Below are 288,358 nucleotides of genomic sequence, written 5' to 3'. Positions count from 1 at the left end.
CAGGTATGTAGGTTAATTGGCTGGGTAAATGTAAAAATTGTCCCTAGTGGGTGTAGGATAGTGTTAATGTACGGGGATCGCTGGGCGGCACGGACTTGGAGGGCCGAAAAGGCCTGTTTCCGGCTGTATATATATGATATGATATGATGATGATATGATGATATGATATGATATGACACATTACCTGGCACAGGTGCTTCGACTCGAGTCTCAAGCTATAATTAGCTGCCATCTCATGAGTTCAAGAATTTCCATGCCCCCAACTGCTGGTGCCTCCAAAGACTACTCAACAAATCAAGCTTCACAGCACCATTTCAATATCAAAGATTAACAACTTATCCAGTTTCTAATTTTCTCAATTATTTACTTAAATCGTAGGCATTTCATGGAAGTACCCTGAACTTCCATGAAATGGGCAGGAAGGAACTGCAGATGTTGGTTTAAACCGAAGACAGGCACAAAATGCTGGAGTAACTCAGCGGGTCAGGCAGCATCTCTGGAGAGAAGGAATGGGTGTTGTTTCGGGTTGAGACCCTTCTTCAGACTGAGAGTCAGGGGAAAGGGAAACGAGAGATATATGCTGCCTGAGTTACTCCAGCTTTGTGTATCTGTCTTCCATGAAATGAAGTTAATTCATGAACCATTCTATCAACAACTAGAGAGCCTCTATCTACCACATTGGAGAACCTTGGACTATCTTTAATCGGACTTTACTGGATTTTATCTTGCACTAAACATTATTCCCTTTATCCTGTATCTGTACACTGTTGATGGCTCAAATGTAATCACGTACAGTCTTTCCGCTGACTGGTTTGCACGCAACAAAAGCTTTTCACTGTGCCTCGGTACATGTGACAATAAATTAAACTGAACTAATTAAATTACATTGAAGTTTGTCCCATACGTTCGTTTAAACACCTAAAGTTTCATTATCTTAGCATGTCAATGGTTTAATACAGATCTGCTCTATCAGACTTTTATTCACAAAATGCTGGAGTAACTCAGCAGGTCAGGCAGCATCTCAGGACTGAAGAAGACTGAAGAAGGGTCTCGACCCGAAACGTCACCCATTCCTTCTCTCCTGAGATGCTGCCTGACCTGCTGAGTTACTCCAGCATTTTGTGAATAAATACCTTCGATTTGTACCAGCATCAGCAGTTATTGTCTTATGCTCTATCAGACTGAATCCTATTGTGATACCTGGCCCATGAGAAGTTTCGTATCTGGAAGAAAAAAGGCCTTGTCTCTAGGAAAGTAGATTGTCCTTGTATATGTCCATTATTGTCTCACTTGGATGCATCTCATAGTTTTTTTAATATCACAAGTTACATTGAAATATTATGGATGTTAATCAGGTTCAATCCTTACTTTTAACCCAAAAAGAACAGAGGAGGCAGTACAAGTGCGTTGACCTCCTACTGATCAGCTAGCACAGTGCTGCAGTTAGGAGAGTCGATGCTTCACAAACACCCAGATTCAATCCGTACCTCAGCTGCTGTCTGTGTGGAGTTTGCATGTTCTCCCTGTGACCGCGTGGGTTTCCTCCAGGTGCTCCAGCTTCTTCCCACATCCCAAAGATGTACAAGATGGTGGTTTAATTGGCCTCTGTAATGTGCCCCAAGTGTGAGTTATATAACCTGCAGGGGATCTGATGAGGATATGGAGAGAATATAAAATAGGCTTGGGTAGAGTGGATGTGGAGAGGATGTTTCCACTGGTGGGAGAGTCTAGGACTAGAGGTCATAGCCTCAGAATTAAAGGACGTTCCTTTAGGAAGGAGTTGAGGAGGAACTTATTTAGTCTGGGTGGTGAATCTGGAATTCATTGCCACAGAAGACTGTGGAGGCCAAAGAAATTAATATTTTTATGGCAGGGAAATTTATTTGGTCTGAGGGTGGTGAATCTGTGGAATTCTTTGCCACAGAAGGCTGTGGAGGCCAAGTCAGTGGATATTTTAAAGGCTGAGATATATAGATTCCTGATTAGTACGAGTGTCGGAGGTTATGGGGAGAAGGCAGGAGAATGGGGTTAGGAGGGAGAGATAGATCAGCCATGATTGAATGGCGGAATAGACTTGATGGGCCGAATGGCCTAATTCAACTCCTATCACTTACGACCTTAATGTAGGACGAATTGCCAATGAGACATGAAATTGCATCACCTTTTTCTGGTGTAGTGTTTTAGTGCAAAACCACAGTCGTGCATCCCCACCAAAATATAATTTGAAAGAAAAGAACTAAATTCTGGTTGCCAAGCTACACTGAATCAACTGGCGCCGTTGTTCCAGTGGGCAGCTGGTAGAGCCGCTGCCACACCGCGCCAGAGACCCAGCTTCGACCCTGAGCTCAGGTGCTGTCTACGTGAAGTTTGCATGTTCTCCGTGTGTGTGACCACGCGGGGTTCCCCCGTGTACTCCAGTTTCCTGCCACATCCCAAAGGTGTGCAAATTCGCAGCTTGATTGGCCTCATTAAAATTGTCCCTCGTGTGTAGGGAGTGGATGCGAAGGTGGGATAACAGAACTTCCCAACGACCATCAGGCCCTTAAACACCACAAATACCAGCAGAAATACCAGCAAAACTCCAAACTATGAACTGTCTTGGTTGCACCAGGAATTTTGGTGTTATGTTTTGCACTAATATTGCGTTTTAAAATCTATTGAACTACTTTTTTGTTGTTTGATTATATCTATAGAGTGCCACATTTACAGACCTGTTAAGTTGCTGCAAGTGTGCATTTCATTATTCCATTTTGGTACATATGACAATTAAATACTTTCGATTCTTGACTTGAACGGGAGATCATGGGCTTGATGGGCCGAAGAGGCAATGTCCCTGCTGTAACTTATTCCTTGTGAGAGGATTAGATCAGGTAAACGCTTGCCCAGTCTCTCGCCCAGAGTAGGGGAATCGAGAATCAGAGGACATTTCAATCCCTCCAGTGCGTGCCACTAACTGGGCTGTTATTATTATGGGGAAGGGAGAGCTGGAACTTCAATGGATAATGATGTGGATTCATGTCTGATGTTCTTCACCACTCCTTTGCGAGTTCTGTCAGATAAAGACAGTATATGTCAAAGTGTAGAGGTCTCAATTTCACATATTTAATCAGGTCATGACGTATGGCGGCACGGTAGCGCAGCGGTAGAATTGCTGCTTTACAGCAAATGCAGCGCCGGAGACTCAGGTTCGATCCTGACTACGGGTGCTGCACTGTAAGGAGTTTGTACGTTCTCCCCGTGACCTGCGTGGGTTTTCTCCGAGATCTTCGGTTTCCTCCCACACTCCAAAGACGTACAGGTATGTAGGTTAATTGGCTGGTAAATGTAAAAATTGTCCCTAGTGGGTGTAGGATAGTGTTAATGTACGGGGATCACTGGGCGGCACGGACTTGGAGGGCCGAAAAGGCCTGTTTCCGGCTGTATATATATGATGTGATATGATATGTTAAACTGCTCCATGCTTCTTTGGGTGTTATTGCTGAAAGAGCTTCGTTGTCGGCATCTGCGTCTCTCTTGCGTGAATATACTCAGTCTGAAGAAGGGTCCCGACCTGATATTTGTCACGTTTACCCGTCAATTTCCCTCCACAGATGCTGCCTGATGCACTGTTTCTCCAGCAGTTTGTTGTTCTGGATGTTGATTGGCTCCCTTGGCTTGGAGAACCCCTTGTCTCCTGTGTTGTCTTAGAACATAGAACGGTACAGCACAAGAACAGGCCCTTCAACCTACAATGTTTGTGCCGAACATGATGCCCAGTTAAATTGTTCTCATCTGCTTGTATATGATCCATATCCTTCTATTCCCGGCACTTGTGCCTATCTAAAAGCCACTGTTGTATCTGCCTCCACCACCACCCCAGGTGATGCGTTCCAGGCACCTACAGCGCCCTCCATAATGTTTGGGACATAGATTTAAGGTGAGGGGGTGAAAGATTTAATAGGAACCTGAGGGGTGACGATTTTACACAAAGGGTGGTGGGTGTATGGACCGAGCACCTGGAGTTGAGGCAGGTACTATCACAACATTTAAGAAACATTTAGACGGGTACATGGATAGGAAAGGTTTAGGGGGATATGGGCCAAATGCAGGTAGGTGGGGCTCGTGAAGATGGAACATGTTGGTTAGTGTGGGCAAGTTGGGCCAAATGGCCTGTTTCCACTCTGTATGGCTCTAAAACTAAACTCCTCAGACCGCGCAGTTGAATCATTAGATTTGCCTTCAGCAGGCAGCCGAAGAGGAAGAGTGAACTGTTGTTTCATGATTCCTGCTTCATGATGTGGATCTGTGCAGCGAAGTAAGGATTACATCAGTTACACCTCTCTGCAGCTGACTGGCCTGCTGACGCATGCTGTCTGGGACTGCTGGTGGAACAACACCACAAGAAGGTCATGTCAGGAGAGGGTTGCAGCCAAGGGGAAAACTGTTCCATGGTTAATGCTCATTAACTAACCCGGTTAAATATCCCTTTCTATTGTGTAATTAATCCAGATGTTCAACAAGCTGGCAGATAAACATACTACGTGGGTTTAAGCATAATTTACACTGCTCTCTTTACACAATTAGTTTGTCTAAAATCATTCATGTCAAGCATCACTTGTATGTTCTGCATGTAGAACGCTGTTTAACCAACTATTCACTGGTTCTGCACTAATCCTGATCAGCATTCTCTTGTCATTATCTGCTATGTGGCAGCTTTAATTTTAGAGAAGATACCGCTAGGAAACAGGCTCTTCGGCCAACCGAGTCCACGCTGACCAACGATCACCCCGTACACTAGCACTATCCAACACACGCACTGGGGAGAATTTACACAGGGCCAATTAACCTGCAAACCTGTACGTCTTTGGAGTGTGGGAGGAAACCAGAGCACCCGGAGAAAAACCACGCGGTCACAAGGAGAACGTACAAACTCTGTACAGACAAGCACCCTTAATCAGGATCTAACCCGGGTCTTTGGCGCTGTAAGGCAGCAGCTCTACTGCCTCATCACAGTGCTGCCCCTCGGTGTCGACCCAAGATGCTGCCTATGTCTATCTTACTTGCACATTCAAATGCTTTGGAATGGCATGATTGAGTCATAGAATGGTACGTCACAAGAATGGCCCCTTGCGGCACCCTTCACCCATGACGGCCACAATGCCTATCTACCTGTTCCCATTTGCTTGCTTTAGAGAAATTAGTATCCCTCCTAGCTTATCCTATCCAAATGCCTTATAAAGGTAATTTCCTCTGTCTTCACCACCACCTCTGGTAACCTGTTTCAGACAACCACCACCTTCTGTGTGAAAAATGTATCCTTCAGATCTCCTTCGAATTTCTCACACTCACCTTAAACTTGCACCTTCTTGCACGAGACTCCCCTGCCTTGGGTAAAAGACCCAGAGCATCTATTCTATCCATGCCTCTCATGCATTTATAGACCTCTATAAAGTCACTCTTCGGCTTTCTACCTTTCAGTGAGGATAAATCCAGGCCTATGCAATATTTACTTTGAACTACACCCCTCCATTCGAGGCAACATCTTGTTGAAGCTTTTTTGTACTCTAAATTGCTGGTATATCGTTCCCATAGTGTGGTGACCACGATCGCTCTGTGTGAATATCAACCAACCCCACACGCAGAGAGCTGTCACGTAGAGATAGTCTTTTCAGCCATGGCAAGGATTAGCCACTGCCATTCACCACCAGACTCAGGAACAGCTTCTTCCCCTCTGCTATCAGGCTTCTGAACGGTCCTTCCATGAGCTAGGGTACCGTCCAATTCACCTCTACCCCATTGCGGACATTGGACTTTGTCTCTGGGACTGGTGCGTTACAATGCTGAGAACCATATCCTGCACTCTATGTCTTCCCCTTTGCTGTACCTATTGTACTTGATTTGATTTGAATGTATTTATGTATGGCTTGTTTGGATAGCATGCAACACAAGGTTTTTCACTGCACCTCAGCGCAGGTGATAATGGTTCAATGGTTCCTTTCTGTGTACCAAGTGTACCAAGATACAGTGAGATTGATGTAAGATTACCAAATTACATTGAGTCTGTGATGGTTTTGGCGCCGTTTCACAGACCCAACTGCAGCTGGCCATTGAGGCTGGTTCCAACCATCCGGTCGTCCCGCGAACCATTGTCCCTCTCCCTGCACGACCATCTTCAACCTTCCTACCCCGGGGATGCCTCCCGCAGCCAACCTCGAGGCCATGGAAGGCATGACGCCCCCCCACCATCAGCCGCGTCACCAGCTCCCTCCACCCTCATCTCATAAGGTCATGAGGGATAGGAGCAGAATTAGGCCATTCGGCCCACCTAGTCAACTCCGCCATTCAACCATGGCTGATCTATCTCTCCCTCCTAACCCCACTCTCCTGCCCTCTCCCCATAACCTATGACACCTGTACTACGCCAGTTCGCGGTCTTCAGGGACGAGCAGGGGACAGGCTCGGAGGCCTCCCTCTCCCGGTTCCATGGCGGGTGAGCCAGGCCTGCTGGCGGGGCGTGGCCGTGGCTCGCTGGGACCTGCGTGCGGCGTGAGGCTCGCCGAGACTCTCTTGCTGCCTCGGCAACTTTATGTTTCAGGACCCTTCTTCAGACCGATTGTAGTAGAGTGGGGGGGGGGGGGGGGGGGGGGGAGCTGGAAAAGAAGTAGGGGCAGGATAAAGCTTGACAAGTCCTCCAAAGACGTTCAGGTTTGTCCCATAATTGACTTCAGTAATAATTGAAAATTGTTTCTCGTGTGTAGGATAGTGTTAGTGTACATCTTTGGTCACTGGTCGGTGCGGACTCGGTGGGCTGTAGGGCTCTCTAAACTAAACTAAATTAAAAGTGATAGATTGATACAGGTGAAGAATGGTGGGGAGGGGGGGGACAAAGTCGAATGAAAAGGAGGCAAGAGGGTGTTGATAAGGAGATGGTTGGGCAAAGGGGTGGGATAGTGGAGGAATGAGTGCACACTGGGGTTGGGCGAAGGGGTGGGAGTAAGAGAGAAACTAAATGGGGCGGGATGTTCACTGAAATTGGAGAATTCAATATTCGCTACATGTAGTCAGCTGGAGTCATACAGCTTGGAAACGGGCCCTTTGGCCCAACTTGCCCACAATGACCAACATGTCCCATCCACACTAGTCCCATCCACACTGGTCCCATCCACACTAGTCCCATCCATACTAGTCCCATCCACACTAGTCCCATCCATACTAGTCCCATCCACACCAGTCCCATCCACACTAGTCCCATCCACACTAGTCCCATCCACACCAGTCCCATCCACACCAGTCCCATCCACACCGGTCCCATCCACACTAGTCCCATCCACACTGATCTATCCACACTGGTCCCATCCACATTGGTCCCATCCACACTGGTCCCATCCACACTAGTCCCATCCACACTAGTCCCATCCACACTAGTCCCATCCACACTGGTCCCATCCACATTGGTCCCATCCACACTAGTCCCATCCACACTGGTCCCATCCACATTGGTCCCATCCACACTGGTCCCATCCACACTGGTCCCATCCACACTGGTCCCATCCACACTGGTCCCATCCACACTAGTCCCATCCACACTAGTCCCATCCACACTAGTCCCATCCACACTGGTCCCATCCACATTGGTCCCATCCACACTGGTCCCATCCACACTGGTCCCATCCACACTGGTCCCATCCACACTGGTCCCATCCACACCGGTCCCATCCACACCGGTCCCATCCACACCGGTCCCATCCACACCGGTCCCATCCACACCGGTCCCATCCACATTGGTCCCATCCACACTGGTCCCATCCACACTAGTCCCATCCACACTGGTCCCATCCACATTGGTCCCATCCACACTGGTCCCATCCACACTGGTCCCATCCACATTGGTCCCATCCACACTGGTCCCATCCACACTGGTCCCATCCACACTAGTCCCATCCACACTAGTCCCATCCACACTAGTCCCATCCACACTGGTCCCATCCACATTGGTCCCATCCACACTGGTCCCATCCACACTGGTCCCATCCACACTAGTCCCATCCATACCAGTCCCATCCACACTGGTCCCATCCACACTAGTCCCACCTGCCTGCATTTGACCCATATCCCTCTAAACCTGTCCTATCCATGTATCTGTCTAAATGTTTCTTAAACCTGGCGATAGTCCCTGCAAAGCTAAGTGAAAAGGTCTGAGTTGCAGAATGTTTTACAGCAGCAGTGTTTCGTCCTTGCTTGCTAATTGTTCCTCCACTGCTCACTGTCTACTGTACAATAATTGATTCACAGTGTCTATCACAAGCATTCTCTCTCTTTATTGTCCCAGTCTCCTCCATCCAAGAAAAGGAAACTGGAGAAGCCACGAAAACCCATAACCTTCACGCTGTTGGAATGTACAGTTAAGGAAATGAGGAAGAAGGTTGCAAGTTCAGAACCGGTGCCTTCTGAAGCCATTGAGGTGGTAGCGGCAGTGGTGGAAAAAATCCTTACTGACCTGAAGGTAAATCTTAGATTCTCTCTTCACAGAACAAGAACGGGAGCTTAGAAAGTCGAGAGGGGATCTCACTGAAACCTAATGAAAGGCTGAGATAGAGTGGGCGTGGAAAGGTGTAGGAAAAAACCCCAGCAGATGCTGGTTTAAATCAAAGGTAGACACAAAATGCTGGAGTAACTCAACGGGTCAGGCAGCATCTCTGGAGAGAAGGAATGGGTGACGTTTCGGGTCGAGACCCTTCTTCAGGTTGATGTCAGGGGAGGGGGCGGGACAAAGATTGTTGACGTGGAAAGGATGTTTCCACTAGGGCCTCTCACTAGGGCCTCTTCTATATCCCGCAGCTCCGCTCTTGCTCCGCCTCCCCCATTCATAACAAGGACAGCATCCCCCTCGTTCTCACCTTCCACCCCATCAGCCAGCGTAGCCAACAAATCATCCGCCGACATTTCCGTCACCTCCAACGGGACCCCACTACTGGCCACATCTTCCCACCCCCGCCCCCCCCCCTTTCTGCGCTCCGCAGAGACCGTTCTCTCCGTAACTCCCTGGTCCACTCGTCCCTTCCTACCCAAACCACCCCAACCCCGGGCACTTACCCCTGCAACCGCAGGAGATGCAACACCTGTCCCTTTACCTCCCCCCTCAACTCCATCCAAGGACCCAAACAGTCTTTCCAGGTGAGACAGAGGTTCACCTGCACCTCCTCCAACCTCATCTATTGTATCCGCTGCTCTAGATGTCAACTTCTTTACATCGGCGAAACCAAACGCAGGCTCGGCGATCGTTTCGCTCAACACATTCGCTCAGTCCGCCTTAACCAGTAGAGGGAGAGACTAGAACCAGAGGGCACAGCCTCGGAATAAAGGGACGCACCTTCAAAATGGAGATGAGGAGGAATTTCTTTAGCCAGAGGGTGGTGAATCTGTGGGATTTGTTGCCATAAGCGGCTGTGGAGGCCAAGTCATTGGGTATTTTTAAAGCAGAGATTGGTAGATTAGTAAAGCTGTCAAAGATTAGGGGGGGGGAGGGAAAGAAACAGGTGAATGGGGTTGAGAGGGAATAATAAATCAGCCATGATCGAATGGCGGAGTAGGCTCGATGGGTCTACTTTTCACACATCCCTTGATTCCACTAGCCCCTAGAGCTCTAACTAACTCTCTTTTAAATCCATCCTGTGAATTGGCCTCCACTGCCTTCTGTGGCAGAGAATTCCACAAATTCGCAACTCTCCAGGTGAAAAAGTTTTTTTCTCATCTCAGTTTTAAATAGTCTCCCCATTATTCTTAGACTGTGGCCCCTGGTTCTGGACACCCCCAACATTGGGAACATTTTTCCTGCATCTAGCTTGTCCAGTCCTTTTATAATTTCATACGTTTCTATAAGATCCCGTCTCATCCTTCTAAATTCCAGTGAATACAAGCCCAGTCTTTCCAATCTTTCCTCCTACGACAGTCCCGCCATCCTGGGGATTAATCTCGTGAACCTACGCTGCACTGCCTCAATAGCAAGGACGTCCTTCCTCAAATTAGGAGACCAAAACTGCACACAATACTCCAGGTGTGGTCTCACCAGGGCCCTGTACAACTGCAGAAGGACCTATACTCCTATACTCAAATCCTCGTTGCTTGGTGCTAAAAAAAACCCTCAAAGTGCTGGAGTAACTCAGCGGATCAGGTAGCATGTCTGGGGAACATGTTTAGGTGAAGTGTCGGATGCTGAGGTGGAAATTGAGTGAATGCACATCTACTGCATAAGAAGGGAATTGGCTAATCATTAAATGACTCAGCTGCTTTACATGGCATTGGCGAAGCAGCCAGAACCACATTTGTATTGATCACATAATTTTTTTATTTTTCGCTATTATGAACCTATGCAATTTATTGACCCGCACATAAAGCTACCTTAATCTCAGTGATTTAAAAATTATGTTTAAGATTCCACCCATTTTTCTCTGTAAGCTAAAATCCAATATCCTTTGTCATAACACAGCGTATCAAATGGAAACCTTAGAAGCTATAAGCTTCTTTGTTCAATTATCTATTATGTTTGACCTACACCGAGACCCCAGGAATTGGCCTCCCACATTCACAGTGGATGTAGAGCCATGAACTGCCGATCCCTATTTATCAATCATTCATCATCGACAAGGCACAAGAAACTGCAGTTGCTGGAATCTTGCACAAAACACAAAACGCTGGAGTAACGCAGTTGGGTCAGGCAGCATCTCTGGAGAACATGGATGGGTGAAATTTCGGGTCCGGACTCTTCTTCAGACTTATATGGATAGGTAAAGTTTTGGGTCAAGACCCATCACTTGGTATATGTGGCAAGCATTCAACTCACTCCGAGATTAATTGTAGGTTAACTGGTAAGAGTGGAACCAATTAAAGAGGGAACCTTTCAATTCAATCTGGACCTGCAAATTTCTAAGAACCTGACAGTCTGCAGACTTGGTTCTGAAGTGACGATATCCTTGAGACCAAATTTCAGCCACTTCATCTGAGTACGTTAATCATGATCTTTAATGCAGGCTTGGCGATCGTTTCGCTCAACACCATCGCTCAGTCCGCCTTAACCAACCTGATCTCCCAGTGGCTGAGCACTTCAACTCCCCCTCCCACTCCCAGTCTGACCTTTCTGTCATGGGCCTCCTCCAGTGCCATAGTGAGGCCCACCGGAAATTGGAGGAACAGCACCTCATATTTCGCTTGGGCAGCTTGCAGCCCAGCGGTATGAACATGGACTTCTCCAACTTTAGATAGCTCCTCTGTCCCTCTCTTCCCCCCCCCCCTTCCCAGTTCTCCCTCAGTCTTCCTGTCTCCACCTATATCCTTTCTTTGTCCCGCCCCCCTGACATCTGTCTGAAGAAGGGTCTCGACCCGAAACATCACCCACTCCCTCTCTCCTAGATGCTGCCTGACCTGCTGAGTTACTCCAGCATTTTGTGATACCTTCAAGAAGATGATGATCTTCAAGAAGCTGAGATTTAGAAGCTCACCAGTTTGAAACTATAATTGTCAGTATCATGGAAGTAAACTAGTTTACAGTTAATTCTTAATTCGAGCTCTTTTAACTCTAATTATCTTAATTCATAGTTCCTTTCTACACATTATCTTAACTCACGTTAGTCTCTTGCACCAACTTCACCGTTTACCCTTAATTTTATGCTGTATCAAACTTGTTGAAAACGCGGGCTGTTTAAAATCAAACGGGAGGAAGAAAGGGGTTCTACTTTTCAGCAGAATGTTGTCGAATTGTTGAGAGGTGAATAATTGCCTCCTTGCACAATAAACGATTCGTTTGTCCGTGCCAGATCTTGATAGGGCTTGGATTCCACACGGGTTCAGTGGAGCCTTCTTTCAGAAACAAGGAGCGACATACAGACAGCTGCAACATATCCTTTTATTATTATCAAAAAATGTATTAAAAATAATATTTACAATACAATAAAACACAACAGGAACCACCACCATAATACAAGACAAACAAATATACTAAATGAACTACTATAGAACTATATTACACTCCTTGTCCAGGATACATTCCACCCCCCGCGGTGCCCAGCGGTCCCGGAAATCCCCCAGGGTGCCCGCGGGCAGCGCGTGGTCCCTCTCTAACGCCACACAGGCGCGGACGTGACCCCGGAAAAGGGGCAGGCAGCCGGCTCGGGCAGAGCCGCCTTCCGCCTGGCGCCGTGAGTCGCGGATAGCCAGCTTGGCCAGGCCCAGGAGCAACCCAACAAGGCCATCTTCAGCCCTGCCCTCTCCCCTACGCACAGGGTGTCCACAGATGAGGGTGGTGGGTGTGTGAAGTGCAGCCAGATGGCAAGGAGCAGCCCCTTTAGATACTGGAACAGAGGCTGCAACCTCACACACTCCATATACACGTGGTACACAGACTCATGCACTCCATGTCAAGTCAAGTCAAGTCAAATTTATTTGTCACATACACATACACGATGTGCAGTGAAATGAAAGTGGCAATGCCTGCGGGTTGTGCACAAAAAGTCACAGTTACAGCATATAAATAAAGTTAATAAGTTACTATTAGTGTCGACAAAAATTTAGTCTCTGGGGTTATAAAAGTTGACAGTCCTGATGGCCTGTGGGAAGAAGCTCCGTCTCATCCTCTCCGTTTTCACAGCGTGACAGCGGAGGCGTTTGCCTGATCGTAGCATCTGGAACAGTCCGTTACTGGGGTGGCAGGGGTCCCTCATGATCTTACTTGCTCTGGATCTGCACCTCCTGATGTATAGGTCCTGCAGGGGGATGAGTGTAGTTCCCATGGTGCGTTCTGCCGAACGCGCTACTCTCTGCAGGGCCATCCTGTCCTGGGCAGAGCTGTTCCCAAACCAGACTGTAATGTTGCCGGACAGGATGCTCTCTACAGCCCCAGAGTAGAAGCAATGAAGGATCTTCAGAGACACTCTGAATTTCCTCAGTTGTCTAAGGTGGTAAAGGCGCTGCTTAGCCTTACCCACCAGTGCGGCAATGTGCGTTGCCCACGTCAGATCCTCTGCGATGCGGACTCCCAAGTATTTAAAACTGCTCACCCTATCCACAATCGACCCATTTATCTCCAGTGGCGTGTACGTCCTTGGATGTTTAGCCCTTCTGAAGTCCACAATCAGCTCCTTTGTTTTAGTGACATTCAAGAGGAGGCTATTGTCCTGACACCAGAGTGCCAGATCAGCCACCTCCTCCCGGTAGGCCTTCTCATCGTTGTTGGAGATCCGGCCCACCACCACAGTGTCATCAGCAAACTTGATGATGGAGTTTGAGCTGAACCTGGCCCCACAGTCATGTGTGTACAGGGAGTACAGTAGGGGGCTAAGGACGCAGCCCTGGGGGGATCCTATGTTCAGGGTGAGGGAGCTAGATGTGTGTTCCCCCATCCTGACCACTTGGGGCCTGGCAGTGAGAAAGTCCAGGACCCAGGCACACAGAGGGGTGCTAAGCCCCAGTTCCAGCAGCTTCTCAACCAGTTTGCTGGGGACTATTGTGTTGAATGCTGAACTAAAGTCAATGAACAGCATCCTCACATAGCCCCCCTGGCTGTCCAGATGAGAGAGAGCGGTGTGTAGAACCTGGGAGACCGCATCATCCGTGGACCTGTTCGGACGGTATGCGAACTGTAGTGGGTCCATGTTGCGAGGAAGGAGTACACATGGTACATAGACTCACACACTCCATGTACATGTGGTACACAGACTCACACACTCCATGTACACGTGGTACACAGACTCACACACTCCATGTACACGTGGTACACACACTCACACACTCCATGTACACGTGGTACACAGACTCACACACTCCATGTACACGTGGTACACACACTCTTCCAGCCTGCAACAGTGGCAGGCGGCTGGCGAGTCTGTGAGCCGCAAGTGCAAGATATCCTTGGCCCGTCGACATCAAGTTGTCTATTGACCGTGCAGCAATGTTCCTTTGTCTCCGCAGGTCCTCTTTAAACGCGTGCCCTGCGGTAAAGATGAAGTGAGTTTATTCTTGACAGCCATACAGAACTCATGGGTGCACATTCGCCGAAAGAAACGAGACAGAGTGAGACAGCTTCGGGAACTGCCCAGAGCCACCTCCGCCCCCTTGCGGTCCACACGAGCGGACAGTACTTCCCACAGTAATTCCAGTCCCAGTGCCGGTCCAGACGGAGCGGAGACAAGCAGCGCTGGGGCTTGTGAAATGGCGGGTGAAAACGAAGAGGAGCTCCCGGCTAACGGAGGTAACGGTCTCCTGAGCGAAACGCCACTCGACCAAGAAAGCAACATGGAAACCGAAGAGAAGTTCAGTTCCTCTGACAGCAGTCCGACCGACATGGGAACTGACGGCGCGGTCGAGAAGGAGAAAGGTAGTTCTGCCCTAGCAAACCCGGAGGCCGAAGACACTCCAGAAGGGAGCGGGAGCTGCTTTCTGTTCAAGTGCCTGATGAACGTGAAGAAGGATGGAAGGAACGCCCAGGTGGAGATGCACTGGGTCGAGGGTAGGAACAGGGACCTGATGAACCAGCTCTCTACCTACCTGCGGAATCAGATTTTCAAACTTGTGGTTAGTTAAAGCACTCATTTTTTTATCTTGCCAAGCTATGTGCTGAATCTTTGTTTTGGCTCAGTATCGCACACAGATAAATTCACCAATTTCACTGGTGTCGTTTGTGACTGGCTTTCGGTTTGCCAGACTTTTGCGGACTTTTTTTGGCATCTTCTAACCAAGTGCGTGTGCAGTCAACCATGCCCAGTGCTCTCCGGATACACCATTTTAATAAAAGACAAAAAGAATTGCTGTACTCTGATGACTTAAACAGACAAATTTGAGTTTGGTTTAGTTTGGAGAAAGAGACCCTTCGGCCCACAAAGTCCACGCCGACCATTGGTCACCTGTTCACACTAGTTCCATGCTATCCTACTTTCTCATCAATTCCCTGCATTTTAAGGGCAATTTACAGCAGCCAATTAACCTACAAACCTGCACGTCTTTGGGTTGTGGGAGGAAACCAGAGCACCCGGAGAAAACCCCACGTGGTCACAGGGAGAACGTACGCACTACACAAACTGCACCCAAGGTTAAGATTGGACCCAGAACTCTGATGCTGTGAGGCAGTGGCTCGACCACTGTGCTGTCAATATTCCTCATGCCTTGATACTAATTTTTCAGGAGATTAATTTGTAAAGATTCAACAAGGAGATACCAGCATTTGCAGTTCCTTGCTACACAAAGAGATACAGAAACCCCCTTTCGTGATAAGACGATTACAGCAATTTCTTGATGACAACTACTGCTTGCATAAGAGTCCAGCAGTCACATAATAATTGCAAATATTTTACATCGTCCATTCAGAATGAATTTGGAGGACTTTACTTTGCAGCACCGAAGCTTGTTCTTCAATGATTGCAGAGCATTTTGCCTCTGCTATTGGTAGTCTCAATATCTTTAACCCTTTTTGCATGCAGCATTTCTTCTCCTGCTGCCGCTAATGTTCTTTCCCTTGTTCATGCTACCAGATTCCGTGTTCCAGATTTGGCGTTTTTGTTGTGAAGATCGCCATCTCTCATGTCTCCCCAATAAAGTTACATCTAGGAGGATCCTTATGTTCTTGTGGACGATAGAATTCTCGAAGGCACTTTAAGGAAAGAAACTTGAATGAGGGGGAGAGAAAGGAAATCTGGGCAAGACGTGGCACAGTGGGTAGAGCCGCTCACAGCGCCAGAGAGCTGGGTTCGATCCTGACCTCGGGTGCTGTCAGTGTGGAGTCTGCACGTTCTCCCTGTGACTGCGTGGGTTTGCTTCGGTTTCCTCACCCATCCTAAAGATGTGCGGGTTTGTCAATTATTTGGCGACTGTAAATTGTGTTTAAAATAGGGATAACACAAAACTAGTGTGAGTTGTTGATCAGTGGGCCGTGTGGACTCGGTGGGCCGAAGGGCCTGTTTCCACGCCGTTTCTCTGAAATGGATTCAAAAGCAAGGGCAAAGAAAATGAATTTTATAAACTGTTAAAATAGATTTTGGTTCCTTTCTCGTCAAGAGCAAATCAGAGAAAATTCTATTTGAACTCAAGAAAGCTCAGGTACCTGGTTCCAGTAAGAAGCAAACATCCTTTGGGGGAAACTAGTTTCTTTATATTAAGAAGTTTTAAGTATTAATTTCTGATTTTATTCAAAAATAAATATTGAAGTGTCTTTGTAATTTCTTGGTTTTTTTTACACCCAGTGAATGCAATAATCATCCCACAATTTTGTATATTAAGTTTAAAAAGAACTATTCCTGCAATTTTTTTTTTGGTACGGAAAATCCAATGGACAATCGATATGCATGCTGTGTAAAATAAAATGTTATCTTCATTCTATTAAATGAGATTTAATCTACAGCTGTAAAATGTAGCCTTTGTACGATCGTTACGAAATTATGGTGAAGCTTGAAAGAGGAAAGAAGGTTCAGATGGGGATGGACTCAGAACTGATCTGGCGCTTCACGTCATCCATGTGGTTCCGTGCCTCATCAGAAGCGGCAGCAATTTACATTGCAATCTGTAACGTCATGGGCCCAGCTTATCTCTCACTGTGCCATGACTATCACCTGTTATGTCTAAAAAATGTTACGACATGCTTTGTAGGCTGGCACAAGTTTTATTATGTAAGAGGTTGTGTATGGACATGGTTGCTGTAGATCCATCAAGAGTTGCACGAAGACCTAAAAATATCAAGAAGACCATTGATGAAGCAACTGGAAAGGGTTGGACAGAATGCAGGGTCCCGATAATCTCCAGCAGTGTGTGCCTGAGTCTGGCTTCTAACTAACGCATGCATAAATCTTGTGTCAGGTGTGATTCAAGACACTGAATAGTTTTTCCGAAGGTATCACAAAATGCTGGAGTAACTCAGCGGGTCAGGCAGCATCTCGGGAGAGAAGGAATGGGTGACGTTTCGGGTCAAGACCCTTCTTCAGACTGAAGAAGGGTCTCGAGCCGAAATGTCACCCATTCCTTTTCTTCTACGATGCTGCCTGACCCACTGAGTTACTCCAACATTTTGTGTCGACCTTCAATTTAAACCAGCATCTGCAGGTTTTTTCCCCTTCAATTATCCTTAGTTGATGAAAAAGTAACTCAGCGGCTCAGGCAGCATCTCTGGAGAACATGAATGGGCAATGCTTCAGGGCGGGACCCTTCGTCAGACTGATTGTAGTGGGAGGGGAGAAAGCAAGAAGGGAGGTTGGGATGGAACAAAGCCATTGAGTGATGGGTGGATACAGGTGTGGGATGTTTTGATTTGCAGCTGGTTGAACAAAGGCCAAAGATGAAAAGACGAGGTCATGAGATACGGGGATAAGAGGCATGAAATGTGAAGCCAGAGGAAGGAATAACGGTGAAAGTGATGGGCAGAAATGGGTGCACATGCAGGTGGGGCACAGGTAAGAGAGGTGGGGAAAGCAGGAGGGGGAGGATGTATTTGTAGGTTAGTTACCTAAAATTGGAGAATTCAAAGATCATACCGTTAGGTTTTGACTTTTAGACTTTACAGATACTGCGCGGAAATAGGCCCTTCAGCCCACTGAGTCCGTGCCAACCCAGTGATCACCCCGTACACTAGCCCAATCCTACCCACTAGGGATAATTTACAATTTTACTGAAGCCAGTTAACCTACAAACCCTGGTCGTCTTTGGAGTGTGGAAGGAAACTGGAGCGCCCAGAGAAAACCCACGCAGTCACGGGGAGAACGTACAAACTCCATTCAAACAGCATCCGTAGTCGGGATCGAACCCGCAGCAACTCTACCGCTGCGTCATTGTGCTAACCCAAGCGAAATATGAGGTGCCGTTCCCCTAGTTTGCGTTTGGGTCTCTGTGGCAATAAAGGACAGGAGTTAAAATGTTTAGCAACCGGGAGATCCAGCAGGCCTCGGCAAACCGAGCACAAGAGTTCGGCGAAACGGTCGCCGGGTCTACGCTTGGACTCAGCGGTGTAACGGCGACCGGTTAAAGTCTGACAGCTTCCTTCACCCTCCCTCATTGGTTTGATTTGATTTAAACCCAGTTCATTCAAAACACTTTAATAATTTGAGAACATTTTAATCGAGGATACATTATATTTTGGACGAGTATCGGGAGGCCGAAACTATTGATCAGAGGAACACACTTATGTCCACTTAAGTGACTAGGGACATTAAATTTGAGGGGTTATATAAATCTGGAATACAATTATTAGTGATGGTGAAACTACCGGATGTCATTAAAGATCCATTAATGTCCACCCTTGCCTGATCCGGTTTAGAGGTCAATCCAAATCTACCAAAGGGTTGAACCTTAAACAAGCTATAAAATGGCCGAGCAAACTCTTTAGTTCAAGGATTCAATAAGAATGAGGAATAATTGGTGCCTCTTCCCAGTCAGTGAGAATCACATTTCAAATGCATTTATTTATTTTTTAAAACATATCTAAGGAAGGATGTGCTGGCTCTGGAGAGGGTCCAGAGGAGGCTTACAAGAATGATCCCAGGAATGAGTGGGTTAACCTATGATGAGCGTTTGACAGCACTGGGCCTGTACTCGCTGGAGTTTAGAAGGATGAGGGGGGACCTCATTGAAACTTACAGAAAAATTAAAGGTACAGATAGAGTGGATGTGGAGAGGATGTTTCCACTGATGGGGGAGTCTAGGACCAGAGGTCATAGCCTCAGAATTAAAGGATGTTCCTTTAAGAAGGAGATGAGGATTTTTTTTAGTCAGAGGGTGGTGAATCTGTGGAATTTATTGCCTTAGAAGGCTGTGGATATTTTTAAGGCAGAGGTAGATAGATTCTTGATTAGTACGGGTGTTAGAGGTTATGGGGAGAAGGCAGGAGAATGGGGTTAGGTGGGAGAGATAGATCAGCCATGATCGAATGGCAGAGTAGACTTGATGGGCTGAATGGCCTAATTCTGCTCTTTTCACTTATGACCTTATAAGAGAATTGAGATTGCCTAAATCAAGAAGGATGTTTTCCTTCTAGATTAGATTGCAGGGAACAAAAGTCACTAATAATTTTATTCCAGATTTATTTCATCACTCAAATGTAAATTCCCCAGTCACTTAAGTGGATTTAAATGTGTTCCTCTGATCAATACTTACGGCCTCCCAATACTTATCCAAAAATCTTGACCTGAAACGTCACCCATTCCTTCTCTCCAGAGATACTGCCTGTTCCGCTGAGTTACTCCAGCATTTTGTGTCCATCCCCAAATTATTAAAATGTTTTGAATGAACTGGGTTTAAATCAAATCAAACTGATGGGGAAGAGTGATTGGAAGAGTCAACTTCAGACTTGAACTGGTCTCCTTTAGACCGGTGTGACCAAGCGTTTCACCGAACATCTATATGAGTATCATTACCATGCCTTTATTTGCAGTAATTCAGGTAATCTTAGTTTAGTTTTTCTTTAGAGATACTGCGCAGAAACAGACCTTTCGGCCCACCGAGTCCGTGCTGACCATTAACTCACCGAGTCCCCACACATTAACACCAATCTACACACAGTAGGGACAACTTATGCAAACCTGTATACCTGTAGAAACGGAAGATCTCAGAGAAAACCCACGCAGGTCACGGGGAGAACGTACAAACACCCGTACAGACAGCACCCGTAGTCGGGATCGAACCCGGGTCTCTGGCGCTGTAAGGCTGCAACTCTACCGCTGCACCACCGTGCCACCCTCTCAGAGATCCTGGCTTACCAAAAACCCCCCACAAAATGCTGGAGTAACTCAGCAGGGCAGGGAGCATCTCTGGAGAACATGGATAGATGACCCTTCCGACCTGTCCATGGTCTCCAGAGACCCTACCTGACCTGATAACGACAAGATAGCCACAAAGTGCTGGAGTAACTCAGTGGTCAGGCAGCATCTGTGGAGAAAAAGAATAGGTGACGTTTCGGGTCGGAACCCTTCTTCAGGCACGAAGTCTGTGTCTAAAGAAGGCTTCTGACCCAAAACATCACCTATCCATGTTCTCCAGAGATGCTGCCTGACCCGCTGAGTTACCCCAGCATTTATGTGTCTATCTTCGGTATAAAACAGCATCTGCAGTTCCTTCCTACGAGTTATAACGAGTTACATAACATGCCAAGTTTTATTCTGGTGCTCAGAAGGAGGACAATGATTTATCAAGCTGAAGATGTAATGTTAGCTGGAGATAACGTGACATGGGGGTGTCGGATGTTTTAAGATCAAAGGAGGTTTGAATATCCACCTTCAATCCAGAAGAAAGTTTAGGTTAGAGATGCAGCGTGGAAACAGGCCCTTCGGCCCACTGAGTCCGCACCGACCAGCGATCCCTGTACACTAGCGCTATCCTACACACAATTTTACAGAAACCAATTAGTCTTTGGACTGCGGACGAAAACCGGAGCGCCCGGAGAAAACCCACGCAGGTCACGAAGAGAACGTACAAACTCCGTACAGACATCCCCCGTGGTCGGGATCAACCCGGGTCTCTGGTGGTGCAAGGCAGCAACTCTACCGCTGCACCACCGTGCCAGACCAAGTTTGTGTCAGTTGTGTAACATGTCTGTCATTGTTGGCTCCAGCAGTGTTGGCTTAGCCTGTGAGACTAAGTTCATAAAGACCATTTAAACTTTTGGCTAAAATGCAAGTTTAATGGTAAGAAAGAACAGGAAACATATAACTGGTCGTTGCTGTAATGCAGCTCCTGTTACACCACTGGCAGGAGTTAATTATTCCCGCAGATAAATGTCCTGCAGGATCTTTTTCAGAGATGCCCAGATGGGGGAGCCCTAACTTCAAGTTTCAAGCCTGAAGGTTGCAGGAGTTTATGGAGAAATCTCTTCCACCAGCACAGTGAGATTATGCAGAGCGACAAAATACAGTAGCAGGAAAAGGGGAAGTGAGTAAAATCAGTCAGAAGAAGGGTCTCAACCCGAAACGTCACCCATTCCTTCTCTCCTGAGATGCTGCCTGACCTGCTGAGTTACTCCAGCATTTTGTGAAATAAATACCTTCCATTTGTACCAGCATCTGCAGTTATTTTGTTACAAAACCAGACAGCGATGTTCATACACACATGAGTTGTTTCCAAATGCCACATCAAAAGTGCTTCCAGGGAAGGCGATATTTACAATTCAAACCACTTTGAAGAGCCTCGTACAAGAAAGACATTTTATTTTGGGTCTAGAATACCAGGTACAGACTTAGGCAATGAACGACTTACGTAAACTCGAACTTACATAAACAGTTCGGTACTCAGGCCCCAGCAAAAATAATAGAGCAGAGCAAGGTAGACCACTCCGTCGAAACTGTTGTGATATTGCAAGGAATAAACATTGCCGTGGAATAAACAGCCTGGATTTAAGCTCCAGCTTACAAACCTTTTAAACACGTGTACTTGTGGTCCTTCCAGAGTCATAACAAAAGGTATAACAGACCACGAAGTACAACAGAAATCACCTATACTGAAGTGTAGTACACAAAAGAGCCATGTTAGTAGGCAGAACATGCCGTTCGCTCTGCCTCTCGCAGTGTAATCGGTGTTGTGGGGAACAGTATGTGTGATGATACCATTAAAATGCAGAATATATCTCATCTATCAATTCACAGATTTTTGTTATTTTTCTTTTAAAATGTTTCTGCAAGGTTCTGCCTACTAAAATGGCGCCCTGACATACTAGGGTTTTTAGGGTCGAGTGGTCTATCTTGCTCTGCTCTGTTATCTTTGGTCCCCAGCGCATTCAAGGCAGGTTGGAACTTCCACAGCGCTGGAGACTCAGGTTCGATCCTGACTACGGGTGCTGCACTGTAAGGAGTTTGTACGTTCTCCCCGTGACCTGCGTGGGTTTTCTCCGAGATCTTCGGTTTCCTCCCACACTCCAAAGACGTACAGGTATGTAGGTTAATTGGCCGGGTAAATATTTAAAAAAATTGTCCCTAGTGGGTATAGGATAGTGTTAATGTACGGGGATCGCTGGGCGGCACGGACTTGGAGGGCCGAAAAGGCCTGTTTCCGGCTGTATATATATGATATGATATGATATGATGATATGATACTGGACGATCATTCGACGGAAACAAGCCACCAATGATGGTGGTGCTTACCCAGAAGGCCACGCACTGCAGCAAGTGCCCCAGACACAGTCAGTTAATACTGAGACAACCCAAGATAGTTGATGCTCTCAGAGAGTTATTTCAGGCAAGGGATGGGAAGGATGGTTCCGACTTACATACACTCTGACTTAGAAACATGGAAAATAGGTGCAGGAGGAGGCCATTCGGCCCTACGAGCCAACACCGCCATTCAATATGATCATGGCTGATCATCCATATCGACCAAGATGCCCCATCTAAGCTAGTCCAATTTACCCAGGTTTGGCCCATATCCATCAAAACCTTTCCTATCCATGTACCTGTCCAAGAGTAAGTCAGCGGGACAGGCAGCATCTCTGGAGAAAAGGAATAGGTGGCGTTTCAGGTCGAGACCTTTCTTCAGACTGAGGATCAGGGGAGAGGGAAACAAGAGATATAGAAGGTGCATAGAACAAATGAATGAAAGATCTGTAAAAGGCAACGATGATCAAGGAAAGGTGGAGCCCACAATGGTCCATTGTTGGCTGTGGGGCACGGTGATAAAGAGTTGGACAAACAGCGAATCTCAACATGACGACAGTGAAACTGGTACGACAACTAGGGTGGGGGAGGGACGGAGGGAGAGAGGATGCAAGGGTTACTTGAAGTTAGAGAAATTAATATTCATATTGCTGTGGTGTAAGCTGCCCAAGCGAAATATGAGGTGCTGTTCCTCCAATTTGCGTCCAGCCTTGCTCTGACAATGGAGGAGTCCCAGGACATAAAGGTCAGTGTGGGAATGGGAACATCCTCTTCTCCAAAGCTCAATCACAGCAAGAGTAAATGTTCAAGGATGTTTCTCAAAGTTTCGCTGGGAAGTGTAACATCCTCAAAAGTAGAGCTGCTGTCTCACAGCGCCAGAGAACCGGGTTCATTCCTGACCTCAGGTACTGTCTGTGTGGAGCTTGCATGTTCCCCCAGTGACCACGTGCGTTTCTACCGGGTGCTCCAGTTTCCTCCCACATCACAAAGACGAGTGGATTTGTAGGTTAATTGGCCCTCTGTAAAATTGCCCTCCTAGTGTGCAGGGAGCGGATGTGAAAGTGGGATAAACATAGAACTGGTCTAAACAGGTGATCGATGGTCGGCGTGGACTCGGTGGGTCGATGGACCAGTTTCCATGCAGTATCTTTCAATCAATTGTTGGTATCTTGGCACACGATTCTTCAAAATGATGAAGGGGCGTATGGGGCCTGGATAGAGCTAAGGGGATTGTCCACTAGTGGACAATCTGGAACCAGAGGTTGTAGCCTCAGAATTAAAGGACGTTTCTTTATGGAGGAGGTGAGGAGGAATTTCTTTAGTCAGAGGGTGGTGAATCTGTGGAATTCTTTGCCACAGAAGGCTGTGGGGGCCAAGTCAGTGGATATTTTTACGGCAGAGATAGATAGATTCTTGATTAGTAAGGGGGTTTGGGGTTAATGGGAGAAGGCAGGAGAATGGGGTTGAGAGGGAAAGATAGATCAGCCATGATTGAATGGCGGTGTAGACGTGATGGGCCGAATGGCCTAATTCTGCCTCTGTCACTTCTGAACATGAACATTGAGGACTTGAGTCCATTTGTTTAGTGCAGAAACCCAATGTAAATGGCAGAGAAGGCACACCAAGTACACCCGGCACATCAACATTTCCCCTCAGGTAAATCTCACTCCAAATGCAGTAGTGTGCAGCTCAAAACATGCAGGACAGGAGTCTGCCTCATACCCCAGGCGTAGGAGGAAGAGGCAAAGAATTATAAACTTCTAAAGTGTAATTCAGACATGGAGTAAGACGTAGAGGGTGGCACGGTGGCGCAGCGGTAGAGTTGCTGCCTCACAGCACCAGAGACCCGGGTTCCATCCCGACTACGGGTGCCGTCTGTACGTTCTCCCCGTGACCTGCGTGGGATTTCTCCGAGATCTTCGGTGTCCGCCCACGCTCCAAAGACGTACAGGTTTGTAGGTTAATTGGCTTAGTATAAATGTTAAATTGTCCCTGGTGTGTGTAGGATAGTGTTAGTGTGCGGGGATCGCTGGTCGGCGTGGACTCGGTGGGCCGAAGGGCCTGTTTGCACGCTGTATCTCTAAACTAAACTAAACTAAAATTGTCTGTCAGTTGTATAATCCTCTGGTTTCCTTTTCATTAAAGTTAGCCCATTATTATCACTGTGTAAGAATCAGGACAGGAATAGAGTCATGTGCTAGGTTCCCCTTTCCTTGCATTATGCATTTAAAGAGTTATCATACTTGTAAAGCATGGAATAAGGAGGCTGAACAAACGCCTGCTCTTTCTCACGGTGACAGTTTTCTGAAATGATTCACTGGCAATGTTGGATTGCCATAACGCCACAGATTCCGTCGTCACTTCTGAGTGCGCTGTTAATGAGCGGGGGAGGGCTTTGCCACATTAATAAAAGACATTGCAGCTGACTGCTGTGTGTAAAATTCCAGAGTATTTTCCCATCGTCCCTGACAGCTCCTTGTGCGGGCTGAGGGAATGAAAGGGTAAAACCTTTACGATTTGGATCCATTTGCTCAGTTTTACAACAAATTCCCAACAGGAAATATCACTAATGTGTTAAAAGCACAAACCCCAGCAACAAATATCCAGGCCCTTCTGTCCACCGAGTCCAAGCCGACCATCGATCACTCGTTCACGTGAGTTCTATGTTATCCCACTTTTAGCATCCACTCACTACACACCAGGGGCAATATGCAGAAGCCAATTAACCTACAAACCCGCACATCATCGGAGTGTGGGAGGAACCCGGAGCACCCGGAGAAAACCCACAGGGTCACAGGGAGAAGGAGCAAACTCCACTCAGGCAGCATCCGAGGTCAGGATCGAACCCGGGTCTCTGACGCTGTGATTTAGATTTAGAGATTCAGCGCGGAAACAGGCCCTTCGGCCCACCGACTCCGCGCCGCCCAGCGATCCCCGCACATTAACACTATCCTACACACACTAGGGACAATTTTTACATATTACCCAGTCAATTAACCTACATACCTGTACGTCTTTGGAGTGTGGGATGAAACCGGAGATCTCGGAGAAAACCCACGCAGGTTATGGGGAGAACGTACAAACTCCGTACAGACGGCGCCCGTAGTCAGGATCGAACCTGAGTCTCCGGCGTTGCATTCGCTCTAAGGCAGCAACTCTACCGCTGCGCCACCGTACTGCCCTTATTTATTTCTGGGATACAGCCAATCTCATTGATGAAACACAAAATCACGGAACGTACATTAGACTCAAAGTTCTGTCCTTTATGCTCCATTTGATCCTCTTACTCCCTTTCCTTTTCTTAGTCTGACACGAAACTTCTCGCCTTATCTCAGTGGGCCAGGCAGCATTTCTGCAGAACATAGATAGGTGACATTTTGGGTCAGGGAACATCACCTATCCAGAGACGTTGTCTCCAGAGATGCTGTCTGACCCCCTGAGTTACTCCAGCTTTTTGTGTAGGAAAATAACTGCAGATGCTGGTACAAATCGAAGGTATCACAAAATACTGGAGTAACTCAGCAGGTCATGGCAGCATCTCAGGAGAGAAGGAATGGGTGACGTTTCGGGTCGAGACCCTTCTTCAGCATTTTGTGATACCAGCTTTTTGTGTCTCTTCGGTTGAAACCAGCATCTGCACTTCCTTCCTACACTTGTTGCCTGACCTGCTGAGTTAAGTCGGCACTTGCTGTCTGAGTAAACCCACATTTGCAGCTCCCTGTGTCTCCTCTCCTCATCTCCTTAGCACACGTTGGCTTTTCACCTTTGACCTTTGTCCAACCATTTGATAATCAAAATCACCTCATCTGTATCCACCTATCACTTGCCAGCCTTTGCTCCGACCACTTCCCTCTTCCAGCTTTCCCCCCCCCCCCTTCTACAATCGGTCTGAAGAAGGGTCCCGACCCGAAATGTCACCTATCCATGTTCTCCAGAAATGCTGCCTGACCCGCTGAATTGCTCCAACACTTTGTGTTGATTTTTGCAAACCAGCATCTGCATTTCCTGTATCTACCAAATTCCTCTGTTCCTTTCTCCCGCATATTCTTACCTAACCTTCAGCACAACATGACAAAACTTTCCTTCTCAACCAGTCCCTGTGGCAGCTTGACTATGTACTCACCAGTCCCAGAACACAACACGTTCTTCTAAACTCCTGTACAATTTCCTGGTGATTGTTGGACTTTAATGTTCTCTGAAGGCGGACACAAAATGCTGGAGTAACTTAGTGGGATGGGCAGCATCCCCGGAGAGAAGGAATGGGTGACGTTTTGGGTCGAGACCCTTCGTCTAACTGATGTCAGGGGAGAGGGAGATACATAGACATGGAAGTGCAAGGTGTGAAAACAGGACAAAGGAGATTGAGAACAAGGCAAATGCAGAATAGATCATTGTTAGCTAGGAAAAAGTAACAACAATGCAAACAGAGACAAAATGTAGTCAGTGACAGTCAGACTGGTCAGAGAACTGGGAAGGGGGAGGGGATGGAGAGAGAGGGTTGCTTGAAGTTAGAGAGGTTCATACCGCTGGGGTGTAAGCTGCCCAAGCGAAATATGAGGTGCTGTTCCTCCAATTTATGCTGGGCCTCACTCTGACAACGGAGGAGGCCCAGGACAGAAAGGTCAGTGTGGGAATGAGAGGGAAGTGAAAGTGTTTAGCAACTGGGAGATCAGATAGGTTTAGGTAGAAGATAGACGCAAAAAGCCGGAGTAACTCAGCGGGTCAGACAGCATCTCTGGAGAGAAACATCTCTGGGTGACGTTTCTGGTTGAGACCCTTCTTCAGTCTGACTCGGTGAATAATAATAATAATAATTGTAATTAATTTGTAATTAACTTATTAGCCAAGTATGTAAATATACAAGGGATTTGATTTACCATACAGTCACACAAAAAAGCAACAAGATACATAACTACACAAAGGTGAAACACAGACTTAAACAGCCACCAGAGCGGCGTGTGAGAACCCCCAGGGCACACAGCATCAGCAGAGACCCACAGCCATCAGCTCAATGTCTGGGCCACACACACACACACACACACACACGCTCCTTCACCGTGATGTGACCAGAGTTGTACCGATCGCTGTCACTCTCTCTGCCGCCCCTGTCCGCCCGAACAGTCAGAAAGCCGTCCCCACTCGCACCAGACTCCGGCATGTCCTCATGGAGCCACGTTCCCGCAAACACCGAGACCACCGCACTCATGCCACTCCCTCCCTCCGAGTCCCCACCAGTGCAGGCAGCATGGCCATCTTGCTTATCGGCGACCTCACATTCGCCACAGTGATGGAAGGCCAATAACGTAGACCTTCTTTCCTCCTTTTCTCCCGCGGTCAGGCCAATCGAAACTTCCGCAGTCGGTGATCGAAGCTCCTGCATCGGGGCGGTCGAAGCTCCCGCGGTCAATAGACAATAGACAATAGGTGCAGGAGGAGGCCATTCGGCCCTTCGAGCCAGCACCGCCATTCAATGTGATCATGGCTGATCATTCTCAATCAGTACCCCGTTCCTGCCTTCTCCCCATACCCCCTGACTCCGCTATCCTTAAGAGCTCTATCTAACTCTCTCTTGAATGCATTCAGAGAATTGGCCTCCACTGCCTTCTGAGGCAGAGAATTCCACAGATTTACAACTCTCTGACCAAAAAGGTTTTTCCTCGTCTCCGTTCTAAATGGCCTACCCCTTATTCTTAAACTGTGGCCCCTGGTTCTGGACTCCCCCAACATTGGGAACAAGTTTCCTGCCTCTAACGTGTCCAACCCCTTAATAATCTTATATGTTTCGATAAGATCCCCTTTCATCCTTCTAAATTCCAGATTATACAAACCTAGTCGCTCCAGTCTTTCAACATACGACAGCCCCGCCATTCTGGGAATTAACCTGGTAAACCTACGCTGCACGCCCTCAGAGGCAGAGAGAGTGACAGCGGTCGGGGCAATCGAAGCTCCCGCGGTCGGGGTGGTCGAAGCTCCCGCGGTCAAAGGGACCGCCAGCTCCATGATGTTAAAGCCGCAGTGCGGACGGAGATACGATGAAAAAGTCGCATCTCCGTCGAGGAAAGAGATAAAAAAGGTTTCCCCCAATCCCCCCCCCACCCCCACATAACACAAGAACTAAAGATACACTAAAAACATACAAGTAACACAGTAACAAAAGAAGTAAAAGACGAGGCAGGCTGTCGGCACGGCAGCCATATACAGCGCCTGCACACCTCATAATAGTAATAATAGTAATAATAATAGTAATAATAGTAATACTAGTAAAAATAATAGTAATACTAGTAATAATAATAGTAATAATAGTAATATTAACAATAATAATAATAATAATAATAATAATAATAATAATAATAATAATAATAATAATAATAATAATAATAATAATAATAATAATAATAATAATAATAATAATAATAATAATAATAATAATAATAATAATAATAATAATAATAATAATAGTAATAATAATAATAATAATAGTAATAATAGTAATAATTTAGGTTTTGGTTTATTATTGAAGGGCCTGTTTCCGTGCTGTATCTCTAAACTAAACTAAACTAAACTAAACTAAACTAAACTAAACTAGATGCCAAGGTGTGTTGCAATTCTTCAGAGGTTGAACTTTGACCTGACTGAATGGCCTTCACTCTCGGATTAGTCTAAATTTCCTTTGAGTGACTTCAGGTAGTTTGTCAAAGGACTGCCTGAAGAAGGGTCTCGACCCAAAACGTCAACCCATTCCTCTTCTCCAGAGATGCTGCCCGTCCCGCTGAGTTACTCCAGCATTTTGTGTCTATCTTCTTGTCAAAGGGCAAGCTTGGCAGAGGCTTTGTGGCAGCCGAACCACAGTTTCAGTCATTGGAAGAAATGTGTGAGTAGTTTAGCTTTTATTTGTGGCAGGATATTTCTGAATGACTCCACTGGTTGTGTAGGTCCAGCGGGAGGAACAGCGGCTCGTTAACAGCATTCCACATGATAGGCAAATCCTCCAGCACTGACTATAAATCAATAACGTGTGGCGAAGAAACGATTCCTGTCAGATTATCCTTCCCACATGGTTTGCATCAGTGACACCCTTAGATAAAACTCTGGAAGGTTTGACAAAGTCCAGTCAAAGCATGAAGTCCAGAGCTAACTGCAAAGCATCAGATACCATGGGACTGCTGTTCCCACAATGGTGACCTGACCCTTCAATCCATGCAACCTAAACTCCAACCATGACTTGATTCTGGTGCTAAAGACACTGTTGTGCAAAGATATTTGTTCATGCTCTAAGTCTAGGTTTAGGTCTCGGTTTATTATTGTCATGTTTACTGGGGTACAGTAAAAAGCCTTGTTTAGCATGCTATCCAAACAGATCAGATTAGTTTAGTTTAGAGATACAGCGCAGAATCAGGGCCCACAGCCCGACCAGCGATCCCCGTGACCTGCGTGGGTTTTCTCCGGGTTCTCCGGTTTCCTCCCACACTCCAAAGACGTACAGGTTTCTAGGTTAATTGGCTTTGGTAAATTTGCAAATTGTTGCCAATGTGTGTAGGATACTGCTAGTGCTGGAGTAACTCAGCTGGTCAGGCAGCATCTCTGGAGAATGTGGACAGGTGACTTTTCATGTCGGGACCCTTCTTCAGACGGTTTGTGGTGGGGCCGGGAAGGGGGGCAGGGCAAAGCCCACATTATGGGTGGGTGCAGATGGGAAGGGTGGGGGGGGGGGGGTTCATTGGCAGATGGTTAAGCAAAGGCCATAGATGAGAAGACAGAAATCAGCTTCTACCCAACAACCATCAGGATCTTGAACTCAACAAAACACTGACTAAACTATGAACTATGGACTGTCTTGGTTGTACTAAAGAGATACAGCTTGGAAACAGGCCCTTCAGCCCACTGAGTCCATGTTGACCAGCACTGTCTTGGTTGTGCTACAGAGATACTGCCTGGAAACAGGCCCTTCAGCCCTTCAGTCCATACCGATCACCGATCACCCATTCACTAGTTCTATCCTACACACTAGGGACAATGTACAGGAGCTAATTAACCTACGAACCTGCACATCTTTGGGATATGAGAGGAAACCGGAGCACCCGGAGAAAACCTATGCGGTCATGGAGGGACCATACAGACAGCACCTGTGGTCAGGATCGAATCTGGGTCTTTGGGCTTATTTTGCACTAGCATTGAGGTTATTAATATTATTATTTTTTTGCTTATTATATGTTATCTGTGAGTATTGTTACAGGCCTGTTATGCTGCTGTAAGTATGAATTTCATTGTTCCATTGTCGGAACATGACAATTAAACGCTCCTGGCTTGACTTTTGCTGCCTTGCCCCCGGGTGGGAGTCCATGAAATGCTCCACTTGTGAAATGTGACGATCTCCCATTAACGTGCATCAAAGCCTAAAGTACCATCTGCCCAACATCCTTGCTGCGGCTCTATAAGGCGCTGGTCAGGCCGCATTTGGACGACTGTGAGCACATCTGGGCCCCATACCTGAGGAAGGATGTGCTGGCTCTGGAGAGGGTCCAGAGGAGGTTTACAAGAATGATCCCAGGAATGAGTGGGTTAACATATGATGAGCGTTTGACAGCACTGGGCCTGTACTCGCTGGAGTTTAGAAGGTTGAGGGGGGACCTCATTGAAACTTACAGAATAATGAAAGGCATAGACAGAGTGGATGTCGAGAGGATGTTTCCACTGGTGGGGGAGTCTAGGACCAGAGGTCACAGCCTCAGAATTAAAGGGCGCTCTTTTAGAAAGGAGGTGAGGAGGAACTTCTTTAGTCAGAGGGTAGTTAATCTGTGGAACTCATTGCCACAGAGGGCTGTGGAGGCCAAGTCAGTGGATATTTTTAAGGCAGAGATAGACAAATTCTAGATTAGAACGGGTGTCAAGGGTTATGGGGAGAAGGCAGGAGAATGGGATTAGGAGGCAGAGATCAGCCATGGTTGAATGGCGGAGTGGACTCGATGGGCCGAATGGCCTAATTCTACTACTATAGCTTGTGAAGTTGTGAATTGCATGAAGACTGAGTTGATTCATTCTAATCTCAAGAGCATTGGAAGCATGACATACATTTACCTGCATCTTCCTCGCTCAATGACATGACACTTTATGTGGCTACTGATAATCAGTTAAGTCACTCTAACCCAGGTCCTGTTATACTTTCAAAAATCTAATTTAATGTTATTGCTAGGTGTTGCTGAGCTAATATCTACCTCATTGGAAACCCTCAGACTATCTTTAATCGGACGACTGGACTTTATCTTGCACTAAACGTTATTCCCTTTATCATGTATCTCCACACCGTGGACAGCCTGATTGTAATCATGTGTTGTCTGTCCACTGACTGATTAGCATGCAGCAAAAGCTCGGTACCTCGGTGCACAAGCCAATAAACTAAATCTATCGTACAATCTTCAGTGATAGTAGTCTTATTGAAGACCTGTGTGTCATAGAAGCTGCAAGCATAACTGTGTTTACCTGCGCACATATAGTGAGCATAATGTTTTTCTTTAAATGTATGTTACTAATATTTCAGTGTCAAACCATAAGCTGCTTAGAATTTTCATGCCATTCTTTTGATGTGAAGGCAAATCAGGAAAATTTGTATAACAGATTTATATCCAGAATGCATATTTCATGGGGAGATTTTTTCAGAACAATATTATTCCTTTTTCTGCAATGTTCTCCTCATTTGTGTTTTGTTCACCTCAACTCAGTTCTACGGTTTAAAGAGTGAACATGAAGGAATACAGATTCCAAGTCCTTCAAACCAAGGACTCTTCAAACTCTTTAGCCATCTAGTCCACCCTGATGAACAACGTAGTTCAGAATGCCAATCCTGTCGAGATCCTGTTCACAACAACAGCACTCTGGAAATGGTCATGGGCACGTTTAATTTAGTTTATTATTGTCACGTGTACCGAGACACAGTGGAAAGTTTTTCTGTTGCCTGCTATCCAGTCAGTGGAATGACTATATATGATCACAATCGATCCATCCACAGTGTACAGATACGGGACAAAGGGAACAATGTTTAGCGCAAGATAAAGTCCAGCAAAGTCTGATTAGAAATAGTCCCAAGAGTTTCCAATGTGGCAGATGGGAAGTCAGGGCCGCTCTCCAGTTGGTGTTCAGATGGTTCAGTTACCTGACAGCAGCTGGGAAGAGACTGTCCTGAGGTGTGCTTCTTCTCACCTGATAGGAGAGGGGAGAAGGGGGAGTGACCGGGGTGAGACTCTTCCTTGATTATGCTGGTGGACTTGCCGAGGCAGCGTGAAATATAGATGAATGCACATTTGCAACTCCAAGCCAGTCAAGAGGAGATCTATTTGTACTGCAATCGTTTGGAATCGAGGTCAACTGTGCCACGTTCCCCTCTCAAATCTGTTGGTTGTGTGCAGGCGGAAATCCAAGCTGCCTTTGCCCCATTTCTTCCCATCTTCTTGGTTGAGATCAATTTTCCAACTAGGGGATTGTACCCTAGCCTCAGAAGATAGTTTGAATCCCACTCCAGAGATGGGAACTCCAGCAGACATTAAACATGACCCTACAGTATAGTTCAGAGATAGTAACACACCGCCTTTTGGACGGGCTGGTACAGACCTGAAGAGGTGTTTTGACCCGAAACATCACGATTTAGATTTTTTATAGAGATACAGCGCGGAAACAGGCCCTTCGGCCCACTGAGTCCGCGCCGCCCAGCGATCCCCGCACACTAACACTATCCTACACACACTACGGACAATTTTTTTTACATTTACCCAGTCAATTAACCTACAAACCTGTAGTGTGGAGTGTGGGAGGAAACCGAAGATCTCGGAGAAAACCCACGCAGGTCATGGGGAGAACGCACAAACTCCGTACAGACGGCGCCTGTAGTCAGGATCGAACCTGAGTCTCCGGCGCTGCATTCGCTGTAAGGCAGCAACTCTACCGCTGCGCCACCGTGCCAAAGATGTTGCCTGTTACTCCAGTACTTTGTGTCTTTCTGGTTCAGCATAAGGTCATAAGGTGATAAATTCTAGGAGCAGAATTAGGCCATTCAGCCCATAACGTCTACTCCACCACTCGGGAGGGTATCAGGTATTGACGTGGATAGAGAACTGGTTGGCGGACAGGAAGCAAAGAGTAGGAATTAACGGGTCCTTTTCAGAATGGCAGGCAGTAACTAGTGGGGTGCCGCAAGGCTCAGTGCTGGGATCCCAGTTATTTACAATATAGATTAACGATTTAGACGAAGGAATTAAATGTAACATCTCCAAGTTTGCGGATGACACAAAGCTGGGTGGCAGTGTGAGTTGCGATGAGGATGCTATGAGGTTGCAGGGTGACTTGGACAGGTTGTGTGAGTGGGCAGATGCATGGCAGATGCAGTTTAATGTGGATAAGTGTGAGGTTATCCACTTTGGTGGCAAGAACAGGAAGGCAGATTATTATCTGAATGGTGTCAAGTTAGGAAAAGGGGACGTACAACGAGACCTGGGTGTGCTTGTACATCAGTCACTGAAAGTAAGCATGCAGGTACAGCAGGCAGTGAAGAAAGCAAATGGCATGTTGGCCTTCATAGCGAGAGGATTTGAGTATAGGAGCAAGGAGGTCCTACTGCAGTTGTACAGGGCCCTGGTGAGACCGTACCTGGAGTATTGTGTGCAGTTTTAATCTCATAATTTGAGGAAGGACATTATTGTTATTGAGGGAGTGCAGCGTAGGTTCGCCTGGTTAATACCCAGGATGGCGTGTCTGATATATGATGAAAGAATGGGTCGACTGGGCTTGTATTCACTGGAATTTAGAAGGATGAAAGGGGATCTTATAGAAACATATAAAATTCTTAAGGGATTGGACAGGCTAGATGCAGGAAAAATGTTCCCGATGTTGGGGGAGTCTAGAACCAGGGGTCACAGTTTAAGAATAAGTGGTAGGCCATTTAGGACTGAGATGAGGAAAAACCTTTTCATCCAGAGTTAGGATTGAGATGAGGGAAAACTTCTACACCCAGAGAGTTGTGAATCTGTGGAATTCTCTGCCACAGAAGGCAGTGGAGGCCAATTCACTGGATGTTTCAAGAGAGAGTTACATATAGCTCCTAGGGCTAACGGAATCAAGGGATATGGGGAAAAAGCAGGAACGGGGTACTGATTTTGGATGATCAGCCATGATCATATTGAATGGCGGTGCTGGCTTGAAGGGCCGAATGGCCTGCTCCTGCAACTATTTTCTGTTTCTATTCAATCATGGCTGATCTATCTCTCCCTCCTAACCCCCTCTCCTCCCTCCCTCTCCTGCCTTCTCCCCATAACCCCTGACACCCGTACTAATCAAGAATCTATCTATCTCTGCTTTAAAAATATCTATTAATGCCCATTTCTTTTCTCAAGAGCTTGTAAAGCACTGGGAAATCCGATATTGGTGAACGATTTTTAATAAAGGCAAGTACCGCTCATCCTAGAGACCCAAGATCCCTGAGATTGAGGGGAGACCTGGTCTACCCTGGGCCTCATCTCCCTAAAGCCCGTTCCTCTCATCCCTCAACTAACTGATCTCTCAAAACGGATTTGCTTTAAGTATTCTCAATGATGCAGCCTCCACTACCCTATAGAGTGGAGAAATGAGGGGGCTCACCAATCTCCATGAGATAAAGTTCCAAAGCACCTTGGTTTTAACAGGTCTTATTCCCCCCTCTCTTCACTAGAGTCCAGAGTCAAGAGTGTTTTATTGTCGTGTGTCCCAGACAGAACAATGAAATCCTTACTTGCAGCAGCACAACAGAATGTGTAAACACAGTACACCGCAAACAATATATAATAAACGGGGAAAAAAAAGTTCAGTGTGTGTATAAATACATGTACTCACATATACACGTATATACAGATCATATATATATTATACACAAAATGCTGGAGTAACTCACCAGGTCAGGCAGCATCCCAGGAGAGAAGGAATGGGTGACATTTCGGGTCGAGACCCTTCTTCAGTCTGAAATGTCTCAACCCGAAACGTCACCCATTCCTTTTCTCCTGGGATGCTACCTGACCCGCTGAGTTACTCCAGCATTTTGTGAATAAATACCTTCGATTTGTACCAGCATCTGCAGATATTTTCTTATATATATATATATATATATATATATAATATATATACACACACACACGCATACGCACACATAAAAAACAAACATTAATAGTGCAATAATAATAACAATAATAGACTATGTAGTTCAGAGCATATTTGAGGTTGTGGTGTTTAATAGCCTGATGTTACAGTTTTCAGGCTCATGGCCCTTCTTCCCGCTGGCAGGGGTGAAATGAGAGTGTGGCTAGGGTGATGTGGGTCTCTGATGATGATGGCTGCCTTTTTGAGACAGAGACTTTGGTAAATCCCTTCGATGGCGGGGCAGGTCTGTACCCGAAATGGGCCGGGCAGTGTTCACCACGTTTTGCAGTCTTCTTCTCTCCTGAGCATTTGAGTTGCCGAACCAGGACGTGATACAACCAGTCAATGTGCTCTCTACTGTACACCTGTAGAAGTTCAGGAGGAGCCTCTCTGACGTACCAAACCTCCGCCATCTTCTCAGGAAGTAGAGGCGTTGAATGCACTTTCCTTATAATTGCATCAGTGCGCTGGGTCCAGGCAAGATCTTTGCAAATATGTATGCCCAGGAATTTGACGCTTTTGACTCTCTGCACCATCGTCCCATTGATATGAACACATGGCCCCTTTATCCCCTTCTCCGTGGGCCCCATCTAGATGTGCACCCTCTTCCACCACTATCCCCAGCTTCCTCCTTGCCCCTTGCTCTAGTTTCACATTTTACGCATCTCCCCTTCTTATCTCACGGCCTTTTGTCTTTTCCCACCCATCTGCCCATCAAAAAACCCCCCTCACGTTTTAGACTTTAGAGATACAGCGTGGAAACAGGCCCTTCAGCCACCGAGTCCGCGCCGACCAGCGATCCCCGCACACTAGCACCATCCTACACACCTGGGACAGTTTTTCAACTTACCTAAATCAATTAATCTACAAACCTGTACGTCTTTGGAGTGTGCGAGGAAACTGGAGCACCCTGGAGAAAACCCACGCAGTCACGGGGAGAATGTACAAACTCCGTACAGACAGCACCCGTAGTCGGGATCGAACCCGGGTCTCTGGCGCTGTGAGGCAGCAACTCTACCGCTGCGCCACCTAAGTATCACCAGCTGCCCAAACCTGTATCCCCCATCACTTTCCCACACCTCACACTTCCCCACATTGAACTGCAAAGTGTGACCTATGTTCTCTGCTTCAAAGGAAGGAGCTTGACTTTGTTTGAGAAAGTAACTTTGCTTATTAATGTGGACGCTCTGAGATCCAGCTCCAGAGCTTTGGCACAAACTGACACGATCTGATTCTGCGGACAAGTCCCTCATTAGTTTGGGTTAGAGATACAGCGCGGAAACAGGCCCTTCGGCCCACCGAGTCCGTGCCGACCAGCGATCACCCCGAACACTGGCACTATCCTCCGCACTAGGGACAATTTATAACTTTACTGAAGCCAATTAACCTGCAAGTCTTTGGAGTGTGTGAGGAAACCAGAGCACCCGGAGAAAACCCACACAGTCACAGGGAAAGCGTGCAAACACCTTACAGGCAGCACCCGTAGTAAGGATGGAACCCGGGTCTCAGGCGCTGTAAGGCAGCAACTCTACCGCTGCGCCACCATGAAGCCCTATTTCTGGGTAGAAATTATACCTCAGCACAGTGATTGAATGGTTGCTTTATTATCACGTGTACAAGCGTGCAGTGAAATTCCTTCTTTGCATACAGATCGGTACGAATATTTCCGTACATAAGTACAATCCCTGATTAAATACAGAATGCATGTGTGTGTTTATGTATGTGTAGGATGGAACTACAGATGCTGGTTTAAACCGAAGATAGGCCAAATGGCCTCCTCCTGCACCTATTTTCTATGTTTTCTATGTTAAAAAGCTGGAGTAACTCAGCGGGACAGGCAGCATCTCTGGACAAAAGGAATAGGTGACATTTCGGGTCAAGACCCTTCTTCAGACCCTTCTCGTTTATCATCTTGTTTATGGTGTACGACCTTTACATATTCTGTTGTGCTGCTGCAAGTAAGGATTTCATTGATCTATCTGGGACATACGACAATCAAACACTCTTGACTCTTGGAAAGCTTCTGAAAGCAAAATTGAAAAGAAAATCAAATATTTTCTCCATTGATAAAACTCTGGGCACAAAAATAATTGTCATCTGTCGGGTAAGCACTCACAGGGGGTAGCCAAAACCAGAGGCAGACTTTTGGGTCGACACTCAATACCTAGAATTACCAGATGGAAACACCAGTACTTCCCATCAGTGTTTTTTTTTTAATGTGGTAATCAGATATCGAGCCTAACGATTTCACATGAGTGCTCTCTCCACCCTGTGCAGGAACAGGTTTTGATGGAACATGGCCAAACTGTTACATTATTTTTCCGAAGATAGACACAAAATGCTGGAGTAACGCAGTGGGACAGGCAGCATCTCTGGATAGGAGGAATGGGTGATGTTTCGGGTCAAAACGTTTTCAGTCAGAGAGTTGTAAATCTGTGGAATTCTCTGCCTCAGAAGGCAGTGGAGGCCAATTCTCTGAATGCATTCAAGAGAGAGCTAGGTAGAGCTCTTAAGGATAGCAGAGTCAAGGGGTATGGGGAGAAGGCAGGAATGGGGTACTGATTGAGAATGATCAGCCATGATCACATTGAATGGTGGTGCTGACTCGAAGGGCCGAATGGCCTACTCCTGCACCTATTGTCTATTGTCTATTGAAATGTCACCCATTCCTTTTCTCCAAAGATGCTGACTGCTTAGTTTAATTTAGTTTAGAGATACAGCGCGGAAACATGCCCTTCGGCCAACCGAGTCCGCGCCGACCAGCGATCCCCGCACATTAACACTATCCTACACACACACTAGGGACAATTTACATTTTTATACAAAGCCAATTAACCTACAAACCTGTACGTCTTTGGAGTGTGGCAGAAAACCGAAGATCTCAGGGAAAACCCACGCAGGTCACGGGGAGAACGTACAAACTCCGTACTGACAGCACCCGTAGTTGGGATGGAACCCGGGTCTCTGGCACTGCAAGTGCTGTAAGGCAGCAACTCTACCGCTGCGCCACCGTGCCGCTGAGTTACTCCAGCATCCTGTGTCTCTCTTCAATGTAGTTCTGATGGTCCGTCTTTGTTCTCGCCCCCCCCCCCCATGCCGGGCCCATCCTTGACCCTTCCTCTCAGCGGTCACTTCGGCGGCCGGGTTTGTCCTTGATCGGCTCGGCACCGGTGCACCATTCTGCCCCAGCACGGCTGCACGGCGCTCACCGGGAGGCCCCCATCCCTGTGGTGTAGGCGGTCTCACCGTGTGTAAAGACGGTAGCGTTCCCGTGACCATCGGCCTACTTGGAAGGCAAGAAGTGTGAGATAAGGAGCAAAGAGAAGAGGCGTGAAATGTGAAACCAGAGGATGGAATACAGATGGAAGAAGTTGGGGGGGGGGGGGGGGGGGGGGAGTGGGGGGAAGAGGGATGGGGAAAGGGAGAAATAAGTGCACATCGAGGTCCAGTCTAAAAGTGTTTTGATATTATCTGTGACATTCCGGGTCGAGACCATACTTCAGACAGAGAGGGAAACTAAAGATATGGACGGGTAAGGTGTGAAGACGAGAGATCAAAGGGGACAAAGTGCAAGGGAATGTAGAACGTTTCAGTGTTGGATGAGGGGAAGTTGGCAAGGAAGCATACAAACAGTAACATTAATCAGGAGGGCAGAGAACTAGGAGGGGGTTGGGATGGAGAGAGAGGCAAAACAAGGCTTATTTGAAGTTAGAGTAATCAATATTCATACCACTGGGTGGGTTGTAAGCTGCCCAAACTGTAGTTTTCCCTTTCTGCAGATGCTGCCTGACCTGCTGAGTATTTCCAACCATACCCTTAGATTCAGAGCTGTGTTTTATGTCGTCTCGAGTCATAGAGCATAGGAACGGGCCCGATGGAACCCAACATGCTGGCATCTTATGTCGGAAGGAACTGCAGATGATGGTTTATACGGACGGAAAAAGGGCTCCAACCCAAAACGTTACCTATCCATGTTCTCCAGTGATGCTGCCTGGCCCGCTGAGTTACTCCAGCACTTGTTGTCTATGCTGGCATCTCTGTTCCACGTGTGGCCTCACTCACATATCCATCTCCTTTCTCCCTCATCTCATCATCTAGATTTCCCTCCAATGGCCAAGGTGATAGTCAGCTGGTGAATATTTGTCCATTGCGTTTTTGGGTGAAGTTGGGTGACTTTTGCATTGCCCGAGTCCATTGTGTTCGACAGCGGTCCTGACCTCCCATCTACTTCCTTGGAGTCCTTCAAACTGTCTTCAACCGGACTTGCACTAAACATTATACGCCTCATTTCCTGTATCTGTACACTGCGGATGGCTTTATTGTCATCATGTATGGTCCTATCACCGACGGTTCACTGACGGTACAACTAACTAAACAATAATCTGAACTAACCTAAACTAAAACCAACTGAGGAGGTGTAGGTAGGATATAAATTAGTTCAAAATGAGAGAGAGAAGTGAGTTTATAATAGACAATAGGTGCAGGAGTAGGCCATTCGGCCCTTCGAGCCAGCAATGTGATCATGGCTGATCATTCTTAATCAGTACCCCTTCCCTGCCTTCTCCCCATACCCCCTATCCTTAAGAGCTCTATCTAACTCTCCCTTGAACGTGCTGCCACATGCTGAAGAAGGGCCCTGACCCAAAATGTCACCGATCCATGTTCTCCAGAGATGCCGCCTGACCCGTTGAGTTTAGTTTAGAGATACACTCAGAAACAGGCCTTTCGGCCCACCGAGTCCGCACCGACCAGTGATCCCCGCACATTAACACTATCCCACACACACTAGGGACAATTTGCACTTATAACAAGTATACAAACCCAAGCCAATTAACCTACAAACCTGTATGTCTTGGAAGCCAAAGATCCCAGAGAAAACCCACGTGGCCACGGGGAGAACATACAAACTCCCGACAGACAGCTCCTGTGGTCGGGATCGAACTTGGGTCTCCGGCGCTGTAAGGCAGCAACTCTACCGCTGCGCCACCGTGCTGTCTAGTTACTCCAGCACTTTGTGTCTTCATTCTTCAAGCTGTCCAAGGAGGTAGTTGAGGCAGGTTCAGGAGCAGCATTTAAAAGAGTCTTGGACAGATACATGGATAGGAAAGGTTTAGGGTGGCATGGGCCAAATGCAGGGAAATGGGACTAGCTTAGATGGGGCATCTTGGTTGACATGGATGCGTCATGTCAAAGGGCCTGTTTCTGCACTGTAGCCGGGCAACTCTGTTTTCTGGTCCCAGAAGTGGATCTGCTATCATTCATTACAATCACTCCACTCTTTTAAATCTTTATTTATACCCTTGACCCTGTATCTGTACACTGCAGACAGCTCTTGTAATCAATCCTGTGCAGTATAGACTTTTTGCTGTGTAGAAAGGAACTGCAGATGCTGGTTTATTCCGAAGATAGACACAAATCATATCATATCATATCATATCATATATATACAGCCGGAAACAGGCCTTTTCGGCCCTCCAAGTCCGTGCCGCCCAGTGATCCCCGCACATTAACACTATCCTACACCCACTAGGGACAATTTTTACATTTACCCAGCCAATTAACCTACATACCTGTACGTCTTTGGAGTGTGGGAGGAAACCGAAGATCTCGGAGAAAACCCACGCAGGTCACGGGGAGAACGTACAAACTCCTTACAGTGCAGCACCCGTAGTCAGGATCGAACCTGAGTCTCCGGTGCTGCATTCGCTGTAAAGCAGCAACTCTACCGCTGCGAAAGTGCTGGAGTAACTCAGTGGGTCAGGCAGCATCTCTGGAGACAAAGGATGGGTGACGTTTCGGGTCGAGACCCTTCTTCAGATGAAGGGTCCTGACCCGAAACATCACCCATCCTTTTCCCCCAGAGATGCTGCCTGACCCACTGCATTACTCCAGCACTTTGTGTCTGTCTACAGTCTATTCACTGACTAAATGGCACATAACAAATAGCACCTATCTTGCAATAAATGTTATTCCCTTTATCATGCATCTGTACACCTTGGACGGCCTGATTGCAATCATGTATGGTCTTTCCACTGACTGATTAGCATGCAACAACAGCTTTTCACTGTACCCTCAGTACACATGACAATAATAATCTAAATTATAAAACACAGCAGATGCTGCAAATCTGATCTAAGCAAATGTAGGAAATACTCAGCAGGTGAGCCAGGATTGCAGAAGGGGAAAAATAATGTAACTTTGACTATCTTGTATCAAAATTTGTTCCCACGAGTGGAGAGAGCGCTCGTGTGAAATCGTTAAGGTCAATGTTTCGTTATCATATGAAATCACTGACGAGGCATTTGATTCCTCGATGACTTTCCACTGAGGTAATTCTGAAATGTCCAAAAAGCAGCGCAGTGGAAGAGTTGCTGCCTTACAGCACCAGAGACCCAGGTTCGATCCTGACCACCGGTGCTATCTGTACCTTCTCCCAGTGACTGCGTGGGTTTTCTCCTGGTTCTCTGGCCCCCCCACCACCATGGACCTACAGGTTTGTAGGTTAATTGGCTTGGGTAAAATTGTAAATTGTCCCTGGTGTGTGTAGGATAGTGTTAGTGTACGAGATGTTCGCTGGCTGGCACGGACTCGGTGGGCCGAAGGGCCTGTTTCAGCACTGCATCTCCAAAGTCTAAAGCTGAACTAATCCTCACCATTTATCCCGGTCTTCCAGAAGCGAAAAACATTTGAATGCAAAAATAATTCCCCCCCCCCCCCCCCAAAATCTGTAATTTAATTCACTTTCAACGTGCTAGACATAGAAACATAGAAAATAGGTGCAGGAGTAGGCCATTCGGCCCTTCAAGCCTGCACCGCCATTCAATATGATCATGGCTGATCATCCAGCTCAGTAGCCTGTACCTGCCTTCTCTCCATACCCCCTGATCCCTTTAGCAAAAATGGCCACATCTAACTCCCTCTTAAATATAGCCAATGAACTGGCCTCAACTACCTTCTGTGGCAGAGAATTCCACAGACTCACCACTCTCTGTGTGAAGAAATGTTTTCTCATCTCGGTCCTAAAAGACTTCCCCCTTATCCTTAAGCTGTGACCCCTGGTTCTGGACTCCCCCAACATCAGGAACAATCTTCCCGCATCTAGCCTCTCCAACCCCTTAAGAATTTTATATGTTTCTATAAGATCTCCCCTCAGTCTTCTAAATTCCAGCGAGTACAAGCCCAGTCTATCCAGTCTTTCCTCATATGAAAGTCCCGCCATCCCAGGGATCAATCTGGTGAACCTTCTCTGTACTCCCTCTAAGGCAAGAACGTCTTTCCTCAGGTTAGGAGACCAAAACTGCACACAATACTCCAGGTGCGGTCTCACCAATGCCCTGTACAACTGCAGCAGAACTTCCCTGCTCCTAAACTCAAATCCTCTTGCTATGAATGCCAACATACCATTCGCTTTCTTCACTGCCTGCTGCACCTGCATGCTTGCTTTCAATGACTGGTGCACCATGACACCCAGGTCACGTTGCTTCTCCCCTTCTCCCAATCGGTCACCATTCAGGTAATACTCTGCTTTCCTGTTCTTGCCGCCAAAGTGGATAACCTCACATTTATCCACATTATATTGCTTCTGCCATGCATTTGCCCACTCGCCTAATCTATCCAAGTCACTCTGCAGCCTCCTAGCATCCTCCTCGCAGCTAACACTGCCACCCAGCTTCGTGTCACCCGCAAACTTAGAGATGTTGCATTTAATTCCCTCGTCCAAATCATTAATATACACTGTAAATAACTGGGGTCCCAGCACTGAGCCTTGCGGTACCCCACTAGTCACTGCCTGCCATTCCGAAAAGGACCCGTTTATTCCTACTCTTTGCTTCCTGTCCGCCAACCAATTTTCTATCCACCTCAACACTGAACCCTCAATACCGTGTGCTTTAAGTTTGTACACCAATCTCCTATGTGGGACCTTGTCGAAGGCCTTCTGAAAGTCCAGATATAACACATCGACTGGTTCTCCCTTATCCACTCTACTAGTTACATCCTCGAAAAATTCTATAAGATTCGTCAGACATGATTTGCCTTTGGTAAATCCATGCTGACTTTGTCCGATGATTTCACCACTTTCCAAATGTGATGCTATCACATCTTTAATAACTGACTCTAGCATTTTCCCCACTACCGATGTTAGGCTAACTGGTCTATAATTCCCCGTTTTCTCTCTCCCTCCCTTTTTAAAAAGTGGGGTTACATTAGCTACCCTCCAGTCCTCAGGAACTACTCCAGAATCTAAAGAGTTTTGAAAAATTATCACTAATGCATCCACTATTTCTGAGGCTACTTCCACGATGCCACAGACATTTACTTTTAATAACAACTCGTCCCTGGCCTAGTTCCACATCAAGATAGTGGAGAGTATTTATTCACAAAATGCTGGAGTAACTCAGCAGGTCAGGCAGCATCTCAGGAGAGAAGGAAGAAGGGTCTCGACCCGAAACGTCACCCATTCCTTCTCTCCTGAGATGCTGCCTGACCTGCTGAGTTACTCCAGCATTTTGTGAAATAAATACCTTCGATTTGTACCAGCATCTGCAGTTATTGTCTTGAGATAATAATAATAATGATACATTTAATTTATATAGCGCTTTTCAGGAAACTCAAAGACGCTTTACAGAGCAAACAAGACAAACAAACAAAAGATTTGTCCAGACAGTGGAGATGTGTGTTTCGATTGAAAAGGGGGATGGATATGATGCTGTGTAAAATAGTTTTTCTATTCCTAGACATACTACACGACAGCAAACAACGGGTTAAAGACGAGGTGGAGCGGGTATCTCTCGTTCCCCTCTCCCCAGACTAGACTGGGGAAGGGTCTCGACCCGAAACGTCACCCCAGAGATGCTGCCTGTCCCGCTGAGTTACTCCAGCGTTTTGTGTCTGTCTTTGGAGTTGGAGACGTGTGATTGCCGAGGTTCAAAACCCCCAGCCTGCCGCCCTGCGCTGTCTCCGTTTGCAATCATGTATTCACTAACCCCCCCTCTACCAGCATCTGCAGTTATACTTTCACTAACCCCCCCCCCCCTGTACCAACATCTGCAGTTATCTTCTTATACTTTCACTACCCCCCCCCTGTACCAGCATCTGCAGTTATACTTTCACTAACCCCCCCCCTGTACCAACATCTGCAGTTATCTTCTTATACTTTCACTACCCCCCCCCCTGTACCAGCATCTGCAGTTATACTTTCACTAACCCCCCCCTGTACCAGCATCTGCAGTTACCTTCTTTTACTTTCACTAACCTCCCCCCCTGTACCAGCATCTGCAGTTATACTTTCACTAACCCCCCCCTGTACCAGCATCTGCAGTTACCTTCTTATACTTTCACTACCCCCCCCCCCTGTACCAGCATCTGCAGTTATACTTTCACTAACCCCCCCCTGTACCAGCATCTGCAGTTACCTTCTTTTACTTTCACTAACCTCCCCCCCCCCCCCCCCCTGGCCCTGGACACACAAAGCTCCCCCATCCCACCGGCTGGTTGCCAGCCAGGCCACAGTGAAACTTGTAGTGGACCTGTGCTTTGCCCGTGGCCCCATGCCCAGCCCAGCCCAGCCCAGCCCAGCCCAGCACAGCCAAGCCAAGCCAAGCCAAGCCAAGCCCAGCCCAGCCAAGCCAAGCCCAGCCCATGAGATCCTCCCCCTCTCCACATCACGCGTCTGCACGAATACACGCTCCGCCCTCACCACGTTGTTCCGTCTCTGTTTTGTCAAACACACAATATTACTCTCTTCCGCAACCTCTGTCTCCCGACACCACACCCTCCCAACAGCCTGAGCCGCCACCATTTTGTACGTTTCTGGCTAAAAAAAAACAACCCCAACCGCGTTACAAAAAACAACAACCCCCCCCCCCCCCCCCCCGTTATAATCCAGCGTCCAACACCGGTCCTGGAAAGACATTCGCGGCCCGCACTCAACCCGGTGTCTGGGAGCGACCTCCCTCCCTCACTCCCCCCTCCCTGGGTAACGTGTCTGTCTGCACAACACGTACTGGAAATATCACTTAACCCCCCCCTCCCACCCCCATCACCCCCACCAGCCCCAGCAACAACAGCAGCAACAGCAACCATGAGACTCCCACGACAAACACCGTGGCTTTTGACTGGAATTTAATGTCTACAAGCCGGGATCGCAGGCGGCATTTCCATTCAGCGGGTCAGCTTCGTTTTAGTGAAACCCTCCCCTCCAGATCAAGGCGAATGGGCGTCCATGTGAAAATACTACTGTGAGGCTCTTCTCCAGCGCGATTGGTGTGCGGCCGGGGCGTTTCGAGTGGGAATGTAAATGACCCGCACGGTCGGCGCCGCGCTGGTTGTTTGCAAAGACTGGTGAATTTCCACAGCACGCCGAGACACAACACTTGGATACATCTACACTGAACGCTGATACACTCTTGGATACATCTCCACCCAACGACGAGACACAACACTTGGATACATCTCCACACTTGGATACATCTCCACCCAAAGCCGATACACTCTTGGATACATCTACACCCAAAGCCGATACACACTTGGATACATCTCCACTGAACGCCGAGACACACTTGGATACATCTCCACCCAACGCCCGATACACACTTGGATACATCACCGAACGCCGAGACACACTTGGATACATCTCCACACTTGGATACATCTGCACCGAACGCCGAGACACACTTGGATACATCTGCACCGAACGCCGATACACACTTGGATACATTTGGGAAGCTCGGGGGTTGTTACACGGCGTCCAGTTGTGGGTTTCGCCCACGGATTGTATCCATGTGGATTCCCAGCCGAACAGCAGCGAGCGCCCCGCAACCCAGGACCTTTTGTCTGCCTCTGGATCACATTAAAACATCACCCGTCTCGCTTCTAGACCTGGGACGCGGTTTGCGTCGCCCTGCCGGTGGGCTGTATCACCGCTTGTTGTGATTGCTGGATTTTGGGGCTGTCTACTGCGCCATCTTTGAGACTCCCCCCTCCCCTCTTTCCCAACCCCCCCCCCCTCTTTTCCCTCCCCCTTTCCCTCCCTCTCCCTCCCCCCTTCCCTCCCTCCCTCACCGGGAAGGTTCCGGGGGGCTTACAGGAGATTTCATTCTCCTTTTGATCTGGTCCAGTGGGCCTGTTTTCAGGCAACCAAATTAAAACTTAATACAACCCCCCCCCCCCCTCCCCATTTCTACCGTGGTGCAGGAACAGAAAAAAAATCTTCCCCCCCCCCCCTCCCCACACTCATCGTGAGTGCTTCCTTTTAAAGTGAGAGATAGGATCGAGCATGAGTATCGAAACATTGTTGGAAGCTGCGAGGTTTTTGGAAATACAGGCGCAACAACAGAAAACACGTGGTAAGAGAACGCGTGGATGTAACATTTTCTCTCTCCTCTGACCAATGCGGATGCTTGTCTCTTGCACTGACTCGACTCCCAGTCAGAGAATCCATGTAACCTTTCATTTATCGCACGCGACTCTCTCTCTCTCTCTCCCTCTCTGTCTCTCTCCCTCCCTCTCTCTGTCTCTCTCCCTCCCTCTCTCTGTCTCTCTCCCTCCCTCTCTCTCTGTCTCTCTCTCTCCCTCCCTCTCTCTGTCTCTCTCCCACCCTCTCTCTCTCTGTCTCTCTCTCTGTCTCTCTCTCTCTGTGTCTCTCTTTCAAATGTCGCCGCTCGGATCTCGCATGTTTATTGTTACAAATGCCGACAACGTTACAAATTGAAATCATGTATAGGAGACAGGAGACGTGACGATTTTTCTGCACGTTTAAAAAAAAAGTCGTCCTGTTGCGATATTTGTATCTTTTCGCATTTTTGAATTAGTTGGGGGATTAATTGCATATTTCAAAAGTAGTCATGTTACAATATTGTGCAATATAATGTCTTCCCAACTGGTTGGGGGGATAAATTGCAATCTCATTTCAGGAACTGACAGGCAATTAAATAAATAAAAAAATACGTGTGTAAGAGCGCATAAATTAAAATTGACACGTGGAAATGTTCGGATGTTGGGTAATGCCGACAGATTGAAGCCCTTACTGTATCACACGAAGGGGAGAGAAGAAGGCAATTAATTTCCAGTATGTGTATTTGAGGAGGGGTTTTTCCCCCCCCTCTCTCTCACAAGCAGGGCGGACACAGCCGTGCACAAATACTGTAGTCTGTTTGCATAATGACGCGCCGTGGCGTGGAGAATGAGGATGTCATTCGGTAGTTCTTTATTTTGGACGCTGCCCTGTGTGTGTGTGTGTGTGTGTGTGTGTGAGTGAGGGTGAGGAGGGATTGTTAAACTCGCCGATGGGCGCAGAGTTGGGAGATAGATACAGTGTGGTGGAGGCTGGGCTGTGGTGACCTGATGGCATTTTCCCCGGATCCACGAGCTTTTGTTAATAATAGTACCAGCGGTGACGTGCCCGGCTCCTCCCCGCTGCCATGTGCGTCGGGCAAGCCTTGCCTGCCTCCTGTACAAGCCCTGCCTGCCTGTCTGATGTACATTTCACAGCAGTTTCCCCTTCGCAAGCCTGTCTGCTGCTTACATATTTACGTGCGCCGGCGCGATTTGCTCCAACTGAGCATTGCTCCAGTTTAAAGAACCTCTCTCCCTCCCTCTCCAGAATTCAAAAACCTCAAGTATTTTATTTATATATATATAAATATAAAATTAAAATAAATAAATATATAAATATAATAAAAATGTATTTGTTCAAGTATTTATACTTCAAGTATTTTATATATATGTGTGTGTGTGTGTAATACTTGAGGTATTTGAATATATACGTGTGTATATTATATATATATATATCTGTAATACTTGAAGTATTTGTTTTTATTAAAAACAAGTATTTTATTTTTATATATGTCTATAATACTTGGAATATTTGAATTCTGGAGAGGAAGGGAGAGAGATTCAGTTTAGTTTACCTAGGTACAGTGAAAAGCTTTATTTATACATACACACACACACACACACATATATATATAAACGTGTGTGTGTGTGTTATAGGTGACGTCACCTATTCCTTTTCTCCAGAGATGCTGTCTGATCTGCTGAGTTACACCAGCTTTTTGTTTCCATCTTTGGTTTATGCTGGTATCTGCAGTTCCTTCCTGCACATTATATTGTTTTATACATATAGTGTTATATATATATATATATATATATATTGTTTATATATTGTTATATAATTATATATTGTTATATATATATGTGTGTGTGTGTATATATATATATATATATATATATTTCACAAAATGCTGGAGTAACTCAGCAGATCAGGCAGCATCTCAGGAGAGAAGGAATGGGTGACGTTTCGGCCCGAAATGTCGCCCATTCCTTCTCTCCTGAGATGCTGCCTGACCAGCTGAGTTACTCCAGCATTTTGTGAAATAAATACCTTCGATTTGTACCAGCATCTGCAGTTATTTCCTTGCACTATTTTATATATATATAAATCTCTGGAGAGAAGGAATGGGTGACGTTTCGAATCAAGCCCTTTCTTCAGACAAAGTCAGGGAAAAAGGGATAAGTGTGTGAGTATATATTACATGTACACATATATTGTGGGTATATACATGTATAATATATATATATATACATGTGTGTATATATAGTGATTATATATATACATGTGCGAACATATGTGTATGTGTATATATATGGGTGTATTTGTGTATATATGCGTGTGTGTATATACGTATGTATACACACACACATATATATATATATATATACATGTGTACATATATGTGTGTATATGTGCATGTATATAGGCACACACACATATATATATATATATATATGTGGAAGGTATTTATTCACAAAATGCTGGAGTAACTCAGCAGGTCAGGCAGCATCTCAGGAGAGAAGGAATGGGTGAAGTTTCGGGTTGAGACCCTTCTTCAGACCCTTCTTCAGTCTGAAGAAGGGTCTCGACCCGAAACATCACCCATACCTTCTCTCCTGAGATGCTGCCTGACCTGCTGAGTTACTCCAGCATTTTGTGAATAAATACTTTCGATTTGTACCAGCATCTGCAGTTATTTCCTTGTATATATGTGTGTGTATGTATATATGTGTGTGCCTATATATGCATGTGTATATATGTGTGTGTCTATAAATGTGTGTATATATGTGTGTATATTATAAATATATATATGTGTGTGTGTATATATATAAATACATTATATGTGTGTGTCTATAAATGTGTGTGTCTATAAATGTGTGTGTATATAAGTATATTATATATATATGTGTGTGTATATGACTATATATGTGTGTGTGGGTTGGAATTTTACATTATACATATATTTATATAACATTCCAGCCCCATCCGCTGTAAATATAAATTCCTCCTGTTAGCTGGGCGGTGATTAAATTGGTCCAATCCCATCCTATCTGGGATATGCAAAATGTAGCTGGACTTTGGAAAGGCCACGTAACAACCCTAAAATGAAAATCGGTTAAATCTGATTGGGGGAAAAAATGCTGTGATGCCTGAGTGCTTTAAACTTGTTGATGGTTCTTCTCAGAAGAGATGATTTAAAAAAAATTAAAGGGAGTAAAGGCTTCCTTATTGTCTGGGACTTGGGCTGTTCTTGTCTTTGAAGTGATCATGGTATATTTTTTCCAAGTAAGTTTATAAATATCCATCTTCTGAATGCACGGAGGATTTCTCCTTCACTACAACACAACATTTGGAAATAATTTTTTTACCATGTTTTAAAAAAAACCAATTCTAAATAATCTTTCCATTGTGGATAGTTGTTTATATCGGAAAAGAAAATTTCAGAGCTGGAAAATCAAAAAAGAAATAGACAATAGACAAAAGGTGCAAGAGTAGGCCATTCGGCCCTTCGAGCCAGCACCACCATTCAATGTGATCATGGCTGATCATTCTCAATCAGTACCCCGTTCCTGCCTTTTCCCCATACCCCCTGACTCTGCTATCCTTAAGAGCTCTATCTAGCTCTCTCTTGAATGCATTCAGAGAATTGGCCTCCACTGCCTTCTGAGGCAGAGAATTCCACAGATTTACAACTCTCTGACTGAAAAAGTTTTTCCTCATCTCCGTTCTAAATGGCCTACCCCTTATTCTTAAACTGTGGCCCCTGGTTCTGGATTCCCCCAACATCGGGAACATGTTTCCTGCCTCTAACGTGTCCAACCCTTTAATAATCTTATATGTTTCGATAAGACCCCCTCTCATCCTTCTAAATTCCAGTGTATCTAGTCACTTCCAGCCTAGTCACTCCAGTCTTTCAACATACGACAGTCCTGCCAATCCGGGAATTAACCTAGTAAACCTACGCTGCATTGAGCAAGAAGTGAAGGGACAGTATTACTTTCGGTAGAGTTGCTGGCAATAACAGCACGAAACAGAAACAGGTTTGCAACTGTTTCCCCTGTTCTTCTCCACCTCTCCCACAGCTACTCCTTCCCCAATCTGCTGTCTCATGAGCGACAAGAGCAGAATTAGGCCATTCGGCCCATCAAGTCCACTCTGCCATTCAATCAAGGCTGATCTATCTCTCCTTCCTAACCCCATTCTCCTGCCTTCTCCCCATAACCCCTGACAACCATGCTAATCAAGAATCGATCTATCTCTGCCTTTGAAAATATCCATTGACTTGGAATTCATTGCCTCTTTCCCCCGCGGCCTTCTGCGGCAATGAATCCCTCGGATTCACCACCCTCTGACTAAAGAAATTCCACCTCGTCTCCATCATAAAGGAACGTCCTTTAATTCTGAGCCTGTGACCTCTGGTCCTCGACTCTTGCACTAGTAGAAACATCCTCTGTGGTGGTCACAAGCTGAGGTCAGAGTGTGAACAACGTTAACCCTTGCAACCCCATGCTTGGTTTTGTAGGCCATGGCTACAGCCGAAATAAACACAAAGCTTTTCATTGTACCTCGCTCGGTACATGTGACAGTAACAAACCTAAACCACAAGGACCCGCGGATTACTAGTATATGTAGGCGAGTGGCGGAATCTTGTGGGAAGGAGTCGATGAGAACGTGGGGAGAATTAAATAATTGGGAATAACATAGAATGATGGCAGTAGGTAGTTAATGGTCAGCATAGACACGATGGGCCGAAGGGCCTACTTCCTTGCTGTAATTCTCTAGCACTCGAATGCTCTCCGATAATTAGACCATTGAAAATGGGGAGGAAATAGAGTCTAAAATAATTATTTTACTGAAAAATAGTGAAGCATGTCATTAAAGTTAGACAAAGGAATAATAATCATATTCAGAGCATGATTTAAAATAATCCTGCACTGCAGTGTTGGAATACTATTTCCCACTGCAGTTCTGGAACTCACTTAGAACATTAGCGCATGGTGCAGGAACAGGCCATTCGGCCCACAATATCTGTGCTGGACATGATGCCAGGATCAACTCTTATCTGCCTGCACATAATCCATATCCCTCTATTCCCTGCATATCATAGAAACATAGACAATAGGTGCAGGAGCAGGCCATTCGGCCCTTCGAGCCAGCACCACCATTCAATATGATCATGGCTGATCATTCAAAATCAGTGCCCCATTCCTGCTTTTTCTCCATATCCCTTGATTCACTCAGCCCTAAGACCTAAATCTAATTCTCTCTTGGATCCATGTGCCTATCCAAGTCTCGTAAATGACACTCTCATATCTCCCTCCACCACCACACCTGGCAGTGCGTTCCAGTCACCCATCACCCTCTGTGTAAAAAAAAAGTTGCCCGTCACATCTATTAATCTTTGTCTCTCTCACCTTAAAGTTACGCCCTCTAGTATGTGATATTCCCATCCTGGCAAAAAGGTTGTGACTGGGCCACAGTTTAAGAATAAGGGGTAGGCCATTTAGAACGGAGATGAGGAAAAACTTTTTCAGTCAGAGAGTTGTGAATCTGTGGAATTCTCTGCCTCAGAAGGCAGTGGAGGCCAATTCTCTGAATGCATTCAAGGGAGAGCTAGATAGAGCTATTAAGGATAGCAGAGTCAGGGGGTATGGGGAGAAGGCAGGAACGGGGTACTGATTGAGAATGATCAGCCATGATCCCATTGAATGGCGGTGCTGGCTTGAAGGGCTGAATGGCCTCCTCCTGCACCTATTGTCTATTGTCCACTCTATCTATGTTTTTCATAATTTTAGATACTTCGATCAGGTTCCCCGCAACCTTCGGCGTTCCAGAGAAATACAATCCAAGTTTGTCCCTGTAGCTAATACCCCTAATCCAGGCATCATCCCGGGAAACACTCCTCTGGGCTCTTTCTGAAGCCTCTACATCCTTCCTTTAATGGGGCGAACGGAACTTAATGCAATACTCCAGGTGCAGCCGAACCAAAGTCCTACAAAGCTGCATCTAGACTTTTATACGCTTACACTCAATGACAGAACCAATGAAGGCAAGCATACCATTTGACAATAGACAATAGACTACAGGTGCAGGAATAGGCCATTCGGCTTTATCACTCCCATCTACTTGTATTGCCTTTTTGAGATCCCTCTGTACATCCATGCTGTTAAGGCTCAGGCCACTAAATCTGTATTTCCCCCTTACATTCCACCTCCCAGAGTGCCAACACCTCACACATGCTCGGAATCAACTGCATTTGCCATTTCACTGCCCATATCTGTAGCTGATCTCTACCGAGTTAGTTAGTTTTTTAAAATAATAATTTTATTTGTCATATGTAGGTTGGCACAGGACCAACTGTACAATGAAATGTATTTGACAAGACAACGGGTCACCTCAGCAGTAATATTCCAATGATAAATAAGATTAAAATGACATTAGTAAGGTAAAAAGACAATATTAAAAATAATCAACATATATGACGTGAAATATGTTTATGAGTTCAGAAGCCTGATAGTAGAAACAGTTCTTAAGTCTGGTGGTACGCGCAGCCTGTATCGTCTGCCTGACGGTAACAAGGAGAACAGCCTGCGTGCTGGGTGACTGTGGTCCCAATGCTTTTTTATACACCTATTCAAATTTAATATGTTCATAAATGATAGGAGCATAATTAGGCCATTTGGCCCATCAAGTCCACAAGGCACTACAATGGCTGATCCATCTTTCCATCCCAACCCCATTCTCCTGCCTTTCCCCCATAGCCCCTGACACCCGTACTAATCAAGTACCTGTCAATATCCCCAAAGTTTAGTATAGTTCACTTCAGTTTAGTTACATGTACCGAGCTACAGTGAAAAGCTTTTGTTGCGTGCTAACCAGTTAGTGGAAAGACTATACATAATTACAATCAAGCCATCCACAGTGTTCAGACACAGGATGAAGGGAATAACATTCAGTGCAAAATAAAGTTCAGTAAAGTTCCATTAAAGATAGTCCGAGGGTCTCCAATGAGGTAGATAGTAGCTAAGGACCAATCTCTAGTTGTTGATGGAATGGTTCAGATGCCTGATAACAGCACCCAATGTCTTGGCCTCCACCGCCATCTGCGGCAATGAATTCCACACATTTACTACCAATTGAGCTTTGCGTAGTGGAGGAGATAGAAATGTATGCGCTGATCAAACAAGACTCTGGAAGAGGTCAACTATTCCTTCTCTCCAGCAATGCTGCCTGACCCACCGAGCATTTTTCCAGTGTCTATCTTCGGTGTAAACCAGCATCTATCGGTGCTGTGCAGTTGGTTTGTTTGCTAAGCAGTGAGATGCATTAAAGTGCGTCGTACAGCTTTGGGTGACCTTTAGCCAAGGTCTGCTCAAGTGCTGACATTTAGGTGATAACCAACATCTCTCGTCCCCTGTGCTCGTGTGATAAACAGAAGCCTTGGTTTGCAGCTAAATTGGGGATGTTTTGCGGCGCTGTGCTTGGTCGGTGACGGAACCAAGAGCAGAAGGCAACTGCGTGGCCTTGCCACAGTCAACAAGGCCGACAGACGCCTTATCCTCTCGACCAGCGCGCCGCAGTTGGGAAATGTGATGTAGGAGTTGGCACCTGGCTGTCCCCATACGGAGCGCTGCAAAATGTAGAAACAAAGAACCGCAGATGCTGGCTTACAAACGAAAAGACACAAAGTGCTGGAGTAACAACGGGGCCATTAACATGCGTAGGAAGGAACGGCAGGTGCAGGTTTATACGGAAGGTAGACACAAACACTGGTGTTTTTCAACGGGTCAGGCAGCATCTCTGGAGAAAAACAATCCCAGTCTGAAGAAGGGCCTCGACCCGAAGCTTCGCCTATTCCTTTTCTCCTGAGATGCTGCCCGTCCCGCTGAGTTACTCCGGCATTTTGTGCCTATCTTTGGTGTAAACCAGCTTCTGCAGCCCCTTCCGACACAAAAAGAGCAGGTGACGTTTCAGGTCGGAACGGACCAGTCTGAAGAAGGTTTCTCACTCGAAACATCACCTCTTCTTTTTCTCCAGAGATGCTGCTTGACCCGCTGAGTTGCTCCAGCATTTTGGGTCAGGTGGGAAATATCTGGAGAACATGGAGAGGTGACATTTGGGGATGGAACCCTTCAGCGGACCCGACCCAGAAACGTCACCCATCCATGTTCTCCAGAGATGCTGCCCGACCCACTGAGTTACTCCAGCACGCTGTGTCTATCTTAAATGAACAGGATCTTTGATATCTGAAGAAGGGTCTCGACCCGAAACGTCACCCATTCCTTCTCTCCCGAGATGCTGCCTGACCTGCTGAGTTACTCCAGCATTTTGTGAATATATCTTTGATATCTTTACTTGGGGGGGAAAAAACACATGTGGAAATATCCTCTCTGTTTTTAAGATAGCTTCCCAGGGATATTTGCCAGACAGGTGCACTGATGTTAAGATGGTCATTCTGTTGATGTTTGCGTCCACTGCCTGCCGATGTGCAACCACTGCAGAGGTCAATGCACAGTAAAATAGCGGCACACGTTAAAGACTGCACTACACTGAGCGACACAAGCGTGGCTGTCAACAGCGTTGGATTCAAGAGCTAATGATGAACAAACAGTCACACTGCCCGGCATCTCAGAGTCAAGGGCAGACTTGGTATCAAGATTCTGAAGAGCAGACGGATCTTAGGGTCCAGTTAGTTAAGGCTCCCCTCGGTCATGGCTGACCATGGGTGATGCATCCTGGGTGTTGGCTGCTTGCTCCAAACCTCGGCGAGAGCAGTGTGGATGTGTGGGTCGGATGCAAGCCTGGGCGATGTCATACGGAGGACTGCAGCACGTCCCAGCCGTTGTGACGCTCCACTAAAGTCAGCCATCATCCTCCGCCTGTTCCATCGTTGTGGTCTTGGTTGGATTGCTCTTTGTCGCCAACCAACCAAGACTTAGGGTCCACGATAGGCACAAAATGCTGGAGTAACTCAGCGGGTCAGGCAGCATCTCTGGAGAAGAGGAATGGGTGACGTTTCACGTCGAGACCCTTCTTCAGACTCTGGGTTAAAATGTGGTCATAGAGTCTGAGAGCAGGAGGAATCAGAGAGGGGGAGCAGGGAGAGAGGGTGGGCAGGGGAGGGGGGGCAGGGAGAGAGGGGGGAGCAGGGAGAGAGGGGGGCAGGGAGAGAGGGGGGCAGGGAGAGAGGGGGAGCAGGGAGAGAGGGTGGGCAGGGAGAGAGGGTGGTCAGGGAGAGAGGTGGGGGCAGGGAGAGAGGGGGAGCAGGGAGAGGGGGGGGGCAGGGAGAGAGGGGGAGCAGTGGGAGAGGGGGGGCAAGGAGAGAGGGGAGCAGGGAGAGAGGGGGAGCAGTGGGAGAGGGGGGGGCAGGGAGAGAGGGGGGGGCAAGGAGAGAGGGGAGCAGGGAGAGAGGGGAGCAGCAGGAGAGGGGGGTCAGGGAGAGAGGGGGGAGCAGGGAGGGAGGGGGGGAGGGAGAAATGGGGGGCAGGGAGAGAGGGGGTTGCAGATCTCTGGTGGACCAGAGGAGGAGAACCTCTTTGAGGCAGACAAACCTTGAGGAGATTTCGTAGTAGGGCAGACCGAATGTGTGGGAAGGAACTGCAGGTGCTGGTTTGCATGGAAGATAGACACAAAATGCTGGAGTGACTCAGGGACGGGCAGCATCTCTGGAGAGAAGGAGTGTGGTCCGAGTGGACAACTCCCTGAGAGTGGCGACACAAGTAGACAGAGTGGTGAATAAAGCCTGATTGTTTGCTTGCCTTTATTGGTGACCTCTTTTTTGTAAATCAGCATCTGCAGTTCCTTGTGCAGGAAGGAAGATTGACACTAAAACCTGGAGGGACTCAGCGGGCCGAGCTGACCCACTGAGTTACTCCAGCTTTTGGTGTTTATCTGCAGTTATTTGTTTCTCCTCGTGTTAAGGCGTTGCTCACAGGAGGAGTGGAATTGATGAGTGGGTGGTGATTGTTGATGCAAATGGACTTAATTTAATCTTAGGCCGGCACGGTGGTGCAGCGGGTAGAGCTGCTGCCTCACAGCGACAGAGACCCGGCTTCGATCCAGACCTCAGGTGCTGCCCGTGTGGAGTTTGCTCGTTCTTCCTGTGACCGTGTGGGTTTTCTCCGGGTGCTCCGGTTCCCTCCCACATACTAAAGACGTGCGGCTTCGTAGGTTAAATGGCCCTTTGTATGTTGCCCCTAGAGTATAGGGCGTGGATGAGACAGTGGAATAACATAGAACCAGTGTGTATGGGGTGATCGATGGGCGGCATGGATGTGGTGGGCCGAAGGGCCTGTTTTCATGCTGTATCTCCAATATAAAAATTCACTGGTCTAAGAAAAGGATTGATCCTTACTCCTGGCCAGTGGTCCTGCTAGTTTTGACAAAGTATTGTTGCAGCTGTATAAGACGTTGGTGAGACCGCATTTAGAATATTGTGTTCAGTTTTGGGCACCATGTTATAGGAGAGATATTGTCAAGCTTGAAAGGGGTCAGAAAAGATTTACGAGGATGTTGCCAGGACTAGAGGGTGTGAGCTAAAGGGAGAGGTTGAGTAGGCTGGGTCTCTATTCCATGGAGCACAGGAGGATGAGGGGAGATCTTATAGAGGTGTATAAAATCATGAGAGGAATAGATCGGGCAGATGCACAGAGTCTCTTGTCCAGAGTAGGGGAATCGAGGACCAGAGGGCATAGGTTCAAGGTGAAGGGGAAAAGATTTAATAGGAATCTGAGGGGTAACTTTTTCACACAGAGGGTGGTGGGTGTATGGAACAATCTGCCAGAGGAGGTAGTTGAGGCTGGGACCATCCCAACGTCTAAGAAACAATTAGACAGGTACATGGATAGGACAGGTTTGGAGGGTTATGGACCAAGCGCAGGCAGGTGGGACTAGTGTAGCCGGGACATTGCTGGCCGGTGTGGGCAAGTTGGGCCGTAGGGCCTGTTTCCACTGTATGACTCCAGGTCTCTATTTTCGACCTGAAATTTTAGTTCTGCTTTCCTTCTCACTGGTGCAGCCTGACCTTCCGAGTGTTTCCTGCATATTCCGCATTTGTTTTTGACTTCCAGCATCCGCACTGTTGGTTTTCAGCCCTGCCTGGAAGCCAGGCGGCCCGGCCCGTGAGTGAACTGGACTGGCTCCACCTGTGGGATGAACTGACCTGTCGGTCATCAATGCTGCTGAGGTGGCAATCTGATCAGTGGGCAGTTTGAGAGTTTTGTTTAGTTTGGCAGTAGCAGACAGCACGCAAACCGATCCTTCAGCCCGCTGAGTCTAGGCCGGCCATCGCCCACCCGTTCACGCCAGATCCGTGATATCCCACTTTCACATCCACTCCCTACCCACGAGGACAGTTTTACAGAGGGGCCAATTAACCTCCAAACCCGCGCGTCTTTTGTGGGATGTGGGAGGGAAACCCACGCGGTCAGTCACAGGGGGGAACCAGTAAACTGCACAAAGTATGGATCGAACCGGGGTCTCTGTTGCTGTGAGAGGCAGCGGCTCGTCTCGCTGCGCCAGCGGGCCACCTGAGTGCTCTGAATCAGCGGGGAGACAATAAGAAACTTTACTTGAGAGACACAGAGCAGAAACAGACCTTTCGGCCCACTGAGTCCACGTTGTCCAGCAATCTCCCCGCACACGAACACTATCCGACACACGGGGGACAATTTTACTGCGCCACTCCATGTCAACGATACGATTGTTCTATTGATATTTAGGTGTGCGTCAGGTGCCTCAAAAGAGGAAATACTTCTAGCGCTCCCATGATGCAGTATTTCTGTCAGTATCATCCTCTTCGTCGGCTAAATGACAAACGTTGCTCCCTCTCCCTCCCCATTCCCAAGAGGTTTGGGTTGGGGTTTATTGGGTAGAGTAGCGCAGCGGTAGAGTTGCTGCCTCACAGCGCCAGAGCCCCGGGTTCCATCCTGACCACGGGCGCCGTCTGTACGTAGTTTATACTTTCTCCCCGTGACCTGCGTGGGTTTTCTCCGGGATCTCCGGCTTTCTTCCAGGCTCCAAAGATGCAGAGGTTAGTAGGCTAATTGTCTTCGGTGAGATTGTAAATTGTTCCCAGTGTGTGTAGGATAGTGTTAGTGTGGCATGGCCGCTGGTCGGAGCGGACTCGGTGGGTCGAAGGGCCTGCTCCCGCACTGCGTCTCTAAACTAAACTGAACTAAACCAAACTAAACTAACATGAACAGATACTATGAGGTGATTTCTCTTGTTTCTGCTGTCTGAGTCGACGTGAAGTGTGAACATTTTGAAGCATGTAACTTGTGTAAGAAGTTTCAGTGATTTTGCTTTTCGTTCTTCCAAGTATTTCACTCTCTTAGAGGTCTGTCGCTAATTGTTCTGCTTGTATGATGGATGTTCTGTGGATAGTTATAAGTATTCTGCTTGGTTTTGGCCAACCTTGATTTCTCTAACTTCAGGTAGTCCCTCGTTCCCTCTCTCTCTATCCCTCCCCCACCCAAGTCACACCAGCTTCTCGTTTTCACCCCTCAAACAGTTGGCAAGGACCTGTTTCCTTTATCATTGCTACCTTTTGACATATCTTTCATTCATTGTTCTTTATCTCTCCACATCACCGTCTGTATCTCCCGTTTCCGTTTCCCGTGACTTTCAGACTGAAGAAGGGTCTCGACCTGAAATGTCACCCGTTCCTTCTCTCCAGAGAGGCTGCCTGTCCCACTGAGTTACTCCAGCATTTTGTGTCGAACTTCGGTTGAAACCAGCATCTGCAGTTCCTTCCTACACATTTCGTCTGAACCACGTTTAGTTTAGACAATAAACAATAGACAATAGACAATAGGTGCAGGAGTAGGCCATTCAGCCCTTCGAGCCAGTACCACCATTCAATGCGATCATGGCTGATCACCCTCAATCAGTACCCCGTTCCTGCCTTCTCCCCATACCCCCTCACTCCGCTATCCTTAAGAGCTCTATCCAGCTCTCTCTTGAAAGCATCCAACGAACTGGCCTCCACTGCCTTCTGAGGCAGAGAATTCCACACCTTCACCACTCTCTGACTGAAAAAGTTCTTCCTCATCTCCGTTCTAAAGGGCCTACCCCTTATTCTTAAACTGTGGCCCCTTGTTCTGGACTCCCCCAACATTGGGAACATGTTTCCTGCCTCTAATGTGTCCAATCCCCTAATTATCTTATATGTTTCAATAAGATCCCCCCTCATCCTTCTAAATTCCAGTGAATACAAGCCTAATTGCTCCAGCCTTTCAACATACGACAGTCCCGCCATTCCGGGAATTAACCTAGTGAACCTACGCTGCACGCCCTCAATAGCAAGAATATCCTTCCTCAAATTTGGAGACCAAAACTGCACACAGTACTCCAGGTGCGGTCTCACCAGGGCCCGGTACAACTGTAGAAGGACCTCTTTGCTCCTATACTCAACTCCTCTTGTTATGAAGGCCAACATTCCATTGGCTTTCTTCACTGCCTGCTGTACCTGCATGCTTCCTTTCAGTGACTGATGCACCAGGACACCCAGATCTCGTTGAACATCCCCTCTTCCTAACTTGACACCATTCAGATAATAATCTGCCTTTCTATTCTTACTTCCAAAGTGAATAACCTCACACTTATCTACATTAAACTGCATCTGCCATGTATCCGCCCACTCACACAACCTGTCCAAGTCACCCTGCAGCCTTATTGCATCTTCCTCACAATTCACACTACCCCCCAGCTTAGTATCATCTGCAAATTTGCTAATGGTACTTTTAATCCCTTCATCTAAGTCATTAATGTATATCGTAAATAGCTGGGGTCCCAGCACCGAACCTTGCGGTACCCCACTGGTCACTGCCTGCCATTCCGAAAGGGACCCATTTATCCCCACTCTTTGCTTTCTGTCTGTCAACCAATTTTCTATCCATGTCAGTACCCTACCCCCAATACCATGTGCTCTAATTTTGCCCACTAATCTCCTATGTGGGACCTTGTCGAAGGCTTTCTGAAAGTCGATGTACACCACATCCACTGACTCTCCCCTGTCAATTTTCCTAGTTACATCCTCAAAAAATTCCAGTAGATTTGTCAAGCATGATTTCCCCTTCGTAAATCCATGCTGATTCGGAATGATCCTGTTACTGCTATCCAAATGCTCAGCAATTTCGTCTTTTATAATTGACTCCAGCATCTTCCCCACCACTGATGTCAGACTAACTGGTCTATAATTACCCGTTTTCTCTCTCCCTCCTTTCTTAAAAAGTGGGATAACATTTGCTATCCTCCAATCCACAGGAACTGATCCTGAATCTATAGAACATTGAAAAATGATCTCCAATGCTTCCACTATTTCTATAGCCACCTCCTTAAGTACCCTGGGATGCAGACCATCAGGCCCTAGGGATTTATCAGCCTTCAGTCCCATCAGTCTACCCAAAACAATTTCCTGCCTAATGTGGATTTCCTTCAGTTCCTCCATCACCCTAGGTTCTCCGGCCCCTAGAACATTTGGGAGATTGTGTGTATCTTCCTCAGTGAAGACAGATCCAAAGTAACGGTTTAACTCGTCTGCCATTTCTTTGTTCCCCATAATAAATTCCCCTGCTTCTGTCTTCAGGGGACCCACATTTGCCTTGACTATTTTTTTCCTCTTCACGTGCCTAAAAAAACTTTTGCTATCCTCCTTTATATTATTGGCTAGTTTACCCTCGTACCTCATCTTTTCTCCCCGTATTGCCTTTTTAGTTAACTTTTGTTGCTCTTTAAAAGAGTCCCAATCCTCTTCTTCCCACTCTTCTTTGCTATGTTATACTTCCTCTCCTTAATTTTTATGCTGTCCTTGACTTCCCTCGTCAGCCACAGGTGTCTCTTACTCCCCTTAGAGTCTTTCCGCCTCTTTGGGATAAATTGATCCTTAGAGATACTAAGTGCGGAAACAGGCCCTTTGGCCCACCGTGTCCGCACCGACCAGCGATCCCCGCACACTAACACTATCCTACACACACATACACACACAAGTGATAATTTACAATCTTTACCGAAACCAATTAACCTACAAACCCGTACGTTTTTGGAGTGTGGGGGAAAAAAACAAAGAAAACCCACACGGTCACAGAGAGAACGTGCAAACTCCGTACAGACAGCACCTGAGGTCAGGATCAAACCTGGGTCTCTACCGCTGCACCACTGTGACACATCCATATTTACACTTGTACTGGACGCAAGACTTGCATAACCAACCCAGTTCAGCTGCTGTTATAATCGTTAGATCTTTATATTTTAAAAAATAGGGCTTGCTGCTTTCTTCAGACACAAGTCTGTCAATTCACAAACACTGCAAACATATGCAAAATGACAAACTTGACCCACTGACAGCAGTTAATCTCGAAAACAACATTCCAATGAGCTGATGTTCAATATTTAAACTGTTATGGTAGTAAAGGTGCAGACTGCCTTTAGAGCAAAGGGCATGGAGTGACTCAAGGGGCAGGCAGCATCTCTGGAGGACGTGGGTAGGCGACGTTTTGGGTCGGAACCCTTCTTCAAGGCTGGTTGCGGTGGGGGTGGGGGGGAGAAAGCTAGAAGAGAGATGGGGTGGGGGTCAAAGCCTGGCAAGTAGGGAGAGTTGATCTGTTTACGCTTGTAATGTTTACGTCAATGTCCGCAGACGGTGGTGGAGGTCAAGTCAATGGGGATGTTTAAAGTGGAGATTGATGGGTTTTTTATTAGTAAGGGTGTCATAGGTTGCCGGGAGAAGGCAGGAGAATAGGTTGAGAGGGACAAGGGAGCAGCCATGATTGAATGGTGGATCAGACTGGATGGGCCGAATGGCCTAATTATTGCCTATGTCTTATGAGCTTATTATTCTGTTAGTTACGTTCCGAGTTGCCTGGTACTTTTTGAACTGGCATCTTTAGAACGGTAGGGTGGCACAGCTGGCACACACAGTGCCAGAGACCCAGGTTCGAACCCGACCTCGGGTGCTGTCTGTGTGGAGTTTGCACGTTCTCCCTGCAACCGTATGTGTTTTCTCCGGGCGCTTCGGTTTTCTCCCACATTCCAAAGACGTGCAGGTTCTTAGGGAAATTGGCTTTGTTAATTCTCCCAAGTGTGTGCGGAATAGAACACGTGCAAGTGTGGTCATTGGTTGCCGCAGACTCAGTGGGCCAAAATGCCTGCTTCCTCACCGTATCTCTAACATTGAAACTAAGATCCCGCTTCCATCCTGACTACGGGTGCCGTCTGTACGGAGTTTGCACCTTCTCCCTGTGACCACGCGGGTTTTCTCCGGGTGATCTGGTTTCCTCCCACACTCAAAGACGTACAGGTTTGTAGGTGAATTGGCGTCTGTAAAATTGTGAGTTGTCTGCTGTGTTGTCGGACGTTGTTAGTGTGCTGGGTGGTCGATGGTCGTGGACTCGGTGGGCCGAAGGGTCTGTTCCAATGCTGTATCTCTAAAGTCTAAAGTATAGTAAATTCTTCTGTGAAGTCATTTGAGAAAACCTAGAGTGGTGCTGAGACCCAGCCTTGGCGTATCTCACAAGTTGACAAGCAGAAGAGATCTTTAGAGACACAGCGTGGAAACAGGCCCTTCGGCCCACCGAGTCCATGCCGACCAGCGATCACCACGTACACTAGGGACAATCCTACACACCAGGAACAATTAAAAATTTTACCAAAGCCAATTAAGCTACAAACCCGTACGTCTTTGGAGTTTGGGAGGAAACGAAAGCACCCGGAGAAAACCCACGCGTACACAGGGAGAACGTACAAACTCCGTACAGACAGCACCCGTAGTCAGGATTGAACCCGGGTCTCTGGCGCTGTTAGGCAGCAACTCTTCCGCTGTGCCACCCCAAGATCATGAAGCCCATACTAATCTTAACCCCCTGTGAAGCAAAGGTAGATTGAGAGAGCAGTAAGCAAAACAAAAGTGGAAAATGAAAGTTATCGTGCAATGTTAATCGTTCTAAGTACTCGATGGGCCAGGGACTGCTTTGGGTATCTGAAGATCACGTTGGTTCTTTCGTAGTTGCGGACTCCATATTGTTGAGAGACTGAGCTTGTAGTTTGCTACGTATGGACTTAATGGGCCGAATGGCTTAATTCTACTCCTATTCCTTCTGACCTTATGACCTTCAGTCAAGGCACAAATAGACTAGAGCAGTCAGAACCTTCCCCCCAGGGTGGAAATGTCAAATACTAAAGGGCATAGCTTGAAGGTGAAAGGAGCAATGTTTCAAGGAGATGTGTGGGGTAATTTTTACGAACAGAGAGTGGTGGGCGCCTGGAACAGGTAGTGGAGGCAGATACGCTAGTGGCGTTGAAGAGATGTTTGGATGGGCACACGGATTTGCAGGGAATGGAGGGATATGGATCGCGTGCAGTTGGTCTCGGCGTCATGTGCGGCACGGACATTGTGGGCCGAAGGGCCTGTTCCCACGCTGTGCTGTTTTGGTGTTGCATGTTTTGTGCTTCAGTCTGAATGTCAGAATAACAGTGGCGTCAACATCGCAACCGTCAGAATGCAACCACATTGCCTTTCGGTTTCAGTCACGTAACCACCTCCGTCCGTGAGAGCAACTCTCGAGCTGGCCGCGGGTTTTGATCATGTATCCTGAGCCCACTCGGTTGAGTCCGAAACTGACCAGCTAATCTTTCAAAAGCCGACGGTCTATTTTCATCGTCAATTAGGCAAATGAAAATCGAAAAGCCCTGGTTTAGTTAGTAACAAATTCTTTAGCCCTGGCTTCTGTGTTTGTTCGTTGCTCAGTGTTTTAGCAAGTTCAGAAACTTGGGAGGGTGCCAACCTTATTATGCAGCACACAATTAAAGTTTCAGAGAGAATCGCATTTCGGAGCTCCCACAATGAGTGGCTCCAGACATGGACTCTAAGATCCTCAAATTGAGTAATATTGATTTACTTCTGTAACTTGATGTAATAAAATAACTGCAGATGCTGGTACAAATCGAAGGTATTTATTCACAAAATGCTGGAGTAACTCAGCAGGTCAGGCAGCATCTCAGGAGAGAAGGAATGGGTGACGTTTCGGGTCGAGACGTTTCAGTCTGAAGAAGGGTCTCGACCCGAAACGTCACCCATTCCTTCTCTCCTGAGATGCTGCCTGACCTGCTGAGTTACTCCAGCATTTTGTGAATAAATACTTCTGTAACTTGGCACATCCTCTGAATTTGTGGTGAATCTGTGGAATTTGTTGCCGCAGTCGGCTGTGGAGGTCGTCATTGGATATTTTTAAAGCGGAGATTGGTAAGTTCTTGATTAGTAAGGGTGTCAAAGGTGAAGAGTGGAAGGCAGGAGAATGGGGTTGAGAGGGCAACATAGATCGGCCATGTTGAATGGCGGAGCAGACTCAATGGGCCGAATGGCCTAATTCTGCTCCTATGTCTTATGAACTTATGAATTTGGGACAGGCTTTGAATCGTGTTGAGTTGCTTTTACGTACAATGGGCATGTAGTCAGTCGTTAACCTCGACATTGAGTGAAAGGTTCACATTGAACGAGTGGACTTCAGGAAAGGTTCGCTCATTATTCTTGGAAACACTGCCCAGGATCCTTCACAACTACCTGAGGGAGAAGGTGGGGCCTCAGTTCAATGGAGACCCTAGGAACTGCAGACGCTGGTTTACAAAAGAAAGAGGCAAAGTGCTGGAGTAACTCGGCGTACCAGGCAGCATCTCTGGAGGACATGGATAGGCGACGTTTCGGGTCGGAACCCTTTATCAGACTGAGAAGGATCCTTGTCCTCCAGAGATGCTGCCTGAGCCGCTGAGTTACTCCGGCACATTGTGTCCTACACAAGATTGCAGCATCTGCAGTTCCAGGTATAAATGGGTTAGAGTGGAACAGGAGATAATCCAGAGACTTGATATCCTGGCATTTGTTAGGCTGGTGAGCTCAATCTATGTTATTAAATGTTTAATCTTTTTAAATCTCAATGCAGGACATAACTTCTGATGTGGTCTGAGGTCAGGTGAAGCTACATGGTGGCCATAGTATTTGTCTAATACCCAGGTCAATCTTCTTATGCCAAATTAAAGCAAATATGATTTGTATTCCAATTTTAGATTTAGATTTAGAGATACAGCGCGGAAACAGGCCCTTCGGCCCACCGAGTCCGCGCCGCCCAGCGATCCCCGCATCCTACACACACTAGGGACAATTTTTTAAAACATTTTACCCAGTCAATTAACCTACATACCTGTACGTCTTTGGAGTGAGTGAGGAAACCGAAGATCTCGGAGAAAACCCACGCCGGTCACGGGGAGAACGTACAAACTCCGTACAGACGGCGCCCGTAGTCAGGATTGAACCTGAGTCTCGGGCGCTGCATTCGCTGTAAGGCAGCAACTCTACCGCTGCGCCACTGTGCCACCAATTTCTCAATTATTTTGAGCAGAATACGTATCGCTAACACTCTGCCAGTCAATGAGTTGGCGGTTGATTTTGAGGGTTTAGTTTAGAGATACAGCGCGGAAACAGGCCCATCGAGTCCTCACCGACCAGCGATCCCCGCACACTAACACTATCCGACACACGTAGAGGGCAATTTACATTTACACCAAGCTAATTACCCTACAAACCTGTACGTCTTTGGAGTGTGGGAGGAAACCGAAGATCTCGGTGAAAACCCAGGTGGTCACGGGGAGAACTTGTCGTCAGAATCTAACCGGGGTCTCCGGCGCTGTGAGGCAGCAACTCTACCGTGCTGCCCCTGTAGAACACAAGACTCAATAGCAGTCGATGGAAACCATGTCAATCCAGCCAGTAAATAATTTATTCATAGCGACTTCTCCCTGCAGCAGCAGGATATTTTATTAAGAAGGAGCGATGATTAAAAGACTGTGATATGTTCTGTGCGTAAAATCAAGTTTAGTTTATTGTCAAATTGTTTTATTGCTGGTCTAAACCGAAGGTAGACACAAAATGCTGGAGTAACTCAGCGGGTCAGGCAGCATCTCTGGTGAGAAGGAATGGGTGCAATGAAAGGTTTGCTTGCCACAGCATCACAGGCACAGAGACGCAGGCAACACACAGAAAGCATTGAGACTGAGCAAAAACAAGACAAATTAAAAAAATAACCAACAATGGAAAGTACCAATTCGGCACGGTGGCACAGTGGTGGAGTCTCAGCCTCACAGCGCCAGAGACCCGGGTTCGGTCCGGACTGCGGGCGCTGTCTGTATGGAGTTTGTACGTTCTCCTTGTGACTGCGTGGGTTTTCTCCGGGTGCTCCGGTTTCCTCCCACACTCCAAAGACTCCCAGGTTTGTAGGTTAATTGGCTTCGGTAAAATTGTAAATTGTCCTTGGTGTGTGTAGGATAGTGCTAGTGTACGGGGTGGGTCGCTGTTTGGCGCGGACTTGGTGGCCCAAAGGGCCCGTTTCCGCGCTGTGTCTCTAAATTAAACCAAACTAAACTAAGCTAAACAAATACAGAATTAGAAAGCAAGTCCATGGCAGTGCAAGAGGTGTCTGTAGTGTTCCTCTGTGAAGGTAGGATTAGGGTAGTGCAGGTCGGCTCAAGAACCTGATGGTTGTAGGAGAGTAGCTGTTCCTGAACCTGGTGGTGTGGGACTTCAGGCCCCTGCACCTCCTGCCCGGCAGTGGCAGCGAGACGAGGGCCCGGCCTGGGTGGTGGGCGACCTTGACGGTAGATGCCGCCTCCTTGGGGTAGCGCCTGGCGCCGATGCTGTCGATGGTGGGTTGGGCAGTGCCCGTGATGGACCGGGCTGAGACCACCCCTCCCTGCGGCCTCGTGTCTTCCTGTGGTATTGCCGTACCAGGCCGTGATGCAACCAGTCAGGATATGTTCTACAGTGCATGTGTGGGCATTAGTGAGAGCATTCAGTGCCAAACCTCTACAAACCTCAAAGTAAAGATGCTGGTGCATCTTATTCATGATGGTATCCATGTGCTAGGCTTGGAGCTAGGGTTGCCAACTGTCCCGTATTAGCCGAGACATCCCGTATTTTGGGCTAAATTGGTTTGTCCCGTACGGGTCCACCCTTGTCCCATATTAGGCCCGAACGGCACTGTATGCCTGGACACTGTAGGCCCAGACGCTGTAGGACCCGGCACTGTAGGACCCGACACTGTAGGCCCCGAACAATGTAGCCCGGGGCCCACTGTAGTCCTGGACAGTATAGGGCCTGGCTCCGCCTAACGGAGGTTGCTTAGCAACCCGCCTCCCGGCCCGGGCGGCCGCCATTGGTGGAGCGGGAGCACATGGCCGCTGGCTGGGTGAGGTCACGTGGGGGCGCGGGATGATGACATCACCCTTTGTCCCTTGTTTGGGAGTGAGGATGTTGGCAACCCTACATGGAGCGGATCATCTGAGATGTTAAAGCCCACGTATTTGAAGCTGGCAACTCTCCCACCCATTGACTCACCAACTGGCTCAAGGTCTCGTGACTTCCCTTTTCTGAAGTCCATGGTTAATTTCTTGCTTTAGGTTTAGGTTTATTACCATCCCCTGCAGTGAAATACTTTTGCATTGTTTTGCATGTTATCCAATCTAATCGGATAATACTTTCTACATAATCAAAATCAAATCACGCTCAAGTACAATAGGTTGAGCAACATGGAAGATACAGAGTGCAGAATATAGTTCATAAGGTCATCAGTAATGGGAGCAGGATTAGGCCATTCGGCCCATCTAGTCTACTCCACCATTCAATCATGTCTGATCTATCCCTCTCTCCGAACCCCATTCTCCTGCCTTCTCCCCATAATCAAGAATCTGTCTGTCTCTGCCATAAAAATATTAATTTCTTAGGCCTCCACAGCCTTTTCTTGCGTGGGTTTTCTCCGAGATCTTCGGTTTCCTCCCACAGTCTAAAAATATATAGGTCTGTGGGTTATTGGCTTGGTATAAGTGTAAGCTGTCGCTAGTGTGTATGGGATAGTGTTAGTGTGCGGGGATCGCTGGTCGGCGCGGACTCGGTGGGCCGAAGGGCCTGTTTCCGCGCTGTATCTCTAAAGTAAACTAAAGGATCAGTTGGTCATTTTAATCTCTCTTTCTTTTGATTTGCAGAAGAGCATGAGAGACGGGAGGAGCTGCAGTTTGAGAGAGGGGCGGAGTGCAGGAAAGCGGACTTGGAGCGGGTCAACAATGTGCTGCGGGGAGAAGGGGTTAAGCCTGAGGTGCAGGCCGCTCCAGCCTTGCTGGTGCAGAAAGCCTTGCCCCCTCCCGCTATCGCCGCCGCTGCCACCGCCACCGCCACAGTGGTGGTGTCTCACGTGGTCATCCCCGCGCCGACCCGCTCCCCGCTCCCCCACCAGCACCAGCCGGCGGCGGCAGCGGCGGCGGCGGCGCTCAGCCCTGGCAACACCGGCTCCCCGCCCCTGCTCCACCCCTCCCCCACGCCCGCCTTCAGCGACCCCCATCCCGGTCCCACCGCGGTGGGCAGCCCGTCCGCGCACCTCCAGAGCTCCGTGCTCACCATCCCGCACCATCACTTCATCCAGCAATCGCCCCTGCCCCAGCAGCCAGCCTCGCTCAAGCCCGGCCCCTTGGACGATGGCAAGCCCCAAGATCAACGGCGGAGGCCCGGAGGGTGAGTACCACCGCACCATCGACCCTCCTCCTCACTGAGGATGACGGGCCATCTGGTAGACGTGGAGAAGATCACGAGGGGAATTGATCGGGTGAAGAGGGCACCCACAGTTGGAGAATCAAGAACCAGAGGACACGGGTTTAAGGGGAGGGCGAGAATGGAGCGGGTAATTGCACAGTGTGTGGGGAAGGAACTGCAGATGATGGTTTACACCGAAGATAGACAGAAAGTGCTGGAGTAACGCAGCGGGACAGGCGGCATCTTTGGAGAGAAGGAATAGGTGACGCTTCGGGTCGAGGCCCTTCTTCAGTCCCGACCCGAAACTTCACCTATTCCTTTTCCTGGCATTCATAGCGAGGGGATTTGAATATAGGAGCAGGGAGGTTCTGTTGCAGTTGTACAGGGCATTGGTGAGACCACACCTGGAGTATTGCATACAGTTTTGGTCTCCTAATCTGAGGAAAGACATTCTTGCCATAGAGGGAGTACAGAGAAGGTTCACCAGATTGATTCCTGGGATGGCAGGACTTTCATATGAAGAAAGACTGGATAAACTCGGCTTGTACTCGCTGGAATTTAGAAGATTGAGGGGGGATCTTATAGAAACTTACAAAATTCTTAAGGGGTTGGACAGGCTAGATGCAGGAAGATTGTTCCCGATGTTGGGGAAGTCCAGAACAAGGGGTCACAGTTTAAGGATAAGGGGGAAGTCTTTTAGGACAGAGATGAGAATGGTTTTTTTCACACAGAGAGTGGTGAATCTGTGGAATTCTCTGCCACAGAGGGTAGTTGAGGCCAGTTCATTGGCTATATTTAAGAGGGAGTTAGATGTGGCTAAAGGGGTCAGGGGGTATGGAGAGAAGGCAGGTACGGGATACTGAGTTGGATGATCAGCCATGATCATATTGAATGGCGGTACAGGCTCGAAGGGCCGAATGGCCTACTCCTGCACCTATTTTCTATGTTTCTATGTTTCTTCAGAAATGCTGTCGGGCCCGTTGTGTTGCTCCAGCTTTTTGTGTCGATCTTCGGTTTAAACCACCATCTGCAGTTCCTTCCTGCACCTGGGTAAGGCTGGGCAAAAGAAGGACTGTGTCCCTGTGACAAATGACCAGAGTAATACCACAATGTGGATGATTGAATTTCTATGCAGGAGTTCGATCGTGCCGACCAACATGCCCCATCTTCACCAGTCCTACCTGCCTGCATTTGGCCGATAACCCTTCTAAACCTAAGATAGACACAAAATGCTGGAGTAACCCAGCGGGACAGGCAGCATCTCTGGAGAGAAGGAATGGGTGACGTTTCGGATCGAGACCCTTCTTGAGACTGAGAGTCAGGGGGAGAGGGAAACTGGAGATATGGAAGGGCACAAGGAGCATGTATGGTGTGAAAAGGACAGATCAAAGCAGATGAGGATCAAGGAATTGTACAATGGTTTATTGTTGGCTGTGGGAAAGGTGACAACAATGCAGTAAAATTAATCAGGAGGACAGTGAAACTAGTAGGAGAGCTAAGATGGAGGAGGGATGGAGAGAGAGGGAAAGCAAGGATTACTTGAAGTTAGAGATGTCAATATTCATGCTGTAAGCTGCCCAAGCAAAATATGAGGTGGTGTTCCTGCAATTTGCGTTTGGCCTCACTGACAGTAGAGGAGGCCCAGGACAGAAAGGTCAGTGTGGGAATGGGAGGAGTTAAAGTGTTTGACAACCGGGAGATTGTGTGATTGTGCTAATCTATGGTCAGACTTGTACTGAACTATATACAAAAACAAATCTCACTGTGCCTATGTACACGTGATGATAAAGTATCATTGAGTTTAGTTTAGTTTAGACATACAGCGCGGAAACAGGCCCTTCGGCCCACCGAGTCCGTGCCGACCGACGATCACCCCATACACGAGCACTATCTGACACACCAGGGACAATTTGCAATTTTTACCAAAGTCGATTAAACTGCGTCTTTGTGGGAGTGTGGGAGAAATCTCGCGCGATCACAGGGAGAACGTACAAACTTGGTCTACATAGCACCCAAGGTCAGGATCGAACCCGAGTCTGATCGATGCATAAATTGTTCAGCATTTGCAGAACTTTGAATTGAATTGTCCCTCCCTGTGTAGTAACAACCACCAGAATCACTGGAGCCAGAGTTTTAATTACCTAGACCAAACGTCCTGTGTCAGAAACCACTCCCACATACAGGTGACCTGTGCATTATGGCAATCCGCATAATGTAAATCTAGACCGACCCAATTCACAGATCACTACCGAAAACTGTAATTTGGAATAAAAATGTGCTCTTTTGAAAATTTTCGTGAAAAAGGGAAGTTGAGATGACCCTGTGTATGAAGCCACTGCAGATGCTGGTTTACACCGAAGATAGACACAAAATGCTGGAGTATCTCAGCGGGACGGGCAGCGTCTCTGGGGAGAAGGAACGGGTGACGCTTCGGGTCGAGACCCTTCCTCAGACTGGTGTCGAGGGAGAGGGAGACACATAGACAAGGAAGTGTAAGGTGTTAATACGGGCAGAGAGGTTGAGATCAAGGAAAATGTAGAATAGATCAAGCGAAATATGAAATAGCCCTTTTTGTTCCCCCAAGAACAAAAATTCTGAAGAAGGGTCCCGACCCGAAACGTTGCCACGCCATGTTCTCCAGAGATGCTGCCTGAGCCACTGAGTTACTTTATTCTATAAGAAAATAACAGCAGGTTCTGGTACAAATCGAAGGTATTTATTCACAAAATGCTGGAGTAACTCAGCAGGTCATATCATATCATATCATATCATATATATACAGCCGGAAACAGGCCTTTTCGGCCCACCAAGTCCGTGCCGCCCAGCGATCCCCGTACATTAACACTATCCTACACCCACTAGGGACAATTTTTACATTTACCCAGCCAATTAACCTACATACCTGTACGTCTTTGGAGTGTGAGAGGAAACCGAAGATCTCGGAGAAAACCCACGCAGGTCACGGGGAGAACGTACAAACTCCTTACAGTGCAGCACCCGTAGTCAGGATCGAACCTGAGTCTCCGGCGCTGCATTCGCTGTAAAGCAGCAACTCTACCGCTGCGCTACCGTGCCGGTCAGGCAGCATCTCGGGAGAGAAGAAATGGGTGACGTTTTGGGTCGAGACCCTTCCCAAGACTGAAGACCCTACCCCAGTCTGAGGAAGGGTCTCGACCCGAAACGTCACCCATCCCTTCTCTCCTGAGATGCTGCCTGACCTGCTGAGTTACTCCAGCGTTTTGTGAATAAATACCATCGAGTTACTTTATTCTATTCAATGATACTTTATTGTTACATGTACCTATATACAGTGAGATGCATTGCATTGCATACAAGCTGGTAAGATCGCACAGCAGACCTCTCCTCGTCTGCCAAAAGTTCACCTAAAGTCCCATCTACTGCCTTCTAACTCCAGCTCTTTGTGCCTTTTTTGGTAAATCGGCATCTGCAGTTCCTTGTGCTCCGATTTTTCTTTTTCAACTCAAGCTTGTTATTTCGTTTGTTATTGTCACGCGCACCGAGGTACAGTGAAAAGCTTTGTGTCGCATGCTGTCACGCCAGAGAAAGGACTATGCATGATTACAATCAAGCCGTCCACAGTGTACACATCTGTTGAGTGAAAGATTTTGATAGAGTGGACCGCTTGATCAAGCTGGAAAGTGTACAGGGAACATTTACGAGGATATTGCCAGGACTAGAGGGTCTGAGCTGTCGGGAGAAGTTAAGAAGGAGGATGAGGGGTGATCATATAGAGGTGTATAAAATCGTGAGAGGAATAGATCGAGTTGACGCACAGAGTCTCTTGCCCAGAGTAGGGGAATCGAGAGTCAGAGGACATAAGTTTAAGGTGAAGGTGGACTCGGTGGGCTGAAGGGCCTGTTTCCACGTTGTACCATCCGAGCATTTAAATGTAGTTCAGGAAATAAATCTTAAAGACAAAGTCATGATTATGGTTAATGGAGGGAGATTAGTTTACTTTAGAGATACAGCACAGAAACAGGCCCTTCGGCCCACCGAGTCCGCGCCGACCAGCGATCCCCGCTCACTAACACTAACACACTAGGGACAATTTACAATTTTACCAAGGCCAATGAACCAACAAACCTGTACGTCTTTGTAGTGTTGGAGGAAACCCGCGTGGTCACGGGAAAACCCACGTGGTCACAAACTCCGTGCAGGCAGCACCCGTAGTCAGGATCGAACCCGTGTCTCTGGCGCTGCAAGGCAGCAACTCTACCGCTGCGCCACCGTGCTGACCTAAATCAGTAGCTGTTTTGATCTATGAGCCCCCAGATACGCCAGTGGGTTGACTCGACCTTGTGAAATGGGCTGGCAGGTCACTATGATCGAGGAAAACAACAGTGAGGCTATTAAAGTTAACTTTGCCAGCAACGCACTCGGCCCTGTGAATGGAAAGTTAAATCTCCTGCAGAAAGCAGTGAATCTGGAAGATGTTTATCTCACTGCTCCTATTCTAGGTTAACAGTACTGTAATGAAATATCGTGCATTCATTCAATGAGTCAATCCCAGTATTAACCCCATAGTTTTCTTTCATTCAGAAAGAAAGGCCAAAATAACCTTTTATATTAAAGTCGGTCAGTTACGTAACGATGCTGAGGATTATAGAGCCGCTTTGTGGTCTCGGTCACAATTAAATCTTTGACAGCTTTGATTATAAATAGTTGCAGGCTGCTTTAATGCTGCTTCTTAATAAATTAAAATGAGAAATGTAAGCGCCCATTTAAAGATGAGCCAGTGTTCTCTTGGTTGCCTCACATGTCTGCAACAGTCAGATAAATGTCCCAACTCCCCAGATATCTCAGTCCGTGTCTAATACCGTCTTCAGTATCTTCAGGGAAAGGTTTTAAACCATGGGCTGTAAAAGGTACTATCGCAACGTTTAATAAACATTTACCTAGGTACATGGATAGGATGGGTTTAGAGGGGTATGGGCCAAACGCAGGCAGGTGGGACTAGTGTAAATGGGGCATGTTGGTCGGGGTGGGCAAGTTGGGCCGCAGGGCATGTTTCCACGCTTTGACTCTAAATGTAGGGAAGTTTTGTGGGCGGCACGGTGGCGCAGCGGTAGAATTGCTGCCTCACAGCGCCAGAGACCCGGTTTCGATCCCGACCAAGGGTGCTGTCTGTGCGGAGTTTGTACGTTCTCCCTGTGACCGCGTGGGGTTTATCCGAGATCTTCGGTTTCCTCCCACACTCCAAAGACGTACAGGTTTGCAGGTTAATTGGCTTGGTGTATGTGTAAAATTGTCCCTAGTGTGTGTAGGATAGTGCTAATGTGCGGGGATCGCTGGTCGGTGCGGACTCGGTGGGCCGAAGGGCCTGTTTCTGCGCTGTACCTCTAAACAAAACTAAAAACTAAATGGGCAGAGAAATGGCAAATGGAGTTTAATCCGAGCAAGCCTGGGGGGTTGCGCTTTGGGAGGTTGGGTTTTAGGGGGCAATGTACAATGTTTGGCATTTAACAGCATTGATGTACAGTGAGGTATTGAGGTCCAAGTGCATAACTCCTTGAAAATGGCAACACAAGTAGATACAGAGGTAAAGAAGGCGTACAGCATGCTTGTCGTCATTGGTCTTGTATACACTATGTATATAGTGTGGGGGTACTGATTGAGAATGATCAGCCATGATCACATCGAATGGTGGTGCTGGCTCCAAGGGCCGAATGGCCTCCTCCTGCACCTATTGTCTATTGGTCGGAGTATTGTGTACAACTGTCGGGAAGTCATGGTGCAACAACTTTGGTGAGGCCACGTTTAGAATATTGCGTGCAGATCTTCCTGGTTATAGGAAGGATGTGGCTTTGGAAAGGGCCCAGAGGAAGTGTACCAGAATGATGCCTGGATTAGGGGGCATTAGCTAGGACACTGGAAGTTGAGAGGAAACCTGATAGAAGTCTGTAAAATTACAACAGGAAGTCAAGTCAAGTCAATTTTATTTGTATAGCACATTTAAAAACAACCCACAATAGACAATAGACAATAGCCAATAGGTGCAGGAGGAGGCCGTTCGGCCCTTCGAGCCAGCACCACCATTCAATGTGATCATAGCTGATCATTCTCAATCAGTACCCCGCTCCTGCCTTCTCTCCATACCCCCTGACTCCGCTATCCTTAAGAGCTCTATCTAGCTCTCTCTTGAATGCATTCAGAGAATTGGCCTCCACTGCCTTCTGAGGCAGAGAATTCCACAGATTCCACTCTCTGACTGAAAAAGTTTTTCCTCATCTCCGTTCTAAATGGCCTACCCCTTATTCTTAAACTGTGGCCCCTGGTTCTGGACTCCCCCTTAATGGGAACATGTTTCCTGCCTCTAACGTGTCCAACCCCTTAATAATCATATACGTTTCGATCCTCTCATCCTTCTGAATTCCAGTGTATACAAGCTTAGTCGCTCCAGTCTTTCAACATATGATAGTCCCGCCACTCCGGGAATTACCCTAGTAAACCTACGCTGCACGCCCTCAATAGCAAGAATATCCTTCCTCAAATTTGGAGACCAAAACTGCACACAGTATTCCAGGTGCGGTCTCACTACGGCCCTGTACAACTGCAGAAGGACCTCTCAACTCCTCTTGTTATGAAGGCCAACATTCCATTGGCTTTCTTCACTGCCTGCTGTACCTGCATGCTTCCTTTCAGTGACTGAAGCACTAGGACACCCAGATCTCGTTGTACGTCCCCTGTTCCTAACTTGACACCATTCAGATAATACTCTGCCTTCCTATTCTTACCACCAAAGTGGATAACCTCACACATATCCACATTAAACTGCATCTGCCATGCATCCGCCCACTCACACAACCTGTCCAAGTCACCCTGCAACCTCGTAGCATCTTCCTCACAGTTCACACTACCACCCAGCTTTGTATCATCTGCAAATTTGCTAATGGTACTTTTAATCCCTTCATCCAAGTCATTAATGTATATTGTAAATAGCTGCGGTCCCAGCACCGAGCCTTGCGGTACCCCACTCGGACCCACGTTGACCAAAGTGCTGTACATCAGTTCAGGTACTAAGAGACGAACATAGAATGGCACACAAACATAACAGCACATACATAAACAGTTCACAGCGCCCCCTCAGAGGGCCTCAAACGCTAGGGAGTAGAAATAGGTTTCTAGGAAGAAATAGGAAGACATAGAGTAGACAGTCGGAACCTTTTTCCCCAGGGTGGCAAAAAATCAAAAACTAGAGGGTAAAGGTTTAAGGTCTGTGGGGCAAAGTTCAAAGGAGATGTGTGGGGCAAGTCTTTGTGACAGAGTATGTGAAGGGTGCCTGGAACGCACTGCCAGGGGTGGTGGTGGGGGCAGATAGTTTATTTTGGGTCTCTCTTCTTTAAGAGACTTTTGGATAGGCACATGGATATGGAGGGGAATGGATTATGTCCAGGCAGGTGAGAGTTGGTTTTGGCACAAACGTTGTGGGCTGAAGGGCCTGTTCCGGAACTATTCTATGTTCTAAGAGAAATTGATGATGGGAAAGTGGAATAACATAGAACTTGTGTGCATGGATGTTCGACGGTCAGTGTGGACTCGGTGGGGCAAAAAGACTGTTTCCATGGTGTGTCTTCAGTTTAATTTAGAGGCCCAGTGTGGAATCAGGCCCTTCGGCCCGACCAGCGATCCCCGCACACTAGCTCCATCCTGGGACAATTTACAATTTACAACTTTACCGAAGCCAATTAACCTACAAACCTGTACTTCTTTGGCGTGTGGGAAGAAACCGGAGCGCCCGGCGAAAACCCACGCAGATCACAGGGAGAACGTACAAACTCCGTACAGACAGCACCCGTAATCGGGATCGAACCCGGGTCTCTGATGCTGTAAAGTAGCAACTCTATCACTGTGCCAACGTGCCGCCCTTGGTATCACTAAACTAAACTAAACTAAACTAAACTGATGTGTAGGAAGGAAATGCAGATGCTGGTTTAAACTGAAGAAATTCAGAAAAAAAGCTGGAGTAACTCAGCGGGGGCAGGCAGCATCTCTGGAGAGAAGGAATGGGCGGCCTTTCGGGTCGAGGCCCCTCTTCAGACTTGGATTAGATTGAAAGATCTCACTGTGGTGAGGGGAGATGAAGAGAGGAGCTAGAGGAATTTGTGGAGTGACACCGCGAGACAACTCGTTACGTTCAGGAGGGATGATTAAGATGCTGGGGAGAGACGCTGAGAGCATTCAGTGTTGAAACCAGAAGAGGCGTAATCTGCCTCAGAACAGTGCACAGTGTGGAGGCCAGGGTCTTCAGAATGAAATGGCTTTTGCTGGAAAGATGGAGGGATGCCAATCGACTTCACAGTTCACAGCAGGCCATGCGGGAATGAATGGGAAAAGTGCAGGGCAACTGAGATCGACTGATTCGTGGAACTGCTGTAAATGAACGCAAAAATGACAAGGAACTGCAGACGCCGACTTCCCAAAAAAGACACAAAGTGGTACGGGATCTCGCAAGTTCATACATTCTAGGAGCAGAATTTGACCATTCGGCCCATCTGCAGTTAAGGGGTGGCACGGTGGCGCAGCGGTAGAGTTGCTGCCTTACAGCGAATGCAGCGCCGGAGACTCAGGTTCGATCCTGGCTATGGGCGCCGTCTGTACGGAGTTTGTACGTTCTCCCCGTGACCTGCGTGGGTTTTCTCCGAGATCTTCGGTTTCCTCCCACACTCCAAAGACGTACAGGTACGTAGGTTAATTGACTGGGTAAATGTAAAAATTGTCCCTAGTGTGTGTAGGATAGTGTTAATGTGCGGGGATCGCTGGGCGGCGCGGACTCGGTGGGCCGAAGGTTCTGTTTCCGCGCTGTATCTCTAAATCTAAAAAAAAAATCAAGTCCACTCTGCCATTCAATCATGTAGGAAAGTAACTGCACATGCTGGTACAAATCGAAGTTATCTCAAAATGCTGGAGTAAACTCAGCGGGTCAGGCAGCATCTCTCGAGAGAAAGAATGGATGACGTTTCAGGTCTCGACCCGAAACATCACCCATTCCTTCTCTCCAGAGATACTGCCTGACCCGCTGAGTTACTCCAGCATTTTGTGATAACCGCCATTCAACGATGGCTGATCTATCTTTCCCTCTCAACCCCATTCTCCTGCCTTCTCCCCATAACACCTGACACCCGTACTAATCAGGAATCTGTCAAAATCTCTGCCTTAAAAATATCCATTGACTTGGTCTCCACAGCCACCTGTGGCAATGAATTCCACAGATTCACCACCCTCTGACTAAAGAAATTCCTCCTCATCTCCTTCCTAAAAGAAACGTCCTTTAATTCTGAGGCTGTGCTCTCTGGTCCTAGACTTTCCCACTGGTGGAAACTCTGCATCCTCTATCCAGACCTTTCATTTTTCGGTAAGTTTCAATGAGAACCCCCCTGACAGGGGGAGCTGAGAAAGGTCCCGACCTGAAGCAGCATCTATCCATGTTCTCCAGATGTTTCTGACCTGCTGAGTCACCTCAGAAAATCACACTGCTGCCTCCACCTCCATCCCTTCCACGGGCTACACAACTCACAACCTTTCTACCCGAGAGCTTCACAATTCTCAGCTCTTTAGCCTTTCTGGGCACACACCTGTCTTTTCATTTCTGGCCTTTGTCCAATGACCTGAGTTTAGTTTAGTTTAGAGATACAGCGAGGAAACAAGCCCTTCGGTCCACTGAGTCCACGCCGACCAGCGATCCCTGCACATTAACACAATTCTAGTGAGGCAGCAACTACCACTGTGCACTATCTGCCTCTCAAACAACCCCCTGCATTTACCTATTACCGCCTTAATCTGTCCTGCCACTCCTCTCTTCCAGCCTTCTAAACCTCTTTCCCTGCAATCAGCCTGAAGAAGGGTCTCGACCCGAAACGTCACCCATCCACGTTCTCCAGAGATGCTGCCTGACCCGCTGTGTTACTCCAGTGCTTTGTGTCTTTCGTTGGTATAAACCAGCATCCGCAGTTCCTTGTTACTCCACTGTTTCCTTTATGGGAACCCCCTGACCCGCTGAGTTATTCTAGCACTTTGTGTGTCTTCTTTTGAGAAAATGAAATTGTTACCCTTATGAAGGTTTAGCCCCGCAAATTATTCAAGCACTCTGTGTCTTTTTTGTTGTTTAAACCAGCATCTACAGTTCCTTGTACCTCCTTGCTACCTTTATATTTTCTCTCGTTTATATTAGAAACATAGAAACATAGAAAATAGGTGCAGGAGGAGGCTATTTGGCCCTTCATTAGCCATTCATTGTGATCGTGGCTAATCATCCACGTAGTGTCAGAAAATAACTACAGATGCTGGTACAAATCGAAGGTATTTATTCACAAAATGCTGGAGTAACTCAGCGGGTCAGGCAGCATCTCAGGAGAGAAGGAATGGGTGACGTTTCGGGTCGAGACCTGTCAAGGGTCTCGACCCGAAACGTCACCCATTCCTTCTCTCCTGAGATGCTGCCTGACCCGCTGAGTTACACCAGCATTTTGCTAATCATCCACAATCAGTAACCTGTGCCTGCCTTCTCCCATGATTCCATTAGCCCCTAGAGCTCTATCTAACTTTGGTTTTGTGAAGTTTGGTTGGGTGTCCGGAATAATGTGTAAACAAGTCGTTCTTTTTTGATTTCAGGGCAGGGACGAGGGAGGTGCACAATAAACTGGAGAAGAATAGGTATGTACCGGCTTATATCAGTATTCTGTGTGGTTGGAAGATGGAGGAAATGAGTCCTTTTTGAAACCAGCAGAGTTTCATGGTCTCCATTTGCATTTGTTGGTTGACAGGAGGGCACACTTAAAGGAATGTTTTGAGACATTGAAAAAGAACATTCCCAATCTGGATGAGAAGAAAACTTCAAACCTCAGTGTTTTACGGAGTGCCTTGCGATATATCCAGGTATGAACAACGTGGAGAGTTTCTGGTAACTTCGACCGAACTGTCGTGGAAAGTGAATGATCAGACGCAAAAAGCCGGAGTAACTCAGCGGGTCAGGCAGCGTCTCTGGCGAAAAGGAATCGGTGACGTTTCGGGCCGAGGCCCTTCTTCAGACTGAGAGCCGGGGGAGAGGGGAACGAGAGATACCTCAACAAGAGATATCTCAACAAGGGATGGAGATAACGCCACCCATTCCTTTTCCCCAGAGATGCTGCCTGTCCCGCTGAGTTACTCCAGCTCTTTGTGCCTGTCTTCGGTTTAAACCAGCATCAGCAGTTCCAGCACTGCACACAGTGATCAGACTGCCGTGTCTCTTTTCTGTTTTGCAACGGTCAGATTTGTGGCTGTGATGATTTTCTTTGGGAAAGTTTGTTGAAAAGGTCTTCAATTTCTATAATTCGACTGTTCTGTTGAGGGCTGGTGTTAAGGTTTTTGTCGCTATTCTAGAATGGGACTTCTGTTTGCTGGAAAGTACGTAATCAAATGAAACTCTCGGCTTTTGTGATCGAGCTTCTGTGATGTTGGCATTTTCCAGGAAGAAATTTGGCGCGTCTATGCGGAATTTAATTAAAAATCAAAAACAGTTTCAACGTGAGCAAGTAAAAAGTTTGATAATTTATGTAAACATCGTATTATGAAGGGTTTTGGAGGAGTAAGTGTGCTCTTAATAATGTTGTAATTATGTTACAAACTAATTTTAGCAAGTCCAGCAGGATTCTCAGAGAGATGGACAGGGGCAGCATGAATGTAGTGGGCCGAAGGGCCTGTTTCTGTATTGAAATGACAATACGGTCTGTGTTAAAGGCAATCTTCTTGTTTCACGACTTGGTGTTTGCATCAGTCCTGGGATTTCTTGTGGTGATTTCTTTTGGTACACATTCTTATCTCAAATCAAAGGGCGACACAGTGTCAAGTCAAGTCAAGTCAATTTTATTTGTATAGCACATTCAAACGCTAACCCTAATGCACGCACACCCAAATGCTGTACATCAGTGCAGGTACTAAAAAAGCACATACAATACCATACAAACCTAACAACACATACATAAACAGTTTACAGCTCAGAGGGCCTCAAACGCTAGGGAATAGAAGTCGTTTTTGAGCCTGGACTTAAAGGAGTTGATGGAGGGGGCAGTTCTGATGGGGAGAGGGATGCTGTTCCACAGTCTAGGAGCTGCAACCGCAAAAGCGCGGTCACCCCTGAGCTTAAGCCTAGACCGCGGGATAGTCAGTAGCCCCAAGTCGGCCGACCTGAGGGACCTGGAGTTTGAGTGGTGGGTTAGAAGATTTTTAATATGGGGGGGGGGGGGGCAGAGGTAGAGTTTCTGCCTTACAGTGACGGAGACCAGGGTTCGATGCTGACTAGGGGTGCTGTCTGTGTGGAGTTTGTACGTTCTCCCTGTGACCGTGTGGGTTTTCCCTGGGTGCTCCGGTTACCTCCCACACTCCAAAGTTGTACAGGTTTGTAGGTTGAATGGTTTTGGTAAAGATTGTAAATTGTCCCTAGTGTGTGTAGGATAGTGCTAGTGTACGGGGATCGCTGGTCGGTGCGGACTCGGTGGGCCAAAGGGCCTGTATCTTCAAACTAAACTGAACTAAAAATCCTCAGAATATTTTTGAATGGTTTCTGATTTTGTTTGTTGTGTCAGTGGGCTACCATCAAGATGCATATCGAATACATCCTTTGTTGAAGGCATCAACCAAAAACTCAGTACCAATGGTAGGGTACAACAATGTACTGGAATTATATTGGTTGATACGTTACGGCTGTTATAGCCAACCCATACATATGTTCACTAAAGGACACAAGGTGCTGGAGTAACTCCGAGGGTCAGGCAGAATCTCTGGAGAACATGGACAGGTGATGTTTCGAGTCGAGACCCTCCTTCAGTCAGTCCATTTGTTTACCACCCAGCAGCTATGGTTCTTTGTTTCTGCATATTTACTACCTGCCCATCAAACAGTATGGCACGATGGCGCAGTGGTAGATTTACTGCCTCACAGCGCCAGAGACCTGGGTTTGATCCTGACTTCAGGTGTTGCCTGTGCAGAGTTCGTATGTTCTCCCTTCAGTAAAATTATCCCTAGTGTGTTAGGATAGTGTTAACGCGTGGGGATAGCTGGTCGGTCCGGACTTGGTGGGCCGAAGGGCCTGTTTCCTTGCCTTATCTTTAAACTAAACTAAACTAAACTTAAATGCTGTAATTTTTCAAATATCCGGACGTGAAGTTTCCTTTTCAATCGTTGCAGGCATTGTTTAATCAAAATTTTCAAAGGCAAAGAGTCCACTTATTTTTCGTGAACTACAATAATTCCCAAACCTGCACAGAAATCAATGAAGGGAATACTTTTTCAACCCCGAAATAAAACGACAGCGATCATAATGAATCTGCGGTGTTTCCTTAGATTTTCATGTTCATAAGTGAGAATTAGGCCATTCGGCCCATCAAGTCTATTCCACCTTTCAATCATAACTGATCTATCTTTCCCTCTCAACCCCGTCCTCCTGCCTTCTCCCCATAACCCCTGACACCCGTACTAATCAAGAATCTGTCTATCTCTGCCTTAAAAATATCTATTGACTTGGCCTCCACAGTCTTCTGTGGCCATGAATTCCACAGATTCACCACCCTCTTGACTAAAGAGATTCCTACTCATCTCCTTTCTGACGGAACGTCCTTTAATTCTGAGGATTTGACCTCTAGTCCTAGACTCTCCCACTAGTGGAAGCATCCTCTCCACTTCCACTCTTTCCAGGCCTCTCACTATTTGTTTTTTCGCTTTGTAATTTTTACTTCCTGAAATTCTGCATTTCTGCAACTCTGCATTGCAAAATTCTGCATTTCATTTTGTGACCATATCGGACAGGAATTGTAGCTCAGCTCTCCGGGAACACTGTTGCCTCAGTCTCAACCTTGTGGCTTCCTCTTACGCTTTGCAGCTTTTGTGTGTAACTAAGTTTTAGTTTCAGTTTTAGAGCTACACCATGGGACTAGGCCCTTCAGTCCATTGAGTCCGCGCTAGGGTTGCCAACTACCTCACTCCCAAATAAGGGACAAAGGGTGACGTCACCGCCCTTTGACCTCACCCAGCCATTAGGCCGTTCGGTCCATCAAGTCCACTCCCACCATTCAATGATGGCTGATCTATCTTTCTCTCTCAATCCCATTCTCCTGCCTTCTCCCCATAACCCCTGACACACGTACTAATCAAGAATCTATCTATCTCTGCCTTAAAAATATCCACTGACTTGGCCTCCACGTCCTTCTGTGGCAAAGGATTCCACAGATTCACCACATAGTGCATCGGGAGTTTTGTTTGGGGAGTTTTGAAACGTGTCATCACCTCCTTGAACCACGACAAATGCAATCACAGAGTGATACAGTGTGGAAACAGGCCCTTCGGCCCAACTTGTCCGCACCGACCAACATGTCCCAGCTACACTAGTCCCATCTGCCTGCGTTTGGATATCCCTCCAACCCTGTCCTATCCATGTACCTGTCTAACTGTTTCTTAAATGTTGGGATAGTCCCTGCCTCAACTACCTCCTCTAGCAGCTTGTTCCATACACCCACCACCCTTTGTGCGAAAACCACCACGCTTTGTTTGAAAATGAGCCAGATTCGAGTTTATTTACCTGTGGATGCGTGGCACGGCCATTTATTGTGCAATCCCCTTCCTGCTCTGGTGGAAAATAGCACAGTGCAGCACAGGGACAGGCCCTTCAGCCCACAATGTCTTGTTGAGATTGGTTTGGTTTATCGTCAGTTCAGTGTGCGGAGGTACAGTGCTTTTCACAAAGCTTTTCACTGTACCTCGGTACACGTGGCACTAAACTAAACTGAACAATGTCTGTGCTGAACATGATGCCAAGATCCATCTCCCTCCCTTCCCTGCATATCCATGTGCCCATCCAAAAGTCTTTAAAACGCCGCTACCATTGTATCTACCTGCATCACCACCCCAATGGGTGTGTTCCAGGAACCCATTTCTAAAACAAACTTTAGAAATACTGCACGAAAACAGGCCCTTCGGCCCACTGAGTCTGTGCTGACCTGCGATCATCCCGTACACCAACACTATCCTGCACACTAGTGACAATTTACAACTTACAGAAGGCCACTAACCTACAAGCTTGTAGACCTTTGGAGTGTGGGAGGAAGCCAGAGCATCTGGAGAAGACCTGGTCAGGATCGAACCTGGGCCTCCGGCGCTGTGAGGCAGCAACTCTACCGCTGCACCACCGTGCTGCCTGAACTTGCCCCGAACGTCTCCTTTAAACTTTGCCCCTCTTACCTTACGGCCTCACCCTTCAGTATTTGACATTTCCATCCTGAGAAAAATGTTCTGACTGTCTACCCTATCCATGTCTCTCATAATTATATACACTTCTATCAGGTTCTTCCCTCAACTTCCAGCATTCCAGAGAAAACAATCCAAGTCTGTCCAACCTCTCTCCCTGTAGCTAAAACCTCCTAATCCAGGCATCATTCTGGTCAACCTCCTCTGCGCCATTTCAAGAACCTCCACATCCTTCCTGTAATGAGGTGACCAGAACTGCACGCTGCACTCCAAATGCTGCCTCATCAAAGTTCTCTTGAGCTAGGGTTGCCAACTGTCCCGTATTAGCCGGGACATCCCATATTTTGGGCTAAATTGGTTTGTCCCATATGGGACCGCCCTTGTCCCGTATTAGGCCCGGGGGGTGCTGTAGGCCCGGACGCTGTGGGCACCGACGCTGTAGGCCCGGACGCTGTAGGCCCCGACAGTTTAGGTCCCGACACTCTAGGTTTCCAACATTTTAGCTCCGGACAAGGCCGTCATTGGTGGAGTGGAAGGGCGTGGCCGCTGGCTGGGTGAGGTCACGTGGGGCGCGGGGCGGTGACGTCACCTTGTCCCGTATTTGGGAGTGAGATAGTTGGCACCTCTATCTTGAACTGAGGAGTTGTCTAGTCATCTGCATTCGTCTCGAAACGTCACCCATTCCTTCTCTCCAGAGATGCTGCCTGTCCTGCTGAGTTACTCCAGCATTTTGGGTCTATCTCCGGTGAAAACTAAACGACACTGCCATAGGGTCTTAGGATGTTAATCTTGTTTCCCTCTTCACGAATATGGCCTGACTTGTTGAGTATTTGTGGCATATTCTACTTTTATTTCTTGCTCTCCACGAATTATTTAGAAACATCAAAGCATGTGGAATAAGAACAAATTCATGTTTTAACTTATTGTGCAGTTATTGTAATACTATAGGGTATTATTATTCTTTATCTGCTCTGCAGCCTGCCAAGTGCCTGATGTGTTTTCAGTGTCATGCTACTGATCCTACATTAGGGCACGAATGAATGACATGGGTTTAGTTTGGTTTAGACATACAGCGCAGAAACAGGCCCTTCTACCCACCGGGTCCGCGCCGACCAGCGATCCCTGCACATTAACACTATCCTACACACACTAGGACAATTTACACATATAGCAAGCCAATTAACCTACATACCTGTACATCTTTGGAGAGTGGGAGAAAACCAAAGATCTCGGAGATCTTAATAAAAATCGTACCTTGTACAGGGGCACCTTTGCTTATATTAGCTTTTCAATCGCAAAGTTGCTTTAATGAATTGAATTTAGATTTCCCCAGCTACTGTAGGATATGAACTCGATTCACCCAATCATTAGTGTAGACCTCTGGTAGGTTTGGAAGCATAATGCTCCTAACATCCCCTATAGACGGTAGACACAAAATGCTGGAGTAACTCACCGGGTCAGGCAGCATCTCGGGAGAGAAGGGGTGGGTGACGTTTCGGTTTGAGACCCTTCGATTTAAACCAGCATCTGTAGTTTTTTTTCCTATCCCCTACAGACAGCCTGGTTACGTGGTTTTATATTCTCAGGTATTTATTCACAAAATGCTGGAGTAACTCAGCAGGTCAGGCAGCATCTCAGGAGAGAAGGAATGGGAGACATTTTGGGTCGAGACCCTTCTTCAGACCCGAAACGTCACCCATTCCTTCTCTCCTAGATGCTGCCTGACCTGCTGAGTTACTCCAGCATTTTGTGAATAAATACCTCCGATTTGTACCAGCATCTGCAGTTATTTTCTTATACTTTATATTCTCAGGGGTCGATCGACAGGACAGAGATTTGATGGTTTAATTTTAGTTTTGTTTAGAAATACAACGTGGCAACAGGCCCTTCAGCCCACTGAGTCCACGCCGATCAGCGATCACCCCGTACACCAGCACTATCCTACACACTAAGGACAAGTTGTGTTTTTTTTTGTTGCTGAAGCCAATTAGCCTACAAACCTGCACATCTTTAGAGTGCGGGAGGAAACCGGAGCACCCGGAGAAAACCCACGCAGTCACAGGGAGAACATGCAAACCCTTTACAGACAGCACCCGTAGTCAGGATGAAACCCGGGCTCTCTGGCGCTGTGAGGCAGCTACTCTACCGCTGCGCCACTGTGCCGCCCCATTATCACGTGCACCAAGGTACAGTGAGATTCCTTTTTTTCATACAGATCGGTAAGATTATTGCCGTACAAACGTACAATTGCCGATTAAGTGCACAATGTATAGAAGCAGCCGACTAAATTCATCAGCAAGAGTTGCCAGACTTTGGAGCCATTTGCAAAGGCCCAGCTGCAGCTGGCCATAAAGGCCAACTAAACATAATACACAACATTGATTTCTCTAACTTCAAGTAGCCCTTGCATTCCCTATCCTACACTATCCTACACACACTAGGGACAATTTTTACAATTACCCAGTCAATTAAGCTACATACCTGTATGTCTTTGGAGTGTGGGAGGAAACCGAAGATCTTGGAGAAAACCCACGCAGGTTACGGGGAGAATGTACAAATTCTGTACAAATGGCGCCCGTAGTCAGGATCGAACTTGAGTCTCCGGCGCTGCATTCGTTGTAAGGCAGCAACTCTACCACTGCGCCACCGTGCCGCGGTGTTTTGTGTTCATCAGGTGGTCAGTAGAGGTAGGATTAGGATTGTGTGCAGGTCAGTTCAAGAGCCTGATGCTTGTAAGAATGTAGCTGTTCCTGAGCCTGGTGGTGTGGGACTTCCGGCTTCTGTACCTCCTGCCCGATGGTAGAAGTGAGAAGAGGGCCGGCCCAAATGGTACCATGCTCTCTTAGTTTAGTTTAGTTTAGAGATACTGCACGGAAACAGGCCCTTCGGCCCACCAGGTCCGTGCCGACCAGCGATCCCCGCGCATTAACACTATCCTACACCCATTGGCGGCAATTTTTACATTTACCAAGCCAATTAACCTACAAACCTCTACGTCTTTGAAGTGTGGGAGGAAACCGAAGATCTCGGAGAATAATATATTCCTTTATTCGTCCCACACCGGGGAAATTTACAGAAAACCCACGCAGGTCACAGGGAGAGCGTACAAACTTCATACAGACGGCACCCGCAGTCGGGATCAAAGCCGGGTCTCCGGCGCTGCATTTGCTGTAAGGCAGCAACTCTACCGCTGCGCAACCGTGACCGCCCGAAACAGCTACATTCTTCCCTCTGCTAATTTACACAACTCTCATCTTGTATACGTTGGAACCACCATCAGTTCCTCCATTTACCATCCGACATTTTAGCTGCTGTAGGCGGGGCTGATCGCGGGAGGAGTCAGATACACGAGAGACTGGAATCTGGAGCAAGAACAGTGGTGCACAGTGGCAGCACAGTGGTGCAGCAGTAGAGCTCCTGCTTCACAGCGCCAGAGATCCAGGTTCAATCCTGACTACGGGTGCTGTCTGCGTGGAGTTTGAACGTTCTCCCTGTGACCATGTGTGTGTCCTCCCACATTCCAAAGCAATTTGTCCCCAGTGTTTACGATAGTGATATTGTACGGGTCAATCGCTGGTCGGCGCGGACTCGGTGGGCCGAAGGGTCAGTTTCCACACTGTATCTCCAAATGAAATTAAACTAAAGTAAAGTAAAGAGAGAGGAAGATGCTGGAACCTTGAGCAAGAGACAAAGTGCTGGAGTAACTCAGTGGGTCAGGCAGCATCTGTGGAGAACATGGATAGGTGATGTATTCACAAAATGCTGGAGTAACTCAGCAGGTCAGGCAGCATCTCGGGAGAGAAGGAATGGGTGACGTCTCTGACATCTCCCTCCCGTTTCTGGACCTCACCATCTCCATCACAGGAGAAAAACTAGTGACGGACATTTATTACAAGCCCACCGACTCGCACAGCTATCTGGACTACACTTCTTCCCACCCGGTCCCCTGCAAAAAGTCTATCCCCTACTCCCAATTCCTCCGTCTACGCCGCATCTGCGCCCGGGATGAGGTGTTTCACACTAGGTCTTCCGAGATGTCCTCGTTTTTCAGAAAACGGGGCTTCCCCTCCTCCATTATAGATGAGGCTCTCACTAGGGTCTCTTCTACATCCCGCAGCTCCGCTCTTGCTCCCCATCCCCACACTCGCAGCAAGGACAGGATCCCCCTCGTTCTCACCTTCCACCCCACCAGCCAGCGGATCCAACATATTATCCACCAACATTTCCGTCACCTACAACAGGACCTCACCACTGGCCATATCTTCCCATCCCCTCCCCTCTCTGCGTTCCGCAGAGACCGTTCCCTCCGCAACTCCCTGGTCCACTCGTCCCTTCCTACCCAAACCACCCTAACCCCGGGCACTTTCCCTTGCAACCGCACGAGATGCAACACCTGTCCCTTTACCTCCCCCCTCAACTCCATCAAAGGACCCAAACATTCTTTCCAGGTGAGACAGAGGTTCACCTGCACCTCCTCCAACCTCATCTATTGCATCCGCTGCTCTAGATGTCAACTTATCTATATCGGCGAAACCAAGCGCAGGCTCGGCGATCGCTTCGCTGAACACCTGCGCTCGGTCCGCATTAACGCAACTGATCTCCCGGTGGCCCAGCACTTTAACTCCCCCTCCCATTCCCAGTCTGACCTCTCTGTCATGGGCCTCCTCCAGTGCCATAGTGAGGCCCGCCGGAAATTGGAGGAGCAGCACCTCATATTTCGCCTGGGCAGTTTGCGGCCCGGTGGTATGAACGTCGACTTCTCCAACTTCAGATAGCTCCTCTGTCCCTCCCTTCCCCTCCTCCTTCCCAGATCTCCCTCTATCTTCCTGTCTCCACCTATATCCTTCCTTTGTCCCACCCCCGACATCAGTCTCAAGAAGGGTCTCGACCCGAAACGTCACCCATTCCTTCTCTCCCGAGATGCTGCCTGACCTGCTGAGTTACTCCAGCATTTTGTGAATAAATCGATTTGTACCAGCATCTGCAGTTATTTTCTTATACTAATGGATAGGTGATGTTTCAGGTCGGGACCCTTCAGATTGATTGTAGTTGGGTGGGGGGAGAAAGCTGGAAGAAACATGTGGGGGAGGGGGGGGTTGACAAAGCCTGGTGAGTGATAGGTGGTTACAGGTGAGGGGGATTGAATTGCAGGACCTTTGTCATCCCAGTGTTTTGTTTTTTATTTTGTGTAGCAAATCATATCATATCATATCATATATATACAGCCAGAAACAGGCCTTTTCGGCCCACCAAGTCCGTGCCGCCCAGCGATCCCCGTACATTAACACTATCCTACACCCACTAGGGACAATTTTTACATTTACCCAGCCAATTAACCTACATACCTGTACGTCTTTGGAGTGTGGGAGGAAACCGAAGATCTCGGAGAAAACCCACGCAGGTCACGGGGAGAACGTACAAACTCCTTACAGTGCAGCACCCGTAGTCAGGATCGAACCTGAGTCTCCGGCGCTGCATTCGCTGTAAAGCAGCAACTCTACCGCTGCGCTACCGTTATTCATTTAGCGGAGCTGAATTGTTTCTCAGGGCAGCAGTGGTGCTGCTGGTGGAGCTCGGGTGCTGTCTGTGTGGAGTTTGCATGTTCTCCCTGTGACTGTATGGTTCTCCCCCCGTTTCCTCCCACAACCCAAAGATGTGCGGGTTTGTAGGCTGATTGGTCTCTGTAAATTGCCCCGGGTGTGTAGGCAGTGGGTGCGAAAGTGTCAGTGTGGAGTTTGCACGTTATCCCTGTGACCGCATCTGTGAACTGCACTGAACTGAACTGCACTGAACTGAACTACACTGAACTGAACTACACTGAACTACACTACACTGAGCTGAACTACACTGAACTGAACTGAACTACACTGAGCTGAACTACACTGAGCGACATGGAACTGAACTGCACTGAACTGAGTTACACTGAACTGAACTGAGCTACACTGAACTGAACGACACTGAACTGAGCTACACTGAACTGAGCTACACTGAACTGAGCTACACTGAACTGAGCTACACTGAACTGAGCTACACTGAACTGAACTACACTGAACTGAACTACACTGAACTACATGGAACTAAACTGCACTGAACTGAACTGAACTACACTGAACTGAACTACACTGAACTGAACTACACTACACTGAACTGAGCTACACTGAACTGAGCTACACTGAGCTACATGGAACTGAACTGAACTACACTACACTGAACTGAACTGAACTACTAATGAAAGGGAAATGCACTTATTATCTACTCTGGCGATCATGTCTTAGCACACAGCTCCACACCCACACAGCCTGGTGGAAGCAATCTGGAAACAAAATAATGCTGGTCACTGCTGCAAAATGCACTAACATCCTGGCCAGAAGCAGCACTTTTAACAAGTACCAACTTCTTTCCATAACGTAACTCTCTGAATGACTGCGGGTTTATGCAGCAGCTGTGAGACGAGGACGGTCTCAGATTCGAGCCGGAGTCTGTGCTGAATTAGCACCTTTGCCCTCGGCTGACAGTCGCTTTCTGCGCAGCTGGTTTCAGTGAGCCTGTGTGGGGTTGGCCATAGGTCTTGCTTCAGGAAGCCGACCCGCCATTAAAAAGGTGAACAAACAGACACAAGGTGCTGGAGTAACTCAGTGAGGTCAGGCAGCATATCTGGGGAACATGGTTGGGTGACGTTTCGGGTTGGGGCCCTTCTTCAGACACATTCAGACCCAGTCTGAAGAAGGGTCCCGACCCAAAACGCCACCTATCCACGTTCTCCACAAACGCTGCCTGACCCGCTGAGTTACTCCAGCACGTTGTGTCTTTTTTTGTTTGTTGTAAACCAGCGCCTGCGGTTCTTTGTTTCGGAATATAAACGGTGGATTTGTTGATAAGGACCTTATTGTGGGATAGTTTGGAAACATAGAAACATAGAAAATAGGTGCAGGAGGAGGCCATTCGGCCCTTCGAGCCTGCACCGCCATTCAATATGATCATGGCTGATCATCCAACTCAGTATCCCGTACCTGCCTTCTCTCCATACCCCCTGATCCCTTTAGCCACAAGGGCCACATCTAACTCCCTCTTAAATATAGCCAATGAACTGGCCTCAACTACCTTCTGTGGCAGAGAATTCCACAGATTCACCACTCTCTGTGTGAAAACAAACTTTCTCATCTCGGTCCTAAAAGACTTCCCCCTTATCCTTAAACTGTGACCCCTTGTTCTGGACTTCCCCAACATCAGGAACAATCTTCCTGCATCTAGCCTGTCCAACCCCTTAAGAATTTTATAAGTTTCTATAAGATCCCCCCTCAATCTTCTAAATTCCAGCGAGTACAAGCCTAGTCTAAAATGATCTTTGTTTTCCAGGGATTGCTCTGGATTTTTTTATTGGAGTGTGGCTTGCACAGAAGTGGCAGGTTGGCAAAGGCTCGTTCTTTCGTAAGTCTTAGCCCTAAGCCTCGTTCTCTGGCTTGTGTCCTTGGAATGAGACCTGTGTGATATAATTGGAGTTGCAGCCAGGATCGTGTTGTGTCTTTTAAACAAAAACTGGCGCGTGACTCACACACTGCAGCGCACAAGCTGGACAATTGCAGCCCGATTTCAACATATTGATACAAACCTGCTTTTGCAATAACCGCCACAAGATTAGTGTGCAGAAAGGCACTGCAGATGCTGCTTTACACTGAAGATAGACACACAAAAAGCTGGACTAACTCAGCGTCTCTGGAGAGGAGGAATAGGTGACTTTTCGGGTCGAAACCCTGCTTCTGACTCGAGTCACAAGCTTAGTATCAGTTCAGTTTAGAGATACAGCACTGAAAAAGACCCTTTGGCCCACCGAGTCCATGCCAAGCATTGATCACCCGTTAACACCAGTTATCCCACTTTCACTAACACGCCATTTAGGCCGCCACGGGGGCGCAGCGGTAGAGTTGCTGCCTTGCAGCGAATGCAGTGCCGGAGACCCGGGTTCGATCCCGACTACGGGTGCTGTACTGTACGGAGTTTGTACGTTCTCCGCGTGACCTGCGTGGGTTTTCTCCGAGATCTTCGGTTTCCTCCCACACTCCAAAGACGTGCAGGTTTGTTGGTTAATTGGCTTGGTAAATGTTTTTTAAAAATTGTCTCGAATGGGTATAGGATAGGGTTAATTTGCGGGGATCGCTGGTCGGCGCGGACCGGGTGGGCCGAAAGGGCCTGGTTTCCGCGCTGTATCTCTAAACTAAAAGGAACTGCTGATGCTGGTCTACATTGAAGATAGACACAAAAAAGCTGGAGTAACTCAGCGGGTCAGGCAGCATCTCTGGAGAGAAGGAATAGGTGACCTTTCGGGTCGAAACCCTGCTTCAGACTCGAGTCACAAGCTTAGTATCAGTTATGTTTAGAGATACAGCATTGAAACAGACCCTTCAGCCCACCGAGTCCATGCCGAGCAGTGATTTCCCGTTAACACCAGTTATCCCACTTTCACATCCACGCCATTTAGGGTGGCACGGTGGCGCAGCGGTAGAGCTGCTGCCTTGCAGCGAATGCAGCGCCGGAGACCCGGGTTCGATCCCGACCATGGGTACTGTCTGTACGGACACTAATTATCCCAGTTTCTCATCCACTCCCTACACACTAGGAGCAATTTACAGAAGCCAAATAACCTACAAACCCGCACGTCTTTGGGATGTGGGAGGAAACCGGAGCCCCTGGAGGAAACCCACGCGGTCACAGGGAACACGTGCAAACGCCACACAGACAGCCCCCGCGAACAGGATTGAACCCAGGACTCTGGCGCTGTGAGGCAGCAGCTCTACCCAATGTGCCTCTGCGCCACCCAATTGTCAGTAATAGTCAGAGTGTGCAACTTGTTATTGGAGCGATTTTAGACTTTAAAGATGCAGCGTGGAAACGGGCCCTTCGGCCCACCGAGTCCGGCAAGCCCGGCGATCCACATACACTAGCACCATCCTACACATAAGGGACAATTTACAATCTTTTACCGAAGCCAATTAACCCCTACGCCTTTGGAGGGTGGGAGGAAACCGGAGATCCCGGAGAAAACCCACGAGGTCACGGGGAGATTGACCGGAGAGCTCTGTAGTCAGGATGGAACCTGAGCCTCTGGCGATGTCAGGCAGCAACTCTACCGCTGTGCTAATACACCGCCCCTAATGACATGTGCTTACAAAAAAACACTATTCTTATGTGTAAAGAAGCGGATGTAAAATAGGAAATTGTTTTGATTTTAGTTTAGAGATGCAGCACGGAAACAGGCCCTTCGGCCCACCGAGTCCACACCGTCCAGCGATCCCCGCACACTAACACTATCCTACACACACTAGGGACAATTTACATTTACACCAAGCCAATTAACCTACAAAACTGTACAACTTTGGAGTGCGGGAGGAAACCGAAGATCTCGGAGAAAACCCACGCACGTCACGGGGAGAACGTACAAACTCCGTACAGACAGCACCCGTAGTCAGGGTGGAACCCGGGTCTCTGACGCTGCAAGCGCTGTAAGGCAGCAAGTCTACCGCTGCGCCACCGTGCAAATACAAATTGACTTTGTATTTGTGGTGTTCAGACAATCTGACAACAGAAACCATTAAGATGGTTGCTCCTTTTATGTCTTGCGGGTTTTAGGGTCAACTTTGAAAGCAGCGCGGAGTGAGGGGGATGTGTGTGTGTGTGTGTGTGTGTGTGTGTGTGTGTGTGTGTGTGTGTGTGTGTGTGTGTACGTGTGTGAGTTGCAGAACAGAGTGAAAGTGAGTTATAGTTTGCGGCTATAGGAATAGCCCTTTTGTTTTGTGATTACGTCATCCCTTCCCCCCCACCTCCTCCAAAGTGCCTTACATGTGTCACCAAGATTAATTATCCCACTGGCACTTAAATTTGCAATTTAATAGGTGGAAGTCAAACTTAAAGATCTCTAAGATAGACACAAAAAGCTGGAGTAACTCAGCGGGACAGGCAGCATCTCTGGAGAGAAGGAATGGGTGACGTTTCAGGTCGAGAACCTTCTTCAGACGTCTGAAGAAGGGTCTCGACCCGAAACGTCACCCATTCCTTCTCTCCAGAGATGCTGCCTGTCCTGCTGAGTTACTCCAGCTTTTTGTGCCTATCTTCGCTTTAAACCAGCATCTGCAGTTCCTTTTTACATAAAGATCTCTAACTTCAACTAACCTTGCTTCCTCTCTCTCCCCATCCCTCCCCCATCCTAGTTCTCTGACCAGTCTGACTGCCCCCCTGATTAAATGGTATCTCTGTATGTTTTGTTGTCACTTTCCAATGATCTATTTACATTTTCTTTGAGCTTTGTCCCCTTTGATGTCTCGTTTTCACACCTTACCCTTCCATATCTCTGTGTCCCACTCCTCCCTGACTCTAAGTCTGAAGAAGGGTCTCGACCCGAAACGTCGCCCATTCCTTCTCTCCAGAGATGCTGCCTGCCCCGCTGAGTTACTCCGGCATTTTGTGTCGATGTTCGGTGTAAACCAGCATCTGCAGTTCCTTCCTGCACATAAAGATTTTCACGTTAACTCAAGCAAGATAATAAAGGCCGGTTGTTATTCATGTTCAACATCAGCTTTTTTCCTCATCCAGTTGCCACAAATGCTATCTTAAAAAAAACTTTTTCAGTCTAATTCATGTTTAATAGTACCATGCTTCTATTTCCTGATATAATTTGGAAGAGCTCAATTGTTACGTATGTGGCCCTCTGATTTGTAAATTCTAGTGAAATCAGCTAAATCATTGTTATATAACCATATTTTATATATATGGCGGCACGGTGGCGCAGCTGGTAAAGCTGCTGCCTTACAGCGCCAGAGACCCAGGTTTCATCCTGGCACAGAGACAATTTACGAGGACGTTGCCAGGGCTAGAGGGTGTGAGCTATAGGGAGTGGTTGAGTAGGCTGGGACTCTATTCCTTGGAGCACAGGAGGATGAGGGGATATCTTATCGAGGCGTATAAAATTATGAGAGGAATAGACGCACAGAGTCTCTTGCCCAGACTAGGGGAATCGAGGACCAGAGGACATAGGTTTAAGGTGAAGGGGAAAAGATTTAACAGAAATCTGAAGGGAAACCTTTTCACACAAATGTGGTGGGTGCATGGAACAAGCTGCCAGAGGAGGTAGTTGAGGCTGGGATTATTACAACATTTAAGAAACAATTAGACAGGTACATGGATAGGACAGGTTTGGAGGGATATGGACCAAACGTAGGCAGGTGGGACTAGTGTAGCTGGGACACGTTGGCCAGTGTGGGCAAGTTGGGCCGAAGGGCCTGTTTTCACACTGTACCACTCTATGACTATGATCTCGGGTGCTGTCTGTGTGGAGTTTGTACGTTCTCCCTGTGACCCCCTGCATTGGATTACTCTGGGTATTCCGGTTTCCTCCCACATCCCAAAGACATGTAGGTTTTTATACATCTTTTTATGTATGTTTTTTATGTCTTTTTTTTTTTGTTGCCACAAATGGGGCGGCACGGTGGCGCAGCGGTAGAGTTGCTGCTTTACAGCGAATGCAGCGCCGGAGACTCAGGTTCGATCCTGACTACGGGTGCTGCACTGTAAGGAGTTTGTACGTTCTCCCCGTGACCTGCGTGGGTTTTCTCCGAGATCTTCGGTTTCCTCCCACACTCCAAAGACGTACAGGTATGTAGGTTAATTGGCTGGGTAAATGTAAAAATTGTCCCTAGTGGGTGTAGGATAGTGTTAACGTGCGGGGATCGCTGGGCGGCACGGACTTGGAGGGCCGAAAAGGCCTGTTTCCGGCTGTATATATATGATATGATATGATAATTGGGTGAAAAACAGTGGCACAGCAGTAGAGTTGATGCCTTACAGCGTCAGAGGCCGAGGTTCATTTCGGACTCGGCCGTCTGTGTGGAGTTTGCATGTTCACCCTGTGACCGTGTGGATTTCCTCTGGGTGCTCCAGTTTCATCGATGGGCTGAAGGGCCTGTTTCCATGCTGTATCTCTAAACTAAAGCCCCCAGTTTCCTCCCACATCCCAAAGACGTGCGGGTTGTAGGTTGTTTATTGGCCCCAGTTAATTGCCCCTAGTGTGTAGGGAGTGGATGCGAAAGTGGGATAACATTAAACTGGTATGAACGGGAGATTGATGGTCGGCGTGGACTCGGTGGGCCGAAGGGCCTGTTTCCATGCTGTATCTTTCAATTCAATTTCAGAAGCAATTAATAAAATAATTGCCACTGAATCACGGATATTTAGTAATGGCACAAATTCTAATTTTCCACGCTGGATATTTTCTTTCAAATCCACATTTGGGCGGCACGGTGGCGCAGCGGTAGAGTTGCTGCCTTACAGCAAATGCCGCACCGGAGACTCGGGTTCGATCCCGACTACGGGGTGCTGTCTGTACGGAGTTTGTACGTTCTCCCCGTGACCTGCGTGGGTTTTCTCCGAGATCTTCGGTTTCCTCCCACACTCCAAAGATGTACAGGTTTGTAGGCTTGGTAAATGTAAAACTTGTCCCTAGTGTGTGTAGGATGGTGTTAATATGCGGGGATCGCTGGTCGGCACGGACCCGGTGGGCCGAAGGGCCTGTTTCTGCTCTGTATCTCTAAACTAAACAAACATTTGGCCAGGTACATGGATAGGAAAGGTTTAGAGGGGTATGGGCCAAACAGGGGCAGATGGGGCTAGTGTAGATGGGTCATGTTGTTCGGTATGGGCAAGCTGGGCTGAAGGGTCTGTTTCCATACTCAATGACACATGCACATGCAAACATGTTGTTTGCACTGATTAAACAGCCCTGTGGAAAGGATCCACCCATTGCCTGCACCTTTGGAAAGGTTATGACCTTCCCCCCACCCTTTAAAACGGGCACAGACTTGGAACAAATAATTAATGAAAAGTTGCCCTCTTTCAACGCCACGTTATTTGTGTTATTTTTGGCTGAACTTTTGAAAAGAACATTTCTTGAAGTTTAATTATTTGGAAAAATGTAGAGAGCCATAAGGTCTACTTATCAATGGATGTCAAGTAATCACCAGTCAGGTCACATTATGTATATCAAGACATTATTTGTCTTATACATTATACATTGTCAAATACATTATTATACATTTGTCTTAGACATTATGTATATCAAACATTATTTGGTTTAGAGTTCAGAGATACAGCTGTGGGCGGCACAGTGACACAGCAGTAAAGTTGCTGCCTCACAGCGCCAGACACCCAGGTTCGATCCTGACCTCAGGTGCTGTCTGTACGGAGTTTGCACGTTCTCCCTGTAACCGTGTGGGTTTTCTCCGGGTGCTCCGGTTGATTGGCTTCGGTAAGTTGTAAAATTGTCCCTAGTGTGTGTAGGATAGTGCTAGTGTACAGGGATCGCTGGTCGGCGCGGACTCACTGGGCCAGAGGGCCTGTTTCCATGCTGTATCTCTAAAGCAGAGAAACAGGTCCTTCGGCCCATCGAGTCCACGCTAAGTATCGATCACCTATTCACACTAGTTCTATGTTATTTGGTGTTGATTTTTCCCCCCAGCATTTCTTGCAACTTATTTTCACCCTCATGGTAGATGTTCGGAAGTAGATGTTCGGCTTGGAGTGGTTATGTCTGAGTGTGAATTACGTAAGTGCCAGACTTGCTCAGTGGGTATAGATATCGCTTATGAGTCAGATAAAGGAGGGCCCTTTAATGGTGAAGGTGGCATTCCATGCATAAGTTGCAAAACCAGTACCATTGCATTGCATGACAAAGACTTGGATCGGATATCATAAAAGAGGTGGCAGAGTGGTGCAACTGGTAGAGCTGCTGCCCCACAGCGCCAGAGACCCGGGTTCCATCCTGACCTCGGGTGCCGTCTGTGTGGAGATTGCACGTTCTCCCCGTGACCGCGTGGGTTTCCTCCGGGCGCTCCTGCTTCGTCCCACATCCCAAAGTCGTGCGGGTTTGACGGTTAAAATGGTTCACAACGGGGTTGCCAACTGCCCGTATTAGCCGGGACATCCCGTATTTTGGGCTAAATTGGTTTGTCCCATATGGGACCGCCCTAGTCCCGTATTAGGCTGGCGGGCCGCTGTAGGCCGGGACAGTGTAGGCTAATGGAATGTGTTAGGGGAGCGGGGCCTAGTGTGTTCACCGAATGGAGGTTGCTTAGCAACCCGCCACCCGGCACGGGCGGCCGCCGATGGTGGAGTGGGAGCACGTGGCCGCTGGCTGGGTGAGGTCACATGGGGCGCGGGGCGGTGATATCACCTTGTCCCGTATTTGGGAGTGAGATAGTTGGAAACCCTAGGGAGAGGTGGCAGGTCATGAAGGAAAGTGGGAATACTCAGCAGGTCATGCAGCATCAGTGAAGCAGACAGTTATCATTTCAGATCCATTGACCTGAAACATCAAAGTAGACACAAAAAGCTGAAGTAACTCTGGTCAGACAGCATCTCTGGAGAGAAGGAACAGGTAACGTTTCGGGTTAACACCCTTCTTCAGACCCGAAACATTACCCATTCCTTCCCTCCAGAGATGCTGCCTGTCCCACTGAGTTACTCCAGCGTTTTGTGTCTATCTTCGGTTTAAATCAGCATCTGCGGCTCCTTCCTCCACCTGAAACATCAGCCCTTTATCTCTTCTCACTGATGCTGAGTTCTTGTTGCATTTGTTTATTTTAGTGTTGTAATTTTTAAATGCCTCTAATTGTGCACTCTAAAATCACGAGATTATCCAAAAACAGACACTTTCCCTGGGATTTTGCAAACTGTCAGTGATTTTTTCCCCCAATAAATAATAAGCAGTAGTCTAACAATGCATTGGCAATTTCCGATAAAACGAAACTAGACTCTACCACTTGTGTGTGAATGCTAAATGTCCTTGGAATGTGCTTTGCAATAAAGTTAATTATCCTTGAGAGTTGCTAATGTCCATGGTTAAATTGGAGTAGTGGGGACAAAGGTGGAAGTCACAAAAAGCGACATAGTCTGCTGAAGTATGGACTGAAACAAACTGCTATTTTTCCTCTCAATTTCTCATTTACTAAAAAATAGGCACAAAAAGCTGGTCAGGCAGCATCTCTGGACAAAAAGAATAGGTCGAGACCTTTCTTCAGACAGAGTCGGGGAAAGAGAATAAAGATGGAGACGTCGATATATAGAGATATAGAACAAATTAATAATTTACCAGAATATATTGTACTATTGCAGAGAACAGCTCAATTTAAGCGTGTTTCTCTCTGATTCAACATTAAGTTCGGAGGAGAAAATCGTATCCAAACACAGAAAAAAAACATTGAGAATAAATTCAGGACACTTTACATAGAAATAAAACTCAAAATTATAGAAGTGACGTTTCTGTCTGAAGAAGGGTCTCGACCCAAAATGTCACCCATTCCTTTCCTCCAGAGATGCTGCCTGACACGCTGAGTTGCCCCAACATTTTTTGTCTACGGTGTAAATCAGCATCTACAGTTCCTTCCACACATATTCAAAAACATTTATTTTTTTGGGTGGGGTGGGGGCAATGCTTGTGTTTTCTCCTTTGCCTTGGCTAACAGTGCAGTGTGAGTTTGCATTTTTTTAAAAGAAAGCAGCAGGGAGGCTTGCAAAGTTTACATACTGGAGGTAGTAAATGGTTAAAAGAAAAGGAGTTGCTCAATTCTTTGCCAACATCAGTCAGCTAGAAATGAAGGCAGAAATGAGCTGATTGCACGCTCCAGTTTGCAAACCCACGCAGTTGCTGGTAAATGTTTTACAATGCATTTGATAACATGCAGGGAGGCAGGCAGGCAGGCAGGGAGGGAGGGAGGGAGGGAGGGGGTGACGGCAAGGTTACAAGCAGAACAGCCCAGCCCTTGTTTGCTTCCACTTCCCAGGATCTCCGCTGCCGCCATTTTGTTCCAGAGGATTGTAAATGCTTTTTTTAAATTTAAAGGCTTCCCTTTTGCAAAGTCGGTGCAAAAATTTTTTAATCCAAACTGCGCTTTAAGCAGTTCAAAGCACACAACTGCATTGTTTAGGGCATGATTTTGATGGGTTTGGGGCATGAATTTAGAGCATTGTTTACAGCATGATTTTAAGAGTGCAGAATGAGAGGAATTCCCCGAGTTTAGAAATTCTGCATTAATCTTCAATGCAATTTTTGCAACAGTATTCACAACCTTTGCCGTGTTTCGGTTTTGCAACTGCATGACCTGCTGAGATACTCCAGCACTTTGTGTGTGTGTGTGTTTTTGTTGTTGTTGTAAACCGGCATCTGCAGTTTGTTTGTGCAATTTTTTTTGCAATGTTTAATGTTTTTATACCCGGGGGTAAAATGCACATTGCAGGTGCACAGTTTGCATTGCACGCATTGCAAGTGTGTGTCTGTATGTGTGCGTGCATCGTGCAGGCGGCGGTTGCAAATCCCGGGCTGTTGCGGCGCCTGTCACTCAAGGTGCAGCTGGAGCCCCCGCCACGTGAGCAGCGAGCACATGGCTACTCCGGGCCCATTGACGTCACCTCCCCCGCCCCCGCGCCCACGTGACCCGCGCCTCCCCGCTCGCACGTCACAAGCTGCTGGCTCGGGGCTGGCAGCCCTGGCTGCAGAAGTGCTGCAGGCTTCCCTGTCCCGCTGTTAAGACTGGTTTGTTGTTTATGTGCTGCACACTAACCTGTCCCTATGCATGCAGATGTGCCTCTGCTGCACACTCCCCTGCCCTATGCATACAGATGTGCCTCTGCTGCACACTCTTGCCCTATGCATGCAGATGTGCTGTACACTCTTGCCCTATGCATGCAGATGTGCTGTACACTCTTGCCCTATGCATGCAGATGTGCCTCGGCTGCACATTTCCTTGTCCCATGCGTGCAGATGTGCCTCTGCTGCACATTTCCCTGTCCCCATGCATGCAGATGTCCCTCTGCTGCACACTGCCCTGCCCGATCTTTACTTTAGTTTCTTGTTTATACGCTGTACACTCCCCTGTGCCTATGCATGCACATCTCCATGCACGCAGATTTGCTGCACACTCCCCTGCCCCATGCATGCAGATGTGCTTCTGCCACACACTCCCCGGTCCCGTGCATGCAGATGTGCTGCACACTCCCCTGGCCCATGCATGCAGATCTCCTGCACACTCCCCGTCCCATGGCATGCAGATGTGCTTCTGCTGCATGCTCCCCTGCCCTATGTTTAGTTTAGTTTATTGTTTATATGCTGCACACTCCCCTATCCTATGCATGCAGATCTCCTGCACATTCCCCTGTCCCGAGGCATGCAGATGCGCTTCTGCTGCACTCACCTCTGCCCCATGCACACTCCCCTTCCCGATGCATGCACAATTGCAAACTGAACTTAAAACAGTTCAAACCAAAAGGCTGCATTGTTTTTATTTTATTTGAGAGCTCGTGGCACCTTCCAGCATTTAGATATTCTGCAATAATCTATAATGCAATTATTGCAATAATACTCCGGCACTTTTGGTGTGTTTTTTGTTGCAATTGTCTGACCTCCTGAGTTACTTTTTGTAAACCAGCAGCTGCAGTTCCTTGGTTCTACCTTTTTGCATGCACACAACAATTACCAGCCGTTCACCTATTATCCGAAGGTATCACAAAATGCTGAAGTAACTCAGCAGGTCAGGCAGCATCTAGGAGAGAGGGAATGGGTGACTTTTCTGGTCGAGACCCTTCTTCAGACTATTATCACATTAATATCACCTATTATCCCATCGTGTGTCCACAAGAGCTTCCAACATTGCAATTGTGACAATGACAATGTAGAAACCAGGAACCGCAGATGCTTTTTAAAGCGCACGCAAGCACGCACAGACACACACGCACACAGACAGAGCCGCACACACATGAGCGCGCGCACACACACACACACAGACACACCCCACACACACAAACAAACGCGAGCACAGACACACAGGCACACACACACACACACATGAACGCGAGCGCGCACACACACGAACGCGAGCACAGGTACACAGACACACACACACACACACACACACACACACACACACACACACACACACACACACACACACACACACACACACACACACACCACCCCCCCCCCCCCCCCCACATTCACCTTTATCCCGAAGATAGACGCCTTCTTCAGACTGAGGTATTTATTTCACAAAATGCTGGAGTAACTCAGCAGGTCAGGCAGCATCTCAGGAGTTAAGGAATGGGTGACATTTCGTGTCGATTTGTATCGGCATTTGCAGTTATTTTCTTCAGACTGAGAGTCAGCGGAGAGGGAAGCGAGATATGGAAGGGTACAATGAGCAATGTAAAGTGTGAAAAGGACAGGCCCAAGCAGACGATAATCAAGGAAATGTAGAACGGTTCATTGTTGGCTGAGGGAAAAGTGACAACGAGGCGTACAAACTAAAATTAATCAGGTCAGTGAAACTAGTTGGAGAACTAGGGTGGGGTAGGGATGGAGAGAGAGGGAAAGCAAGGGTTACTTGAAGTTAGAGAAGTCAATATTCATACCACTGGGTTGTAAGCTGCCCACCTTTTATCCCATCGTGTCCCGAGCAGATTATTTGCTACAGTTTCTAACATTGCAGATGTGACAATGTAGAAACAAGGAACGGCATAAGCTTTTTAATACAAAAAGTAGATTCTGCCTGAACTGCATCAACAGTTCCTTGCGTCTCACTTATATTTATGGTCCATAGTTTCATAAGTTCATGTTCATAAGTAATAGGAGCATATTCAGGCCATTCGGCCCATCAATTCTACTCCGCCATTCAATCATGGCTGATCTATCTCTCCCTCCCAACCCCATTCTCCTGCCCTCTTCCCATAACCCCTGATATCTCTCTCTCTTCCCAAATAGATTAAAATATAATAAAGACTGCAGCGGTTTTTTGAAAACCAGTATCTCTAGCTCCTTGTGTTCCTTCAGTCTTAAGTTTATTATTACCATGTGTACTGAATTACAGTGATAAGCTATGTTTTGCAGGCTATCCAATCAAATCAGATAATATTACACATAAGTACAATCAAGCCAAACTCAAGTTCACAATGTCAATTTGTAGGGCAAAGGGGAAGATACAGAGCGCAGAATATAATTCTCAGCATTGTTTTAGTTTTTAGTTTACTTTTTAGTGCTACACCATGGAAACAGGCCCACTGTTTCTCCGCTGACCATTGATCAACCTTTCCCCATAGTTCCATGTTATTTAGGGTTGCCAACTGTCCCGTATTAGCCGGGACGTCCCGTATTTTGGGCTAAATTGGTTTGTCCCGTGCAGGACCGCCCTTGTCCCGTATTAATAGGGTTGCCAACTTCCTCACTCCCAAAGAAGGGACAAAGGGTGACGTCACCGCTCCGCGCCCCACGTGACCTCACCCAGCCAGCGGCCACGCGCTCCCACCCCACCAATGGCGGCCACCCGGCCCTGGCGGCCGCCATTTGTGGAGCGGGAGCAGGTGGCCGCTGGTTGGGTGAGGTCACGTGGGGCGCGGAGCGGTGACGTCACCCTTTGTCCCTTTTTTGGGAGTGAGGAAGTTGGCAACCCTAATGTTATCCCACTTTCTCATTCACTTCCTACACATCAGGGACAATCTTGTTTTGCTTGTCTTATTTGGTAGTTCTTCTGCTTTATATTCTAGCGCTCTGAATGTACCAGAGCCTCATACGTGGATGATGGTTATGAGTGGCTGGGCTGTAGTCTCAGGACAACGTGATGTGATGGGAAAGATGGAGCTTTCAGCCAGGGCTATACTGTGTTGCTGCACTGTTTTACAACCTTCTCTGAACTGATGTGAACTTTAGGCAGACTTCGGTTTCAAAGACGTACAGGGTAAGTCGGTTAATTGGCATGGTAAATGTAAAAATTGTCCCTAGTGTGTGTAGGATAGTGTTAATGTGCAGGAATCGCAGGTTGGCGCGGACCCGGTGGGCCGAAGGGCCTGTTTCTGCACTGTATCTCTAAACGAAACTAAAAGCTGGCCCAGACGGTGTCCATCCTACATGTCAAACCTTGGGGGTTCTGGTGCAGGATGAGTCGGTCGTAAGGATTTAGCATTTATTTCAGACTAGAATATAAAAAATGGTCAGACCACATTTTGGAGTGTCGTGAGCAGTTTTCGGCCTCCCAGATGAGGAGGGATGTGCTGATGTTGGAGAGGGTCCAGGGGAGATTTACGGGAATGATCCCGGGGATGACTGGGTTAGTGTATGATCCTCCCTCACCGAGAGTAAGCTGCAAGTGAAAGCACTGGGAAGTGAAAGCACTGGGAAGTGAAAGCACTAGGAAGTGAAAGCACTGGGAAGTTTAAAAAAAAACCATTTTAAGCATTTTGCTGGATGTGAAATGAAGCCTGGAATTCGGTGTAGTTTAGTTTAGAGATACAGCGTGGAAATAGGCTCGTCGACCCACCGAGTCCACGCCGACCAGCGATCCCTTTACTCTGACACCTTACAGTGTCGCACCCAAATGTGCAATTTCTACCAAAGCCAATTAACCTACAAACACGCATGTCTATGGAGTGTGGGAGGAAACCGGAGCACCCGGAGAAAAACCCACGCAGTCATGGGGAGAACGTACAAACTCCGTACAGACAGCACCCGTAGTCAGGATCGAACCCGTGTCCCTGGCGCTGTGAGGCAGCAACTCTACCGCTGCGCCACCGTGCCACCTGGAATTCATACATGAGATCATGTAGGAGCTGAGTCATCATTAGCTATCAAAACAAAGGTATATTTGGTAGCTTTAAGACACAGAATTTAGCTTTAATAACCTACACATGAAAAATTAGTTCTCCTGTCAGGTGTAAAGGTGAAATTGTGACTTAAATACTATCAACCGGTACTGGCTCGAAGGGCCAAATGGCCTCCTCCTGCACCCATTTTCTTTGTTTCTAACCTCTGTCTTGCATCACTTTCACTTCACACGGGGAAGGAAGCCCATCATTCTGCAGAGCCTTTCTCCCAGGGACCGTTCCCTCCGTAACTCCCTGGTCCACTCGTCCCTTCCTACCCAAACCACCCCATCCCCGGGCACTTTCCCCTGCAACCGCAGGAGATGCAACACCTGCCCCTTTACCTCCCCCCTCAACTCCATCCAAGGACCCAAACAGTCTTTCCAGGTGTCAGAGGTTCACCTGCACCTCCTCCAACCTCATCTATTGTATCCGCTGCTCTAGATGTCAACTTCTCTACATCGGCGAGACCAAACGCAGGCTCAGCGATCGTTTCGCTCAACACCTTCACTCAGTCTGCCTTAACCAGCCTGATCTCCCGGTGGCTGAGCACTTCAACTCCCCCTCCCACTCCCAGTCTGACCTTTCTGTCATGGGCCTCCTCCAGTGCCATAGTGAGGCCCACCGGAAATTGGAGGAACAGCACCTCATATTCCGTTTGGGCAGCTTGCAGCCCAGAGGTATGAACATTGACTTCTCCGACTGTAGATAGTTCCTCTGTCCCTCTCTTCCCCTCCCCCTTCCCAATTCTCCCTCTATCTTCCTGTCTCCACCTATATCCTTCCTTTGTCCCGCCCCCCTGACATCAGTCTGAAGAAGGGTCTCGACCCGAAACGTCGCCCATTCCTTCTCTCCTGCGATGCTGCCTGACCTGCTGAGTTACTCCAGCATTTTGTGAAATAAATACCTTCGATTTGTACCAGCATCTGCAGTTATTTTCTTGCACTTTCTCCCGGGGTGGCAATATCAAATACTAGAGGGCATAGGTTTTAACTAAGAGGGGCAAGGTTTAAAGGAGATGTGCGGGCCAGGTTTTTTACACAGTGGGTGGTGAGTGCCTGGAACGCACTGCCGGGGGTGGTGGTGGGGGAGGCAGATACGGTGGTGGGCGGCACAGTGGCGCAGCGGTAATGTTGCTGCTTTACAGCGCTTGCAGCGCCGGAGACCCGGGTTCGATCCTGACTACGGGCGCTGTCTGTACGGAGTTTGTACATTCCCCCCGTGACCTGCGTTGGTTTTCTCCGAGACCTCTGTGTTTCCTCCCACACTCCAGAGGTATGTAAGTAAATTAGCTGGGTAAATGTAAAATAAAATTGTCCCTAGTGGGTGTAGGATAATGCTAATGTGCGGGGATCGCTGGGCGGCACGGACCCAGTGGGCCGAAGGGCCTGTTTCCGCGCTGTATCTCTAAAAACCAAAATCTAAAAGGCTGTCAGATAGGCACATGGAAATGCAGAGAATGGATGGATTTGGACTATGTGCAGGCAGAAGAGATTAGTTAAACTTGGCATCATGTTCAGCACAGATGTTTGTGGGCTGAGGAACCCGTTCCTGTGCCGTACTGTTCTGTGTTGTAAGTTTTCTTGGAAATCCAAAAAAGCTGCAGATGGTGGAAATCTGGAAATGCTGGAAATACTCGGTAGGTCAGGTGACATCTGCGGGAAGAGAAACAGAATCAATGTTTCAACATTGGAGACGTAGAAACGTAGAAAATAGGTGCAGGAGTAGGCCATTCGGGCCTTCGAGCCAGCACCGCCATTCAATATGATCGCGGCCGATCATCCAAAATCAGTACCCCGTTCCTGCTTTCTCCCCATATCCCCTGGATAGGGTTGCCAACTGTCCCGTATCAGCCGGGTTTATCCTCCTACTCGCTGGAGTTTAGAAGGATGAGGGGGGACCTCGTTGAAACCGAGCCCTGGATAGAGTGGATGTGGAGAGGATGTTTTCACTAGTGGGAGAGTCTAGGACCAGAGGGCACAGCCTCAGAATTAAAGGCCTTTCTTTTAGAAAGGAGACGAGGAGGAATTTCTTTAGTCAGAGGGTGGTGTACCTGTGGAATTCATTGCCACAGACGGCCGTGGAGGCCAAGTCAGTGGATATTTATGAGGTGGAGATTGACAGATTCTTGATTAGTATGGTTGTCAGGGGTTATGGGGAGAAGGCAGGAGAATGGGGTAGAGAGGGGGAGATAGATCAGCCATGATTGAATGGCGGAGTAGACTTGATGGGCCGAATGGCGAAGTTCTGTTCCTATAACCTGTGAACTTTGTCCCCTCTGTACATCTGCTGCTGTGTCGCTGATGATGGGATGTGGGAATGCACGTGGTTTTAACAGCACCACTGATTTCTGCTTGGAAAGTCCCTCGGCAAAGTTTTATTGCTGTGAATATTACCTAGCGGCAATCTCCAGGAGCAGTTCCAATGATATAATGAGTCCCTCAAGTCAGCTGTGCGTTGCTGAGGCATGAGTATTGTCAAGATATCACTTCCAAGCAATCAATTAATTATTGTTTAGGGTCTGTAAGGAGTTTGTACGTTCTCCCCGTGGCACTGTGTGGGTTTTCTCCGGGCGCTCCAGTTTCCTTCCAAACTCCAAAGACGCGCAGGTTCGTAGGTTAATTTGGCTTCGGTAAGAATAAATTGTCAATAGTCCCTAGTGTGTAGGATAGTGCTAGTGTATCACTGATCGCTGGTCAGCGCTGACTCAGTGGGCTGAAGGGCCTGTTTCCCTGCTGCATCCGTATCTATCTGTAACTTTGCTGAGAGCTGACACAGTGATAGTTTTTTGACCTTACACACGGAGAGGCTGGGGTTGGTCATGTACAGGCGCAGTCATTTATGATCTGAACGTGATTGTTCCAGGGAGCTCGATATGTGATTGAACATAGCCTTCCCACCAAGTCTACTCTGCCATTCAATCGTGGCTGATCTATCTCTCCCTCCTAATCTCATTCTACTGCCTCCTCCCCAAAAACCTCTGACCCCCGTAGAACGTTTATTTGTTGTAAGCATCAGATATGAAACGCAGCGATGAAATTCTTGCTTACTGCAGCTGTACCCCAGGATTGCACGGTGGCGCAGAGGTAGAGTTACTGCCTTACAATGCCAAGGACTGTGTGGGCTTTCTCCAGGCGCTCCGGTTTCCTCCCACATTCCAAAGACGTGCAGTTTAACGGGTTAATTGGTTTCTGTAAATTTCGAGCGGCACGGTGGCGCAGCGGTAGAGTTGCTGCCTTACAGCACCAGAGACCCGGGTTCCATCCTGACCACGGGTGCTGTCTGTGCAGAGTTTGTACGTTACCCCTATGACCTGCATGGGTTTACCTGGGTGCTCCAGGTTTCTCTCCCACTCCAAAGACGTACAGGTTTTGTAGGTTAATTGGCTTGGAATAATAATTGTAAATTGTCCCTAGTGTGTGCAGGATAGTGTTAGTGTCTGGGGGTCGCTAGTCTGCGGGGATCGCTGGTTGACGTGGACTCGGTGGGCCGAAGTGCCTATTTCCGCACTGTATCTCTAAACAAAACTGAACTCAACTCAACTTTAATCTCACAAAGGCTGGTGCCCAGTCCCTCAGCTTTCCCTTCCTGAAGAGGTAATGTTGGATTGGTTCTCTAAGTTTAGTTTAGAGATACAGCCCAGAAACAGGCCCGCTGGCTCACCGAGCCCGTGCCGACCAGCGATCACCCCGCACTTTAACGCTATCCTACACACACTGGGGACAATTTACACACACACCAAGCCAATTGACCTACATACCTGCACGTCTTTGGAATGTTGGAAGAAACCGAAGGTCTCGGAGAAAACCCACGCAGGTCACGGGGAGAACGTACAAACTCCATACAGACAGCGCCCGTAGTCGGGATCGAACTGGGTCTCCGGCGCTGCAAGGCAGCAACTCCACCGCTGTGCCACCGTGCTTAGATTTTAGATTTAGATTTAGAGGTACATTGCAGGAAAAGGCCCTTCGGACCACTGGGTCCGCGCCGCCCAGCGTTCCCCGCACACTAACACTATCCTACACACACTTGGGACAATTTAAAAAAAACATTTGCCCAGCCAATTAACCTACAAACCTGCACGTCTTTGGAGTGTGGGAGGAAACCGAAGATCTCGGAGAAAACCCACGCAGGTCACGGGGAGAACGTACAAACTCCGTACAGACAGCGCCTGTAGTCGGGATCGAACCTGAGTCTCCGGCGCTGCATTCGCTGTAAGGCAGCAACTCCACCGCTGCGCCACCGTGCTGGTCTAAGCGTGAAGGTTCATCGTCCCTGCTGGTGGATTTTGGCAACATTGCGCAGATGGTGTGAATGGTTAAGAGCAGCAAGGCAGTAATTAATGCGGGAGATCATGCACTGTTGCCACAAAGTGCTAAACCATCGATTGTTGATCTATATCTAAGACTATGGAATAGATCCGGTCGGTGGACAGAGTCTCTTGCCCAGAGTAGGGGAAACGAGAACCAGAGGACATGGGTCTAAGGTGAGGGGGGTAAAGATTTAATAGGAACCTGAGGGATAACGTTTTTACACAGAGGGTGGTGGGCATATGGAACGAGTTGCCGGAGGAGGTAGTTGAGGCAGGGACTGCCGCAACATTTAGACGGGTATATGGACATGACAGGTTTAGAGAGATATGGGCCAAACGCAGGCAGGTGGGGCTCGGGTAGATGGGACATTTTAGTCGGTGTGGGCATATTGGGACACTCAATGACTCTTTGACTCTGACTTTGGATATGACTCTTGAATGAGAACGTACATGGCATGATGAGCAAGTTTGCAGATGACACAAACGTGGGCGGTATCACAGATAGTGAATGTGGGTGTCAAAAATTGCAGCAGGATCTTGATCGGGTGGGTAGGTGGGCTGAGGAATGGTTGTTGGAATTTAACACAGCAATGTGAGGTGTTCCATTTTGGAAAGTCTAACATGGGCAGGACCGACACACACTGAATGGTAGGGCTCTGGGGAGTGTTGTAGAGCAGAGGGATCTAGGAATACAGGTCCACAGTTCATTGAAAGTGGCGTTACAGGTAGAGAGGGTGGTCAAAAAGGCTTTTGGCACATTGGCCTTCATCAGTCAGAGTACTGAGTGTAGAAGTTGAGCGGTCATGCTGCTGTTATGCAAGACATTGGTGAGACCACGTTTAGAATATTGTGTTCAGTTATGGTCACTGTATTATAGGAAAGATGTTGTCAAGCTAGATAGGGTGCAGAGATTTATGAGGGTATTGCCAGGACTCGAGGGCCTAAGCTATCAGGAGAGATTGAGCAGGCCAGAATGTTATTCCTTGGAGAGCAGGAGGAGGGGTGATCTTATAGAGGTGTACAAAATCAGGAGAGGAATAGATTGGGTAACACACACAGTTTTTTTGCCCAGAGTAGGGGAATTAAGAATCAGAGGACATGGGTTTAAGGTGAGTGGGAGAAAGATTTAATGGGAACCTTTTTTTCTTATCCTTACACCACTAAGGGACTCTATGAAAAATGTTCTCGATGTTGGGGGGAGTCCAGAACCAGGGGTCGCAGTTTAAAAATAAGGGGTAGGCCATTTAGGACTGAGATGAGGAAAAACCTTTTCCACCCATAGAGTTGTGAATCTGTGGAATTCTCTGCCACAGAAGGCAGCGGAGGCCAATTCACTGGATGTTTTCAAGAGAGAGTTAGATATAGCTCTTAGGGCTAACGGAATCAAGGGGTATGGGAAATAAGCAGGAACGGGGTTCTGATTCTGGATGATCAGCCATGATCATATTGAATGGCGGTGAAGGGCCGAATGGCCTGCTCCGGCACCTATTTTCTATGTTTCTATGCTGGTGTGTTTTGTGGAATGTTGTTGGACAATGGCTGCATTGTTGCTCAAAGTACATCAGGCGTGTGCATCACTTTGAGACGTCAGAAATAATCGAACCTCGTGCTACGAGAGTTATTCTTGCAGGAGAGCGATTGGTAAAGCACATGTTTATTTTCACTTTATTTTTTTCCCTCCTCCTGGCTGCAATGAGTTAAATCCCTGATGGGTGACGTGCTCTCTGGCAGATTACCCAGGCAGGATTTGTCGGTCTGTGCATTGACCTTTGCCAAGGGATTGTCTCAGAACAGCAGATACCGCAGCCGAGCACAATGCAGTTGAGTTTAGTATATTGTCACGCGTACCGAGGTACAGTGGAAAGCTTTTTGTTGCGGCGTGCTGACCGGTCAGCAGAAAGGCAACACATGATTACAATCGAGCAATCCACAGTGTACAGATACACGATAAAGGGAATAACGTTTATTGCAAGTTAAAGCCAGTAGACCGATCAAGGATAGTCCGAGATTCTTCAATGAGGTAGATAGTAGTTCAGGACTACTCTCTAGTGGTTTGGTAACATGGTTCAGTTGCCTGCTGTCTCCATGCAGAGCTATCACCTATATTTATGGGTTAAATATATTAACCCGTACTTAATGGGTTAATTATATATGGGTTAATATGGGTAACCCCTATTAACTAATTAATAATAACTTCCTACTAACCCCCTTCTCCCCTTCCACCTACATACTTTCCTCTAGCTTATGTTCATGGGCTAGAGGAGCAGATTTAGGCCATTCGGCCCATCAAGTCTATCCCACCATTCAATCATGGCTGATCTGTCTTTCCCTCTTAACCCCATTCTCCTGCCTTCTCCCAATAACCCCTGACACTCGTACTAATCAAGTTTCTGTCAACCTGCACCGTAAAAACACCCAACGACGGCCTCCACAGCCGTTTGTGGCACTGAATTCCACAGATTCACCTCCCTCTGGCTAAAGATATTCCTCCTCATCGCCTTTTTAAAGATACGTCCTTTTATTCTGAGGCTTGGGCCTCTGGTCCTAGACTCTCAACTTCACAACTCTTCAATCCTTTTGTCTCACACCTCTAGTTTAGTTTAGAGATAGAGCATGGAAACAGGCCCATGGAGTCTGAGTCGACCAATGATCACTTGTACACGAGTTCTATATTATCCCAGTTTTGCATCCTACACAATAGGGCCAATTTACAGAAGCCAATTAACCTACGAAGTAGCACGTGGGAAGAAACCAGTGCACCCGGGGAAAACCCCCACGGTCCCAGAGAGTATGTACAAACTCCATACAGACTGGGGGTGCCAACTATCTCACTCCCAAATATGGGACAAATGATGTCACCGCCCCGCGCCCCATGTGATCTCACCCAGCCTGCGGCCATGTGCTCCCGCTCCACCAATGGCGGCCGTGCGGGCCGGGAGGCGGGTTGCTACGCAACCTCCGTTAGGCGGCGCCCGGGCCTCTGGACCTAGGCTATCCAGAGCTAAAATGTCGGGAACCTAGAGTGTCGGGACCTAAACTGTCGGGACCTACAGCGTTGGGGCCTACAGTGTTCGGGCCTACAGTGCCCCCCGGGCCTAATATGGGACAAACCAATTTAGCCCAAAATACGGGATGTCCCGGCTAATACGGGACAGTTGGCAACCCTAATATAGACCGCACCTGTAGTCAGGATTAAACCCAGGTCTCTAGCGCTGTAAGGCAGCAACTCTACCGCTGCGCCTCCGTGCTGCCCTGCAAGACCTTCTGGGTTTTCATCTCTGGCTTTTGTCCAACCATATGCTTTTCAAACCCCCCCCCCCCCCCCCTCACCTTTACTCATCTATTACCTGCCAGGGAAGGACACAGAGTGGTGGAGTAACTCAGTGGGTCAGGCTGCTTCTCCGGAGAACATGGATAGATGATGCTTCGGGTCGAGACCCTTCTTCAGACTGATTGTGGGGGAGCTGGGGGGAGAGAAGAATGCTCGGAGAGTGGAGGGGCAGGACAAAGCGTGACAGGTCATAGGTGAAGAAAGGTGAGGGGGTTGGGGGTTGGGGGTTTGATAGCACGTCACTTTGCAGGCTTTGTCCTGCCCATGGTAGACACCAAATGCTGGAGTAACTCAGCTTGCCCGACATTATGTGGGCTTAATCAACTCCTTTTGCCCCACATCAGGCATAAAACCTAAATGAACATTAATTATAGACTGAAGGTAGACACAAAATGCTGGAGTAACTCAGCGGGTCAGGCCGCATCTCGGGAGAGAAGGAATTGGTGACCTTTCGGGTCGAGTCCCTTCTTCAGACTGATGTCAGGGGAGGGGGCGTGACCATTGTCCAAAGACGTGCATGTTTGTAGGTTAATTGGCTAGAGTAAAATTTGTAAAGTTGTCACATAGTGTGCGTTAGTGTGAGGGGATCGTTAGCTGGTCGGCTCGGACTCGGTGGGCCTAAGGCCCTGGTTCTGTACTGTATCTAGGGTTGCCAACTGTCCCGTATTAGCTGGAACATCCCATATTTTGGGCTAATTTACGTACGGGACCGCCCTTGTCCCCTTTTAGCAGGGTTGCCAACTTCCTCACTCCCAAACAAGGGACAACATGGGTGAAGTCACCACCCCGCGCCCCACGTGACCTCACCCAGCCAGCGGGCCACGTGCTCCCGCTCCACCAATGGCGGCCGCCATTGGTGGAGCGGGAACACGTGGCCGCTGGCAGGGTGAGGTCACGTGGGGCGCGGGGTGGTCACGTCACCTTGTTCTGTATTTGGGAGTGAGGAAGTTGGCAACCCTAACTATCTCTAAACTAAACTAAACAATAGAGTCCATTAGGATTATATTGAAGAGAGGCACAAAATGCTGGAGTAACTCAGCGGGCCAAGCAGCATCTCTGGAGAGAAGGAATGGGTGTCGTTTCGTGTCGAGACCCTTCTTCAGACTGTATTGAATACTTTTGTTACTTTGGTGGCACCCTATATGTGGCGATGCTTTGCATTCTTGTGTATTGTATGCAAAGCAAAGAATTTTACTGTACCAAATGAAAACAATACCTCATATTTTGCCTGGGCAGCTTGCAGCCCAGTGGTATGAACATCAACTTCTCAAACTTTAGATAGTTCCTCTGTCCCTCTCTTCCACTCCACCTTCCCAGTTCTCCCTCTATCTTCCTGTCTCCACCTATATCCTTCATTTGTCCCGCCCCCCTGACATCAGTCTGAAGAAGGGTCTCGACCCGAAACGTCACCCATTCCTTCTCTCCTGAGATGCTGCCTGACCTGCTGAGTTACTCCAGCATTTTGTGAATAAATGAAAATAATGTGTCAACTAATCAATCAGTCAACATTCAAGGGAGTTAAAAGTGTTTTATTGCCACGTATTCTGAAATAGTACAATGAAATTCTTTCTTGCAGCAGCAGTTCAACAGGTTTGTAAACACAGTGCTCAACCAATAATATCATAACAAAAAAAAATGGTTGTCTGAGTGATCGTAAGTTCTGATCACAGTTAGAATGGTGGAACATTAAGCCAATAACGTAGAGCGGTTTAGTTTAGAGATACAGAGCGGAAACAGGCCCTTTGGCCCACCGAGTCCGTGCCGACCAGCGATCCCCACACACCAACACTATCCTACACCCACTAAGGACAATTTACAATTGTACTCAAGCCAATTAACCTACCAACCTGCATGTCTTTGGAGTGTGGGTGGAAACCGGAGCTCCTGGGGAAAACCCACGCAGGTCTCAGGGAGAAGGTACAAACTCCGTACAGACATCACCTGTAGTCAGGATCGAACCCGGGTCCCTGGCGCTGTAAGGTGGCAACTCTACCGCTGCGCCACTGTGCCCTCCAAAACATGCAGTGTGGTCAATGTGTTGTTAGCATTTTTATGCCCTCATTAGTGTGCGTGTTCCATCTCCCGATCTTTCCCATTTTCAGATTTGCATCTACGCACTTGGGGCAGTTCTAGTTTATGCCAAATGTCTTGGCCTCTTGCTCCTTTGCTTTTGAATCTTAACAATAGGAGGTAGAGTTGCTGCCTTACAGCGCCAGAGACTCGGATTCCATCCTGACTACAGTTGCTGTCTGTATGGAGTCTGTACCTTCTCCCTGTTGGACGTGTGGGTTTGTAGGTTAATTGGCTCCTTAAAATGTCCTCATGTGCAGGATAAAACTAGTGTGCGGGGATCGCTGGTCAGCGTGGAGTCAATGGGCCGAAGGGCCTGTTTCCTCACTGTATCTCTAAACTAAACCATATAGTGAAGTCAAAAACTGCAGCATCTTCCTGTACATTGGTAATATGAGCCATCGAGCCTGTTTCCATGCTGTAGGACTCTACAATAGGTGGAGCATAGGGGAAGATAAAGAGTGCTGAAAATAGTTCTCAGCATTGCAGCTCATCAGTTCTGTAGACAAAGTCCAATGTCCGCAGTGGGGTAGAGGTGAATCGGACAGTACCCTAGCGTATGGGAGGACCATTCAGAAGCCTGATAACAGAGGGGAGGAAGCTATTCCTGAGTCTGGTGGTGCACGCTTTCAAGCTTCTGTACCTTCTGACAGGAGCAGGGAGAAGAAGGAATGACTGGGGTGGGACAAGACTTTGATTACGTTGGCTGCTTTTCTGAGACAGCGTGAAGTGAAGATGGAGTCAATGGTGGGGAATCTAGGGACAATCGCAACTTGCAAATTGCCCCTAGTGTGTAGGACAGTGCTAGTGTACGGGTTGATCGCTGGTCGCCATGGGCTCGGTGGGCTGAAGGGCCTGTTTTTGCGCTGTGCCTCTAAAGTCTAAAGAATTGCACACAATGCTCCAAATGCGACCTAATCAAAGTCCAAATTGGTTGAACATAAAGATAGACACAAAATGCTGGAGTAACTCAGTGGGACAGGCAGCATCTGTGGAGAGAAGGAATGGGTGACGTTTCAGGTCGAGACCCTTCTTCAGCCTGCTCCTGTCCCACTGAATTCGGCGGCACGGTGGCGCAGCGGTAGAGTTGCTGCCTTACAGCGAATGCAGCGCCGGAGACTCAGGTTCGATCCTGACTACGGGCGCCGTCTGTATGAAGTTTGTACATTCTCCCCGTGACCTGCATGGGTTTTCTCCCAGATCTTCGGTTTCCTCCCACACTCCAAAGACGTACAGGTTTGTAGGTTAATGGACTGGGTAATTTGACTATGTAAAAATTGTCCCTAGTGTGTGTAGGATAGTGTTAATGTGCGGGGATCGCTGGGCGGCGCGGACCGCGCTGTATCTCTAAATCTAAATCTAAATCTAAATTTCCACCTATCCTGACTCCTATCCCCCCCATGGCCCAACCCCTCCCTACCTATGTCCAAGACACCTCGTCTCTTCAATGACTTCTGTTTTCCAGCCCGCCCCCCACTCCCTCATATTTACTTCCTTCCCACACATTCTTGACTAAACAAAATTGATTTTTGCAATAGCTTTCTGTTTCTCTGACTTGGCAGAGGTAGATCGCACAAGACCAAAGGACATAGGTGATAATATTGAGGTCGGCAACCACTGGGTTCATAATCTGCCTGTTTAGTTTGCAATAAAGTCCAAACATGATGGCGTCTGTACTACATCCACAGAGATCTGGTAAGCCCGCATTTTAATTAAGTGGGTTCTTAGCAATAAAGTGCGAGTGTGCAAAAGCAGCTTTGACCTATTTTTGTTTTGTCGAATTGGAAATCATCGCGAGGAAGGAGTCAGAAACGTCCTTTGTTAATGAACGATGGAAAATGGTGAGGACAATTGCCAAGGAGGCCAGAAATTAAATCTGAAATTCCACGAACGTGGAACAGCTTGCGTTTTCAAAGAGGAATGTTTTAGCTGCTAGTTTTGCTCAGCAACTGTGCATTTAGCTGCCCGTCTCAGTGAATTCTTCTTTACCACGATGACATATTTTGACGTTGTCGAAACATTTATTTCAGACATCACTTTTAAATCATGCTGATCTGAGGGAGTTAAAAAAAAAAATCGTATCAATAGCTCCTTCTCATTTCACTTTATACTTGAGCTGGTTTGTAATTTTGCGGACAATTTTTGATCCTATTTAAGGAAGAATCTACCATCATTAGAGACAGTTCAGAGAAAGTTCACTGGATGGATTCCTGCAAACAAGGAGTTGTCATTTGAGAGGAAGCTGAGAGATTCTGTGTCTAATCAGTGCAGTTTTGCAGAATCATCCTGGGACACATCACATGGCGTAAACCAGAGGCTTGAGTTCGGTCCCGATCTCGGGCGCTGTCTGTACGGAGTTTGCACGTTCTCCCCGTGACCTGCGAGGGTTTCCTCCCACATTCCAACGACGTACAGGTTTGGAGGTTCACTGGCCTCTGTTGAATTGCTCCCAGTGGGCCGAAGGGCCTGTTTCCATGTTGTTCCTTTCACTTTACCTTGCACTAAACGTTATCCCCTTTATCTTGTATCTATACACTGTAGACGTCTCGATTGTAGGCATGTAAGGGGTGACTGAATAGTACGAAACAAAAAGAGCTTTTCATTGTACCTTGGTGCACATGACAACAAACTAAACTAGACTAAACTAAACTAGAGTCACGTAGCATGGGGAAAGGCCCTTCGGCCCAACTTTGTGCCTTTCCTTGATAAGCCAGTATCTGTATTTGCTTATCTCTGCACTCAGAATTGCGGTTTAGGTTAGTTTAGAGACCCAGCATGGAATCAAGCCCTTCCGCCCACCAGGTCCCTGTTTCCGTGCTGTGTGACTCTGTGACTCTACGGGAGAAGAAGGAATGACAAGTCTCCTATTATGTCGGCTGCTTTTCCGAGGCGGCGTGAAGTGTGGATGGAGCCAGTGGTGGGGAGTCTGGTCTGTGCGATGGACTGGGCTGCACCCCCGACTGTCCACACGTTCTTGCCGCCTTGGGCAGAGCTGTTCCCAGTGCTTTCCACCGTGCACCTGCAGAACCTTGTGAGAGTCACTGAGGACGTGACGGATTCCCTCGGTCTCCTGAAGAAGTCGAGGCGTCGATGTGCCTTCGTGGCAGCGGTTGAAAGGGAGAGAATTGTCCCCCTGCAATTTCCAAGGCAATTAGCTTTTATTTCCCCCGCATCTTCAGGCTTCAAGGTGGCAGAGTCTCACCTGAACCGCATGGCAGCTGGAGGTGGAATCGTCTAAACCCCAGCGTTGTCGTATCCAATCAATGAGAGCTCGCTGTGTGGTTCTGTTGCTCAAGTGCCGTTGCCATGGCGACGGGTGAGAGTGGATGCATGTGCTTTAATAGGGAGGAAATGGTACGGAAAAGGTGCGTTCGTTCACAGTTAGACACTTCTTTGTTAGTTCTGGAGACGAGCAGAGGAACAAATGGGCACATTGAGAGCCATAATTCGATTCACTGACGCCAACGCTGCTTTGTAGGCGACGGAAGGCTTCGAAGCGGCATTTAGGCCGCCCAGACGGGAAAGTCACAATGATCACCCGCAGCACAGAGGTAACGCAGTCAACTCTCTCTCCAGTCACACAGGATGGAGACAGGCCCTTCGGCCCGACTTGTTTCATGCAGACCAAGATGCCCCATCTGTGCTAGTCCCATGTGAATAATCCCATGGCAGCTGAAAGCGGAGCAGTGAGTTCATCCACGTGTCCTTTTTTTTTAACAAATACTTTATTCCAAAAACAAAACAAAGTGGTTATGTGATCAAATCAAAAGCTGCCTGTATCGGCAGTTTACAAAACCAACAACAATCAAATTAAAATCCTGCCAACTTTGACAACAATACAATCGACCTCCCCGCGGCGACCAGCGTTGATGGAAGGCCTCCAGCGTCCCTGTGGACACCGCACGTTCCCTCTCCAGGGACACGCGGGCACGGACGTAATCCCGGAAGAGGGGCAGGCAGCCGACCTCTGTGCGGCCTTCGACTACCCGCTGCCTGGACCCGCAAATGGCCATCGTGGCCAGGCCCAGGAGCAGACTGACAGGGAGGGGAGACCCCCTCCTCCCTCCCAACACCCCCCCCCCCCCCCCCCCCCCCGTACCGGGTGCCCAAAAATCAGAAGCATAGGGCATCCTGGTCAGGGCTGCCAAGTTCCTCACTCCCAAATACGGGACAAAGGGTGACATCATCGCCCCGCGCCCCACGTGACCTCACCCAGCCAGCGGCCGCGTGCTCCCGCTCCACCAATGGAGGCCAACCGGGCCGCCATTTGACAGATGTGACAATAATGTATTCATTCATTCAATCACGGCTGATCTACCTTTCCCTCTTGACCCCATTCTCCTTCCTTCTTCCCATAACCCCTGTGTGCAAACTCCACACTGACGTCAGGATCGAACCCGGGCGTCTGGCGCTGTGAGGCAGCAGCTTTACCACCGTGCCGTCCGAACTGATCTGATGTCATACGTCACCTTGGGAACGAGCTGCCAGAGGAGGTAGTTGAGGCAGATTCTATAACAACTTTGGACGGGTACATGGACAGGAAATATTTAGCGGGGTATGGGGCAAACGCGGGCTGGTGGGACTAGAACTTATGGGCATCTTGGACGGCATGGACGAGTCAGGCCGAAGGGCCTATTTTCGTGCTGTATGACTATAACAGTAAACACCAACTGTGAACAAATGCAGGGACAGGCTATGCGTGCAAGTCTGAACATGGATGTGGTGGGGAGCGTACAGGACACGTGTTCTATCTTCACCCAGTTCTTCATGTCTGTAGATGTTCATCGGGCAATCCTTTGGCCTTACTGATGTTGCATCAACGAACCGGGCATAAAGAGATAGATCAAAGTGCCGGAGTAACTCAGAAAAAGGATGGGTGACGTCTCGGATCGGGACCCCACTTCACGCTAAAATTACGGGGGGGAACCGATCGATAAATAACTTCAAAAGCAACCAGGAGAAAAATTAAGTGGGAGCGCACAAAGTGGGCAAGTAATTCTGATGGAAGGCAGAGGAGGATAGACACAAAATGCAGGAGTAACTCGGTGGCCATTGCTTCTCTCCAGAGATGCTGCCCGTCCCGCTGAGTTACTCCAGCATTTTGTGTGTATCTTCGGTGTGAAGCAGCATCTGCAGTTCCTTCCCACACTGGCAGAGTAGGAGGTTCCCCTCGTACAACAGGAGTGGCAGAACAGGCTTGGATAAGAATGCAGTCATTGGTTTTGTTTTGGCTCGAGTGCAGGAATGCTGCAAATGGAAGCCGCTGCCATGACTGTGCAATGCGGCTCCACCTCAGTGCTGGGCCGGCTGCCAGGGCCGGCTTCACACACACAGCTCACCAGGGTCCATTGTCAAACCGAACTCCAGGACTGAGGAAGATTGTGGAGATTTTGTGGCACGCCAGAGGCCATTTTAGCCCATCTTGCTTGTGCCAGCCAGGTAATTGCTCCATGAATTAATCCTCAACTCAACTCAGCGAAACTAAACCAAACTCATGTTTGTGAGTAATGGTCCACAACTCAACTCAACTCAATTCAACTAAACAAAACTAAACTGAGCTGAACTGAACTGGACTCATGTTTGTCGGTTACAGCACACAACTCAACTAAACTAAGACAAACTAAACTAAACTATAGGGCGGCACGGTGGCGCAGCGGTAGAGTTGCTACCGTACAGCGCCAGAGACCCGGGTTAGATTCTGACCATGGGTGCCGTCTCTGTGGAGCTTGTACGTTCTCCCCGTGATCGTGTGGGTTTTCTCCGAGTGCTCCGGTTTCCTCCCGCACTCCAAAGACGTGCAGGTTTGCAGGTTACATGGCTTGGTATAATTGTAAATAGTGCCTAGTGTGTAATCGGTCGTGGTGGAGACGGATACGTTAGTTGCCTTTACGAGACATTTGGATAGGCAGATGGAAATGGAGGGATATGGATGATGTGCGGGCAGATATGAGTTGGTCTTGGCATCATGTTCGGCACAGACATTGTGGGCCGAAGGGCCTGTTCCTGTGCTGTAATGTTTGGTTTTCTATGGTCTAAGTGAATTCCAGAACTGCTGAGGGAAATAGGTACTTCATTTGCACTGGGTAATCATTTTGTAAACCTCAATTAAAGCGTCCTTCGAATAAATACTGTCAAATTGTCAATCCTTCCAATGTAATGCATCATTCACATTGTATCCTTCTTCTGTAACCTCTGTTGTGTTTTGCATCCTCTCTGTAATGTAGTGGTCAGAACTGAACTATAGGGAGAGGTTGGGCAGGCTAGGACTGAAGAGGATGAAGGTGATCTTATAGAGGAGTCTCAGATCATTCATGTGGGGAATAGATAGGGTGAATGCTTTTACCAGGGGGGCAGGGGAATCAAGAACCTGAGGAAATTGGTTTAAGCTGGGAGGGGAAAGAGCACGGCACGGTGGCGCAGCGGTAGTGTGGAATTCCTTACAGCGATTGCAGCACCAGAGATCCAGGTTCGATCCCGACCACAGGTGCTGTCTGTACAGAGTTTGTACGTTCTCCTTGTGACCGTGTGAGTTTTCTCCGAGATCTTCGGTTTCCTCCCACACTCCAAAGACGTGCAGGTATGTGGGTTAATTGGCTTGGTGTAAGTGTAAATTGTCCCTAGTGTGTGTAGGGTAATGTTAATGTGCAGGGGTTTCTGGTCGGTGCGGACTCGTTGGGCCGAAGGGCCTGTTTCCACGCTGTATCTCTAAACTAAACTAAAACTAATATTTAATAGAAACCCGAGCGGCAATGTTTTCACTCAGCGGGTGGTCAGAGGAGAATGTTGAGCATGGTGCCATAACACGGAATGCTGTGGAGGCCAAGTCAATGGATGTTTTTAAGGCAAATTCTGGATTAGTAAGGGTGTCTGGGGTTATGGGGAGAAGGCAGGTGAATGGGGTTGAGAGGGAAAGATTGATCAGCCATGATTGAATGGCGGAGTAAAATTGATGGGCCGAATGGCCTAATTCTGTTCCCATATCTTGTGAACGTATGAACAGCATTTAAGACCGCATGGGCAGCACGGTAGAGTTGCTGCCTTACAGCGAATGCAGCGCCGGAGACTCAGGTTTGATCCTGACTACGGGCGCCGTCTGTACGGAGATTGTACGTTCTCCCCGTGACCTGCGTGGGTTTTCTCCGAGATCTTCGGTTTCCTCCCACACTCCAAAGACGTACAGGTATGTAGGTTAATTGGCTGGGCAAATGTAAAAAATGTTCCTAGTGGGTGTAGGATAGTGTTAATGTGTCGGGATCGCTGGGCGGCGCGGACCCGGTGGGCCGAAGGGCCTGTTTCTGCGCTGTATCTCTAAATCTAAAATCTAAATCTAAGACATTTGGACAGCTACATGGATAGGAAAGGTTGAGAGGGATGTGGGCCAAATGCGGGCAGATGGATGGGGCACCTTGGTCGGCAAGGACAAGTTGAGTCAAAGGCCCTGCTCGCGTGCTGCATGACTTCATGACGGTATAACTGTGCGATGTAATGTGGCATAATTAGTGGTTTATGCAACTCTGGCATGTCTGGTTCTGCCTCTGTGTTCCCTGCCGCGATTAGCAAAGGAAAATACACTGAATATCTTCTCCATCGCCTTATCTACCTGCTCCACCACCATCAGGTATGCTCTGTTCCTTCACACCTTACGTTGATCATGTAGGTGCTTGCCTGCTCTGTTAGGAAGGGCTTTTCTTCACCAGAGTCTTTACACCGGCATAAAGGAATGCTGGTATGAAGGTTTGTGGCCGGGGCACTGGATGTGTTCTCAATTCTACACACAGCATGGAAACAGGCCCATCGTCCCACAGAGTCCACGCCGACCTGCGATCCCCGTACACTAGCACTATCCTACATTGGCCCAGTGGTAGAGTTGCTGCCTTGCAGCGCCAGAGACCTGGGATCGATCCTGACTGCAGGTGCCGTCTGTACAGAGTTTGTACGTTCGCCCAGTGACCTGCATGCGTTTTCCTCGGGATCTCCGGTTTCCTCCCGCACTCCAAAGACGTACAGGTTTGTAGGTTACTTGGGTTGGTATAATTGTAAATTGGCCGTAGTGTATGTAGGATAGTGTGAGTGTGTGAGGGTCGCTGGTTGGCACGGACTCGGTGGGCTGAAGGGCCTGTTTCCACACTGTATCTCTAAACTAAACTAAACAAAATTAGGGATGATTTACAATTTACAGAAGCCAATTAACCGACAAACCCGCATATCCTTGGAATGTGGGAGGAATCTGGAGCACCCGGAGAAAACCCACGAGGTCACAGGGAGAACATGCAAACTCCGTACAGACAGCACCCGTGGACAGGGTCAAACCCGGGTCTCCGGCGCTGTGAGGCAGCAACTCCACCCTTCAGATTATCATTCAGTGTTGGAACTGAGTTCTGCACCGGTTTAGGAAAGAACTGCAGATGCCGGTTTAAATCGAATGTTGACACAAAATGCTGGAGTAATTCAGCGGGTCAGGCAGTGTCTCTAGAGAGAAGGAATGGGTGACGTTTCGGGTCGAGACCCTTCTTCAGACAACTCTGTTCTCCTCTGAACTCAGACATTAGTTTGGGTTTGATGGAGTATATTTACCAAGCCCGTGATTTCATCAGGAGCTTTCTCTCTATTCTAAGAGCTGGAGGTTGTGTCATGGGGAGGCTGTGTGCTCTCTCGGCTAGTGTGCTTGGTCTGAACACTGTGCCATGTTATTGTGGACAGAATGGATGAATCTGGCTTTGTGGTTTTCTGAATGGAGCCGCTCTTTACAGCAAATATTATATTGTCAAAAGATTTTTTTTGCAGTATTATGTCAGGAAGGTTTTCTTGGATAAAATGTCATGAAACCAAACTATTGATTACATGGACAGACACAAAAAGCTGGAGTAACTCAGCGGGTCAGACAGCATCTCTGGAGAAAAGGAACAGGTGACGTTTCTGGTCGAGACCCTTCTTCAGATGGACTATTTCTTTGCTGCCTGACCAGCTGAGTTACTCCAGCTTTTTGTGCATATCTTCGGTTTAAACCAGATCCAAGGGCATTCCTTCCGACACTTATTGATTACAGAGAACAGTTCTATGCACATAGAACCTCAAAAAATACAGCACAATGTCTGTGCCGAACATGATGCCAAGACCATCTCTTATCAGCCTGCACATGATCCATATCCCTCCATTCGGCACGGTGGCACAGCGGTAGAGTTGCTGCCTTACAGCGAATGCAGCGCCGGAGACCTGGGTTCGATCCCGACTACGGGTGCTGTCTGAACGGCGTTTGTACGTTCTCCCCGTGACCTGCGTGGGTTTTCTCCGAGATCTTCGGTTTCCTCCCACCCTCCAAAGACGTACAGGTTCGTAGGTTAATTGGCTGGGCAAATGTAAAAATTGTCCCTCGTGTGTGTAGGATAGTGTTAATGTGTGGGGATCGCTGGTCGGCGCGGACCCGGTGGGCCGAAGGGCCTGTTTCCGCGCTGTATCTCTAAACTAAACGTTCCCTGCATGTCCATGTGCCTTTCCAAAAGTCTCTTAAATGCCACTATTGTATCTACCTCCACCACCACCACTAGCATTGTGTTCCAGGCACCCACCACCTTCTGTGTAAAAAATCTGCACTACGCATAAGCCACAAGAGCAGAATTAGACCATTCGGCCCATCGAGTCTACTCTGCCATTCACTCATGGCTTAAACTTTGCTCCTCTCATCTTAAAGCCATGCCCTCTAGTATTTGACATTTCCATCCTGTGAGAAAGGTTCTGACCCTCTACCCAATTATGCCTCTCATAATTTTATATACTTCTCTCTGGTCTCCCGTCAATGGCTGGCATATCAGAGAAAACAATCCATGTCTGTCCAACCTCTCCCTGTAGCTAATCCAGGCATCGTTCTGGCCAACCTCCTCGGTCCCTCTCCAAAGCCCCCACATCCTTCCTGTAATGGGATGACCAGAACAGCACGCAATACTCCAAATGCGGCCTCACCAAAGTCCAGTAATCGTGTCACGTTTTGTTTCATTTTTGAACTGAGTTGAAATATCTTCTTCCTCCAGCCCTCAGATATCTAAGCTGACTAATCTTTCTGTTACGTTATTTACAACTGAAAATATTTCCCCCCTCAGATAACTCCCCCCTCGATTCTCCTTATTTTGTTTTACGAGGAAAAAATTCACCGGATTCTACAGCTGTAAACATCCTTCCATCCTGCCCTCAGCGATGGATGGCCTACTACTCCACACTTCTCACTTTTAAGTTTAGTTTCGGTGTTAGTTTTTTGTTTCGGAGATACAGCATGGGAACGGACCTTCGGCCCACCGAGTCCACGCTGACCACTGACCACTGGTTCACACTAGTTCTTTGTTATCCCACTTTCTCGTCTCCTCCCTACACACCAGGGGCAATTTACAGAGACTAATTAACTGAGAAATCTTTATGACTTTGGGACGTGGGAGGAAACCGGAGCACCCGGAGGAAACCCACGTGGTCCCAGGGGGAACGTGCAAACTCATCGCGGACAACATACGAGGTCAGGATCGAACCCTTGTCTCTGGCCTCGTGAGGCAGCAGCTCTACCAGCTGTGCCACCGTGCTTCCCACAATTCATTATGGTATTAAACTTTGAACCTGACCTCACCACATCACATGTACGAGTGTTGACTATTCAGTTCAAACATTATGGGTGCCTGGTTTTGATACTATCCTCCATTTCCAATAACAATAATGTAAAGTTACGCAGCAGCCTTGCTGAAGTTAACAGGTCAAATGTCAGGTCATTACAGCTTCGATGTAATGATAAAAATAGTGTGAACAGGTGATCGATGGTCAGCGTGGACTCAATGGGCCGAAGGGCCTGTTCCCATGCTGTATCTCTAAACTCAACTAGTTTGAACGGGTCATCGATGGTGGGCGTGGACTCGGTTGGCCAAAGGGCCTGTTCCCATGCTGTAACTAAGCTAAACTAGTGACAACGGATCATCGATGGGCCGAAGGGCCTGTTTCCATGCTGAAACTCTAAACTAAACTAGTGTGAACGGGTAGAAAAAAACCCTCCAGATGCTGGTTAAGATGGAAGGCAGACACACAATGCTGGAGTGACTCAGCGGGTCAGGCAGCATCTCGGGAGAGAAGAAATGGGTGACGTTTTGGGTCGAGACCCTTCTTCAGAAACTTTCCTCCATTTTGATCATTTCCTCCATTTCCAATAACAATAATGTAAAGTTACACAGCAGCCTTGCTAAAGTAAACAGGTCAGAATTCAGGTCGTTACTGCATCGAGGTAATGATAGAAATAGTGTGAACGGGTCACCGATGGTCAGCGCGGACTGGATGGGCCAAAGGACCTGTTTCCATGCTGTATCTCTGATGTCTAAATCTTGTGATGCCAGGTGGAAAATAACGTTGGACAGAATTATTAAACGTTCAACGCGGCATTAGGATTTGCCGCTGATTATTTATGGAATATCTCCTTGGAGGGAAGTGAGATCACTTTTGAATTCTTCAATAATAACTAGTGATGAATGAGGTGTTTTACAGAAGCGCAGATGTAAACCACTATTTCACGAGTTCCAAGCTGTGCGTGAGAGGAAGGTTTGTCTGTATGAAATCACTGAACTCGTCCACTTTTCTAAACTTATTAAATGAAATCCAAGCCAGTACCTGCCGCTTGGCTGATAAACCTCTTTAGCAAGCTACCACTTGCTTCACAAATCCAAGATCACACCGAGGAACATCTTGAATGTGGTTTTTATTGAACTCTTCAAAAGATAGCACTTGTGTTCTTAATCAATTCAGTAAGTTTAATCCCAAAACTGAATTGGAAAGGAGGAAGGAGAGGACAGTTTTATTTGTCAGCAGAAGGCGGCAAACTAGAAGTTAGAAAGTTTAGACTTGTGAGATCCGGCACGGAAACAGGCCCTTCGACCCACTGAGTCTCCCCGACCAGCCACCACCCCACACACACACACTAGCACTATTCCACACGCCAGGGGCAAGTTACAATTTCACCAATGCCAATTAGCCTACAAACCTGCACGTCTTTGGGATGCGGGAGGAAACCGGAGCACCCGGAGAAAACCCACACGGGTCACAGGGAGAATGTACAAACTCCGCACAGCCAGCACCCGTAGTCAGGATCGAACCCGGGTCCCTGGCGCTGTGAGGCTGCAACTCTACCGCTGTGCCACCCTTAAGTTGTCGTAGAGTTGTGCTGCCTGACGACACTCCAAACCCACCTCAAAGTTCAAGTATTCCGAACCTCGACTAGGGTTGCCAACTGTCCCGTATTAGCTGGGACATCCCATATATTGCGCTAAATTGGTTTGTCCCGTACGGGACCGCCCTTCTCCCGTATTAGACCCTGGGGGGGGGCGCTGTAGGCCCGGACAGTGTAGTCCTGGACAGTGTAGGCCTGGACAGTGTAGGCCCGAACAGTGTAGGCCCGAACAGTGTAGGCCCGGACAGTGTAGGCCCGGACAGTGTAGGCCCAGACGCTGTAGGCCCAGACAATGTAGGTCTGGACAGTGTAGGCTCGGACAGTATAGGCCCGGACAGTGTAGGTCCGGACAGTGTAGGCCCGGACAGTGTAGGTCCGAACAATGTAGGTCCGGACAATGTAGGTCAGGATAGTATAGGTCCGGAGGCCCGGGCGCCACCTAACGGAGGCCGCTATTGGTGGAGCGGGAGCATGTGGCCGCTGGCTGGATGAGGTCACGTGGGGCGCGGGGCGGTGACGTTACCTTGTCCCTTATTTGGGAGTGAGATAGTTGGCACCCCTAACCGCAACTGAAACCTGAGAAGGTGTCGGAGCAACAATCCAACACCAGACAAAAACAATGGTCTTCTGTTTGACTTGCTGATTTGTTTCTGCTGCACTGAACCAATTGGTGAAGCAGCAGCACTTCCATAACCACATTTATAGGACGTGCTGGAGCAGCCCAGCACACGTTTACAAATAGAGACACAGGGAGCTGCCACGTTCTTTCACTCAGAGCCATTGAGTCACATTGCAAGGAAACAGGCCCTTCGGCCCAACTCATCCATGCTAACCAAGATGCCCCATCCAAGTGAGTCCTATTTGCCCACATTTGGCCCACATTCCTCTGGACCCTTCCTCTCCCCGTACCTGTCCAAATGCCTTATACACGTTGTTAATGTACCTGCCTGAACTACCTCCTCCGGCAGCTCGTTCCATACACCCACCACCCCTGAGTGAAAAAGTTGCCCCTCAAGTTCCCATTAAATCTTTCCCCTCTCACCTTAGACCTACATTCTTAAAGTTCTGGCAGAAACAAGGCACTGCAAATGCTGGTTTACAAAAGAAGACACTTGCAAAAGGATTGAATGTTGCTGAACTTGTATGCTTTTGAAAGGACTAAAACATTTCTCACTTTAAAAACACATTCAGTTGCAATATGGCAGGAAAAGATTACTTCATAAAATATTGGGTTCAGAGTTTGGGTTTCAGTTTCACTGCCAGTACGCAGAGAGCCAGTAATCGTGCAGATAGTTATTTGGAGTGTTTGCTTTCAATACTGTAGAGGTTTAGAGTCGATTACCAAACCAGTGGCCTACTAGCTTAGATTAGTTTGGCCCACTGAGACCGTGCCGACCATCGATCACCGGTTCACACTATTTCTCGGTTATCCCACTTTCTCATCCACTCCCTACACGATAGGGGCAATTTTACCGAGGCCAATTAACCAAAAGACCAAACCTGTGCGTCCTTGGAGAAACAAGGAACTGCAGGTGCTGGTTTACAAAAGAAGACACAAAGTACTGGAGTAACTCAGCAGGTCAGGCAGCATCTCTGGAGAACATGGATAGATGACGTTTCGGATCGGGACCCTTCTTCAGGCTATCCATGTCCTCTAGAGATTCTGCCTGACTCGCTGAGTTACTCCAGCACCCTGCGTCTTCTTTTGTAAACCAGCACCTGCGGTTCCTTGTTTCTCTTTGTGTTTGCCCGTCTTTGGGATTGTGGAAGGAAACCTGAGCACCCGGAGGAAACCCACACAGTCACAGGGAGAACGTGCAAACTCCACACAGGCAGCACCCGAGGTCAGAATGGAACCCGGGTCTCTGGCTCTGTGAGGCAGCGGCTCTACCCGCCGCGTCACTGCGCCATGCTCAATAATCAAGATGCCGGCCTTCATTGGAGAGATCGGCCTGTTCTTCTCCCGAACTCTGTAATCTTCCCCAGTTTTACAACTTTCAAAAATATCTTTGCCCTACCAGTTATTGAACGCTCCCAAATGTAACCACTGCTCAGTTCAGTTCAGTTTATTGTTACTTGTACAGTGAAAAGCTTTTGTTGCGTGCTAACCAGTCAGCGGAAAGACAACACATGATTACAATGGAGCCATTCACAGTGTACAGATACATAATGGAATAACATTTAGTGCAAGGTAAAGGCAGTAAAGTCTGATCAAGGATTGCCCGAGGCTCTCCAATGAGGTAGATAGTAGTTCAGGACCGCTCTCTAGTTGCAGTAGGATAGACAATAGACAATAAGTGCAGGAGTAGGCCATTCGGCCCTTCGAGCCAGCACCGCCATTCAATGTGATCATGGCTGATCATTCACAATCAGTACCCCGTTCCTGCCTTCTCCCCATACCCCCTGACTCCACTATCCTTAACAGCTCTATCTAGCTCAATTGATTCAATTGCCTGATAACAGCTGGGAAGTAACTGTCCCTGAATCTGGAGGTGTGTGTTTTCACACTTCTGCACCCTTGAAATCTGTGCGTTTGGCTCCAAACTTCTTTCTTACTTCATGGCGGAACTCAGAGCCCATTTCTTGGATCACGCTTTTGGTCTTCTCCATCGCAGTTTGTTGATCTACTCCCCTTATTTGTTTCCCTCTACTGAAGGCACGATATAAATATGTATAAAGTTGTATGAAGGTTTAAATGTATTAGTAACGTGAATACTTCTGGTTCTTTGTGTCACACGAGAGCACGCGTTTTTTTTACTCTGCCTATTGACATATCTCGAAGGGCCCCAACCCAAAACGTTACCTATCAATGTTCTCCAGAGGTGCTGCCTGATCCACTGACTTACTCTAGGACTTTTTTTATCTATCTTTGCAGCTCTTCGTGTCTGTATCTTTCTATTACGGCTTGCAATTATACATCCATGGTCCACTGTGGACCCTTGGTGTAGCATCTTAGTAATCTCTCCCCACAAATCATAGAGTCATACAGCGTGGGAACAGGCCCTTCGGCCCAACTTGCCCACGCTGACCAACATGTCCCATATGCACTCGGCCCACCTGCCTACTTTTGGCACGTATACCTCCAAACTTGTGCTATCCATGTACCTGTCTAACTGTTTCTTAAATGTTGCGACAGCCCCCCCTCAAATCCTCCACTGGGGAAGTAATCACAGACAAATGCCAGCAGATGGAGAGATGAGTGGAACTCATTGAATGGTGGTGCAGGCTCGAAGGGCCGAATGGCCTACTCCTGCACCTATTGCCTATTGTCTACTCCGACCTCTACTCGAGAGAGAACACCATGTCCCCCCTCCGCCCTTGACGCCATCGAGTGCCTGCCGCCCATGGATGAGTTAGATGGAGAGCCGACGGAAGAAGAGCTCAGCGAGGCCATTGACAGCCTGGCCTCAGGCAAGGCCCCAGGCAGCGATGGGATTCCCCCTGACCTGATCAAGCACTGCAAGACTACCTTACTGCTTCCTCTGCATGAAGTCCTCTGCCAGTGCTGGCAAGAAGGAGGACATGAGGGATGCCACGATCATTACCCTCTGCATGAACAAGGGCGAGAGAAGCGACTGCAACAACTACAGAGACATCTCCCTCCTCAACATCGTCGGCAAGGTCTTTGCTTGGGTCATCTTGATCCGCCTGCAGAAGCTGGCAGAACGTGTCTACCCAGAGTCACAGTGCGTTTCCGAGCTGGAAGGTCAACAGTAGACACGGTCTTCTCCCTTCGCCAGCTCCAGGAGAAGTGCAGAGAACAGCGGATGCCCATGTATGTTGCTTTCATTGACCTCACCAAGGCATTCGACTTCGACAGCAGACATGGCCTATTCAAGGCTATCCCAAAGATCGGCTGCCCACCTAAACTGCAGAGCATGATAGAATCTTTCCACATCAACACGAAGGGGACAATGCAGTTCAATGGCAGTTTCTCGGAGCCCTTCGACATCCACAGTGGCGTCAAACAAGGCTGCGTCCTCGCTCCCTGACTCTTTGGGATTTTCTTCGCTCTTCTCCTGACACATGCCTTCGGCACCGCAACAGAGGGGATCTACCTGCGTACTAGATCAGATGGCAAGCTCTACACCCTCACCTGCCTCACAGCCAAGACAAAAGTACATGAAGGTCTCATCAGAGACACGTTGTTCGCCGATGACGCAGCAGTTGTGTCCCACACCCAGCGGGAACTACAGCCACTGATGGACCACTTCTATCGGGCTTGCAAGGACTTTGGGCTGACCATCAGCCTGAAGAAGACGAACGTCCTGGGACAGGATATAGAGACATCGCCTGTCATCACCATCGACGACTACGAACTCGATGCCGTCCATCAGTTCACGTACCTCGGCTCCACCATCACCGACAACGTCTCCTTGGACACAGAGATTGACAATTGTATTTATGTATTTATTTGTTTTTTGCATTTATTGCATATATGTTTGTACGCACCGTCAGGATTGGCTATTTTTTAATTTCGTTGTACTCGTTGCAATGACAATAAATGAATATTATTATTATTATTATTATAAGAGGATCGGGAAGGCAGCTACAACTCTCGCTCGCCTCACAACTCGAGGGTGGACCAATCCAAAGCTGACAGTGAAGACAAAGATAGCAGTCTACAACGCCTGTGTCAACAGCACGCTGCTGTACGGCAGTGAGACATGGACTATATATGCCAGACTGGAGAGAAGACTCAACACCTTCCACCTTAGAAGCATCCGCCGTATCCTGGGTATATCCTGGCAAGACAGAGTGTCCAACGCTGAGATTCTGTCTGGCGCTGGCCTTCCGAGTATGTCCACTCTACTCAGGCAGCGCAGGCTGCGGTGGATGGGCCATGTCCACTGCATGGAGGATGGCCGTATCCCAAAAGACATCCTCTATGGAGAGCTGACATCTGGGAGGAGAACCGTCGGCCGCCCCCAGCTACGTTACAAGGATGTCTGCAAGAGAGATGTGAAGGCGCTCGACATCGATGTGGAGTCCTGGGAGAGCCTTGCAGCTGACCGCACGAGAGGCACCCTGAACCAACATCTCAAAACGGGGAAGAGAAACTGATGAACGTAGCGGCAGACAAGCGGGCACGCAGAAAGGAGCGCAGCAACTTCACCAGACCACAAATGTGACCTTTGCCACAGAGACTGTCACTCCCACATCGGTCTCTTCAGCCACAAGCGACGCTGCTCTAGCCGAGGTGTGGAGCAAGCAGCCAACTAGGATGCATCACCCATGGTCAGCCACGACCGAGGGGGCCTAAAGGATAAAAAAGTCCCTGCCTCAATTACCCCCTCCGGCAGCTCGTTACATACACCCGCCACCCTTTGAGTGAAAAAGTTATCCCTCGGGTTCCCATTAAATCTTTCCCCCCTTCACCTTAAACCTATGTCCTCTGTTCTCGATTCCCGCTACTCTGAGCAAAAGACTCTGCTTTTACCCGATCTATTCCTCTCATGATTTTGTACACTAATCACTCATTCATGAATCGGTTCAGTTTAGAATAATGAGATTACTGCCTGATATTGTTTAAAGAAAAAGCAAATAAATTGGAAATCAGAAAGGGAAGCTTTATTGCTGCAAAGACTTGGTACATAGTAAGAGAGCATGGGAGGCACGGTGGCGCAGCGGTAGAGTTACTGCTTTACAGCGCCAGAGACCCGGGTTTGATCCTGACTATGGGTGCTGTCTGTACGGAGTTTGTTCACCGTGACTCCGGGTACTCCGGTTTCCTCCCACGCTCCAAAGACATACAAATTTGTAGGTTAATTGGCTTCAGTAAAATTATAAATTGTCCCTCGTGCGTAGGATAGCTTCCTGGCCAGCCCAACCCTCTCCCTATAGCTCAGGCCCTCAAGTCCTGACAACACCCTGGTAAATCTTCTCTGCACTCTTTCCAGCCCAACAACATCTTTCCTAAAGCAGGGTGACTAAAACTGAACACAATACTCCTTATCTCTCCACATCATCGTCTATATCTCTCGTTTCCCTTATCCCTAACCAGTCTGAGGAAGGGTCTCGACCCAAAATGTCACCCGTACCTTCTCTCCAGAGATGCTGCCCGTCCCGCTGAGTTGCTCCAGCATTTTGTGTCCAGCACAATACTCCAAATGTGGCCTCACCAATGTCTTGTACAACTGCAAGATAACATTCCAAATTCTCTCCTCAATGCATGGACTGATGGAAACGTCAGCTGAAGCAGCTCAACGCGACAGCGCTGCGCCGCCCCTAAACGCCTCTGCTTGTTGCCTCGTGGTGCCAGGGACCCGGGTTTGATTCTGACTACTGGTGCTGTCTGTATGGAGTTTGCACGTTCTCCCCGTGACCTGCATGGGTTTTCTCCGGTTACCTCCCACAGTCCTAAGACATGTGCGTTGGTAGGTTAATTGGCTTTGGTAAAAAAATTGTGAATTGTCCCTAATGTGTAGGATAGTGCTCGTGTACGTGGCTCATTGGTCAGTGTGAAACCGGCGGGCCGAAGGGCCTATTTCCGCGCTGTATCTCTAAATTAAACTAAAAGCCACTTCACAAAGAAGTGATGTAGGAAAATAACTGCAGATGCCGGTACAAATCGAAGGTATCACAAAAAGCTGGAGTAGTTCAGCGGGTCAGGCAGCATCTCAGGAGAGAAGGATTGGGTGATGTTTCGGGTCGAGACCCTTCTTCAGACTGATGTTAGGGGAGGGGGCGGGACGCCAGCTTTTTGTGATACCTTCACAAAGAAGTGAAGTGATTCATGTCTGAGGCTGGACTGCACTCCTTTGCTCTCTGGTGGTCCTCAGCAGATATGGCAGCTTCTACTTCCCTCAGTAGTGTTTATATTCCTGTTAGTGGTTTCTACTGAACCTGGAGTAGGCAGCACAAACTCTGGCTTGAACTGGAGTCCGAGCAGCACGGTGGCGCGGCGGTGGAGTTGCTGCCTTACTGCGCCAGGGACCCGGGTTCGATCCTGACCACGGGTGCTGCCCGTACGGAGTTTGCACGATCTCCCCGTGAACTGCGTGGGTTTTCTTCCAAATCTTTGGGTTCCTCCCACACTCCAAGGACGTGCAGGTTTGTAGGTTAACTGGCTTGGTATGAATGTAAATTGTCCCTCGTGTGTGTAGGATGACGTTAGTGTGGGGGGATCGCTGGTCGGCGCAGACTCGGTGGGCCGAAGGGCCTGTTTCTCTAAACTAAACTAAATGAGTCTCTGAAGGATTAGCGACCGGGGGAAGGCACCAGGTATCTGTTTGGATTTTGACTAAACAGTAATCACAGCGGGCATAGTTTAGACAGACGTTCGAGATACAGCAGGGAAACAGGCCATCCGTGCCACTGAGTCCGAGTCCACACCAATCATCCCGTACACCAGCACTATCCTACACACTATCAACAATTTAGAATTTTACCGAAGCCAATTAACCTACAAATTTGCACTTCTTTGGAGTGTGGGAGGAAACCGGAGCACCCGGAGAAAACCCACGCGGTCACGGGGAAGAACGTACAAACTCCGTACAAACAGCACCCCTTAGTCAGAATCGAACTCAGGTCTCTGGCGCTGTAAAGCAGCAACTCTGCCGCCCCAAGTTTAGTTTAGTTCATTATTGTCACGTGTACTGAAGTACAGTGAAAAACCTTTTCATTGCGTGCTATCCAGTCAGCGAAAAGATTATACATGATTACAATCAAGGCGTCCACAGTTTACAGGCACACGGAACAAAGGGAATGACGTTTAGTACAAGATAAAGTCTGATTAAACATAGTCCGAGGGTCTGTCGGAGTAAAGATTAAAAAGAGTGGAGCGATTGTAATGAGTGATTGCAGATCCACTCCTGGGACCAGTGCGCAGTGAGTCACCTGGCCTGGGCGCCATCTTGGTTAGGGTAGTGAAGGAGGATGGGAATATAATGCGATAAAACTTTATTCATCCCTGGAGAGAGAAATTGGCCTGCCGACAGTCACAACGCACGAAAAGGCACACGAAAGCCTGAAGTAAAAAGTAAGTTAAAAGTGAGAAAAAAGAAAGAAAAAGACGAGCGACTGTTGGCTGGATGCCATGTGCACAGCGCCTTCACCGGAACAGCGCCTTCACCGGACTTATCCCCTGGGCAGAGGATTCTAAACTAGAGTGCACCCCCCCACCCCCACCCCCCCCCCCCCCCCAATTGGGTCCCCCTTTGATTTAGATTTAGAGATACAGCGCGGAAACAGAACCTTCGGCCCACCGAGGCCGTGCCGCCCAGCGATCCCCGCACATTAACACTATCATACACACACTAGGGACAATTTTTACATTTACCCAGTCAATTAACCTACAAACCTGTATGTCTTTGGAGTGTGGGAGGAAACCGAAGATCTCGGAGAAAACCCACGCAGGTCACGGGGAGAACGTACAAACTCCGTACAGACGGCGCCCGTAGTCAGGATCGAACCTGAGTCTCCGGCGCTGCATTCGCTGTTAGGCAGCAACTCTACCGCTGCGCCACCATGCCACCGTCCCTCACGGCGGTCCCCCCTCGCTGGGTCCTCCATTGTTCTTCACGGCCCCCCCCCCTACACCGGGTCCTCCATTATCTTCCCCTCCCCCCTCATCGCTCATCGATCATGGGATTGTTCATTGGTTTGTTTATTGTGTAGTAGGTACAGTGAAAAACATTTTTTTGCACACAGATCTGCCCAGGGGATAAGTCTGTGTTTGTTTGTTCGTTTGTTCCGGTGAAGGCGCTGTGCAGACGGCCGGCAGCCAGCCAACAGTTGCTTGTCTTTTTCTTTTTGTTTTCACTGTTAATGTCAGGTTTTTGTGCGCCTTGCGTGTCGTGACTGTCGGCAGACCAAATCCCCTCCGGGGATGATTGAGGTTTTATCGTATCGCATCGTGTCTGCAATACTATCCCCGTATTGCACAACCGTATTCAGTGAATCACAACCTGAAATGGCCGTGGTGCAACTTTGATGGTGCAAAATCAGCTGAGTGTAAACAGAAGCTGCAAGTTCTTAGGAAAGCACTTGACACAGCCAGCTCATGCTGGTGGTGTGCATTAACCCAAGAGCTGCTGGAGACATTAAAAATAGCAAATATGTTTGCGGGGTTTCCTAATGATTCTATTCTTGGGCGTTACAAAGGAGAGGTGCGGAACTGCAGATGCTGGTTTACCAACAAAAAAAAAGACACCAAGTGCTGGAGCCTTCTTCCCAACCCGGGACGTCACCGGTCCACGTTCTCCAGAGACGCCGCCTGACCCGCTGAGTTACCCCAGCACTTTGTGCCCATTCATGAGCTCGATGCTTTGTTCCGAGTTCAAACCGTCAGTATTTGGGAAACGCACTCTCTCTCTGTTTTTTGGGGCAAGAAAATTAACTGACAAACCCGCGCCTCTCTGGGATCTGGTAGGAACCTGGAGTGCCTGGAGAAAACCCACGCTGTCCGCAGGGAGAATGTGCAAATTCCACACCCGAGGTCAGGATTGGACGCGGGTCTCTGGTGTTGTGGTGCAGCAGCTCTACCAGCTGTGCCACTCTTTCTATTAAATGTGTCTCCTCCCGTCCTAAGCGTACGCCCTCTAGTTCTTGATTACCTAACCCTGCGAAAAAGACTCTGTGCATTCACCCTAGCTATCCCCTCATGATCTTGTATACCTCCACAAGATCACCCCTCAGCCTACTAGGCTCCAAGGAATGGAGTCCTAGCCTGTCCATCCTCTCCCAAAAGCTCAGTTTAGTTTATTGTCACGGTGTACCGAGGTACAGTGAAAAGCTTTAGTTGCCTGCTATCCAGTCAGCGGAAAGGCAATACATGACTACAATTGAGTCATTTACAGTGTATAGATACATGATAAGGGAATAACGTTTAGTGCAAGGGAAAGCCTGCAAAGTCTGATCAAGGATAGTCCGAGGGGCACCAGTGAGGTAGATAGTACTTCAGCATTGCTCTCTGGTTGTGGTGGGATGATTCAGTTGCCTGATAACAGCTGGGAAGAAACTGTCCCTGAATCTGGTGTTGTGCGTTTTCACTCTTCTGTACCTTTTGCCAGATGGGAGAGGGGAGAGGAGGGAGAGGCCGGGGTGCGACTCGTCCTTGATTATGCTGCTGGCCTTGCCGAGGCAGTGTGATGGTCTGGGCTGCGTCCACAATTCCCTGCAATTTCCTGCGGTCTTGGATGGAGCTGTTCCCAAACCGTGCTGCGATGCATCCCGATGAAATGCTTCCTATGGCGCATCTGTAGAAGTTGGTGAGAGTTGGGGACGTGCCAAACTTCCTAAGCTTTCTCGGGAAGTAGAGGCATTGGTGTGCGTTCTTTGAGTACATTGCGTCTTGACAACATCCTTGCTGCCTGTCCCGCTGAGTTACTCCAGCAATTTTAGTTTAGTTTAGTTTAGAGATACAGCGTGGAAACAGGCCCTTTGACCCACCGAGTCCATACTGACCAGCGATCCCTGCATATGACAAAGTCAAAAGGCTTTTTAATTGCACTATAATCAGCCTTGGAACTACGGAAATCAGATAAGCTCTGTTAGACGAAAATGTGTAGGAATGAACTGCAGATGCTGGTTTACACCGAAGATAGACACAAAGTGCTGGAGTAACTCAACAGGTCAGGCAGCATCTCTGGGTGACGTGTCGGGTCGAGACCCTTCTTCAGACTGAGAGTCAAGAGAGAGGGACACGAGAGATATGGAAGGGTAAGGTGTGAAAACGAGAGATCAAAGGAGACGTAGTTCAAGAAAAATGTAGCCCATCCTAGTTCTCCGACCAGTCTGACTGTCCTCCTGATTAAATTTGACACTGTCATCTTCCCCTCAGCTAACAATGTTCCATTCTACATTTCCTTGATCACCATCCCTTTTGATCTGTGTTTTCACACCTGGCCCGTCCACATATCTATGCTTCCCTCTCCCCTGATCCTCAGTCTGAAGAAGGGTCTCGACCCAAAACGTCACCCATTCCTTCTCTCCAGTGACACTGCCTGAGTTACTGCACCATTTTGAGTTACTGCGCCATTTTACTTTTTTACTTTAGATTATTCGCGAGATGCAGCGCGGAAACAGGCCCTTTAGCCCACCGAGTTCATCCCGACCAGCGATCCCCGCAAATGAACCCTACCCAACACACACTAGGGGCAGTTTTACACTTATACCAAGCCAGTTAACCTACCTGTACGTCTTTGGAGCGTGGGAGGAAACCGGAGATCTGGGAGAAAACCCACGCAGGTCACGGGGAGAACGTACAAACTCCGTACAGACAGCACCCGTAGTCAGGATGGAACCCGGGTCTCTGGCGCTGTAAGGCAGCAAGAAGTTACACATACACATGGTGCAGCAAGAAGTCGTTCTTATTTTGAATGAATATAAATTCTATAATTTTTTTCGAGCAAGTTGAGCTCACAGTCCCTGCTATGACAAAGTCATCAGGCTTTTTTAATTGCACTATAATTAGCCTTGGAACTGTGGGGATCAGATAAGCACAGTCAGACATTCTCTGGCGAGGAGAGGCGTTTTTATAGACAATGACTCAGACTTCTGTCTTTGCAGGCAGCCTGTTTCAGAAAACACTTCAAAAGCTTCTCTCCCAACCAAGGGCAGAGCTGTGATCCGATGAACCACAGTTTAGGAATGTAGGTGCAAGGAACTGCAGATGCCTCCTCACACAAAAACAAAAATCACAAAGCGCTGGAGTAACTCAGCGGGTCAGGCAGCATCTCTGCAAGACACGGGTCGGCATTGTTTTGGATTGGGACCTTCCTTCACACTGCAGGCGGCACGGTGGCGCAGCGGTAGAGTTGCTGCCTCACAGCGCCAGAGACCCGGGTTCGATCCTGACCTCCTGTACGGAGTTTGTACCTTCTCCCCATGACCGCGTGGGATTTCTCCGGGTGCTCCGGTTTCCTCCCACATCCCAAAGACGTGCTGGTTTGTAGGTTGATTGGCTTCTGTAACTTGTCCCGAGTGTGTGGGATAGAACTAGTGTACGGGGGGATCACTGGTGGGCCGAAGGGCCTGTTTCGCGCTGTAGCTCTGAACTAAACTAAGTAAAGAATGAAGAGTGGCAGTGAAATGTAAAAGCTGTAAGTTGTCCCTGGAACGTAGGATAGTGCTAGTACAGGTGATCGCTGGTCAGTGAGGATTCAATGGGCCGAAGGGCCTGACGCCTTGCTGTATCTCTAAAGGAAAGGTTCAGGAATGCTAGTATAACAGCAGAAAATCAACAGAGGGATGATCACTAACGAAAAAAATGACCTTAAAAGTTGATCCTGATTGTGCTTCTAGACTTAAAGCCAAACGATCTGAATAATGCTGACAACTCCATTCTGATAGACATCTGGTAATGTCCTGTTGGAAGTGTCCCGTTGGGACCCGGATTCATTTTGGAGATGCACAAGGATGAATAAGTCCAGGATGCCGTTTAACCTCACTGCTAAACGGATCCAGCTTGCTGATCTCTCAGTCTGAAGAAGGGTCTCGCCCCGAAACGTCACCCATCCCTTCTCTCCAGAGATGCTGCCTGTCCCCCGCTGAGTTACCCCAGCATTTCTCTCTCTCTCTCTCTAGCTTGCTGCGATGTGCACAATGCAGCCTCACAGCGCCAGTGACCCGGGTTCGATCCCGACTACGGGCGCTGTCTGCACAGAGTTTGTACCTTCTCCCCGTGACCTGCGTGGGTTTTCTCCGGATGCTCCAATTTTCCCTCACATTCCAAAGACGTACATGGTTTGTAGGTTAATTGGCTTCAGCAACAACTGTAAATTGCACTAGTGTGGGATGGTGCTAGTGTACGGGGTGATCGCTGGTCGGCACGGACTCAGTGGGCCGAAGGGCCTGTTTCCGCCTTGCATCTTTGCAGTCTAAAGTGCACTGCCTATTGTTTCAAAGTGTGCTCCAGTTTTGAGAAGCGCACGACTCACTCTGCTGTGAGATCATGAGACGGTGGATGACCTTTGTAATTTGCAACAAAAAAAAAGCCACAAAAAAACAGCCGTCTTGCACAACAACTCTATTTACTGAGTGCAGATGGTTGAGTGAAGAGAGATCAAAACCGTCGGCATTGAAGGCGACTGCTGGCAGGGGGAAGGAAGTGAACGACAATGTGCAAGCTCAGCAATATCTTTAGACCGAAGGCACTCGAGACTAGGGGCGGCACGGTGGCGCAGCGGTAGAGTTGCTGCCTCACAGCGCCAGAGTCCCGGGTTCCATCCCGACTACGGGTGCTTGTCTGTACGGAGTTTGTACGTTCTCCCCGTGACCTGCGTGAGGTTTCTCCAAGAGATCTTCGGTTTCCTCCCACACTGAGCTGCCCAAGTCCAGAACCAGGGGCCACAGTTTAAGAATAAGGGGTAGGCCATTTAGAACTGAGATGAGGAAAAACATTTTCAGTCAGAGAGTTGTGAATCTGTGGAATTCTCTGCCTCAGAAGGCAGTGGAGGCCAATTCTCTGAATGCATTCAAGAGAGAGCTAGATAGAGCTCTTAATGATAGCGGACTCAGGGGGTATGGGGAGAAGGCAGGAACGGGGGTACTGATTGAGAATGATCAGCCATGATCACATTGAATGGTGGTGCTGGCTCGAAGGGCCGAATGGCCTCCTCCTGCACCTATTGTCTATTGTCTATTGTCTATTGTTTGCAAGTTAATTTGCTTGGTGTATGTGTAAATTGTCCCTAGGATAGTGTTAGTGCGCGGGGATGGCACACTTCTCCTGGACTACCCATACTGAAGCAATGACCAAGAGAGCACACCAACGCCTCTACTTCCTTCGAAGGTTTAGGAGGTTCGGCGTGTCCCCTACAACTCTCACCAACTTCTACAGATGCGCCACAGAAAGCATTCTATCAGGATGCATCACAGCACGGTTTTGGGAACAACTCCGTCCAAGACCGCAAGAATTTGCAGAGAATTGCGGACGCAGCCCAGACCATCACACAAACCGACCTCCCTTCCATTGACTCCATCTACACCTCACGCTACCTCGGCAAGGCCAGCAGCATCATCAAGGACCAGTCGCTCCCTGGACTCTCCCTCTTCTCCCCTCTCCCATCGGGCAAAAGTGTGAAAACGCACACCCCCAGATTGAGGGACAGTTTTCTTCCCAGCTGTTATCAGGTAACTGAACCATCCTACCACAACCAGAGAGCGGTCCTGAACTACCATCTACCTCATTGGTGACCCTTGGACTCTCGTTGATTGGACTTTGCTGGCTTTACCTTGCTCTAAACATTATTCCCTTGTCATGTATCTGGATGTAAATGGATCAACTGTAATCATGTATTGTCTTTCCGCTGACCAGATGATAGCACGCAAAAAAAGCTTTTCACTGTACCCCAGTACACGTGACAATAAACTAAACTGAACCACTGGTCAGTGCGGGCTCAGTGGGCCGAAGGCCTTGTTTCCGCACTGTATCTCTAAACTAAATTTTTTTTTTAAACAAAGCAATTAGAGTAAAATTAAAGTCAACGGAATTATTGATGCTTACATTTACATGATCCATTCTGTAAACAACTGTTTGCTTCTGTCTCGGCAGCCTCTTAGCGATGAGTCAGCGAGTTGGCCTCGTGTTGAACTGAACAAATACCAGGGCACCCTCTGTGACTGGGACCAAGCAAAGGCACGCACACATTGGGAAGTCATAGAGAGCATAGAGTCAGACAGCACGGAAACAGGCCCTTCGGCCCAACTGGGCCATACCGACCAAGATCCGCCATATGAGTTGGACATGAAATGCTGGAGTAACTCAGTAGGTCAGGCAGCATCTCTGAACAGAAGGAATGGGTGAAGTTTCGGGTCGAGACCCTTCTTGCAAAACGTCACCCAGTCCTTCTCTCCTGCGATGCTGCCAGTCCCACTGAGTTACTCCAGCATTGCGTGTCACTGGGTACTTTTGATAGACTCTTGATTTTGGCAAGGGCATCAAAGGTTACGTGGAGAAGGCAGGTGTTAAGAGGGAAAGATTGGTCAGCCATGATTGAATGGAGGGGCAGACTCGCCATTTATGTCCATCTTCGGCGTAAACCAGCATCGGCGGCCTCTTCCTACACATCCAACGTAAGTTAATGTAAGAAAATAACTGCAGATGCTGGTACAAATCGAAGGTATTTATTCACAAAATGTTGGAGTAACTCAGCAGGTCAGGCAGCATCTCAGGAGAGAAGGAATGGATGACGTTTCGGGTCGAGACCCTTCTTCAGACTGATGTCAGGGGGGCGGGACAAAGGTAGGATATAGGTGGAGACAGGAAGATAGAGGGAGATCTGGGAAGGAGGAGGGGAAGGGAGGGACAGAGGAACTATCTAAAGTTGGAGAAGTCGATGTTCATACCGCTGGGCTGCAAGCTGCCCAGGCGAAATATGAGGTGCTATTCCTCCAATTTCCGGTGGGCCTCACTATGGCACTGGAGGAGGCCCATGACAGAAAGGTCAGACTGGGAATGTAAATTAGTTCCCAACGTAAGTTAGTTCCATTTGCCCGCATTTGGCCCATATCCCTCTAAACCTTTGAGTAGGAAGGAACTGCAGATGCTGCTTTACACCGAAGTTAGACCCAAAATGCTGGAGTAACTCAGCGGTTCAGGCAGCATCCCTGGAGAAAAGGAATAGGTGATTTTTCGGGTCAGATCTCTTCTTCAGACTGAAGGAATTTCTTTCACCAGAGGGTGGTGAATCTGTGGAATTCATTGCCACAAGTCATTGGGTATTTTAAAAGCAGAGATTGACGGGTTCTTGATTTGTAAGGGCGTCAAGGGTTATGGGAGAAGCCTGGAGAATGGGTTAGATAGAGCTCTAGGGGCTAGTGGAATCAAGGGATATGGGGAGAAGGCAGGCACAGGTTATTGATTGGGGACGATCAGCCATGATCACAATGAATGGCGTTGCTGGCTCGAAGGGCCGAATGGCCTCCTCTGTTGTACTTCGTGGTCTGGTATCTGTTATACCTTTGTTATGACTCTGTACGGACCACCAGTACACGTGTTTAACAGGTTTAAAGGCTGGAGCTTAAATCCAGGCTGTTTATTCCACAGCCACCTGGAACCAGAGTGACCACCTAATCACCTCATTCTCTTATATACATGTTACTACACGGGCAAACAAAATAGTCCTTGTGATACAACAAAGTAGTCCTTGTAATATCACAACATCCCCCTTGTCTTATAAAATAAAATATATTTAACAACAAACTCTAAACACAAATGTTTTTTATAAACACCATAATTAGTAACGATTATCAACGGTAACGTGCAGTTTTCTTACTAACACGTCCTGAACGTCGTTCTTCATCTTCACATTTGGTCTCCGTCCTGTTGTTGTCTGGAGTGACGCAGTGGGGACCAAAACCTGCCTTCTCCAGTGGAGGAATATCTCTCAACTGCACTCGATTCCGTCTTAATCTATTTCCATTCGGCGTCTCAATGATGTAAGTTCTTGACTGGGGTTCATCACAGATCGATTTCACTTCTGCTGGTATCCAGACACGATTCGCTTGGACCTTCTGTCCAATTTGTAATTGTTTTCTAGTCTTGTCTCTTGACCGAATTGTCAAAATGTGCCTTCATACTCTGCTTACGCTCTTCAAGTTGCTCAAAGTTCCTCTGCCCTTGGTATGCCTTGTTCATGTCAAGGTTCGTGGGTAGAGGTGTCCGAATCTGTCTTCCAAACATCATCTCTGCCGGTGACGGTAACTTGGAATCAATCGGCGTAGTACGCAAGTTGAGTAAAGCTGCTGCTACTCTCTGTTCCGTTGTCAAGGACTTCACTGTTCGTACCATTCTCTCAACCAGTCCATTCGACTGAGGGTACCTAGGTGCACCTATTTTCTATGTTTCTAATGGGGTTGAGTGGAAAAGATAGATATACAAAATCATGAGAGGAATAGATCGGGTAGATGCACAAGAGTCTTTTACCCAGAGTAGGGGAATCGAGGACCAGAGGACATAGGTTCAAGGTGAAGGGGAAAAGATTTAATAGGAATCCGAGGGGTAACTTTTTCACACAGAGGGTGGTGGGTGTATGGAACAAGCTGCCAGAGGAGGTAGTTGAGGCTGGGACTATCCCATCGTTTAAGAAACAGTTGGACGGATACATGGATAGGACAGGTTTGGAGGGATATGGACCAAGCGCAGGCAAGTGGGACTAGGGTAGCTGGGACATTGTTGGCCTGTTTCCACACTGTATCAACCTATGCCTCTATAGATCAGCCACGATTAAATGGCAGAGTAGACTCGATGGGCTGAAACCTATGACATATGCATTAATGATCTGTGTGGGGAAATAGACAGGCCGTGTTTCGGGTCGGGACCCTTCTTCAGGCTGAGTCTGTTTACAGACCACCAAAGAGAAAACAGGCGTGGGGTCAGAGTTAAAGGTTTTTTTTGTTTCTATATTCCTGCCTGAACAACAGGATGCGAGTGAGGATCGGGCCTGCTGCCGCAGTGCAGTCATGTTTGCTCATGTTTACATTGAGGCAGCAACAACAGAGATAAAGGGTGATTAGCAGAAACTGCAAAGGAATTAGTCTGTGCAAAAGGCATTTAATTAACGGGCTCGCCTGGCCACGACGGCATTAGGCATCGTGTCCCTGGCCTTCAGCTCCTCGTAGGGGCAGAGGGACCTCCGTATGCCCAGGACTCCAGCCGCAGTTTAAACCTGGGCACGCAATATTAACTCACCAACATCACCGCTCTCAGACGCCTCCCTGACAGGCGACCAAGCCTCAAATACTTCAGACTTTACAGGCCCTTCGGCCCACCGAGTCCGCGCCGACCAGCGATCACCCCGCACACTAGCACCATCCTACACCCACACACCAGGGAACTATTTACAATTTTTACCGAAGCCAATCAACCTACAAAACCCGCATGTCGATGGAGCGTGGGAGGAAACCAGAGCACCTGGAGAAAACCCACGGGGAGAACGTACAAACTCCGTACAGACAGCGCCCGCGGCCAGGATGGAACCCGGGTCTCTGGTGCTGTAAAGCAGCAACTCTACCGCTGCGCCACCGTGCCGCCCCATATAATAATTGAATAGTAAGTAATTGGAGGCTTTTTTTTCCCCCTCTGACCTGCTCCCTGGGGTTAGATTAAACTGAGGATAAAATGGGGCATGGCACGGTGGCGCAGCGGTAGAGCGGCTGCCTTACAGGCCCAGAGACCCGGGCTCGATCCCGACTACGGGTGCTGTCTGTACGGAGTTTGTACGTTCTCCCTGTTAACCGCGCGGGTTTTCTCCGGGTGCTCCGGTTTCCTCCCACACTCCAAAGACGTGCCGCGGTGTCTGTAGGTTAATTTTCTTCTATAAAATTGTAAATTGTCCCTCGTGTGCAGGATAGTGCTAGTGTGTGGGGCGATCGCTGGACGGTGTGGACTCGGCGGGCTGACCGTCCTGTTTCCGCACAGGTTAAACTACACTACCCTGGAGGCCTGATGCACCCGTGACTTTGTAATCAATGGTCACAATTGTTCAAAGGAACTTTATTTGTCACGTGTGCAGAGGTACAGTGAAATTCATTTTTGTTTACAGTTCAGTACAAGTATCACTATACTTAAGCTCTTAGATACATCTTAGATAAGCATCTCAGATACAGCACAAGTGTATAGCAGTCGTGCACTGAGACAGTGTACAGAGTCGCCAGATTTGGCGCCATTTTCAAGTCCCAGTCGATGTAAGTGCAGGGGTCTTGATCTGACCGTGAAGGCCCGTTGCCCTGGCAACGTTGCAGGGTCGGCCTGGCCAAGCGTAGCCGTGGTGACCTCCGCCGCAGCTCCACCACCGCTGTAGGCCACGTGCAGTCCACGTCCCAAGATGAGTACCTCTGCAAAGTGTTGTCATTGAGTGCAGACTCCTCCCTGGTTTGGTAGCGCAAGACTGAAAGCAGTTGCCCGTCAGGCGGCGCGGTGGCGCGGCGGTAGAGTTGCTGCCTCACAGCGCCAGGGGCCCGAGTTCAATCCTGACTCAAGGTGCTGTCTGCACGGAGTTTGTCCGTTCTCCCTGTGACCCCGTGGGTTTTCTCCGGGAACTCCGGTTTCTCCCCACACTCCAAAATCGTACAGCTCTGTGGGTTAATTTGGCATTGGTAAAATGGTAAATTGTCTCTAGTGTGTCGGACAGTGCTAGTGTGCGGGGGATCGCTGGTCGGCACGGTCTCGGTGGGCCGAAGGTCCTGCCGCTTCCTTGCGGTCTTTCTAAAGTAAACTAAACTAAACTAAAGGTTCTGACTCAGGATGACATGGTAACCCTGAATGCAAGTGGGTCGTTGTGTGCTGCTGAAAGTCATGGAGTACTCACTGTTATCGACGAACACCATGGCAACGTTTCTGTTTCCCAAGCCTGACTGTCGCAAACAAACAAACACGGGTGGAATGATCCCCTTTGTAAAGCAGGCAGTTGTGACTGTTGCCCGCAGTTTGGTCAGTAACAGACTATGTCCTCTTGGCTTGAGGGGCTGCACGGTGGCGCAGCGGGTAGAGCTGCCGCCTCACAGCGCCAGAGACCCGCGTTCGATTCTGACCACGGGCGCCGTCTGCGCGGAGTGTGTGCGTTCTCCCCCGTGACCTGCGTGGGTTTTCTCCGGGTGCTCCGGTTTCCTCCCACATCCCAAAGACGTGCAGGTTTGTAGGTTAATTGGCTTCTCTAAATTGCCCCTAGCGTGTAGGATAGGGGTGATTGTGAGTCAACCCTGACTTGGTAGGCCGAAGTGCCTGTTTCCACGCTGCATCTCCAAAATAAACTAAGATAAAAGAGTGGTTTGTGGCAGGAATTGATGTGGAAACTGTATGGCGTGGAAGTGATGTGTAGTTGTGATCACAGAGACCCCTTGAGAATGTTGCATGAAATACACAGTGCTGGAGTAACTCAGCGGGTCAGGCAGCATCTCTGGAGAACATGGATTGGTGACGTTTCACAGGGTGCTGGAATAACTCAGCGGGTCAGGCAGCATCTCTGGAGAACATGGATAGGTGACGTTTCGGGTCGGGACCTTCTTCCAGATTTCTACCCCTTTCTACCGTCGGTCTGAAGAAGCGTCCCGACCTGAAACATCGCCCATCCTCGTCCCCCAGAGATGCTGCCTGCCCTGCTGAGTTACTCCAGCACTGTGAGTTCTTAAAAATATAAGACACAAAGTGCTGGAGCAACTCTGCGGGTCAGGCAGCCTCTCTGGAGAGAAGGAATGGGTGACGTTTCGGGTCACGGCCCTCCAGGCTTTGTTCCGCCCCACTCCTCTTTCAGCTTCCTTCCACCAACCTAGAACAGGAAGGATGTGGGGGCTTTGGAGATGGGGTGGGAAAGGTTTACCAGGGTGCTGCCTGGAATAGAGGGTATCAGCTAGAAGGAGAGTTTGGATTTAGATCTTTTTTTTTTAGATTTAGAGATACAGTGCGGAAACAGGCCCTTCGGCCCAGCGGGTCCGCGCCGCCCAGTGATCCCCGCACATTAACACTATCCTACACACACTAGGGACATTTTTTACATTTGCCCAGCCAATTAACCTACATACCTGAACGTCTTTGGAGTGTGGGAGGAAACCGAAGATTTCGGAGAAAACCCACGCAGGTCACGGGGAGAACGTACAAACTCTGTACAGACGGCGCCCGTAGTCAGGATCGACCCTGAGTCTCCGGCGCTGCATTCGCTGTAAGGCAGCAACTCTACCGCTGCACCACCGTGTCGATATTTTCTCTGGAGTTTTAGAGGCTGAGGGGAGCCTTTTAGTTTAGAGATTCAGCTCGCAAACAGGCCCTTCGGCCCACCGAGTCCGCGCTGACCAACGATCCCCGCACACTAACACTATCCCACACACACTAGGGACATTTTTACATTCCCGGAGAAAACCCACGCAGGTCACGGGGGGAACGTACAAAGTCCGTACAGACAAGCACCAGCCCGGGTCTCTGGTGCTGTGAGGCAGCAACTCTACCGCTGCGCCACCGTGCCAACGTGCTAAAGGAATGAGAGAACCTTTGTCTCAGGATGAGAATGTCAAAGACTGGAGAGCGTAGCTTTGACATGTGAGGGAGAAAGCTTAAAGGAGGACAGTTTTATTACACAGAGGGTGGTGGGTGCCTGGAATGTGCTGTTGGGGGTGGTGGTGGGAGGCAGATACGATAGTGGCGTTTAAGAGACTTTTAGATCGGCACATGGAAATGCAGGGATATGGAGGGATATGGATTCTGTGCAGGCAGACCTGATTAGTGTAATTTCACATAATCGTGGGCCAAAGTTCCTGTGCTGTCCACTATTTACATTACTATTCCGCATTGCAGTTTCCAAATTAAACTGCACAAGTAGGATTCTTTTCATATTCGGCACACACACCGTGGGCCAAAGGGCCTGTTCCTGTGCTGTCCTGTTCTGTAACATTGTGCGGGGGCAGCACGGTGGTGCAGCGATAGAGCTGCCGCCTCACAGCGCCAGAGACCTGGGTTCGATCCTGACCGCGGGGGCTGTCGGTACGGAGTTTGTACGTTCTCCCCGTGACCTACGTGGGGTTTTTTTTCCGGGCGCTCCGGTTTCCTCCCACACTCCAAAGACGTACAGGTTTGTCGGTTAATTTGCTTCGTTTAATGCGTAGGAAGGAACTGCAGATGCTGGTTTACACTGGCGATCGGCCCAAAACGCTGGAGTAACTCAGCGGGACAGGCAGCATCTCTGGAGAGAAGGAATGGGTGACGTTTCGGGTCGAGACCCTTCTCCGGACTCTTCAGGCTTGGTATCATTGTAAATTGTCCCCAGTGTGTGTCGGATAGCGCTAGTGTGCGGGGATCGCTGGTTGGCGTGGACCCGGTGGGCCGAAGGGCCTGTTTCTGCGCTGTATCTCTAAACTAAACTAATCTAAACTACCATGCCTTCCCATATTTAGTTTCCTACTGCCTCTTCTAACAGCAGACTCTTCTATCAGCAGTTTCCTGAGCCTGTATTGTGAACTATATTTATGTAATACAACACTGCATTAAATATAGGGATAATATTTCCTGAGCGGCAGATTAATAGGACTCACAGAGCTGTCATAATATTTGACCAAAGTATCATTTTATTTTGGACCACTGTCTAACCACTGCTTCTGTGATCCAAATCATCACTGGTTCAAAAACTATTTATCCATGGGAGGCTTAGTGACTGGTCCAGTGAACCAGAGATTGAGATGAATAAGATGTTGGAGAGGCTGCATGTTCAGCATTGGGCACCATGTTGTAGGAAAGATGGTGTCAAACTGGAAAGGGTGCAAAGAAGATCTTACGAGGACGTTGCCAGGACTTGTGCATGTGAGCTATCGGGAGAGGTGGACAGGCTTGGATGAGGGGGAGATCTTCTCGAGGTGTACAAAAGAATGGGAGGAATAGATTGGGTAGACGCACGGAGTCTCTTGTCCAGAGTAAGGGAATCGAGGACCAGAGGACATAGGTTTAAGGTGAGGGGGGGGGGGGAAGATTTAATAGGAACCTGAGGGGTAACTCATTCACGCAAAGGATGGTAGATGTATGGAACGAGCTGCCGGAGGAGGTAGTTGAGGCAAGTACAATCACACCATTTAAAAAATATTTAGATTTAGACAGGTACCAGGGCAGGACAGATTTAGAGGGATATGGACCAAGTGCAGGCTGGTGGGATTAGTGCAGATGGGACATATTTGCCGGTGTGGGCAAGTTGGGCCGAAGGGCCTGATTCCACGCTGCATGGGCGGCACGGTGGCGCAGCGGTAGAGTTGCTGCCTTACAGCGAATGCAGCGCCGGAGACTCAGGTTCGATCCTGACTACGGGCGCCGTCTGTACGGAGTTTGTATGTTCTCCCCATGACCTGCGTGGGTTTTCTCCGAGAATTTCGTTTTCCTCCCACACTCCAAAGAAGTACAGGTATGTAGGTTAGTTGGCTGGGCAAATGTAAAAATTGTCCCTAGTGGGTGTAGGATAGTGTTAGTGTGCGGGGATCGCTGGGCGGCGTGGACCCGGTGGGCCGAAGGGCCTGTTTCTGCGCTGTATCTCTAAATCTAAATCTAAATGACTCTATGACTCTATTTAAGATGTCGGTGTATTATTGTCATCTGTACCAAGTTACATATGATAATTAATTTTGCATTCAACAGTTTTGCATGCTATCTAACCAGATCAGATATACCATCAATAAATAGAATCAGGCCAAACTCAAATACAATAGGTGGAAGATGCAAAGTGCAGAATATAGTTCATAGCATTGAGTTTGAGTTTGAGCTTAGTTTATTGTCACGTGTACCAAGCCACAATCAAAAAGCTTCTGTTGCGTGCTAACCAGTCAGCAGAAAGACGATACCTGATTACAATCGAGCCGTTCACAGTGTGCAGATACAGGATAAAGGGAATAACGCGAATAACATTTAATGCAAGGTAAAGTCCGGTAAAGTCCGATCAAAGATAGCGCGAGGGTCTCCGGTGAGGTAGATAGTAGCTCAGGACCACTCTCTAGTTGCGGTAGGATGGTTCAGTTGCCTGATAACAGCTGTCCCTGAATCTGGAGGTGTTCGCTTTCACACTTCTGTACCTTTTGCCCCGTGGGAGAGACAGAAGAGGGAGTGGCCAGGGTGAAACGCTGTATCTCTGAACTAAGCTAAACTAAATTCAATAAATGGATTTACGAGAGATGCAAGGAACTGCAGATGCTGCTTTACAGAAAAAAGACATAGTGCTGGAGTCACTCAGCAGGTCAGGCAGCATTTCTGGAGAACGTGGATAGGTGATGTTTTTGTTTTGGGCCGGGGCGTTTCGAGTGGGACAGTGAATGGATCGAGTGGCTTATGTTGCTGAGGGATGTTGTACCTCTTGGATTAGAGGGTATTAGCCACAAGGAGAGGGCTGGACTGACTTGGATTGTTTTCTCCTTTAACGCTGGAGATTGTGGTTGAAGTATATAAAATTATGAGCGGCAGGGATAGGGGTAGACGGTCAGAACCTTTGTCAGAGGGTGGGAATATCCGGGGGGGATATGGAGGAGGTGGGGGTGGGGGGGAGAGTTGAGACATAAACAATAGTGGCATTTAAGAGATGTTTTGATAAAGTATATAAAACTACGGGTAGATGGGGTAGACTGTCAGAACCTTTTTTCCCAAGATGGAAATAACAAATTCTAGAGGGCACAGCTTTAAGGCAAGAGGGGCAAATTTTAAAGGGTGTGTGCAGGGGGCAAGTTTTTTTTTACACAGAGGGTGGTGGGGGTCTGGAACGTGCTGCCGGGGAAGGTGGTGGAGGCAGATACGATAGTGGCATTTAAGAGGCTTTTGGACAGGCTCATGGAAATGCAGGGAATGGAGGGATATGGATCATGTGCAGGCAGATAAGAGTTTGTCTTGGCATCATGTTTGGCACAGACATTGTGGGCCGAAGGGCCTGTTCCTGTACTGTACTGTTCCATGTAGGGATGCCAACTTCCTCCCCAGATAAGGGACAAAGTGTGACGTCACTGCCCCGCGCCCCAGTGACCTCACCCAGCCAGCGGCCACGCACTCCCGCTCCACAAATGGTGGCCGCCCGGGCCGGGAGCCGGGTTGCTACGCAACCTCCATTAGGCGGCACCCGGGCCTACGCTGTCCGGGACTACAGCGGCCCCCGGGCTACAGTGTCCGGGCCTACAGTGTCCGGGCCTACAGTGTCCGGGCCTACAGTGTCCGGGCCTACAGTGTCCGGGCCTACAGTGTCCGGGCCTACAGTGTGGGTCTTGCAGCTGGGTTTAGTTTAGTGTTTCACAATGTGCTGGAGTAACTCAGCTGGTCAGGCAGCATCTAGGAGAGAAGGAATAATGGGTGACGTTTCGGGTCGAGACCCATCTTCAGACTGATGTCAGGGGGGGGGTGGGACAAAGAAAGGATATAGGTGGAGAGAGGAAGATAGAGGGAGAACTGGGAAGGGGGAGGGGAAGAGAGGGACAGAGGAACTATCTAAAGTTAGAGAAGTCAATGTTCATACCTCTGGGCTGCAAGCTGCCCAAATTTAGTTTGGTTTAATTTAGTGTAGATTAGTTTAGAGACACAGCGCAGAAACAGGCCCTTTGGCCCACTGAGTCTATGCCATCCCGCGATCCCCACACACTTACACTACCCTGCACACACCGGGGACAATTTACAATTATACCAAAGCCAATTAACCTACAAAACCTGTACGTCTTTGGAGTGTGGGAGGAAACCGGAGCGCCCGGAGAAAACCCAAGCAGGTCACGGGGTGGGGTGGGGGGAGAGTACAAACTCCGTACTGACAGCCCCCGAGGTCAGGACGCGAGCTGGGTCTCTGGCGCGGTGAGGCAGCCACTGTGGCGTTGTGCCACTGCGCCGCCCTGTTGCAGTGGAGGTTGCCGAGATGTGTGCAGGCTGTGTGGGGGAGTGGAAAGACACTGTGTGCTGGCAGCTGACCAATACACTTCCCGTAAGAGCCGATCTGAGCTTCTGCCACGTGTGTTGTGTGTGATCCTGGGCGGGAGGGGAGGGGAGGGGTGGGGAGGGAATCCAATGATCATAGTGTTTGTCATATTGAAAGCACGAGATTCTTGGCATCACGTGGATGAGGACACGCAACTAAAAAAAAGGCAGGGCAGCCTGTTTGGAAAGATCCTGCTGTTTCGTCGTGCTTGCCCTGACTTTAATATTTCTCTTCTTTTTCAAAGCAGGCGTGTCCTCTCCTATGTATAGCCCTGCCTTCGTCCTCCCTCTCTCAAGTTCCCTCACATTGTTGTTAATGCAGAGTTGCTGATATACAAGAGAGTCCCGAGCCTTTCATTGCCAACTGTAGCGAAGCAGATCAATGACATTCTTACTTGCAGTGGCACAACTGGCCGGTAAACACACAGTCATTTAGTTTAGTTTGGAGATACAGCGCGGAAATAGGCCCTTCGGCCCACCTTGTGTAGGCCGACCAGCAATCCCTGTGCACTAACACCATCCTACACACACACACTGAGCCTTTAACAATGCGTTAAACGACAGTGTGGTGGTCACAGACTTTTATAATGTCATTGAGAATACAATCAGAAAAACTGCAGTGTAAATAGAGTTGTAGAGTCATAGAGTGATACAGTGTGGAAACAGGCCCTTTGGCCCAACTTACCCACACTGACCAACATGCCCCACCTACACTAACCCCACCTGCCTGCGTTTGGCCTATATCCGTCTAAACCTGTCCTATCCAAGTACCTGTCTAAATGTTTCCTAAACGTTGTGATAGTCCCTGCCTCAACTACCTCCTATGGCAGCTCGTTCCATACACTTACCACCATTTGTGTGAAGAAGTTACCCCCTGAGATTCCAATTAAATCTTTTCCCCTTCACCTTAAAGCTCTGGAGTTGTCGTTGCTACCTGTTATCATCTGCTCTGGACCCCTGTTGAGATGAAACGAGGCTGATTGCTAGCACACATGCCTACACCCATGATTGGCTCACGAGGGAGGAGCAGGAGGTTAGGTCACATACTTAGGACATGTTGGTGCCTGCAGAGTCAAATCCCTTCGGGAATGGAAGAGCAGGGCACACTGTGCACACTCCCTGCCCTTTCAAATAGGGTTGCCAACTTCCTCACTCCCAAATAAGGGACAAAGGGAGACGTCACCGCCCCGCGCCCCACGTGACCTCACCCAGCCAGCGGGAGCACGTGGCCGCTGGCTGGGTGAGGACACGTGGGGCGCGGGGCGGTGACGTCACCCTTTGTCCCTTATTTGGGAGTGAGGAAGTTGGCAACCCTACCAATACGGGACAAGGTCGGTCCCGTACAGGACAAACTAATTTAGCCCAAAATACAGGATGTTCCGGCTAATACGGGACAGTTGGCGACCCTAGTTTCAAACCTTCAGGCCATTTCCATTGTACTTTGTGGCTGTTATGTTACTTTAAATGTAGACACAATGTCCGACTAAATGCCTCTGAATTGTAATAATTATGTCTGATCCCACGACCTACCCTGACAGCGCGTTCCAGATATCAACCATTGTACCTGTACCTCACTTAGGGTTGCCAACTGTCCCGTATTAGCCGGGACATCCCATACTTTGGGCTAAATTAGTTTGTCCCGTACGGGACCTCCCTTATCCCATATTAGGTCAGGACGGCGCTGTAGGCCCGGACACTGTAGGCCCAGACTACTGTAACCCGGGGGCTGCTGTAGTCCCGGACAGTGTAGGCCCGGGCGCCGCATAAGAGAGGTTGCGTAGCAACCTGCCTCCCGGCCCGGGCGGCCGCCATTGGTGGAGCGGGAGCACGTGGCCGCTGGCTAGGTGAGGTCACGTGGGGCGCGCGGTGACGTCACCCTGTCCCGTATTTGGGAGTGAGAAAGTTAGCAACCCTTACCTCACTGTACATGCGCATATGACAATAAACTAGACTCAAGAAACAGTTGGCAGCACAGTGGCGCAGCGGTAGAGCTGCTGCCTTACAGCACCAGAGACCCGGGTTCCATCCTGACTACAGATGCGGTCTCTACAGATTTTGTATGTTCTCCCGTGACCGTGTGGACTTTCTCCGGGTGCTCCGGTTTCCTCCCATATTCCAAACACGTGCAAGTTTGTAGGTTAATTAGCTTTGGTAAAGTTTGGAAACTGTCCCTAGTGTGTGTATGGGACAGCATTAGTGTATGGTGTATGGGGATCACTGGTTGGCGAGGACTCAGTGGGCCAAAGGGCCTGTTTCCATGCTGTATCTATAAACTAAATTAAACTAAACTAAACTAAATCTTGCAGGTCAGATGCATGCTCAGTTCATAGGTTCATACGTCAGAGGACCAGAATTAGGCCATTCGGCCCATCAAGTCTTCTCTGCTATTCAATCATGGCTGATCTATTTTTCTCGATCAACCCCATTCTCCTGCCTTCTCCCCATAAACCTTTGACATCCTTACTAATTAAGAATCTGGTAATCTCCGCTTTAAAACTACCCAATGACTTGGCCACCACCGCCGTCTGTGGCAGTTAATTCCACACATTCACCACCCTCTGACTAAAGACATTCCCCCTCATCTCCTTTCCAAAGGTGCGCCGGTTCATGGAAGAACAGGTTAACATGGTGTCAGCGCTACCTCTGCTGCTCCCTAGTGTTCTCTCTGCCTCACTGCACCACATTCACCACAACATGACGTCATGTTGGTCCTTGGGAGTCTCTTTGGCTCAGGCTTGTTATCTGAAACCTTCGGGAAGAAATGTTGATGCAGAGGATTTGAGCATTTGTTTTAACCCCTTGATAATGATTGATTACCGTGCAGCTTGTAACATGTCAGCCACAGGCAGGTGCCATCTTTAGAGGCTACTAAACACTTCAGGGCATCGGTTTTGTCTCTGTACTATTATCGTTTGGTTTTGTGTGTGTGCGTGTGTGTGTGAGTGTGTGTGGCGTGTGTGTGCGTGTGCGTGTGTGTGGGTGCGTGTGTGTGTGGGTGCGTGTGTGTGTGTGGGTGCGTGTTTGTGGGTGTGGCGTGTATGCGCGCCTGTGTATATGTAATATATATGATTAATGAATAAAAAAGATAAATAAATATAAATAAGCAAGAATATATGTGTGGGTGTGCGTGTGTGTATATATGTGTAATATATATATGTGTGTGTATACATACTGAACTAATTTCGCGTTTATTAAATTGTTTACAGAGTACTATGTTTACATTTGCTGTTGGAAGGTACTGCAGATGCTGGTTTAAACCAAAGATAGACACAAAAAGCTGGAGTAACTCAGTGGGTCAGAGAGTATCTCTGGAGAGAAGGAAGAGGTGGCGTTTTGGGTCGGGACTCTTCTTCAGGTTTTTGTGTCTATCTTATGTTGACACATTCTGTTGTGCTGCTGCAAGTTATAATTTCGTGGTTCTATCTGGGACAAACGACAATCAAACACTCTTGACTGTTGATTCTTTACAATCAGCATTTGAAAGAGTGTGGACGTCAGCATCTTATGTGTGCTCTCGTTTCCCTGGTCTTTACCCTTTTCTCTATTTTTTTTCCTTTTCAAGTATAAACCTGTTATTCTTTTGAGAGTTTATCTTTGAATCTGCTTCCACTCTTTCCACTTAGAACATAGAACAGTGCAACACAGTGCGCCACAGTGGTGCAGCGGGTAGAGCTGCTGCCTCACAGCGCCAGAGTCACGGGTTCGATCCCGACCTTGGGTGCTGTCTGTGTGGAGTTTGCACGTTCGTCCTGTGACCGTGTGGGTTTCCTCCGGGTGCTCCGGTTTCCCACATCATCCCAAAGATGTGCAGGTTTGTAAGTTTAATTTAGTTTAGTTCAGAGAAACAGGCTCGAAACATGCCGTTTGGCTCATGAGACCACGCTAATTCTAACCTACTCACCAGGGACTATTTACAGAAGCCAATTCACCTTAAACCTATGTCCTCCGGCTCTTGAGGGCATGTGAACAACGTTGGGGATGTTGGCGTGGCCAAGGGTGCCGGTATTGGTACCCAACAAGTAGATTTGTCAAGAGCGTTTAATTGTCATTAGTACAGAAAATGGAACAATGAAGAAAAAGAAGTCCCAGCCTGAAATGTCGCCTGTCCATTTTTCCAGAGATGTTGCCTGACACGCTGGGTTACTCCAGCACTTTGTGTCTTTCTTCAGTACAGACCAGCGCCTGCAGTTCCTTCGCACACCAAGAACCTCGTACTGGCAGCAGCACGACAGTCCTGCAAACAGAGGACTTATAGATTACACAATAAACAAAACAAAGCTTTAATAAAGGGTGTCAGGGGTTATGGGGAGAAGGCAGGAGAATGGGGTTGAGAGAGAAAGATAGAGCAGCCATGATTGAATGAATCAACACATTATTGTCACATGTGAAGTTATAAGGTCACATGTGATATGAGTAGAATTAGGCCATTCGACCTATCAAGTCTACTCCGCCATTCAATTGTGGCTGACCTATCTCTCCCACCTAACCCCATTCTCCTGCCTTCTCCCCATAACCTCTGACACCCGCACTAATCAAGAATCTATCTATCTCTGCCTTAAAAATATCCACTGACGGCCTCCACAGCCTTCTGTGGCAAAGAATTCCACAGATTCACCACCCTCTGACTAAAGAAATTTCTCCTCATCTCTTTCATTAAAGAACGTCTTTTAATTCTGAGGCTATGACCTCCAGTCCTAGACTTTCCCACTAGTGGAAACATCGTCTCCACATCCACTCTCTCCAAGTCTTTCACTATTCTCTATGTTTCAATGAGGTCCCCCTTCGTTCTTCTAAATTCCAGCGAGTACAGGCCTAGTGCCGACAAACGATCGTCATCGGTTAACCTACTCATTCCTGGGATCATTCTTGTAAGCCAGTTCACAGTGAAATTCTTTGTTTTGCATACCCAACACTTACAACCCAACAGTATGAACATTTAATTCTCTAATTTTCCGTAACCTCCCACAACAACCTCCCCTCCCACTACCCTTTCTCGCACACACCCACCCACCTGTACCTGCACTTACTTCTCCTCTCCCCCTCCACCCACATTCCTTCCTCTAGCTTCACAATTTGCAACTCTTCAATCCTTTTGTCTCACACCTTTTGTTTTAATCTCTGGCCTCTGTCCAACCATTTGCCCATTAAAAAAAAAAACACCCTTGCTCATATTCACCTACTACCTGCCCCTCCTCTCTCCCAGCTTAATGGCAGAGTGGACTCGATGGGCCGAATAGCCTACTGCTACTCCTCTGACTTATGAACGTGTGCAATGGTCAGCAACTGGGAGATCCAGCAGGGCTGGGACTAGTATACAGCCTCAAAACCACCTCCATTATACAGTGAGACTCCAATCCTCCGCTATTTGATTGTGACTAAGCACTGCCTCACTGTATAAACATTTATTGTGGTCTCTTCCCACTCACCAAAGCTCCAGTCATAGAGTCCTACAGCCCTTTAGAAACAGGCCCTTTAGCCCAACCTGTCCACACCGACCAACATGTCCCATCTTGTCCCTCCCTCACCCTAATCGTTGTACTAGTTTCACTGTCGTCATGTGGAGTTCCACTGTCTGCATTAACTCGATATCGCCCATCCCACAGCCAACAATGCACCATTGTGGGCTCCCCATTTCCTTGATTAACGTTGGTTTCTGCGTATCTTCCATTCCTTTGTCCTAAGTACTGTTTCTATCTCTCGTTCCCCTCTCCTCTGAATCTCCGTCTGAAGAAAGGACTCGACTAGAAACGTCACCTATTCCTTTTCTCCAGAGATGCTGCCTGACCTGCTGAGTTACTCCAGCTATTTGTGTATGTCCCATCAACATTAGTCCCACCTGCCTGCATTTGGCCCATATCCCTCTAAACCTGACCTACCTGTCTAAATGCTTCTTAAACATTACAATAGTCCCAGCCTCAACTACCTCCTCCGGCAGTTTGTTCCAAACACCCACCACCCTTTGTGTGAAAATGTTATCCTGAAGATTCCTATTAAATCTTTTCCCCTTCACCTTAAACCTATGTCCTTATAGGTGATCTTATAGAGGTGTATAAAATCATGAGAGGAATAGATTGGGTAGATATACAGAGTCCCTTGCCCAGAGTAGGGGAATGAAGGACCAGAGGACATAGGTTTAAGGTGAAGAGAAAAGATTTAATAGGAAACTTTTTCACACAAAGGGTGGTGGGTGTATGGAACAAGCTGCCTGAGGAGGTAGTTGAGGCAGGGACTAGCCCATCGTTTAAGAAACAGTTAGACAGGGACATGGATAGGACAGGTTTGGAGGGATATGGACCAAATGCAGGCAAGTGGGAATAGTGTAGCTGGGACATGTTGGCCGATGTGGGCAACTTGGGCCGAAGGGCCTGTTTCCACACTGTATCACTCTATGACTCTGTGTGGTCGATTCTCGATTCCCCTACTCTGGGCAAGAGACTCTGTATGTCTCCCCGATCTATTCCTCTAATGATTTTACACGCATGGTCTCTTCTCCAAAGTGAAGGAAGATCTCCTTACACTTGTTCCCTGACACCTTGACGGCAGATCAGAGGGGATTGATGAGATTGTCTGCCTTTAATGCCAGAAAACTGTCAGCACAAGAACAGCATGAAATGTAACTAAAACAGCACAAAATACCGGTATTGGCGAGATGCTCGTACTCTGAGCTGCCCTGTAACTTCAAACCATAATAGATGTCGGCTCTTTTAAATTGGCCGCCACTGATTGAGATCCAGCACAGATGATTGTAGAAGCCGCCGATCATGAATAATTCGAAGATAAAGTCTGAGCAGCGATTATTGCGTTGGAGGAGAACACAGGGTCATAGAGCCATACAGCGTGGGAACAGGCCCTTCGGCCCAACTTGCACACGCCGACCAACATGCCCCACTTACATTTGTCATGTTGGGCAGCACAGTGGCGCAGCGGTAGAGTTGCTGCCTTACAGCGCCGGAGACCCGAGTTCGCTCTTGACCACGGGTGCTGTCTGTACAGAGTTTGTACGTTCTCCCCGTGACCACGTGGGTTTTCTCCAGGTGTTCCGGTTTCCGCCCACACTCCAAAGACGTACAGATTTGCAGGTTGATTGGCTTTGGAAAATTGTACTTTATCCCTCGTGTGTAGGATAGTGCTGATGCGTGGGGATTGTTGGTCGGTATGGACTCGATGGGCCGAAGGGCCTTTTTCCGGGCCTCTTCTGAAGTTTAAAGTCATCTCTCTCTGTTTTCATGTAGAAGCCAATTATTTATCAGGCTTTATTTGACCTCACTGTTATATCTTTGCACAAAATCTATGCCATGTGGATGGGTTCATTATATTTATGTATGGTCTTTTCTTTGACTGGTTAGCAATGAAACAAAAGCTTTTCACTGTACCTCGGTACATGTGACAATGGTAAACTAAACCACATGGCTTTTATGCTTCATGAATCATTTGTCTACTAGTTTCACTGTTGTCCTGCTTAGTTTCACTGTTGGTCTCACTCATTATCACCTTCTGCACAGCCAACAATGGACCATTGTGGGCTCTATCTTTCCTTGATCACCTTCGCAAGCTTTTGATTTGTCCTTTAGCATAACTCATTCATTTGTTCTTTATACCTTTCCATAGCTCTAGTTTCCCTCTCCCCTGACTCTCAGTCTGAAGAAGGGTCTCGACCCGAAACGTCACCCATTCCTTCTCTCCAGAGGTGCTGCCCGTCCCGCTGAGTTACTCCAACCTTTTTTGTATCTATCTTCTTTGCTATTTGACTTTATTGATTCGGAATGATCAGGGTTTGACTTTTTCAGTTTTTGTATTTTTACATCGGTTGGGGTTTGTCTTTAAGATTTTCTGCAAAAATGAACTATTTTGATTATTTAAGATGCAGAAATTCGCTCTTGAAATGTGCATCTTCGCCATGCATCTTAAATAAGCAAATATGGTTCATACCAGGGTCACTCAAGACGCATAGACTCTCAGACTCCATGAAGCAGGATTAAATTGGAATTGGCAAAAGTAACAAATGCAGACGACTTAAGACTTTAATTAAATCTTCAACCCATTCAGGCAGCAAGCAGTTAGTTGCAAACACATTTTAGTCTTTCACCCAATTTCCACCCAAGCCTCTGGTCTCTCTCCTTGCTGATAGGGGTGGAGCAACAGTAGAGTTGCTGCCTCACAGCGCCGGAGGCCTGGGTTTGATCCCAGCTACGGGTGCTGTCTCTATGGAGCTCTTACGTTCTCCCTGCGGGTAATCTGTTTTGTAATCGGGTGATCGATCGGCTTGTACTCGCTGGAATTTAGAAGATTGAGGGGGGATCTTATAGAAACTTACAAAATTCTTAAGGGGTTGGACAGGCTAGATGCAGGAAGATTGTTCCCGATGTTGGGGAAGTCCAGAACAAGGGGTCACAGTTTTGAGGATAAGGGGGAAGTCTTTTAGGACCGAGATGAGAAAGTTTTTTTTCACACAGAGAGTGGTGAATCTGTGGAATTCTCTGCCACAGAAGGTAGTTGAGGCCAGTTGATTGGCTATATTTAAGAGGGAGTTAGATGTGGCCCTTGTGGCTAAAGGGATCAGGGGGTATGGAGAGAAGGCAGGTACGGGATACTGAGTTGGATGATCAGCCATGATCATATTGAATGGCGGTGCAGGCTCGAAGGGCCGAATGGCCTACTCCTGCACCTATTTTCTATGTTTCTATGTTTTTTTCCCACTTTCCAATAGACGTGCTGGTTAATTGGCCATGGTAAAAATAGTTAATTATCCCTAGTGTGTAGGATAGTGCTAGTGTACTATCACTGGTCGGCACGGACTCAGTGGGCCGAAGGGCCTATTTCCGCATTGCGTCTCTAAAGTCAAAATTACAGAAATACCGTTGATCAGTGGAGAGATAAAGGTGGTCAGTTTTCTGTTGCAGCATCTTGAAAGATGTGTATTGCAATGAATGAAAGCACAGATTCCACATAATTGATATTTATTGTCTGCATTTCACAAAATGCTGGAGTAACTCAGCAGGTCAGGCAGCATCTCAGGAGAGAAGGAATGGGTGACGTTTCGGTTCGAGACCCTTCTTCAGTCTGAAGAAGGGTCTCGACCCGAAACGTCACCCATTCCTTCTCTCCTGAGATGCTGCCTGTCCCGCTGAGTTGCTCCGGCTTTTTGTGTCTATCTTCGGTTTAAACCAGCATCTGCAGTTCCTTCCGACACAATTCCTGGTCGGACTTTGGAAGAAAGCAGATTTTGTTTTATAGTTTGCCGTCTGTTAAAGCTGAGAATTCAAGCTCTGGGTACGATCCAGGTTTACAGCGGCTTGGCCTGGTAGAGCCACTGCCTCACAGCGCCAGAGACCCGGGTTCGATCCTGACCTCGGGTGCTGTCTGTGTGGAGTTTGCACTTTCTTCCTGGGAGTTTCCTCCGGGTGCTCCGGTTTCCTCCCACATCCCAAAGACGTGCGGATTTGTCAAGTCAAGTCAAGTCATGTCAAGTAAAGTCAAGTCAATTTTATTTGTATAGCACATTTAAAAACAACCCACGTTGACCAAAGTGCTGTACATCTGATTAGGTACTAAGGAAAAAATGAAACATACAGTAGCACGCAAACATAACAGCACATACAAAACAGTTCACAGCGCCTCCTCAATGAGCCTCAAACGCTAGGGAGTAGAAATAGGTTTTGAGCCTGGACTTAAAGGAGTCGATGGAGGGGGCAGTTCTGATGGGGAGAGGGATGCTGTTCCACAGTCTAGGAGCTGCAACCGCAAAAGCGCGGTCACCCCTGAGCTTAAGCCTAGACCGCGGGATAGTGAGTAGCCCCAAGTCGGCCGACCTGAGGGACCTGGAGTTAGAGTGGTGGGTTAGAAGATTTTTGATGTAGGGGGGGGAATGTCCATTTAGGGCTTTATATGTGAATAGGAGGAGCTGTGGGTTCATTTGTGGGTTCATCAGCCTCTGTAAGCTGACCCCAAGTGTGTGGTAATGGATGAGAAAATGGGATAACATAGAACTAAGTGTGAACGGGTGATCAATGGTTGACGCAGACTTGATGGGCTAAAGGGCCTGTCTCCACACGGCATCATTATCTTAAACTACATTACCTGAAAGTCCCTGTCCCCTGACTCTCAGTCTGAAGAAGGGCCTCGATTCGAAATGTCACCCATTACTTCTGTCCAGAGATGCTTCCTGTTCTGCTGAGTTGCTCCAGCACTTTGCGTCTATCTTCGGTGTAAACCAGCATCTGCAGTTCCTTCCTACACATAACCTGTGACCATATGGGTTTCCTCTGGTTTGCTCCCACATCCCAAAGATGTGTGGGATTGTTCAGTTCAGTTTAGTTTATTGTCATGTGTACCATCCAGACAATCAGAGATTAGTCCTGAGCTCCTATCTACCTTATAGGAGACCCTCGGACTATCTTTGATCGGACTTTACTGGCTTTAACTGGCACTATACATTTTTCACGTTATTCCCTTCATCATGTATCTGTGCACTGCGAATGGCTCGATTGTAATCATGTCTTGTCTTTCCGCTGGATGGTTAGCACAAAACAAAAGCTTTTTGCTGTACACGTGACACTAAACTAAACTCAATAAACTCAATAAACACTGGGGATAAACACAAAATGCTGGATTAACTCAGCGGGACAGACAGTATCTCTGGAGAGAAGGAATGGGTGACGTTTCGGCTTGAGACCATTCCTTCTCTCCAGAGATGCTGCCTGTCCCGCTGAGTTACTCCAGCATTTTGTGTCTTATCTACGGTGTAAGCCAGCATCTGCAGTTCCTTCCTACTCAATAAACACTGATACTCCAATGAGTATCATTGGAGCTTCAGTCTGAAGAAGGGTCTTGACCCAAAACGTCACCCATTCCTTCTCTCCCGAGATGCTGCCTGACCCGCTGAGTTACTCCAGCATTTTGTGAATAAATACCTTCGATTTGTACCAGCATCTGCAGTTATTTTAGACAATAGACAATAGACAATAGGTGCAGGAGTAGGCCATTCAGCCCTTCGAGCCAGCACCGCCATTCAATGCGATCATGGCTGATCACTCTCAATCAGTACCCCGTTCCTGCCTTCTCCCCATACCCCCTCATTCCGCTATCCTTAAGAGCTCTATCCAGCTCTCTCTTGAAAGCATCCAACGAACTGGCCTCCACTGCCTTCTGAGGCAGAGAATTCCACACCTTCACCACTCTCTGACTGAAAAAGTTCTTCCTCATCTCCGTTCTAAATGGCCTACCCCTTATTCTTAAACGGTGGCCCCTTGTTCTGGACTCCCCCAACATTGGGAACATGTTTCCTGCCTCTAATGTGTCCAATCCCCTAATTATCTTATACGTTTCAATAAGATCCCCCCTCATCCTTCTAAATTCCAGTGTATACAAGCCTAATTGCTCCAGCCTTTCAACATACGACAGTCCCGCCATTCCGGGAATCAACCTAGTGAACCTACGCTGCACGCCCTCAATAGCAAGAATATCCTTCCTCAAATTTGGAGACCAAAACTGCACACAGTACTCCAGGTGCGGTCTCACCAGGGCCCGGTACAACTGTAGAAGGACCTCTTTGCTCCTATACTCAACTCCTCTTGTTATGAAGGCCAACATTCCATTAGCTTTCTTCACTGCCTGCTGTAGCTGCATGCTTCCTTTCAGTGACTGATGCACTAGGACACCCAGATCTCGTTGAACATCCCCTCTTCCTAACTTGACACCATTCAGATAATAATCTGCCTTTCTATTCTTACTTCCAAAGTGAATAACCTCACACTTATCTACATTAAACTGCATCTGCCATGTATCCGCCCACTCACACAACCTGTCCAAGTCACCCTGCAGCCTTATTGCATCTTCCTCACAATTCACACTACCCCCCAGCTTAGTATCATCTGCAAATTTGCTAATGGTACTTTTAATCCCTTCATCTAAGTCATTAATGTATATCGTAAATAGCTGGGGTCCCAGCACCGAACCTTGCGGTACCCCACTGGTCACTGCCTGCCATTCCGAAAGGGACCCATTTATCCCCACTCTTTGCTTTCTGTCTGTCAACCAATTTTCTATCCATGTCAGTACCCTACCCCCAATACCATGTGCTCTAATTTTGCCCACTAATCTCCTATGTGGGACCTTGTCGAAGGCTTTCTGAAAGTCGAGGTACACCACATCCACTGACTCTCCCCTGTCAATTTTCCTAGTTACATCCTCAAAAAATTCCAGTAGATTTGTCAAGCATGATTTCCCCTTCGTAAATCCATGCTGACTCGGAATGATCCTGTTACTGCTATCCCAATGCTCAGCAATTTCGTCTTTTATAATTGACTCCAGCATCTTCCCCACCACTGATGTCAGACTAACTGGTCTATAATTACCCATTTTCTCTCTCCCTCCTTTCTTAAAAAGTGGGATAACATTTGCTATCCTGCAATCCACAGTAACTGATCCTGAATCTATAGAACATTGAAAAATGATCTCCAATGCTTCCACTATTTCTAGAGCCACCTCCTTAAGTACCCTGGGATGCAGACCATCAGGCCCTGGGGATTTATCAGCCTTCAGTCCCATCAGTCTACCCAAAACCATTTCCTGCCTAATGTGGATTTCCTTCAGTTCCTCCATCACTCTAGGTTCTCCGGCCCCTAGAACATTTGGGAGATTGTGTGTATCCTCCTCAGTAAACACAGATCCAAAGTAACGGTTTAACTCGTCTGCCATTTCTTTGTTCCCCATAATAAATTCCCCTGCTTCTGTCTTCAAGGGACCCACATTTGCCTTGACTATTTTTTTCCTCTTCACGTACCTAAAAAAACTTTTGCTATCCTCCTTTATATTATTGGCTAGTTTACCCTCGTACCTCATCTTTTCTCCCCGTATTGCCTTTTTAGTTAACTTTTGTTGCTCTTTAAAAGAGTCCCAATCCTCTGTCTTCCCACTCTTCTTTGCTATGTTATACTTCCTCTCCTTAATTTTTATGCTGTCCTTGACTTCCCTCGTCAGTCACAGGTGTCTTTTACTCCCCTTAGAGTCTTTCCGCCTCTTTGGGATAAATTGATCCTGCAACCTCTGCATTATTCCCAGGAATACCTGCCATTGCTGTTCTACCGTCTTCCCTGCTAGGGCCTCCTTCCAGTCAATTTTGGCCAGCTCCTGCCTCATGCCTCTGTAATCCCCTTTGCTATACTGTAATACCGACACTTCCGATTTTCCCTTCTGCCTTTCCATTTGCAGAGTAAAACTTATCATGTTGTGATCACTGCCTCCTAATGGCTCTTTTACCTCTAGTCCCCTTATCAGATCAGGATCATTACACAACATTAAACAAAAAGAAGTGAATTTTCATCTGAACCCATCTCACTAACCTGCGGCCAGTTCCTCTTTGGTTGACCAATGTGTTGTGAACTCTGCTTCCTGTGTGTGTTTGCTTCCAGACTTTGAAAAGGAAAGAGAAGGAATATGAGCAGGAGATGGAGCGGCTTGCGAGGGAGAAGATTGCCTCACAGCATCAGCTAGCGGAGCTGAAGAAGGAGCTGGGCCAGCGTATGGATATTATTGAAGTGGATCGCATTCTCCGTCAGGCAGTGCAACTGGAGGACGATCAATGTTCTACCTCAACTGCCTCCGGTAAGCCTTGGCTCAACGCACCGAATGCCACGACAGTGGGTCGTGTGGCCCTTCACCTTGGGCGGCACGGTGGCGCAGCAGTAGAGTTGCTGCCTCACAGCACAAGAGACCCAGGGTCGATCCTGACCACGGGTGCTGTCTGTGCGGAGTTTGTACGCTCTCCCCGTGACCGCGTGAATTTTCTCCGAGATCTTTGGTTTCCTCACACACTCCAAAGGCATACAGGCTTGTAGGTTAGTTGGCTTGGTATAATTGTAAATTGACCCCAGTGTGTGTAGGATAGTGTTAATTAGTTTAGTTTAGAGAACAGGCCCTTCGGCCCATCGAGTCCATGCCGACCAGCGATCCCTGCACATTAACAAGATCCTACACACACTAGGGACAATTGTTCTATGTTAACACCCACTCTAAAGCCATACAGGTTTGTAGGTTAGTTGGCTTGGTAAATCTGTAAATTACCCCTAGCATGTAGGATAATGTTAATGTGCGGAGACTGCTGTTCGGGGCGGACTCGGTGGGCCGAAGGGCCTGTTTCCGCGCTGTATCTCTTAACTAAACTAAACTAAACACTCCCTACAGACCAGGGGCAATTTACAGGCTAATTAACCCACAAACCCACACGCATTTGGGATGGAAGTGGAAACCGGAGCACCCGGAGGAGATCTACACGGTCACAGAGGGAACGTGCAAACTCCACACTGATGCGGTTTCTCCACACAAATAAATTGATTTGGATTTCCTTGCGGAGGAATGGCCATTTTATCTTGAAAGAAACATCAAGTAGATTTTGTGAGGAGCAGGGAGGGGCCGAAATTGGCCAAGTCCACGTCAATATGGAGCGACGGGCTGCCTCCTTTTTACTGGCGTGATGTGCCTTTTGTGGAGATCGTCATGGCAACCAGCTTGGATGTCGAGGAAACAGCAGACGATTTGTAAATGAGTTTTCCAGCAGGCTAGTCATGTATGGTGTTGCAACGGTGCAAACAGGGTGGGGAGAACGTTTTCCTGCTCTTTTTGAAAAGGGGTTGCTCTGAAATTCATTTAGTTTTAGTTTAGAGAGACAGCGCGGAAACGGGCCCACCGAGTCCGCGCCGACCAGCGATCCCCCGCGCACTAACACTATAGTTCCGCACACAAAGTCCAATGTCCACAATGGGGTAGTGGTGAATCGGACAGCACCCTGGTGATCCAGGCACTCATCACTCTCTGTGACAAAAAAACTTGGCCTGCATCTCCAAATGCGGTCCTATAAATCGACACTATGACTTCCTGACTCAATGTCCCGACCTATGAAGGCAAGCCGAGCTCCTGGCTTCTAAGCAAGTTCCAAGTGACAGTGGTGGAGTCAAGCTTTAGCGTATTTAATTTACGTGCAATATTTGTTGTATTTAAGTTTCTCGCAGTCCATGGTGCTTTAGAGCAGTGCTTCTTGAACCCATTCACCCTTGAGTCTTTATCACAAAATTTCATTCTCCCTCGACTAAATTTTCTTATGTTTTTTGATAATTTTCGTCTTATTCCCCCTTGTGTGTAATTTTATATATATTAAGTCGTTCACCCTTCATGCATTCCTCTAGTTTCATTCACCCTTGGGTCAACCATTCACCAGTTTAAGAAGCACTGCTTTAGAGAATGGGAGGGGTATAATTAGTGGGTCAGAGGAGTATTGTTGTGTTATTATTACATGACCTCTGTTGGTCCGGCCAAACGGATAGTCAAACAAGGCCGTGGAACCAAGAGTGCCCGAAAATCGCAGGTGGACCCATACCTTTGCTTTTTTTTAAGTTTTCAAGATACAGCGCAAAAACCGGCCCTTCGGCCCACCGAGTCAGAGCTGACCAGCGATCCCCGTACACTTTACCCTATCCTGTACACACTAGGGACAATTTACAATGATACCAAGCCCATTGGCCTACAAACCTGTACGTCTTTGGAGTGTGGGTGGAAACCAGAGCACCCGGAGAAAACCCACGGGGAGAACGTACAAACTCCGTACAGACAGCACCTGTAATCAGGATGGAACCCGGGTCTCTGGCGCTGTGAGGCAGCAACTCCACCACCGTGCCCCCCACGTCACCTTTTATGTTAAGAAACTAATTGTACCCTCTTTTTGAATAATTAATTATCAAAATTATGCTTGCAACTATTCATTGTCAAATCTTTAAAAGAATTATTATTTCCTAATTTCGAATTAAAGAGTCAGTAATTAATACCAGAATGAATAAGGTTTATTATTGTCCAGTAGACCGAGTTACGATGGAAGGCTTGGTTTTGCATGCTAGCTAAACAGACCAGGTATACCATGCATAGATACAATCAAGTGAAATCAAGAACAATAGGTAGAGCAAAGGGAAAGATGCAGAGTGGAGAATATAGTACTCAGCATTATGGTAAACCAGTGCCATAGACAGGGCGGCACGGTGGCGCAGCGGTAGAGTTGCTGCCTCACAGCGCCAGGGACCCGGGTTCGATCCTGACTACGGGTGCTGTCTGTACGGAGTTTGTACTTTCTCCCCGTGACCTGGGTGGGTCGAGCTCGGGTCTCTGGCTCTGTGAGGCACCAAGGGTACTGCTGGCGCCAGGCGGAAGAGGGCTCTGCCCGAGCCGGCTGCCTGCCCCTTTTCCCGGGTTACGTCCGCACCCGGGTGGTGTTAGAGAGGGACCACGCGCTGCCCACGGGCACCCTGGGGGATTTCCGGGACCGCTGGGCACCGCGGGGGGTGGAATGTATCCTGAACAAGGACTGTGAAATAGTTATTTAATATTCAGTATTTAAGACAATTTGTTTTACTTTGTATTGTCTCGTGCTGTACATAGCATTTTTGTAAATAATTGATTAAAAATTATAGAAACATAGAAACATAGAAAATATTTATTCACAAAATGCTGGAGTAACTCAGCAGGGCAGGCAGCATCTCAGGAGAGAAGGAATGGGTGACGTTTCAGTTCGAGACCCTTCTTCAGACTGAAAATATAGAAAATAGAACAAAGAAAATTGGTGCAGAAGGAGGCCATTTGGCCCTTAGACCCAGCACCGCCATTCATTGTGATTATCGCTGATCATCCACAATCAATAACTCGTGCCTGCCTTCTCCCCATATCCCTTGATTCTGCTAGCCCTTTGAGCTCTATCTAACTCTCTTTTAAATTCATCCAGTGAATTGGCAGAGAATTCCACAAATTCACAACTCTCAGGGTGATTTTTTTTTTTTCTCACCTTAGTTTTAAATGGCTTCCCGTTTATTCTTAGACTGTGGCCCCTGGTTCTGGACTTGCCCAACATTGGGAACATTTTTCCTGCATCTATCTTGCCCAGGCCTTTTATAATTTTATACGTTTCTATAAGAGCCCCTCTCACCCTTCTAAATTCCAGTGAATACAAGCCCAGTCTTTCCAATCTCTCCTCATATGACAGTCCCGCCATCCCGGGGATTAACCTCGTGAACCTACGCTGCACTGCCTTAATAGCAAAGAAAATAGAGCAGAGCAAGATAGACCACTCGACCCTAAAAACCGTAGTATGTCATGGCGCCATTTTAGTAGGCAGAAACCTGCAGAAACATTAAAAAAGAAAAATAACAAAAATTCTGTGAATTGATAGATGAGATATTTTCTGCATTTTAATGGACATATACTGTTCCCCCAAAACACTGATCACACTGCGAGAGGCATAGCGAACGGCGGGTTTTGCTTACTAAAATGGCGGACGTTGCGCTCCTTTGCGTACTACACTTCAGTATAGGCGATTTCAACGGAGTGGTTCATCTTGCTCCTCTAGTATCTTTGCTCAATAGTAAGGACGTCCTTCCTCAAATTATCTCTGGTAAAAAAAAAATCCGTGCCGTGCCAGAAGTGTGCAGCATTAACTCTTTGCCTCTCTTGCTTTTCCCCACCATTGCAGAGGGCGAGGATAACGTGGCTGATGATATCGAGGACGCGAGGCCCATGAACGCACTGGCCAGGACGTCGCACCAGGAGCTGCTGAAGGCCGGTTCTTCTTCTTCTTCCGCCGTGGTGGTCGCCCGCCCGTCGCCGCTGCTGACTCAGCACTTGTCCCTGCAGCAGAAGCCGGGGCCCAGCCCGGCGGCGCAGGTTCACATCCAGCCGCAAGCCCTGGTGCCGGCACAGACTCACCTGGTGGCGGCCGCGGCCCTGCAGCCCACCGTGATCGCCCACGCGGCCGGGGCCTCCCACGCCTCCGTCATCCAGGCGGCCGTCAACCACCGCCACCACCAGCACCACCAACACCACCACCAACACCAACACCAGGGGAAGCACGTGGCCCACATCGCCCCGGCAACCGTGCAGCTCGCCACCGCCACCGGCCACATCACCGTGCACCCGACGACCCTGGCGCACCTGCCCCACCTGGGGCAGCACCTGTGCCCGCAGCCCCTGGCGGTGAGCCAGCCCGCCGTGGGGCACCTCGCGCACGCCACCGTCACCCACCAGCAGGTCAACGGGGCCCCCCCGGCCGGCACGGTCCCCGTGGCAACGAAGCAGGCGGCCGGGGCCCAGGCCCAGGCCCAGGTGGTGCACCAGCAGCTGGTCGGGCAGCCTCTCCTGAACCCGGTCACCATGGTGACCATGCCCTCTTTCCCCATCAGCACTTTGAAGCTGGCCTGAACCTGAACTTTGACCCCAGGAGCAGCCCCCCACACACCCCCCTCGACGTTCCTTCGTACTCCTACACATTCCTGACGGCAGGTCGTGAGCACGACACGTATCGGTGACTCGGTCGGAGGGGGGTGGGGTGGGGGGGCTGGGCTGGGATGAGGGGGGGGTGGGGGGGATGGAGTGCGGATTTCGATGGGAGAAGGCTGGCACAGTCGGAATATCACACGGCTCCAAGATGGCAGAAGGAATTGAATCCACCGGAGAACTGCAGATGCTGGCTTGCAGAGAGAAAAGACGCACAAAGTGCTGGAGTAACTGGGCCAGGCAGCAGCATCTCTGGAGGACGCACGCGGGTGGATAGGTGACACTTCGGGTTGGGACCCTTCCGCAGAGGCAATATGGACAGGCAAAACTCCTCGGGTCCGAAACGTCTTCTGTTCTCTGGAGATGCTGCCTGACCCTCTGAGTTACGACATGAGAATTGAACACACCCTGCACAGTTGTAGCTGCTGAGCAGAGCAGTCTGGGCTGTACTGAGCAACCTTTGTGTTGTGTGTGTGTGTGTGTGTATCTGTGTGTGTGGGTGCGTGTGTGTGTGTGCACTTTTTGTTGTTGGTGAGACTTTGCTGTCATTTTTTTCCTCCCTTCCCTGACCTCCTCATTACCTCATCTCCAGAAATAAAATCTGGATGGGTGTCATTGTGATTGGGAATAGAGAGAGAGAGAGGGAGAGGGCAATAGATAGATAGAGAGAGCGAAAGTGAGAGAGATAGAGGGAAAGAGAGACAGATAGATAGTGAGAGAGAGAGAGTGAGAGAAAAAAGAGAGAGAGAGAGAGAGAGAAAGAAAAAGAGAAGGGAATAGTTGTATGAAAATGAAAATGGCCTCGACAGAGTTGAGTTTTACAACTGGTAAGTTCGATACACATGGTAATTCATGGCCACAACATGTTCAGTGCATGCATGTGTGCGTGTGCGTGTGCGTGTGCGTGTGCGTGTGCGTGTGTGTGTGTGTGTGTGTGTGATAGAATGCGTGGGCTGGTGGGCAGGGCCACAGACCTAAAATGTACTGCAGGAGGTCAGAAGCCAAACAAGGCTCCATGCCCCCAGCTTTCTGAATATATTTCTCAAGTTACCTTGTGAGGACCAATTTTGTTTTTTTTAAAAAAAAAATATGAATTGTTGTGGTCTTTGCATAAAATGCACCTTCTGGACAAAATTGGCTGCAACCACAGCAACAAACAAAGGTGGCCGGAATCTCTGGGCGTGATGACAAGATGGCGCCCGGGGGAGGGGAGAGGAGGCTGATCATGTGACCCAGTCCCATTGTGTCGTCTCTGTGGGTCCCAGCGGTTTACTAAGCTTAAAGTAAGTTTATGTCAATGAACTGTTTTAAGGCTGGCATCATTAACTGTGTGTGCTACAAATGAAATGTCTTTCCTATGGGGACCTTTTTTTAAATTTAAAAGTCTTTTGCAATAAAGTTTTCTGCTTTCTTTGATTTCGGCCCAGAATACAGAGCCTGATTTGACTCAAACCCAATTTAATAAACCCATGATTCTGAGGCTAAAATATATGCCCAGCCTCGATGACTAGGAGCGGCACGGTGGCGCAGCGGCAGAGTTGCTGCCTCACAGCGCCAGAGACCCGGGTTTGATCCTGACCACGGGTGCTGCCCGAGCCGAGTTTGTTACGTTCTCCCCGTGACCTGCGTAGGTTTTCTCCGGGTGCTCCGGTTTGCTCCCACACTCCAAAGACGAAAGGGTTTGTAGGATAATTGGCTTCGGTAAAAATTATAAGTCGTCCCTAATGTGTAGGATCGTGCTGATGTACGGGGTGATCGCTGGTCAGCGCGGACTTGGTGGGCCGAAGGGCCTGTTTCCGTGCTGTATCTCTTAACTAAACTAAACTAAGACTCTTTCTGAAGATTCTGCAATGGTAAAAGTCTCTGACTGTGTATCGGGGCTGTGCTTTACCAAGTGTGTATAGGTGAAATAAAATCCTGCCACCGAGCTTTGTTGTGAAATCTCAGTTTATGTCATTCACACTGAGCATAACCCCGTTTAAAAATATAAATATATATATATATAGATATATATATATATATATATATATATATAAATAGATGTCTCAGGTATTTTCAGTGTGGCTCCTATCATGAATTTCTCAGATGAATTTTTTTCTTAAATTATGGTGAAATTACTTGAAAACGATATGCTGTGCACTAGCCTAGTGAAAAGACACTGTCCGGATCTTTTAAAATCAGGACTGGTTTCCTCAGAACTAACCTCTGAGGAACCTCTAACCTAACCTCACAAAATGCTGGAGTAACTCAGCGGGACAGGCAGCATCTCTGGAAAAAAGGAATAGGTGACGTTTTGGGTCGAGACCCTTCTTCAGACTCGGACTCACGGGTGTTCAGTACATTCCAGTGTCGCTGATTTTAGTTGTGTAAGGGTGGGGGGGGGAGGGGTCAGAATATTGCAGAGGAAAGTTGGAGCGGAAGGTTTGTTACTGCTGTGGTCTCAGTACTGTGATCGGGTCTCTCAGTGCTGGCGTGGAACGGATAGAATTGCCTTGTTTCTTATTCTCCAAGCTGTGTGCAGTGTATCCGATGCTTGACCTCGCTTTGCAGGTGCTCCCATCTGTCCCAATCACTCACTGACGGGTCACAAACCGTAAAAACCAGCCTGGGTTGCTGCCCCAGCCGTAGACCAAACTACTGTTCGGGACGACGTTTTGGATCAGGGCCCTTTTTCAGACTGCAAGCAGCATAGTGGCGCAGCGAGAGACACGCCAGAGACCCGGGTTCGATCCTGACTAGGGGTGCTGACAAGGAGTTTGTACGTTCTCCCCGTGACCGCGTGGGTTACCTCCGGGTGCTCCGGTTTCCTCCCACGCTCCAAAGACGTGCTGGTTTTGTAGGTTAATTGGCTTCAGTAAAAATCGTAAATTGTCCCTCGAGTGTAGAACAGGGCGTGTTAATGAACAGCGGGTCGAAGGGCCTGTTTCCGCGCTGTGTCTCTACACTAAAACCACACTAAAACCACAGTCCTTATGTTCCCAGCTTAAGTAAGAGATAGGTCGAGATTCTTCTTCAGTCTGACGAAGGGTCTCAACCCAAAATATAATCTCTCCACGTTCTCAATAGAGAACGATATCTATCCACGATGGACGATGTTTTGGGTTGAACCATTCTTCAAACTGAAGGGAAGGGTCACGACCCGAAGCGTTGCCTATCCATGCTCTCCAGAGATGCTGCCTGACCCGCTGAGTTACTCCAGCAGCTTGTGTCCTTTTATTCTTTAAACTGGTGAAGCTATATCACCCCAGGAACTGCACTTAAAACACTAAACACTTGTTGGGACTTAAGAATCTGTCATAGAGTCGTGTAGCACGGACGCAGACCCCTCGGCCCAGCTTATCCAGGCCGACCAAGGTGCCCCAACTACGCTAGTTCCACTTTCCCGCATTAGGCCCATATCCCTCTAAACCCTAGGGAGATACAAAATGCTGGAGTAACGCAGCGGGTCAGGCAGCATCTCTGGAGAGAAGGAATGGGTGACGTTTCGGGCCGAGACCCTTCTTCAGACCTCTATTAGGCGGCGCCTGGGCCTCCGGGCCTACATTGTGCAGGTAGACCGAAGATAGACACAAAACGCTGCAGTAACTCAGTGGGACAGGTAGCATCTCTGGAGAGAAGGAATGGGTGATTTTTCGGGTCTGAAGAAGGGTGTCGACCCGAAACGTCACCTGTTCCTTCTCTCCAGAGGTGCTGTCTGACCGCTGAGTTACTTCAGCTTTTTGTGTCTACTGTGATGTTTCAGGTCAATGGATCTGAAATGTTAACTGTCTGCTCCACTGATGCTGCATGACCTGCTGAGTATTCCCACTTTCCTTCATGACCTGCTACCTCTCCCTCGGGTTGCCAACTATCTCACTCCCAAATACGGGACAAGCTGCCGCCATTGGTGGAGCGGGAGCACGTGGCTGCTGGCTGGGTGAGGTCACGTGGGGCGCGGGGCAGTGACGTCACCCTTTGTCCCTTATTTGGCAGTGAGGAAGTTGGCAACCCTACTAATACGGGACAAGGGCAGTCCCGTACGGGACAAACTAATTTAGCCCAAAATACGGGATGTCCTGGCTAATACGGGACAGTTGGCAACCCTACTGTTCACCCACCCTCCCGCCCCATTTAATTGGAAGAGCTGCTACCAGGTGCTGTCTGTGTGGAGTTTGCATGTTCTCCGTGTGACCGTGTGGGTTTACTCCGGGTGCTCTGGTTTCTTCCCACATCCCAAAGATGTGCAGGTTTGCAGGTTAATTGGCCCTCCGTAAATTGCCCCTAACTTGTAGGGAGTGGATGAGAAAGTGGGATAACGTAGAACCAGTGTGAACAGGTGATCGCTCGTCGGCATGGGCTTGGTGGGCCGAAGGGCCTGTTTACATGTTGTATCTTTCAATCAATCAATGAAAAAATCTGTGCATGTCCTATGTTATATATGCATGCTGTAAATGTTCAAATGCACTTGTGTGGCTAGCTTCTGGTTAGTCTAGAGCGTTTTAAAAGTTAACCTAAGGTAGACACAAAATGCTGGAGTAACTCAGCGGGTCAGGCAGCATCTCAGGAGAGAAGGAATGGGTGACGTTTTGGGTCGAGACCCTTCTTCAGACTGGGATCGAAGATATTATTTGCAGAGTGATTAATTATTCCAAATTTCCCACTATTTCCCTTTGTAATTTCAAAAAAACATTTGTGAACACAGTTCTCAGTCAACATTGAAGGAGAGGGAGAAGGAAAATAGTGTTTAATTTAGTTTAGTTTTAGTTTAGAGATACAGCATGGAAACAGGCCCTTCAGCCCATTGAGTCTATGCTGACCACCGATCACCCATTAACACTAGTTCTATCTTACCCCACGTTATGCATCCACTCCCGTACACACTAGGGCCAACTTACAGAGAGCTAATTAACCTACAGAACCAAATGTCTTTGGGATGTGGGGGAGAAACCGGAGCACCCAGAGGAAACCCACGTGGTCACAGTGCAAAGTCCACACACAGACAGCACCCGAGGTCAGAATCGAACCCGTGTCTCTGGCGCTGTGAGGCAGCGGCTCTACGCGCTGCGCCGCCGTGCTGCCCCTGGTGTTCGCTCTCCCCGCTGACGCCAGGCGATGATCTGTGGCACGTGGTTTGTGTGAGTGAGCATGGTGCTGGGAACCCAGCACTTTAACAGTGTCATCCCACTAGCATGGTCTAGTGGGCTGCTATTAGATTCCTCTGGCTTCTCTCACACGTAACAAGCTCCTGAATGAAGCAATATCTGACATGGAATAGCACCTTTGGCAATGGGAGTCAAAAAGAGATAATAAAAAATAGAGGGTGGCACGATGGCGTGGCGGTACAGTTGCTGCCTTACAACGTCAGTGACCCAGGTTCGATCCTGATTACGGGTGCTTTTCTGTATGGAGTTTGTGCGTTCTCCCCGTGACCTGCGTGGGTTTTCTCCGGGTGCTCCGGTTTCGCCCCGCACTCCAAAGACGTAGGTTTGTAGGTTAATTGACTCGGTAAAATTGTAAATTGTCCCTAGTGTGTATAGGATAGTGTTAGTGTGCAGGGATCGCTGGTCGACGCGCACTCGGTGGGCCGAAGGCCTTGTTTCCACTCTGTATCTCTAAACAAATAAACAACAATTGATTTTTATTGAACACAAGGTATCACAAAATGCTAGAGTAACTCAGTGGGTCAGGCAGCATCTCAGGAGAGAAGGAATGGGTGACGTTTCGGGTCGAGACCCTTCTTCAGACTGATGTCAGGGGAGGGGGCGGGACAAAGATAGGATGTAGTTGGAGACAGGACGATAGAGGGAGAACTGGGAAGGGGGAGGGGAAAGAGAAGGACAGAGGAGCTATCTAAAGTTGGAGAAGTCAATGTTCATACCGCTGGGGTGTAAGCTGCCCAAGCAAAATATGAGGTGCTGTTCCTCCAATTTGTGGTGGGCCTCACTGTGACAATGGAGGATTGATTGATTTATTGAACACAATGTCCAGGGAGCCGACATCCTCTGGTATTTAAGGTGAAGAGATCCTCACTTCATAATCCCACTCATGATATTAGTACACATTTTTACCTCAAAGAAAGGAAATAGAACAGATGATGGATTTCTTTATTGCAAATGAAAGTTTCAATTTCTTGTCTGCATTACCTTGACTGGAATGAGGAAAAAACTATCCAATAATATATTCTCTTCTAACGAGAAGCTTAAAACTGAAGGATAGTGTTGTTGATTCATTGAAAGTGAATGATTGTTTTATAACAGCTGTACTCCAAAAGGCCCCATGAATTGTGCTGTAGCTAGTCAAGTTCATAAGTTCTAGGAGCAAAATTAGGCCGTTCGGCCCATCAAGTCTACTCTGCTATTCAATCATGGCTGATCTGTCTTTCCTTTTTAACCCCATTCTCCTGCCTTCTCCCCATAACCCCTGACACCCATACTAATCAAGAATCTATCTATCCTGCCTTAAAAATGTTCAATGACTCGGCCTCCACATCCTTCTGTGTTACCGCTAAATGCAAAGAAATGTTTTGTGGAAATCGTAAAATCAAAAACAAAACAAAACCGCTGATGCTGGAAATCTGAAATTAAAATGGAAAATGGTGGAAAAACTCAGCTGGTCAGACAGCATCTGTGGAAAGAGAAGCAGTCAAGGTATTGGGCCTGTTACCCTTCATCGACACTGGGACAGCGGGTGATATAAATTAGTTTTCAGTTGGAGAGAAGGTGGGGGAAGGATGAGTAGAACAAAGGGAATGTCTATGCTAGGGCGTGTCGGGGCGGCCTAATGGTGGGCAGATCACGAGTTCATAAGTTATAGGAGCAGGATGAGGCCATTCAAGTCCACTCCGCCATTCAATCACAGCTGATCTACCTATCGTTCCCTCCCAGCCCCATTCTCCTGCCTTCTCCCTGTAACCACTGACACCATTTGGCAGCACGATAGGTTTCTGGGACTGTGTGGCATCTTGTTCAAAGAATTGCCATGTTGCCCAACTGTGCTCTCCAGGTGAAACAAAGTGGCGTGCACCCAAGTCCTGTATGTTTGTGTAATGACGTACTCTCTCAGTTGGACATAGCACGCACAAAGCAGGAACCGAACGCCAGCTGCATTGGCAGTGTTTGTGATACCAGTTCCAAATGCTCGCAGTAACCTGACTATAACCTGAACATAAAATCAGTCTGCCAGCAACACCCGAATATTTCCAACCAGGTTATAGACTTCCGTTGTGAGCGTTACTATTTGAACTCATTTAATACTATTCTTTATCATACAAAGCAGCTTCTTCTTGAGATGGGCTTTACAGTAACATAGAAACGTAGAAAATAGGTGCAGGAGGAGGCCATTTGGCCCTTCAAGCCAGCAGCGCCATTCATTGTGATCATGGCTGATCATCCACAATCAGTAACCCGTGCCTGCCTTCTCCCCATATCCCTTGATTCCGCTAGCTCCAAGAGCTCTATCTAACTCTCTTTTAAATTCATCCAGTGAATCGGCCTCCACTGCCCTCTGTGGCAGAAAATTCCACAAATTCACAACTGACTGGGTGAAAAAGTTTTTTCTCACCTAAGTTTTAAATGGCCTCCCCTTTATTCTTACACTGTGGCCCCTGGTTCTGGACTCCCCCAACATTGGGAACATTTTTCCTGCTAAACGTGATTCAGTAATAGGCTGTTTTAACTGTCGAAGGAGCTTTTACGACACCAGGCAAACCAAATTAAAATCTTGACTGGGAGTTTTAACTGAAATAAAAGAAAGCAGAATAATCCCAACTCACCTCCCCTCCCCATTAGAGAGACATTCCTTTTTTATCATTAATGTTTGTGGTGAATGCCTTCACTGTGTGACAACTTTTTGTTTAAACTATTGAGGGGAAAAATGTTTGAAGTAAAAATCTCTCTGTGAAGATTTTTGAAGTGTTAAATGGACCAGGTGTGTGGAAAAAATATTAGTGGATTTTTGTATATAATGTATTTTTACTATTTAGCTGTAATATAATGGCTTTCGTTCAACAAAAATTCTCAGTATCAATGTGTATAATATTCTCATATCCATCTATCAAGCAAGATGCACATGCGTAAGATACTATAAAATAAAGATACACCTGCACTGATCTGGTCTCTGTAAGTTTGATTCATTTCTGAAGTATGGAGACAGGTTGCAATCTTTGCCCAAAGGTCGTGTGCTTTTAATCTTTCCTCCACTTCCCATTGATGTTATCCAGACTTCTCCCCTCTCCCACAGTCAAGGCATTGAGCTTTATGGACCTGGTGTGGGATTGATTCATGGTCATGGGTATAAAGGCTGACACGATGAAGGTATCATCACAAAATGCTGGAGTAACTCAGCGAGTCAGGCAGCATCTCAGGAGAGAAGGAATGGGTGACGTTTCGGAGCGAGACCCTCCTTCAGATATGATGATGTGGTCAGACCACGTTCAGTTTCGGGCCCCGTATCTGAGGAGGGATGTGCTGACATTGGAGAGGGTGAGAGAGGAGGCTTACGACAATGATCCTGGAGATGATTGGATTAATGTATGAGGAGCATTTGATGACACCGGGCCTGTACTCGCTGGTTTTTAGAAGGATGGATGGGGATCGCATTGAAACCTACCGAATAACAAAAGGCCTGGATAGAGCGGATGTGGAGCGGGCATTTCTAGCAGTGGGAGAGTCCCCAGGACTAGAGGGCACAGGCTCAGAATAAAAGGACGTGCCTTTAGAATAGAGGTGAGGAGGAATTTCTTTGGCCAGAGGGTGGCAAATCTGTGGAATTCATCGGCAAAGATACAGTGGCTGTGGAGGCCAAGTCGTTGGGTATTTTTAAAGTGGAGATTGATAGGTTCTTGATCAATAAGGGCGTCAAAGGTTACGGGGAGAAGGCAGGAAAGATGGACCAGCCTTGATCGAATGGCAGAGCACACTTGAAGGGCCGAATGACCTAATTCTGCTCCTATATCTTATGAAACCACTGGCTCCTTGCTGAGGGAGACACTGCAAAGGAAGGGCATGGGATGTCATCACATCCAACAATGTTATAAAGGGGAAATGTAGAAACGAGGAACTGCAGTTGCTGTTATACCAAAAAAAATCATCAAGTGCTGGAGTAACTCAGCAGGTCCGGCAGCATCTCTGAAGGATACCGGCAGGTGACGTTTCAGGTTCGGACCGTTCTACAGGCTGATTGTGGGGGTGGAGGGGTGGGGGAGGGGAGACAGCTGGAAGAGAGGAGGGGCGGGTCAAAGCGTGGCAGGTAATAGGTGAACACAGGCGAAGGGGGGGGTTGAGAAGCAGAATGTTGGACAAAGGCCAGAAATGATAAAACAGAATGTGTGGGTCAAAAGGATTGCAGAGTTGTGAATTGTAAAGCACCTGACAGAAGGAGTGGCGCAGTAGTAAAGTTGCTGCCTCACAGCGTCAGAGACCCGGGTTCGATCCTAACTAAGGGTGCTGTCTGTACGGAGTTTTTATGTTCTCCCAGTGACCTGTGTGGGTTTCCTCCAGGTGCTCTGGTTTCCTCCCCACACTCCAAAGGCGTACAGGTTTGTCGGCTAATTGGCTTCGGTAAAATTGTAAATGGTCTCCAGTGTGTGCAGGATAGTGGTCGTGTGCGGGGATCGCTGGTCGGCGCGGACTCGGTGGGTCAAAGGGCCTGTATCTCTAAACAACACAACTGAAAAACTAAAAAGTGAGGGGGGTTTAAGATTTTGATAGGAATGATGAGCAGCGAAACAATAAACAATGATATAACAAGTGATGTTGTGGTGTTTCAGAGGAGCATTATGGAATTAAATTTGACACCAAGCCACGTTACATCATGATAGGGTGGTGAGGTCGGGTTCAAGGTGAATGGGATGTTTAAATGAGGAAAGTCCAAAAGCGTTTCTGCACCATTCACAGGTATAGGGCAGATTTGTCATGTGTAGCCAAGACACCCTTGGGCCCAGTGGTGGAGTTACTGCCTCACTGCGCCAGAGACCCGGGTCTGATCCTCCCCGTGACCACGTGGGTTCCTGACCTGCTGTCGACATTCACTGGACATCCTCAGACTATCCTCAGAGCAGGGAGGTTCTGCTGCAGTTGTACAGTGCATTGGTGAGACCACACCTGGAGTATTGCGTACAGTTTTGGTCTCCTAATCTGAGGAAAGACATTCTTGCCATAGAGGGAGTACAGAGAAGGTTCACCAGATTGATCCCTGGGATGGCAGGACTTTCATATGAAGAAAGACTGGATAGACTCGGCTTGTACTCGCTGGAATTTAGAAGATTGAGGGGGGATCTTATAGAAACTTACAAAATTCTTAAGGGGTTGGACAGGCTAGATGCAGGAAGATTGTTCCCGATGTTACCGAACAAGGGGTCACAGTTTAAGGATAAGGGGGAAGTCTTTTAGGACCGAGATGAGAAAGTTTTTTTTCACACAGAGAGTGGGTGAATCTGTGGAATTCTCTGCCACAGAAGGTAGTTGAGGCCATTTCATTGGCTATATTTAAGAGGGAGTTAGATGTGGCCCTTGTGGCTAAAGGGATCAGGGGATATGGAGAGAAGGCAGGTACGGGATACTGAGTTGGATGATCAGGTATGATCATATTGAATGGCGGTGCAGGCTCGAAGGGCCGAATGTCTATGTTTCTATCTTTAATGGAACTTCACTGGACTTTGTCTTGCACTAAACGCTATTCCCCTTATTCGGTATCTGTACCCTGTGGGCGGCTTGATCGTAATCATGTACAGTCTTTACGCTGACTGGATAGCACGCAAAAAGCAACATTGCACTGTACCTCGCTCGGTACACGTGACCATAATAAACTAAATTAAACTAGACTCCTCTGACAAGGTAGATGTAGGTTATTTAGTCGGAGGGTGGTGAATCTGTGGAATCCTTTGCCACAGAAGGCTATGGAGGCCAAGTCGTTGGATATTTTTAAGGCAGAGGTAGGTAGATTCTTGATTAGTATGGGTGTCAGAGGTTATGGGGAGAAGGCAGGAGAATGGGGTTAGGAGGGGGAGATAGATCAGCCATGGTTGAATGGCGGAGTAGACTTGATGGGCCGAATGGCCCAATTCTGCCCCTATCACTTATGGCCTTGTGACGTGCACTGGGTGGGTGAGTCGTGAATCATGGGACAGAGTTTCAAGATTGGGGGGGTGTTTTTTTTAAAACAGATGTGTAACAATTTCTCTTCATGGAGAAGGGTGAATCACTAATCTTTAATCCAGAGGATTGTGCAGGCTAGGGCACTGGAGGTATTTATAGAACATCGAACAGTGCAGCACAGGAACAGGCCCTTCGGCCCACAACGTCTGTGCCGAACATGATGCCAAGACCAACTCCTATCTGTCTGCACATGATCCATATCCCTCCATTGCCTGCATATCCATGTGCCTGCCCAAAGGAATCTTAAACACCACCACATCATCTGCCTCCATCTGCCTGCGTGTTCTGGGCCCTCACCACCCTCGGTCAAATTCCTGCCCTACACATCTCCTTTAACTTTGCCGCCCTCACCTTGAAGCCGAACCCTCAAGTACATGAGCTTTCCACCCTCGAAGGTAGTTATTCACAAAATGCTGGAGTAACTCAGCAGGTCAGGCAGCATCTCAGGAGAGAAGGAATGGGCGACGTTTCGGGTCGAGACCCTTCAGTCTGAAGAAGGGTCTCGACCCGAAACGTCACCCATTCCTTCTCTCCTGAGATACTGCCTGACCTGCTGAGTTACTCCAGTATTTTGTGAATAAATACCTTGTACCAGCATCTGCAGTTATTTTCTTATATTTCCACCCTGGTGAAAAGCTTCTGACCACCTACTCGACCAATGCCTCTCCCTTGCTCTGGCCTGACAATGTCCTGACAATTAATCTCTGTATTCAGAGCACCCTTGCTCCACGATAACATGGTTCTTTTCACGCGGTACTTAATTCGGGTCACATGACTAATTTGTAGAGCAAACCCCACACTGCGTTTGAACTGTAGGGCGCTGCGGTAGAGTTGCTGCCTAACAGCGCCGGAGCCCCGGGTTCGATCCTGACCTCGGGTGCTGTATGCACGGAGTTTGTACGTTCTCCCTGTGAACGCGTGGGTTTTCTCCGGATGCTCCGGGTGTCCTCCCACATCCGAAAAACGTGCTGGTTTTTTCCCGGTCAATTGTCCTCTATAAATTGCCTCTCGTGTGTAGGGAGTGGGTGAGAAAGTGGGATAACGCAGAACTAGTGTAAGGGCTAGTAGACCAGGGCTAGTATAAGGGCTGGTCGGCGTAGACTGAGTGGGCCGAAGGGCCTGTTTCCACTCTGTATCTTTGAAGTAAACTAAACTATCGTAGACTGGATTTAACCTATCCTAGAGGGTCCCAGCTTCAGGCCCCTGTTGGATGGACAAAGAGCCTGTCATTTTGCAGTTGATATTAACCTGGTTACCAACTGATATCTGACCTCCTGTACAAATATATGCCTGTTATTCAGTTCAACACTGCAACGAGTTAATGAGAACACAAAGAAAGAGAAGGCGTAACTGGCAGAGCTGCTTCCAGGTGCTGTCTGTGTGGAGTTTGCACGTTCACCGTGTGACTGTGGGGGTTTCCTCCGTGTGCTCTGGTCTCCTCCCACATCCCAAAGGTTTGTGGGTGAATTGGCCCTCTGTAAATTGCCCCTAGTGTGTAGGCAGTGGATGAGAGAGTGGGCCGACATGGAACCAGTGCTAGTAGTGCTCTCGGTGGGCTGAAGGGCCTGTTTCCATGCTGCATCTCTAAATTAAATCTAAACTGTATTAGGCCCATTGACTGCTCCTCATTCAGTCAGACCATGGTGTGAGAGGTTTACCACAATACTACCTAGATTGGACAGCATTACTTACAGGGAGAGGTTGGACAGACATGGATTGTTTTTTCTCTGGAACCTCAGAGGTTGCGGGTTGACCCAATAGAAGTGGACAACGTTATGAGAGGCATAGATATGGTAGACAGTCACAGCCTTTTCCCCAGGATGGGTAAACTAGAGGGCGCAGCTTTAAGGTGAGGCGGGGCAAACTTTAAAGGAGATGTGCGGGCAGATTTATTTACACAGAGGGTGGTGGGTGCGTGGAACGTGCTGTCGAGGGTGGTGGTGAAGGCAGATACGGTAGTGGCGTGTAAGAGACTTTTGGACAGGCACATGGATACGGAAGTATATGGGTCATGTGCGGGCAGCAGAGATTAGCTTGACGTCGTTCAGCACAGACATTGTGGGCCGAAAGGCCTGTTCCTGGTCTCTGTTCCATATTATCCGTTTGCCACCATGTTAACCCCATGTGCCTTGATTTCCTTACTTTCCAAAATCTTATTGATCCCCTGTCGGGAGAATCGTTATCTAGGGTTAAAGACTTTGCCCCTATCGATTTTCTATTGTTTGTGGTGAACGGGCTGATTGCCAGCTCATGAATTCCTCCCACAGTGTGCCAGTGAGTTTATCAGCACACAGGTGCCTGATAGATAAGCAGCTCTTTCCTTTGGTGAGGCAGAGGTTCGCTTGCACCTCCTCCAACCTCATCTACTGTATCCGCTGTTCGTAAATCGACAAGTTGTAGGAGCAGAATGAGGCCATTTGGCCCGTCAAGTCTACTCTGCCATTCCATCATGGCTGATCTGTCTTTCCCTCTCAACCCCTTTCTCCTGCCTTCTCCCCATAACCCCTGACACCCGCACCAATCAAGAATCTATTGACTATCAAGAACTATCCATTGACTTGGCCTCCAAAGCCCTCAGTGGCAAAGAATTCCACAGATTCACCGCCATCTGACTAAAGTTCCAGGTGTGGACTCCGATACATCGGCGAGGCCAAGCGAAGACTTGGCGCTCGTTTCTCTGCACGCCCGCGCTCAGTCCGCCTTGGCCTACACAATCTCCCGGTTGCCAAACACTTTAACTCCCCCTCCCATTCCCACACTGACCTTTCTGTCCTGGGCCTCCTCCACTGTCAGAGTGAGGCCCAGTGCAAATTGGAGGAACAGCACCTCATATTTTGCTTGGGCAGCTTACACCCCAGCGATATAAATCTTGAATATAGACACAAAAAGCTGGAGTAAATCAGCAGGTCAGGCAGCATCCCTGGAGAGAAGGAATGGGTGACCATTCAGGTCGAGACCCTTCTTCAGACGTCTCGACCCGAAACGTCACCCATTCCTTCTCTCCAGAGATGCTGCCTGACCCGCTGAGTTACTCCAGATTTTTTGTGTCCACGGTTTAAACCAGCACCTGCGGTTCCTTCCAACACAATATGAATCTTGATTTCTCTAACTTCAAGTAACCCTTGCATCCCCTCTCTCTCCGTCCCTCCCCCACCCTAGTTGTCGAACTTGTTTCACTGTTGAGTTCTACTGTCTGTATAACTCGTTATCACCAAGCGGGCAGCCAACAATGGACCATTGTGGGATCCACCTTTCCTTGATCATCGTTGCTTTTTGCAGATCTTCCATTCATTTGTTCTATTTACCTTCTATGTCTCTCGTTTCCCTCTCCACGTACTCTCAGTCTGAAGAAGGGTCTCGAACTGAAACGTCACCTGTTCCTTTTCTCTCCAGAGATGCTGCCTGACCCGCTGAGTTTCTCCAGCATTCTGTGTCTGTTCTCCTCTCTCTTCCTTTCCTATCCTATAGTGCGGAACATCTTAATATTTTGCTTGGGCAGCTTGCAGCCCAGCGGTATGAACATTGACTTCTCCAACTTTAGATAGTTCCTCTGTCCCTCTCTTCCCCTCCCCCTTCCCTGTTCTCCCTCTATCTTCCTGTCTCCACCTATATCCTTCCTTTGTCCCGCCCCCCTGACATCAGTCTGAAGAAGGGTCTCGACCTGAAATGTCACCCAATCCTTCTCTCCAGAGATGTTGCCTGACCTGCTGAGTTACTCCAGCATTTTGTGAATAAATATCTTCTGAAGTGAAGTGTATTTTTCCTCCCTTAACGTTGTGCTGCCTGTCCAGTCTGGGCCTGTCTTCCTGGAACCTCCCTGCTTTCACTTCTGCTGCGGTTGGATTATTTCTTACCTGAGGACACCATTGAGATTGCGGTCAACTGCGGCTGTACCCCTGGCAACAGGCCTGGCTCGCCGCTGCGGAACCCGGAGCGGGTTGGCCACCGAGCCCGTCCTTGCACCCTACCGAAGACCGGGAACCGGAGAGGAGGGTGAGGCCGGGAGTCGGCGATGGTGGACGCTGGACAAAAGGACGGCAGGAAGAACCGGGGGTTACTTTACCTTCCGCGCCCATCTTTTAGTTTAGTTTAGTTTGGAGATACAGCGCGGAAACAGGCCCTTCGGCCCACCGGGTCCTCGCCGACCAGCGATCCCTATCCTACGCACACTAGGGACAATTTTACATTTATACCAAGCCAATTAACCTACAAACCCGCACGTCTTTGGAGTGTGGGAGGAAACCGAAGATCCCGGAGAAAACCCACGCAGGTCGTGGGGAGAACGTACAAACAACGCTGGTAGTCGGGATCGAACCCAGGTCTCCGGCGCTGCATTCGCTGTAAGGCGGCAACTCTACTGCTGCGCCACCCGCGGGGCACGAAGGCTGGAGGTGGCCGGGCAAGGAGAGGGACGACGGTGCCCGCGATGGTCCGGACAGAAGCAATGGCTACAATGGGCCTTTATGGCTGGGACTGTAAAATGGGGCCAACACCTGGTTGCTCAGTGGGCTGTTTCTGTACATTATGTACTTTAATGGGTATTGCATTAATTAATTTATGGCAATAATCTCACTGATCTGTATGCAAAAAAAAAAATCACTGTACCTTGTTACCCGTGATAATAATGAACCATTGAACTGTTGAATAATAAAGAACCATAAATCAATAAGATAATACTTTGCCAGCAAAGTATAACCATGCAGCAAAGAATGAAGGACTTTAGATTTATGTAGCGCCTTTCAGAAGTATGGGGTACGTCATAACAAGCAGGTCGTTTTCAAAGTACAGTCATCTATATACTAAAACTCTCGTTTGATTGTTTGTTTGTTTGTTCCTGAACTACAGCCAAAACGGTACACGAAAGCACGACAACTTTAGGCCCACCTTACTCACCGTCGTCCCTTTGGTGCTAATGGAAGAAGTTTCATTGAAATCGGTGTTATATTTTTAAAGTTATTCACATTTTAAAGTTGAAATCAATCTCTTAGGGAGGGTGGGGGAGGGAGGGGGTGGAGGGGGAGGAGGGAGGGAGGGGGAGGAGGGAAGATAAGGGGGATTGAGGGGGATGGAGAGGGGGGGAGCGGGGTGGGAAGGGGAGGGGGAGGGGGGGTGGAGAGGGAGGGGAGGAGGGAGGAGGGTAAGGGGGAGAGAGGAAGGGTGGGAGAGGGGAAGGGGGAGGGGGAGAGGGGGGTGGGGGGAGAGGGAGGGGGTGGGGAGGAGGGGGGAAGGGGGAGAGGGGAAGGGTGGGAGAGGGGAAGGGGGAGGGGGAGGGGGAGAGGGGGGTGGGGGGAGAGGGAGGGGGTGGGGAGGAGGGGGGAAGGGGGAGAGAGGAAGGGTGGAAGAGGGGGAGGGGGAGGGGGAGAGGGAGGGGTGGGGAGGAGGGGGGAAGGGGGAGAGGGGAAGGGTGGGAGAGGGGGAGGGGGAGAGGGAGGGGGGTGGAGAGGGAGGGGAGGGGAGGAGGGAAGGGGAGGAGGGGGGAGGGGGAGAGAGGAAGAGGGGAAGAGGGAGGGTGAAAGGGGGGGGTGGGGGGAGAGGGAGGAGGGGTGGGGAGGAGGGGGGGAAGGGGGGAGAGGGGAAGGGTGGGAGAGGGGGAAGGGGGGAGAGGGAGGGGGGTGGGGAGGAGGGAGGGGGGTAAGGGGGAGGGGGAAGGTGGGAGAGGGGAGGGGGGAAGGTGGGAGAGGGGAAGGGGGAGGGGGAGAGGAGAGGCAGGTGAGGTTTGGGGCCAACGGGTCCACTTAGTCTAGTTATTATTATATCCACTTGCGGTCGAGCCGCTGCCTCACAGCGCCAGAGACTCAAGTTCGATCCTGACCTCAAGTGCTGTCTGTGTGGAGTTTGCACGTTCTCCCTGTGACCATGTGTGTTCCTTCCAGTTTCCTCTCACATCCAAATGATGTGCGGGTCTGCAAGTTAATTGACCCTCTGTAATGTGTTGGGAATGGATGAGAAAGTTGGATAACATAGAACTAGTGCGATCGATGGTCGGCATCGACTCGGTGGGCTGAAGGGCCTGTTCTCGTGCTGTATCTCTAAACCCAGCTAAACTAAACTAAATTTCAAATGCATTGTGAATGGTATCGAAGTAAATCTGCTTTTGCCAGTAGTGACGTTTAGTTTAGAGGTACAGCATGAAAACGGGCCCTTTGGCCCTTTTAGTCAATACTAACCATTGATCACCCGTTCACACTGGTTCCATGTTATCCCACTTTCTCATCCACGACCTCCACATCAGACCCAGTTTACAGAGGCTCGTTAACCTACAAACATGCTCGCATTTGGGGTGTGGGAGGAAACCGGAGCACCTGGAAGAAACCCACGTGGTCACAGGGAGAACAAGCAAATACCATACAGACAGACAGACAGCCCCCCAGGTCAGCATTGAACTCAGACCACTGGTGCTGTGAGGTAGCAGCTGTGGCACAGCGGTAGAGTTGCTGCCTTACAGCAAATGCAGCGCCGGATACTCAGGTTCGATCCTGACTACGGGCGCCATCTGTACGGAGTTTGTACGTTCTCCCCGTGACCTGCGTGGGTTTTCTCCGAGATCTTCGGTTTCCTCCCACACTCCAAAGACGTACAGGTATATAGGTTAATTGGCTGAGCAAATGTAAAAATTGTCCCTAGTGTGTGTAGGATAGTGTTAGTGTGCGGGGATCGCTGGGCGGTGTGGACCCGGTGGGCTGAAGGGCCTGTTTCCGCGTTGTATCTCTAAATCTAAAAGAAATCTAAATCTACCAGCTGCACCACAGTGCCACCCTAATTGAAGATTGAGTAACTTCTGCATGTGTTAAAGAGTTTATAAATCCACCCAAACAGGTTGGTTTGGTAATAAAGAGGAACTGCAGATACTGGTTTATACCAAAGATAGACACAGAGTGCTGGAGTAACTCAGCGGGTCAGGCAGCATCTCTGGAGAACATGGGTAGGTGACGTTTCAGGTCAGGACCCTCCTTCAGGTTGGTTTAGTATCTCTTTCTGAAGGCAGCACACCCCTTATAATCCAACACTACTTCACTGAAGCATTGAAACGGATCTTGATTCTTCCCCATTAACACTCAACTCCCTGTGAAAATGGCGATCTGGCAGATAACTCTAAGCCTCATGAACAAATGGCCAGCAGAGGGAAGGAGGAAATGAGGTGCGGAGGAGCCTTCTATCACGGTGCGGCACGGTGGCGCAGCGGTAGAGTTGCTGCCTCACAGCTCCAGAGACCCGGGTTCAATCCCGACTACGGGTGCTGTCTGTACGGAGTTTGTACGTTCTCCCCGTGACCTGTGTGGGTTTTCTCCAAGATCTTCGGTTTCCTCCCACATTCCAAAGACGTGTTTGTAGATGAATTGGCTTGGTATAAGTGTGAATTGTCTCCAGTGTGTGTAGGATGGTGTTAGTGTGCGGGGATCGCTGGTCGGTGCAGACTCGGTGGGCCGAGGGTCATGTTTTTGCGTTGTATCTCTGAACGAAAGTAAACAAGCATTTGATTCATTGAGTCAATGCAAACACTGTTTGTCATTGCAAAGTAGGTGAGTCATTGCAGAGACCTGAGTAATGCATGTCAACTGGGGGCACAGCAGGCAGCTGCTGCATCACAGCGCCAGAGACACAGGTTCGATCCCGACCTCGGGTGCTGTCGGCGCGGTGTTTGCACGTTCTCGCTGTGACCGCGTGCGTATAATCCGGCAGCTCCGTTGTCCTCCCACATCCCAAAGACGTCCGGATGAACTTTGGGCAAGTCAATGGTCAAATCCAAGTTACCGTCTCAGCCGTGTGAAGAATGACCTCGGCTGCAGTTTATGTGGAGTTTGCACCTTCCCCCTGCGACTGTGTGGGTTTCCTCCGGGTGCTCCGGTTTCCCCCCACGTCCAAAAGACGTGCGGCCTTGCAGGTCAATTGGCCCCGCTGCAGATTGCTCCTAGTGTGTAGGGAGCGGATGAGAAAGTGAGATGACACAGAACTAATGTGTGAGGGGGTGATCGATGGTCGGCACGGACTCGGTGGGCCGAAGGGCCTTGTTGCCGTGCTGCATCTCTGAACTAAACTCGTCTGCAGTGAGGAGTTCATGGTTTAAATGATGGCTGTTGTTATGGGCAACGGTTGGCAGAGGGCAATCATTAGGAGGAAGTACTTAAAGTGTAAAAAAATAACTGCATAAAGGTATTTATTCACAAAATGCTGGAGTAACTCAGCAGGTCAGGCAGCATCTCAGGAGAGAAGGAATGGGTGACGTTTCGAGTCTTCAGTGTGAAGAAGGGTCTCGACCCGAAACGTCACCCATTCCTTCTCTCCTGAGATGCTGCCTGACCTGCTGAGTTACTCCAGCATTTTGTGAATAAATACCTTCGAGGAGGAAGTTCTTGGTGCTTTGTTTGCCTGGAGGCCAGGAGTTACATAAAACGCTCGGTTTCTATGAATGCCACTAACCGTCCTTTGAAATGAAACTGGAAAGGTGTGGAAAAACTTTCAAAGCTCTTCTATTTTTAAGCAAAATATTTTGAATTGAATCCATTCCAACATCACGTGATATTATGCTCTTCTGTAAATAACCCAGTATTTGCATGCGAGTGCTGCGATGCATTTTAAAAAGAACATTTGAAGTGCTTTGAGATGTTGCAGAAGCTGTGAAAAGGCTAGATAAACACAACGGTGACTTTCATCTTCGAGCTGTTCTTTCTGAAAGGATTTGTATTTGATGTTATGGCAGATGACACACCGATACTAAATCAAATGGAGATGGTTAGGGATTATTTTATTCGTAGAAATCACTTTGCTATGGCCAGGACGTGCTGTGCAGAGACACGGCACGGTGGCGCAGCGTTAGAGTTGCTGCTTTACAGCGTCAGAGACCCGGGTTCGATCCTGACCACGGGTGCTGTAAGAAAATAAACGCAGATGCTGGTACAAATCGAAGGTATTTATTCACAAAATGCTGGAGTAACTCAGCAGGTCAGGCAGCATCTCAGGAGAGAAGGAATGGGCGACATTTCGGGTCGTGACCCTTCTTCAGACTGATGTCGGGGGCGGGACAAAGGAAGGGTGCTGTCTGTACGGAGTTCGTACGTTCTCACTGTGACCCGCGTGGGTTTTCTCTGGGTTGCTCCTGTTTCCAACCACAATCCAAAGACTTGGGAGTTTTTGTCGGTCAATTGGCTTTGGTAAGTTGTAAAATTGTCCCCAGTATGTGTAGGATAGTGTGTTAGTGTACAAGGTGATCGCTGGTACAAACTCCGCACAGCAAAGCACCCGTGGTCAGGATCGAACCCGGGGTCTCCGGCGCTGTGACGCAGCAACTCTACCGCTGCGCCACCGTGCCGCCCCCAAATTGATGTTTCCTTTGAAAGATGAAACACAGCAGCTCTGGAACAATTGTCAGTCAGCAGTCACGGTGAGTGTACATGATCTGATGTCAGGCTGACCTTCCCCACGAAACCCAGAGCATCAGAAATATGATTTAGCAGTGCACTCTCCTTCAGGGTAGCCTGACAAAGTAACACAATAGACAATATGTGCAGGAGTAGGCCATTCGGCCCGTCGAGCCAGTAAGGAGGGGCAGTATTACCCAGGGCTGGAGCTGATCGCTGCTCGTGGTTTAATTGAAGTGGTTGATTAGTTTAGAGATACAGCATGGAAACAGGCCATTTGGCCCATCATTAACTCCATTGGACTTTGGAGGGACAGCACCTCATATTTCGTTTGGGCAGCTTACAGCCCAGCGGTGTGAACGGTGATTTCTCAAATAACCCCTGCATCCTCTCTTTTCACCGTAGTCATCCTTTCATACCTCAAGCTTCTCTCCCCCCCCCCCCCCCCCTCCCCCACACCCCCCCCCCCCCCCCCCCTCCCCCTCCTCTCAGTCTGAAGAAGGGTTTTGACCCTAATCTGAGGAAAGACATTCTTGCCATAGAGGGAGTACAGAGAAGGTTCACCAGATTGATTCCTGGGATGGCAGGACTTTCATATGAAGAAAGACTGGATAGACTCGGCTTGTACTCGCTGGAATTTAGAAGATTGAGGGGGGATCTTATAGAAACTTACAAAATTCTTAAGGGGTTAGACAGGCTAGATGCAGGAAGATTGTTCCCTATGTTGGGGAAGTCCAGAACAAGGGGTCACAGTTTAAGGATAAGGGGGAAGTCTTTTAGGACCGAGATGAGAACGTTTTTTTTCACACAGAGAGTGGTGAATCTGTGGAATTCTCTGCCACAGAAGGTAGTTGAGGCCAGTCCATTGGCTATATTTAAGAGGGAGTTAGATGTGGCCCTGGTGGCTAAAGGGATCAGGGGGTATGGAGAGAAGGCAGGTACGGGATACTGAGTTGGATGATCAGCCATGATCATGTTGAATGGCGGTGCAGGCTCGAAGGGCCGAATGGCCTACTCCTGCACCTATTTTCTATGTTTCTATGTTTCTATGACCCGAAACGTCATCTGTTCCTTTTTCTCCAGAGATGCTGCCTGACGCGCTGAGTTACTCCAGCACTTTTAGTCTTCAATCGGACTTTACTGGACTTAACGTCATTCCCTTTAGCCTGGGTCTGTACACTGTGGGCAGCTTGATTCTAATCATGTTTTGCATTTTCGCTGACTGGATAACACGCAACAGAAAGCCCTTGTGCACCTGACACTAAACTAAACTAAATCTTCTCAACGGTCGATCATCCATCCACACCAGTTCTACGCTGTCACACTTCCTACACACCAGGGGAATGTTTTACAGAGGTTAATTGACCGACAAACGCGCACGCCACTGGGATGTGGGACAAAACCGGAAAACCCAGAGGAAACCCATGCGGTCCAAGGGGGAATGTTTCCCAGAAAGGAGGAGGTTGACCAGAATGCTGCCTGGATCAGAGAGTTCCAGCTGCAGGGAGAGGCTGGACAGGCTTCTCTTGGAGAGTTTTCTCTGGAACGTCGGAGGTCGTGGGGAGACTTGATAGAAGTATATTAAAATTATGAGAGGCACGGACAGGATAGACAGTCAGAACCTTTTACTCAGGATGCGACCGCCCCGACGTGGCAACTCCAACAGCCTGACCGCGGGAGAAGACGGCAGGGGAAGAGAAAAATACATTCTGGCCTTCCATCACAGCGAGGAGGGACTGGAGGAGACTCACTGTGATGGATGTTTCTTTTGTTTCTTTTGTTTGGTGTTAGTTTATGATTGTATGTGTTATTGTATGTGTTATTGCATTTTTATTGATTATTCTTATTGGCCTTATTGTTGAACTGCGGGTAATTTTTCATTTCACTGCACATTTGTGTGTATGTGACAAATAAATGACATGGATAGAAAATTGGTTGACAGACAGAAAGCAAAGAGTGGGGATAAATGGGTCCCTTTCGGAATGGCAGGCAGTGACCAGTGGGGTACCGCAAGGTTCGGTGCTGGGACCCCAGCTATTTACGATATACATTAATGACTTAGACGAAGGGATTAAAAGTACCATTAGCAAATTTGCAGATGATACTAAGTTGGGGGGTAGTGTGAATTGTGAGGAAGATGCAATAAGGCTGCAGGGTGACTTGGACAGGTTGTGTGAGTGGGCGGATACATGGCAGATGCAGTTTAATGTAGATAAGTGTGAGGTTATTCACTTTGGAAGTAAGAATAGAAAGGCAGATTATTATCTGAATGGTGTCAAGTTAGGAGGAGGGGGAGTTCAACGAGATCTGGGTGTCCTAGTGCATCAGTCAATGAAAGGAAGCATGCAGGTACAGCAGGCAGTGAAGAAAGCCAATGGAATGTTGGCCTTCGTAACAAGAGGAGTTGAGTATAGGAGCAAAGAGGTCCTTCTACAGTTGTACCGGGCCCTGGTGAGACCGCACCTGGAGTACTGTGTGCAGTTTTGGTCTCCAAATTTGAGGAAGGATATTCTTGCTATGGAGGGCGTGCAGCATAGGTTCACTAGGTTAATTCCCGGAATGGCGGGACTGTCGTATGTTGAAAGGCTGGAGCGATTGGGCTTGTATACACTGGAATTTAGAAGGATGAGGGGGGATCTTATTGAAACATATAAGATAATTAGGGGATTGGACACATTAGAGGCAGATAACATGTTCCCAATGTTGGGGGAGTCCAGAACAAGGGGCCACAGTTTAAGAATAAGGGGTAGGCCATTTAGAACGGAGATGAGGAAGAACTTTTTCAGTCAGAGGGTGGTGAAGGTGTGGAATTCTCTGCCTCAGAAGGCAGTGGAGGCCAGTTCGTTGGATGCTTTCAAGAGAGAGCTGGATAGAGCTCTTAAGGATAGCGGAGTGAGGGGGTATGGGGAGAAGGCAGGAACGGGGTACTGATTGAGAGTGATCAGCCATGATCGCATTGAATGGTGGTGCTGGCTCGAAGGGCTGAATGGCCTACTCCTGCACCTATTGTCTATTGTCTATTGTCTATTGTGTGTATGTGACAAATAAATGACTATTGAGGATTGAGGAAATGGCCAACACAAGAGGGATGGCAGAACTGCTGCCTCACAGCCCCAGAGACTCGGGCTTTATCCTGACCTCAGATGCTTTAGTTTAGTTTAGTTTAGTTAGTTTGGAGATACAGCATGAAAACAGGCCCTTTCGGCCCACCAGGTCCGAGTTGACCAGCGATTCCCGCACATTAACACCATCCTATTGGATATACCCACTAGGGACAATTTTTACATTTACCCAGCCAATTAACCCACAAACCTGTACGTCTTTGGAGTGTGGGAGGAAACCGAAGATCTCGGAGAAAACCCACGCAGGTCACGGGGAGAACGTACAAACTCCGCACAGACGGCGCCCGTAGTCGGGATCGAACCCGGGTCTCCGACACTACATTCGCTGTAAGGCAGCAACTCTACTGTCTGTGTGGAGTTTGCACGCTCTCCCAGTTTCCTCCAGGTGCTCCAGTTTTCTCCCACATCCCAAAGATGTGTGGGTTTGCAGGACTAAAGAGGGGTCCCAATGTCGAAATGTCACCGTATCCGTGTTCCCCTGAGATGCTGCCTGACCGCTGAGTTACTCCAGCACTTTTGTACTTTTGTGTATTCACCAGCATCTGCAGTTCTTTGTTTCTAGGTATTGTAGGTTGATTGGCCTGCGCACCAGGTTGCCCCTAGTGTGCAGGGAGTGCATGCACAAGTGGGATAACATAGATCTATCATGAACGAGTGGTCGATGGTTGACATGGTCTCGCTGGACCTAGACTGAAGGCAATTTACAGCAGCAAAATAATCGAACAGTGCGCGGAAACCGGAGCACCCGGAGGAAACCCACGCGGTCACGGGGCGAATTTGCAAACTCCACACAGACAGCACCCGAGGTCAGGATAGAAAGCCCGGGTCTCTGGAGCAGTGGGGGCAGTAGCTCTACCACGGTGCCATCTGTCAATGCCTGGCCCATGGATTAAGGACAAAATGAGTAGTCCAAGGCTTCTTAGAAAGACGCGGTGGAAAAGTCTTTGCATGGATAAAGTCACAACAATTTCCTTTCCAGTTGTGAAATATATTAGTGGGTGGCACGGTGGCGCAGCGGTAGAGTTGCTGCCTTACTGCGCTCAAAGCGCCAGAGGCCCGGGTTCGATCCTGACTACGGGCGCTGTCTGTACGGAGTTTGTACGTTCTCCCCGTGACCTGCGTGGGTTTTCTCCGGGATCTTCGGTTTCCTCCCACACTCCAAAGACGTACAGGTTTGTAGGTTAACTGGCTTGGTGTAATCAGTAAAATTGCCCTTAGTGTGTGTAGGATAATGCTAGTGTACGGGGATCGCTGGTCGGTGCGGACTCGGTGGGCCGAAGGGCCTGTTTCCGCGCTGTATCTCGAAACGAAAACAAAACTAGTGCTGGGGCTTGGCGTTGCTAGAATTATGCGTGAGCAACAATTCGACAATGGAGGGTGTGGACTGGAGGAGCTATGAACACATTCTTTCACCTACACACGCCATTGTACAGTCAAACCAGGGCAGCACCTTCAAGGTGAATGGCAGGCCCCTGGGGAGTGTTGTAGAGCAGAGGGATCGAGCAGTGAAGGTACATAGTTCTCTGAAAATCACAGGTAGATAGGGTGGTAACAATGGTTTTTGGTATGTTGGCCTTCATCTGCCAAAGTATTGAGTATCGAAGTTGGGACCTTTTTGTAACAGTTGCACAAAGCCTTGGTGAGGCCGCATTTGGAGGAAAGTGTTCAGATTTGGTCACCTTGCTGCAGGAAGGATATCGTTCACCCAGGCAAATCATTAGAGACATGAGTACAACCGAGCCATACACCTGTACAACAGGTAGTCTCAAACAGCAATACAACCAATGTAGCATACACCGATCAGCAAAAAACATTATGACCACTGACAGGCGAAGTGAATAACATTGGTTATCTTGTTACAATAGCACCTGTCAAGGGGTGGGATATATTAGGCAGCAAGTGAACAGTCAGTTCTTGAAGTTGATGTGTTGGATGCAGGTGAAATGGGCAGGAGTAAAGACCTGAGCGACTTTGACAAGGGTCACATTGTTATGGCCAGACGACTGGGTCAGAGCATCTCTGAAACAGCAAGGCTTGTGGGGTGCTCCCGGTCAGCAGTGGCGAGTACCGACCGACAGTGGTCCGAGGAGGGACAAACCACAAACTGGCGACAGGCAGGGTGTTGGGCTCCCAAGGCTCATCGATGCGCGAGGGAAACGATGGCTATCCCGTCTGGTCCGAACCGACAGAAGGTCGACTGTGGCACAAGTCACAGAAAATTTTAATGGTGGTCACGGGAGGAATGTGTCACAATACACAGTGCATCGCACCCTGCTGCGTATGGGGCTGCACACGGAGGACCAACAGCATATTAGGCAGGTGGTCATAATGTTTTGGCTCATCAAGTCATAATGTTTTGGCTGATCGGTGTATATGTGTTACGGCATTATATTGTTGCAGCTACAGAGAAAGTGCAGATTTTGAAAAAGTGCAAGGGCCGTAATGAGTAGATTGGTAGATCGGGACTACACCCTCAGCATATCAGTGGTTCCATTCAGTGGTCTGCTAACAGCAGGGAAAGAAGCTGTTCATGAACCTGTTTCTTTATTCCAAAGACAGACACAAAATGCTGGCATAACAGCGGGTCAGGCAGCATCCATAGAGAAAGGGAATAGGTGACGTTTCGGGTTACATAGATACATGGACAATAGGTACAGGAGTAGGCCATTCGGCCCTTCGAGCCAGCACTGCCATTCAATGTGATCATGGCTGATCATCCACAATCAGTACCCCGTTCCTGCCTTCTCCCCATACCCCTTGATTCCGCTAGCCCTAAGAGCTCTATCTAACTCTTTGTTGAATGCACTGGGTTGAGACCACTTTTTCAGACTCAGCAATTTTGTTTGTTTAATTTATCATTTATTGGTTGGTAGCTGACCAATAACTAATTTCCTGGTAGTTTATTTTCCAAAATTCATTCAATGTTTAAAGTTAGATTATTCAAGAATCAAATCAATGTTTAAAACTTTTTCAAAAATCCATTCAATGTTTAAAGTCAGTTTATTAAAAAATCCATGCAAAGTTTAAAGTTAGGTAATTCCCTCAAATGATTTACAACATGCTCTGATTAAAAAGGATATTAAAACTGCCTGCTTTTATTTCTGATTTATTCGGTTGCCAAACACACAGCAGGTTTTCCAAAATACAAACTCCTGGAAGTACTCAGCTGCCTACCACTCTAGTTTAGTTTAGAGATACAGCACGGAAACAGGCCCTTCGGCCCACCGAGTCCACGCCAACCAGCGATCCCCGCACATTAACACTGCCTTACGCACACTAGGGACAATTTTACATTTACATTTATACCAAGCCAATCAACCTACAAACCTGTACGTCTTTGGAGCGTGGGAGGAAACCAAAGATCTCAGAGAAAACCCACGCGGTCACGGGGAGAACGTACAAACTCCTTACAGACAGCGCCCGTAGTCAGGATCGAACCCGGGTTTCTGGCGCTGCAAGGCAGCAACTCTACCGCTGCACCACCGTGCTCTGCCTTTGTTTAATGGGAATCAGAAACTTTTCTCAGAAAAATGATATTTAAAAAGATCATAAGATTGTAAGTGATAGGAGCAGAATCAGACCACTCGGCCTATCAAGTTTACTCCGCCATTCAATCATGGCTCGGGTTGCCAACTTCCTCACTCCCAAATAAGGGACAAAGGGTGGCGTCACCGCCCCGCGCCCCACGTGACCTCACCCAGCCAGCGGCCACGTGATCCCGCTCCACCAATGGCGGCCGCTCGGACCGGGCAGTGACGTCACCCTTTGTCCCTTATTCGAGAGTGAGGAAGTTGGCAACCCTACCAATACGGGACAAGGGCGGTCCATACTCCGCCATCTACCAGTTTAAATTCCATTTGTAATATTTTGGAGGACCAAGAACCAAGAAGCAAGAAGAATACGGGACAGTTGGCAACCCTAATCATGGCTGATCTATCTTTCCCTGCTCGCCCCATTCTCCTGCCTTCTCCCCATAACCTCTGACACCCGTACTAATCAAGAACGGGTTGCCCGATGGCCAGGGTTGGAGGAGGAGCTTGTAGCTGCTGCTCTGGGAATGAGTTGGAGCCAGTCTGTCAGTGCAGCTTCACGCTGGGCGGGGCTGTTTATGTTCAGCTCGCAGCCTGAATTTCCTCCCCCCTCATCCCACAGCTCCGCTTCACGTGGCCTTGAGTCTAACAGACACAGAGAGCTCCCTCCTGCAGCCATCTTGTGGAACTGCACCTCAAATACAGGGGCAGTTTTCCTCCCAGCTGCAATCAGGCAACTGAACCATCCTATCACCAACTACAGAGCAGTCCTGAACAACTATCTCCCTCATTGGAGGCCCTCGGTCTATTTTTAATCAGACTTTACTGGACTTTATCTTGCACTAAACATTATTCCTTTCTTCATGTATCTGTACACTGTGGACGGCTGGATTGTAATCATGTATAGTCTTTCCACTGATTTGATAGCACATAACAAGAGCTTTTCACTGTGTAGGAAGGAACTGCAGGTGCTGGTTTAAATCAAAGGCAGACACAAAATGCTGGAGTAACTCAGCGGGACAGGCAGCATCTCTGGAGAGAAGGAATGGCTGACGTTTCGGGTTGAGACCCTTCTTCAGACTGATGTCAGGGGACTCTTCACTGCTTTCTTCAGGTTTTCACTGTACACATGACAATAAACCAAACTAAACTAAACTAAACTAATCTAAAGATGGGTGGGGCATAGCAGTAAAGTTTCTGCCATTCAGCATCAGAGACCTGGGTTCGATCCTGACTACCAGGATAGTGTTAGTGTGCGGGGATCACTGGTCGGCGCGGACTCGGTGGGCCAAAGGGTCTGTTTCCGCGCTGTATCTCTAAACTAAACAAAGCTAGACTAAGGCCTTCCCTGCATACGCATGTGCCCATCCAAGAGTCTCTCAAATGCACGATTGATTCTGCCTCCACCTTCACCTTGGCAGTGTGTTCCAGGCACCCTCTGTGGAAATAACCGGCCCTGCAAATCTCTTTAAACTAGTTTTATCAGTTACAGATTTGGGCAGAGGGATGGCAGTTGGCGTTAACATTAATCTGAACAAGTATGAGGTGTTACATGTGGGGAGGTCAAATGTAAGAGTAAGACGTAGTAGAGTAAGTGGGTGATGCAGCGGTAGAGTTGCTGTCTTACAGCGCCAGAGCCCTGGGTCCCGGGTTCGATCCTGACCACGGGCGCTGTCTGTACGGAGTTTGTACGTTCTCCCCGTGACCTGCGTGGGTTTCCTCCGAGATCTTTGGTTTCCTTCCACACTCCAAAGACGTACAGGTTTGTAGGCTAATTGGCTAATTGCCTTGGTATAAATGTAACATTGTCCCTAGTGTGTGTAGGGCAGTACTAATATGCGGGGATCGCTGGTCGGTGCGGACTCGGTGGGCCGAAGGGCCAGTTTCCGTGTTGTATCTCTAAAACTAAAAAAACTGAAAAAAACTAGAAGAAAGACTGAAGAAGGGTCTCGACCCGAAACGTCACCCATTCCTTCTCTCCAAAGATGCTGCCTGTCCCGCTGAGTTGCTCCACCATTTTGTGTCTACCATTGATTTAAACCAGCATCTGCAGTTCTTTCCTACACATTCTCTGCACCCTATCCAGCTTAATGACATCGTTCACACAGCAGGGTGACCAAAACTGAGCGCAGTGCTCTAGATTAGCAAACGTGTATCAATGATGCTTGTGTCTCCCCTCCACACCATTGATAGAGATTATGAACAGCTACAGGCCCGGAACAATCCTTGCGACGGCCCGTATCACAGCTCTCCGAGCTCATACGTACGTGGTATTGTAGATAGTAAGGATGGTTATCAAAGGTTACAGCAGGATCTTGATCGGTTGGGCAAGTGGGCAGAGGAATGGTCAAAGGAGTTTAATGCAGACAAATGTGAGGTGTTGCATTTTGGGAAGTCTAACTAGGGCAGGATCTGCACAGTAAATCGCAAGGCCCTGGTGAGTGTTGTGGAGCAAAGGGATTAAGGAGTGCAGGTACACACTTTCTTGAAAGTGGCATCACGGGTAGACAAGGTGGTCGGGAAAGCATTTGGCACCTTGGCCTTCATCAGCTAGGGTACTGAGTAGAGAAGCTGGGATATTATGTTACAGTGGTACAAGTAAGGTTGCCAACTGTCCCATATTAGCCGGGACATCCTATATTTTGGCCCGTACGGGACCACCCTTGTCCCGTATTAGGCCCCGGGGCGCTGTAGGCCCGGACACTGTAGGCCCGGGGGGCGCTGTAGGCCCGGACACTGTAGGCCCGGGGGGCACTGTAAGCCCGGACGCTAGGCCCAGGGGGCGCTGTAGGCCCGGACACTGTAGGCCCGGGGGGCGCTGTAGGCCCGGATACTATGCCCGGGGGGCGCTGTAGGCCCGGGGGGGCGCTGTAGGCCCGGACACTGTAGGCCTGGGGGCCGCTGTAGGCCCGGACAGTGTAGGCTAACGGAGTGTGTTCGGGGAGCGGGGCCGAGTGTGTTCGCCCAAAGGAGATTACGTACAACCCGCCTCCTGGCCCACGCGGCTGTCAGTGGTGGAGCGGGAGCACGTGGCCACTGGCTGGGTGAGGTCACATGGGGCGTGGGGCAGTGACCTCACCTTTTGTCCCTTATTTGGGAGTTAGAAAGTTGGCAACCCTAGGCACAAGGCATGATAAGACCACGGTGGAGCATTGAGTATTAATCCTTATTAATCTTTCTCTTCTTCTATAACTGCAGAAATAACGTATACAATTCTCTTGGGATGTTGCATGATACGCTGAGTTACTCCTGCACTTTGTGTCTTGCTTTGTAAACTGCAGATCTTTCTATCTGCAAACCCACACGTCTTTGGGACATGGGAGGAATCCGGAGCACCTGGAGGAAACCCACACAGGCACAGGGAGAACGTGCAGACTCCACACAGACAGCATCCGAGGTCAGAATCGAACCGGTGGGCTCTGGCGCTGTGAGGCAGAACTGGACGGCTGATTGCACATAGTGGGAGAGTCCTGACTGGATTCCACAGGGTGCGATTGTTTAACCTTTGACTGAACCATTGGAGGATCTGAACAGCCCAGCACACACTTCCTGCTGATGTCTGGCCTACTGTCACACCTCCTCGTTTGTTTAGTTTAGAGTTCATACTCTAGAGATACAGCACGGAAACAGGCTCTGTGGCCCACCGAGTTGATTGGACTTTACTGGCTTTATCTAGCACTAAACGTTACTCACGTTACTACCTTATCATGTATCTGCACACTGTGAATGGCTCAATTGTAATCAGGTATTGCCTTTCCGCTGACTGGTTAGCACGCAACAAAAGCTTTTCCTTGCACGTCAGAACATGTGACAATAATCGAAACTTCCAGTGAGTCAATAGACTCTTTTATGGATGTTGAATGGTGGATTGAATCTCTCAGATGAATGAACAGTGGCAAGCCTACCGAATGGAGTTGTTGTGAGAGATATTGTGCTGGATTGTGCTAGATCCGACCTGTAGCCACAGAAAGCTGGAGTTAGTCAGCAGGTCAGGCAGCATCTCTGGAGAGAAGGAATGGGTGACGTTTCGGGTCGAGACCCTTCTTCAGACCCATTGATATACTGAAGAAGGGTCTCGACCCGGAAACGCCACCCATTACGTCACTGAGTTACTCCAGCTTTTTGTATCTACCTTCGATTTAAACCAGCATCTGCAGTTTTTTTCCTACGCATTGATCCAACTTGTGTTAGGTGGTGGGCCCATTGACGGAGACTGGCAATGACTGGTGATGGATCACCAGCCTGGCCACGCCAACCCTTCACAAGGAGGTGCAGCCCAATGTCTCGTATGTGGTGGGGTACATGGAACAATCAGCATCAATAGTGCCGAAGTAGACATCCATGTTTGAGAGCCCACAAGTTCCTTGGAGCTAATATCTGTTGTGGGCCAACTCACATTGAAGCTTCGTTTAGTTTGGATTGGAGATACAGAGCGGAAACAGGCCCTTCAGCCCACCGAGTCCGTGCCGACCCGCGATCCCCGCACCCCAACACTATCCTACACACACACACACACACCAGGGCCAATTTACAATTTTACCAAGCCAATTAACCTACAAACCTGTAGCAAAAAACATAGAGGAAGGTGATTGAACTTTACTACCTTCCACCGCAGGGAGGAATCTGCTATGGTGGATGTTTATGTTAAATTTTATTTGATGTGGCTGTGTGTCTTGTTGCTTATGGCAATTTTATTTTCACTCAAATTTCACTGTACCTTAAATTGAATCTTGAAATCTTGAAATCTTGAAATCTTTGGAGTGTGGGAGGAAACCGGAGATCCCAGAGAAACCCGTCGCAGGTCACGGGGAGACTGTACAAACTCCGCACAGACAGGCACCAGTGGTTGGGATCGAACCTGGGTCTCTGGCAGCAACTCTACTGCTGCACCAGTGATAAGCCCTCTTGATTGCAGTCATTCAATTGGTCTGCCATCTCCTTGTTCCCTATGATCAATTCACCTGTTTCTGACTGCAAGGGACCTACATTTGTTTTAATTAATCTTTTTCTCTTCACATATCTATAAAAGCTTTTGCAGTCAGTTTTTATGTTCCCTGCCAGTTTTCTTTCATAATCTATTTTCCCTTTCCTAATTAAGCCCTTTGTCCTCCTCTGCTGGACTCTGAATTTCTCCCAGTCCTCTGGTAGGCTGCTTTTTCTTGCTAATTTCATATCATATCATATCATATATATACAGCCGGAAACAGGCCTTTTCGGCCCTCCAAGTCCGTGCCGCCCAGCGATCCCCATACATTAACACTATCCTACACCCACTAGGGACAATTTTTTACATTTACATTTACCCAGCCAATTAACCTACATACCTGTACGTCTTTGGACACTTCATCTTTTGTTTTGATACTATCCCTAATCTCCCTTGTTAGCCACGGATGCACTACCTTCCCTGATTTATTCTTTTGCCAAACTGGGATGAACAATTGTTGTAGTTCATCCATGCGGTCTTTAAATGCTTTCCATTGCACGTCCACCGTCAACCCTTTAAGAATCAATTGCCAGAGTATCTTGGCCAATTCACGTCTCATGCCCTCAAAGTTGCCTTGGGCAAGAGTCACTCTCCATCCTAATGAAGAACTCAACCATATTATGGTCACTCTTGCCCAAGGGGCCTCGCACAACAAAACTGCTAACTAACCCTTCCTCATTACTCAATACCCAGTCTAGAATAGCCTGCTCTCGTTGGTTCCTCAACATGTTGGTTTAGAAAACTATCCCGTATACATTCCAAGAAATCCTCTTCCTCAGCACCTCTGCCAATTTGATTCACCCAATCTATATGTAGATTGAAGTCACCCATTATAACTGTTTTACCTTTATTGCACGCATTTCTAATTTCCTGTTTGATGCCATCCCCAACTCTACTACTACTGTTAGGTGGCCTGTACACAACTCCCACTAGCGTTTTCTGCCCCTTAGTGTTTCGCAGCTCTACCCATATCGATTCCACATCCTCCAAGCTAATGTCCTTCCTTTCTGTTGCGTTAATCTCCTCTCTAACCAGCAACGCCACCCCACCTCCTTTTCCTTTCTGTCTATCCCTCCTGAATATTGAATATCCCTGGATGTTGAGCTCCCAGCCTTGGTCACCCTGGAGCCATGTCTCCGTAATCCCAACTATATCATATTCATTAATAACTATCTGCACATTCAACTCATCCACCTTATTACGAATGCTCCTTGCATTGAGACACAAAGCCTTCAGGCTTGTTTTTACAACACTTATACAATTATGTTGAAAAGTGGCCCTTTTTTATTTTTGCCCTGGATTTGTCTGTCTGCCACTTTTACTTTTCACCTTGCTACCTATTGCTTCTACCCTCATTTTGAACCCCTCTGTCTCTCTGCTCATGCTCCCATCCCCCTGCCACATTAGTTTAAATCCTCCCCGACAGCACTAGCAAACACCAAGGACATTGGTTCCATTCCAGCTCATGTTAACACATGATAAGCATTTGACAGCACTGGGCCTGCACTAGGGTTGCCAACTATCTCACTCCCAAATAAGGGACAGGGTGACGTCACCACCCCACACCCCACATGATCTCACCCAGCCAGCGGCCATGTGCTCCCACTCCACCAATGGCGGCCGCCCGGGCCGGGAGGCGGGTTGCTACGTAACCTCCGTTAGGCGAACACACTCGGCCCCGCTCCCCGAACACATTCCGTTAGCCTACAGGGGTCCCTGTGCCTAATACGGGACAAGGGCGGTCCTGTGCGGGACAAACAAATTTAGCCCAAAATATGGGATGTCCCGGCTAATATGGGGCAGTTGGCAACCCTAGTCTGTACTGGAGTTTAGAAACATAGAAAATAGGTGCAGGACTAGGCCAGTGCTGGCTCGAAGGGCCGAATGGCCTACTCCTGCACCTATTTTCTATGTTTCTATGTTTCTAAACTCCAGTACAGGCCCAGTGCTATCAAATGCTCATCATGGCTGATCATCCAAAATCAGTACCCCGTTCCTGCTTTTTCCCCATATCCCTTGATTCCGTTAGCCTTAAGAGCTAAATCTAACCCTCTCCTGAAAACATCCAGTGGATTGGCCTCCACTGCCCTCTGTGGCAGAGAATTCCACAGATTTACAACTCTCTGGGTGAAATTTGTTTTCCTCATCTCAGTCCTAAATGGCCTACTCCTTATTCTTAAGAAGGATGAGGGGGGGGACCTCTTTGAAACTTACCAAATAGTGAAAGGCCTGGATAGAGTGGATGTGGAGAGGATGCTTCCACTAGTGGGAGAGTCTAGGACCAGAGATCAAAGCCTCAGACTAAAAGGATGTACCATTGGAAAAGAGATGAGGAGGAATTTCTTTAGTCAGAGTGTGGTGAATCTGTGGAATTCATTGCCACAGAAGGCGATGGAGGCAAAGTCAATGGATATTTTTAAGGTGAACGCTAGTGGATTCTTGATTAGTACGGGTGTCAGGGGTTATGGGGAGAAGGCAGGAGAATGGGGTTGAGAGGGAAAGGTCGATCAGCCATGATTGAATGGCGGAGTAGACTTGATGGGCTGAATGGCCTAATTCTGCTTCTGTGGGTTGTGAACTTATGAACATGGAGAGTATGGGAAGTTAAGACGGCATGATTAGATTTTAGTTTTAGATTTAGAGATACGGCGCGGAAACAGGCCCTTTGGCCCACCGAGTCCACATCGCCCAGCGATCCCCGCACACTAACACTATCCTACACACACTAGGGTTACAATTTGTACATATTACCCAGTCAATTAACCTACAAACCTGCACGTCTTTGGAGTGTGGGAGGAAACCGAAGATCTCGGAGAAAACCCACGCAGGTCACGGGGAGAACGTACAAACTCCGTACAGACGGCGCCCGTAGTCAGGATCGAACCTGAGTCTCCGGCGCTGCATTCGCTGTAAGGCAGCAACTCTACCGCTGCGCCACCGTGCCGTATGGTGAATATGAACGTTCCCACAGCATCATTGAATGCAAGGTTTAAAACCCTGGTTAGAGTTCAGTGCAAGGCAAATGGAATGTCCAATACATGTTGCCCTCCACAGTGACACACAACTCCAGGAAAACTAATTGCAAACTCAAGAACTGATTGTGATTCCATTTATGGTTCTTAGCAGTGTACAAATTAGCTGCCAAACTAGTCTACACTACAGTGCAACTTTTACAGACGCACCCGCAGAAAGCAAATGTCGGGATGCACCATTGCCTGGTGAGGGAATAGCTTTGCCTGAGATGTAAGAAATTGTAGAGAGTTGTGGATGTTGCCTAGTCATTGTGTCCTACAGCGTGGAAACAGGTTCTTCGGCCCAACTTGCCCACAATGACCAACATGTTCCATCTACACTAGTCCCACCTGCCTGCGTTTGGCCCATATCTCTCTAAACCTGTCCTATCCATGTCCCTTGTCTAAATGTTTCTTAAACATTGTGATAGTACCTGCCTCATCTATATCCTCGTTCCATACACCCACCACCCTTTGTGCAGAAACGTTACCCCTCAGGCTCCTATTGAAATCTTTCCCTCTCAACTTACACCAGTGTCCTCTGGTTCTCGTTTCCCCTACTTTGGCCAAGAGGCTGTGTGTGTCTATCCGATCTATTCCTCTCGTGATTTTGTACACCTCCATAAGATCGCCCCTCATCCTCCTGCGCTCCAAGTAATAGAGTCCCAGCCTACTCAACCTCTCCCTACAGCTCAGACCCTTGAGTCCTGGCAACATCCTTGTAAATCTTCTCTGCACCCTTTCCAGCTTGACAACATCTTTCATCTATCATGGCGCCCAGAACTGAACACAATACCTTAAATGCGGCCTCACCAATGTCTTATATAACTGTAACGTGACCTCCCAACCTCTGTACCCAATACTCTGACCTAGATGAAGGTCAACGTGCCTAAAGCCTTTTTAACCACCTTATCTACACGTGGTGTCTCTTTCAAGGCACCATGTACCCACACTCCTAGATCCCTCTGCTCTAATCCCCCCCCCCTCCCCCAGGGCTCTACCATTCACTGTGTATGTCCTGCCCACGTTAGTCTCCTTACAATGAACACCTCACCATTATCAGTATTAAATTCCATCAACCATTCCTCAGCCCATCTGTCCGACCGATCAAGATCCTGCTGCAATTTTTGACAGCCATCTTCATTATCTGCAATACCACCCACTTTTGTGTCATCTGCAAGCTTGCTAATCAGTCCATGACACAAACCACACTCCCCACCATTGCCTCCATTTACAACTAGGCTGCCTGGGAAAAGCAGGCAACATTATCAAAGACTTGTCCCATCCCACTCGCTCCCTCTTTTCCCTGCTCTCATCAGGCAGACGTGACTCGAAGCTTGAAAGCGGACACATCCAGACTCAGGAACAGTTTCTTTTCCTTCTGTTATCAGGCTTCTGAACAGTCTTTCCAAAAGCTAAGGTATTGTCCGACTCACCTCCACCCCCATTGTGGACATTGGACTTTGTCTATGGACCTGGTGCGCTACAATGCTGAGAACTATATTCTGCACTCTGTGTAGGAAGGAGCTGCAGATGCCGGTTTAAACCGAAGATAGACACAAAAAGCTGGAGTAACTCAGCGGGACTTCTCTGGAGAGAAGGAATGGGTGACATTTCTGCACTCTGTATACTTCTGCACTCTGTATTTTTCCCCTTTGCAGTAACTATTGTACTTGAGTCTGACTTGATTGTGTTTTATGTACGGTATATCTGATCTGTTTGGATAGCTTGCAAAACAAAGCATATCACTGTACATTGGAACAGGTCTCGATAGTAAACCTAAACCCACGGAGATTATAATTCAATCGTGATTGTTTGGTTGTAAAGTGCCTTGCCACTTAACCATTATCATCTTGCGACACGCTAATTCTCTCAAGAAGGCGGCATCTTTCATCAAGGATCCGGGCCACGCCCACCTTTGGCCGTTCGAGGCGACCAAACGTACAGAAGGAAGTTTGACGTTGCACACCCAGGTTCAGGGGCAGCTAAAACGATCATATTCTGGAAACAACCCTACTCCTACCTTGCCAATGGAATACCACAGATCATCTGGGCTGGCATGGTGGCGCAGCGGTAGAGTTGCTGCCTGACAGCAGCAGAGACCCGGCATTGATCCTGACTACGGGTGCTGTCTGTACGGAGTTTGTACGTCCTCCCTGTGACCGTGTGGGTTTTCTCCGGGTGCTCCGGTTTCGTCCCACACTCCAAAAACATTCAGATTTGTAGGTTGATTGGCTTCTGGCAATTGTCCTCGGTGTGTAGGATAGAACTAGTGTACGGGGATTGCTTGATAGCGCGGTCTCGGTGGGTCGAAGGGCCTGTTTCCACCATGTATCTCTAAACTAAACCTCTTGCACTACCATGGACTTTTCCTTTCTGATTGTGTCTTGCACTGACGTCTTGTGTTTTTGCAGTTTTTTATTCTTCCCACTGTCTGGTGTAACTTATATCATATCATATATATACAGCCGGAAACAGGCCTTTTCGGCCCTCCAAGTCCGTGCCGCCCAGCGATCCCCGCACATTAACACTATCCTACACCCACGAGGGACAATTTTTACATTTACCCAGCCAATTAACCTACATACCTGTACGTCTTTGGAGTGTGGGAGGAAACCGAAGATCTCGGAGAAAACCCACGCAGGTCACGGGGAGAACGTACAAACTCCTTACAGTGCAGCACCCTTAGTCAGGATCGAACCTGAGTCTCCGGCGCTGCATTCGCTGTAACTTGTGTGCATTTCATGTTTTATTGTGTGTGTTATAGAGTGAAACAGTGAAATCGTACTGCTTATGTCTGAAGAAGGGTCTCAACCCGAAATGTCATCCATTCTTTCTCTCCAGAGATGCTGCCTGCCCCGCTGAGTTAATCCAGCATTTTGTGTCTGTTAACTGTTTTTTAAACGTTGGGATAGTCCCTGCCTCAACTACCTCCTCTGGCAGCTTGTTCCACATACCCACCACCCTTTGTGTGAAAAAGTTACCCCTCAGATTCCTATTAAATCTTTCCCCCTTCACCTTAAAACTATGTCCCCTGGTCCTCGATTCACCTACTCTGGGCAAGGGACTCCTCGATCAATTCCTCTCATGATTTTTATGCCTGAGTCTATGTGAATGAATTAATAAGTTTATTGGCCAAGTATGTGCATATACAAGGAATGTGCCATCAATGGTATGTGCATGTGTCATCAATGCTACTGCAAGCATGATTTTCATTGAAGCTCACCGTACAACAATAAACTCAACTACAGATCTGACTGTGGAGTAGATGAGAAAATAATGCAGAGACAATATTTTATTGATGCAACATTACATTCAAGGTACATCTTTTCACAGAGAGAGAGAGAAAGGAAATAAAAAAATAAATAGTGCATCACACAAGTTTCAGGTGCAGTCTCACGTGTACAACATAACAAAGGTACCACGTAACGAGAGTTGCATTCATTAAGTCAATGTGTTGAACATTTATCAGCCCAACTCCATTCCAAGGGCAGTGCAAGCTTCAGATTTATTAGATTCATTCACATTGTGGTCAAGGTTTCGTTCCAGAACGCGATCACTTACAAATGGCACAGTGTGGAAATCAACACAGGAAACCAAGCTCCTCGGTACAAAGCAGACGCTAAAAAAATACGGCAGATGCTAAAATGTCCGAAATAAAAACAGAGGATGGCGGAAATACTCATAAGGTCAGAAGGAACAGGAGCAGAATTAGGCCATTCAATCATGGCTGATCTATCTCTCCCTCCTAATCCCATTCTCCTGCCTTCTCCCCAGAACCTCTGACACCCGTACTAATCATGAATCTATCTATCTCTGCCTTACAAAATATCCACTGACTTGGCCTCCACAGCCTTCTGTGGCAAAGGATTCCACAGATTCAACACGACTCAGCAGAATGAACACTTCAGGCCAATAGCTTTTTGAACATGGAACAGTACAGCACAGGATCAGGCCCTTCGGCCCACAATGTCCGTGCCCATGATGACGCCAAGGCTATCTCTTATCTGCCTGTGCATAATCGGTATCCCTCCATTCCCTGCATATCCATGTGCCTCTGCAAAGGTCTCTTAAATGTCTCTATCGTATCTGCCTCCACCACCATCCCCGGCAGTGTGTTCCAGGAACTCACTACCCTCAACACAAAAAAAACTTTCACCACACATCTCCTGGGAAAAAAAAAATCTGACTGTCTATTCCATCTAAGCCTCTCATTAATTTTATAAACTTGTATACTTTTCTTTGCCTTCCATCACAGTGAGGGTGTGCCTGGAGCAATCACTGTGATGGCTGTTTGTGTTAAAAATTGTAATTGTGTGTCTTGTGTTCGTTATTGTCTACTGTCGGACCCTGACGTGAGAGGACGCTGGCGCTATTTGTTCGCCGCTTCTCCGTCAGGATAGTTTGTCTGTTTGTTTTTATGTTTTGACTGTTTTTGTAAAGCGTCTTTGAGCATTTGGAAAAGCGCTATAAAAAATAAATGTTTATTATTATTATTATATTATTATACAGTATGTGGTACAATGAACCCATTCTCTTCCAAATGGGAGCAAAACGTATCCCAATAACTCCTCTCCAATAGATTCCCTACCACTAGGGTTGCCAACTGTCCCGTATTAGCCGGGACATCCCGTATATTGGGCTAAATTGGTGTTAGACCCGGGGGGCACTGTAGGCCTGGACGCTGCAGGCCCGGACACTGTAGGCCCGGGTGCCGCTTAACGGAGGTTGCGTTGCAACCCGCCTCCTGGCCCAGGTGGCCGCCATTGGTGGCTGGGTGAGGTCACGTGGGGCGCGGGGCGATGACATCACCTTTTGTCCCATTTAGGAGTGAGAAAGTTGGCAACCCGACCTACCACTGATGTGAGGCTCACTGGCCTATAATTCCCTGGATTCTCTCTACCTCCCTTCTTAAACAAAGGAACCACATTAGCTACTCTCCAGCCTCTGGGACCTTGCTTGAGGCAAAGAACTGCATCAAGACTCCTGCAATCTCCCCTCTAGTCTCACTCAACAACCTGGGATAGATCCCATCAGGTCCTGGGGATTTATTCAGCTTAATGTTGCTCTTCAAGAGCTCCACCACATCCTCCTCCATGATCCCAAACTGCTCTTTCATATTAGTATTTTTGTCAGAACTTTCCCCGTTTTGGTGAAAGACTACACCCGAAACGTTACCTGCTTCACCCTTAACAGATGCTACCTGACCTGAGCATTTCCTACACTTCTAGTTATTATTTCTTACCACAACTGCTTAGCTTGGGGATGTGCAGTGTCCCAGCGTTAGTGTTGCTGCCTGACTGCCCCAGAGACCCGGGTTCGATCCTGACAACGGGTGCTGTCCGTACGGAGTTTGACCGTGTAGGTCTTCCCCGGTTTCCTCCCACACTCCAAACACGTATAGGTCTGTAGGTTAATTGGCTTCAGTAAAATTGTAATCTGTCCCAAGTGTGCTGGATAGTGCTAGAGTACGGGTCAGCACGGACTCAGTGGGCCGAAGGGCCTGTTTTCGTGCTGCATTTCTAAAGTCTAAACTATCTAATGCCTCCCATCAAAATGAAAGACAAAGTAATTTGGTCTGATTCTATTTGGGATTTGATCAGCCATATTACTCAGATTTATACAGAATCTACTCAGCACCTACTTAAGGTAGACGTTTGGGAGAAATCGTTTCCTTTGGAGAAAGGTGTGTGTGAAGACTGGCCACTAAAGGTAGCTCCTTTCACCCCTAACCTCCGCAGCATTGCAGAACATTTTCCTTTCAACTGAACCTTGTACAATGTGTTAAAGAGAGTGTGGTGGTCACAGACGTATACAATGTCATTGAGAATACAGTCAGAAAATCTGCAGTGTAAATAGAGTTAGAGTCAGAGTCATACAGCGTAGAAACAGGCCCTTTGCCCAACTTACTCACACTGACCAACATGTCCCATCTACACTAGTCCCACCTGCCTGTGTTTGGTCCATATCCCTCTAAACATGTCCTATCCATGTGCCTGTCTAATTGTTTCTTAAACTTTGCAATTGTCCCTGCCTCAATGACCTCCTCTGGCAGCTCGTTCCATACACCCACCACCCTTTGTGTGAAAAAGCTACCCCTCAGATTACTATTCAAGAGAGAGCTAGATAGAGCTCTTAAGGATAGCGGAGTCAGGGGGTATGGGGAGAAGGCAGGAACAGGGTACTGATTGAGAATGATCAGCCATGATCACATTGAATGGTGGTGCTGGCTCGAAGGGCCGAATGGCCTACTCCTGCACCTATTGTCTATTGTCTATTGTGTAAATCTTTCCCCCTTCACCATAAACTTATGTTCTCTGGTCCTCGATTCCCCTACTCTGGGCAAGAGACTGTGCGTCTACCCAATCTATTCCTTTCGTGATTTTGTACACCTCTATCGGATCACCCCTTATCGTCCTGCGCTCCAAGGAATAGAGTCCCAGCCTGCTCAACCCCTCCCTTTAGTTCAGACCTTCGAGTCCTGGCAACATCCTCGTAAATCTTCTCTGTACCCTTTCCAGGAGCATGGTGGCCAAAACTGAACACAATACTTTAAATGGGGCCTCACCAATGACTTATATAACTGCAACATGACCTCCCAACTTCTATAATCAATACTCTGACTGATGAAGGCACTTGTAGCACATTTATCTATAACAGACACACCACAGTTGTCTTGTCCGCAATCTAGGTGAAGCAGGTTGGGTGAAAACCCTTTCAGATGGAGTGGAGTGTTGGGGTGAACCCTGTCAGAAAGCTCAGGGGTGAGCCCTAATGGTCTGCACGGGGGCATTGCCTTTACTGTCCCCTCTCCAGTTCGCTGCATCATCCTCCACTTCAAATGTCTGCCCACTGCAGATTTGGAGGTAACGATAAGATTCGGCTCAATGGGGCGGGCACAGGGGTGCAGCTGGTAGAGTTGCTGCTTCCCAGTGCCAGTGGCCCGGGTTCGATCCTGACTTCGGGTGTTGTCTGTGCGGAGTTTGCACATTCTCCCTGTGACAGCGTGGGTTCCCTCCCACGTTCCAAAGACGTGCGGGTTTGTAGGTTGATTGGCTTCTGCCGATTGCCCCTTTTGTGCAGGACATAGAACGGGTGTGAACGGGTGACCTTTGGTCGGCACAGACTCGGTGGGCCGAAGTGCCTGTTTCCACTTTGTATGACTCGATAATTGTATTTTGAAGCATCTCATGACTTTGCCCACCAGATGAGTCCTTTGCTCATCAAAACTCTTCAATATTATGGAGCAAATGAGGGCAAATCAATTGCACTTAATGGACTTCATCCACCCCCTTAGTACATTACAATAAAACTTCAGTAGACACAAGGGACTTCAGGTGCTGGCTTACAAAAAAAAGACAGGTCAGGCAGCGTCTATGGCGGACATGGATAGACGACGTTTCAGGTTGGGACTCTTATTCAGACTTCAGTGTTTATTGTCTAAAGGGATTACCCATTGCAATACAGTTTCTCCATGTGAACTTCAACACAAGTACCTCACCTGGGAGTCTCTGGGGTAATATCTGGGAACTATACATCAGGTAATACCTGTCACCTTGAAATGTAAAGGCTGTAGGACAGATTTAAAGCTTAGTTTAGCTTAGTCAAGTTTAGAGATACAGGGCAGAAACAGGCCCTTCGGCCCACCGAGTCCGTGCCGACCAGCGATCCCCGCGCACTAACACAGTCCTACACACACTAGGGACAATTTTACATTTACACCAAGCCCATTAGCCTACAAACCTGTGCGCCTTTGGAGTGTGGGAGGAAAGTGAAGGTCACGGGAAAAAAACCCACGCAGGTCACGGGGAGAACGTACAAACTCTGCAAAGACAAGCACCTGTAGTCAGGATCGAACCCGGGTCCCTGGCGCTGTGAGGCAATAGTTCTATCGCTGTGCCACCGCGCTGCCCACAATTAGTTGTCAATCACAAGATAATAGAAACATGTCATAAATCTGGAACAGTCAGTTGCCTGCAGCAGAACACACACACACACACACACACAAACCTAGGCAGATAACACTGGCCATTTACAGTCTAAAATTATATACAATACTTGCAGAGGAATATTGCAAAGTCTAATAATATATAACAATCATCGCCTCAATGAGGTTAAAAAACAGAAGCCAAGCATTTCTAAGTTTCATATTTACTGAAATGTCAGGTACTTCAGGATGATATTTCTGAACTGCGGAGTCCCAGAAAGAACCATGGTTTCTTGTCCTGTGAAAGGTGCTATATAAATCTAACGTGTGCACAGCAAACTATTAAAAAAGAACCAAGGATTTGGGACAGTGCGTGTTTTAGATCTTTGGAATTCCAATGATTTTATTTTCTAATGGCACGAGATAACAGGCGTTTTCGAATTATTTAACAAAAAGTATGAATGCCATTATGAGGTACATTTTTTAAAGAGATACAGCACAGAAGCAGGTCTTTCAGCCTTCTGGCAGCACGCCATCAAATACATGTTTACCCAAATCGTACATTAGTTTGTTGTCTCATTTAGTTTACAGATACTATATATGGAAATAGGCCCTTCGGCCCACCAAGTCCATGACGACCATCGTCACAGTTCACACTGGTTCAATGTTATCCCACTTTCTCATCCACTCTCTACTCCATTAAGGACAGTTTACAGAAGGGCCAATTAACCTACAAACCCGCACGTCTTTGGGGTGTGGGAGGAAAACCGGAGCGTCCGGAGGAAACCCACGGGGTCACAGGGGGGAAATGTGCAAACTCCACACTGACAGCACCAGAGGTTAGGATAAGGCAGTGGAGGCCAAATCACTGGATGTTTTCAAGAGTTAGATCTAGCTCTAAGGGCTAACGGAATCAAGGGATGTGGGGAAAAAGCAGGAACGGGGACCTGATTCTGGATGATCAGCAATGATCAATTTGAATGGCGGTGCTGGCTCGAAGGGCCGAATGGCCTACTCCTGCACCTATTTTCTATGTTTCTGTGTTCAGGATCGAACCCGGGACTCTGGCGCTGTGAGGCAACGGCTCTACCAGCGACGCCACTGTGCTACCCATTTTCCCCTCTATTCTCCCCATTTTAAGACGTGGCAACATTGAGAAATATGCAGATAATAGTTAAGAGCCATATAAAAATTATTTTAAAGAGAAGTATTAAGTACATTCAGAGTGGGAATAGGCCAGCCAACCTTCCCGGCTGCCCTGTTATTCGATGAGGCCACAAATTATTTGCATCTCAACTCCACAGACCCACCTTGCTACTCTGAACCTAACAGAATGCTCTCCATCTGATACCGAGATTCCAGGGCACGGCATTGTCACATTTATCCAGTGGCAGAAGGAGTGGTGGCAGATTAGAACATCGCTCCGTAGCGTGTTCAGAATGAAGCAAGTTTTAAAACAGGAAAACAGAAAAGAAAAATAACCCAGGATCGTAGAGGTTTGTGTTAAAATGGAATACTTTTGTCAGTGCCCTTTAGGTGGCGACTCTTTGCATACATTGGGCGTGCAATGTTGCAAAGCAAAGAATATCACTGTGACCTGTCACATGTGACAATAAAGTATCATTCATCCATGAACCTGGTCTAACCCAATCACGCCCGCAGTTCTATCATCGGATTTACAATCCAAACCTGCAAACTACCCATCAGTTGTGGGCGGCACAGTTGTTGTGATATTGCTGGGACTACTTTGTGTATCCAAGAACTACTTTGTATGGCTGTGTATATAAGTGATGGGTGTGATTAGGCGGTCACTCTGGATCCAGATGACCACGGAATAAACAGCCTGGAGTTGAGCTCCAGCATTGTAACCTTTTATACACGTGTACTTGTGGTCCGTCCAGAGTCACTAAAGGTACAACAGGTACCGGACCACGAAGTACAACAACAGTGGCGCAGCGGGTAGAGCAGCTGCCTCACAGCGCCAGAGATCCGGTTCCGATCCTGACCTGGGGTTCTCCCTGTGGCCGTGTGGGTTTCCTCCGGGTGCTCCGGTTTCCTCCCACATCCCAAAGACGTGCTGGTTTGCAGGTTAATTGTAAAATTGGCCCCCAGTGTGCAGGGAGTGGATGCAAAAGCGGAATAGCATAGAACTGTTGTGACCGCGTGATCGATGGTCGGCGTGGACTCTTGAGGGCCGAAGGGCCTGCTTCCGTGCTGCATCTCTAAACTTATCTACACTAAACTAAACTGACAGCGACTTAGCTTTGAGCGTTTTTAACCCTTGTCAAATCCCAGCACCTTGTGAATGTAATGTAGGCAGCTTAGTAAACTCAGCGACGACCTACGATACGGGAGGTGTGGAAAACACTTCCTAAAAGAGCAGTGAGCTATATTCTTGGCCAGGTTTCCCCTATTCCACTGCCCATTTAAGCAGTGGGGAAATGCCACAGTCGAGAGGCTATATTTTAAAGAAAAGGTTTTATTTAATGTCTGGAGACAATTGGAGAAAGTGTTGTCAATACTAGGTGCAGTCACACCTGACGAAGTAAAGGAATATTTCAACAAGTTCAATAAAGTTTTGAAACTCTATAATGTAATACTTGGAACACTTGGAAAAAGTCCATTATTTACTGCGATTAATTAAATCACACTCACATCCCATTGAATACTTGAGGTAGGTTTTAGACAGCGAGGGTCAGAGATTAAATTCAGGCTGGTTTAAATGATAGCGGTAAAATGTTTCATTTCTACTTTAATTTGAGGAGAACACAAGATTTGAGAAGGGGCGTAAATAAAACTGAAGTCTCCAAATAAATGTCTTCACTTGTTGTGTTTCTATCAGATGGAAAAGCCTTGGCAAATGAGAACCTTGTGTCACTTATTTTGTTATCACAGGGCAGACTCTCAAATCTTTTCCCCCCACATGTTTTACACTGAAGATAGACACAAAATGCTGGAGTAACTCAGCGGGTCAGGCAGCATCTCTGGATAGAAGGAATGGGTGACGTTTCGGGTTGAGACCCTTCTTCAGATTGGCCCGGTTTAACCTTCTCCCCAAAATCCATAAACAGAACTGCCTTGGCAGACCCATTGTTTCTGCCTGCTCCTGTCCACTGAATTAATATCCACATACCTTGACTCCATCCTATCCCCCCTGGTCCAATCCCTCCCGACCTATGTCCGGTCACTTTCCTCTCTTCAATGACTTCCGTTTTCCAGGACCCCACCCCTTCATCTTTAATAATGAGTCTGAAGAAGGGGCTCGACCCGAAACGTCACCCATTCCTTCTCTCCAGAGATGCTGCCTGTCCCACTGAGTGACTCCAGCATTTTGTGTCTGTCTTTGGTGTAAACCAGCATCTGCAGTTCCTTCTGCATGAGCTTCATTTAATAGTTGGTCCCAATTCTCTTCTTCATCGTTTTGCGATCGCTGAACCAGTCATCAGAAGTGAGATTGGTATATCTTGATGTACAAATCCAAGCTGTAATGCAGGGAAGGACGAATGATGGGGTTTTTCTTCTTCACATCTCGTCTGCGGGCTTGCAAATGTGTTTGCACAACCAATGCTTGGACTTTCTACTACCTAAGGCATTTGTAGGAGGAGCTGCTTCAAAAAGGCAGGCGGTATCACCAAAAAAAACACACCACCCTGGCCATACTCCATCCCACGACTACCACCGTGAAGGAGGGACTGAAACTCATGGCCACCAGGTTCAAGAACAGCTTTGACACAATAGCCATCAGGCTCCTCTACACAATACTGTGTCTCAGCAAGTACGAACTTCTATGGACTGGGGACTTCACTTTTTGCACTAGTATTCATTCATTCATTTAATTTATTGATTATTATATATTATCTGTGTGTATTGTTAGACTGCTGCAAGTAAGGATTTAATTGTTCCGTTGTTGGCACACATGACAATTGATTACAACCCAGCGGTATGAATATTGACTTCTCCAACTTCAAAGGTAACCCTTGCTTTCCCTCCCTCTCTCTCTCTCATCCCTCCCCCATCTGAGTTCTCCGACTAGTTTGACTGTCGTCATGATTAAATTTTACTTTGTACGCCTCGTTGTCACCTTCCCCGAGCCAACAACGATCTTGTCTACATTTTCCTTAGACTGCATCCCCTTTGATCTCTCGTTTTCACACCTTACCCTTCCGTACCTTTCGATTCCCTCTCCCCTGACTCTCACTCTGGAGAAATAAAATATTCGGCCTGCTCCTGTTCCACTGAATTAATCTCCAAGTACCTTGACTCCATCCTATTCCCCCTGGTCCAATCCATCCCGACCTATATCCAAGACACCTCACACACACTTTGTCTCTTCAATGACTTCTGCCTTCCCTTCATCTTTATTTTTGAGTCTGAAGACGAGTCTCGACATGAAACGTCACCCATTCCTTCTCTCCAGAGACGCTGCCTGAGTTACTCCAGCATATTGTGTCTACAATTGGCCACTCTCTCTCTCTTCCTTCATTTGATGAATGACTCACCAACATAGATCAGAACATTCCAATCTACCCACTCTACGTTCAGATAGTCTATCTCAGCCAGGGCTGGGGTGTGAGTGTGGTGATTGGACTCAACGACCTTGTGATGGGAAGAGGGGAAAGACTGACTGTCTCCCCGGCCGGAATGAATGGCTATGATAGTCCCAGCCACCCCACTGTTGGCCAACCTGCCAGCTTTGAGAACTTGTGTGGACAAGTGGGATCTGTTCATTCTTCGAGCAGTCACTTGCCATTCCTCAGAAGACACTCAGTGACTTCCGTAATGGACTGCACGGGAGATAACTTGAAAAGAAAACAAACTCGAAATAAAGTTCCATTATGCACATCTCTGACGAACACTAATTGAATTCAGGATCCATCTACTCTTCAGAAGTTCATAAGGTTCTAGGAGCAGAATTAGGCCATTCGGCCCATCGAGTCTACTCTGCCATTCAATCATGGCTGACCTAACATCTCCCTCTCAACCCCATTCTCCTGCCTTCTCCCTGTAACCCTTGATGCCCTTATCAATCAAGAATCTGTCAACCTCCACTTTAAAATTACCCAATGACTTGGCCTTTTGTTCTCAAAGACCAAGTGGCTAAACTACCTCTAATCTTTATCTCAGTTTAAACTAAACTAAACTGAATCATGATAGATCAGAAAAAAAAAAAATCAGTTTTGGGTTCTTTTTGCCACTTTAAATGCTTGGAGGTTTTGGAAGGAGTTTGGTTCCAAAGACGAGGCATTTCAGCAAGAGGAGAAGAAGGAGAAGACAAATTGGCTGAGTGGCTGACCTGATGCTCCCCAAATCTGGTGGCACAGTTCCTGACCCCCCCCCCCCCCCTTCTGGAGAAGCCCAGGGCTTGGACTTTCAATGACAGTCCAGACCATTGAGATCACAGTGCATGCGTGGGGGGGGGGGGGGGGGGGGGGGGGGGGGGGGGAGGGGAAAGGTCAGCACCACGACCCCACCAGCTCTATAGGCATCGAAACATGACCCCATTCTGAGAGGGTGACCCATCTGAGAGGGTGACCCTGCTTCGGAATGAGCAAATACTGTGCGAGTGAAAATGAATTCCCAATATTTCGGGAATATTCAATACTAGAAAGTAGTATTACAGAAACATATAGAACATCTAGTCATTGGCAACATTGTTCAATATATTTAAAATATCTGTAACTCTCAGTGTAAACATGCTAAAATATTCTATAAGATCAGATCTGCTTTGAAAAGTATTAAATCTACAGCGGTCCATCCAATCCAGTTCCGTGTGGAGGAGTTAAAAATCACAAATGACAAATTGGAGAGGAGGTCCCCCATTTATTTCTAGCTGGTACCCGTCCGTTAGTCCCGGGACAAGGGACTATGACGCGGATTGCGGGAGGGGTATTTTGTTTAATGCCACACATTAAATATTTAGGCACTCACTGATTTAAAAATAAATAAATAAATTAATTAAAAAGTACAACCACACATAAAGACTCACAACTCAAGACAGCAGAGACCACGGACAAAGTAAAAGGAAAATGTGTTTTGTTTTTATCAACTACATTAAAGCATCACTAAAATGTGACTGCTGATTAGGGAACCTTGTTTGGAAGGGTGGGGGGTGGGGGCGAGGGGGGGTAAAGATTAGCGCAATTTTAATTTTGGCTAATTCTTGGCCTCCGCGTTCAAGCCTTGCGATCTCTGCTCGCTGTGCGGCATCTTGAGGTTGGGAAGATGCGGGCGACTCGTTCTCTTGCATTGGCATGCTTCAAGTGCAGTGGGGGGATGGAGAGCCAGCACACAGAGAGAGAGAGAGAGAGAGAGAGAGAGGGGGAGAGGTGGGGCAGCCTCCTGTTAGCACTTTAGCACTTGGCGAGCAGGCGGGCGGGCGTCGAGTGTCCGTGGGGCCTTCCTAGCTCCCCCAGCGGCTCCATCACTTGTTCTCGATCAGTGTCTGCACCTTGTAAACCAGCTCGCGTGCAATCCGCAGGATCTGCTGGGGGTCGTGGCGCTCCGCCATTTCTGAAGCAAAAGTTGAGACAAACGAGCGACACTTACTTTCCCTCTCAGTCCACCAGTTCACAACTCCACAAGTTAAAGGCGTAGAATTAGGCCATTCGGCCCATCGAGTCCACTCCGCCGCGGCTGATCTCTGCCTCCCAATCCCACTTTCCCCCCCTTCTCCCCATAACCCTTGACACCCGTTCTAATCAAGATTTTGGCCTTAAAAATATCGAAGCTACACACAAAAAGCTGGAGTAACTCAGCGGGACAGGCAGCATCTCGGCAGAGAAGGAATGGATGACATTTCGGGAATATCCACTGACTTGGCCTCCACAGCCCTCTGTGGCAATGAGTTCCACAGATTAACTGCCTTCTGACTAAAGAAGTTCCTCCTCACCTCCTTTCTAAAAGAGCGCCCTTTAATTCTGAGGCTATGACCTCTGGTCCTAGACTCCCCTACCAGTGGAAACATCCTTTCCGCATCCACTCTATCTTTACCTTTCATTATTCTGTAAGTTTCAATGAGGTCCCCCCTCATCCTTCTAAACCCCAGTGAGCACAGGCCAGTGCTGTCAAACGCTCATCATATGCTAACCCACTCATTCCTGGAATCATTATTGTCAAACCTCTTCTGGACCCTCTCATTAACACCATCCGACACACATTAGGAACAATTTACATTTATACCAAGCCAATTAACCTACAAACCTGTACGTCTTTGGAGTGTGGGAGGAAACCAAAGATCTCGGAGAAAGCCCTTGCAGGTCATGGGGAGAACGTACAAAATCTGTACAGACAGCGCCCGCAGTCAGGATCGAACCCGGATCTCTGGCGCTGTGAGTCAGCAACTCTACCGCTGCGCCACCGTGCCATCTTGCCTCCACATGCTTCTGTGGCAGTGTGGATTCCACAGATTCACCACCCTCTGACTAAAGAAACTCCTCCACATCTCTTTCCCAAAGGAACGTCCTTTAATTCTGAGGCTATGACCTCTAGCCCTAGACTTTCCCACTCGTGGAAACATCCTCTCCACATCCACTCTATCCAGACCTTTCATTATTCAGTAAGTTTCAATGAGGTCCCCCTCATACTTCTAAACTCCAGCGAGTTCATTGAACAAATTCCATTGATACTCCTACATTTGCTTCCATCAGTGATGCAGCATCTTGAGACACTCTGTAGAAGGGTCCCGGCCCTCACCCTCACCTATCTACTATCGTCCTGTTGAGTTTGTGTCTGTGTAGCTCGTTATCACGTATCCCACAGCCTGTAGTGGGCTCCAACTTTCCTTGATCATCGTTGCTTTTTGCATTTCTTCCATTCATTTGTCCAATATCCCTCGTCTCCCTTTCACTTGAGTCTGAAGAAGGGTCTCGACTATGAAACGTCACCTATTCCCTTTTTCCTGAGAGGCTGCCGAATCTGCTGAGTTAACTCCAGGATTCTCCAAATGCTGGCCATAGACTGTGGAACAGTACAACACAGGTACAGGCCCTTCAGCCCACAATGTCTGTGCTGAACGTAGGGTTGCCAACTGTCCCGTATTAGCCGGGACATCCCGTATTTTGGGCTAAATTAGTTTGTCCTGTCCGGGACTGCCCTTGTCCCGTACTAGACCCGGGGAGCGCTGTAGGCCCGGACACTGTAGGCCCGGACACTGTAGGCCCGGGCAGTGTAGATCTGGAGGCCCGGGTGCCACCTAATGGAGGTTGCGTAGCAACCCGCCTCCCGGCCCGGGCGGCCGCCGTTGTTGGCGCGGGAGCACGTGCCCGCTGACCGGGTGAGGTCACATGGGGCGCGGGGCGGTGACGTCACCTTGTCCCTTATTTGGGAGTGAGATAGTTGGCAACCCCTGGCTGGACATGATGCCAAGACCTGCACATAATCCATGCGGATAGCCACGTGCCTATCCAAAAGTCTCTTAAGTGCCACTATCCTATCTGTCTCCAACCCCACCCTTGTTGGTGAGTTCCAGCACTCACCTCCCTGCGTGTAGAAAAGAACCTGCCCAGCACATCTCCTTTAAACTTTGCCCCTCTCACCTTCAAGCTAACACCCTCTGCTATTTGACATTTCCATCCTGCGGAATCTTTTTTGACTGCCTACTGTACCTATGCCTCTCGTAAAGAGAGCAAAGAAAACAAAATATAGAGAGAGTGAAGTTAACAGAGGATGCCAGCAAACAAGCTCACCGTTGAAGAACTTTATAATGTCTGTGAAGTCCATGTTGTTATCTCGGATGATCTCGCGGTACAACTCCACCAGTGCCAAGGCAATGAACAGGACAAAGTGTTCCGAAGAGATGTGCTTAGCTGCCCAGATAACCTCCCACACGGCAAAGACGTCTTCATACAAGAGCTCTGTGCCGAAAGATAATTGCCGGTCATGTAAGGGATAACAACACCGATTTTGAAGACATTTTAAAGAAATTATTTCTTCGTTTTTGTTCAGTTTATTGTCACGAGTACCGAGGTACAGTGAAAAGCTTTTGTTGCGTGTTCACCAGCCAACGGAAAGACTGAGGCACGGTGGCCCAGCGGTGGAGTTGCTGCCTTAGAACGCCAGAGACCCGGGCTTCAATCCTGACTATGCCCAGCGTCTGTGAGGAGTTTGTACGTCCTCCCCCGTGACCTGTGTGGGTTTTCTCCGGGAGCTCCGGTTTCCTCCCACACTCCAAAGACATGAATTTGATGCAGGCTGATTAGCTTGGTAAAATTGTAAATTGCCCCCGATGTGTGTTGGATAGTGTTAGTGTGCGGGGATCGCTGGTCGGCCGGCCCTAGGGCCTGTGTCTGTATCTCTCAACTGTGTATGATTACAATCGTGTCATCCACAGTGTACAGGTACAGGACAAAGACAATAACGTTTAGCGCAAGATAAAGTCGAGTGAAGTCCAATTAAAGATAGTCCGAGAGCCTATCGATCACTAATCACTAATCATAATGGATGCATAGAAACAGTGGAATCACAGAAAAACAACTCTTCCTTGGGAAAAAGTTGATAAGATGCCGAATTTGCATAGTTTGACAAGCATAGTTCCAGTATCTGTGGCCGGTCTTCATGTTTGGTTACAGGGAGAAGGCAGGAGAATGGGGTTGAGAGGGAAAAATAGATCAGCCAAGATCGAAAGACAGAGTAGACTCGATGGGCTGAATGGCTTAATTCTGCTCTTAAATCTAATGCTCTTTGAGACCAGATGCAGCAGGAACTACAGCCTCAACAAATGTGATCACCAACAACTAGGGATGCCAACTTTCTCACTCCCAAATAAGGAACAAGGTGACGTCACCGCCCGCACCCCATGTGACCTCACCCAGCCATCGGCCAAGTGCTCCAGCTCCACTAATGATGGCCGCCCGGGCTGGGAGGCGGGTTGCTAAGCAACCTCCGCTAGGTGAACACACTCGGTCTCGCTCCCCGAAGACACTCCGTCAGCCTACACTGTCCGGGCCTAGAGGGGGCCCCCCGGCTTACAGTGGCCCCCGGGCCAACAGTGTCCAGACATTCAGCGGCCCCCGAGCCCATAGCGGCCCTTGGGCCTACAGCGCCCCCCGGGCCTACAGTGTCCGGGCCCACAGTGTCCAGGCTTACAGCGGCCCCCGGGCCTACAGCGCCCTCCGGGCCTACAGTGTCCGGGCCCACAGTGTCCAGGCCTACAGCGGCCCCCGGGCCTACAGCGCCCTCCGGGCCTACAGTGTCCGGGCCCACAGTGTCCAGGCCTACAGCGGCCCCCGGGCCTACAGCGCCCTCCGGGCCTACAGCGCCCTCTGGGCCCACAGCACTCCCCGGTCCTACAGTGTCCGGGCCTACAGCACCCCCTGGGTCGAATACGGGACAAGGGCAGTCCCAAATGGGACAAGCAAATTTAGCCCAAAATACGGGATGTCCCGGCTAATATGAGATAGTTGGCAACCCTACCAATAACATCTCCTGGACTATCCATATTGAAGCAACAGCCAAGAAAGCACACCAACGCCTTTACTTCCTTAGAAGATTTAGGAAGTTCAGAATGTCCCCTGCAACTCTCACCAACTTCTACAGATGCGCCGTAGAAAGCATTTTATCGGGATGCATCACATCAGGATGCTTGGTTTGGGAACAGCTCCGTCCGAGACCGCAAGAAATTGCAGAGAATTGTGGACGCAGCCCAGACCATCACACAAACCAACCTCCCTTCCATTGACTCCATTTATACCTCACGCTGCCTCGGCAAGGCCAGCAGCATAATCAAGGACGAGTCACACCCCGGCCACTCCCTCTTCTAACCTCTCCAAATGGGGCAAAAGGTATAGAAGCGTGAAAACGCACACCTCCAGATTCATGGGCAATTTCTTTCCAGGTGCTATCAGGTAACTGAACCATCCTACCAGCAAACAGAGCAGTCCTGAACTACTATTTACCTCATTGGAGACCCTCGGCCTATCTTTAATCGGACTTTACTAGACTTTATCTTGCACTAAACGTTATACACGTTATTCCCTTTATAATGCATCTGTCCATTGGATGGCTCGATTGTAATCATGTATTGTCTTTCCGCGGACTGGTTAGCACGCAACAAAAGCTTTTCACTGTACCTCGGTACATGTGACAATAAACTAAACTCGACTCAACTCAACTATACTGTGGATGATTTGATTGTAATCAAGTACAGTCTTTCCGCTGACTGGTTATCAGAAACTAAACTCAAACTCATGTTCCTTTTCCAGTATGGATTGTGGTATAAACTGGGAGATCTATCTGTTACCTCTCTTTCCCTAAGTAGTAGGAATTCAATTACGTTGGCTGCAAACAGGTACCTTGTTTGCACTAAGTGAAGCGCCCACTATCACATTCTCGGGCATTTGTTAGTCCTTGTCAACATCTCTTACAACTGGTGTCCGACTCTTTATACAAAGGTGAGGTGAAGGATTTCCCACCTAAACTGCTTCGGTCTTTTAGCTGGTGGAAGGGTAACGATTGAAGCGCACTCTGAGAGCAGAGGATTATCACAGGATTGTATTGTTATATTTTGAAACCATGTTGAAGTTTGCCAGGCCCCCCAGCAATAACCTAAACTGTGAGTGGCTCTCGTTTTAAGAATGTTTTCATTGAGTAGTGTGGCGGTCCCTGGTGGTGAGCCACGCGTGGTGCGAGCCCTCGGCTCGGGGGGCTGGGGTCACGGAACTTGGAATGGGGAGGAGTGGAGTTCCAGGGGGAGTTGAACTGGTTGGGGGTTTGGGGAGCTGTGCGGTGCTTGAGGAATAAAGAGAACTACGCTTAACACGAGTCCCGCTTCATTGGCTTTGCTTGACACTTGTGGCCCGCTTCAGTATGATCAATATTTCTGGTACCAGTGGGGCTAAGCCGCCTGCATCGTGAACAATATTTCTGTCGACTTTGACGGAGTTGGAGATGCAAGAGAAAAAAATCTTGTTTTAAAGTGTGGTTTCATCTCAAACGTTCAGTTAACGAATGTCCCATCTACACTCGACCCACCTGCCTGCATTTGGCTCATATCCCTCCAAACCTGTCCCATTTAGTAGGATGAGAGGGGATCTTATCGAAACGTATAAGATTATTAAGGGGTTGGAAACGTGAGAGGCAGGAAACATGTTCCCAATGTTGGGGGAGTCCAGAACCAGGGGCCACAGTTTAAGAATAAGGGGTAGGCCATTTACAACGGAGATGAGGAAAAACTTTTTCAGTCAGAGAGTTGTAAATCTGTGGAATTCTCTGCCTCAGAAGGCAGTGGAGGCCAATTCTCTGAATGCATTCAAGAGAGAGCTAGATAGAGCTCTTAAGGATAGTGGAGTCAGGGGATATGGGCAGGAACGGGGTACTGATTGAGAATGATCAGCCATGATCACATTGAATGGTGGTGCTGGCTCGAAGGGCCAAATGGCCTACTCCTGCACCTATTGTCTATTGTCTATCCAATGTACCTGTCCAAATGTTTCTTAAAGGTTACGATAGTCCCTGCCTCAACTACCTCCTCCAGCAGCTCGTTCCATACACCCGCCACCCTTTAGACAAAAGACAATAGGTGCAGGAGGAGGCCATTCGGCCCTTCTAGCCAGCACCGCGTTTCAATGTGATCACGGCTGAGGCAGAGAATTCCTTTGTGTGGAAAAAGTTCTCCTCAGGTTCCTATTAAATCTTTCCCTCCTCACCTTAACCGTATGTCCTCTGGTTCTCGATTCCACTACTCTGGGCAAGAGACGCACAGTCTACCCGATCTATTCCTCTCATGATTTTGTACACCTCTATAACATCACCCTTCATTCTCCTGCGCTCCAAGGAATAGAGTCCTGGCCTGCTCAACCTCTCCATACCTCTTTTGAAATCCAGGAGGAACCATCGGTAGCAGAAGTAGAAGTGGGTGTAATCTCCATTCTGGTGCATCAGCTCAAAGAGCTCGGAGTCCAAAATCTGAAAGAAGCAATGAAGCTGATTAGAAAGAATATAGAGTATCACAGTCAGCCTGAAGAAGGATCCCATCCCAAATCATCGCCGGTCCATTCCCCCCCCACAGGGAGGCACTGTGGCACAACGGTAGAGTTGCTGCCTTACAGCGCCAGAGACCCGGGTTCGATCCTGACTACGGGTGCTGTCTGTACGGAGTTGGTACGTTCTCCCCGTGACCTGCGTGGGTTTTCTCCGGGATCTTTGATTCCTCCCACACTCCAAAGACGTGCAGGTGTGTTGGTTAATGTGGCTCAGGTAAAAATTGTATAATCGTGTGTGTAGGATAGCGTTAGTGTGCAGGGATCACTGGTCGGTGCGCGCTTGGTGGGCTGAAGGGCCTGTTTCCATGCTGTACAGTATTTCAAAACTAAACTAAACTAAAGATGCTGCCTGACCCACTAAGTTATTTTGTGTTTTACTCAAGATTTCAGCATCTGCAGTTCTTTGTGTCTCTGCATGGATGGTGAGGTTAGCAAACCCAGAGACTTAGACTTATAAGAATGCCACTCATAAACCTGGAAATAATGTGATATTGTGAAGCACGAAAACTGACATAAAGCAGCGGTTCAAATCTGGAACCTAATTCTGTCTTAAAAGCTATTCACTAGATAAGGCATAAGGGAAGTTTGTGAATGATTAATGAGGTTCACTGTTTATTTCTCTAATTGAATCCTCTGATGGTGGAGGAGTGGGACAGCTAATGTCCCACTCCTAATGGCTAATGTGGATAAGTGTGAGGTTATCCACTTTGGTGGTAAGAATACGAAGGCAGATTATTATCTGAATGGTGTCAAGTTAGGAAAAGGGGACGTAGAACGAGATCTGGGTGTCCTAGTGCATCAGTCACTGAAAGGAAGCATGCAGGTACAGCAGGCAGTGAAGAAAGCCAATGGAATGTAGGCCTTCATAACAAGAGGAGTTGAGTATAGGAGCAAAGAGGTCCTTCTGCAATTGTACAGGACCCTAGTGAGACCGCACCTGGAGTACTGTGTGCAGTTATGGTCTCCAAATTTGAGGAAGGATATTCTTACTATTGAGGGCGTGCAGCGTTGGGTTACTAGGTTAATTCCTGGAATGGCGGGACTGTCATATGTTGAAAGACTGGAGCGGCTAGGCTTGTATACATTGGAATTTAGGATGAGAGGGGATCTTATCGAAACATATAAGATTATTAAGGGGTTTGACACGTTAGAGGCAGGAAACATGTTGGGGGAGTCCAGAACCAGGGGCCACAGTTTAAGAATAAGGGGTAGGCCATTTAGAACAGAGATGAGGAAAAACATTTTCAGTCAGAGAGTTGTAAATCTGTGGAATTCTCTGCCTCAGAAGGCAGTGGAGGCCAATTCTCTGAATGCATTCAAGAGAGAGCTAGATAGAGCTCTTAAGGATAGTGGAGTCAGGGGGTATGGGGAGAAGGCAGGAACGGGGTACTGATTGAGAATGATCAGCCATGATCACATTGAATGGTGGTACTGGCTCAAATGGCCTACTCCTGCACCTATTGTCTATTGTCTGTTGTTCAAGACTTCATGGAAAGGCAGCCCCACATCGATTTGGCCAACCTTATCCCCCCCGTCCCGTCCCGTCCCGTTACCTGTATTAAGGACCTCATGTTGGCAAAGTGGGTGTCCATGGCACCTCCGTTTGGGAAGTTCTGGTTCATCCTCTTCATGAGCTGAGTGAAGCAGCTGTAAGCCAGGGGTTCTGGAGGCGAGAAGGTACACAAAACATCTCGGTAACAAATGTGTAGGAAGGAGCTGCAGATGCTGGTTTAAACCGAAGACAGTCTCCACCCGAAACGGCACCCATTCCTTCTCTCTGGAGATGCTGCCTGTCCCGCTGAGTTACTCCAGCGTTTCTTGTCTATCTCGGTAACATCAGCAGGAGCAAAAGGCAACACTCAGATCCTATTCTACCGGCCTTTGCCATAAGGGGCATATGGACTGGGAGCATTCCAGAGCCTCAGGGCTTACACAACGTGGGTGGTTTAGATTTTCATTATTTGTTTAGTTTAGTTTAGTTTAGTTTAGAGATACAGCACGGAAACAGGCCCTTCGGCCCACCAGGTCTGCGCCGACCAGCGATCACCCCGTATGCTAAGAAGGGTCTCGACCCGAAATGTCACCCATTCCTTCTCTCCAGAGAAGCTGCTTGTCCCGCAGAGTAACTCCAGCTTTTTGTGTCAACCCCATACACTAGTTCAGTTTAGAGATAGTTTGAAGATACAGCGCGGAAACAGGCCCTTCGGCCCACCGCGTTCGTGCCGACCAGCGAACAATTTACAATTTTACCAAGACAACTAACCTACAAACCTGTACGTCTTTGGAGTTTGGGAGGAAACCGGAGCACCCGGAGAAACCCCACGCAGGTCACGGGGGAGAACGTGCAAGCGCCGTATAGACAGCACCAGTGGTCGGGATGGAACCCGGGTCTGTGGCGCTGTGAGGCAGCAACTCGACCGCTGCGCCACCGTGCCACCCCAATTTTGCTTTAAGTTACTGAAAGCAAAGAGCTCCACATTCCTATTTAAAATTAATTCCGCTTGTCAAATACGATGAACTTGGAGTGTGCCTTCAAGCACGTTTATTGGGCTCCAGGGGCTGTTTTTGTCATCAATCAGAAATGTGGGCCCAGCGGTAGAGTTGCTGCCAGGCACCCGGGTTCTATCCTGACTCCAGGTGTTATCTGTGTGGGAGTTTGTACGTTCTCCCTGTGACCTGCATGGGTTTTCGCCGGGTTCTCCAGTTTCCTCTCACACTCAAAAGAAGTGCGGGTTAATTGGTTTCTATAAATTGCCCCTGATGTGTAGGATGCAAGACTGGGATAACATAGAACGAGGGTACAGGTGATCGTCGGTCAGTGGGCCGAAGGGCCTGTTTCCACGCGGTCTAAAGAAGGGTCTCGGCCCGAAACGTCACCCGTTCCTTCTCTCCAGAGATGCTGCCTGTCCCGCTGAGTAACTCCAGCATTTTGGGTCTACCTTCGATTTAAACCGGCATCTGCAGTTCTAACCCACACTGTTTTCAGGTAGTATCTCTAAACTAAATTAAATTGAAATAGAGATTTAAAAGAGCGGAATTATTGCAGTAGATGATAATAGATCTTCTTCTGGGGCCAGACGCGCAGGGCAGTCACATTTTGGTGTGATTTTGGGATTAAAAACTATTTTTTGGCATCGGAGTACAGCGAGTACTCAGGTTTGGTATAAACTAGACCAAGTGGACACGTTGGGCCTAAACCTCTCCTGCATTGGTGCAGCACCCTGTCCTCTCCCCCCCTCCCCACTCTCCTCAACCCCCCCTCCCCTCTCCCTTCTCCCCCACTCCCCCCTTCCCCCCTCCCTCCTCCCCTCCCCTCCCCTCCTTTTAAACTTAAAAATGTGAATAATTAAAAAAATATAACATTGATTTCAATAAAACTACTTGCATTATCACTAAAGTGACAATGGTGAGTAAGGTGGGCCTAAAACTGTCGCGGTATCGTGTACCGTTTTGGCTGAAGTTCAGTCACAAACAAGATAACAAACAAGAGTTTTAGTATATAGAAACTGTATCTTCCTGTGATAATGAAACACAACCTGGCATCTGTTTATCTTGCAACACAAACCCAACTGGGGATTGGCACAAAATGCTGGGGATTGGCAGCCTCACAGACCATGTGGGTTTAAAAACCAATGTTGCAATGACTTCAAGGCAGCCCAGCGCTCATTTAATGGAATGATTCGTTACATCAGATACGCATTTTTTGACCCTGTTGTTCTGGTTTCAACAAGCTGCATGAAAGTTTTAATTTACAGATTCCAAGTTGAATGTTTAGACTACAGCTGGAAGAATCTTCAACTTTGGGGTTAGTGATTATGGCTGCTCCTAGAATCACAGAAAATACACGATACCGACCAAACCCCACTCCCTCAATCCCCACCCCCCCGACCCCAAACCACCTTCGAGAGCATCTACAAAATGGCGCTGCCGGAAGAAGGCGGCATCTGTCATCAAGGATGCCCACAATCCGGGCCATGCCCTCTTCCCACTGCTTCCATCGGGCAAGAGATACAGAAGCCTGAGGTCCCACACCACCAGGCTCAGGAACAGCTACCTTCCTGCTACCATCAGGTTCCTAATCAACCTGTACTACCCTAATCCTACTTCATTAGTGGAACATTACAGGCCATCTTTTGCATTACCACGGCATGTTTTTTTCATACGTGTTCTGCACTAAGGTCTTGTTCAGTTTTTTCTGTCTTGTAAAATTTATAGACAATAGACAATAGACAATAGGTGCAGGAGTAGGCCATTCAGCCCTTCGAGCCAGCACCACAATTCAATAGACAATAGACAATAGACAATAGGTGCAGGAGTAGGCCATTCAGCCCTTCGAGCCAGCACCACAATTCAATAGACAATAGACAATAGACAATAGGTGCAGGAGTAGGCCATTCAGCCCTTCGAGCCAGCACCGCCATTCAATGTGATCATGGCTGATCATTCTCAATCAGTACCCCGTTCCTGCCTTCTCCCCATACCCCCTGACTCCGCTATCCTTAAGAGCTCTATCTAGCTCTCTCTTGAATGCATTCAGAGAATTGGCCTCCACTGCCTTCTGAGGCAGTGAATTCCACAGATTTACAACTCTCTGACTGAAAATGTTTTTCCTCATCTCTGTTCTAAATGGCCTACCCCTTATTCTTAACTGTGGCCCCTGGTTCTGGACTCCCCCCAACATTGGGAACAAGTTTCCTGCCTCTAACGTGTCCAACCCCTTAATAATCTTATATGTTTCGATAAGATCCCCTCTCATCTTTCTAAATTCCAGTGTATACAAACCTAGTCGCTCCAGTCTTTCAACATATGACAGTCCCGCCATACATCAAACCTCGATAACATCAAACGGTGAGATCCCCTCTCATCCTTCTAAATCCCAGTGTATACAAGCCTATGTGTGACCTGTGTGCAAAATTGGTGGGCAAAAACTGCGTGCAAAATGTGTGTGGAAAACCTCTGCGTAAAATCGCCGTGCAGAATCGGTGGGTGGCTGGATTGTAATCGTGTATTGTCTTTTCGCTGACTGGTTACCGCGTAACAAAAGCTTTTCACTGTACCAATAAACTAAATTCAACTCAAAACTGTACAAAATCTGCGCACAAAATCTGGCTTCAAAAATCTGTGTGCATAATCTGTGCGCGCAATCTGTGTGCCGAATCTGTGTGTGCAATCTGTGTGCGCAATCTGTATGCAAAATCTGTGCGCAAAATCTGTTTGCGCAATCTGTGTGTGCAATCTGTACACAAAATCTGTGCGCAAAATCTGTGTGCACAATCTGTGTGTAAAATCTGTGTGCGAAATCTGTGTGCAAAATCTGTGTGTACAATCTGTGCACAATGTGCGTGCAATTTATGTTTTTGTGCGTTCTCTTAGTCAGCGTGCTTGTGGTGCTCCTACAAGCAAGACTTTCATCGTAGCTATACTTCACAGTAACTGTGCATATGGCAATAAACTCAATTTGACTGTGGTCATTTGGCCTCTTGTGTCCAATCGATCTGACAAACCAGCCCTCAGCTTCATTCCACTTCCCCGTGTCTGCAGACAACATCACATCAAGTCTCCACCAAGGAGCCTTTCAAGACGCCGTGTTGCTTTTTGCGGGCAATACTGTAGTCTTTCACGGAGAGAGCTCCTGATCCCATCAATTTTTGAGTGTGGAAAATGTCTTCTCCTTTATTCAGGCTGTGGTGTTATTTGTTAAGTGGGTTTACTTACCACTGTCCATGATAACCATTAGTGGTGCCAAGAGGTCACACATCCCCTGAACGTAGCCGACATCCAGGTGCTCCCACACGTAGCTGCAGGGGGGAGAGAAGCATACATCAGTCAGAGGAGTAGAATTAGGCCATTCAGCCCATTGAGTCTACACCACCATTCAATCCATGCTGATCTATCTTTCCATCTCAATCCCATTCTCCTGCCTTCTCCCCGTAAACCCCTGAACCCATAATAATCAGGAATCTCTCAATCTAGGCCTTAAAAATACCCAATGACTTGGCCTCCATGGCAATATCGAGTCATTGAGTCATTCAGTGAGGAAACAGGCCCTTCGGCCCAACTTACCCACACCGACCAACATGTCCCATCTACACAAGTACCACCTGCGTGCATTTGGCCCATGTCCTTCTAAACCCGTCTAAATGTTGGAAGAGTCCCTGCCTCAACTACCTCCTCCGGCAGATCGCTCCATACACCCACCGCCCTTTGCAAGAAAAAGTTAGATTGGTGCCCAGAATTGAACATAATGCTCTGTATACAGCCTCACCAACGTATGTGGCAATGAATCCCACAGATTCGCCACCCCCTGACGAAAGAAATTCCTCCTTATAGCCTTTCTGAAGGTTTTTATTCTGAGGCTGTGCCCTCTGGTCCTAGACTCTCCCACTACTGAAAACATCCTCTCCACATTCACTCTATCCAGGCCTTTCACTATTCGGTAAGTTTCAACGAGGTCCCCCCTCATTCTTCTAACCTCCAGCGAGTTCAGGCCCAGTGTCATCAAACGTGCATCATGTGTTAATCCAATCATCCTGGGGATCATTCTCGTAAACCTCCTCTGGACCCTCTCCATTGCCAGCGCATCCTTCCCCAAAACAGCTCAAATGCGGCCCAAACACAGAACAGCTTTCAAACAACACCATCACATTGGACACTGATTTCATAGCTGGCAGCGGAATGAAATTCAGCTTTATGTTAACATCCAGAATTATTAAAATCCAGAATGAAACTCATATCAGGGAAGCTCAGTGAAGCAGTTGCCTCACAGCGCTAGAGACCCGGGTTCGATCCTGACCTCGGGTCCCGTCTGTGCGGAGTTTGCACGTTCTCCCTGTGACCACGTGGGTTTACTCCGGGTGCTCCGGTTTCCTCCCGCATCCCAAAGACTTGTGGGGTTTGCAGGTTAATCGGCCCTCTGTAAATTGCCCCTGGTGTGTAGGGGGTGGATGCGAAAGTGGGATAGCATTGAACTAGCGTGAACGGGAGATCAATGGTCTGCGTGGTTGGTGGACGGAAGGGCCTGTTTCCATGCTACATCTTTCAATCAATCCATACCTGCACATTATACTCTTTAGTCTTTCAAGGTTGATTGCAGTAAAATACCAATAATTTCTATCGCATCGTTGTACGTCCTTATCAATCCGGTGCCAATTTAATGAGACGGCATCCATCAGTTCTGTCTGTGAGAGATGGAATATTCAAACTGTGTTCAATTATCATTGATATGACCCATGATAATGCACACTCTACTCAGACACAGAATCCCAAAGAAGGATTCTCATTATTGCTGGTCCTAATAGCAGCTTCATATCATTCGAGGTTGCTTTGAAGACGCACTGTTCTACAAAACGGGGATAATTATATTTTTATTCTCAAGCAAAAGATTTGACAGAAGGCACACCGCAATGAATGATTAGTTCATTGAGCAGAATCAAAGTGGTTCAAATGGTTCTTATCGCCCTGCAGCAGCCTGGGGCTCGGCTGGACGGGGGAGACAATAGACAATAGACAATAGGTGCAGGAGGAGGCCATTCGGCCCTTCGAGCCAGCACCGCCATTCAATGTGATCATGGCTGATCATTCTCAATCAGTACCCCGTTCCTGCCTTCTCCCCACACCCCCTGACTCCGCTATCCTTAAGAGCTCTATCTAGCTCTCTCTTGAACACATTCAGAGAACTGGCCTCCACTGCCTTCTGAGGCAGAGAATTCCACAGATTCACAACTCTCTGACTGAAAATGTTTTTCCTCATCTCAGTTCTAAATGGCCTACCCCTTATTCTTAAACTGTGGCCCCTTGTTCTGGACTCTCCCAACATTGGGAATTTGTTTCCTGCCTCTAACGTGTCCAACCCCTTAATAATCTTATACGTTTTGATAAGATCTCCTCTCATCCTTCTAAATTCCAGTGTATACAAGCCTAGTTGCTCCAGTCTTTCAACATATGACAGTCCCGCCATTCCGGGAATTAACCTAGTAAACCTACGCTGCACGCCCTCAATAGCAAGAATATCCTTCCTCAAATTTGGAGACCAAAACTGCACACATTACTCCAGGTGAGGTCTCACTAGGGCCCTGTATAACTTCAGAAGGACCTCTTTGCTCCTATACTCAACTCCTCTTGTTATGAAGGCCAACATTCCATTGGCTTTCTTCACTGCCTGCTGTACCTGCATGCTTCCTTTCAGTGACTGATGCACTCGGACACCCAGATCTCGTTGTATGTCCCCTTTTCCTAACTTGACATCATTCAGATAATAATCTGCCTTCCTATTCTTACCACCAAAGTGGATAACCTCACACTTATCCACATTAAACTGCATCTGCCGGAGTGGGCCGCTGGAGGCCCTGCAGCAGCCTGGGGCTCGGCTGGACCGGGCGCCGCTCCCAGAGGCCGAGCACGTGGACCGCACGCGGCCTACAGCGGTGGAGCAGCGGAGGAGGACACCATGGCTACGCTTGGCCTGGCCGACCCTGCAACACCACCAGGACAACAGACCTTCACGGTCAGATCAAGATCCCTGCACTTACAACAACTGGGACTTGGAAATGGCGCCAAATCTGGCGACTCTGTACACTGTCTCAGTGCACGACTGCTATACACTTGTGCTGTATCTGAGATGCTTATCTAAGATGTATCTACGTGCTTATGTACAGTGATACTTGTACTGAACTGTATACAAAAATGAATTTCACTGTACCTCGGCACACGTGACAAATAGCGTACCGCACCATACCAAACCATAACCTCCTTAGTTACATCCGTTTCTGAACACTGTCTGCTTACTTTGGAAGCAAGAACGTCAACTAAACTGTAGTAAGAGAATACTCAAAGGATATTGGAAAAGATACTGCACATAAGTCTTAATACTGAAGACTATTACAGTGGCGAGACTTGGATACGAAAGTGAAATATGGCAGAACCAACACGAAAGTCAATACATTTGAGATGAGCTGCCAGAGATAATGAGGATGGCGGAAACAAATGCATTGCAAACTCAAGGCCTTGGAGAAAGGATGGGCAAAAGATGATGGTGCAAGACTCTGCAAGCAATGGTGCTGAGACAGCGAGATGGGAAGAGATGATACCCAGTGAAATACAGCAGCAAAGATTGGTTTAGTAAAAAAATGAGAAGACACAATGATAAAACAGTTGAGATGGTTGAATAGAGAGGTAAATGCAACAGGGATGGCACGTGCTGTGACCTCAAGACACAACACAAGATGGACCAGATGATGAGAAAGCAATGGATAAGTTCAGAGTAAAAGAAAATAGACCATGAAATGATGCTCGCTTACAGAAACATATCGCCTATATATATATATATATATATACACACACACACACACACACACACACATATATATATATACAGTGCATTTAGAAAGTATTCACACCCCTTCACTTTTTCCACATTTTGCTACGTTACAGCCTTATTTTAAAATGGATTAAATCATTTTTTTAATCATCAATCTGCACACAATACCCCAGAATAAAAAAGCGAAAACAGGTGTTTAGAAATTTTTGCAAAGTAATTATAAAAAAAACCCTGAAATATCACATTTACATAAGTATTCAGACCCTTTGCTATGACACTCAAAATTGAGTTTTTTATCCTGTCTCCATTGATTATCCTTGAGATGTTTCTACAACTTGATTGGAGTCCACCAGTGGTAAATTAACTTGATTGGACATGATTTGGAAAGGCACACACCTGTCCCACAGTTGACAGTGCATGTCAGAGCAAAAACCAAGCCTTGAAGACGAAGGAATTGTCCGTAGACCTCCGAGACAGGATTATGTTGAGACACAGATTTGGGGAAGGGTATAAAACAATTTCTGCAGCATTGCAGGTCCTGAAGAACACAATGGCCTCCGTCATTCTTAAATGGAAGAACTTTGGAACCACCAGGACTCTTCATAGAGCTGGCCGCCCGGCCAAACTGAGCAATCGGGGGAGAAGGGCCTTGGTCAGGGAGGTGACCAAGAACCCGATGGTCACTCTGACAGAGCTCCAGAGTTCCCCTGTGAAGATGGGAGAACCTTCCAGAAGGACAACTATATCTGCAGCACTCCACCAATCAGGCCTTTATGGTAGAGTGGCCATACGGAAGCCACTCCTCAGTAAAAGGCACATGACAGCCCGCTTGGAGTTTGCCAAAAGGCACCTAAAGGACTCTCAGACCATGAGAAACAAGATTCTCTGGTCTGATGAAACCAAGATTGAACTCTTTGGCCTGAATGCCAAGTGGCACCGCTCATCACCTGGCCAATACCATACCTACGGTGAAGCATGGTAGTGGCAGCATCATGCTGTGGGGATGTTTTTCAGCGGCAGGAACTGGGAGACTAGTCAGGATCGAGGGAAAGATGAATGGAGCAAAGTACGGAGAGATCCTCAATGAAAACCTGCTCCAGAGCGTTCTGGACCTCAAACTGGGGCGGAGGTTCACCATCCAACAGGACAACGACCCTAAGCACACAGCCAAGACAACGCAGGAGTGGCTTTGTGACAAGTCTGTGAATGTCTTTGAGAGGCCCAGCCAGAGCCCGGACTTGAACCCGATTGAACATCTCTGGAAGGACCTGAAAATAGCTGTGTATCGAGGCTCCCCATCCAACCTGACAGAGCTTGAGAGGATCTGCAGAGAAGAATGGGAGAAATTACCCAAATACAGGTGTGCCAAGCTTGTAGCGTCATACCCAAGAAGACTTGAGGCTGTAATCGTTGCCAAAGGTGCCTCAACAAAGTACTGAGTAAAAGGTCTGAATACTTATGTAAATGTGATATTTCAGTTATTTCTTTTTAATTACTTTGCAAAAATTTCTAAACATTTGTTTTCGCTTTTTTATTCTGGGGTATTGTGTGCAGATTGATGATTAAAAAAAAGAATTTAATCCATTTTAAAATAAGGCTGTAACGTAGCAAAATGTGGAAAAAGTGAAGGGGTCTGAATACTTTCTGAATGCACTGTATATATATATATCCTAACGTATAGCCTAGCCTATAGCAAGGCACACAAGGCATGTACAGTATAGCCGAATGCATTAACCAGCGTCTCGCAAGGCACACACACACACACACACTATCAACTCTGAAAGCTTAAATGTACAAGAACAAGGAGCAGATGTGCTTTAATGACCATAGGTTCTGCACAATAAAATAGAGCAGATTGTTAATGATTCCTCCTCAGTTCATTACAAATGGAAATGAAAACCACAAAAAGGGAAGAATCTCACTCCCAGCTGCTGGGGGGGTGGGGGGGGTGTGATTCCACAGGCGAGAGATTGCAGCGGAATATGGCGTGTATCACCTCTGAGAAAGTGGGTCCACTGACCGTGTATGTCATGGTTGGGAACGATGTTGAGCTGTCCTTCTCTGAGATGATCAGATCTAACTGAGTGCTTAGCTGTTCCTCACACAACGACTCCTGGGCTCCAGCCTGTTGCAGTGAGTCCCCCCTTCCAGAGCCAGGCTCGCTCGCGTCGCCAGGCCGCTCCACCACCCTGCCCAGTTCCGTTTTGTCTCCTTCCTCCAGCACGCCTTCCTCCATGCACAAACTTTGGTCGTCGGTACTCGAGAGGATGCGGGAGTGTCCCGAAGCCACGGAGTAGTTTCGCGAAGAAGGAAGCCCAGAGTCGGGGGAGTCAAACTCTATCGATGGTCTCTCTCCCACCGGGGCGGGGGCTGGGGCGTCCGCATTGACTATCGTTCGTGCTTCGTTCACCATCTTAAAGGCTTTTTCTCCCTGGTCCCCTTCGTCAACTGAAATGAAGACCTAAATAAGAAATTAAAGGAAGTGGCATTGTAAAACTAAGCAAAGAGCTCACATCAACAATGCAGTGAAACGACTTTTATTGGAAACTCCTTTAGAAGAAGTATTTAAAAGTAAAAGTCTCAAAAGCATTTAAAAGAGGAAAAAAAAGTCTAAAAAAACCATCCCCCTGTCTATCCAGCTGGAAATAGTCACTAGGATATTACATAGCATCATAGAGTCATAGAATGATACAGCACGGAAACCAGGCCCTTCGGCCCAACTTGCCCCCACCGGCCAACATGCTACCATCAAAGACTTTGGAGTCTGGTGAGGCATCTATAATTAAAAATAGGCCGGCACGGTGGTGTAGCGGTAGAGCTACTGCCTTACAGCGCCAGAGACCTGGGTTCGATCCTGACTATGGGTGCTTGTCTGTACAGAGTTTGTACGTTCTCCCCGTGACCTGCGTGGGTTTTCTCCGAGATCGCCGGTTTCCTCCAAAGACGTGCAGGTTTGTAGGTTAATTAGCTTGGTCTAACTGCATGATTGTCCCGGGTAGTGTCAATGTGCGGGGATCGCTGGTCGGCGCGGACTCGGTGGGCCGAAGGGCCTGTTTCCGTGCTGTATCTGTAAACTAAACTAATCTAAACTCAAATTCCTTTTTTACTGGTTTTCAAATGCTGACACGTGATGCATTTCAAATGACCAAGGTTCATGATTTTTATTTCAGAAAAGGAATACAATCACTGGTCCACAATAATAGGTCACGTTAGCTTGATTTCAACAGTGTAATTTGTTGGTCAATCGGTCATGGACAGTGCCTCGGGGGGTGGGGTGGAGGAGGGGGGGGGGGAGGAGGGGAGGGGGGGGGGAGGAGGGGAGAGGTGGGGGAGGAGGGGAGGGGGGGGGGAGGAGGGGAGGGGGTGGGGGGGGGGGGGAGGAGGGGAGGGGGTGGGTGGGAGGGGGAAGGAGGGGAGGGGAGGGGAGTGGGGGGGATACAAACTTGCATGAGGCAGGCACTTAATTAAAGAGACCGCCATTGAGAATCAGGTCAGTCCCAAACCTGGATTGCCTTGCATCATCCAGAAACCATTTCAAACTCAGGGGCAAGTCCCTTTCCGCTTTGCCCCATGCCCCCCTGGAAGAACAACTTGGAAAGCATTAGAAAAGCAGAGTGTGGAGTAGAAATTTGTGACAAATTGTCAGGCACACACACACACACACACACACACACACACACACACACACACACACACACACCTATACACACACACACACATGCACACACACACATACACACACATACACACACACACACACAGACACACACACATATGCACACACACACACACACACACACCTATACACACAGACAGACACACACACAGACTCACACACACACACACACACACACACACACACACACATATGCACACACAGACACACACACACCTATACACACAGACAGACACACACACACACACACACACACACACACACACACACACACACACAGTCAGGGAAGGTGAAACACTGGACAAACTGTCAGCAAAGAATGAAGACCAAAATAACAAAGCGTTGGAGGAACTCAGCGGGTCGGGCAGCATCTGCGGAGGGAATGGGCAGACAAGGCTTCAGGTCGGGACCCTTCCTCACTCAGACTGAAGATGGGTCCCGACCTGAAAGGTCGTGTGTCCACAAGCGTTTTAGCTGTACCTCGGTACACGTGACAACAGACTGACCGAGATGCTGCCTGACCCGCTGAGTTCCTCCAGCACTTTGGTTTTTTTGCTCAGGAATCCAGCTTCTGCAGTTTCTTGTGTCTTCAGCAGAGAAGGCAGGTTGCTCTGTTGACAGTGGGGTGGGGCTGTGAGCGGATGGATACGAGAGGTTCCACTGAGAGAAGGAAGGGCCAGTGAGGCAGAGATTCAACTTGCTCAGTTTCACTCAACCATTGGAGTTTAAATTAAATTGGTAGCAAACAGAAAGTAAGACCATGTGGACAATGCATCAATTCATGGGTTCTTGAAAAGCTAAAGAAAGACATTAACGAGGCCCCAGTGCAAATTTATACTGGTAGTGAAGAGAATTCAAGGTGAAGATTTTAGTATCTGATAACATAGGAACATGTTGTCAATAGACAATAGACAATAGGTGCAGGAGTAGGCCATTCGGCCCTTCGAGCCAGCACCGCCATTCAATGTGATCATGGCTGAACATTCTCAATCAGTACCCCGTTCCTGCTTTCTCCCCATACCCCCTGACTCCGCTATCCTTAAGAGCTCTATCTAGCTCTCTCTTGAATGTATTCAGAGAATTGGCCTCCACTGCCCTCTGAGGCAGAGAATTCCACAGATTCACAACTCTCTGACTAAAAAAGTTTTTCCTCATCTCTGTTCTAAACGGCCTACCCCTTATTCTTAAACTGTGGCCCCTGGTTCTGGACTCCCCCAACATTGGGAACATGTTTCCTGCCTCTAACGTGTCCAACCCCTTAATAATCTTATACGTTTCGATAAGATCCCCTCTCATCTTTCTAAATTCCAGTGTATACAAGCCTAGTCGCTCCAGTCTTTCAACATATGACAGTCCCGCCATACATCAAACCTCGATAACATCAAACAGTGAGGCACTATCGGCCCACAATGACCGTGCCAAACACGAGGCCAAGATCAACTAATCTCCTGCACCTGCACATGAGCCATAACCCCTCCATTCCCTGCATATCCACACGCCTATCTAAAAGCCTCTTAAATGTCACTATCATATCACCCCCGGCAGTGCGTTCTCAGCACCCACCGCCCTTTGCGTAAAAAGAAAAGTGCCCTGCTCATCTCCTTTAAACTTTGTCCCTTTCACCTTAAAGCTATGTCCTCTAGTCTTTGACATTTCCAGCTGGGAGAAAGGTTCTGACTGTCTACCCTCTATCTATGCCTCATAATTTAAAAAATATATATTAATGTTTTGCTTTTTTTTTTACACAGAACGCCAACAAATAGTACAGGACAGTACAAGACATATATATATATACCCCCCCTCCCCATCCTCAAGGCTAAAACAAAAACAAAACCAAAAAAAACGAGTCTGTGTGTTCAAATGTTACATGTTAGCAACAACAGCATACAAATATAAATAAATGATTATAGACAATAGACAATAGACAATAGGTGCAGGAGGAGGCCATTCAGCCCTTCGAGCCAGCACCGCCATTCAATGTGATCATGGCTGATCATTCTCAATCAGTACCCCGTTCCTGCCTTCTCCCCATACCCCCTGACTCCGCTATCCTTAAGAACTCTATCTAGCTCTCTCTTGAATGCATTCAGAGAATTGGCCTCCACTGCCTTCTGAGGCAGAGAATTCCACAGATTCACAACTCTCTGACTGAAAAAGGTTTTCCTCAACTCAGTTCTAAATGGCCTACCCCTTATTCTTAAACTGTGGCCCCTTGTTCTGGACTCCCCCAACATTGGGAACATGTTTCCTGCCTCTAACGTGTCCAAACCCTTAATAATCTTACACGTTTCGATAAGATCCCCTCTCATCCTTCTAAATTCCAGTGTATACAAGCCTAGTCGCTCCAGTCTTTCAACATATGACAGTCCCGCCATTCCGGGAATTAACCGAGTAAACCTACGCTGCACGCCCTCAATAGCAAGAATGACTGTGTAGACGATATTTTCAGTTAAAGGAAAAATCTTTAATAAAATCTATAAAAGTGTTCCAGGTCAGAGCGAAGTTTCCATGGGCCTTGCACCATTTATACCTGATCTTTTCCAGGGGTAATAAGAAGAGCACCTCCTTTAACCACTGCAAAAAGGATGGAGCTTTTTTTTGACTTCCAGTTAAAAAGAATAAGCCTGCGAGCAAGCTGAAGCATTTGCTTGTAGATTTGTAAGCTTACAGTTTGGGGGCGGTATTCCAAAGGTAGCTGTGTGCAAATCAGGATTTATAGTCTGTCGCAGATACGGGAGAACACCTCAAATATATTTCCCCATTAGCCGTTGAGAGAGGGACATGTCCAGAACATGTGTCCAACAGAGGCTGGGCTATGGCCACATCTAGGGCATCTAGGGTCTGTGATAGAAAAGATGCTGGCAAGTTTGTCTCTTGAATAATGAAGATGGTGGAGCACTTTAAATTGGATCAACCCATGGTGTCTACACAGCGACGAGGCATGTATACGAATTAAGCTCTCTCGCCACGCCTCAACAAAAAGCTCTACACCCAGGTCCCTCTCCCATGCCGTTTTTGTTCTGTCCCAGGTTATCCGTTTTAATTCCTGTATTAATGTGTAAATTGTTGAAACACGTTTCCTGTCAAAGGGGTCCAGCTCCAGAATAGTGTCTAATTGGCTCTTAGTGGACAGATGAGGAAATGAGGGAAACACTGTTTTAGCAAAGCTACGTATTTGAAGATACCTAACGAAATGGGATCTGGGTATATTATGGTTTTCAGCAAGCGTTTCAAAGGAAGTAAACGTCCCGTCAGTAAACAAGTCACAAAAATATACCAGTCCATTCCTATGCCGGTGGTGATATGAAAATGCAGTGTCTGGCATGGAGGGTGTACAAAATTGAGTGTTTGCCACCAGAAAAAAAAGCCTGGTGATACCTGGCAGGCTTACCTGACTGTCTACCCTATCTATGCCTCTCATACTTTTTATAAATTTCTCTCAGATCTCCCCCTCAGTCTCAGCCACGTCCTCTGGCAGATCGTTCCATACGCCCACCACCCTCCGAGTAAAAATGTTGCTCCCTCAGATTCCTGCAAAATCTTTCATCTCTCAGCTTAAACTGTGCCCTCTAGTTCTTGATTCCCCGACCCTGAGATGGAGACCATGTGCATTCACCCTGTCTATTCCCCTCGTGATTTTGTGTGCCTTTATAAGATCACCGCTCAAAGCCTCCTACGCTCCAAGGAATAAAGCTTTCGCCTGCCTGACCTCCGCCTAGAACTCAGTCCCTCGAGCCCTGGCAACATCCTCGTAAATCTTTCCCGCACTCTTTCCAGCTCAAAGGCATCTTATTTCTTCCGGAGCAAAGGCGCCCAAAACTGAACACAACACGAGAGCGGTGTGGTCTCATCAATGTGTTGTACAACTGCAACATAATGTCCCAACTTCAATACTCTTTGCCCTGATTGATGAAGGCTGGTAAAGAATTATCAGCCATTTCATAGGCAAGGTTTGGTCTGGCCCACCAATGCAAAGACTGTGCATCATACAAGTGCAGTTTAGGATCGGGTTGGCAAGTCAACACCAGCGAATCTGGAAAAGAATAACGTCTGTACCAACCTCGAAGGTTAATGGCAAACACTGGGGACTTTGCTAATCATAACTTGTGGACCAACAGCAAATATATCCAAGGTGCCGGGCCGAGATTAAATCCAACTAGCTCTCCAGTGCTTCAAAGAGTAGCTGCCTGCATTACCCGATCGGCTGATACGCCTTTCCAGCAGTCAGTCAGTGCGTGCTGGTGAAAATGTGAAAATAATAAAGAAATGGCACCGGTGGCACGGTGGCGCAGCGGTAGAGTTGCTGCCTCACAGCTCCAGAGACCCAGGTTCGATCCCGACTAAGGGTGCTGTCTGAGCAGTGTTTTGTACGTTCTCCCCGTGACCTGCGTGGGTTTTCTCTGGAATCTCTGGTGTCCTCCCGCACTCCAAAGACATGCAGGTTAATTGGCTTGGTATAATTGTAAATTGTCCCTAGTGCGTGTAGGATAGCATTAGTGTACGGGGATCGGTGGTCGGCGCGGACTCGGTGGGCCGAAGGGCCTGTTTCCGTGCTGTATCCCTAAAAAAGAAAATGCTGGAGACACTCAGCATGTCAGGCAGCATCTGTGGAGAGAAAAAGAGCTAGCGTTTCAGAGCCAAGAACTGAGATTAAAAACGGTAATGTTAAATTGGGAAGAAGGTACTTTACATCGTTGCTGATGGTGGAATCGCGGTGAATCAGATGCTGTACGTGGCTGTCTATGCTGCTGCCCGATGACAACTTGGCCAAGATGGCGGAGTGAGTTTCCCTGTCCCTCTGCTTGACAACCAGTTCACAAGCCTTCCACTCTGACATCACATATCTGTACTTGGCAGCTATGTCTTCATCCACCTGTGAGGCGAAAGCAGAGAGCAAGAAGTGGATTATAACCTTGCTTTTTAGACACAAGGTGCTGGAGTAACTCAGTGATTCAGGGAGCATTTCCGGAGAACCGACTGTAGATAGGTGGGGTTCCGGGTTGGGATTCATCTTTACACTAGACTGACCTGCTGAATTACTTGTGTACATAAATTCATAGGTTATAGGAGCAGAATATGGCCATTCAGCCCATCAAGTCTACTCCACCATTCCATCATAGCTGATCTTTCCCCCACATATACATATATATACATATATATATATATATATTTTTATATATATATATATATATATATATATATATATATATATATATATATATATATATATATATATACACATGACAATAACACACTCTTGGGCCTCTCTGCAAGTCTACTCTGCCATTCAATCATGGCTGATCTATCTTTCCCTCTCAACCCAAGTCTCCTGCCTTCTCCCCAAAACCCCAAGAATCAGTCAATCTTCACCTTAAAAATATCCACTGACTTGGCCTCCACAGCCATTTGTGGCAATGAATTCCACAGATTCACCACCCTGTGACTAAATAAATTCCTCCACACCTCCTTTCTAAAGGTGCTCCTTTCTGAGGCTGTGCCCTCTGGTCCTAAACTCTTCCACTGGTGGAAACATCGTCTCCACATTCATTCTATCCAGACCTTTCACCTGTTCAGTAAGTTTCAATGAGGTCCCCCCTCATCCTTCGAAACTTGCGGCTTTTTTTTTTACTCAGTCAAGTTGGGCCAACTCTAAATATTTTCTAGTCTCAGACTAGAGGTCATAACCTCAGGTATAAAGGCCGCACCTTTAGGAAGGAGATGAGGAAGAATTTCTGTAGTCAGAGGGTGGTGAATCTGTGGAACTCATTGCCACAGACGGCTCTGGAGGCCAAGTCAATGGATAATTTTAAGGCAGAGAGAGATAGATTCTTGATTAGTACGGGTGGCAGGGGTTATGGGGAGAAGGCAGGAGAATGGGGTTGGGAGGGAGAGATAGATCTGCCATGGTTGAATGGCAGAGTAGACTTGCAGAGAGAGCCAAGTGTGTTTTATTGTCATGTATCCCAGAGAGAACAATAAAATTATTAATTGCTGCAGCACAACAGAATATGTAAACATAATACACTGTAAACAATATAATAAACAATATAATAAACGAGAAAAAAAGTTTAGTGTGGATATATATATATATACACACACACACAAACCTGCATATATATATATGTACACATGCACACATAAAAAACAATAATAGTGCAATCTATGTAGTTCAGAGCGTATTGGAGGTTGTAGTGTTTGATAGCCTGATGGCTGTAGGGTAGAAGCTGTTCCTGGACCTGGACTTTACAATTTTCAGGTTCCTGTACCTTCTTCCCGATGGCAGAGGTGAAATGAGTCAAATTGATGGGCCGATTAGTTAATGTGCCGAATGGCCTAATTCTGTTCCTCTGACATGAAGTTATGAAGTTATGAAACGATGTTCTCTGACCGAAATAAAGGTTTAGGCAGAAGCCAAAGGTTATTGTGCCGACCCTTAATACTTAACAAAGCATCACCCTAACGAGCCAAAATAGCAGTGAGACCAAACAATACAACAAAATATAATTTAAAAAAACCAACATCATAAGTCAGAAGTAGATAAACAAAACATGGAAAGAAACACAAATATAGTCAAGAAACATCATTTCTGCATTTGTCAGTCATTTCTCAATGTTGGTCACATATTTTGTATCTTTCAAATATAATATTTTTGAACATTTTCTTGATATTACTACACTCTTTTAATTCGTTGTTGCAACTATTCCATCAATTGGCCCCTACATCTATATTTTTCACATTTCTCCTTACCCTCTTCTGTTCAAACATATAATTTCCCCCGAGTGGTTGGTTACCTGCTCTCCCTCACTGAAAACAAACCCTTGGGTACAGTCAGGAAGTGTTCTTTCATTTGCTCTAAACATCATTTGTACGTTAATTGCACTTGTAATCAGAGCTCTGTAGAACACGTAAGTGTGGGTTGGTGAAACTCTAGCAGTAAAGACATCATGGGAAGAGCTAGCCACGTACCTGGTCCATATCCTGCTTGCTCATCCCAAACTTGTAGTGTCCCAGAAGAAAAGGCCAGACATCTTTCCTTATCTCATGCTGGACTCCCCCATAGTAAACCATTCTCAGCAGCTCCAACTTTTTGTAATTCTAAAAAATGGAAAGGATAACAAATATTTATTGACACTTAACGTCCACAGTCAGATTTTGTTGCCATTCTTTGCAACCATCACAAATGCAAACTGAAGCAACAGCATCTCATCTTCTGACTTGGCACATCACAGGCCTCACAGCTTAATTCAATAATTTCACAGAACCATTTTTGCAAGATCGAATAGGAGACTGAGGGGCATTTTTTCCACTCATGTGGTGGTGGGTAGATGGAACAAACTGCCAGAGGGATTAGCTGGCAACAGCAATAAAAAGGCATTTGGACAAATACATGGATAAGAAAGGTTTCGTGGGATATGGGTCAAGTGCGGGCAAATGGGAATAGCTTCGATGGGGCATCTTGGTTGGCATGGGCAAGTTGGGTAGAAGAGCCAGTTTCCATCTTCTCCAGAGATGCTGCCTGACCCGCTGAGTTACTCCAGCACTTTGTGTCCATTTTTTTAATCCCTGTTTTTGTTCAACTTCTCTTCCCATTGCTGCATGATTCATGCCATCTGCAATGATTTTGCGTGTCTGTGTGTTACACCAGCAGTGGGCCCATAACAAAAATCCACACTCAAGGAACATAAAACAGTGGAGCCTAGTAAGTACAAGGAACTGCAAATGCTGGTTTTACAAAAAAAAAGGACACAAAGTGCTGGAGTACCTCTGCGGGGCAGGCAGCTTCTTTGAAGAACATGGACAGACAACGTTTCGGGTCGGAACCCACCTTTAGACAGTGCTGGTCATCAAACTATAACGTCCACTCTCTTCCCACAGAGGCTGCCTGGCCTGCTGACTATTTCATGCATTCTGATTTTATTTTATATTTCCAGCATCTGCGGCATTTTGCATCTCACAGTTTCAGCGTTGTTTTTATTTGGCTCCATTTCCACTCATCGTCCATGTGCATCTGCTTCAGATCAGATGCGATCCTTCACCCTGCTTTCCCAGCCAGCATCACCATCACTCGATCCAATCGTCCCCTCTTGGTCTTTACTTTAGATTTAGATTTAGAGATACAGCGCGGAAACAGGCCCTTCGGCCCACCGAGTCCGCGCCGCCCAGCGATCCCCGCACATTAAAACTATCCTACACACACTAGGGACAATTTTTACATTTTACCCAGTCAATTAACCTACATACCTGTACGTCTTTGGAGTGTGGGAGGAAACCGAAGATCTCGGAGAAAACCCACGCAGGACACGGGGAGAACGTACAATCTCCATACAGACGGCGCCCGTAGACAGGATCGAACCTGGGTCTCAGGCGCTGCATTCGCTGTAAGGCAGCAACTCTACCGTTGCGCCACCGTTAATACCAGACACAACTGTTTGCAAATGGGACTTACTTAGATAGGGCATCTTGGTTGGCATGGACGGATTGGGCCAAAGGGCCTGTTTCCGTGCGGTATGACACCATGAACACGCTGGATTTCTAACTTTGCTTCATTCTGATGAAAGCTCATTGACTTGAAACATTAACCATTTCTCCCGCCACTTATGGGCGGTCACGGTGGCACAGCGGTAGAGTTGCTGCCTTACAGCGAATGCAGCGCCGGAGACCCGGGTTCCATCCTGACCATGGGCGCCGTCTGTACGGAGTTTGTACGTTCTCCCCATGACCTGCGTGGGATTTCTCTGAGATCTTCGGTTTCCTCCCACACTCCAAAGACGTGCAGGTATGTAGGTTAATTGGCTTGGTAATTGTAAAAATTGTCCCTAGTGGGTGTAGGTTAGTGTTAATGTGCGGCGATCGCTGGGCGGCGCGGACCCGGTGGGCCGAAGGGCCTGTTTCCGTGCTGTACCTCTAAACTAAACTAAGTGGCGCAGTGAGTAAAGCTGCTGCCTCACGCCGCCAGAGACCCGGAGTTCAATCCTGAACTCCGGTGCTGTCTGTATGGAGTTTGCACGTTCTCCCTGTGACTGCGTGGGTTTCCTCCGGGTGCTCCGGTTTCCTCCCACATCCCAAAGACGTGCGGGTTTGTAGGTTAATCGGCCTCTGTGAATTGCCCCCTAGTGTGTAGGGAGTGGATGCAAAAGTGGGATAACATAGAACTTGTGTGAGTGGGTGATCGATGGTCGGCGTGGGCTTGATGGGCTGAAGGGCCTCTTTCTATGCTGTATCTTTCAACTCAACTCAATTCTACATGCTGCCTGTCTTCAGAACATTTCGAGAAGTTTTTAATGTTATTCCAGATCCACAGTTTCTTTTCACTTTTCCAAAATTGGGAAAAGCTGATTCTATTTCGCAGCACGGTGGCGCAGCGGTAGAGTTGCTGCCTTACAGTGACAGAGACCCGGGATCGACCACGACTACGGGCGCTGTCTGTAGGGAGTTTGTACGTTCTACCCGTGACCTGCGAGGGTTTTGCCCAGGAGCTCAGATTTCCTCGCACACTCCAAAGGCGTGCAGGTTTGGAGGTTAATTGGTTTGGAGTCATTGTAAAACTGTCCTTTGTGTGTGTGTGGGATAGTGTTAGTGTGCGGGGATCGCTGGTTGGCGTGGTGGGACGAAGGGCCTGTTTTCTCGCTGCATCTCTAAACTAAACTAAACTAAATTAAACTAAAGATGGTCACGGAACGAGGGAACAGATATTTAAAGTGGTGAGTGAAAGATACAGGGGGAAATGCAAGGGAAAAAAAACATTACATTGAGTCTGAAGAAGGGTCTCGACACGAAACGTCACCCATTCCTTCTCTCCTGAGATGCTGCCTGACCCGCTGAGTTACTCCAGCATTTTTTGAAATAAATACCTTCGATTTGTACCAGCATCTGCAGTTATTTTCTTACATTACATTGAGTGTGGTACTAAGGGAAAACAAGGGACACACATGACAATAAGCTAAACTGAACAGCTAGTTTGGACTTCAAAGGGGAATTAAGTAAGATGTGAGGACCACCAGTAAAGAGTGAGGAAAGGGATAGTTTGGATTATTCTGCAAAGACTCGGCAAGAACTTGATGGGCTGAATGGCCTGTTACCATGTTACAAGTCTATGATTTTATCCCCCCAATTTACTTTAATCCAGCAGGGTTCATTGACAACCGGCAGGATTTCATTTTATTTCGTTTTTAGTTTTAGACATACAGCTCAGAAACAAGCCCTTCGGCCCACCGAGTCCTCACGGAGCAGCGATCCCCACACATTAGCACTACCCTACACACACCAGGGACAACGCATATTTTATACCAAGCCGATTAGCCGACAAAGCTGTACGTCTTTGGAGTGTGGGAGGAAACCGTAGATCTCGGGGAAAACCCACGCAGGTCACGGGGAGAACGTACAAACAGCACCCGTAGTCAGGATCGAATCCGAGTCTCTGGCGCTGTATGGCAGCAACTCTACCGCTGCACCACCGTGCCACTCAGAAACAGTTGTACTCCTTTGTCTCATTAATTGCTTGGTTTGATCTTCAGTTTGCACAAGGTTTTAATGGGTGGCACGGTGGCGCAGCGGTAGAGTTGCTGCCATACAATGCCAGGGACCCGGGTTCCATCCCGACTACGGGCGCTGTCTGTACGGAGTTTGTACGTGCTCCCCATGACCTGCGTGGGTCTTCTCCAATATCGTCGGTTTCCTCCCACACTCCAAAGACGTGCAGGTACAGACGTAATTGGCTTTGTACAAGTGCAAATTGTTCCTAGCATGTGTAGGATGGTGTTAGTGTGCGGGGATCGCTGGTCGGCGCGGACTAGGTGGGCCAAAGGGCCTGTTTCTGCGCTGTGCCTTTAAACAAAACTAAACTCTGCCTTGGAGAGCCCTCCTCCCAGGCGCAAGTTCCATCCTACCTTTCTATCCTTCTCAAACTTATTCCAGACCTCTGCAGTCAGTCCACCCGAGGCTTCGGACGGCTTGTCGGGCGGGACGATGGTGTGGTTGACGAGAGCTGACAGATGTGTGCGGACCGTCGATAGGTGTCGGCAGTATGCCAGCCCTGGGTAGAGGAACACAAAGGCTTTCAGGACAGCTTGAGCATTGTCCAGGGTGAAAAGGCAGACATGCACAGATAACAGTGAAGCGATATTACAGAGACGCAAAATTCATTCAACTGAACCGTCAAGCTGAAGCGAGCATGATGGAGCCAGGATTAGATTCATAAACCCACACTGTCTTATATTTTAACATCAGGTTAGATTACTTTAGTTTATTGTCACCTGTACAGAGGTACAGTGAAATGCTGTTTGTTGCCTGCCATACAATCAGCGGAAATTGGGGCGTCACGGTGGCGCAGCGGTAGAGTTGCTGCCTTACAGCGAATGCAGCGCCGGAGACTCAGGTTCGATCCCGACTATGGATGCTGTACTGTACGGAGTTTGTACGTTCTCCCCGTGACCTGCCTGGGTTTTCTCCGAGATCTTCGGTTTCCTCCCACACTCCAAAGACGTACAGGTTTGTTGGTTAATTGGCTGGGCAAATGTAAAAATTGTTCCTAGTGGGTGTAGGATAGCGTTAGTGTGCGGGGATCGCTGGGCGGCGCTGAAGGGCCTGTTTCTGTGCTGTATCTCTAAATCTAAAAAATACTGTAAATGATTACAATCAAGCTGTCCACAGTGTACAAATACAAGCTAAAGGGAATAATGTTTAGTGCATGATGGAGTCCAATAAAGTCCGATTAAAGATAGTCCGAGGGTCTCCAATGAGGTAAATGGTAGCTGAAGACCGCTCTCTAGATTTCCAAATAAAGCACAGATCATTAATCACTGCCAGAACGCCTTACACTAATAATAGTATTTGATAATCCAAAGTGATGCTCAAACAGGGGATGATATTAATAAACACTTCACCAAACTGGGAAAAACATGAAACTAATTCCGTCTTTGCATGGTCTCCACTGAGTCAATCTCTCTGCTCCAGCAGTTTACTTACATCCATAAAATGCCCTTGAAACGATTTGCCTTTTCATATTCTCACAAAGCATCTTCAACGGGGTCCTGTGGGGGAATAAATAGCATCTGCTCATAAAGAATCATTTTCCTGTTCAGAGATAGAGATTGAGATACAGCGCGGAAACAGGCCCTTCGGCCCACCGAGTCCGCGCCGACCAGCGACCCCCGTACACTATCTCAGACATTAGTGCTGTCTGACTCTCGTTGCCACGGTGGACTGTTATTCAACAACTAACTGATTTAATTGTAAAACCGCTCGGAATGGTTTCCATTGGTTGAAGTGCTTTCTTTAAACACATTCTTAGGTAGAAACATGTTGCTCCAGTCCCAAACACGAGGTCGTTGCCTTTATGGCGTTACAAACGCGTTGGCACAGAAGGCCAAGTCAATGGATATTTGTTAAAGCAGAGATGGATAGATTCTTGAGGTTGCCACGGCAGTGGGAGCCTCGGTGGCGGTGGGGCCTCGCGATCGAACCGCGATCAACGGTCGACGAGCGCAAGGGGGGGAGGGGAAGACAATGAAGACACGGAGAAGGCGTGGGGGGGGGGGGGACCGCCATGGGGGACGGTGGTGCGGCTGAGCAAACCCCCGCTCGGCCGGAACCACTCGTCGGACCCAGGCGCCGTGATCCTTCCCGGGAGACGGTCCCACACAACGTGAGCCGCATTTCCTCGACACCCTTCACCTCCCTCCGAGACGCAGGGAGGCGTGTCCTGTACGGGCTCCTCCTCCACACCCTGCACTTCCTCGCCCTGGTCCACCGCCCGGACACTGAGTGGCGGTCGGTGTTGCCTTCCGGTCACGAGGGGGCCCCACGGTGGGGGTCCCTCTACGCAGGGATTCTGCCCCTCTCCATCGGGGGCCTGGGGTGGAGGGGCACTGCACCGAGGAGTCCCCTGCAACCTGTTCATTGCGCGGTTCACAGACTCGCCAGCCGCCTGCCACTGTTACGGGCTGGACGAGTCCCGTGTACCACGTGTACATGGAGTGTGTGAGTCTGTGTACCACGTGTACATGGAGTGTGTGAGGTTGCAGCCCCTGTTCCAGTATCTAAAGGGGCTGCTCCTTGCCATCTGGCTGCACTTCACACACCCACCATCCTCATCTGTGGACACCCTGTGCGTAGGAGAGAGGGTTGGGGTGAAGATGTCCTGGTTGGGTTGCTCCTGGGCCTGGCCAAGCTGGCCATCCGCCAGTCACGGCGCCAGGCGGAAGAGGGCTCTGCCCGAGCCGGCTGCCTGTCCCTTTTCCGGGGTCACGTCCGCGCCCGGGTGGCGTTAGAGAGGGACTACGCGCTGTCCACGGGCACCCTGGGGGGTTTCCGGGACCGCTGGGCACCGCGGGGGGTGGAATGTATCCTGGATGTGGATTGTAATATAATTGTATAATAGTTATCCACTTTGGTGGTAAGAACAGGAAAGCAGACTATTATCTGAATGGTGGCTGATTAGGAAAAGGGGAGATGCAACGAGACCTGGGTGTCGTAGTACACCAGTCATTGAAAGTAGGCATGCAGGTGCAGCAGGCAGTGAAGAAAGCGAATGGTATGTTGGCATTCATAGCGAGGAGATTTGAGTATAGGAGCAGGGAGATTGTTCCCGATGTTGGGGAAGTCCAGTACAAGGGGTCAGAAGAAGGGTCTCGACCCGAAACGTCACCCATTCCTTCTCTCCCGAGGTGCTGCCTGACCCGCTGAGTTACTCCAGCATTTTGTGAATAAATACCTTCGATTTGTACCAACACCTGCAGTTATTTTCTTATATTATATCTACAATCAGTCACCTGTGCCTGCCTTCTCCCCATATCCCTTGATTCCACTAGCCCCTAAAGCTCTATCCAAGAGACAGGGGAGGAGGCAGGAGAATGGGGGGTCAGGAGGGAGAGATAGATCAGCCACGATTGAACGGCGGATTAGACCTGATGGGCCGAATGGCCTAAATCTGCTCCTGTGGCTTATGACCTCTTGGCCTCTAACCGAGCACGTGTCAGTGTTTCGCGGGCGGTGCCGTGGACCTGTTCTCCTCACCTGTCCTTGCCACACGAGCAGCAGATGGGCACGTCGTAAGGAGACCCGCTGGTGGAACAGTAGAGGCAGGAGGAGCCTTGGCCGCACAGATCTCCCAGCTGCCATGGAAATTGGGAGCCGCTGTACCCCTGCATGTCCAACAACTCACTGGGATCTAGGGCAGAAGAGACAGAAAAGTTGACAGGCCGTTTAAAAGTGTTTTGTTTTTTTACCCCCCCCTGAAAGGCATGGTTTCACTGGCTGCTTGGTATCTGTATCGGCACCTGTGCCACTTTAGGAGAAAGGTTCACCGTGTCCACAATTTCTCCAGTATATTAAAAAAAACTCCAAAATAATCATAGGTCTGGAATCGAGCCAAGTTGCTTTAAAACTCAGTGTGGTCGGAGAAATGTTCCAACTTCTTTTGTTTTTCTACGCAACAAGACGTTAATCTGTGGAACACGTTGCCACAGAGGGCTGTGGAGGCCAAGCCAGTGGCTATTGTTAAGGCAGAGATCGACAAATTCCTGATTAGAACTGGGTGTCAAGGGTGACGGGGAGAAGGCAGGAAAATGGGATCAGGAGGCAGAGATCAGCCATGTTCGAATGGCGGAGTGGACTCGATGGGCCGAATGGCCTAATTCTACTCCTATAACTTGTGAACATAAGCTATTGTACCTTTAGCCATTGGAGCCCCAACCTTGGAGGAGGAGGCTGGAGGCAGATTTTGCGACTGGTGGCTTTCTTTTGCCCAAGAGCCTGGAGCCATGGGTGTTATCTTGGAGTCTTGAGATATCAGTACTACGGTAAGTATTCTGATTAGATCTCCCTGTTTCTATCCCACATGGTCCACACTTGCCCCCTCTTCCATACATTCAGAGTCACAAAAGGGGGGGGGGGGGGGTGGAGAGTGGACAATGCCCAATCTTTTCCCAGCTAGTGGAATCACAAAGTTGATCCATTGTGAAGTTTTCTGGTAGACAGTTCATAAGTCCATAAATGATATGAGCAGAATTAGGCCATTCGGCCCATCGAGTTTACTTTGCCATTCAATCTCTCTCTATCTCTCCCTCCTAACCCCATTCCCCCCCTACCTTCTCCCCATAACCCTCGACACTCCTACTAATCAAGAATCTGTCTTAAAATATCCATTGACGGCCTCCACAGCCTTCTGTGGCAATTAATTCCACAGATTAGCCACCCTCTGACTAAAGAAATTCCTCCTCATCTCCTTCCTAAAGGAACGTCATGTAATTCTGAGCTATGACCTAGACTCTCCCACTAGTGGGAACATCATCTCCACATCCACTCAACCCAGGCCTGGGTTTTGTATAGATAGAGCCAAGGGGACATAGGGCCAGTTAGCTGATCGCTACTGGGTCAGTAATGTTACTGCAATCTCCGATCCCTGGACTTAGGAGGAAGAGACAGTACAATGGGTCATGGCTGTTGTTCCTTATTCCAATCTCTTGACTTGACTCAAGCAACTGCAGATGCTCGTTTAAAAAAAAAAGAGGCACAATGTGCTGCAGTAACTGAGTGGGTCAGGCAGCGTCTCTGGAGGACAAGAATGGACGATGTTTCTGAAACATCGCCTGCCCAGGTCCTCCAGAGATGCTGCCTAACCTGCTGAGTTACTCCTGGCACTTTGTGTTCAATCTGCTGACTACCTGATACAAACTGTAAAGGTAGCCACAAAATGCTGGAGCAACTCAGCGGGTCAGGCAGCATCTCGGGAGAGAAGGAATGGGTGACGTTTCGGGTCACCCATTCCTTCTCTCCCGAGATGCTGCCTGACCCGCTGAGTTGCTCCAGCATTTTGTATCTACCTTCGATTTTAGACAATAGACAATAGACAATAGACAATAGGTGCAGGAGTAGGCCATTCAGCCCTTCGAGCCAGCACCGCCATTCAATGCGATCATGGCTGATCACTATCAATCAGTACCCCGTTCCTGCCTTCTCCCCATACCCCCTCACTCCGCTATCCTTAAGAGCTCTATCCAGCTCTCTCTTGAAAGCATCCAACGAACTGGCCTCCACTGCCTTCTGAGGCAGAGAATTCCACACCTTCACCACCCTCTGACTGAAAAAGTTCTTCCTCATCTCCGTTCTAAATGGCCTACCCCTTATTCTCAAACTGTGGCCCCTTGTTCTGGACTCCCCCAACATTGGGAACATGTTATCTGCCTCTAATGTGTCCAATCCCCTAATTATCTTATATGTTTCAATAAGATCCCCCCTCATCCTTCTAAATTCCAGTGTATACAAGCCCAATCGCTCCAGCCTTTCAACATACGACAGTCCCGCCATTCCGGGAATTAATCTAGTGAACCTACGCTGCACGCCCTCCATAGCAAGAATATCCTTCCTCAAATTTGGAGACCAAAACTGCACACAGTACTCCAGGTGCGGTCTCACCAGGGCCCGGTACAACTGTAGAAGGACCTCTTTGCTCCTATACTCAACTCCTCTTGTTACGAAGGCCAACATTCCATTGGCTTTCTTCACTGCCTGCTGAACCTGCATGCTTCCTTTCATTGACTGATGCACTAGGACACCCAGATCTCGTTGAACTCCCCCTCCTCCTAACTTGACACCATTCAGATAATAATCTGCCTTTCTATTCTTACTTCCAAAGTGAATAACCTCACACTTATCTACATTAAACTGCATCTGCCATGTATCCGCCCACTCACACAACCTGTCCAGGTCACCCTGCAGCCTTATTGCATCTTCCTCACAATTCACACTACCCCCCAACTTAGTATCATCTGCAAATTTGCTAATGGTACTTTTAATCCCTTCGTCTAAGTCATTAATGTATATCGTAAATAGCTGGGGTCCCAGCACCGAACCTTGCGGTACCCCACTGGTCACTGCCTGCCATTCCGAAAGGGACCCATTTATCCCCACTCTTTGCTTTCTGTCTGTTAACCAATTTTCTATCCATGTCAGTACCCTACCCCCAATACCATGTGCCCTAATTTTGCCCACTAATCTCCTATGTGGGACCTTGTCGAAGGCTTTCTGAAAGTCGAGGTACACCACATCCACTGACTCTCCCTTGTCAATTTTCCTAGTTACATCCTCAAAAAATTCCAGTAGATTTGTCAAGCATGATTTCCCCTTCGTAAATCCATGCTGACTCGGAACGATCCCGTTACTGCTATCCAAATGCTCAGCAATTTCGTCTTTTATAATTGACTCCAGCATTTTCCCCACCACTGATGTCAGACTAACTGGTCTATAATTACCCGTTTTCTCTCTCCCTCCTTTCTTAAAAAGTGGGATAACATTTGCTATTCTCCAATCCACAGGAACTGATCCTGAATCTATAGAACATTGAAAAATGATCTCCAATGCTTCCACTATTTCTAGAGCCACCTCCTTAAGTACTCTGGGATGCAGACCATCAGGCCCTGGGGATTTATCAGCCTTCAGTCCCATCAGTCTACCCAAAACCATTTCCTGCCTAATGTGGATTTCCTTCAGTTCCTCCATCACCCTAGGTTCTCCAGCCCCTAGAACATTTGGGAGATTGTGTGTATCTTCCTCAGTGAAGACAGATCCAAAGTAACGGTTTAACTCGTCTGCCATTTCTTTGTTCCCCATAATAAATTCCCCTGCTTCTGTCTTCAAGGGACCCACATTTGCCTTGACTATTTTTTTCCTCTTCACGTACCTAAAAAAACTTTTGCTATCCTCCTTTATATTATTGGCTAGTTTACCCTCGTACCTCATCTTTTCTCCTCGTATTGCCTTTTTAGTTAACTTTTGTTGCTCTTTAAAAGAGTCCCAATCCTCTGTCTTCCCACTCTTCTTTGCTATGTTATACTTCCTCTCCTTAATTTTTATGCTGTCCCTGACTTCCCTTGTCAGCCACAGGTGTCTCTTACTCCCCTTAGAGTCTTTCCACCTCTTTGGAATAAATTGATCCTGCAACCTCTGCATTATTCCCAGGAATACCTGCCATTGCTGTTCTACCGTCTTCCCTGCTAGGGCCTCCTTCCAATCAATTTTGGCCAGCTCCCGCCTCATGCCTCTGTAATCCCCTTTGCTATACTGCAATACCGACACTTCCGATTTTCCCTTCTGCCTTTCCATTTGCAGAGTAAAACTTATCATGTTGTGATCACTGCCTCCTAATGGCTCTTTTACCTCTAGTCCCCTTACCAGATCAGGATCATTACACAACACTAAATCCAGAATTGCCTTCTCCCTGGTAGGCTCCAGTACAAGCTGTTCTAAGAATCCATCTCGAAGGCACTCTACAAACTCTCTTTCCTGGGGTCCATTTCCAACCTGATTTTCCCAGTCTACCTGCATGTTGAAATCTCCCATAACCACCGTAGCATTACATTTTTGACACGCCAATTTTATCTCCTGATTTAACTTGCACCCTAAGTCGAGGCTACTTAACCAGCATCTGCAGTTTTTTCCCAGCACGAACTGTAAAGGGGTCTTTTGGAGCTTACTCTGCTCATTCTCACTGAAGGCGCTGCCTACGTTGGGACAGTCGCTTGGACACCAAGGTGACCTTTTGTTTTTTTTGTCAACGCGCACACGGAGAAAGCTGGCAAGCTAATCACATTTGAACGTTCAAACCAAATGCCCTTCAGATTGAAAATCCCAATATCCCAAGGGCGGTCGATCAAGCCGACGGCTCACTGTGGACATGGTAACTTTATCAATCAGTGGGGATCCACATCAGAGTCCAATGTGGGGATTCATTTCAGCGGTCCAATTAGTGCGCACTTATCTCCTGACTGAAACTTCAGATGGGATTATTTACCCAGGGATGATTTACCAGAATGACCCCAGGGATGAGTGGGTTAACATATGATGAGCGTCTGTCGGCACTGGGCCTGTACTCGCTGGAGTTTAGAGGAATGAGGGGGGACCTCATTGAAACTTACCGAATAGTGAAAGGCCTGGATAGAGCGGATGTTTCCACTAGTGGGAGAGTCTAGGACCAGAGACCATAGGCTCAGGACGTACCTTTAGAAAGGAGATGGGGAGGAATTTCTTTAGTCAGAGGTTGGTGAACCTGTGGGATTCATTGCCGCAGCGGGCTGTAGAGGCCAGGTCAGTGGATATTTTTTGTAAGGCAGAGATTCTTTTTTTTTAATTTAAAAAAAAATATTTTTATTTTTGAAAAGCATATGTACAAATAGAAATAAAAGACAAATTTGTTACAAAGTTCTTACATAGCTTCAATTTTTAAATTTTTAAAGAGAGAAAATAAAAAATAAAGAAGAAAGAAAAAAAAACTATAAACTATTGGAAAGAGAGAATAAGAGAATTTAAAAAAAAGATATAACTATAAAAATTAAAGGGGGTAGATCCGGGAGACAATAACCACAGTTGTACATCCAACCCTTAACTCAAGTTTCAACTTTTAATTTTTAATTTTTATTTTAGTCCTGTGCCAAACCCATTTACTTTTCTAAAAATTCAATAAATGGAGACCATATTTTAAAAAATAACTCAGGTTTGTCAATTAAGGCAAATCTTATTTTTTCCAAATGCAGGGTCTCTGTCATTTCCATAGTCCACATTTTAATTGTGGGGGTTATTGGTTTTTTCCAAAATTTAAGTATTAATTTTTTCGCAGTTATTAAACTGTAATCAAGAAAATGTACCTGACTTGTTGTAAAGTTTGTAGTATGTTCTGATAATCCTAATATGATTAATTTTGGATCCATATCCAATTGCTTGTTGATAACTTTAGAAACTATTTAAAAAATCTCCAACCAGAAATTTTGCATTTTTATACAAGTTACGAAAATATGAGTTAAATTAACTTCTTGAAATTGACATTTATCACAAATAGGAGAGATACTAGGAAAAATCCTATTTAATTTTGTCTTCGAATAATGTAATCTATGTATTATTTTAAATTGTATTAAGGAATGTCTAGTATTTAATGAACATTGGTGTATATGTTGTAAACTTTCATCCCATATATCTTGCATTATGAGTTGATTCAATTCGTCCTCCCATGCTCGTCTATAAGATTCTGATGACGGAATGTCAGTGTCTAGGAGAGTATTATAAATAAAGGATATTAATTTATTTGAATTATAATGTCGATTCAGGCATACATCAAGAGTTTCTGGACCTCTAAACTTATATTCTTGCATGTATAATTTTATATAATCTCTAAGTTGTAAATATCTAAAATAATTATTAACATGTAATCCGTACTTCTGCTGTAAATCCTGAAAAGAAAGAAAAGTTCCCTTATGATAAAGATCTCCCACCCTTTTAATTCCATAACTTTTCCATTGAGCAAATCCTCTATCTAAGACAGACGGTTTAAAAGAAGGGTTATTCGCAATAGGAAGGAAAGCAGATAATTTACTCAATTTTAAAGTAAGATTATCCAGGTACGGATAACACTGTGTATAATGGGATTACCTCCATATGTTTTTTAATTTAAATTTATTGGAGCTAAGAGGATCGCACCAATATCAAATGGTAAACAATCCTCTTTCTCCATCTTTAACCAATCCGGTTGTTGATCAGTATCATCCAACCAGCAGGTTATATTTTTAATATTAACCGCCCAATAATAAAATAAGTTAGGTAAGGCAATTCCTCCATTAGTTTTAGACTTACATAGATGTATTTTATTTATTCTATGAGTCTTGTAATCCCAAATAAAATTAGTAACAATTGAATCAATTAAAAAAAAAACATTTTTGGAAGATAGATCGGAATTGCTTGAAATAAGTATAGTAGCTGTGGGAGAAAGATCATCTTTATAAGGCAGAGATTCTTGATTAGTACGGGTGTCAGGGGCTATGGGGAGAAGGCAGGAGAATGGGGCCGAGAGGGAAAGACAGAGCAGCCATGATTGAATGGCAGGGTAGACTTGATGGGCCGAATGGCCTAATTCTGCCCCGACAACTTATGTACTCATGAACTTATGAACTATTCTTGCATGGACATGGAGCAGAAACAGCTTCAGACTTTGCCACTGTAACTGCAATGGTTGAGCAGCTTCCAATATCCGGTGGAAAAGCTCACTGGACGTGGATGAATCGCACACCAGAAAAGAATCAACGTTGCAGAAGGTGCTGTGGAAACTCCAACGTTGAACCACTGAATATCATAACAGCAGTAATAGAAAAAAACTTGCAAAGTGCTGAATTTTAAATGCCAATTAGAACATGATGCCCCCCAACCATCTAACGTGATGTGCAAAAAATCATGCCGATTCTCTAGAAGTTTAGAATTTAATCTCTTATTAAATGAAAAAGAGTTATAATTAGATGGAGTGGCAAATAAAAGATGGAGGCACAGAGTCATACAGTGTGGAAGCAGGCCCTTCGGCCCAACTTGCCCACCCTGGCCAACGTGTCCCAGCTACACGAGTCCCACCTTCCTCCAAACCTGTCCTATCCTTGTACCTGTACAACTGTTTCTTAGATCTTCCTGCTTTGCCTAACAAAATGTTGAAGGTGTGATATGCAACACACTTTTAAGTGCGAGAATGCACGAGGGAATCTACAATAACAACTGTGACTCGATAAGAAAGTAAGAAACACCTTCGGAAATTTAAGATGCGACTTTAAATCATTACATTTTAAAAAGATTTGTGTCATCACACAAATGTTTGCCAATAGTGAGCAAATTCTAGTGCCACGTGGTTGGCCTCTGTGAGATCCTTTACAGTGCGTGTGTCATGCAGCATGTCACAGCTCAGGAGATGTTCCACAGTCCACACTCGCAGTCTGCCTCATCTTCAGTGTATCCCCACTTCAGCATGTTCCATTTGCTCCTCCCCACGCCTGCCTGCAGTCTGTTGAGACTGCGCCAGGTTGTCCACGGTTGGTCGGCACCTGGTGGGAGTTTCTCAGAGGGTTCGATTGCCGTGTGAGTGTCTTCCGGAGATTTCTCTAGTCTCTCGTCCCAGAATGATTGCATTATAAATATAACCTAAATAAATCCTACGTTTTCTCATAAAACAAATGCCTAAATCGTCACTCAGCGGACATCAAGCTGAATGACTTGTGAGCACAAGTGACATTCTATTTGCTCTATGTAGAACTGCACCATCTAAATGCGAACAGGGCTCAAAGCCTGCACTAATCACATTTCTGCAGGCGGTTCACCGATGCAATTATTTATGGTGCTACAACCAAAAAAGAAAAGAAAAAAAGGTTAAATAAAACGATAGCGATGACATGTTTTTGTTGCAATTTTATCGCATAAAGCTTTTAAAGTTGTGCACGGGGCATGCTTTAGTGAAACTAACTCAAAGCAGCAAGATTCGGCGTTGATACGAAGTAAAATTGAGGACTGTTATAATTTTGGCGCACCGTGATGTGCATTATAAATTCTGGTAATCAACTCCAATATGATCAAGTTTGTCATGTGAATTCTGTTGAATTTCATCCATGCATCAGCAACAAGTGAACACAGTTAGCAAAACATAAGGAGAATTTTAATTCCTGCCATCTCATATTGAAAGTAGACATCTTGGAGTGATTACAAAGAGGTGGGTTTGTCCCAGTTCAGAAGGCAGCTGTAACATGCTTCAGTTTGACACTGACCAGGATGCCATCTGCACTCTTTATAGACTCGGGAAGCACCCCCGTTATCTGCATTGCCATCGCAACCCCTCTCCCAAGACCCTTCCCCCTTCCCCAATTTCCATCGCCCCCTCACTCCGGTGCAAAAGGAAGCACAGAGCCATAAGATTTCACATGCAGCCAGGCAACGAAACCTTGGAGAAATGGAATAGGAATAACGGTTGAGATGGGAGAGAGAGAAAGAGAGTGGGAGAGAGAGAGAGAGAGAGAGGGATGGCATTAATGTAATGTCAGCCATGACTGCAACAAAACTACACTTAAGATGACTAAGAGAAACTCAGGGACTGGGAGCAAGACAAGGCAGGCAGAATCGAGTCACTGAGTGTAAAGTTAGATACAAACAAACAACGGAACAAAAAGTAAAATGCTCTTCACCTTAATTCTTCAGGAATCAGTTGACCGGCGTATCATTTATTGCAGCTTCTCAATGGTTTTGAGTTAGAAAAATAAATTTCAGTGTGTATGGCGTGAAATTTAAAGGAATGTTATTCTTTTGTTTTACTTTTTGTCTGGGGGGTGGGTGGGTGGGTGGGTGGGGAGTGTGGTAAGAGACCTGGTGTTATCAGAACCTCACAGAACCTAAAGAAAAAAAAAAAGTGAGACCTGATGAAAGGTTGTCTGAGAAATTGAGAAACCAATATAAGATTAATCACCTGGTGAAGAATTACAGTGAACAGCATCTCGGTGACTCTGAGGGTTTTTTTTTTTTTTTTGTGTGTGGCCACATGCACAGTTCAAGCATGTTGCAAAAGATTAAAAGCAACAGTGAGCAAAATGGGATACAACAGTGTTGTCATTACCTTGAAAAACTATTGCCAGCGAGCCTGGGGTGCCACGATCACATAGGATGGAGGTTTTGTGGACCTTAGTACACCAGCTGCCCAGCTCCTTGTCCCACACTCAACCCACTCCACAAACTATTGATGGGATATGCAGGCCTGGTTTGGGAACGGCTCCATCCAAGACCGCGAGGAATTGCAGCGGATTGTGGACGCAGCCCAGACCATCACGCAAACCAACCTCCCTTCCATTGACTCCATCTACACCTCGCGCTGCCTCGGCAAGGCCAGCAGCATCATCAAGGACCAGTCGCACCTTGGCCACTCCCTCTTCGCCCCTCTCCCATCAGGCTGGGTGTGCAGAAGTGTGCAAACGCACACCTCCAGATTGAGGGACACTTTCTTCCCAGCTCTTCATCAGGCAACTGAATCATCCTACCACAACCAGAGAGCAGATCTGAACTACTATCTACCTCTTTGGAGACCCTCGGACTATCCTTGAATGGACTTTGCTGGCTTTATCTTGCACTAAACATTAGACAATAGACAATAGGTGCAGGAGTAGGCCATTCGGCCCTTCGAGCCAGCACTGCCATTCAATGTGATCATGGCTGATCATTCTCAATCAGTAAACCTTGTTCCTGCCTTCTCCCCATACCCCCTGACTCCGCTATCCTTAAGAGCTCTATCTAGCTCTCTCTTGAATGCATTCAGAGAATTGGCCTCCACTGCCTTCTGAGGCAGAGAATTCCACAGATTCACAACTCTCTGACTGAAAAAGTTTTTCCTCATCTCCGTTCTAAATGGCCTACCCCTTATTCTTAAATATTATTCCCTTATTATTATTCATTAATAAATATTATTCATTATTCCCTTATCATGGTATACACGTAAATGGATCGATTGTAATCATGTATTGTCTTTCTGCTGACTGGAAGGCACGTTACAAAAGCTGCTCACTGTACCTCGGTACACGTGACTATAAACTAAACTAATTGAATTGGAAGAGACTGAAATAACACTGTCAGCTGGTGGAAACCAGATTAATGCAATTAAATGAAAATTCACCTGTCCGCTAATAGAAAAAGTATATAACATTCGATTCATGGCTTTCTTTAAGAAAAAAATTATTTTTGGTGAAATTTGCGATGGAGCCAGTGAGCTTGGGGAGGGGAAGCACACAGTCATATTTTGATAGAGCCATAGAGCATGGAAACAGGCCCTTCTGCCCAAATTATCCATGTTAACCAAGCTGCCCTGCAAGTTGAATCAGGAGCTAAAATTGGCATGTCGCAAATGTAATGCTACGGTGATCATGGGAGATTTCAACATGCAGGTAGACTGGGAAAATCAGGTTGGTAATGGACCCCAGGAAAGAGAGTTTGTGGAGTGCCTCCGATTCTTAGAACAGCTTGTACTGGAGCCTACCAGGGAGAAGGCAATTCTGGATTTAGTGTTATGTAATGAACCTGACCTGATAAGGGGACTTGAGGTAAAAGAGCCATTAGGAGGCAGTGAACACAATATGATAAGTTTTACTCTACAAATTGAGAGGGAGAAGGGAAAATCGGAGGTGTCAGTATTACAGTATAGCAAAGGGGATTACAGAGGCATGAGGCAGGAGCTGGCCAAAATTGACTGGAAGGAGGCCCTAGCAGGGAAGACTGTGGAACAGCGATGGCAGGTATTCCTGGGAATAATGCAGAAGTTGCAGGATCAATTTATCCCAAAGAGGAGGAAAGATTCTAAGGGGAGTAAGAGGCACCCGTGGCTGACAAGGGAAGTCAAGGACAACATAAAAATAAAAGGGAAGAAGTATAACATAGCAAAGAAGAGTGGGAAGCCAGAGGATTGGGACTCTTTTAAAGAGCAACAAAAGTTAACTAAAAAGGCAATACGGGGAGAAAAGATGAGGTACGAGGGTAAACTAGCCAATAATATAAAGGAGGATAGCAAAAGCTTTTTTAGGTATGTGAAGAGGAAAAAAATAGTCAAGGCAAATGTGGGTCCCTTGAAGACAGTAGCAGGGGAATTTATTATGGGCAACAAGGAAATGGCAGATGAGTTGAACCGGTACTTTGGATCTGTCTTCACTAAGGAGGATACAAACAATCTCCCAGATGTTCTAGTGGCCAGAGATCCTAGGGTGACAGAGGAACTGGAGGAAATCCACATTAGGCAGGAAAAAGTTTTGGGTAGACTGATGGGACTCAAGGCTGATAAATCCCCAGGGCCTGATGGTCTGCATCCCAGGGTGCTTAAGGAGGTGGCTCTAGAAATTGTGGACGCATTAGGGATTATTTTCCAATGTTCTATAGATTCCGGGTCAGTTCCTGTGGATTGGAGGGTAGCTAATGTTATCCCACTTTTCAAGAAAGGAGGGAGAGAGAAAACGGGAAATTATAGACCAGTTAGTCTGACATCAGTGGTGGGGAAGATGCTGGAGTCAATTATAAAAGACGAAATTGCGGAGCATTTGGATCGCAGTAACAGGATCGTTCCGAGTCAGCATGGATTTACGAAGGGGAAATCGTGCTTGACTAATCTACTGGAATTTTTTGAGGATGTAACTAGGAAAATTGACAGGGGAGAGCCGGTGGATGTGGTGTACCTCGACTTTCAGAAAGCCTTCGACAAGGTCCCACATAGGAGATTGGTGGGCAAAATTAGAGCACATGGTATTGGAGGTAGGGTACTGACATGGATAGAAAGTTGGTTGACAGACAGAAAGCAAAGAATGGGGATAAATGGGTCCCTTTCAGAATGGCAGGCAGTGACCAGTGGGGTACCGCAAGGCTCGGTGTTGGGACCGCAGCTATTTACAATATACACCAATGACTTGGATGAAGGGATTAAAAGTACCATTAGCAAATTTGCCGATGATACAAAGCTAGGTGGCAGTGTGAACTGTGAGGAAGTTGCAGGGTGACTTGGACAGGTTGTGTGAGTGGGCGGATGCATGGCAGATGCAGTTTAATGTAGATAAGTGTGAGGTTATCCACTTTGGTGGTAAGAATAGGAAGGCAGATTATTATCTGAATGGTGTCAAGTTAGGGAAAGGGGACGTACAACGTGATCTGGGTGTCTTAGTGCATCAGTCACTGAAAGGAAGCATGCAGGTACAGCAGGCAGTGAAGAAAGCCAATGGAATGTTGGCCTTCATAACAAGAGGAGTTGAATATAGGAGCAAAGAGGTCCTTCTGCAGTTGTACAGGGCCCTAGTGAGACCGCACCTGGAGTACTGTGTGCAGTTTTGTTCTCCAAATTTGAGGAAGGATATTCTTGCTTTTGAGGGCGTGCAGCGTAGGTTTACTAGGTTAATTCCCGGAATGGCGGGACTGTCATATGTTGAAAGTCTGGAGCGACTAGGTTTGTATACACTGGGATTTAGAAGGATGAGAGAGGATCTTATCGAAACATATAAAATTATTAAGGGGTTGGACACGTTAGAGGCAGGAAACATGTTCCCAATGTTGGGGGGGGTCCAGAACCAGGGGCCACAGTTTAAGAATAAGGAGTAGGCCATTTAGAACAGAGATGAGGAAAAACTTTTTCAGTCAGAGAGTTGTGAATCTGTGGAATTCTCCGCCTCAGAGGGCAGTGGAGGCCAATTCTCTGAATACATTCAAGAGAGAGCTAGATAGAGCTCTTAAGGATAGCGGAGTCAGGGGGTATGGGGAGAAGGCAGGAACGGGGTACTGATTGAGAATGATCAGCCATGATCACATTGAATGGCGGTGCTGGCTCGAAGGGCCGAATGGCCTTCTCCTGCACCTATTTTCTATTGTCTATTGTCTATTGTCTAACCAAGCTGCCCTATCTAGCGTGTGGGCCCGTATCCTGCTAAATCTATCCGATCCATGCACCGGTCCAAATGTTTTTTAAATGTCATTGCAGTACACTAGTCCCACCTGCCTGCATTTGGCCCATATCCCTCTAAACCTGTCCTATCCATGTACCTGTCTAAATGTTTCTTAAATGTTACATAGTACCTTCCTCAACTACCTCCTCCGGCAGCCCATTCCACACATCCACCACCCTCTTTGTGAAAGTTGCCCCTCAGGTTCCTATTAAATCTTTCCCCACTCACCTTAAACCAATGTCTTCTGGTTCTTGATTCCCCTACCCTGGGTATAAAAGACTCTGTGCATTCACCTGGCTATTTCCCTCGTGATGTGATACACCTCTCTAAGGTCACCCAAGATCTTCGGTTTCCTCCCACACTCGAAAGACGTACAGGTTTGTTGGTTAATTGGCTTGGGTTTGTACGCTTGGTATAAATGTAAGTTGTCCCTCGTGTGTTAATGTACGGGGATCACTCGGTGGGACGATGGGCCTGTTTCCACGCTGTATTTCTAAACTAAACTAAACTGAATCGCCCCTCAGTCTCCTGCGCTCCAAGGAATAAAGTCCAAAATGCTCAACCTCTCCCTAAAGTTCAGGCCCTCGAGTCCTGGCAACATCCTCGTAAATCTCCCCGGTCTTTCCAGCTTGTAACAATTACATTCAACGTCTCATCATTGTTGTGGCCTTACAATATCCTGACCACCTGTTGACATTATAGAGTGGAAACATTACTGATTGCTCCATGTGGCACAGACCAAACTCAACATAACTACCCTTGAATTGATTCTGCTGCAATATATCTTCAGCCCCTTTCAATAGTTTTTTAGATAGATTATAGATACAGCAAGGAAACAGGCCCTTCGGCCCACCGTCCATGCCGACCAATGGTCACCCACGCACTAGTTCTATCCTACACACTGGGGACAATTTACAGAAGCCAATTAACCTACAAACCTGCAGGTCTTTGCAATGTGGGAGAAAACCGGAGCACCCGGAGAAATCCCGTGCAGGTCACGGGGAGAACGTACAAACTCCATAGACAGCACCCGTGGTCAGGATCGAACCCGGTTCTCTGGCGCTGTACGGAAGCGGCTCTACCCGCTGCGCCACCGTGCCGCCCCTTGTTTTAGGTTTTTGACTTGTTTTCCCATTTTTCTTGTTGCCAAAAAAAGACCACAGTGCAAGGTTTCAGCAGACTTCATGCGAAAATAAATCTGATGTTTTTCCCGGGCCATTCTTCATTCTTCTCCCCCTCCCCGCTGGGTTCCACAGAACGAACTCAGAAGCTCAGTCATGCACTAGTTCAGGCAGTGGGGAGGGGAGGGGTGGGGGTGGGGGTGGGGGTGGGGGGGGGGGGGGGTGGGGGAGATCAGTGTACCAGAGGTTCAAATGGGTCAAAGAGAATTTCTAGATATTTAACCAGTAATGCCAACACTGTTGAATCTTGGGATGAGGTTGAGTACGGTGCACTGCAATAACTTGCATTATCACTTCAAATGTGATTAGGCCAAGGTGCATAAAAACCTTTCATCATTTTAGGAGGTGTGAGGTTCCGAGAGCAGATGAGAGAAATCATTTCATGCAGCCTATCCTCGTCCTCTTCGTCATCTTCCACCGAGATGGAGCGGCTGTCGGCTAAGTGGTGGTAGTTAATAGTTACTGCTTAAAGAAAAGATCGAAAGGGCTGATGAGGAGCACGCCTTCACTGTTCACAGTTCACTCACACACTCGCCCACTTGCGCCGGCCCGCGCTGCCCGCCAGTTAGCCGCGGGACCACACTTTGGCCACCGACCGTCTTCTGAACCCGGCTTTGAAACTGCACACTGTGGCTCAGTGGCTGGAGAACACGCCTCTTAAGAGGCGTTAACACATACACATGTAATCTCTATTCTCGTTTCTTCCCAATCAGCTACTTACAAGAGGGAGATTCATCTCTATTTTTAATTAATACACATCGATGGCAAGCCAAGAATTGGCTTCAATGACTGTGTTAAATAAAGCAAAATATATTGTAAAACACACATTGAGTTTAATGTAGAGACACAGCGCGGAAACCGGCCCTTCAGATGTGGGGGGAAACTGGAATGACGGACGGACACGCACGGGGTCACTGGGCAACTTGCAAACTCCACACAGACAGCAGGCCTGAGGTCAGGATCGAACCTGGGTCTCTGGCGCTGTGAGGCTGTGCTGTCTTGGTAAGGGCATGGAAATCCCTGCAGGGAGAACTTGGAGATCAGCGTGGGAAATGAGATCCAGTTAACAGTCCAGAGAAAGGACGTGGAGGTGGCTGAACAAGGGCGAGGATCACAGTGGCCAGATTGTGAAAAGTAAATAAAAACATTGGCGTGTCCACACAGGGTAGAGTCTGATCACCTGTGCAGATGTTGGTTTAAACCACAGACAGACACAATAAGCTGCAGTAACTCAACGGGTCGGGCAGCATCCCTGGAGTAAAGTAATAGGTGACATTTCTCAACCGGAAACGTCACCCATTCCTTCTCTCCAGAGATGCTGCCTGACCCGCTGAGTTACTCCAGCTTTTTGTGTCTGTCTACGCTCTGATCATTATCCACTGTCGTCCAGAACACCGAAGGCTAAACATTCACTTCCGATCACTGCAGTAAGGCATCGCTGTGTTCGGCCACTTTGTCTCTCCTTCCACACTCCGTGACTGCTGGTGGCCCTCAGTTATAATCTCCGCAGCGCCAGGGGGCTCTTCCACCCACTGCCTACGCTATTCTATCTCAATCCACCTCGTCACGACCGTTCAGCCAAACACACTGGGCAACACCTGCCTCCACAACCAGCTGGGATCGGCATGCGTTAAGAGCAAACACGTCTACGGGGACAGGTCAGCAGCATTGCAAGTATGGTCACAGTGGTGGAGAGGCTGGAGATCAGAGGCATTGCGTCTACAGGGCGGTGGAGAGACCAGGAACATTGCAAATGGAGGGCAATGGGGAGACCAGGGGCATCGTAACTAGAGAGCAGTGGAAAGACCAGGGGCATTGTAACTAGAGAGTGGTGGAGAGACCAGGAGCATTGTAACTGCAGGGCAGTGGAGAGACCTGGAGCATTGTAACTAGAGAGTGGTGGAGAGACCAGAGGCATTGTAACTAGAGAGTGGTGGAGACACCAGGAGCATTACAACTAGAAGGCAATGGAGAGACCAGGAGCATTGTAACTAGGGGTGCCAACTACCTCACTCCTAAATAAGGGACAAGGCCCCACGCCCCACGTGACCTCACCCAGCCAGCGGCCACATGCTCCCGCTCCACCAATGGCGGCCGCCCGGGCCGGGAGGCGGGTCGCTACGCGACCTCCATTAGGCGGCGCCCGGGCCTCCGGTCCTACACTGTCCGGGCCTACAGCGTCCGGGCCTACAGCATCTGGGCCTACAGCGTCCGGGCCTACAGCGTCCGGGACTACAGCGTCCGGGCCTTCAGCGTCGAGGCGTACAGTGGTCCCCAGGCCTAATACGGGGCAAGGGTGGTTCTGTATGGGACAAACCAATTTAGCCCAAAATACGGGATGTCCCGGCTAATACGGGACAGTTGGCAACTCAGCAGTGATGCCTGCAGGGCCCACAGCTTCTTCGGCCTCCCTTTCTCAGTTCTATTAACACTTTTCATCACACAATCTGCAACCCAGGTGCTGGTGACACCCACTGCTCCTACCCACCTCATCTCAGGTGCAACAGTCCCACAGGCAAACACTGAGGTGGGAGAAAGCAGGACTACAAACAGAGGTAGGTAGGCAGACACACACACACATCTAAAATCAGTGATGGTAACCACGAAACTATGGACGGAAATAATATCCCGACGGATCACTAATGGCTCGGGAAGTAAATCTCTTGTCCCTGCGGCTCTGGCCTGTACATCATCGCTGGTTGATGCAGGCTCGGTGGGCCGAAAGGCCTGTTTCTACACTATATCTCCAAACTCTAAACATGAATGGTGTGCTGGCAATAAATCTTCATCAGATGCTGGTCTGGACTCAACCGGAGAACTGACCTCAAATCTGGCTGTCAGATTATGGAGAGGATGTTGGGAGGGACCGTGTAGACAAATCTGTTCCTGGATGAGGAACTACAGCTACAAGGTTGGGTCAGAGAGACTGGTATGGATCTCTTTAAAGAGCTTAGGTCTGGCAGAGGTATGTGAAATAATGATGGTATTTATTCACAAAATACTGGAGTAACTCAGCAGGTCAGGCAGCAATTCGGGAGAGAAGGAATGGGTGACGTTTTGGGTCGAGACCCTTCTTCAGACTGATGTCAGGGGGGGGCGGGACAAAGGAAGGATATAGGTGGAGACAGGAAGATAGAGGGAGATCTGGGAAGGCGGAGGGGAAGAGAGGGACAGAGGAACTATCTAAAGTTGGAGAAGTCGATGTTCATACCGCTGGGCTGCAAACTGCCCAGGCGAAATATGAGGTGCTGTTCCTCCAATTTCCGGTGGGCCTCACTATGGCACTGGAGGAGGCCCATGACAGAAAGGTCAGACTGGGAATGGGAGGGGGAGTTGAAGTGCTTAATGATGGGTCTGGACAGTGTGGATTGAGGGAGGTGGCTACTTCATAAGATCATAAGTAAGATCATAACAGTAGAATTATGCCATTTAGACCATCAAGTCTACTCCGCCATTCAATCATGGCTGATCTATCTCTCCCTCCTAATCCCATTCTCCTGCCTTCTCCCCATAACCTCTGACACCCCGTACTAATCAAGAATCTATCTATCTCTGCCTTAAAAATATCCATTGACTTGGCCTCCACAGCCTTCTGCGGCAAAGAATTCCACAGATTCACCACCCTCTGACTAAAGAAATTCCCCCTCATCTCCTTCCTAAAAGAATGTCCTTTAATCCTGACGCTATAACCTCTAGTCCGGGACTCTCCCACTAGTGGAAACATCCTCTCCACATCCACTCAATCCGAGCTTTCCACTATTCTGTACGTTTCAATGAGGCCCCCCCCTCATTCTTCTAAACTCCAGCGAGTACAGGCCCAGTGCCGTCTTTTAATGGAGGAGGACAGAGATCGGCGGACATGGGCAAGGGCAAGCAAGAGAAAGTGGAAGAGAATTAAGAGTGACCTTTCTTGAGCAGTAAGTGTTTGGGACACTTTGTCTCAAGTCTGCTGCTTTAGTTTAGTTTAGAGATACAGCGCGGAAACAGGCCCTTTGGCCCACTGAGTCCACGCTGACCAGCGAGTCCCCTACACTATATCCCACACACGAAGGACAATTTACAGAAGCCAATTAATCTACAAACCTGCATGTCTTTGAGATAGGGGAGGAAACCGAAGCACTCAGAGGAAACCCACGCGGTCGCAGGGAGAACGTGCAAACTCCACACAGGCAGGTGCCCGTAACCAGAATCGAACCTGTGTCTCTGGCACTGTGGTGCCGCGATGCTGCTGCTGTGCCACTGTACCGCACTGTGCTGTGGTCGAGACAGGTTGCTCAGCTGCCTTCATGAGGGAGCTGGATAAGTGTACAGTGAAGAAATATTTGCGGGGGGTTGGCATGAATGCGATGGGCCGAATGGCTTCTTGCGATGCTGTAGCTATTGCGTGAATTGAAACGGACAGACAGACCAACAGGGGCAGACTGACATAGATACAACTGATGAAAAGCTGAACATAAAACTAGCTCTGCTATTACTCAGGATGATGTCATAAGGTCATAAGGAATAGGAGTAGAATTAGGCCATTCGGCCCATCAACTCTACTCCACCATTCAATCAGTGCTGATCTATCTCTCCCTCCTAACCCCATTCTCCTGCCTTCTCCCCATAACCTCTGACACCCGTACTAATCGAGAATCGATCTATCTCTGCCTTAAAAATATCCACTGACTTGGCCTCCACAGCCTTCTGTGGCAAAGAATCCCACAGATTCACCTCAGAGGTGTCCTCTTGCAATTGTTGGCTTTCACTGAATCTCAAAAAGGTGCCTACTCAAACATGGATGCCTCCAAGATGGCGCCCAACCCAGGCGACCATTTACGTGCTCGCCACAGAGGCAGATCTACAATCACATATTACAACCGCCCCACACTTTTAAATTGACTGCGAATGGCTCGATTGTAATCATGTTTCGTCTTTCCGTTGGCTGGTTAGCACGCGACAAAAGCTTTTCACTGTACCTCGGTACACGTGGCAATAAACTAAACTCAAAGTCTTAGGGTTCCAAGATGCCTCAGTACATGTGCCAATAAATGGACTAAACTAAAGTAAGAATGGATCGACTGGACATATATTAAGGAATGGATTGACTGGGCTTATATAAAGGAATGGATTGACTGGAATTTAGAAGAATGAGAGGGGATGTTATGGAAACATGTAAAATTCTTAAGGGATTGGACAGGCTAGATGCAGAAAAAAATGTTCCTGATGTTGGGGGAGTCCAGAACCAGGGGTCACAGTTTAAGAATAAAGGGTAGGCAAATTAGGACTGAGATGAGGAAAAACCTTTTTACCCAGAGTTGTGAATCTGTAGAATTCTCTGCCACAGAAGGCAATGGAGGCCAATTCAATGGATGTATTCAAGAAAGAGTTAGATATTGCTCTCAGGGCTAACAGAATCAAGGGATATGGGGAGAAAGCAGGAACGGGGTACTGATTCTGGAAAATCAGCCATGATCATATTGAATGGCGGTGCTGGCTCGAAGAGCCGAATGGCCTACTCCTGCACCTATTTTCTAAGTTTCTATGTTTCTAACCTATTTGTACAAAAATTTAAAAAATGTTTGCTTCTTAAACCATGTTGTAAATCAGATTTGCAAACAGCTGGTAAACCTGGTGCAAAATGCCAGACATCTAATACTGTGGGGGTTTAGGTTATTCAATAAATCTGTGGGTGATCAGTGACTTCATATTTCCGTGGATGTGCGAGGTGACTGTGATTTAACGTTGGCTGTTGCATGCACGAAAACAACAGCCCCTGGGAGATGCCCCCAGGCCCTCGTTCCCCTTTCAGATCAAACAAGGACGACAGCACGTCATCAGGCAGACAGAGAGGTGCCATGTCGAAACAAGGAAGACAGATCCAGAATGCTGGAGTACGGGTGGTCACGGTGGCACAGCGGTGGAGTTGCTGCCTTACAGCAAATGCACCACTGGTGACCGGGTTCGATCCTGACTACGGGTGCTGTCCGTACGGAGTTTGCACATTGTCCCCGTGGGTTTTCTCCGAGATCTTCGGTTTCCTCCCACACTCCAAAGACGTACAGGTTTGTAGGTTAATTGGCTCGGTATAAATGTCAAAATTGTCCCTAGTGGGTGTAGGATAGTGTTAGTGTGCGGGGATCGCTGGTCGGCGCGGACCCGGTGGGCCGAAGGGCCCGTTTCCGCGCTGCATCTCTAAACTCAGCGGGGACAAGCAGCATCTCTGGATGGAAGGAATGGGCGTGGTTTCGGGTCAAGACCCTTCTTCAGGCTGAAAGTCAGGGGAGAGGGAGACAGAGATATGGACAGGTAAGGTGTGAAAACGAGAGATCAAATGCGACGAAGTTCAAGGAAAATCATTGCCAGCTTGGGGGACGTGACCACAAAGCAAACAGAATAAAATTAATCAGGACAGTCAGACTGGTCGTAGAACTAGGATGGAGGAGGGATGGAGAGTGAGGGACAGCAAAGGTTACTTGAAGTGACAGAAGTTAATATTCATACCGCTGGGGGTGTAAGCTGCCCAAGCGAAATATGAGGTGCTGTTCCTCCAATTAGCATTAGGCCTCACCGTGACAGCGGCGTAGGCCCAGGACAGAGAGGTCAGTGTGGGAATGGGAGGGGCAGTTAAATGAACTGCTGATATTGGTTGATACACAATAGGTCACAAAGTGTTGGAGTAACTCAGCAGGTCAGGCAGCATCTGGAGAACAGGGAGAGATGACGTTTCGGGTCGAGTCCCTTCTTCAGGGCGGCCCGGCGACGCAGCTGCAGTGTTACTGCCTCACAGCGTCAGGGACCCGGGTTCGATCCTGACTACGGGTGCTGTCTGTACGGAGTTTGTACGTTCTCCCCGTGGGTTTTCTCGGGACCTCCAGTTTCCTCCCACACCCCAAAGATCTACAGACCCACCAATTAGGTTTGTAGGCTAATTGATTTGGTAAAAATTGTAAGTCATCCCAAGTGTGCGTAGTGTGCGGGGATCGCTGGTCGGCGCGGACTCGGTGGGCCGAAGGGCCTGTTTCCACGCTGTATCTCTAAACTAAACTAAAACAGTAATTCCAGGTACACTAATAACGCAAAGACATGAACACTGAAACACACTTGTGTTTCAATGAACCAGGAAGGTCACAAACAGCCCAATGGCAGCAAACATAAGGAGTTAGCCGGGAATCAGTAGGTAAACTGGCAGCAGTAACTCACTGTCGATAAACTCACCATAGTCATTCTTCTGTCCGGGATAGATTATTCTGAACACATAATCAGTAGCTACTTCTTCCACCATCGGTTCCTCTTGGTCGATGGACTTGGCTTTGCTGTTCCTTTTCCGCAGTTTTGGAAACACTTTACCCTGAAATTTGGGCGAAGCAAATGATGAGTTACAAAACCAGATCTTTTTACATATCAGAAATTAGTTTAGTTTCGAGATACAACGTGGAAACTGTCCCTTCGGCCAACGGAGTCCACGCCAACCAGCGATCCCCCGCACACTAACACCATCCTACACACACTAGGGTCAATTTGCAATTTTACTAATCCAATTAGCCTGCGTTTTTGGATCATGGGAGGAAACCGGCGATCCCGGAGAAAACCCACGCAGGTCACGGGGAGAAGGTACTCTGTTACTCTTGTGAACAACTAGAGATTTGCTCAGGAGTAAAATTAAAACCCTAGTCAACTATTGCCAATCTGAGCTTGATCTAAGACCTGTGGAAGGAGGCGGAAAGTCAGGTTGTACGAGGATTTATATTAATGTTTTATATCAATGTTTACATTAATGTTTCATTAGATTATTAAGTTTGCGGGTGACACAGAAATAGGTGAGATTGTAGAAAGTGAAGTTCAAAGCAGACAAAGATCAAGGCAATGTAGAACGGTTCATTGTTGGCCGAGGGGAGGGTGATAACGAGGTATACAAACAGTAACATTAATCAGGACAGTGAAACTAGTCGGAGAACTAACGTGGCAATGAATGAATTCCACAGATTCACCACCCTCTGTCTAAAGAGATTCCTCCTCATCTCTTTTCTAAAGGAACATCCTTTTATTGCGAGTGTCCTCTATCCAGGCCTGTCATTAGGTTCCTCTCCTTTTTTTAAAGTCATCAGTGTTTTAATAGATTCATCAATTAAGTGTAATCAGTTTGAAACCGATGATGAGGGTCCCTTCACGGGAAGGCAGCAGTTTGCAAACAGACGAGATCGTCATTGAGTCATAACGTGATACATCGTGGAAGCAAGCCCTTCGGCCCAACTTGCCCACACGGGCCATCATGTCCCTGGCACTATTCCCACCTGCCCGCGTTTGCCTCGTATCCCTCCAAACCTGTCCTATCCATATAGCTGTCCGACTGTTTCTTGAATATTGGGATAGTTCCTGCCTCAACTACCTCCTTTGACACCTTGGTCCACACACCCACCAGCCTTTGTGTGGAAATGTTTCCCCTGCAGATTCCTATGACATCCTTTCTTCTTCACCTCAAACCTGTCCTCTGGTCCTCAATTCACCCACTCCGGGCAAGAGACTCTGTGCATCTTCCCGATCTATTCCTCACATGGTTTTATAACACCTCTATAAGATCTCCCCACATCCTCCTGCGCTCCAAGGGATAGAGAACCAGCCTGCTCAACCCCTCCCTACAGCCCAGAACCTCTGGTCCTGGCAACATCCTCCTAGGTCTTCCCTGTACCGTTTCCAGCTTGATGTCGACCTACCTTTCCTCGCTGTGACCAGAGTGGTGGATCCAGCTGCCCCCGTGGTAACAGGCCATTCTCAAGGCAGGAGAGGAAGGCTAATAGGTGCCCACCCTGGGGGAAGTGGAGCGGAGGTCTCTGGATTCCATCCTGACTCACCAACACCAAGGTACCGCCACTGTCAGCTGGTGGAAGGGAAATAATATTATCCATCACGTGCATGCCATGCACTAATCAACAGTGGAGACGAGAGACTTGCATTTATTTACATCTCAGATCCTTTCCATAACATAGAAAAATTGCTCAACAATCAATTAATATTTTATTAAGTATAGTCATAAGTATGTCTTATTATAAGTATGGTCATTTTGTACCATGGAGATGGAACAGTCAACTTGCATACAGCTATCAACACCTGGTGATTACAGCATTATCTATTATTTGTTTTGAATACTTTGTTGATTAGTCTTCAATTCAATCGCTTTTAATTGTTTTTTGGCGATACGGCGCGGAAACAGGCCCTTCAGCCCTCCGAGTATGCGCCGATCCTCGATCGCACATTCACACGCGTTCTATGTTATCCCACTTTCTCGTCCACTCCATGCACAGGAAGGGGTAATTTACAAAGGGACATTTAACCTGCAAAGCTTGCATGTCTTCGGGATGTGGGGGGAAACAGGAGCCCCCGGAGAAAGCCCACGCAGGCCACGGGGAGAATGTGCAAAATCCGCACAGTCAGCACCCAGAGGTCAGGATCGAACCTGGGTCTCTGGTGCTGTGAGGCAGCAGTTCTACCAGCTGCGCCACTGTGCCGACTAAACAGTGCCATGGGATGCTTTACCACCCGTTGAGACAGGAGACAGTTCTATGCTTTAATGTGTCTTCTCAAAATGAGCATTTCCAACAGTGGAGTATTCCCTCTGAGACCTTTGTGTTTAACACTCCCTTAAGTGGGAATTGAATTCAGTCTTCTGGTACAGAGGCAAGTGTGCACTAGCAGAGCTGTTACTGACAGGTAAAGAATAAACAATCACAGTAATAAGTTTTATAATCCTTATCCAACTACATAACATGTAACATCATTGATAATATTTTAGATTCAGGTAGCGTGGAGTAACGCATGTTCCTGTCATGTTAATTGGATCTAATGCGATTGATGAATTAGGGCCTCCATTTTGTAACCAAGACCTGGTTTTACTGTTAATCAAGTTTCTGCGTAATCTTGTCACCTGAGAATGTAAAAGCTGTACCAAAGTCACGCTCAGATCAGTTTCGACCGGTCTCCTGGTGCGCACCAGTTGTAATAAATCGCCCGTTACTTTGAACACCAGCTCCACATGGCCTTTACAGAGCGGCACAGTGGCGCAGCGGTAGAGTTGCTGCCTTACAGTGCTTCCAATGCCAGAGACCCAGGTTTGATCCTGACCACGGGTGCTGTCTGCACGGAATTTGTACGTTCTCCCCGTGACCCGCGTGGGTTTTCTCTGAGATCTTTGGTTTCCTCCCACACTTCGAAGACGTACAGCTTTGTAGGTTAATTGGCTCGGTATAAGTGTAAATGGTCCCTTGCGTATGTAGGATAATGTTAATAATGTGTGGGGATCGCTGGTCAGTGCTGTCTCAGTGACTATATCTCTAAAACTGCTCCTGCAATCCTAATCCAACAAAATCAGTGGAAACTCCTCAAAGGGTCTCTCCCCATAAAGGGTTTTCTCCAGAATTGCTGCCTGACCGCCTAAGTTACTCCAGACTTTTGTGTCTATCTTCAGTGTAAACCAGCATCTGCAGTTCCTCCATACACAACCTAAGGGCGGCACGGTGGCGCAGCGGTAGAGTTGCTGCCTTACAGCGAATGCAGCGCCGGAGACTTAGGTTCGATCCCGACTACGGGCGCCGTCTGTACGGAGTTTGTACGTTCTCCCCGTGAACCGTGTGGGTTTTCTCCGAGATCTTCGGTTTCCTCCCTCACTCCAAAGACGTACGGGTCTGTAGGTTAATTGGCTGGGCAAATGTAAAAATTGTCCCTAGTGTGTGTAGGATAGTGTTAGTGTGCGGGGATCGCTGGGCGGCGCGGACCCGGTGGGCCGAAGGGCCTGTTTCCGCGCTGTATCTCTAAATCTAAAAAAAAAATCTAAAAATCTAAATCTAAACCTAGGGACCAGCCTAGATTAGTTTAGAGATACAACGCAGAAAAAGGCCCTTCGGCCCACCGGGTCCGTGCCGACCAGTGATACCCGTACACTAGCACTATCCTACACACACTGGAGACAATTTACAACTTTACCGAAGACAATTAACCTACAAACCTGCACGTCTTTGGGATGTGGGAGGAGCACGGAGTTACCCGGAGGAAACCCACGCGGTCACGGGGAGAACGTGCAAACTCCACAATGACAGCACCCGTAATCAGGATCGGACCCAGGTCTCTGGAGCTGTGAGGCAGCAGCTCTACCGCTGCGCCACCGTGCCGCCCCACAGGTGTGTGGTCTCCTCTGTGTGGACTGCATACTTTCTCCCTGTGACTGCGTTGTCGACCTGTGGGTGCTCTAGTTGGCAGGTGCACGGTACAGGCGGGTGGCAGTGGTAGGAGGGTGGAAGAAGATGATGTTAGCACATTAGCACAATCTACATCCCGAGTGATTCTATTCTTTCCCGTACAACAGGGATATCATGTGTCTGCAATTAGAGACACAAACCGTGCCTTGCAATATTACCAGGTCAACAAAACGTAGTGAGAGAGAGAGAGAGAGAGCTACAGGGAAATTAATGGAAGATTGCTCTGAGACTCAGCATAAGGTCAATGTGCCAAATGGCTGCCCCGGAAAATATAATACAATAATTAACTTTACATATTAAAATATTAAAAAATATGAAATTGGTGGCATCAAGTATTGGAAGAAGTATCGGATATGGGGTGAAAGCAGGAACGGGGTACTGATTTTGGATGATCAGCCACGATCATATTGAATGGCGGTGCTGGCTCGAAGGGCCGAATGGCCTACTCCTGCACCTGTTCCCTATGTTTCCATGTTTCTAAGAAGAGCATCAACAATGCAGATCAGTCTGAAGAAGGGTCTTGACCCGAAATGTCGCCCATTCCTTCTCTCCTGAGATGCTGCCTGACCCGCTGAGTTACTCCAGCATTTTGTGAATAAATACCTTCAACAATGCAGATGGTCGTTATGTATAAGAAAATAACTGCAGATGCTGGTAGAAATCGATTTATTCACAAAATGCTGGAGTAACTCAGCAGGTCAGGCAGCATCTCGGGAGAGAAGGAATGGGTGACGTTTCGGGTCGAGACCTGAAGAAGGGTCTCGACCCGAAATGTCACCCATTCCTTCCTCTCCGAGATGCTGCCTGACCCGCTGAGTTACTCCAGCATTTTGTGAATATGCAGATGGTCCTTCTTCAAACCCACACTATTAACGGGCAAACATTTCATATTCAAAGCAAAGTGTGGCGGAGAGGCCGATGTGAAAGACTACTCACGCTGTTGATGGCAATGGATGCAGACTATCTGATGTAACGGCACAGTTAAGGCGTAATCCCAGTAGACACTGAAAATAAGCCAAACAAAAATAAAGTTGTTTTACGAATACAGAATCTCTTTCGCACTTTGATGACTTTTAACCAATATTTGATTGCCAGTTTTGTTGCAATCCACTCGTTGCGATTCCTTCAACCCACATGGTAATCGTGCGTGGAACTGAAACACAAACGTACAGGTGCCGGAGATCTGAAATGAAATCAGGTCATGCAGTATCTGTGGAAGGTGAATCCCATTCCTATCCTCCATCTTCACCTCCAGATTCAGGGCCAGTTTCCTCCCAGCTGTTATCAGGCAACTGAACCATCCTGAACAATGCCAGGGAGCCAGGTTCGATCCCGACTACGGGTGCTGCCTGTACAGAGTTTGTATGTTCTCCCCCTGACCACGTGGGCTTTCTCCGGGTGCTCCGGTTTCCTCCCACATTCCAAGGATGTACAGGTTTGTAGGCTAATTGGCTTCAGTAAAATTGTAAATTGTCCCTAGTTTGTAGGATGGTGATAGTGTACAGGGATCGCTGATCGGCGTGGATTCGGTGGGCCGAAGGGCCTGTTTCCATGCTGTGTCTCCAAACTAAACTAAACTACACTAAAGCAGTCGTGAGCTGCTATCTACCTCATTGAAGACCCTTGGACTATCTTTGATCGGACTTTATTTTGCATTAAAAGTTATCCCCTTCATCATGTATCTGTACACTTTGGACAGCTTGGTTGTAATCATGTGCGGTCTTTCCGCTGACTGGTTTACATGCAACAAAAACGTTTCACTGTACCTCGGCACACGTGACTATAAAACTAAACTGTTTCGTTTTTAATCTTAATTATGCAACCTCACAGCCAAGATGTACATGTTCAGTCAGAGAGTAGTAAATCTGTGGAATTCTCTGCCTCAGAAGGCAGTGGAGGCCAATTCTTTGAATGCATTCAGGAGAGAGCTAGATAGAGCTCTTAAGGATAGCGGAGTCAGGGGGTATGGGGAGAAGGCAGGAACGGGGTACTGATTGAGAATGATCAGCCATGATCACATTGAATGGCGGCGCTGGCTCGAAGGGCCGAATGTCCTACTCCTGCACCTATTGTCTATTGTCTATTGAAAGATTCCCATCAGTTTCTTCCACCCAATACTCTCACTGGGTTTTTCATACTAAAGTTACCTGAAGGAAATTCCTGATTTTAAGTCGGAAAGTTTCCTGAGGATGTTGCCAGGACAAGAGGGCCTGAGCCTTCGGGAGAGGTTGGGCAGGTTAGAACTTTATTCCGTGGAGCGAGGGAGGCTGAGGGTAATCTTATAGTGTATAACATAATGAGGGGAATAGATCGGGTGAATGCTTTAACCTCAAGTAGGGGAATCATGGCGGTGCTGGCTCGAAGGGCCGAATGGCCTCCTCCTGCACCTATTGTCTATTGTTTATTGTCTATTGAATCTGAGGGACAACTTTCTCACACAGAGGCTGGTGGGTATATGGAATAAGCTGCCAGAGGAGGTAGTTGAGGCAGGCCCTATAACACCATTTAAAGGACACTTGAGCAGGTACATGGATAGGTATGGTTTAGCGGGACATGGGCCAAACGCGGTTTAGCGGGTAGACTCAAAGTGCTGGATTAACTCAGCGGGTCAGGCAGCATCTCTGGAGGAAAAGGATGGGTGATGCTTCGGGTCAGAACCCTTCCTCAGATCGACCCGAAACGTTACATTCACCCTTCAATTCCGACCCGAAACATCACCTTTTTCTCCAGTGACCCGCTGAGTTAATCCAGCTCTTTGTGTCTATCTGCGGTATAAACCTGTATCTGCAGTTCCTTCCTACACCAAATTAAATAAGGCAGTTGTGACTCTTAAGGTCAAATGTGCCTGTCAAACCGCCCGAGGGAAGGGCCTAATAACTTCCAGACGACAATCTTAGATTTATACGAGAAAAAAAAATACTCATCTTTCCAGACTGGGGTGTGTTTTTTAAATTGCTGCGCTGTAAAGGTTTCGAGGGTTATAGTCTGAACAGGGGCAAGTGAGACTAGCTTAGATGGAGAGCATCTTGGTCGGCATGGGCGAGATGGGCTGAAGGACCTCTTATGTACTGTGTGACTCTATGAAATTCTTGATTCTGGGATACACACTGAACACTGCAGGTAATGCTGGTACTCACACTGGCAATGCCTGCTGTCCTGCCAATGGGCTGTACACAGAACAACACAAAACTACAAAACACCATTGATGCTGTTTATTCACAAAATGCTGGAGTAACTCAGCAGGTCAGGCAGCATCTCGGGAGAGAAGGAATGGGTGACGTTTCGGGTCGAGATCCTTCTTCAGACTGAAGAAGGGTCTCGACCCGAAACGTCACCCATTCCTTCTCTCCCGAGATGCTGCCTGACCTGCTGAGTTACTCCAGCATTTTGTGAATAAATCGATTTGTTCCAGCATCTGCAGTTATTTTCTTATACCATTGATGCTGTAATCCTGAAATAAGGCCAGGAAATAGTATGAACGGATTCCCACATGCAAGGAAAACGCAGATCAATGCTTCGGAAAACTTTTAGGCAATTAGCAATCTATATACTAAAACTCTTGTTTGTCTGTTGTTTGTTCCTGAACTACAGCCAAAACGGTACACGATAGTGTGACAATTTTAGGCCCAACTTGCTCACCTTTGGTGCTATTGGAAGAAGTTTAATTGAAATCGGTGTTATATTTTTAAAGTTATTCACATTTTAAAGTTTAAATCTATCTCCTATGGAGGGGGGAGGGAGGGGGGGAGGGAGAGAGGGAGGGGTTGGAGGAAGGGAGGGGAAGTAGGGAGAATAAGCGGGGTTGAGGGGGATGGAGTGGGAGGGAGGGGAAGGGGGGAGGGGAGGGGGAGGGAAGGGGAGGGGGTGGAGGGAGGGGAGGAGGGAGGGGGAGAGGAGGGGGAGTGGGGGAGGAGGGAAGGGGAGGAGGGAGGGAGGGGGAGGGGGAAGGGGTGAGGGAGGGGTGAGGAGATGGTGCTGCACCAATGCAGGAGAGGTTTGGGCCCAACTGGTCCACTTGGTCTAGTATATTATAAAACACAAAGTGCTGGAGGAACTCAGCGGGGCAGGCAGCATCCGCGGAGGGAACGTTTTGTTTCGTTTAATTTAGTTTAGAGATACAGCGCGGAAAAAGGCCCTTCGGCCCACCGAGTCCGCGCCAACCAGCGACCCCCTCACATTAACACTATCCTGCGCACTAGGGATAATTTACAATTACACCAAGCCAATTAGCCTACAAATCTGTACGTCTTTGGAGTGTGGGAGGAAACCGGAGCACCCAGAGAAAACCCACGCAGGTCACGGGGAGAAGGTACAGACTCCGTGCAAACAAACACCCGTCGTCAGGATCGAACCCGGGTCTCTGGTGCTGTAAGGCAGCAACTCTACCGTTGTGCCACCAGGAGGCGTTCCAAGTCGGAGGTCTAAGGGATTCTTACCCGAAATAACGTCCGCCCAATTCCCTCCACGGATGCTGACTGACCTGTTGAGTTCTTCCAGCACTGTGTTTTGCACACAGGAGTCCTTCATCTCTTGTCCTGCAACAATCTATTGCATCAGGTGCACAAAGCTCCAAGCACAGGGCAGAAACAGTCGCTCCAGCATCAGTGGTAATGGGAATGAACTCAGCTTACCTCTTCTCCAGCTCAGAATCCCCAAGTGTTCCGTTCATGAGTTGATTAGGGGTCCACTTCAGCGTTAGGTGGTCTGCTGACTGGTGAAGCGACAGGTACCCTGGAACCGTCTCCACGTCCTCCTTCTGTCCGAACAAGTTCATACGTTACAGGAGCAGAATTAGGCCGTTCGGCTCATCAAGTCTTCTCCGTCATTCAGTCATGACTGATCTACCTTTCACTCTCAACCCTATTCTCCTGCCTTCTCCCCGTAACCCCTGACACCCGTACTAATCAAGAATCAAGCGATCTCCACCTTAAAACTATCCACTGACTTGGCCTCCACAGCCTTCTGAATTCCACAGATTCACCACCCTCTGACTAAAGAAATTCCTCATCATCTCCTTTCTGAAGGTATATCATGTTCATAGATTTATAAGTGATAGGAGCAGAATTAGGCCATTCAGCGCAACAAATCCAACCCCGCCATTCATTCTTTCCCTCTTAACCCCATTCTCCTGCCTTCTCCCCATAACTCCTGACACCCGTACTAATCAAGAATCTATCTATCTCTGCCTTAAAAATATCCACAGCCGTCTGTAACAATGATTTCCACAGATTCACCATCCTCTGGCTGAAGAAATTCCTCCTCATCTCTTTTCTAAAGGTACGTCCTCTAATTCTGAGGCTGTGGCCTCTGTCCCTGGACTCTCCCATCAGTAGAAACATCCTCTCCACATCTGCTCTATCCAGGCCTCTCACTGTTTGGTGTGCTGGCTCGAAGGGCCGAATGGCCTACTCCAGCACCTATTTTGCTGTGTTTTCTTTTCTATGTTTCTATGGAGAGTATGTTTGCAGGTAATGTGACCTGCAAGTGGGAGGGTTTCAAAAGTGACACCGTGAGTACAGGTTCCCCATTAGGATGAAGGGCAAACCTGGCAGGTTTGGGGAACCCTGGTTGATGAGATATTGAGGCTCTGATTAGAAAACACAAGACATTGGCCAGAGTTAGGCCGAAGGTGGTCTTCTCTGGAGAGAAGGAATGGGTGATGTTTCGGGTCGAGACCCTTCTTTAGCTGGTAGTCAAGGGAAAGGAAAGTCCCAAGAGATGTTACGAGTACATTAACTACATCGCCCCCATGTAGCTCGCTGTGATTGTTTAGTTTAGAGATACAGCACCGAAACAGGCCCTTCGGCCCACCGAGTCCGCGCCGACCAGCGATCCCCGCATATTAACACTATCATACACATACTAGGGACAATTTACACTTATACCAAGCCAATTAACCTACAAACCTGTACGTCTTTGGAGTGTGGGAGGAAACCGAAGATCTTGGAGAAAACCCACGCAGGTCACCGGGGAGAACGTGCAAACTCCGTACAGACAGCGCCCGTAGTCAGGATCGAACCCGGGTCTCTGGCGCTGTAAGGTAGCAGCTCTACCACTGAGCCACCGTGCCACACGAGGATGCGTGTTCGGGGACCAGAGTAAATCAGACGGCTACTGCTTCACTCCCACTAAAGAACTCTGGACTTCCATCTCCAATCCCAACCCCACCATCAGGAGAAGCCAAGTGGGTCATGGTCGAGGACTCGGGAATGCCAGCCTTGCCAATGTTAAGGCTGACTCACAGGGGCCAGGTACCAGACTGGTGCACGGTGCCAACCAGTGGTAAAACGTAAAAGGGGCACCAGCTCGTTTAATCAGCTGCAGAGTTGACCACCAAACGCTCGGCCAAAAGGTTTCGGAAGAGGTCAAGCCACCAAAGAGTAGCCGATTGTGGCTGGCGGCCGGTTAGTCTTGGAGCATGCGATGCTGCAAACACGAGGGGTGAAGGATTCCTCTTATCAAAGCTGTGCAGTGGTTAGCACTCTGCGTTGTGGCCGCAGCAACCTCGGTTCGCAATAATTGGGCGGTCACGGTGGCGCAGCGGTAGAGTTGCTGCCTTACAGCGAATGCAGTGCCGGAGACCCGGGTTCCATCCCGACCACAGGCGCCGTCGGTACGGAGTTTGTACGTTCTCCCCGTGACCTGCGTGGGTTTTCTCCGAGATCTTCGGTTTCCTCCCACACTCCAAAGACGTTCAGGCTTGTAGGTTAATTGGCTTGGTATAAATGTAAAAATTGTCCCGAGTGTGTGTAGGATAGTGTCAGTGTGCGGGGATCGCTGGTCGGCGCGGACCCGGTGGGCCGAAGGGCCTGTTTCCGCGCTGTATCTCTAAACTAAACTAAACTAAAAATTAAGAATAAAACGGTGGCTAGGGAAAGAATAGATGTACTTAAACACGAGCGTGGCTGTCTATGTGTGGAACTGCAAGAGGTTGGGGAGAAGTTACATGAATACTTCTCATCCGTTCTAATAAGTTTTTTTGAAAGAGGGTTGCTGAGGTCAGGGCAATGGACGTTGGCCACGTGGACTTCAGCACTCTGGTGCTGCACCACCGTGCCTCTGCTGACTTACAAAAGAAAGGCACAAAGTACTGGAGTAACTCAGCGGGTCAGGCAGCATCCTTGGAGAACTCGGAGAGGCGACTTTTTGGATGGGACCATTCTTCTTCTTCAGATTCCATTGAATGAGAAACGATCTCTTTACAGTGTCAGTATCAGCTTGTCCACCAGAGGGGGCAACGTCAGCAAACTTGTGACACACCTGTTGTGACACAGTGTGAAACATAGAAACATAGAAAATAGGTGCAGGAGTAGGCCATTCAGCCCTTCGAGCCTGTACCGCCATTCAATATGATCATGGCTGATCATCCAACTCAGTATCCCGTACCTGCCTTCTCCCCATACCCCCTGATCCCTTTAGCCACAAGGGCCACATCTAACTCCCTCTTAAATATAGCCAATGAACTGGCCTCAACTACCTTCTGTGGCAGAGAATTCCACAGATTCACCACTCTCTGTGTGAAAAAAAACTTTCTCATCTCGGTTCTAAAAGACTTCCCCCTTATCCTTAAACTATGACCCCCTTGTTCTGGACTTCCCCTCGGAAGGGTCCCGACCCGAAACATCGCCTCTCCATGTTCTCCAGAGATGCTGCCCGAGCTGTCGACTTACTCCGTGTTCTCTAGAGATGCTGCCTGAGCCACTGAGTTACTCCAGCACTTTGTATCCTTTTGTCACACAGAAGAGGTGTGGTCACTTCACTGACCACACCTGCAGAGTTCAGGAAAACAACTGTTCTTGTGCTGTGTTAAGCTTTAGTACACAGCAGAAGAACAGGTGTTTTCCTGAACTCAAGCTTTAGCAGGGGCTCACGTTGTTGACCTCCCCGTGGTGAGCCCTGTCAACTGACCTCAGTCAGGCGAATGACAACAAACAGAGACAGCAGAAGCAGAAGCAGCTTCATAACCTCTGCTGCCTCAAACGCAAGAAGAGGTTTTAGTATTTTTGTTTTAGAGATACAGAGCGGAGACAGGCCCCATCGGCCCACCATGTCCACACCGGAGGTCTCGGAGAAAACCCACGCAGGTCACAGGGAGAACTTGCAAACTCCATACAGACAGCACCCGTGGTCAGGATGGAACCCGGGTCTCTGGCGCTGTAAGGCAGCAACTCTACCGCTGCGCCACCGTGCCGAGTCTGGAGTGATGGGGAGGGTTTGAAATTAGGACAGTCCAACGTCAACGGCAGTACAAGATGCCTCAGAACACAAAGTGCTGGAGTAACTCCGCAGGTCAAGCAGCATCTCTGGAGGGCAGAGATAGGCAAATATTTCAGGTCGGGACCCTCTTGAGGTACTCGAGCACCCGGTGTTCTCTCCAAGATTCCAGCATTTGCAGGTCCTTGTGTCTAACATCGCTGCCTCATGCAGGGCTGTATAACTATCTCTGGCGCCCAGTCCAGGCGACTAATTACGTTCTCGCCACAGAGGCAGATCTTCAATCACATATTACAATCGCTCCACACCTTTAAATGTCCCTGTACGCTGTAAACGGCTCGATTGTAATCATGTGTTGTCTTTCTGCTGTCTGGTTAGCACGCAACAAAAACTTTTCACTGTACCTCGGTACACGTGACAGTGATCCAAACAGATCTAAATTATTATTCCGCACACAATTGCTGTCAACATTAAATCTCTTACTTCAATCGTTCTGATTCACTGGTGATTCATGTTATCAATTGTGACAATGATTATTTAACTGCCTTTTGATTTTTTTTTAGAAAGGTGCCTGGTGGCATTCCAAAGCAATTTAAACTTGACGAGACTGTCAGATTTTTCGATATGTTCAACAGATAGAGACAATAAATTTAATTTTTTTTTGTGGATCCATAACGGTTTAGATTCGCTGACAAAATTATTGATCGACAACATCATTTAATTTCTTCTCATTACTGGCACAACCGTAGAATGCTTTGTGCTACAGAATCACCATACTAACCCGGATCTAATCACTGTGGTCGGACAGCTGAATTAACTCCAACACACACACACACACACACACACACACACACACACACACACACACACACACACACACACACACACACACACACAC

At 47.8% G+C, this 288,358-nt stretch overlaps 3 protein-coding genes across 10 annotated transcripts in view; 2 read left to right on the top strand and 1 right to left on the bottom strand.

The window, feature by feature from the left end:
* mettl16 (methyltransferase 16, N6-methyladenosine) overlaps positions 1-16,305 on the top strand; it is a 146,505-nt gene extending 130,200 nt beyond the window's left edge. For all 3 annotated transcript variants that reach the window (XM_078422405.1, XM_078422403.1, XM_078422402.1), the window contains 2 exons: positions 8,309-8,482; positions 13,939-16,305. In XM_078422405.1, coding sequence (XP_078278531.1) covers positions 8,309-8,482; positions 13,939-14,550 — 786 coding nt within the window. In that variant the 3' untranslated portion in view covers positions 14,551-16,305. The remainder of the gene's footprint in view (positions 1-8,308; positions 8,483-13,938) is intronic.
* Positions 16,306-46,419: 30,114 nt separating this feature from the next.
* mnta (MAX network transcriptional repressor a) lies at positions 46,420-170,617 on the top strand. Its single transcript, XM_078422090.1, has 6 exons — positions 46,420-46,579; positions 68,590-69,112; positions 79,760-79,801; positions 79,912-80,023; positions 165,677-165,869; positions 169,771-170,617. The coding sequence occupies exons 1-6, from the start codon at positions 46,510-46,512 to the stop codon at positions 170,493-170,495; spliced, it is 1,665 nt and encodes a 554-aa protein (XP_078278216.1). The 5' UTR covers positions 46,420-46,509; the 3' UTR covers positions 170,496-170,617.
* Positions 170,618-219,067: 48,450 nt separating this feature from the next.
* The window catches only part of sgsm2 (small G protein signaling modulator 2), a 220,574-nt gene continuing 151,283 nt past the window's right edge, over positions 219,068-288,358 (bottom strand). The window contains exons 8-24 of one of the 6 annotated variants that reach the window (XM_078422583.1): positions 283,878-284,002; positions 280,183-280,250; positions 276,712-276,875; positions 275,216-275,348; positions 268,346-268,483; positions 253,615-253,768; positions 251,566-251,651; positions 250,488-250,633; positions 246,568-246,696; positions 244,292-244,474; positions 237,946-238,386; positions 233,663-233,787; positions 232,325-232,407; positions 228,163-228,272; positions 226,436-226,532; positions 222,317-222,484; positions 219,068-220,142 (exon numbers count right to left, since the gene is read on the bottom strand). In XM_078422583.1, the coding sequence (XP_078278709.1) occupies positions 220,054-220,142; positions 222,317-222,484; positions 226,436-226,532; positions 228,163-228,272; positions 232,325-232,407; positions 233,663-233,787; positions 237,946-238,386; positions 244,292-244,474; positions 246,568-246,696; positions 250,488-250,633; positions 251,566-251,651; positions 253,615-253,768; positions 268,346-268,483; positions 275,216-275,348; positions 276,712-276,875; positions 280,183-280,250; positions 283,878-284,002 (2,439 nt within the window). In that variant the 3' untranslated portion in view covers positions 219,068-220,053. The remainder of the gene's footprint in view (positions 220,143-222,316; positions 222,485-226,435; positions 226,533-228,162; positions 228,273-232,324; positions 232,408-233,662; positions 233,788-237,945; positions 238,387-244,291; positions 244,475-246,567; positions 246,697-250,487; positions 250,634-251,565; positions 251,652-253,614; positions 253,769-268,345; positions 268,484-275,215; positions 275,349-276,711; positions 276,876-280,182; positions 280,251-283,877; positions 284,003-288,358) is intronic. The other 5 variants (XM_078422578.1, XM_078422577.1, XM_078422580.1 and 2 more) reach the window with 5 other exon arrangements.

The sequence above is a fragment of the Rhinoraja longicauda genome, chromosome 26, assembly GCF_053455715.1.
Source record: "Rhinoraja longicauda isolate Sanriku21f chromosome 26, sRhiLon1.1, whole genome shotgun sequence".
NCBI lineage: Eukaryota > Metazoa > Chordata > Chondrichthyes > Rajiformes > Arhynchobatidae > Rhinoraja > Rhinoraja longicauda.
This window is presented reverse-complemented; position numbering and strand designations above follow the sequence as displayed.

Coding starts and splice junctions, on each gene's coding strand:
- mnta (XM_078422090.1), top strand. CDS start 46,510: ATGAGTATCGAAACATTGTTGGAAGCTGCGAGGTTTTTGGAAATACAG. Junction 69,113..79,759: donor CAACGGCGGAGGCCCGGAGG/GTGAGTACCACC, acceptor TTTTGATTTCAG/GGCAGGGACGAGGGAGGTGC. Junction 79,802..79,911: donor AATAAACTGGAGAAGAATAG/GTATGTACCGGC, acceptor GTTGGTTGACAG/GAGGGCACACTTAAAGGAAT.